This window comes from Myxocyprinus asiaticus, chromosome 48 (assembly GCF_019703515.2).
Source record: "Myxocyprinus asiaticus isolate MX2 ecotype Aquarium Trade chromosome 48, UBuf_Myxa_2, whole genome shotgun sequence".
NCBI classification, from domain to species: Eukaryota; Metazoa; Chordata; class Actinopteri; order Cypriniformes; family Catostomidae; genus Myxocyprinus; species Myxocyprinus asiaticus.
In genome coordinates, this window is record NC_059391.1 from 17,265,150 (window position 1) to 17,491,556 (window position 226,407).

At 38.3% G+C, this 226,407-nt stretch overlaps 5 protein-coding genes and 1 pseudogene across 11 annotated transcripts; 1 reads left to right on the forward strand and 5 right to left on the reverse strand.

Annotated features, from left to right (window-relative positions):
* Positions 1 to 3,813: 3,813 nt before the first annotated feature.
* LOC127437502 (BLOC-1-related complex subunit 5-like) lies at positions 3,814 to 5,584 on the reverse strand. The gene is made up of 5 exons (XM_051692471.1): positions 5,311 to 5,584; positions 5,111 to 5,200; positions 4,844 to 4,987; positions 4,547 to 4,704; positions 3,814 to 4,464 (listed from the first exon to the last, which is right to left on the reverse strand). Exons 2-5 carry the CDS (start codon positions 5,166 to 5,168, stop codon positions 4,237 to 4,239), a joined length of 588 nt encoding a protein of 195 aa, XP_051548431.1. The 5' UTR covers positions 5,169 to 5,200; positions 5,311 to 5,584; the 3' UTR covers positions 3,814 to 4,236.
* Positions 5,585 to 6,759: 1,175 nt separating this feature from the next.
* Positions 6,760 to 23,020, forward strand: LOC127437628 (aryl hydrocarbon receptor nuclear translocator-like protein 1). 3 transcript variants are annotated; one of them, XM_051692659.1, is made up of 19 exons: positions 6,760 to 6,877; positions 10,966 to 11,022; positions 11,151 to 11,298; positions 12,196 to 12,216; positions 12,372 to 12,410; positions 12,519 to 12,551; positions 12,669 to 12,826; positions 13,200 to 13,279; positions 13,396 to 13,488; positions 13,565 to 13,682; positions 13,976 to 14,125; positions 15,452 to 15,698; positions 16,049 to 16,155; positions 16,317 to 16,467; positions 18,030 to 18,118; positions 18,415 to 18,523; positions 18,614 to 18,707; positions 21,027 to 21,120; positions 22,355 to 23,020. In XM_051692659.1, the coding sequence occupies exons 3-19, from the start codon at positions 11,159 to 11,161 to the stop codon at positions 22,510 to 22,512; spliced, it is 1,881 nt and encodes a 626-aa protein (XP_051548619.1). In that variant the 5' UTR covers positions 6,760 to 6,877; positions 10,966 to 11,022; positions 11,151 to 11,158; the 3' UTR covers positions 22,513 to 23,020. The 3 variants fall into 3 exon arrangements, with proteins under 3 accessions (XP_051548619.1, XP_051548621.1, XP_051548620.1); XM_051692661.1 differs by having other exon boundaries at positions 18,030 to 18,112; XM_051692660.1 differs by having other exon boundaries at positions 6,785 to 6,881.
* Positions 23,021 to 25,384: 2,364 nt separating this feature from the next.
* Positions 25,385 to 60,108, reverse strand: LOC127437577 (BTB/POZ domain-containing protein 10-like). Of its 2 annotated transcripts, XM_051692587.1 has the most exons (9): positions 59,943 to 60,108; positions 58,923 to 59,075; positions 43,776 to 43,978; positions 42,679 to 42,928; positions 42,319 to 42,421; positions 33,050 to 33,170; positions 32,461 to 32,658; positions 31,360 to 31,470; positions 25,385 to 27,860 (listed from the first exon to the last, which is right to left on the reverse strand). In XM_051692587.1, the coding sequence occupies exons 2-9, from the start codon at positions 59,024 to 59,026 to the stop codon at positions 27,544 to 27,546; spliced, it is 1,407 nt and encodes a 468-aa protein (XP_051548547.1). In that variant the 5' UTR covers positions 59,027 to 59,075; positions 59,943 to 60,108; the 3' UTR covers positions 25,385 to 27,543. The 2 variants fall into 2 exon arrangements, with proteins under 2 accessions (XP_051548547.1, XP_051548546.1); XM_051692586.1 differs by lacking the exons at positions 58,923 to 59,075; positions 59,943 to 60,108 and adding an exon at positions 51,739 to 52,086.
* Positions 60,109 to 73,116: 13,008 nt separating this feature from the next.
* Positions 73,117 to 73,568, reverse strand: LOC127437507 (phosphatidylinositol N-acetylglucosaminyltransferase subunit Y-like; annotated as a pseudogene).
* Positions 73,117 to 74,772, reverse strand: LOC127437506 (protein preY, mitochondrial-like). The gene is made up of 2 exons (XM_051692479.1): positions 74,294 to 74,772; positions 73,117 to 73,755 (listed from the first exon to the last, which is right to left on the reverse strand). The coding sequence occupies exons 1-2, from the start codon at positions 74,491 to 74,493 to the stop codon at positions 73,614 to 73,616; spliced, it is 342 nt and encodes a 113-aa protein (XP_051548439.1). The 5' UTR covers positions 74,494 to 74,772; the 3' UTR covers positions 73,117 to 73,613.
* A 16,738-nt stretch (positions 74,773 to 91,510) lies between these two features.
* On the reverse strand, positions 91,511 to 189,273 carry LOC127437501 (polypeptide N-acetylgalactosaminyltransferase 18-like). 4 transcript variants are annotated; one of them, XM_051692468.1, is made up of 11 exons: positions 188,767 to 189,269; positions 150,990 to 151,182; positions 149,068 to 149,234; positions 141,830 to 142,013; positions 130,055 to 130,252; positions 129,698 to 129,812; positions 121,917 to 122,102; positions 115,705 to 115,842; positions 114,776 to 114,871; positions 102,046 to 102,210; positions 91,511 to 93,521 (listed from the first exon to the last, which is right to left on the reverse strand). In XM_051692468.1, exons 1-11 carry the CDS (start codon positions 189,005 to 189,007, stop codon positions 93,375 to 93,377), a joined length of 1,830 nt encoding a protein of 609 aa, XP_051548428.1. In that variant the 5' UTR covers positions 189,008 to 189,269; the 3' UTR covers positions 91,511 to 93,374. The 4 variants fall into 4 exon arrangements, 3 of the variants coding, with proteins under 3 accessions (XP_051548428.1, XP_051548429.1, XP_051548430.1); XR_007896573.1 differs by lacking the exon at positions 91,511 to 93,521 and adding an exon at positions 112,785 to 113,157 and having other exon boundaries at positions 102,075 to 102,210; positions 188,767 to 189,273; XM_051692470.1 differs by lacking the exons at positions 91,511 to 93,521; positions 102,046 to 102,210 and adding an exon at positions 107,082 to 107,590 and having other exon boundaries at positions 188,767 to 189,272.
* Positions 189,274 to 226,407: the final 37,134 nt, after the last annotated feature.

Consider the following 226,407-nt stretch of genomic DNA (forward strand, 5'->3'; position numbering starts at 1 on the left):
TACCCACTTTTAAACCTACTCTTAAAGTAAAATTTTTTTCCAAAAAGTTACTTAAATAAATGTAATGGAGTAAATGTAGCGCGTTACTACCCATCTCTGCTGTGTGGGCACTACATGCATACGCTGAGCGTACTTGCCAGTTCAGACTGTCTGATCAGCTCTTTATGGAGGATGCACAAAAGGAATGTCAATCTCCAAGCAAAGGCTCTCTCATTGGATTGTCGATGCAATTACCCTGGCTTATGAGTCGCAGAGTAAGACTTGCCCAATTGGTGTTAAAGCACACTCAACTAGAGGCATTGCCTCCTCATGGGCATGGACGAATGGTGTGTCCTTACAAGACATATGTTTTGCAGCAGGATGGTCCTCTCAAAACACATTTTTAATGTTTTTTTACAACTTAGACGTAACGTCTCTTTCTTCACAAGTCCTCTCTGTTTAGAGCACTTGCTGTTCATTGGCCAAATATATATACTTATGCTCTTCCCTTTAAGTATGGGCTCCCCATCATTTGCACAACCGTCTGCAATAATTCACCATAAAGTCACAAGCACTTTCATTATAAATAATCTCCCTTCCCGACTGGGTTCATAAGGAGTTAATTCATACTATATGACTATAGTTCATATATTCGTTATGAGTGCTCTCCTCCTGGCCAACACGAGGATCACTCACTGTGGCATACTCATGTCGGTCGCTGTCCGACAAGACTGCAGTGCCATGTTTCCTCTCTGGGAAGTTATGTCATGTAGTGCGGCATGATGGGATTCTGTTCCCCATATGTGTTGCTACGCAATGTCAAGTGTGCTGAGTCGTAAGGGAACGTCTCGGTTACGTACATAACCTCGGTTCCCTGAGACGAAAGGAACAAGACAATGCGAACGCTAGCCGCACTACAAGACTCAGAGTTCTTAAGGCACGAGCAATGCGCTCCTTGTTCTCAGTCAGAAATTCTGAGGAAATGGTGTCTGTGCATCTGTTTTTATAGCAGACAGTTTCGCGACAAAACAGGCGGGGCTCAAACACCATAGCCAATATTAGAATATTGGCGCTATTGTAGAGAGGTTTCAACTAGGTGTTGTAAGAAGGCACTCCCCATATGCGGTTCCACTGTCTCCCCATATGTCAAGTGTACTGAGTCTTAAGGGAACTACACTGTTCAAATTTGCTGCATGTCTAATGTTTGCAGAGGGAGCGCCACGCCCCCTGCTGCCCTGCGCGGTGCCTGTATCGCATGTGCCAGGATCCGCCCTTGGTCGAAGCAAAAAGTTAAATTTTCTATTTTATTTTATTTATTTATTCATTTTAATTATTTTACTGATTTATTCATTGTGCACAGTAATATATGCACATAATGTGTCTATTAAGCAGAATAAACAAATGTGAAAGATATACAGTTTTGTCAAATTTAACAGTTTTGATTCAGAAAATCAGTTCGAGTGAACGTAGACGTGATTAATATTGATGAGCCCAACAGCCTTCTGGCAATCGACCTGTGACAAGACATGAGCAAACAGAGAAATCATCTTTGACTGTTGTAAGTTAATGTTGTTACACAGATAAATCATTTTACATTTTAGTAACTTTCAGCGAGTTTTAAATCTCTGACCTCTTTATTGTTAGTCTTTTTCACTGAAAACACTGAATGAGCAATAATGTCTCATGTACATACCTGCCAACACTCCCGATTGTACCGGGTTTCTCCAGATTTTCCATCCCTCCTCCCGCTGTACAATTTCTCCCAATAAACTCCCGATTTTCTGCATCCACACTTCGCTCATTTGGGATTGTCCCTTATTTAAATGTGAAATGATGCGTCCTATATCTAATCAATACGGGACGCGATTTGTCCCATAAGCTGGTCAGATGGCCTCACAGCGAAATCGTTCTAGATCGTTAATTTAACTGAAATAAGTTGGAAAGTTTTATATGGTGGGTAAGGGGTCGTCTGGAAAGTCCACCCGTTGTGCTGAAACGGTGGATATTTTTTACTGAAAGACAGAAGGTTCAATATAACTGTTCAATAAGATGAACAAAATTACACAGATCCAACAATGTATGAATACAATCACTGAGTCATAAAGACAAGAAGTACAGGTGAAGGAAAATAAATAAATAAAAAATTATATATATATATATATATATATATATATATATATATATATATATACACTATATTGCCAAAAGTATTCGCTCATCTGCCTTTAGACGCATATGAACTTAAGTGACATCCCATTCTTAATCCATAGGGTTTAATATGACGTCGGCCCACCCTTTGCAGCTATAACAGCTTCAACTCTTCTGGGAAGGCTTTCCACAAGGTTTAGGAGTGTGTTTATGAGAATTTTTGACCATTCTTCCAGAAGAGCATTTGTGAGGTCAGACACCGATGTTGGACGAGAAGGCCTGGCTTGCAGTCTTCGCTCTAATTCATCCCAAAGGTGCTCTATCGGGTTGAGGTCAGGACTCTGTGCAGGCCAGTCAAGTTCTTCCACACCAAACTCGCTCATCCATGTCTTTATGGACCTTGCTTTGTGCACTGGTGCACAGTCATGTTGGAACAGGAAGGGGCCATCCCCAAACTGTTCCCACAAAGTTGGGAGCATGGAATTGTCCAAAATCTCTTGGTATGCTGAAGCATTCAGAGTTCCTTTCACTGGAACTAAGGGGCCAAGCCCAGCTCCTGAAAAACAACCCCACACCATAATCCCCCCTCCACCAAACTTCACAGTTGGCACAATGCAGTCAGACAAGAACCTTTCTCCTGGCAACCGCCAAACCCAGACTCGTCCATCAGATTGCCAGATGGAGAAGCGTGATTCGTCACTCCAGAGAACGCGTCTCCACTGCTCTAGAGTCCAGTGGCGGCGTGCTTTACACCACTGCATCCGACGCTTTGCATTGCACTTGGTGATGTATGGCTTGGATGCAGCTGCTCGGCCATGGAAACCCATTCCATGAAGCTCTCTACGCACTGTTCTTGAGCTAATCTGAAGGCCACATGAACTTTGGAGGTCTGTAGCGATTGACTCTGCAGAAAGTTGGCGACCTCTGCGCACTATGCGCCTCAGCATCCGCTGACCCCGCTCTGTCATTTTACGTGGCCTACCACTTCGTGGCTGAGTTGCTGTCATTCCCAATCGCTTCCACTTTGTTATAATACCACTGACAGTTGACTGTGGAATATTTAGTAGCAAGGAAATTTCACGACTGGACTTGTTGCACAGGTGGCATCCTATCACAGTACCACGCTGGAATTCACTGAGCTCCTGAGAGCGGCCCATTCTTTCACAAATGTTTGTAGAAGCAGTCTGCATGCCTAGGTGCTTCATTTTATACACCTGTGGCCATGGAAGTGATTGGAACACCTGAATTCAATTATTTGGATGGGTGAGCGAATACTTTTGGCAATATAGTGTATATATATATATATAAAGCCAACACAGATGTATACATAAAGATAAATAATCGAAGAAACTATCCCCCCAGTTTTCAGATCGTTCCTACGCCCGTTAATAACGATTGCATTTATATGTTGCCAATAGTTTTCAATGTGCAAATAAATTAAACAATAAAGTAGTGCCACTTAGAATTTTAAAATGATTGTAGTGAGACCAGTGTTAAATTTATGTGATGATATTTCAATGCTAACAATTCATGATTAACATTTTAAGCAAATGTCCTCTGAGAGGTTTATGATCTCATAACAAAAATAAATAAATTCTGTAAAAAATCCTCTTCAAAAGTAATATTTAAATAATACATAATGTAATATTATATATAATAATTTGAAAATAATAAATCTCTCCTGAAAACTTTTATAAACAATTTAATGCCAATAACTTCAGTGACATCAACCTACAAATAGACTTTTAAGTGCAAGAGAAACATATACATTAATGAAATTATTTCTCATTAAATAACATTTACATTACATAGGCAGAAGTATATTTCATCATGCCCTTTAAAAGCACTCAATTAGTCTTAGGTAAATATATACACAAGCATTTACCATGTTGGTATTATAGTTTTTCCATTTTGTGCCATTTTACTTGTTTTGTGGCCAAATTACAACTGATCCAGACAGGCAATAAGCCTTTCAGAGTGCAGAATGAAAAGCTCCAAAGGTAACAACAAATGACTTGAGGTGGGTCTCTACAAAGCATCAGTCCTATGAACTCACTATGTAGTGGCATGACCCCACAACTATCTCTGCTCTTCATCTGATGCTGAACTCTATTTGATGTCTCCATCAGGCTTCATGCTGAAGGGTTCCAGGCGCTCACTCTCAGGCAGTAGGTTATTGAGACGCTCCATCAGCGGTATCGTCTGGTCAATGCCCATCTGAATGCGTCTCAGAGTCATAGACATCTCATTGACCTTTTGGATCTGCTCGGCATACTTGGCGTAACGCTTTTGCCTCTCCTGCATGATGCTGAATAGTGCCTCCACTGACAGATCCATCTAGCCATTGAATAACCAAAAAATACATTTTACAGTTGGCCTAGAGAAACAGACACATTCAGTAGAAAGGAATGGGGAATACCTCTTTTATCCTCTTAACCAGAGCGGTCTGGTCAAAAGCTACAGCCTCCGCACACTGATGCAGATGATCCTGGTATCGAACACACAGCTGCAATACCTGTGCAGAATCTAACTTCTCCAGACAGACAGTGCTGGGGGAGGTCTGACCACTGAGCACACCTGAGAGGATGACAGCAATTTTAGGATCTCATTTTAATTTACCTCATTAACAACCTAATGACATCAAATCAATTAGGAGAATCCGATACTATCTGTCCATGACAGAAAGTAGTTAGTTGGCATGTGAACTGCTCTGTACCTTTAAGAAGAGGTTGGAAGGTGGGAATTTCTTGTAGCTTTATGACATCTGGATCATTATGGATGTTCCGTAATGACAGAGTTCCTTGGGCAACGACTACTATGTCATCCATTTTCGCTTTTTGCTTGGCTGGAGAGGGTACAACTGCAACAACAACAAGGTGGAATTCACAGACACAAAGAATATGACAGAATATAATGATCACCATTCCATGTTTAACATATTGCACAACACTGTATCCTAAAGTACGGATATAATGTTCTGTACCTGAAGCACTAAAGTCTGAATGTTTATGTTCAGCATCTCCACTCTGTTCAGCACCCATTGTGCAATTTATCTCTGCTGTCAACACAAGCGCTGAACAAAAAGCAAACAAAACACACACACTTGTAAAATAAAAATATGTATCATCTAAACTCATTTATGCGTGTATTACATAACTGTGCAAATATGTATGATTTACTTACTTTGATTTTGTTGTTTTTAGCTGTTTGACTGCTGTTCCGATTTTTTTCGGTTGACCATTTAATTAGTTAGAAAATGAAATGTTGAATGGAAAGCTGAATAACGTCTTACATTGTAACTTATACGCAGAGTGACATGTTACATCATAATCGTGAGTGCTTATAAACTAGTATTTCTCGCAAATACGGTATAATCACTGAAGGTAAAGATAAAACATCCGGTCTGGTGACAAGAGACGCGCGATGATGACGTCAATGATGACGTAGGTTTGTTTACATGTGACCATGAACATTTTTGTTTATTTATTTTTAATTGAACAATAGAAATATACATTTAAACATGGCAATTCAAATGTGAACGAATAAACATTAAAGCAAGGTACATATTATAAAACATAAAATGACAAATCAAAGGTATTAATAAAACTATAATGAGAGAAAAATGAGGGGTCTTTTTACTCATTTTCTAACAAATTAAAGTCTTGTTTAATTTTGAGAAATTTTCAGGATTGTTTACTTCATACATCTTAGGGATGGAAAATAGGTACAAATGAAATCTCTTTTAAAGAATGAAAAGTAAGGTTTTGTCTACACTTGCGTTTATGAATAAAAAATTTACTGAGGACAAACATTAAATTAATAAAAAATTCTACCTTCTTGTCCTCCAAGAGCACTTCAAATACAATGTGATTTCTTGAGGGTGTAAGTAGCGATTGGTCCTTTGTTTCCAGCCAATTGAACATTTTTTTCCAGAAAATATTTGAGTGCACACAGAAAAAGAAAAGATGATCGGCTGTCTCCACATCACCTTGGCAAAAATTAAAAATGATGTGGTCAAAATTAAATCGAATTCTTAAAAATGCATTTGATGGATATTAATATCATAATCATATTATCAAATATATAGCACTGAAATATAAAACTAATATTACAATTGTATTCAATATATAAAACTTCGTTTTAAACTATTCTTATACACACAGCGTTATATATGTCATAACAATGAATACACAATATTTCCCTCTGTTTTTGTTGTTTTATTTATATATTTAGTCCGTTATTGTTTCCGCTTTACCACAGACCATTCTTTGTAGTTTTTTTAAGCCAGTGAGCAAGACAAGAGAACAGGATACAAACTCAGTCTTTAGCATAATACATTCATCATCACCCCCAGAAAATAATAAAAGCCCTAGATTCCCATTAATATCATCAATTTCTCCAAGGAACAAAACTCCATAAGACAATGCAGCAACATGCAACTGGCGGCATTGAGAACCACCCCTTACTAGGATCATCAGTTATGTCTGTGACTCGCGAGGACTCGGAGTTTGATTGGCTACTGTGCGCGTCAATCATTCCGTCGTTATTTGTAACCGCTACTCTGATAGGCCGCAACAAGCGCAAATATTTATCCAAAGTGCTCATTGGCGGAAAAATATAGGTTAGTGGTCCGAGGTTGTCACGAAGGGAAGAAAAAGTAGGTCAGAGACTGATTCCATTTATGTCACAGTTCCTCACGGACCGCCCGTCAAATAACCGAAATAAACTGTGATGTTGAGCGATTCCTACGGTAGGTATGACGAACTTACCTTTGAATGTTATCTCTAACTGTCGCGTATCGTTTATCGATGAATTATGTTTGGGTTTTTTGTCCGCTCGCAAATTGATTTCAATAGGAGGGGCATCAGTGACATTTGTCAGGTTGAATACCTTACAGCCGATCTAGCTGCCTCCACAACCAAAACAATCGTGTTCTGACTGATTCTGATGGAAGTAACTGTTCATAGCAGAATATGGGTTTTGGTTTGGCTAGCCACAAACTAACACCCATCATCGATCTGAGGTTAATGGGTTGCGTCCCCTTTAAGATGGATGAAAAGAGCGACTGTAAGTGTGATTCAGTCTCTTGTGTGGGTTGGTCACTTTAAAAGGTGGTTGCTTTAATGTTTTAGACATGGATTACATGTATGTTGTTTGGCTTCTGCATTGTGAATGTGTCTTAAAACCTAGTGGACTGCCTACCTAGACAGCATTTTGGGCATCATTGATACTTCGATACTGTCTAGGAATGCAGCTCATTATGTTTTGAGACAGGGCTGTTGTTGACTATATATTACATATATTAATCAATGGAATCGGTATGCCTGCCATTGCGGTTGATGCATGTCCATTTTATTACCATAAGGAGAGAAGAGGCCAGTTTCAGGGAGCAGATCAAGGGCGTGAGACTGGTTACCATCCAAATGCGCCTTCTTTTAGCGTTTGTGCTAAGCACTAGCCAGTTACAACTGGGTTTATGTACAGTGGGGTCCAAAAGACAACTAGTTATTATAACTTTGGGTAAAACCTTTTGATCCATGTTATTCCTGTATGACCTAAGAATGTTCCAAAGAGCATCTTGTGTGCTTCAGTCTAAACAAGGAAATCTGACCTTTTGTAAAAAGGGGTTAATATGGACAATGTAAAAAATGTGCTCATTTTATTAGTGATTTAGAAGTTCAGAATTTGGCGTGATTCTTATTCATTTACATCAAAACATGTCTTTGTTTTAAAGTTTCCAAATCCTAAAACTGTTTATTTCCAGGTTTAAATTCGATTTTGTTTCCTGGATTTTCAACGTGGCCTTAAATAGTTGAACCCCACTGTGTATTAATATATATATATATATATACATATTAAAGGAACAGTTCATCCAAAAATGGAAATTCTCTCATAATTTTCTCACCCTCATGCCATCCCAGATATGTGTATGACTTTCTTCTGCTGAGCACAAATTAAGATTTTTAGAAGAATATCTCAGCTCTGTAGGTTTATACAATGCAAGTAAATCATGACCAAAACTTTGAAGCTCCAGAAAGCACATAAAGGCAGCATAATAGTAATCCATTTGACTCTAGTGTTTAAACCCATATCTTCTGAAGTGATCCAGTCGATTTTGGGTGGGAACCAAAATATAACTCCTTTTTTACTACAAATATTGGCATCAGCAGTCTCCTTGGCAATCATGATTTCAAGCTTGATTAGACTTCTTAGCACCATCAACCGCTCATCGCATGCGTTAAGCACTATGAAGTGTAATCGAGCTTGAAATCATAATCAGGTCTAGAGACTGCAATTGCAAGATGTACAGTGAAAAATGTTACATTTGGTCTGTTTTCACCCAAGATATGGATTTAACCTCTGGAGTCATATGGATTACTTTTATGCTGCCTTTATGTGCTTTTTGGAGCTTCAACATTTTGGTCACCATTCACTTGCATTGTATGGACCTACAGATCTGAAATATTCTTCTTAAAATCTTTGTTTGTGTTCAGCAAAAGAAAGAAAGCCACACACATCTGGGATGGCATGAAAGTGAGTAAACGATGAGAGAATTTTCATTTGTTGGTGAACTATCCCTTTAATGCACGCTGCACACAATTTAATTTTCTTTTTAACAATACCTCAGGAGACAGTTAGATTTTTCATAAATGACAAGTCCAACAAGTTGTGTGAAAATGGTGCTTCCATATTGTTAGGCAGGTGTGTAGTTGAAGTAACTGCATTCCTAAAGTCCATCAAACACACATCATTAGGGCATAACATACTTCCAAAATGAGGGCTTCACTATTTATTTCCTTTCACTTGAGGACATTATTTCATTCATTTGCACAAAAAATGACCTAAACTCAGACAATATAGTGCATTCATTGATCTTGATGCTGTGTTGTCTGGCTTTCAATTTCAATAGTAATTTCAGGTGTAATTTATAAATTCGACTCTATATTGCAGTTTTTCTGATGTTTCTGCTGAATACAAAGGAGGTTTAAAGTAACGTGTCAGGTTCAATGCAAGTTTAGCTCAGTCAACAGCATTTGTAGCATGATGTTGATTACGAAAAAAAAAAAAAAGCAGCAAATATTGAGGTTACAGTGAGGCACTTACAATGGAAGTGAATGGGTCCAATTTTGGAGGCTTTAAAGGCAGAAATGTGTAGCTTATAATTTTTTTTTCTCCCTTTTTTCACCCAATTTGGAATGCCCAAAATCCGGGTGGCGGAGGACGAATCCCAGTTGCCTCCGCGTCTGAGACCATCAACCCGCGCATCTTATCACGTGGCTTGTTGAGCGCGTTGCCACAGAGACATAGCGCGTGTGGAGGCTTCACGCCATCCACCGTGGCATCCGCGCTCAACTCACCACGCACCCCACCGAGAACGAACCACATTAATAGCGACCACGAGGAGGTTACCCCATGTGAATCTACCCTCCCTAGCAACCGGGCCAATTTGGTTGCTTAGGAGACCTGGCTGGAATCACTCAGCATGCCCTGGGATTCGAAATAGTGAACTCCAGGGGTGGTAGCCAGCGTCTTTTACCACTGAGCTATAATTTTATAAAAAGCACTCTCTGTAAAGTTTGTTAAAATAGTCGGTGTTAGGGTTTCCAACATTACGTTGTCATGGTAACAAAGTTGTAAAATTGGATAAATCTTTACACAAAAAAGGATAGTACATATTGTTTACGTGTTGTGGCTTTACTTTTGAAGCAGTGAGTATTTTAACATTTACGTATTGGCCCCATTCAGTCGCAATTTAAGTGCCTAACTGCAACCCAGATTTTTGCTTATTTTTGTAAAGAATAAAAGGGACAAGATTTGTTTGGGTACTCAACAGTATGCCACAAATGCTGTTGATTGATCTTAACATGTATTGAATTTGGGCTATTCCTTTAATGTGCATTTTTTTTTTTTTTTTTTATTTGCTTTAATGGAATAAACTGACCTACTTTTGTCCTTTTTGCTTGCTGCTTTCTTCCTCTGTTTTTTTGTGTCTTTGGCAGTTCAAGTTATGAATGCAAGCCCACGCATTCAAGAATAGCCTAGATTATTTAGAGATGGGTGGAGTGATGGTGGTGCATTGGCTCTGCATCAGTATGCTTGACCTATAGACAGAATAAAACCATAGGTGGTTGTTACACCTTTGTTTACCCTGGGAAAGGTTTAGCTCGAGATGCACCTTCAAAATGGATGGTGCACCATCACTCGTCATCCAGCGTGGGCTTTTAAATGCGCCTGATTGGAAGGTCTGCGAGCACTTTGTTCAGTTCAGCAGAAAATTCTCTTTGAAAAGCAGGGACTCCTGTTTCATTTACACTGGGAGAAAATGGGTCTTTCTGCCAGTTGCATTTCTGTAGCCTAAATGTGGCCTAGATTGCATACTTTCCAAGGGTTTCCTGGCAACCAGAACAGGTCATTATTGAAGCGCACCCATTCTCCTTGTTGTGTATATGTGAGGGTTTTTTTTGTTTGTTTTTTTTGAGAAGGAAAGAGTTGCTGTTGCAATCAATTAAAGGAATAGTACACCCAAAAATGACAATTCTGTCATAATTTACTCTCCCTCATGTCGTTCCAAACCTATTTGACTTTCTTTCGTATGTGAAACACAAAAGGAAATGTTTTAATGAATTTCTCGGTCCATCAGTCCTGTTCAGTTCAATGGCAGTGGAAAGTGCCTCACTTTAAAGCTTAAAAAAAGGACCCAAAAGTATCATAAAAGTAGTCCATGCTGGTGAAAAATAACCAGTAAATTTTCAGTGAAATAAGGAGTTTTTTCTCAGTGGATACCCATTTGAATATTGTAAACACATCTGGATTCTGCATTCTTCTCTCTGGTGACAGGATCCTGCCGCAGGTGAAAGGACATGCTTTGAACAGCTGCTTGATTGAATCTGTGCGGTGAGTGTTTGTGCCCTATATACACATACTACGCACATAATGCAGTGGATTATAGCTTTTGAAGAGTTGTTGTTGGTGTGACTTTAATGTTCTTTGAATGAATAATTTTTTGTTCTGTTGGTTTAAAGATGATCTAATGGCAGACCAAAGAATGGACATTTCCTCCACGATGAATGAGTTCATGTCCCAGAGCTCTGCGGACCTCATCAGCAGTTCCATCGGCACCACGGGCATGGACTACAGCCGCAAGAGGAAAGGCAGCACCACTGAATATCAGTGAGTAAACGTTGGCCAACACATAATACTGTCACATTAATGGGTCACCCTACCATAAGCAATGCCACATTTCATAAATGTAATGAAAATATTCAAGTCAATGGCTTTTTACAATATACATCATTTCAAAAAAGCTTTAGAGTAAATCATGTTGGAATGTATTAATTGAGTAATCTGCTTAGTTAATATAAAGATATTATCAAAAAAATATAATTACTTTGATAACATAATATGAATTAAAATTATTTGATAATTACAAATATTTAAATAGAAAAATATTAACATATAATTAAAAGATTGTATTATAAGGCTTTTATTGTCTACATATAACATAACTGCCTACAGCCATACTTTTGGAGTAATTTATTTGTTACATTTTCAGTTTTATTGGACTTTCTTTTTTTTTTTTTTTTTTTTTTAGTTTTTTGGCTAAAACAACAACAAAAAACAACCTGAAAATATTGTATAATTATTAGCTTGATTATTTATAAATTATCTTGTACGATTAATTTTACATTTTAGCAGAAGATTTAAAGTCTTTTTTTTTTTTTATTATTATTTTTATTATTATTATTATTTTTATAGCTTTTAAGCTATTTTGTACTTTTTAATTTCAAAGCAATAGTATGGAAAATTATTTTTTAACTATTTTCTGTTTAAACATTGTTTTTTTACAAATTGTCTGGAAGAATAATGCTGACAAATGTAGTACTATTTAAATTATACTATTATATTATTTAAACTATTTTTTTTTAAATGTTTCCTCAGTTAGCATAGAATCAACTTAATAATAATTTGTCTTAAGGATACTAATAATAATGTTTTTATTACTGTCATACGTGGTTATATTGCTTGGTGTTCAAAAAGTTGAACATTGTTTTTTTTTTTTTTTTTCAGAATTGATGGCTTTTCATTTGAGTGAGTACATTTTGATTTCTTAATGTCCATCTTGTAATAATTTTCCTACTGATGAGATTTTAATTAACATTTATATTGATCACATTTGTTATAGAGGTATGTAAATGTTTGTCACAGTTTATTTATTTATTTATTTTATTTTATTTTTTTTACAGCGATGGCATGGACACTGACAAAGATAAGACACTTGGAAGGTAAATTAATATGTATTATATGTAACATATAGTTTATAGAGATGAAGAAATGTTGGATAATTGATGTTTATTGGTAGATACTATGTAAATCTTTTCTCCTGAATCCAGGGATGACCAGCAGGGCCGGATAAAAAATGCCAGGTAGAGCACAGATGACCACCAAGTGAATGCTGTCTTTTTTTCTTCTCCTGACATGCCATCTGTAAATGATTGAATATGTCGTTTATTGCTAAATTGCAAATCATTTTTGTTTTTTAGGGAGGCTCACAGTCAGATAGAGAAGAGACGCAGAGATAAGATGAACAGTTTTATAGATGAGTTGGCATCATTAGTCCCCACTTGCAATGCCATGTCTCGAAAGCTGGACAAACTGACTGTACTCCGCATGGCTGTTCAACACATGAAAACATTACGAGGTGAGAGATTTCTGCCATTGCACAGGCAAAATACACAACAATTAAAATTCTGTTATCATTTACTCACCTTTAACTTGTTCCAAACCCGTTTGACTTTCTTTCATCTGTGAAACACAAAAGGAGATTTTAGGCAGAATGTTAGTCTCCATTCACATTCTTTGTGTGGAAATAAGATGCAATGAAAGTGAATGGTGACTAAGACTCTCATTATGACTAACATCTCCTTTTGTGTTCCAAGAAGAAAGTAAGTCAAATGGGTTTGGATCAACATGAGGATGAGTAAATTATGTCAGAATTTTCCTTTTTGGGTGAACTATCCCTTAATACAATGTCCGTATGAGTTTTGTAAGTGTGCTTTTTCTTTTTCTTATAGGAGCCACTAACCCATACACAGAAGCAAACTATAAACCAGCATTCTTGTCAGATGATGAGTTAAAGCACTTGATTTTGAGGGTGCGTTTAAAATATCCACTCCAAGGCTTTTAGTCAGTGATGAAGATTTTATCATGTAGAAAACTGGTGAATGGATCTGTTTTAAAACTCTACCTTTCTTTCCTCTCTGTCCTCAGGCTGCCGATGGCTTTCTCTTTGTAGTTGGTTGTGATCGTGGAAAGATTCTTTTTGTCTCAGAGTCTGTCTACAAAATTCTTAATTACACTCAGGTATGCTTTCTAGAGATTATATCTTACTGTGTCACTGTGAAGTTTTTGGAGTTAAAGCAAACTGTTTTGTTTTCAGAATGATCTGATTGGCCAGAGTTTATTCGACTATCTGCATCCAAAAGACATTGCCAAAGTGAAAGAGCAGCTGTCATCATCAGATACAGCACCACGGGAACGACTCATTGATGCCAAAAGTATTTTTTTTATTTTTAATTAACATTTTAAAGTAAAGTAGGGGGTGCAACTAACAGTCGGTTATTTCTTCTGTAAATAAGATAACAAGACCAATTTTATTTTCTGCATTTTATTGAAAAGCCTTTGTTTTTGTTTTTTGTCATAAAATAGGTTTTGTCGTAGTCAGCTACTTCTTTTAGCGATTTGTTTTGACATTATAAATTAGTTGTTGTCACCCCAAAGTAATTTTATACATGTTTAAGCATAATCTTTTAAAAGACTAATTGACTGATGTTTGATTCTCTCTCTTAAGCTGGTCTACCAGTGAAGACTGACATCACTCCCGGGCCTTCAAGGCTGTGTTCAGGGGCCCGTCGATCCTTCTTCTGCAGAATGAAATGTAACCGGCCCTCCGTCAAAATGGAGGATAAGGACTTCCCTTCAACATGCTCCAAAAAGAAAGGTATCTTCTTTACTGATGCATAGTAAAGCTGAGTTGAATATTTGCTTATATGGTACTTTCAATTGCTTTAAGTAAATGGCATTTGAAATGGAATTACTTTCATTTAAACCAGTTTTATTTCGGTTTATCGACAGGTCCGTGCAGAACATAAACTAGCCTCATTCTAAATCAAAAACAAATTCTAGCTTTCAGCAATGGCCTGATTGTTGCCGTTATTTACTTATTCAAATAAGTGATGTACCAGATTGACTTAAAGGGCTAGTTCACCCAAAAATGAAAAGTCTCATGATTTACTCACCTTCATTCCATCCCAGATGTGTATGACTTTCTTTCTTCAGCAGAACACAAATGAAGAGTTTTAGAAGAATATTTCAGTTCTGTAGTTCCTCACAATGCAAGTGAAATTGCATTGACCAAAACTTTGAAGCTCCAAAAAGCATATAAAGGCAGTGTAAAAGTAATCCATGTGACTCCACTGGTTAAATCTATAACTTCAGAAGTGATACAATAGGTGTGGGTGAGAAACAGATTAATATTTGAGTCCTTTTTTACTATAAATTCTCCACCCTGCCCAGTAGGTGGAGATATGTACGAAGAATGTGAATCGCAAAAAACAAAAGAAGAATGTGAAAGTGAATGTGGAGATTGATAGTAAAAAAATGACTTCTGTATTGATCTGTTTCTCACCCACAACTATTATATCGCTTCTGAAGACATAGATTTAAGCACTGGAGTCATATGGATTATTTTTATGTTGCCTTTATGTGCTTTTTGGAGCTTCAGAGTTTTGGTCACCATTCACTTGCATTGTATGGACCTACAGAGCTGAGATATTCTTCTAAACATCTTTGTGTTCTGCAGAAGAAAAAAAGTCACACATCTGGGATGGCATGAGGGTGAGTAAATGAGGAGAGAATTTTCATTTTTTAGTGAACTATCCCTTTAAATCAGGGTTCAGTGACTTCAGTGTCAGAAATAAACTTCTTTATTAAGAGGCAATTGTTGCCTCCTTTAATTTTATTTAATTTAATGGGCATTTTTACCTTTTTTTTTTCTTCTAGCTATTTAAAAACACTAGTGGTGTCTATTTATATTTATGTCAAGTACTTAATAATAATAATACATAAATTAAATTACAAAATATATCAATAGTTACTACTGGAGGATTTTTAAATATCAGGGTAATTTCTTGTCTTTTATGACTCATGAGTGGCATTGAGATGGTAGTTGAATAAATGTTGTTTTATGTTTTTCCTTTATTTTTTTGTCTCTGAGATTAGGTTTTTTATTGCTGATGGGTAAATCAAATGTTCTTTCTTTCTGCAGCAGACCGCAAGAGTTTCTGCACTATCCATAGCACTGGCTACCTGAAAAGCTGGCCGCCCACCAAGATGGGCTTGGACGAGGACAACGAACCCGATAACGAGGGCTGCAACCTCAGCTGTCTGGTGGCCATTGGCCGCCTGCATCCACATATCGTCCTCCAACCCATGAACGGCGACATCCGTGTTAAACCCACAGAATACGTGTCCCGCCACGCCATAGACGGCAAGTTTGTTTTTGTGGATCAGAGGTGAGAAGACCTGTTCAACTTTATTTTTTGACAAAATCATTGACGCCTAATAGATTGCTAAGTACATTATAGTTAATACATAATACAGTTGTATTAGTACATAATTAATTAATTATAGCCCCAGGGGAACAACAAAACTGTAATATGCACTTTAAAGCCAAAAATATTTTCTCAAAACGCCTCTGAGAACTGGTAATGCCTGAGGTGAAGGCCACATTCAGCCATGCACAGATTTGATTACTCACTAAAATGGGATTTTAATTAATAGAAAGCTCATGGGTTTTAGTAGTATTGATTTTAGGTTACATCAGTCAAATAATGTCTGATTTCAATTCATTGTTTCCAATTAGGGCGACAGCCATCCTGGCGTACTTGCCCCAGGAGCTTCTAGGAACGTCATTTTATGAGTATTTTCATCAGGATGACATCGGTCACCTCGCTGAGTGCCACAGACAAGGTTACTGTTTTATTGACTTTATTGGTCTCATTCTATTGTTTTTAACTGAAAGTAAAAAGTAGTTTCTTCTGAAATACTTTCTCCACGATGTTACCATTACTGTAATAGTGCCAGTATAAAAAATATTTGTAATAAATGCTCTCTTGATTTTTGTCTTTTAGTTCTACAAATGAGAGAAAAGATCAACACAAACTGTTACAAGTTCAAGATAAAGGACGGCTCTTTCATCACTCTGAGAAGCCGCTGGTTCAGCTTCATGAACCCCTGGACCAAAGAGGTGGAATATATAGTCTCTACAAACACTGTGGTTTCGTAAGTGTCACATCACAACTTTCATAGTTTGCTGTCAGGAATGTTTGTTTTAATCAGAAGTTTAATGAGGTCAAAATATGAATAATATCATTTTTCTTGATATTTTGAGATGAAAACATACTGTAACTTTCAAAATTAAAAATTTTCTCGCTACTGAAATAAGACCATTTAGAAACTAAGCTGCTAAAAAAAACTCATTCCATATTTCTGAAATTTTCTGACATCAGACATATGAATACATTTGAATCTGTAAGCACATGACCGCCCACATGTTGGCCCATTTAATCCTAAGGGTCAGAAAAAGGGTGGAAAATGGTCTTAAAAACTAAATGACAACTGTTTTTGATTAACAAAACTTACATTACTAACATTATAAGTGAAAAAAATGTACATTATAATGAATAACATACTTTATAAATTCAAAATTGATGACCCTGTTTTCTTTCTCGATAAATGTCCTTTGATATATTATGCACAATTTATCAATACATGTTCATCTGAAGTAACCAGTGTGTGGACAGGGACTAAAAAATATTAACCAAGAATACCGTAGTCTAACAATCACAATCCAATCAAAATCTAGTGGATACAATCAAGTCCCGCCCTACATTATATTTTGACCCTGTTTACACCTGGTATTAAAATGCGTCTCGGTGATCCAATCACATGTGGTCAGATGAGACGCATCGCTGTTTACACCTGGTTGCCTAAATGTGTCTCCTGTAAGCACTTGTGTTCAAATTTCAAGGGTAGGGTCTCTGATTTCATGACGACATGCTTCAATCACTTTGTCTGTGTGTTACTGCATGATAATACACTGCAAAAAAGTAATAAAATACAAAGAAAGTGCAAATAAAACCGTCACACTGTCAGATGCGGTTGAGATTTAATTTAAGCACAAACTCAGCATTTCAAGTAGAGTTATCTGTTATTTTATTGGAGTGTCTGTATTAAAGGAGCTTCAGATGTTCGTGCTTCTCATCTGTGTTGATATCAGACACACTGAATGAGATCTGTGAAGTTCTTGTTCTTGTGCATGTATCCGCTTTTTTGAATTTTCCGATCAGACCGTTATTTCCTTTTTAAAGCTGCTCGTAACCAGTAAAGTTTAAACTCTTGTTTTAGCGCAGCAGTTGATTGACAGGTGAGGGGTGGCACTTTGCTGCTGCTGGGACTCATACAAGACATATTAGTGTTAAAACCTCAAATGCGATGTGGTCACATGCTTTTTTTGACTACCTGGCTTCGTATGTGGTTTTTATGATTAGATCACAAAATGTTTTGCACCCTGTTTACACCTGTATTTAACGCTGACCACATGTGATCGGATCACCAGAGATGCATCTTAATACCAGGTGTAAACGGGTTTACACTTGTCCAATGTTCAGTGTGTTACAATTACAGTATTTGTTGTTTTTAACCTTTGATGCGGAATAAAATGTTCAGTTAAATACATTATGACCTTGTTTATATCAAAACATGTTCCTATTCTGAAATGTATTGTTAGTTTTCTGTTTTGATCATTATTGAAGTGTAATGAAAGGCACTTTGTGTTGTTTTAGGGGCAGTATGCTTGAAGGAGCAGACCCTAGTTATTCACAATCAGCCTCCTCCCCCCAGAGCATGGACAGCGTTCTAACATCAGGTGACGGTGAGATCACTTTCCACTTTCCACTTTCCCTTGAACGATTAGTTTTCCAGCCAGAGAGCTGTAATTCTTGGCTGAAACTGGCTTTGTTGCTGCATTTGTACTGTTAGCCTATCCAAGAGTTGTTCATAGGCACAAATGGTTTTTATGATTTCACACTCATGGAGAAATTTTTTATCTCTTGGTTTAAATTTTCTCTTAATGTTTAGACAACTTTGCAGAACTCTGTTAAGCAATAGAGTTTTTAATCATTCTTAATCACAATAATAATTTCATAAGTGTGTTTGTGTTTTTAACAGGTGGAGGGAAGCGTGCTTTTCAGACTGTTCCTGGTCTACCAGGAGGCACAAGAGCGGGAGCTGGGAAGATTGGACGCATGATCGCAGAGGAAGTCATGGAGATTCAGAGGTACAAGAAGCAGCCAGCATATTTAGGTTGTGCTGAAATCAATCTCAGAGGAGTGTTTTTAAAGCTCTAATTATTGATCCCACTCCTCAGGATTCGAGGCTCCTCTCCCTCCAGCTGTGGCTCTAGTCCTTTGAATATCACCGCCACTCCTCCACCTGACACCTGCTCTCCAGGGGGCAAGAAGGTGAGACATCCACATAAATCATTCAATCAGTCAGCCACATGTGCGTTACAGTGATTTTACCATCATGGAAGCATGACCTTTTAACCATGGTAAAATAATTGTAACACACAGCCTCGAGTGTCTCATTGCTTTTATAAAACGTCAGCAACAACAACATGATGACAGTGTTCAACAAAAAGTTTACATTTAATAATATTTATAATGGAAACGAAGACTTCTTTCGCACTGTATGGTGATTATGTTTGCCAAGCAATGTAGCAACTTGACGCATTCAAAAGATTAAATCATTCATTTTAATTAGTTAAAAATGACGGCTTTGAACTCTGCTAATCCAATCACAATTTAGAGTCAGAACTCTGCATTTCATAATACACATAAAATGTATAGTTCCAGTTCTGGATGCTGATTGGTCAGTACAGTGTTCCCACTGTGCTAAAATACAGGATATAGTAAAGGCTATGATGTGAAACACATTGCTTTAGTGCCAGATTCACTAATGAAATTATGCAAATCATGCAATGGCATAAAAGTGCCCTCAGAATCCGTTCTGAACGCAGTTTGCACTACGCAGTTCCCGAACTTGCAGCCGCAATCTACAATGAGTCTAACTTATATATAAAGGAGCCATGTTTGCAGTAAAAGATTGACATTGATTGTATTTACATGCTCACCAATACACTGCTAACTACCAAAAGAAAATTGCATTTACATGAGATTTGAAATCATTGGATTATTCTCTGGTTTTGAAACCAAACGTAAACAGGCATGCGCACAACAGTTCCGCACATTTGATAAGCCAACAAAAGTGCTGGTAAAAGTGGTTACGTCCAATGAGAAATGGCCAAAAATCTCGGTATACTGATAAAAGAATGCCATTTAATGTTTTTACATGACCACACACATTCTTGGCTTTTCAGCATTATTTAAAGGAATAGTTTACCCAGAATGGTAATTTTCTCATAATTTATTCACCCTTATGTAAACTCATATGACTTACTTTCTTCCATGGAACTCAAACAAAGATATTTTAATAGAGATATGATGTCTGTTTGTCCATACAATGCAAGTGAATGATGATCAAATTTTCAAGCTCCAAAAAGGACATAAAGGAAGCATAAAAATAATCCAAGAGATTCCAGTGGTTTAAACCATGCCTTCTGAAGCTATCCTATCGATTTTGATTGAGAACAGACCAAAACTCCTTTTATAAGTCCTTTTTCAATATAAATCTTGACATCAGCAGTCATCTTGGCGATCATGATTTCAAACTCGATTACACTTTGAGCACAAGGAAGTGTAATCAAGCTTGAAATCATGATTGTGCCTAGAGACTGCAATGGCAAGATGAACAGTGAAAAAATGGTTAATTTTTGGTCTGTTCTCATGCAAAATCAATCGGATCGCTTTAGAAGACATTGATTAAACCGCTAGGGCTCTATTTTCATGAGTGTGCTAAGCGCAGCACTACGTCTTATCCAAATCCTTACGAGAGCCACATTTTCCATGCATACGAAATATGCCTGACATTCAACAAGGTTGGTGCACAAAAGAACAGAAGTCTATATTTCTATTCTTCTAATTGATTGCATAAAGAATGAATTAGAATCCACAGTTTTCCTACTACCAACTTCTTATGAATGTGCTGTCTTTGTTTATATCACTGGTGCTTGACAGGGAATGGACTATATAATAGGACACAGATGGTGCTATAACAGGAGAAGAACCTCAGAATGAAATTGCACTTGACCCAGCCCATTAGCGCTTTGCTTATGCAATTACATCAAACCCACTTGTGCCTATCTTAGCGCATACCACAACTTTATGGTTATGACCATTGACTTTGCTCTTATGATTTATGGCATAGTGCGCTTAGCACTAGCGCTCTTAAAATAGATACACTGGAGTCTTATTGATTACCTTTATGCTGCCTTTATGTCCTTTTTGGAGCTTGAAAATGTAGTCACCATTCACTTGGATTATATGGACAAACAGACATACCTCTATCAAAATGTCTTCATTTGTGTTCCGTGGAAGAAAGAAAATCATACCAGTTTGAGATGATGTAAGGGTGAGTAAATGATGAGAATGATCAGTTTTGGGTAAACTATTCCTTCATGCATTATTTAAATACCCAAGGAGCAGTTAAACTAGTTTGCAGGTAGTTAGTAAAAAAGACGCAGGGTTTTGTGTTAAAATACTGTGCACAAAAGTGGCTAAATTATTTAGTGAATTCGAAAGTCTTCTAGTGGAATGAAGGCACTTAATGAATTTGGTTAATAATGTCAAAATGAAAATCACTTGTTTCTTTTATATATATAGATTCAGAATGGTGGGACTCCAGATCTGCCTTCAGTGGGATTTGTGCCTGGGCCTGATTCAATAGGATACCCATATTCAAATAATTCAATAATGAGTAAGTATGCTATATATACACTGGCGGCCAAAGGTTTGGAATAATGTACAAATTTTGCTCTTATGGAAAGAAATTGGTACTTTTATCACCAAAGTTTCATTCAACTGATCACAATGTATAGTCAGGACATTAATAATGTGAAAAATTATTATTACAATTTGAAAAAAATGTTCAGAACTTCTTCAAAGAGTTCTCATCAAAAAATCCTCCACGTGCAACAATGACAGCTTTGCAGATCCTTGTTATTCTAGCTGTCAGTTTGTCCAGATACTCAGGTGACATTTCACCACACACTTCCTGTAGCACTTGCCATAGATGTGGCTGTCTTGTCGAGCACTTCTCACACACCTTACAGTCCAGCTGATCCCACAAAAGCTCAATGGGGTTAAGATCCATAACACTCTTTTCCAATTATCTGTTGTCCAATGTCTGTGTTTCTTTGCCCACTCTAACCTTTTCGTTTTGTTTTTCTGTTTCAAAAGTGGCTTTTTCTTTGCAATTCTTCCCATAAGGCCTGCACCCCTGAGTCTTCTCTTTACTGTTGTACATGAAACTGGTGTTGAGCGGGTAGAATTCAATGAAGCTGTCAGCTGAGGACATGTGAGGCCTCTATTTCTCAAACTAGAGTCTCTGATGTACTTATCCTCTTGTTTAGTTGTACATCTGGCCTTCCACATCTCTTTCTGTCCTTGTTAGAGTCTGTTGTCCTTTGTCTTTGAAGACTGTAGTGTACATCTTTGTATGAAATCTTCAGGTTTTTGCAATTTCAAGCATTGTACAGCCTTCATTCCTCAAAACAATGATTGATTGACAAGTTTCTAGAGAAATCTGCTTCTTTTTTTGCCATTTTTGACCTAATATTGACCTTAAGACATGCCAGTCTATTGCATACTGTGACAACTTGAAAACACAAAGACAATGTTAAGCATCATTTAACGAACCAAATAGCTTTCACCTGTGTTTGATATAATGGTGAGTGATTTTCTAGTACCAAATTATCAATTTAGCATGATTACTCAAGGATAAGGTGTTGGAGTGATGGCTGCTGGAAATGGGGTCTGTCTAGATTTGATCAAAAATGACTTTTTTCAAATAGTGATGGTGCTGTTTTTTACATCAGTACTGTCCTGACTATACTTTGTGATCAGCTGAATGCTATATATACATAAAACGCAAGATCGGACATGTAATGTTCTCATATATGTACTCTAAATATGCAAATCTTCCACTGCAGGTGATAACTCCCATCTTAGTATTGACATCATGGAAGAACCCGGATCCAGCAGCCCCAGCAATGACGAGGCAGCCATGGCCGTTATCATGAGCCTTCTTGAAGCTGACGCTGGCCTGGGCGGACCTGTGGATTTCAGCGACCTACCCTGGCCTTTGTGAAACCACAGCGGAGTACCTCAAGGATGTGTATTTGGTCCGAGGCTAAACACGTCTAACTTAAGGTCATCACCACAGCTCATGTGCGGTTGTTTGTGGAGGACTAACGAGACTGCTGTCGTTAGAAATCGGACCTCCTACTTAAAAGCACACATATACTGTAATGGTTCAGCTCCACACTTCCACCACCCCCTCTGAATAGAGATTTTGCATTTCTCGTCTCACACGGTGTCCTGACCTGCCTGTTTCTCTGTAGATATCGGCCTGTATAATCCCTATGGTACCCATCAGCAAACATAATCTTTATACATATATAAATATATACATTTTTGTTTGTTTTAATGTTTTTACACTACAAAAGTTGTTTAAATGTTAAATATTCTGTATGCTGATTGTAACTAATATTGTAATTCTATTATGGAAGAATTCTTTATGCAAATTATATATGGTAAAAGTGTAACGTATCAACAGTGGATATTTTTAAAATAAAATAAAAAAATCTTGTCTTCAACATTACTGATTTTTTTTCTAACACTTTTTACATTTGAATTTGTACAACCTAGCATTAATACAGTAGAATATATTTTGATATTGGTAAATCGACATGCTGGCTGTCAGATTAAAGATGCCCCTTGTCATATTGATGTAGAGTTTTTTCCTTGGTTTTATTATTCATAGTGTAATGTAAGCATGTCTTCTCATGCCTGTTTCGGCTGATGTGTCTTACGCTGGCTTTTGATTGGTCCACGGCTGTGATATTTTTGTTCTATGTTGCCATCCAGTGGCAAATTCTTTGAAGAAATGAAATGCATTGGCAGGGAAAAGGAGAGGATGGCTTTGCAAATGCTGAAATTATCAAGTTTACTATTATAAGCTTAACTAGATCTCTTGTGAATTATTTTAAAATGTCAAATGCATGGAATGTTCATGATAGAGCATTCAAAACTTTCTTTTTTTCAAATATATACATATATTTTTATTAACTTGGGGGAAAGAAAATTGCACAAAGGAAATGAAGCCTATTTTTAGGACCATTATGTTTTTGCATTGACATTTCACCAAACTCTCACCACTATAATGCAAAAAAAAAATCATACTCCCATTACTGTAATACAATGAATAAGATATAAAAGTTATGATATATACATAATGGTAGTATATGTTGTATATAATTTATGTGAGAGAAACAAGTTTTTTTTGCATTACAGTAAGAATGTACGTTTTGTTTTTTTTTTTGTTTTTTTTTTTGGTCAGTGCAATAAATCTTAATTTTTTATAAAGCCGATTTGTAGGACCATTAAATCAAATAAAATAAAATCAAATCACTTTATTGTCACACAGCCATATACACAAGTGCAATGGTGTGTGAAATTCTTGGGTGCAGTTCCAATCAACATAGCAGTCGTGACAGTGATGAGACATATACCAAATTACAATAACATTAAATTAACACACAATTTAAACATCTGTTATACACATAATTACACTCAACAATATACAAATAATAACATACACTGTACAGTATACAATACGCTGTTTTTTTTTTTTTTTTTACTATATAGATACACATTATTCAATAAAAATTAAAAATAAAAATATATATATAAAAAAAAGTATATATATATATATATATATATATATATATATATATATATATATAGAATGTACAGTATTGTACTGTATTGACATTCAGGCTGTCGGTTAATAGTCACTTGTTAAGAGAGACATAATATAATAATAATAATATAATTTATAATAGTCCGGTGTGAGATATAAGAGTAAGGGTAATAAAGTGCAGTGCTTATGTATTTTGATCGTGGGAGATCATTATGGAATATATACACTGGTGGCCAAAAGTTTGGAATAATGTACAGATTTTGCTCTTATGGAAAGAAATTGGTATTTTTATTCACCAAAGTGGCATTTAACTGATCACAATGTATAGTCAGGACATTAATAACATGAAAAATTACTATTACAATTTGAAAAAAAAAAAAAAAAAATCAGAACTTCTTAAACTACTTCAGAGTTCTCATTAAAAAATCCTCCACGTGCAACAATGACAGCTTTGCAGATCCTTGGCATTCTAGCTGTCAGTTTGTCCAGATACTCAGGTGACATTTCACCCCACACTTCCTGTAGCACTTGCCATAGATATGGCTGTCTTGTCGGGCACTTGTGAGGTGTCTATTTCTCAAACTAGAGACTCAAATGTACTTATCCTCTTGTTTAGTTGTATATCTGGCCTTCCACATCTCTTTCTGTCCTTGTTAGAGTCAGTTGTCCTTTTGTCTTTGAAGACTGTAGTGTACATCTTTGTATGAAATCTTAAGTTTTTTTGGTGATTTCAAGCATTGTACGGCCTTCATTCCTCAAAACAATGATTGATAATTTCTAGAGAAAGCTGCTTCTTTTTTGCCATTTTTGACCTAATATTGACCTTAAGACCTGCCAGTCTATTGCATACTGTGGCAACTCAAAAACAAACACCAAGACAATATTAAGCTTCATTTAACAAACTAAATAGCTTTCAGCACTGTTTGATATAATGGCAAGTGATTTTCTAGTACCAAATTAGCAATTTAGCATGATTACTCAAGGATAAGGTGTTGGAGTGATGGCTGCAGGAAATGGGGTCTGTCTAGATTTGATCAAAAATGACTTTTTTCAAATAGTGATGGTGCTGTTTTTTACATCAGTAATGTCCTGACTATACTTCGTGATCAGCTGAATGCCACTTTGGTGAATTAAAGTACCAATTTCCTTCCAAAACAGCAAAATCTGTACATTATTCCAAACTTTTGGCTGCCAGTGTGTGTGTGTGTGTGTATATATATATATATATCAAACGCCACATCTAATCAATGAACCAAACTGGTTTAATCATGTTTATTAAAATAACATTTCTCAAGCAGTACACAAGAGGTACATATCAATAGTGTCTTTTGCAGCACCCCAGCTACAAATAACAATAAATCAAATCAAATCAAATCACTTTTATTGTCATATAAAATGAAAAGTACAATATAAATGTGACATCACTTCAGTTTAACTTATTCAAAGGCCATGCATCACAGTGAGGCTCCATGGGTGCTCCATTACACCCCGTCTATGCAGTTCACAATGTGACAAAACTAGAGTATTCCCATTATAAAAAGAACTTTGTGCTCTTGCAGTGTAGACAGCTTGTTGATAATAACGGAAGTGTGACTTTGTACACCTGCAATGTAGGCAGCTGGATTGATTATAACGGCCATTCTAACTTTGTCAAGTCACTTCACTTGCTTGCATGTAGGGCTGGGCAATATAGGTAATATATATACACTGTATGTATATATATACACACACTATAATATATGTCTATTTATGTAACAACAATATTTACCTTCATGTTATTACTAAAACATTTAATGTACTAAAAATGGCACACAGAGACTTCCATGAATGTTACTGCATGATTGATGCAAATTAATTGTTGAATCAGTTTTAAATCAATTCACTGAAACAAATTGAATTTAAATTATTCACCAAAACATTTTGTTAAATCAGAAATTTGAATCAATTCATTAAAATGGACAGTTTGGGGGGGCCTGGGTAGCTCAGCGAGTAAAGACGCTGACTACCACCCCTGGAGTTCGCGAGTTCGAATTCCGTGTTGAGTGACTCCAGCCAGGTCTCCTAAGCAACCAAATTTGCCCGGTTGCTAGGGAGGGTAGAGTCACACGGAGTAACCTCCTCGTGATCGCTATAATGTGGTTCGCTCTCGGTGGGGCGCGTGGTGAGTTGTGCTTAGCTGCCGCAGTGGGTGGCGTGGGCCTCCACACGCGCTATGTCCCTGTGGTAGCGCGCTCAACGAACCACGTGATAAGATGCACGTGCTGACGGTCTCAGACGCGGAGGCAGCTGAGATTCATCCTCCGCCACCTGGATTGAGGCGAGCCACTACGCCACCACGAGGACTTGGTGAAAAGGGGGAGAAAAAAAATAAAAATGGACAGTTTGAAATGCTTTATGCCATCAATCGTTGAATCAGAGATTTGAATAAATTCATTGAAATGGACAGTTTGGACTGATTCAAAGAAATGAACCAAACTTACAACTATATTGTCAAGTTTACTAGAATTTGTGGAATTCTAAACGCAATTAAAACATCTTCATCTTAAATTTGAACTGTGTAATATCTGCACCACCAAACGGAATTGCAAAAATAAGCATTGTTATAAAAACAGCTTTCTAAATACGCCCCCCGTCTGCGGCTGCTCAAACAAACACATAGTCCAGCCCCAACTCACACCATTGGTTGAGTCAATGTTGTTGTGTCTCAAAAGACAGGTCAGAGGTATTTTCATAGCACCAGTGTTCACAGTTTTCAAGAAAATTAACCTATGAATGGCTTATTTATAGTCGTCTATGCATATTAAGTTGGGATGGGAGAAAGCATTTTATCATCGAAAAAGTTACTTCAGCTTTAATGCTTTCATATTTGCATGTTGCGAGATGAATGATTGTGAAACTAGCCTAATGATGAGGACTTTGGAAAACTTAATGATCAAATAAAATTATCAAAATATTCACAATGTTGCTTAATTTTATATCTCTAGCACAAGCATCGCCAAAACTCGATATATCGCCAAACCCTACATGCTTACAATGTAGACATGGGTTTAGTGTGCTCCCATTTATTGCTAAGTCAAACTGCAGTGGCCACACAGCACCACATAGTACAATCAAACACTTTTAGTACTAACCAAAGGAGTGATTACTGATAGAGTTTCTTTTATTCACTCTGTGTGCCTAATTAAATAAAAACACCTCCTTTGGTTGAGTTCTATTGGGGGAAAGAAAGGCATAGTATACAAAGGGCATTTCACATTTCTGCTGCCGCAGCAATCAGGTCTTTATGACTTGTAAGGCTGGAGAGGACTTGAAGAAAGGCAATGCGGTCTTGGCAGCGGGACTTGGCTGACCTCCCTCTGCAGTGCTCAGTGGCAGTTATTGGACTGAGGTGGTGGTTAGCGGGTTTGTGTGTTTGGGTCAGATGGCCGGGGACGAGGCATCGGGATCAGGGTCGTAATGATGGCTGGGCTGAGGGTGGTGGTTAGGGAGGATATCCAGTTCATCCACCTGAGGCCCAGAGTGCATGACCACGAGCTGGTCCTGAGGAATGTCTGCAGCGGCTGCGGCGAGGTTGGTGATGGACTTGCTTTTCACACACTGGAAATCAACGTGTCGGCTTTTGCCTTCCTCTTTCTCCCAGGACATTCGGATGAAGGGTCTCTGGACATAGTTATAAATGACTTCTGGACGCCCACCGGGTCGCTTCTTTATCTTTTCTTTGTAAGTGGGATATCCTGAGTGCAAACATGAGCACACCATTAACAAAAATGCACTAGTAATTAATTACACATACAACGATGAGCCACAACATTAAAACCACCTGCCTAATATTGTGTAGGTCCCCCTCGTGCTGCCAAAACAGCGCTAACCCGCATCTCAGAATAGCATTCTGAGATGTTATTCTTCTCACCACAATTGAACAGAGCGGTTATCTGAGTTACCATAGACTTTGTCAGTTTGAACCAATCTGGCCATTCTCTGTTGAACTCTCTCATCAACTGCCACTCACTGGATGTTTTTTTGTTTTTAGCACCATTCTGAGAAAATTCTAGAGACTGTTGTGTGTGAAAATCCCAAGAGATCGGCAGTTACAGAAATACTCAAACCAGCCCATCTGGCACCAACAATCATCCATGCGATGATCTTATCAGCCAATTGTGTGGCAGCAGTGCAGTGCATAAAATCAGGCAGATACAGGTCAGGAGCTTCAGTTAATGTTCACATCAACCATCAGAATGGGGAAAAATGTGATCTCAGTGATTTGGAGCATGGCATGATTGTTGGTGCAGGATGGGCTGGTTTGAGTATTTCTATAACTGCCGATCTCTTGGGATTTTCACACACAACAGTCTCTAGAATTTACTCCGAATGATTCCAAAAACAAAAAACATCCAGTGAGAGGCAGTTCTGCGGACAGAAATGCCTTGCTGATGAGAGAGGTCAACAGAGAATGGCCAGACTGGTTCGAACTGACAAAGTCTATGGTAACTCAGATAACCACTCTGTACAACTGTGATGAGAAGAATAACATCTCAGAATGCTATTCTGAGATGCGGGTTGGCGCTGTTTTGGCGGCACGAGGGGGACCTACACAATATTAGGCAGACAGGTGGTTTTAATGTTGTGGCTGTTCGGTGTATATGCAGTGACCCCAAAAAGTAATTGGACATTTCCCACTACACTTAAAGAATGTATGAAGGTCACTGCATTAGATAAAAAATGTCAAACCATGTGGAATATATAACAAATGACGCTAGACCTTTTCTCAGAACTAAACTTTTCGGAGTCATTTTTGCAGTTACTTTTAACAAACTGGTCTTACAATGTTGCCTCGCGCTTATGGCTCAACCCTAAACTACGTATTAATAAGTCCCCTTTCTGCTGGTCAAGAGTGGATTGTGAGGGGGGTTACTACACTCGGTGACTTGTATGAGAGTAGTGTGTTGAGATCCTTTGAAAATTTGGTTCAAAATTTTGGGATCCCCAGATCTCAGTTTTTTAGGTATCTACAACTGCGCCACCTGCTCTGTACTATTTTTGGGAATAGCATTCACCTCCCTAAAGCGGCAGATACTATGAAAGTGGTGATTACTGCTTTTGGAAAAGGTCATGAGGCATCAGTGTATTACTACCTGTTAATTCAGAGTCTGGGAGACGGAGCCTCAACCACTCTCCAGAGATTATGGGAGAAAGATTTGGAGGAGGGAGAGTGGACTTGGAATTGGAGGAGGGAGAGTGGACTGGAATTCTAAAAAACATCAAGACTGCATCTAGAGACGCAAGGGTGCGCCTTATGCAATTCAAGATTTTACATCAGTTCTATTGGACCCCCTCTAGATTGTATAGACTTGGTCTTAAAGACACACCCACCTGCTGGCGATGCCAATCAGAGGATGGAGACACAACCAATGTTTTTTGGTGGATTTTGAATTTTGGTTGAGGGGGCCTGGGTAGCTCAGTGGTAAAATACGCTGGCTACCACCCCTGGAGTTCGCTAGTTCGAATCCCAGGGCGTGCTGAGTGACTCCAGCCAGGTCTCCTAAGCAACCAAATTGGCCCGGTTGCTAGGAAGGGTAGAGTCACATGGGTTAAACTCCTCGTGGTCACTATAATGTAGTTCGTTCTCGGTGGGGCGCGTGGTGAGTTGAGCGTGGTTGCTGCGGTGCATGGCCGCCCGGACTGAGGCGAATCACTACGTGACCATGAGGACTTAAAAGCACATTGGAAATTGGGCATTCCAAATTGGGAGACAAAAAAAAAAAAAAAAGAATTCTGGTTGAAAGTTCAGAGTTTTATGTGTGATGTATTGGGCACTCAGATTTCATTTTGCCCCAGACTCTGTATTTTAGGCCATGGGGCGGTCATTGACATTGAAAACAGACACATAAAGAGTTGGGTCTTAACCAGTGTCATGATCGCCAAACAGATCATTTTAAGGGGCTGGAGGTCGGCTGGAGCACCCTCCTTTCAGGAGTGGTGCTCGGAGATGGGAAGGGTGGCGACCTTTGAGGAGGGGTCGTATAGAAGAATGGGGAAGTACAACGGGTTTGTGGAGAAATGGGCCAGGTATATTTCATTTATGGATGGGTGATTGTTTTTATTATATTTTTTTATTTGTTTATTTTAATTTTTTTGTGTCTGTGTGTCTATATAATTTGTGACCACTGGGATGTTGTTGGGGCCAGGGTGGGGTTCGGGATTGGGAGGGGTAATAGTGGGGGTTAAAATGTATTCTGTGTATACACTACCGTTTAAAAGTTTGAGGTCACTTGCCCGAAAAGTTTCCCATGATCTTAAAAACCTTTTGATCTGAAGGTGTATGCTTAAATGTTTAAAATTAGTTTTGTAGACAAAAATATAATTGTGCCAACATATTAATTTATTTAATTACAAAACTAAAATTTTATAAAAAAAATTAAAAAAAAGTTATTGAAATGGATGATTTGGACCAAATAATTAAGAAAAGCAGCCAATAAGTGCCCAACATATAGATGGGAACTCCTTCAATACTGTTTAAAAAGCGTCCCAGGGTGATACCTCAAGAAGTTGGTTTAGAAAATGTCAAGAGTACATGTCTGCAAAATCTAGGCAAAGGGTGGCTACTATGAAGATGCTAAATATAACATAGTTTTGATTTATTTTTTATTTTTTTAGTCACAACATAATTCCCATATTTCCATTTCTATTATTCCATAGTTGTGATGACTTATTATTCTAAAATGTGAAAAAATAAAAATAAAAAATAAAGAATGAGTAAGTGACCCTAAACTTTTGAACGGTAGTGTATATGTTTTGTTTTTCTGTGTTCATTTATGAGAATCAATAGAAATTGTTAATCTGAACAAACTGGTTTTACGGTCATTTTGGTAGATTTCTAAATGTTCCCCTCATGTTCGCACAGGCGTCCTAGTAGAGTAATCACAGGTCCATAGTTAATGTGATGAATTATACATGTTTCCTGAAGTTACAAACAGAAAGTGTCCAAATACTTGTCTTAATTTTGAACATTGTATCTTTAGCTTTATAACACAGAACTGAACAAACTACTTCTTGTAAAATGTTTTGCATAAAATGTATGGCATCAAATTTGCTTTGGAACAAATTCCACAAATAAAAAACATGAAAAAAGTACATCAGCGTAACTGTATCAATGAGCTAATTCAGTTTAAGTTTATCCAAAAGCAGCTGAGTGAAAACCCATCTTTATCCACATCCGGTAATTCAATCTCTTACCTTCAATGCCTAATCGAATTTTCTTCAGTCCTCTTTCCTTCAGAACTGACTTGGCAACATCTCGGTTTTCAATGTATTTAAAGAACCGGTACAGTTTTGTGCTGTATATAACTGCATCACACAAAGACAGAAAACAATTAGAGAGCCACCTTGTGTGCAAAATACATGTCCTATTACCAGTAAAAACACATTACCTACTAATACATTTCCTATAAACTTACATGACTTGTATTAATGTTCTGACAGATTTTATCTTTAATGGCTAAAACACCAAGCTTCATTTCCATGGCAGACAGTTAGTATAATAGTTGCTAAGAAGTTCTGGGTGGTTTTTATTGCATTGCTATATGTTGCTGTTCAGAGGAAAAATCTGGGTTCAATCCACGTTAAGCTCAGTCAACAGCATTTGTGGCATAATGCTGATTACCACAAAAATGAATTTAATCTTGTCCCCCCAAAAAACAAAAAAGGGTTCTAGCGAGGCACTTAAAATGAAAGTCAATGGGGCCAATCCATAAACGTTAAAATACTCACTTTCAAGAGTATAGCCACAAGACGTAATCAATATGCATGCTAACATGATTTTAGTGTAATAAAATCGCTTACTAACCTTTTCTGTGTAAAGTTATTGGCAATTTTACAACTTTGTTGCCATGATGATGTAATGCCGTAAACCTTAAAACCCTAAAACGACCATAAAATCAATTATTTAACCATGTAAAAGCTAAAATAATACACATTTTAACTGAGGAATGAATGAAGCTTTTATAAAATTACAAGCTTGACATTTCTGCCTTTAAACCCTCCAAAAATTGGCCCCATTCACATCCACTGTAAGTGCCTCACTATAACCTCGATTTTTGCTTTTTTTAAAGAAAAGGAAGGACGAGTCGTAATTGTTTTCTGTGGTAATCATTATGCCACAAATGCTGTCGATTGAGCTTAATTTGTATTTGAACCCAGAATATCAGTGCCTTAGCAAGCACCACTTATTACCACAAATGATGTTCTCATAAGTCCCCTGAGAAATAACCCATAATGCTACTGACATGTAGGTAATAGATAATTGAGATGCAGGCGCTACAGTGGAAGTGAACTGACTTTGTGAGTATTCCTCTCCCATCTGCGGTGGATACTCTTCATCCCAATCCACCACATCATCGTCGGTCAGCACGACCACGTGACACTCCCTCTCTCCACTCTGAGCGCTGGCCACCATCAGAGGCAACACCATCTCCTCCAGATAAAACTCAAACTGCCGCCGGGCGCCATCGTTAGACAGCTCGTGCATGAGTGCACCTGTAGTCGACATGTTCCAGTGTTATTCAGACAGGCTCATCAGGATTCATTCCCCACTGACTCATAGATGAACAATTCATAGATGAACAATTCAAGTAAATAATTCAAATTCACTTCAAACAGCCATCTCTGAAATAAAAAGCACGATCGTGATGTAAATAGGCCGCACTGATAGCGTCCAGTGACCCATATCTGGCCATCGCATCAGATTCGCCACTGACCTACTTCTGCGCTTTTCACTTTCACTCGCTCTCTCTCGCATCTTCTGTCCTCAGTCATCCAAAACACTCAGAATATCATTCACTTTACCAGTTGCCATGGCGATCAGTGGGTTTTCCAGCACAAAAAGCCAAATCCTTGCAGTGCATTTGTCATGTTAATAAATACTCACTGAGGTCTCTGCACTTGATGGTGCTGTAGTCGAAGGCGATGCAAAGGTAGTCACATGCCTCTCTCAGCTCCGGGATGGAGATCCCATCAGGGCAGCGGATTAACCCTGATTTGTAGTAATCCTGTCGTTAAAAAGGGAGAAACACAGAGGAAAAACAAACAGGCGGCCATTACTGAAGCAGAACTTATTCCAAACAGAAGCAAATGTCTCTGATGCCAAATAAACATATACACACTCACTCCCCCCTGCTTTTCCTTCTCCTCACATGCAGATCCATTTAATGCCAGCCAGACGTGGAAAGAGCTCCGCTATACACACAGCATCAAGAGACCAAATTGCTCCCCAAACCCCCCCCCCCCCCCCAAAAAGGAAATAAAAGGTTCAAAATGGTTGTTATTTCTGTAGTGCTCTCTAATGTGTGCTGTCCTGATTTTTCCACTGAGTGGAGCCTCATGTGGTAGAAGCTTAACCCTTTCAATACCACAGAGTATGACTAATATTAAAAGTCAGAGGCTTTCAGTCCTTGTTGCAGTACAAATTAACTACCAAAGAGTCTTCTAGTGCTGGCCTTCTTCATGCCTGAATGAACTGCAACTCCAAAAGAACAAATCCTTCATGAAAAAAAAAAACACTTTGAAAATATAATCAGGAAATCTTTGCTTTGTTACAGACAGTTGACTATAAGAGAAAATAATTGTTTTTAAATTTTTAAATGCATGATTACCTTGTCCTCCTGTTCTGTTTGCTGTAGTTTACTTTGGACTGTAAGAGAGCACGAGTGTAGAAATCACAGCGCTTGCATGTGCTGCATTAGTATTCGCAATTTGTAAAGACGTACTGCGCAACACAACACAGATTATATGTAGCACGGTTGTTCACTTCCAGAAAACACCATTACACACTGCAAGGGGCTAAATCTAATATACTTATAATAGTGCTGTAAGTCAATTAAAATATTTAATTGCGAATAATCGTAAGATTTTGAAAGTGTTTTCATATTGGTAAATGCATCAGCATCAGGCCTCCCAGGATTTCACTGCATTTTTTTTCGTGACTATTGCAGGTCAAAATAACTGAATTTGCTGCGGTTTTGCTCCAAATTAAATTCTTTGTTATTATGCAGTGAAAACACACAAATAATCATAGTGTACTTTGTGTCAACGACAGTATAAGTACAATTGCCTAGAATTATTTTACTGCATAACAACTGAAGATGCACCTAAAAATTCTGAATAGCCTACACGCAAAAATACAACACATTTAAAGGAATATTCCGGGTTCAATACAAGTTGAGCTCAATTGACAGCATTTGTGGCATAATGTTGATTACCACAAAAATTTATTTTTACTCTTTCCTCCTTTTCTTAAAAAAAAAAAAAACAAATAAAAAATATCAAGGTTACAGTGAAGAACTTACAATGAAAGTGAATGTGGCCAATATTTGGAGGATTTAAACAGAAATGTGAGCTTATAATTTTATAAAATCACTTGCATTAATTCTTCTGTTAAAACTCATGTATTAGCTGTAAAGTTGTTTAAATTGTAATTTTTACAGTTGTTTTAGGGTTTGTTGACATTACATCATCATGGTAACAAAGTTGTAAAATTAGCTATAACTTTATACAGAAAAGGTTTGTGATTTTATCACACTAAAATCATGTTAACATGCATATCCTTTATGTCTTGTGGCTAAACTTTTGAAACAGTATTTTAACGTTCAAAAATTGGCCCCCATTCACTTCCATTATGTGCCTCACTGTAACCTTGATTTTTGCTTTTTTTTTTAATGAAAGGAGAGACGAGTCGAAATAAATTTTTGTAGTAATCAACATAATGCCACAAATGCTGTCGATTGAGCTTAACTTGTATTGAACCCGGAACATTCCTTTAAAGGTGCTGCAAGTGATTTTTTTCATGGAAAAGTATGCAAAAAATGTTCCTACTCCCTTAAAGATATTAATGAAATAAGTGTCCAGAGATATCTCACCGGTCTCTGTGACAGCTGTAGATTTTGTAAACAGCAAACAAAAATGTGTCCGCGAACCGCGGACATTGACACTTTTAACCATTCAATAATTTTGCTCGTTCTCATCATGTTGTCTTTGAAGCGGATCTTTGAGGCTATGATTCATAATTTTTGTCAGTTGAGGGCGCTACTGTGCCACTGCTGAATTTGACAGCCACAGGTAAAAACAATGCTGCTCTTCTGCTCGGTTTTGGTCTCAAAATTATCTTTGGAGGGTGGGGTTTTGGAATGAGGGGGAGTAGCTAATTCATTAGCTCAGTCACGTGAAAGCTTCAGAACTCTAAAATCCCTTACAGCACCTTTAAGATCCAAAACCATGATCTGGCTAATATGAGTTCAATGGAAGACCCTTAATTATTTTTATATTTACATTTTCTGCCTTAGACAAGTTAACTTTAAGGTTAAAATTGTAGACCTACAATAAAAACTAAAAACACAAATGAGGCCTGTTGCGATTATTACATCACTTCATGTGAGCACTTCAAATGAACTGAGGCCATTACCAATCTGCACCTCGGACCATTTAGACCAGCTCCTGAAGAGTGCGTGAAGTTTAAACACTAGTTGTGATGTGTGCGTGCTGTCAGTGAACACAAAACGTTTTGGTTTCAGTTTAAATTTCGTGTAATGCCAATTGTTTCTGAGATGAGGAGGAGATGCTTACTCTGTTACTGTGAAGATACAATAGCGGCTGTACAGCTGGATATGTCATTTTGTGCACTTGATTTGCCGCTGTCAATATGAAGAGAAGCAATCAGATTGCAAACTGAAACATTTCAGAAATTATACAAAATTGCTAGCTACAACAAATAATGTAGAGATTGGTTAAATGTGTTTAAATTCTTGCAACTGCAAATTCCTGGAGGGACTGGTAAAATCATGTTAAAGAAAAATTAACAGATTAAAACATTTAAACGACAGCTCTAATTTATAATAACAGTATAATGTTAATTATTGAAATGAACAAAAGCCAAATGTTTTGTGTGGACAACTGCAGCATGTAAAACAGAGATGGGTAGGATGGTCATCCAACAACTGACTACTCAATAAGTGATTACTGATGTAGAGTAGTCTTTTTTTTTTATATATATAGATTATTTTATTTTAGTATTAATATTTAAGAGAACTTGTTAATGTTGAGGTTAAGGCAGGGCTCTACGCTTAAAAAAATTTTAAGAGCACTTCTGCTCCTAATTAAAAAAATACAGGAGCACAGTCAAAATGTAGGAGCACAGTTGTAGTCCAATTTTTTAGAGATGGTAATGTTAATGTGCCTCAATATAACATGCACAAAAAGGCATGGGAAAACTGAGCTCATCGATTATGACAAAATTCAGGAACATAGTGTGAGAGATGACAAAGGAGTTTAAATTCTTATAAACCAAATTAAATATTTTCAGTTAATTTGACAGCCTGTCTGCAAAAAAAAAAAAAAAAAAAAACAACAGCAGCTCATTTTAACCTATTTCACTTTGTGAACATAAATATACAAAAACACAATGTACAGTCTTTGCAGTGTGGTCCTCTTAAATGTATTTAAGAACTCTAAATTTATATCTGCACTGCTGAACACAATTAATGTTCCTGTCACACAATGTACCACAATCCGATGCAGCATATTTCAGTTGGCCAGGCTTTGTAAACTTTTAACCTTTGAAGAAAATGTGATACTTTTAATTTCATTCAAGCTGACTAAAACATCTCACACAAATTTTTCGCGCTTACTCGGTTGACTGAAGGGATGAACAGCAGCCAATCGCAGTGTGAAACTTAACTATTGTGCAGTATAGATGTATTTGGGAATTGTAATTTGCATTCCAATTGTACTATACAACACTTCATAAGCTTCAGTCTAGGGTTGGGAATCTTTAGGGACCTCACAATTCGATCCGATTCTGATTCTGGAAGTCACAATCCGATTTCAAAACGATTCCTGATACATCTACATTTTTTTATTGATTATTCTGCTGTGCAAAGGCAAAACACAGTAACTTCACATTTTCACCAAAATTGGGGTTCTTAGACTGTAAGTTGCCCTGTGACAGACAGGTCTCACTCAAATATAAGCAGGTTTTGAGCAAATTGCAGTAACTACAAAATCCACACTCAAATCAAGTAACTGTTTTGTTGGTGTACAGTGCGTTTACAGCTTTTGTATGGCAGTATAGTCATCATAAAAAGTGATAAACACAGACCTCTTTACACAAGAAAATAAATGAAAGAAAATAAATATTGGTTTTCAAAACACAAAACTATTAAATTAAATAATTCAACTGATTATGTTAAGCAAATGTTATATGTTTAAGTATTGTTAATCATTTTTATTTAATAGTATTACATTTTTAATTAGAATAAATCTATCAAAGGCTTTTTGATTTTTTGTTTTTAACTATAACTACAAGTTGATGCTCCAGGTTGATTACATGACATATCTGCTTCAGTGAGAGTGCAGATGTCAGCTTCTCCTTTCCTCACTACAGGTGATAAAGCGGCACAAATAGCAGGATTAATATTTTAAAAAATCTATCAAGCATCTCGTATGTTTGCTCAGCAAGTAGAAGTCTCACCTGCTTAAAATTTGTCTAATGAGCCGTCAGGTGTGCGCACTCTTGCAGAAGAGCAAGAGACCGGCAATGTGCAACAGCAAATGAAAGAGCGCAAGAGGAGTAGGGCTGGGCGATAGGACGATTTTATCGGATATCGACGATGATGTCTTACAAATCTCCCGATGTCAATTTCTACACTCATTGACAGACAATAATCGACAATATTGGTAAATGGCAAAACCATGGATATGGGAAGTCACCAGATATATTAAACAGTAGCCCAGGTTATGAAATTTGCACCCGCCACCCACCAAATGCAACGAGGCTGAATCCAGCTCCTTATTCGCAAGCACCTCGTCCAAATGCAGGTGTTTCATGAGCGGGTACGTTTGCTCATCTACCCACAACAGTGGTGGGCTACCTGTAAAGGTCCAAACATATTTCACGCAAGTACATGAACGCAGACGCACCTTGCTATGCAAGCTCGATTCCACGTGTCGCTGCGTAGTGAAATGTGTCAGCGCTCAATTCATAACCCAATGCAAGTACGCGCTGCATTCTCTGCATTGCCGCAAGGGGCACTAGAGCGGATTTTCTGTTTTCAGTCAACAACTGTCATGGTGGAGCAGCAATTCGAGGAGAGTCTTGCCAAACAATATATTTACAACATATTTACTAACCCTCGTCCCCTCTCCATTCAAATAAAACAGCGATTGAAAATGCTTGGCAAGAAATTGCAGCTTCCCTAAATTCTGATAACGACACTGTAAAGAGAAAATGGAAACAACTATGGGACCGATTTATCCGAGCGAGGAATAAATGGGAAGGCGTCCGCTGGAGACGCCGCAACTAACTATGGATATCCAGTCATTTTGGACATGCTGGGATGGCTTTTTGACTTCATAAAACACCGGACCACAGAGTCAAATTTTCGTGATTCAGTAGTGTTGTTTAAATGTGAATGATCATAAGAACATTTTATTATTGTTATTAAAAGCACACATCCCCCCTCCCTCTGTGCCTCAACCACAGACTGCTCTACAGCCAGAGACCCAACAACAGTCTGATCCCCAAAAGCAACCACCACCACAGACACAACCTGCCCCCTCTCCCTCCCCTCATCCTTCAACAAACACTTCATGGTGCCTAAAAAAAACTATATTGCTCCCTTGTGGTGTGAGGTTTGTAACCGCCAGAGCAACGCAAAAGCGTACATAAAGTATGTACAACGGGACCACGCATAGGCCATGCATTGGTCAAGCACTCACGTCTGCGTTCGCGTACTTGCGTGAAGTATGTTTCAGCCTTAAGATGTCTTGGGAGTAACACATGACAAGAAATGCAGTGAAACACAAAGACATGCACCTGAAGAAACACACTATTATATTTTTAAGAACAGACAAAAGAAAAGCCATCAATGCCCGTACTGATGCGCTGTTTATTTAAAAGCATGCAGCAGGAGCATCTCGTGGACGCGCATGTAAAGAGTTATCACTTTTTCTTCTCCGTTTCAGTCAACTGAAAACTGTTTGCAAGAATAGTGTCGTGTAGGAGAATGCTGCAAATGACCTAAGACCATCAGGAGGTTCTCGAAGTTTAGTTCGCTTTATTTCCATGGATCATTCCGCACTTAACATGCATTGTGAACGCAACTGTGCAGGTTCGCTCAAATATATCTTTGTATCAAAGAAAGAAAGATTAAATCATAAAAAGACCACGTTTACCATGAACCTAAAACTGAGTTCTATTTTCTTTTCTTTAGGCAGCATTAACTGAATTAACGAAACGCAATACAAACACAAATTCGATAACACACATTTGGTAGCATTATTTTGGAAAATTTATTATATAAAATATATAAAAGGAAATTTATTAGGCTAACACGTAATATAAAAACTGGTGTTATCTATTTGTTTTAGCACAGACTAAGTGAAGTAACAAACGGTTTTAACTATTCTGAAATAGAAATTATGTGGGTTGTGTTGAACTTTCTGTAGGTAATGGTTTATTGATTTATAAATTGATTATTATTATAATTATGATTATTATTATTTTTAAATTTATAATTTTCTTTAGTTCTTAATTTTTAGGCTATTAGTAATTTCCCACCTGCTGTCGTAGACGAAATGGGGCTGTTGGAGACGGTAAATATTTGGATTTGAGAAGGTGGTTATATAAGATTTTTTAATCACTTCGTTATTTTAATTGCATTTTTTTGTTTCGTTTAAAGTGCAATTTGAATTTATAAATATCTTTTACGTTTTTGTGTTTCAATAAATTAATGTAACTTTTAAAGCAAAATCAATAAAGCAAAAATATTCAACGACCCTCGGCAGGGGGGTTGACGATATAATCGGATATCGTGGTATTTTTTTTTTTAACAATTATCGATTCAATATTTTTTTACATATCGCCCAGCCCTAAAGAGGAGTAAAAGACATTGGGAAGCAGCAGACAAAAAATAATTCAAAAATAAAAACATCACCCATATCTCCCAAACCGCTGTCTCATTATTATTTTAAGGTGTTTTTTTCCGTGTTGTACAATTTAGTGCAATAAATGGCACAAGCTCTTATTTCATGCTCTTTGTTGACATGTAATCATGAAATCAACTCTCCCGTTGCTATGTGTGCGAGTTTGTGAATTAATTTTGGGCTCGTAGTTTCATTAGGAGACGAATGGTGTGTGGTTGATGCATCCAGTCTGCGATCAGTTTTGTTGGATGCACTTGGCTTTAGGATATGCGGGTGTTTCTAACATTTGTCTCTGGCGCGCGCATAAGTGCCGCTGTGCTGCTGCATTCCCAGAATCGATTCTGAATTTGAGAATCGATCCAGAATTCTGGGTTTACATATCAAATTTTAAGCACAATAAGCGGTCTATGCTGACTATCAGTGCACTAAAAAAAGAGACCCACAGAGGACACGATACATAAGTGCTATGTGGTTGAATTTTAGCAAAATGAAAAAGGATTTGTACAATGCAAAATCTTCAAGATTACAGGACTGTCTCATTCTAAATCCAGCCCCTTAAATATATACATGATGTCTGGTGAACATGACAAACTAGTCTGACTAAGATCATCTGGTCGTTCAGACATCCCACTGAAAATGTGCAGTTTTAAACATCCCCAATATAAAAGTCCTTGAATGAAACTGGAAAAAGTCCAATCACATTTTCACCAACTGTTTTCTTGATGTGAAATCTCTAATAGGGCTGCACTACCCTTAGACAATTTTTTATTTAGATTTAATAAATGTTATTTTTTTATTTTATTTATTTATTTCTTTTTACTTGTGATGAAGATTCATAGAGCAGGAGATCAAAACCTTAGGTAACCTAATTAAAACCAGTTTAACCCTTCAGCTACCCTTCAACCAGTTTAACCTTTCCTTTTCGATGTCCAGGTTAAATCAGCATCTCCTATCAAACTCTTTATTCATTCAGTCAGAAGGAATCTATAATTCACCAGCATTCATCTGTAACATTAAAATACTGGACAATATTTTGTAATAAGGGGCAAGAGGCTATTCTACGTTGTGAATACATTCACAGCTAAAGGGCACTGTTTGGCGCAATGCACAGCATTCACAGCTATTAATGGAATATTCCGGGTTCAATACAAGTTAAGCTTAATCGACAGCATTTGTGGCATAATACTGATTATCACAAAAATAAATTTTGACTCGTCCGTCCTTTAAAAAAAAAAAAAAAAAAAAAATACAATCTGGGTTACAGTGAGGTACTTACAATGGAAGTGAATGGGCCAATTTTTGAACATTAAAATACTCACTTTTTTCAAAAGTATACATTTACATTTATTCATTTGGCAGATGCTTTTATGCAAAGTGACTTACAAAACAGGAAAACTCTTATAGCCTATAGTATGGCCACAAGACATAATATGAGTGTAGACATGATTTCATTGTGATAAATCGCTTATTAACCTTTTCTGTATAAAGTTATAGCCAATTTTACAACTTTGTTGCCATGAAGATGTATTGTCAACAAACTCTAAAACGACTGTAAAAATTACAATTTAAACAACTTTACAGCTAAAACATGAGTTTTAACAGAAGAATTAATGCAAGTGCTTTTATAAAATTATAAGCTCACATTTCCACCTTTAAACCCTCACAAATTGGCCACATTCACTTCCATTGTAAGTTCTTCACTGTAACCTCGATATTCTTTTTTTCTTTTTCTTTTTAAGAAAAGCAGGGATGAGTCAAAATGAATTTTTGTGGTAATCAACATTATGCCACAAATGCTGTCAATTGAGCTTAACTTGTATTTAACCTGGAATATTCCTTTAAATATATTGTGAAAATATATTAGCATGACAGGAATATTGATTTGATCAATCAGCATCCAGAACCAGAACTATCCATTTTATAAAATCTATAAAAAGACCATCTCAAGGTCAGTGCAGTGATCAGTCCAGACATGGGTGAAAAAAAAGTGTTGGCACAGAAGGAAACAAAAGAATCGAGACAGTGGAGAAAATATTGAGCGGAGTTGCCATTTTTATATATGAGACATATCTGCATTAAGGTGGAACAAAACAGTAGCGTTTTGTGCTGAAGTCATGCAGTGTTGATACTGCAGACTAATCCAGCACTTAATCAATGCATGATAAACTAAGCCTAAGAGATATTTAAAACAACAATAAAGCATTTAAAGCATAGTGTACTCACCAAAATAGCTCTGAACACAGTGGAGCTGATTCCCTCTGCAACCTCATACTCGCCTTTTTCATTAGGACGCGTGAAGTTATGTTCCCTTCCAGAGCCGAACATCCTTAAAAAACAAAACACACCAGTCATGTATTATAAAGTCAACAGTCAATACAATAAGTCAAACTTATAGGTGATGTGTATAAAAAAAAAAAAAAAAAATTGTGTTAGATACTCTGTCCTATCCAGCTTAATATGCAGACACAACCAGGACAGTCATTTGTAGGTTGATTTCCCCCAAAATTGTAAACAATTTGTCCCTGTGGTGCTTTCAAAATATTGCTCTGTTCATTTGAGATGCAAAATTAAGCTTTATCCTACCTGCCGAGCATGGTGTTGGGTTGGGCAGTGAAGATGGATGGGTCGACAACAAAACGTGTGTTATCCACAATCAGAGTAACTCTCTCGGCTGTCCTGAAACTGCGAGGGCCCTCCTTTTCGCACACGTAGATCATGTCAGGTGAGCTTTGGGTTTTGCCAAAGGAGTTGCCATAGAACAAGCTGGAGGTGCATGCTTTCTGAGGCCTGGGACTCGTGGAGCGTGATGAGCAACCAGACTCCCGATCGCGGTCTGTGAAATAGAAAAGGAAGTAAAATATCAGTAAAATCATTAAGTAAACATGCTCAGTGCAGACTTGTGCATCTTTAAGTGCTAGAAGCCAATATGGTAGGGGTGGAGGAAAATGTTTATTCAACAATGCACTGCAATTTTTTCTTAAAAGATTTAGGAACAATCCATAAAAATAAGAGAAATCATAACTTTAAATGATTTATTAATAATTCTGTTTATTGAAAAAGCATAAAACCCAGCTAGTGTTTTGCATCATTTAAAGGGAATTATGACTCCCTGAATAGAAACAGAATCAAATCATAAGGTGTCTAAAGATTCCCACTCCAACAATCTGTGCAACCAATTCATGAAAATCATCAACAGCTAGTGTGAAGTGGAAAGGGCTCTATATTCCTGACTGAGGAAGGTGCAGAGATACGCGCAACCAGCGTCTTATTCGATTTTCGTGAGAGCGTTAATTCTAAACGCAATTTTTGTGTCAGCACAAAGTGCGAGAAAATTTAGTGTTTTAGCATAATCTGAGGTAAAGAACCACAATTTATGATACCAGTATTGTCAGATTTTATTGCTGATTTGAAATATGTTCTTTGATCGTAATCTTGACCAACCATTTTTGAGATTTCAGTGTTCCCCCATTCAAGTAGATAGGAGATGAATTTGCATGACTGGAAATAGCCTCCCGAGAGTGTTCCAAAGATGGCCTACAGTGGACTTGCAAGAGAGACTTTGGCTTAAGGCACAGCACTCTTAAAATAGGGCCCAATGACTTTTAAAAAAAAAACATTTAAATTAAAATATGTCTTTTACATCAACAGATAAACTGTGTTAATCAGAACCCAAAACCCACCACTGAGATGCTGGCCTATGGGTGAAGTGACGTTCCTAATGCATGGAGTCAGTTGTCCTTCACCCCTCTCATGTGAAGAGTCCCTGGAGCAATCTCCAGACCGTCGTCTCTCTCTGGTGTGATCCAGGGGTCCTCCTCTGTTGGCTCCATACAGGCTCATTTTCACCAACTCACCCTCTAACTGGTCTCCACGTGGCTGACCACTGGCAGGAAGAGAGAAGACACAGTAAGATACACACGTGAGCAGTCAGCTGGTCTGAGTGCATCTCCACCACGTGAGGAACTCAGTGAACACCTGCAATAAACTTGGAATAACTCTGGGCTCTATAAGAGATGGGCCCTCAGGAAACTGAGAGCAAGAAGTGCAGTGACAGCAAAGCGCAATTTCTCGCTGTTCACTGAATACCTGCTGCATGAAAAAAAAAAGCACAGCAGGGCAGGTTTGCTTTTTAGTGAAGCCTAATCTGTCTGCGGTATTGACCTATGTAATTACCAATGATTCTTTCCCATTTGTCTCCATTTCATTCATCACACGTGGTTTGCTTGTAAAAAGTGTGACTGAGATTCAATTTTAAGTTAATCCTTTTATGAAACGGCCTATATTAAAGGTGCACTCAGTAATTATTTCCACATTAAAAGAGTGTGGTTGTGGGGGCATGGTTAAGCGCCAGTTTGTGAATGGAGAGCAAGATTAAGAGATGAGAACGGTAAGGATCATCACCTGGCAATGATTGTCTCTTAACAGCTGTTTGTCATTGCAGTGAGAGTGGAGACGGGATTTAAGAGCGAGCCAGATGCCAGTCCCAAGAGAGAGAGAGAGAGAGAGAGAGAGAGCTGAGCTTACAGCGTTTGTGAACCAGAAACCAGTTTTGCTGAAAAGCAAACATTGAGTGTGTTAAATACTGAAAAGTATAAAAATAAAAGTACCTTTTGTGTTGGATTCTCTTTGCCTAAGAACTTTGTTACAAAGAGTTTTACTCCTAAAGAAACTAAATGTAATTTTGAAACATATGCATAAAATCATGACCACTGACATGAGATGAGGACTCTAGTCATATCCATAACCTTATAAAAGCTGTTTTATTCTACATATGACAGGGGTGCCCTCATGGGGGCTGCCATTTTAGAATCACATGACCAGCTGAATACTACTCGCTTAATCTCAGTAACCATCTTGTTATTGGACACTTTCACTCTTGGATTAAATTAATCATGGCTGATTGTGAATAGTGAATTTCTACAATGGCATCTGTAACTGAAAATTATTGATTTTGAATGATGCTGCATCCACACCACTAGGTGTCACTGTAAGTCCAAGATGATACGAGCAAAAAGTTATTGAGTGCACCTTTAAAAATTAAATACTTTTTTCAATTTATTTCTGAAACAAAGTTATTCATTTGTAGGCCAATGTTTTGTAAAACTTGATGATCCATGTTATCCCAGCATGATTTAAGAATCTTGTGTGTTTCAAAGGAAGCAAAGAAATCTGACATTTCCTACAAAGTGGTTAACATGGTCAGTCGCTACCAGTACATACAATTAAAGAAAGCCATAAAAGGAAAAGGAAACAGCAGCACTTTTAAGAGCCACACCTCTCCACACTATGAAAAAATAAACCTTCTACATCCCACTAAACTAACAATAACAAATATACAACATCCTTGCTTCCCAAAACCCAACGATTTCATTACCTACAGATAAATGGAATAAGGACCTCAATTCTCAATATACAGATCAAGACCTCCTGAAATTTAGCAAAGATACTTTTTTAATGTCATGCAATCTCAAGATTCAGTTATTACAATACAAAATATTACACCGGGTACACATAACCAAAAGCAAGCTTTACCATATGGGCTTCATTAACACTAATACATGTTCATACTGTTATAACACAATAGACGAATACATACACTCCCTCTGGATCTGTTCACATATCCAGACATTCTGGTCAGAGGTCGTGAGCAGGCTGATGGAGATTCTAGACCTCAGCATCCCCCGTCCCCCTCCATACTCCTGCTGGGAGACCTCTCCCACATAAATGCCATAAAGGCAATTAAATCATTTATTTTTATCTCCTCCGTACTAGCAAAGAAGATAATACTGCTAAACTGGAAAGACAGAACTAAAATATCTATAACCCACTGGCTCAATCTACTAACAGAATCATCAACTCTAGAGCAATTAAATGCCACACTTAATAAAACAGCCACCCATGAGAAATTCTGGGGCCCGTTTCTGAAGTTCCTTGACAGCTGAATCCCACGCTTTATAACTTAGTTTAATTATACATTCTGGCCTTACAACATACAATGCCAAGTGCACAACCTATTATAGGGCTTAATTAGGTGTTTAGTGATCTATATGTTTTTGTACGTATTGATGTGGGTATTAAAGTGTTTTATGTATGTAATTATATGTATTTTTATTTGCACATGTATGATATATGTTGCCCTATGTATACAGATTTGTTTGTTTATTTTCTTGTGTTTGTATTTGTCAGTCATTTTGCAATAATAAAAATACAAAATAAAAAACAAAATAAAAAAGTGGTTAACATGGTCAATGTCAGAAATTTGCATATATTATAGTGACCAAGAAATAGTGCAGAATCTTGAATATTTCTTAGTCATTTACTTCATATCCTTTCTTTGTTTAAAACTTTTCCAAATCCAAATCTTTGTTTATTTCTGGGTTTAAAGGGATGGTTCACCCAAAAATGAAAATTCTCTCATAATTTACAGTGCTGTGAAAAAGTATTTGCTCTCTTCCTGATTTCTTCTATTTTTGTGTATTTTTCATACTAAATTGTTTTAGATCTTCAAACGAGATATAACAAAACAAAGTCAACCTGAGTAAACACAAAATACAGTTTTCATGTTTCCCTCAATTATTGCAAGTCGCCCTGGCCCTGAAGCTTACAAAGCATCCCCACACCATCACACTACCACCACCATGTTTGACCGTAGGTATGATGTTCTTTTTGTGGAATTCTGTGTTTGATTTACGCCAGATGTAACAGGACCCCGTCTTTCAAACAGTTCCACTTTCAACTCAACAGTCCACAGAACATTCTCCCAAAAGGTTTGAGGATCATCAAGATGTGTTTTGGCAAAATACAGACGAGCCTTAATGTTCTTCTGGGTTAGCAGTGGTTTTTGCCTCACCACTCTTCTATGGATGGCATTTCTGGCCAGTGTCTTTCTGATAGTGGAGTCATGAACAGTGACCTTTATTGATGTGAGAGAGGCCTGTGGTTCCTTGGATGTTGTCCTTGGCTTTTTTGTGACTTCCTGTATTAGTCATCACTGTGCTCTTTGAGGAATTTTGGAAGGTCGGCCACTTCTGGGAAGGTTCACTTCTGTGCCAAATTTTCTCCATTTGGAGATAATGGCTCTCACTGTGGTTCTTTTGAGTCCCAGCGCCTTTGAAATAGCTTTGTAACCCTTCCCAGACAGATGTATTTCAATCACCTTTTCCCTTATTTCTGGAATTTATTTTGACCTTGGCATAGTGTATTACTAGGTGAGACCTTTTAGCCAACTTCATGCTGCTGAAAAAGTTCTATTTAGGTGTTGATTTGACTGAACAGGCCTGGCAGTAATATGTCCTGGGTGTGTCTAGTCCAGCTGAACCCCATGATGAATGCAGTTTCATTGATTTGGGGATTTAGTAACTAGGTGGAAAATACTTTTTCACACAGGCCCAGTTGGTATTGGATAACTTTTTTGCTTCATTAAATAACATTAGCATTTAAAAACTGTATTTTGTGTTTACTCAGATTACCTTAGTTTTATGTTTTGTTTGAATTTTTAAAACAATTTAGAATGAGATATACAAAACAGAAGAAATCAGGATGGTGGCAAATACTTTTTCACAGCACTGTACTCACCCTCATGCCATCCCAGATGTGTATGATTTTCTTTCTTCAGCAGAACACAAAGATTTTTTTTCCAGCTCTGTAGGTCCATAAAATGCAAGTGAATGGTGATCAGACCTTTGTAGCTCCAAATATCACATATAGGTGTGTGAGAAGCAGATTAAAATATAAGTCCTTTTTTTACACTAAATCTCCACTTTTACATCTGAAAGTCACATGTGGTGTCTGTTTAGTTTCACTTTCACATCTGAAAGTGAAAGTTAAAGTGGAGATTTAGAATAAAAAAGGACTTAAATATTGTTCTGTTTCTCACCCACACCTATTACATTGCTGAGAGATAGACCGATATATCAGATTTACCAATTAATCGGGCCAATAGTTGCGTTTTTTAGCTATCGGAAAAAAATCAACTCTGATAGTTTCCGATAGTTATTTTTGGTTTAATTTCTTCATGGCTGGCGCTGGAGGGTTCTACAGTCTGAACTCCTTGGTTCAACTATATAACAGCGCCATCCAGAGGTTACATAAAACAATCACACTCTCCGCAAGGAGTTTGTTGTGCAACATGACTAGGCTATTTATAGAGACTGAGGCTTCTAACCCAGGTTTAAAACATGGACAGAGAAAAGCCAAGGTATGTATAAAATGCACGTTATTTTTATTGTCATTGTACAATAAATCAGTCATTTAAGACCAGGTATAGAGGTGCGTCCAATTTGTTCCAGTCAGACTATAAACATGAGCGCTCCAAAGAGGTTTTGATTGTGAATTTATACATTACTTATCAGTTATAAATCGATCATTAATAGCAACCTTTTATGAATATGCTGCCTGAGTTTTTGCTCAGTTGCTAGTTTGCTTCAGAGGACAAAGCGCGAGCACGGTTTATTGTGTGAATGCAAGCGCACAGGAACAGTTTTATAGTTTTCCGTTTGATCGTTTTTTGACTATAAAGTTTGTTTCAAGTTTTTTTTTTTTCTCCATTCTGACAAAATTAACTTGTCTAAACTTCCTAATTTTATGATGTAGATATGTACAAAAAAAAAAACTTAAGAGCATGGTAAAATATATCTGTCTGAAATAAATGTGATATTCATGAGAGAGCACATTGTTATATAACACAATGTGTTCATGTGAGGGCACATGGATATATAACACAGACAATGCCATTCTAAAATTACCTTTAAAAAGACAAGACTTGAGTTAAAAAAAATTTCTGTCCCTTTTTGTCTCTCCCTTTCTTGTACATAATTTATAGATTTAAAATGACAATAAAACAAAATAATAAATATTGTCAGTATTGATAAAGCATACAGTCGCTATTTGGCTTTGTAAGGCAGTGTTTTATGTTACTACTGAACAACAAACACATTTGACCTGTAATATTTTAATTAATATTTTCATTAATTTCAGATGGCAAAGGCTTTGAAGAAGGTACCAGTGTGGGAGAAATGTATTAAAGTATCGCCATGGAAAGTAATACTAAAGTTCAGCACTATTGTACATTGAGTGCAAAATTTTTATTCAAATTATAAATTTGAAAAACTATCGGCCAATTAATCGGCTATCGGTCTGTATTCCCACCTTAGTTATCGGTGTCGGCAAAACCCACTATTGGTCGACTTCTAATATTATTGCTTCTGAAGATATGGATTTAACCACTGAAGTCTTATGGATTACTTTTATGCTGCCATTATGTGCTTTTTGGAGCTTCAAAGTTCTGATCACCATTCACTTGCATTGTATGGACATACTGAGCTGAGACAGTTTCCTAAAAATCTTCGTTTGTGTTCTGCTGTAGAAAGAAAGTCATACACATCTGGGATGGCATGAGGGTGAGTAAATGATGAGAATTTTCATTTTTGGGTGAACTATACCTTTAAATGAGTAAAATTTTGTATACCAGATGTTCAATGTGGAGTCAGACTTTTGAACCCCACTGTATTTCATTTAGTTTGTGAATTGTGTGAACTCAAATGGATGTTTCATATAGAACATTTCATATAAATCCTTTACGTACACAGAACTGATTTCTGAACTCGCGTCTTAAACTGCTAATTTAAAATGAACCTCCAGGCAGCCTAGGCAAAGCCCAGGTGCTGTTAATATTTTCTGGCAATAATACTCATTCCCCAGGGGGCGGAAACAGGATCATTACAAAGCAAATGCCCTTGAACAGAGGAGAATGGAGAGCAGTGCAGACCAAAACAGTACCAAAATGCCTTTGTTTTTCTTATGGAGCTGATGTGCTTTTTTTCTTCTCCTGCACAAAAAAATAAAGGGGAAAAGTGTCCATTCAAGCGTGGAGAATATTCTGTTTGAATAAATTATGAATTGGCTGGAAATAGGGCTTGTTTTATCCAAGTGAAAGTGCTGCCCAATCTGGACCCCTCGATTTATTTTGGCTCTCTAGATTGCAACAGCCACAAGTTATGTGACCCCATTAACCGACCCGAGCATGACCAAAGCCCACGGCACCACCATACTCAACAACAGTGACAAATTCAGTAAGTTCAATAAGTGCTGCATCTGTTTTGCTGTAAGTTAAATTATCCCACATGCTGCAGAGCAAGCGCGCAACATTTCAATAAGATAAAATCAGGGTTAATTTAAGTTTAGAACACTAAAATCATGTTAACATGTATAATATTTACACCTGTGTGGCTATACTTTTGAAACTACATGTATTTTAGCATTTGGACTAGCTGGCCCCATTCACTTCCATTGTAAGTGCCTCACTGTAACAGCCATATTTGCTCTTTATTTTTTTTATAAAGGAGGGAAAGTAAAAAAATAAATAAATAAATAAAATTGTGGAAATCATCATTATGCCACAAATTCTGTTAAGTGAGCTGAACTTGTATTGAACCCGGAATATTCCTTTGACAGGAAACAATGGTATTCACAGGTAAAGTAACTTATGTATTGTTTGCATAATTACTTTTTTACATAACAGCCATTCACTCTTGTAAGAAACAAGTTGCATTTTGAGCTTACAAAACAATTTGCAGAAATCTGATGGCGATTTTTTATTATTAATAAACTATTGTATTGTTGTAGTCCAATGATTATTACATTTTTATTGTAGAAACAAAATCTAAATTGGTTCTGCACATCAGTTACTGAGCATTACAAAATAAAAAATAATCTGTACCAGCCGTAAAATAAATAAATAAATACATATTTGTGGAGATTTCTATTCTCTATGCAAACCTTCATACTAAGCTTCTTCAGTCTCGCTTTTTGATTGATAATTAAGCAGCCAAGGTCAAAGCCATTACTGTGATGGTGAAACCTGAACTTCAGCAGCACCTTTTAGTACCATCTCAACAGTCTTATGACTCTTTGGCAGCCTACAGAAATTCATTCAGCACATAAGATAAGACTCACTCAATGGTGTCTGGTGTTGAATGTTGTACTGTATATAGACAGTTTCATAGATCCACCTGAAAAAATCTGCAAATTCATGAAGCTATACTACAATTAGACGTCAAGATACTTTTTTGCTTCTCTATTAAATCAGCCCAGCAATGTGACAGGCAGAAGTGGCTCACTAAGAATTAGAATGATGGCATGTCTGTGGTGTCTCCGAAACCCCGAGGGACAAGATCACCCTCTTGACAGGACAAGCCAATTGGGGATCTGTCCTTCTGCATGTCAATCAGCATGGATAAAAAAAAAAAGAAGAAAGAACAAAAAATAGAAAAGAAAGACCTGTGCATAACTTAACATTTTTTTCCCAAGTAACTAAGGGCGCACAAAGCGTTCTGTTACTTACAGAGAAAGTAGCATAAAAAATGCAGTGCACTGCTGACGAAGCTCTTCTAATGTTAAACAGCAGGACAATGCGTTTCCGAAGCACACAGCATCCTGACATGCGTTAAACAAACTGATACATTCCAATTTTTTAAGCGATAGAATATTTGATGAGAGAACAACTTACTAAATAGTATATAAATATACGTCTCTTAAAAAAACAGAAAGGTCTAAATGTAACTTATTTCAATCTCATTACTTTGTTTCTTGAGGAAATCATTCAGCTTTTTAAGTCTCATTCACAAATGAAGCGCGGGTACGTACCCGCTTGTCTCGCGCGGCTTTAAATTGAAGACAAAGCAGCACGGCAGCAACTGAGGAATGAAAGCACAAAGGACGCGCGCTCCTTCGGACAACGAGGGCTTGCCAGCCGACTTAGCATCCTCGGGCATTACTTTCAAACTTCAGCATAATTCGAGGACTCCTGTGAAAGTTGTTCGCTGTGAACACAGCCTTGAAACGGTGCTCTCCCGAAATAAAGGACGCCCTCAGGTAGCATCGGCGCGAGACACGGCAGGACGGTAGCATAGTAACCTGACGGAGACGCTCGCGCTCGCATGAATGACTGGTCGCTTTTTCCGCTGCTGTAGCACTCGGAGGCTGCCTTGATGACGTAGCCCGACCCTTTATAACATCTCCTGATGTTCCAAAGGGCTGGTGGAAGAGACGAGGGATGGAGCATGGAAGTGATGCCAATAGAAAATGTCCTTGATTCACATTGACATTTTAAAGTGCATGTACATCAAAGGCAAGAAAGTTTACAGTGCTGTACAAGACGAAGATCGACTTTTATGATTATTATGACCTCTTATTCCGATCGTGATGCAAATTTAAGGTGTTCGCGGTAATGCAAAACATGTCATAATTTCAAGTCATACCCGTCATGATTTTCAAGATGTACAACCTACTTTATATTTTATATATACTATTTTTATTGTGTATTCTATATTGTGTGTATTGTATACTGTACATATGTATATTGTGTTGTGTGTAATTATGTGTATATTAGATATGTAAAATATGTACATTGTGTTGTGTTAATCTGATGTTTATTGTAAACTGGTATATGTTTCATCACTGTCATGACTGCTATGTTGCTTGGAACTGCACCCAAGACTTTTATATGGTTGAGTGACAATAAATAGATATGGCAGTGGTGGCTCAGCGGTTAAGGCTCTGGGTTACTGATCAGAAGGTTGGGGGTTCATGCCCCAGCACTGCCAAGATGCCACTGTTGGGCCCTGGAGCAAGGCCCTTGACCCTATTTGCTCCAGGGGCGCCGTATCATGGCTAACCCTGCACTCTGATCCCAGCACAGCTGGGATATGTGAAAAAAAAAAAGAATTTCACTGTATGTGCGCAAATGTATAATTGGGTGATAAATAAAATTATTATAATTATATATTCGTTCGAAATCAATTATCAATGTATCCCTTTATAATATAGCCCACCCTCTACGCATCCCTGTGATTATGAAGGGCGTCCTCGAATCAAACAAGATTAAGAACAATGATATCCCGCTTTTCTTTCATTTTTTACTCCAGTAATCAGGGAAACATTTACTTTTTTTCCTAAACGATCGCTCCTTTACCATGATCCCAACAGTGCCTCACATCTGCTCTCTTTAACCTTTCCTTTCATTCATAAACATGAGGCTTGAATGCCATTGTTTCCGACTACATCCTTAAAACTGTTTACTATTTAAAGGCCAGCAGGTGGCGCAGTTGTCCACAAAGACATACGATAAGATACCTTATGTACATACTGTTCTGTAAGTTACAGAGTTCCCACACCTTTTGACCAATGACTGTTCCAGTCGTTCGTTAACTGGATAAGCATTTTTAAAACTCACTTTACGTATTATACATACTTTACATGTTTTCACGCACACATTTTCTAGATAACAAAATATTAAACTAGAAAAATGCATCTCCACTACAAAAGATCCCATTAATGTTCCAGGCCTTGAAATCACAATTTTAAAATTCTCTGATATTTCCAGGCTTTCCATGACCATGGGAACTCTGAAGTGAAAAAATTAAACATCCTTGACACACAACACCAGTTGAAGGATGAACAGTTAAAAACTCTTCCCCCCCAGCAGCTTCAATAATAAACACAGTCATAGCATACATAGATCAATTGACGAAATAGTAAAGACAGCAATTGTCTTTACAACACATTTACAAAAATCCCTGGAAACAAATAAAGCCATTAGAACAGAGCAAAAACCACCTAAGGAACCCATAAAATATGAAGGCAAATAAATATATCTAAGAAATGGGTTGACTATTGATTGAACTGCAGTGAAAATTGCAGTAAAAGATCAATATATGCAATTCTTAAAAATCAAGCAGATCATCTGTTCAATGCCAAATGTACGGTGGCCGAGGGGAGCACAACACAACCAAATTAGCAAAGCAAATAAAAGCTGAAAACACTATGGAAAAGCCACAGCACTATGAAGATAAGCTACAACACAAAATTAAGCTACAACAAAACAAAATTGATAAGACACAACAGAAAAAATTATCAGAAAAAAATAGCTGTATTTATTTGTACTTAAAGGATAGTTCACCCAAAATTGAAAATTCTCTCATTTTCTCACCCTCATGCCATCCTGGATGTTTATGACTTACTTTCTTCTGCAGAACACAAATGAAGATTTTTAGAAGAATATTTCAGCTCTGTGGGTCCATACAATGCAAGTAAATGGGTGCCAAAAAATTGAAGCTCCAAAAATCACATAAGGCAGCATAAAAGCTGTCTATAATACTCCTGTGGTTAAATCAATATCTTCAGAAGCAATATGATAGGTGTAGGTGAGAAACAGACCACTTTCACATTCTTCTTCTTGTGTCCTACTGGGCAGGAAGAAGAATTTCTAGCAAAAAAGGACTTAAGTATTGATCTGTTTCTCACCCACACCTATAATATCACTTCTGAAAATATAGATTAAAACACTGAAGTCATATGGATTACTTTTATGATTCCTTTATGTGCATTTTGGGGCATCAACATTTTGGCACCCATTTTCTTGCATTGTATGGACCTACAGAGCTGAAATATTCTTCTAAAATTCTTCGTGTTCTGCAGAAGACAAAGTCATACACATCTAGGATGGCATGAGGGTGAATAAATGAGATCATTTTCATTTTTCGGTTAACTATCCCTTTTAGTGCTCTGGCCAATACCTGATTAGGCTTCTACCAGAACTCTTTAAGGAATAGTTCACCCAAAAAGGAAAATTCTCTCATTATTCACTTACCCTGATGCCATCCCAGAAGTGTGTGACTGTCTTTTTTCAGCAGAACACAAAGTTTTTTAGAAGAAGATAGAGCTCTGTCAGGTCTTTATAATGCAAGTAAACGGTGCCAGCACTTTGAAGGTCCAAAAGTCACTTATAGGCAGCATAAAAGTAATCCACACGACTCCAGTCAATCAATTAATGTCTTCTGAAGCAAATCTATACATTTGTGTAAAAAAATAAATAGATAATTAAAACATTATTAACTTTTAAAAAGCGCTTCCAACTGCCAGCAGTTGATGCATCACGTAGCTGTTCTGTGATGTAAGCACATCGGCGAGTTCACGCAAGAATCCGGACGCGGCGCTTATTTACAGGGTCAAACGAGAGTTCAGCCATTTCAAACAGCATCAGAGCCCTGGAAGGAAGCGCAGATTTAAAGTTAAATATGTTTTAATTATCAACTTGTTTCTAACATAAACCTATCGATTCGCTTCAGAAGACATTCATTGATTGACTGGAGTCGCATGCATTAATTTCATGCTGCCTAATTGTGACTTTTGGACCGTCAAAGTGCTGGCAACCGTTTATTTGCATTATAAAGGACTTGACAGAGCTCTGTCTTCTTCTAAAAAACTTTATTTGTGTTCTGCTGAAGAAAGACAGTCATACACTTCCAGGATGGTATCAGGGTCAGTGAATAATGAGAGGATTTTTATTTCTGGATGAACTATTCCTTTAATGCACATAACTTCATCAACATTTGCTCGAATCCGTACCGGGCAATGACGTCACAGTAACTGCAGCTATTCTTGCTTACTGGCAGGTTTTGTAAGGTGTCCTGCTCCCATGAAAATGGGCTGTATTCAGGCTGTAGCCCCCGCTCAGACACCTAAGCGTTCAGGTGAACTGCTCAGATCCCCGGTCAACACTCTTTTGTTACGTGTTGACCAGGGAACTCTTGTAGTGACTCGCAGTGTGACGAGAAGCCTCATGATCTATCATGCATTGAGTCAGACTGCCACATGACTTAAAATACAGAGCTTAAAAATATGTATTTTTTGTTAATTACGCTGTGTTGTGGCTTATGTCTGTTGTGCTGTGGCATTTCTGTTTTGTTGGGGATTTAATTTGTTGTATTGTGGCTTTCTTTCATTGTGTTGTGGCTTATTTTGGTTATCAGCTTTTATTTGCTTTGCTAATATGGTTGTTGTGCACTTCTCAGGCATCTGAATATTTGATGATTCAAGGTTTCGGAGACATCAGGGCCCTGTACCATGAAGCCGGATTCGGTGGCTAGTCAGGTAAGTTTCAGTTTAGTTTGCGTCAACCTTGGGTTTTAGTTACCATGAAGGTGGGTCGGCTTTTACCAGTGTTCATCGCCATAGTAACTTACGCTACACGGCTAACCTGCTCTGTAGCAGGTTTTGTTCTTCAGATCACTAACAGATACTGAACCAATCAGCTGGGAGTAAAGTGGCATCTCTGACACAATGAAATCACTCCCCCGTGTCTCTTAAAGCGCATTAAAAAAATAATAATTCATAGAAATCCACAAAATCGACTCTTTATGATAAATTATTTATATATTTTTTTTTTTGCCAGATTAAGTCTTGTATTTTATTTAAATACACTATCATTTTTAATTTATCTACTCAGCTATAAAATACCATTTAAAATATAAACATAATATAATATTAAGCTATTTATAAAAGAGCTAGTAAGATGGATTAATGTAACACCTGCCAATAGTGATCGATTTTGAAATATTAAAATGTAATCTCTCCACAAGATGGCGAAAGGGATGAATGCCTCTCAAACCCCTTCACTCATTGATTAGAGATTAACATGCGGTATTTCACATGAAGTTCAATATAAGCGGTACACAAAATAGGTCTTTGAAAAAAAAGAACAAATACGTCTTACTGCATGGCAACTATTGCTCACAATATTCAGAGTGCTCACTTTTTTATTATTCAACTGTAGCTTGTTAATTTGTAATAGTATAAAATTATATTAAGCTTTCAATTTAAAATGTTTTTAAATAACATTTTTATGCTTTTAAAATTAATGAGCATGTATGTTCTTGTTTTGATATATGAATTCACTTAATATGTTTGTCACATTCAGAATTTGTTTCCAGGAGTCCTCTTCAGCTCTCGAAGCAGCCGCAGTGTTTCATCTTGCGGTGTAAATGTCTTTAATTTCTTCATAATTGTACACTGTACCCTTGTGCTGTGTAAATCCTGTTTTAATTTTTCGTGATTTCATGGTGATCTTTTGTGCAGTATAAAGTCCGTTTTAATTTTTCGTATTTTTATAACAATAATATTGTGCTGTTTAAATGTATTTTAATTCTTCATATTTTCACAATGATTTGCCTTAAGGTATTTATTAACAGAAGGTACAGTAAATTATATAATTTATAATTATACAATTGATACAAACAATACAACAAATACAATAAAAAATTTTGGATTTTAAAGAATGCACTTGAAAGAGATATAGAGGGCACTCTTAATTAAATTATATGTAGATGGGAGGATGAATTAAAAATAAAAATTAGTCAGCAAGACTGGGAAGAAATATCATATAATACATTCCATACTACTCAATCCAGTGTTTGGAGGGAATCTGCTTGGAAGATACAAATGAGATTTTTTATACTTTGTTAATCAACGTAAATACAATAGCATGGTAAAAGGGGATTGTTGAAGAAATTGTGGAGAAAAAAGGCTCATTACAGTCCAATTCTATAGGAGTGCTCTAAATTGACAACTTATTGGAATGAAATGATTAGACAGGTTTATTTAATATTTAATTGCACAATAGTAATAAATCCAGAAAACCTCATTTTGGGTAAAATGCCATTGTCCTTAAGAAATAAAACTGAACCAAATATATTTAGGGTAATCAGAATAGCAGCTTTGAAACAGATTACAAAAAATTGGCTTAACCCAGAACTCCCACAATTTCAAAGAGGGAGAGAAATCATTTAGGAAATATACCAAATGGAGAAAGTAACATTTAAAATTAATTAAAAAAAAGTCTGGAATGTGAACAAATAGGATTTGCTTAAAAATATTATAAATTAATTTAGACAGATTGTTTCCTTCAGATTCTTGATTTTTGAACAAAATTAGTTAAAATACGAGGTATGATGTCCTATCTCATTTAATATTTACAAAAAAAAGGATGTGATTCCTGAACTTTCCACATTATTTGAAATAAAATATAACATGTAAATGAATGAATTACACATGTTATTTATAGAATATGTTGTGAATGGTTATTTGATATGTTATTCAAAATAACAGTGTTTTTTTTTTATTTCTCTTTCTTGATGTACAATTTGTACATTGTCTTTAGTAAAAAAAAAAAAAAAAAAAGCATAAAAAAAGGCTGCTACTGGTTAATTAAAAAGTAAGCACTTGGAATACTGTATGCAAAAAATTGTTACGCAATAATAAGACGTATTGTTCTTTTTATAAAAGACGTATTTTGTGTACCTTTTATTTTGCTTATTGCTTATATTATTATAACTTCTAGTAAAATACTGTATGTTCATCTCAAGTCCATGAAAGAAAGAAGGGTTTTGGGTGGCGTTCACGCCTTTCCATATTAATCTTGAGCTTTTAATATTTTAAAAACGATTATTTTCTGCAGGTATCATATTAATCCATCTTACTGGCTGTTTTATAGATAGCCTAATATATTACGCTTGTATTTTCAAAGATTGCTATGGCTAAAGAGGGTAAATGAAAAGCAATTAAATTTGAAATAAAATATAAGACTCTATCTGCTGAAAATCTACATTTAGATTCTCAAATAAATAATTTATCACGAAGAGTCGATTTTGTGGATTTCTAAGATTTTATTAAAGTGTAAAGTGTGCTTTAAGAGACACAGGGGAGTGACGACTGCATCAGAGATGCCATTTTACTCACAGCTGATTGGTTCAGCATCTGTTAGCGATCTGTAATCCAAAACGAAACCTGCTACGGAGCAGGTTAGCCATGTAGCGTAAGTTGCTATGGCGATGAAACTGCTAAAAGCCGACCAACTTTCATGGTACCTAAAACTTGGGGTTGAGGCAAACTAAACTAAAACTTACCTGGCTAGCCACCGAAACCGGCTTCATGGTACAGGCCTCTGGTGCACACTCCCATGACTACAAACATTTGTTATCAACCTGTCTTACCTTGAGTGTCCGCAAACTCTCCTTGACCGACAAGTTGTCTTTTGATCCCAATTTTCTGAGTCACTCGAGTGCAGGCTGTCATAAGAGATGGGGTGTGTGGCCATCTCAACCAAGCTGATATTACAGGATTTAAAGGTCTTCAGATTTCATATCCTAACAAAGCAAAAGAAAGTGTCAAATGTGTCTTTATGTTTGTTACTGTGACAAGTTACTTTGTATTTGTTAACTCTTTTTTTTTTTTTTTTTTTTTTTGTCCGTTTGCTTCTTTTATATAGACACAAATTATTCATTTAAAACAATGTTTGCTTTATATTTTGGATTATGGACATAAGGTTGTCCGGGGTGATAAAATGATAAATCTTTTAAAATCTAGTTTAGAAACACGTGTCAAGTTCGTAGAAATTTAACTTTTGTGTCCAATTTGGTTTTATATATTTTTGAAAAACATTTACAGCATTTTCTAAAAAAAAGAAAAAAACATCAAACATCAATTTAAAAACATCAAAAATGTAATGTGCTGCAACCATGAAGTGAAAGGTATTAAAGTACTCGTCTTGCATCTTCAGTACATGTGTGTACACAACTTAATCATTAATTTCAATGATTTCTCAGGATTATACCAAATCACCTGAACAAAATGTGCCTTATCATAAAAATGTCAAAATAATCATATTTATATATTTTTTTCATCAAACACAGTCATGAGGGTCTAAATGGGTCTTCTCTCTTTTATGATTTTTGTCAATATAAACAACACAAGGGATATCTACATGTTGATTATACCACATGACTTTCATTTGGTTGACAAAATGTTTTCAAATATTAATCATATTTCAAAACACCATTGTTTCACTGGTATGTTTTTATTTATTTATTTTTTCCAAGAATTCCAGCTTTTATTGAGACTGACAGAGAACTGTCTCTGGACAGTTACGTCACATTTTTTACCACATTTTAACTAGTTCACTCTAGCTAATCAGTTAGCTTGCTAGCTAGCTTGGTACAGTGACGATCTCTCACCTGTCTCTGGTTAACGCTGAATGTTTGCCACAAGGTATATACGTGAACTCTCTGACAAAAGTTAATATCTGGCAGGTTATTTACTTCCATGAATCTACTTCAGCATGTTGCTCATCATCACTCCAGTCTAGGATATAGGACTGGAACAGATAAGCTCAAGTTACATGGCTTACCAAGAAGCGAATATCGCGAGAACACGCGGATATCTCCATAGCAACCACCTCGCGCTCCATTCAACTGTTGATAGCGCAGCATTTGAAATGTATTTCTTCCATAGAAGGCGCGATACATTGCGTTGTAACAAACAGAATGCGGAGAATAATTTTAAATAATTATTTTATTTTTTCTATGGCTTTTATATATAATATTTACAGTTTATAGACTTAGCTGAAAAATGTCTAACTACTGAAACCAATTAACGCCCTAATCGATACTTTATCATGTTTAGCTATTTATTATTAATGTCAATAAAATGAAAAAGACAGTAATGAATTAATATAACAGCATGGCAAAATAATCGCAATCCTACATAATTATGAAGAAACAGCCTACATTAGAAAACAGATTATGATAACATTCAGATACACATTGCTTTTGATAACATTAAAACAGCCATTAATAGGCTATAAACACATAAAATGTTCAGACAGTGGGGGAAAAACAGTTTTTATTGCTTAATTTAAACTGTCACTATGACAAAAAGGCATAAAAACCCCGGCATCTATTTTTCTAAAATTTTGGTCCTACTCGTTAATATTTTGTTTTTGGTTCAGCAAATAAGTTTCATGATCAAATAACTCATAAATAGCTTAAATAAAAGCGTTGAGCTTTAATGTTATGCGGCTACGCCGCTAAAATATGAAAACTACGCTAGATAAAAATATAAATAAATGGTATACTCTGTAGAAAAATACATATGGTTAATAGAATAATAAATAGCCTATAAATGTTGAACAGGATGGCTTTACATCAGTACATTTACATACATTTCTGTTTTCACTGTGGGTTCATAAGTTTTTCCAGAACAGTAATGATGTCTTCAGCTTCCCTTGGATTTAGGTCTTTCATGTTGGAAATAATCTCTGAAAGGAGTCTTGTCCTCTCCGGAACGTTCTTGATTGAGGCTGTGTGAATGTCCCGCAGTTTCATCTGAAGCCAGTCTTGTCTCAGCTCCACGTGTTTGTGCACCCCAAGGTTGTGCATAAGCTGCACTTCATTGATAGCCCTTTTGCTTTTTTATTAAAACGAAAAATCACATTATAAACAACATAAATATAATTTATAGATAGAAATGTAAAGAAATACATGATCCCAAATTACTTCAACTAACGTGCTATCGAAAAACACATTTTTGTATTATTTTTAATCAGTGAAGATAAAACATATTTATACATATATATATATATGAATGAAATACTAACCTCAGTGGCTTGCTCTCTGCCTTTGTTGAATATAATAATATACAGATGGAGACAAATACAGCTGTTTTCTCCAAAAGTCCAAGAGTGATGAAAACCATTTTGAACCTGTATATATATATATATATATATATATATATATATATATATATATATATATATATATATATATATATATATATTCAATTAAAATAATAAAATAAAATAAATGTATATATTACTTTTTTAATATACATAAAATTATAACATAATTAAATTAAATTATAACATATAAATTAAACTAAATTGACATGTAACATGTTGATTTTACAATTCTAATAGTATTTCGTTTTGGCAAAATAATATTTAGTTAATGACGAAATAAGAATAAAAATAAGAATGATTTTACAATAGTTTTTAATTATAATTATTTCAACACGAAATAATAACAAAATTAATAAAATATACTCACCACTGCTGGTCGGGTGGTGTATTACAAAGTTTGGCGCATCAGTTCACATTAGAGTTGGTCACTCTGAGCTCCTTTTATAGCTCTCTGTCCATTGATGAGCCGCCTTCATTATTGGTTATGATGTCACCCCCTTCCCTTGATGAAGCATGCGCGTGACACTTCTACAACACTATAATGCAGCTCTCGTCACCTTAACTTATTCGTCCCTAAATTTGAACTTCTGAACAGTAAATTAAAGCCTTTGATTTTCTTAATCACCTCCACCAATAATTACACAAGCAATTAAATTCAGCATTACTCCAAAGTTGTGAAAAATATTAATACCAAAGATTTTTTTTTAAAGTCTTTTAGTAGAAAACCACTACAAACCCTTCAGAAGTGTGCTGTCATATAAATCAAGCAACATAGCCTATTTCTTAAAAATTACCTAGTTCTAATATGTCAGTAAATTGCCATATATTATGCTCAAAAATAGGTCATTGAGAGTCAGAGATAATAACATATTATTTTTACCCTAAATAGTTGTCAACAAAATTAGATTTTTGCTTATAGCTCTTAGTCCAGCTTTAGTTCTCAGTACTGTTTATGTCTTAAATTTGTGTTTTGGAAAATTATCAAACATACAGTATCAGAAAATGTAATGTGTTTGTTGCTGTTAGGCTGCCTTCAAAAAATGATCTACAGGCCTACTTTTTGCTTTTTAGATTTTCAAATAACCACTCACAATAATTAACTCAAATGAGAGCAACAATGCAATGACATTGTAAAAAAACAAAAAAAATATAATATTTACAATAACACACACACACACACACACACACACACACACAAAATATAATAATAGAATAACACTATCCTTCTCTGAAATAAGAATTATTGTGTGCACTAAAACCAATAAAATGCTTTCCAAATTTCCTCGCAAATATTGCAGAAATGTACAGATTATAATAGCATGTGTTACATGTTTTCTCCATCAGTCTGTGAGCCAAAGAACCTGCTCCAGCAGTCACAGGTGTCCAAAGGGGCACCCGGGGAGGTGGAGGACCCTGTCCCACTTTTATGGGCACTGGATGACAGATTAGGTAACTATGAGCAAAGTTTTCTAAATGTAGCCCAGGAATGGCCCATGTCATGACACAGAGAGTGTGTTTGAGTACCTAAACAGGTTATGGATCCATAGATCTTTCCTTGTGGTGTGGTTAGGGTTTCTCTCCAAGCTTATGCCTGCTGCTTCTGACAAGAGAAAAAGAGAGTATGACGACAGGGAGCAGGCAGTCTGATGACATATGAGGGAATAAGCAACCCATCAGTGTGTAAATTATAGTGGACAAGATAGATCGTCACTCAATATCTGAGTTTTAATGCAATAACCAGCAACGTGCAGAGGTGTAAGCTGTAACCAATACTGCTTAGGTCCCTTGCGTGTATTGCACCTGTTGATGAGCATACTGTTTCATTTACTGGCATTCTGTAAAACAAACTTCACAGGTGGCAAGTAATTAAAGTTGTTTACTTACCAGATTCACAAGATTTATGGCTGACGAAGTCCACGTGTTACAGATGGTTGACCCCATCATGGTCTCTTGCAGTACTGTTATGGGCTGGTGTGGGCTTGGCCTGTTTAGATGACACCCACCAAACAAATAGACCTTTGACCCTTGTATGGGATCCCTAACACAGTCTTAACAGTCCCAGGCAGTATTTAGACCCTTTGGGGGCAGGAGGGGGGAACTTTCAAACCCAAAACTGTGGTTCTCATTACCTCATGCTTTGTCAATGCAAGTGATGTCATCAGCAGTATGTGTTACAACTAGTGCTACACATGATTATTCAGGAGAATTGAGAGGGATCAAGTCACCCAAGGCCACCAAATGCAATCATGTCACAGGTTTAAAAGTATTGCAAATCCTTATATACACAGTGACACAGTGAATTGAATCTATATTAAGTAGCACAGTGTCACTACTTTTGGATTGCCTCAAGGTTTATTGAGTAGTAAAATGCTTATTACATGAGCTGACTTACATTCAACACATACAACAGTACATACATTAGAATAGCATGTAACAACTAAAATCGATTTTAAATCATCAGCATTCAACAATAGAGTGGTTTTGGAACATTTAAAGTATTATTTACATGAACTGAAAAGAGATCATGAAGAATTTGATTATGAAAGGAAAAAATATTTCAAGATCTTAAAGAAATAGTTCACCCAAAACTGAAAATTCTGTCATCATTTACTCACCCTCATGCCATTCCGGAAGTGTAAGACTTTCTTTCTTCAGCAGAACACCAACGAAGATTTTCAGAAGAACATCTCAGCTCTATGGGTCCACATAATGCAAGCGAATGGTGGCTAAAACTTTGAAGCTCCAAAAAGCACATAAAGACAGCATAAAGTGATCCATACAACTCCAGTGGTTCAATCCATGTTTTCTGAAGCAATCTAATCAATTTTGGGTGAGAACAGACCAAAATGTAAATCCTTTTTCACTTTGCATCTTGCTATTGCAGTCTCTAGGCACCATCATGATTTAAAGCTTGATTACACTTCCTAGTGCTTGATGCATGCGCAGAGCGCTAGATGGCACTAATCAAGCTTGAAATCATGATCGCCAAGGAGACTGCTGATATCAAGATTTATCGTGGAAAAATTAGTTATGTTTTTGTCTGTTCTCACCCAAAATAGATTAGATTGCTTCAGAGAACATGGATTAAACCACTGGAGTTGTATTGATTACTTTTATGCTGCATTTATGTGCTTTTTTTAAGCTTCAAAGCTTTGGTCACCATTCACTTGTATTGAATGGACCAACAGAGCCGAGATATTCTTCTTAAAATCTTATTTGCGTTCTGCAGAAGAAAGAAAGTCATACACATCTCTGGGATGGCATGAGGGTGAGTAAATGTTGAGAGAGTTTTCATTTTTGGCTGAACTATCCCTTTAAATTCTTCTATGCAGAGGACAATAGTTAAAATGACTAAAATACCCCATAATGTGGGGTCAAAAATGCCCTGTAATATATTCCTCCGTTTTTATCTGTAAGCAAACTTTTGATATGTTTCGTACTATTCTGTTCTAGGCCTATTTATGGATGCCAGACACCATAGTGACCAGTAGCTTAAATTGCCATTTAAACCTGTGTGTGTCACCTTGTGTGTCTGTAACAAGGCCAAACATTCAAGGGTATGTAAACTTTTGATCAGGGCCATTTGGGTGATTTCTGTTATCATTATGATTTAAAAAGGAGCCAAACAACTATGTGATAATAAATGGCTTCATATGATCATTATCCTTAAATAAAAGACAGTTTTTTTGCATTAACAGTCATATTTTCAAAATCAATGCCAAAATTTCACAATTTCTGCCAAGGTATGCAAACTTTTGAACACAACTGTATATGTCTCAGATGCAAGTGCTGTTGAATGAGATGGTGTGGCTCATTCAACAGTGGTGGCTTAGTGGTTAAGGCTCTGGGTTACTGATCAGAAGGTTGGGGGTTCAAGCCCCAGCACTGCCAAGATGCCACTGTTGGGCCCTTGAGCAAGGCCCTTGACCCTGTCTGCTCCAGGGGTGCTGTATCATGGCTGACCCTGCACTCTGACATGTGAAAAAAAAAAAAAGAATTTCACTGTATATGTGCAAATGTGATAAATAAATACAAAAAAAAAAAAAAAAAAAAAAGAATGTATAGCCAAAATGAAATGCTTTTGATATCTAGATATACTGTATGTTAAAGAAAGAAAAAAAACTCAAAGGAAAAAAGACCCTTAAAATCAACTCCAGGGGGCAATTATTACCTCTTAACAAAAACATTAATTTCTGATAGCTGAGGTATGTCAGAATGTGCAGATTTACACTGTGATATGTGCGTTATTGAATATTAAAACTTGCACGAGTCTCTTAGTATTTTATGTATCATGAGCTGTATCCTAAATCTTGGATTTCAAAGTCTACTTATCAACTTTAGGGGTACAATATTATACATTTGAAAGACCTATTACAGAATAGAATATTTCCACATGACTGGCCCAGTGGATATTATTGTGGTAGGTACAGCTGAAACATGTGGAATAAATAGGACTATAAGGCATATGTGCGTTATGTATTTATACTAACATAACCAACAAAATCATGTAATGTGCAAATATGCAATGTACATAAACTGTAGGACAGTAGGCCTACAGAACAAATTATACATAAAGGCTGAAACGGAAACGAGTCACATTATTCAGAGCACAAACATAAGAAGATCGTCAAATTTATATCTAAATTCATGTACCTTTTGAGAATAAACTTGTAAAACTCTAGTAACGCTGGTTGCCTCAACTTTACGCAGTAGTGAAGACATTAACACATGTCTACACAGCAGTAAAATGTTAGCTGCTGACGTGATAGACCACTGCATCAAACACAAAAAGATTCTTTTGAAAATAAAGGGATTTCTCCAGCCCCAGCAGGAAGAATGATTGCCAGACATGCCAAGTGACGAATCGAGGACTGAAGTGGCCCAAAGAACCGATTCAGGTAAACGACTTATGGTAAAAAGGTCAAATGGTAATGCTCGTGATCGTCACAGCAACGGTGATACTTGTAAAATGGCGTGTAATTCAGTCCTCAGCATTGAAAACCGTTAAGCAGTGATATTATTGATATGTCGTTTTTCACAATTAAATATCTCTCAGCATTTGGCTTATTTATTATGTTTTTGAATACATGCTGTTCAAAGACACTTTTCGCGCGTCATTTTATGAGCACCGTTCGAAACTTAAGGCGCATGTGCAAAGGCGCACTTTACTCAATTGGCGGAAAATATCAGACTATATTTAGTTATTGAAATAACAGGCAAGTAAATGACACTGTTTTCCTGTTGGCATAGGGCCAGAACACTTTAGTACATTAAATATTTTAACTTAACAGATAATAGCGCGTATTTAGTCATTCCCATAACTGAGGACGAGCAGTTGTACAAGTTGCTACATGTGTAACAAATGTTGCGCAGAATCGGTTGAAAATTACGTCGCAATGAACGATGTGATACATTGCAACATTCAAATTTTGACGAGCTTTGCCGTAATATTTCTCGTGTGTTACAAATGTAAAGACAAAGTCTGCATGATTTGGTCTATTTACATATCATAACTGGACTTGTGTTCCTCTAGGTCCATCTGTCTGACAGAAAAGGTGACCTGCAATCACAGAAGCCTGTTTGGTAAGTTTAAAGTCATAAGTGTTTTGGAACATAAGGTCTCTTCTCTCTACACAGTCGAGTATAGCCTGCTCTGAGCAAGTTATGTGCTTGTTCCTAATGAAGTGAAAAGAGACGCAATGCCACATAAAAACCATGCCAGCTTAGACCCACTTCAAGCAAATGTAGCTCTGATGCTACTTTCGTTCTGTGTAAATGTTATATTGCATCAGTGCAGCCTTACACTTCGTTGTTGCCATTGTGAATTTTATTTATAATAAAAAATAAAATCATGGATTTTATTTATAATTAAAAATTCAGGACATTAATCCATAACATTGTCAGCAATTGTAATTTCAGAGTAAAAGCATTCTGTGAATTGTAGTCTGTGTACTGTTGATGCTCCTTTTCGTGATATAGTATATGTCTCATCAACTGCAGCTTTTGTGCTGCCTTTGCAGTGTACAGTCAATAAATGAATTCCATACATAATTCCAAGAATGTTAACATACAGTATGTGTCAAATCAAGAGGTGTTATTGGCAGAAACCATTGCCAAATAGGACACTTTGGAGGACACACTGATGAGAAACAGGAACAGAAATACATCAGTGAGTATAAACGGACATTCTAGCAAGGTAATTTTTGAGATGCAGTTTTCCAGTCATGGAAAATTAGAAAAATACCTACAGGTCACCCAGCGTAGTAACACCCTACTCAATTCATTCTGTCCAGCAGAAAGGGGACTTGTTAATGCACAATTTAGGGTTTAACCAAATACTTACAGCAACGTTCAGGTAAATGTCCAAATGAAACACACAGGAAACCTTTGTCCGCACTAAGTGCATGTGCAAGATAATGGGATGTGACTTTACTTCTCCGGATAGCTTGGTAGAAAGACTTTGCAATGGCAAGATAGGGGCAAGGACCTCCTGTTCAATAAAGAGCCAGGGAGGGGCTCTCTCAGGTGGAAGCGACCAATGCGCCAAATTTCTGAGACCAAAAGCATAATAGTAAAACAAAATCTTGGGGAGACCTAACCCACCTTTGTCAAATGGCCTGTGTAACTTATTAAAATGCATCCGAGGACATTTACCATTCCAGTTAAAGGATTTAGCTATACTATCAAATTGTTTAAAATAAAAGAGGGGAACTTCAATGGGGAGTGACTGTAGTAGGTAGTTGAATTTCAGAATACAATTTATTTTTATAATATTAACCTTCCCAGTCATAGATAAATGTAGTGAAGTCCACCTATCCACATCGCTCAAAAACCTTTTTATTAAAGGGTCAAAATTAACTGACTAAATCACACAAATTTGCTGGGAATAAAATACCCAAATACTTAATGCCCTGTTTGGGACACTGAAAAGTGCCCGGCTGAGTGCTCTGTCAGAGCCAAAGTTTTGGATTTAGACCAATTAGCTCTGTATCCCGAGAACCTAGAAAAGGAACTAATAATTCTGTGGAGGCAAGGCATAGATCTAGTAGGGTCAGAGACGAATAATAAAATATCATCTGCGTAAAGCAAAAGCTTATGCACCACACCTCCCGCCATCACCCCTGAAAAATCATCTTTCCTTCTTATCGCGGCTGCTAATGGTTCCAGGTCAAGACAGAACAATAATGGGGAAAGAGGGCAACCCTGCCGGGTGCCCCTATCCAGAGTAAAATAATCTGAAATTAATCCATTTGTTTGTATGGCCGCTACTGGGTGTCTATAAAGTAACCTAATCCATCCAATAAACATACTCCCAAAGTACATATCCAAAATCTTAAAAAGATAATCCCATTCAACCATCTCAAACGCCTTTTCGGCATCAAGTGAGATGGCAGCGACCAGAGTCTGATCATTCGCCACTGACCACATGATATTGATGAAACGCCTAATGTTATCAGAAGAGCTGCGGCCCCGAATAAACCCCACCTGATCTGTATGTATAAGAGATGTCATAACGTAATTGGTTAGCCAAATTGTTTTTTGTAATTAACATTTTTTATTGATTCAAAGAGAAAACACAACAGAGAAAAACACAACATATACACACCGAATCAACATTTAACTTTTAACACTCATTAACATCCCTCCCCAAACAACAACCCCACCCTACCCCAAAGAACACCCCTGTGGTCACATAAAATAATACACACACACAAACAATAATAAATAAATTAAAAATAAAATATATAATAAACATACATAGTTAAACTAAACATCTCCCTCCTCATCCCTTCCCCTAGAGATACCTACCTCACTTCCTGAAAAATAAGTCCCCCAGCCTTCCATCTATCATCTTCTCATAAGCCGCCACCCTCCCCATCTCCGCACACCACTCCGGAAATGGTGGCGCTCCGTCTGACTTCCATCCCCTTAAAATAATTTGTCTACCGATCATCACGCCAGTCAGAACCCAATTTTTTATATATTTGTCACCCGAATTTATAACTTCCCCATTGCCCAAAATGCAAAGTCTGGGGCAAAGTAAAATTTGAGTGCCCAGAATGTCATGCAAATAATTCTGAATCTTTAACCAAAAATGTTGGATCTTAATGCATCCCCAAAAAACATGGGCTGTGTCTCCAACTTCTGATTGGCATTGCCAGCAGGTGGGTGTGTCTTTAAGACCAAGCCTATATAATCTAGAGGGGGTCCAATAAAATCTTTGTAAAATCTTAAATTGCATAAGGCGAACCCTTGCATCTCTAGATGCAGACTTGACATTTTTCAGAATCTTAGTCCACACTCCATCCTCCAATACCAAATTCAAAGCTTTCTCCCATAATTTCTTAATAGAAGTTAAAGCTCCATCCCCCATACTCTGAATTAACAGGGAGTAGTACACTGATGCCTCATGACCTTTTCCAAAAGCCGCAATCACCTCTCCCAAAGCATGTGCCTCCTTAGGGGGGGGGTGTGTGCTACTCCCAAAAATAGTACAAAGCAGGTGGCGCAATTGTAAATACCTATAAAACTGAGGTCTGTAAGTTAGACAGTATGTAAAATGCTAATAAAAACACAAAGGAGTGATTTAAAAATTCGATTCACCCTGTTCTATACTGAAAGCACAACAAAAACACATTATTTAATGTTTTACCTTGTGAATTTAATAGTTTTTGAAAATATACTCTCATTTCAAATCAGATGATTGCAACATGCTCCAAAAAAGTTGAGATAGGGGCAATTTAGGACTAATGACAATCTGATGAGTTGAAATAATAAGGTGATGTGAAACAGGAGATGTTAAAGTATTTTTTTTCCTCATAAAAAAGTTTTCCTCCTAAAGAAATGAATCGTAATTTTGGAATATACTGTATGTATAAAGCCATGAACATTCACATGAGGTGAGAACTCAAGTCATATCAGGAATCTAATAAAAGCTGTTTTATTCTACGTGGAGCGGGTCCCCTAATGGGGCTGCCATGTTAGAGTCACATGACCAGCCGACTACCACTTTTGATCTCAGTAACCACCCTGTTATTGGACACTTTCACTCTTGGATTAAATTACTCATGGTTGACTGAACAGTGAATTCTATGAATGGCATCTGTTAATGAAAACTTTTGATTTTAAATTATGCTGCATCCACACCACTAGGTGTCACTGCAAGTCCAAGATGACACAAACAAAAAAAGTTACTGAGTGCACCTTTAAACAGGTTAGGCAATCAAGCCTCCAAAATAGCCTAGTCCTTCAAGAGCAAGGATGGGTCGAGGTTTGCCAATTTGCCAACAGATGCATCAGCAAATCATCCAACGCTTTGAGAACAATGTTCCCCAAAGACAAATTGGAAGGATTTGGGGCATTTCACCCTCTACAGTGCATAATATAGTTAAAAGATTCAAGGAATCTGGTTGAATCTTGGTGCATAAATGGCAAGATGAAAACAACTTCTGAATGCGCGTGACCTCCGATCTCACAGACATCACTGTCTTAAAAACCGTAATGCGTCTGTAATGGATATCATGACACCATTCGCCGCTGCATCCGCAGATGCAAGTTAATACTTTACTATGCAAAGCAGAAGCCCTACATCAACACTGTCCAAGGCACCGCTGACTTCTCTGGGCTCAGTCTCATCTGAAATGGAAAGTAGAACAGTGTAATCGTGTTTTGTAGTTCGAAGAGTCCACATTTTAAACAGGTTTTGGAAAAAACAGCTGTCGTGTTCTCTGGACCAAAGAGGAAAAGGACCATCCAAGCTGTCATCAGCGTCAGGTCCAAAAGCCAGTGTCTTTCAGTAAATTTCACATCTGTGAGGGCACCATTAATGCAGTAAGATATGTACAAATTTTGGAGCAAAATATACTGCTATCCAGACGCAGTCTTTTCCTGGGATGTCCCTGCATTCCCCAGCCGGACAAAGCCAAACCACATACTACCTGGATTACAAGTGCATGGCTGCGTAAGCAGAGAGTGCATATGCTAAACTGGCCTTCCTGCAGTCCTGACCTGTCTCCAATTGAGAATGTGTGGTGTATTATGAAGCACAAAATACGACAACGAAGTCCCTGTACAATTGTGCATCTGAAGACATGCGTAATGAATTCTGCTTGCTAAACTTAACAAAAGTGTGTTTTCAGTGCCCAAACACTTAATAAGTGTTACTAGAAGGGTGAAGTTAAACAGTGGTAAACACCTAACTGTAAAACATCAAATAATGTGTTGTTGTAGTGCTTTCAATATAGAACAAGGTGAATCAAATTTATAAATCACTCCTTTTTGTTAGAATTTTCCATACTGTCCCAGCATTTCCAGAATTTGGGTTATAAGTATTCTGTCATGGATCAACTCATGCTGTGTGCCTTGCTGTTTTTGGTCATAAGACTCATCTGTTTTATTTATTTTTTATAGAAGAAATGGCTTCATTTCCAGTGAAGAGAATCATTCCCAATGATGTTGAGAATGCTTTTGAAGCATCCCAGAAGCTCAACAGTAGGAAGAAATCCAAGAAAGTGAAAAAGGAAAAAAAGGACAAAAGCAAAACCAAGTGTGTGCCTAACATCTTTTTGCAGGATGGCTGCCATGAGACTGCTATCTTCACACAAATGCACAAGAGTAAGAAAAAGAAGAAGAAAACAAAATTGCAGGATGATGCCCAGCAAGTTAGGAAATCGAAATCCAAAAAACAATTCAACCAACCTGTTTGCACCAGTCACACTGAGGATTCACAATCTGTCATCTATATCTCTCCTGATCAGGAGGCAATACATTCAACTGAGAGTGGGTGTCGTAGGAGTGCAAAAGAGGTGGATAAGGGAAGAAGTAAAAAGAAAGTAAACTTTAACTTGCCACATGAGCAGAGCCAAACTACAAAGGCAAGGGATGAAGACTTTGCCACTGGAAACTCTTATAGTTCTGCTATATCCTTCCCAAGAGCTGTTTTCTCTGGAAACATGAGCATTGGCAAGCAGCTTGTAGGGGAAAGCATCGTGGAATCCCAACCTGAAGAAATGAACAGCCAAGACCTGTTTATCACGCAGAAATCATTCTTGGATCCATATGCAGAATTTTCTAGCAGTGCAAGCGGAAATGAAGCTACTATTGTGACTGCACAAGAGAACCGTTCGTGTAGGTCAACAACTGAAGCAGCTACTCAAACTGAAAACTTCTTCACCTTCCCAGAGCTCTCCAATTCTCTCAGGTTTCAGCAGCAGCATAACACGTCCATGTGCATGGAGGAACCGGTGGACCTGAGCATGCCCAACAGAGCAAGACAAACACCAGGCTCAGTTGTTTCAGCCAAGCATCCTACTGTAGATTCTGTGAATCCACCTAAGCTAAAGATATCTGACACATCAAGTGAGGATGGTGATGTGGTGTCTAAAGCCAAGGGTGACTTGTCCCAGCTGAAGGTCATTCAGACTCGCCTGAATGAGTCCTTTTTTTTTAAGGTCAAGGGTGATGATTCACCGAAGCCTATATGTCCCCTGATGAAACTCAAAGCGCTGAAAAAAGACTAAAGAAATAAGAGCAGTTGTTGCTACTGCTATATTATATGTGATTGGACCAAATTTGTGAAGCTAAAAGTTTACAGATTTATGTAGTCTGCAATTAGTTTCATGATGAAACACAATCACTAAAGTTTTTGGCACATTTAAGACAGACACAAAGCATTGTTATTTGCAGTTTGTTTAATATATCTGCATTTTACATTGTTTACATAGTTTCACTGTTTACTTCCAGTTCAACTTTGAATTACACTTTTATGGTGTATACTGAATATGCCTCAACACAAAAATGTGTACTTTGGTTATAAGCAAGCATTGTTCACAAAAAAAGATGAGAAATTAAAATAGTCTGTTATGTGGGAAAGTGTGTCTGCAGTCCATTTTCTGATTAAAACCATTTTCTAATTGTGTCTAAACAGCTTAATTCCTATCCATTTCCACAAGTGAAAGAAAACATACACAGGAATAGTTACTGGCAACAACAGACTGTAAAAACAGACACTGTTTGTACTCGTGCAGCCTTGAGAGAAATTTTCATCCATGCTTGCAGAGTAAAAAAGTCCAGACAATGAAACCAGTCAGATAAAAACAGTCGCTGAAGACAGGGAGAAAAACATTGCAACAGAAAACCAATGGTGATAAACTTGGTTTATGAAATCACTTTAGGATTCAATGGGTTTTTCAGTTGCTTCGGCCTTCTGGATCATTCGCGCATCTTGTGGAATCATGTTAGGAATACCATCAATTATAGGATATGCGATGCCAAGCTCTTCGTTTATCAATTGATTGTTCTTTTCATCATACCTGGAATAAATCGGAAGCATATCATATTTATTAGTATAAGTATGATGATTATGAGAAGCTGAACACTACACTTGAAAACCTAGTGAGCTGCCTACCTAGGAAGCTTTTTTTTGGGCATCATACTGTATGTGCTATCTAGTTTGGCAGCTCACTAGGTTTCAGACACAGCTTACAATACCAAGTAAAGTTAATATTTATGTATCAAATGATCAACAATACAGCATGCAGCACTAATTACTGGCAATGACATTTTGTTTCTACAAGCTAGAGAGAAAGAAAAGAGAAATGCATCCAAGTAAGTTAAAAATTTAAACTTTAAAACTGAGAAAATAGTGCAACATGTCAAAACTGTACAAAACAGATATGCAATACAATATGTTGTATGTGTAATACAAAATGATGTGTGCATATTATGAATAGCCAATTCTGGAATATATATATCAACTCGAAGTACATAACATCAGCTTACTAAATAACTAGCGCCATAGTAATTTTATTTTTGTAAGCTTAAATATTATGCAATGATGAACACTCATACCTCAAGGTTTTTTTGGACAGTGGACACACCAGAAACTCAAGAATAGAGACATCGAACGCCTGACTGTCCTTCAGTCCATCAGTCCAGCTACTCTGTTGTATCTTAACAGAGCTTCTGGCACTGAGGAGTGGCTGATAATTCACAGATCTGTGCACGCTTAAAACTCCAGTGACAAGTCTTCTCAAAACATAATGAGACATATCCGAAAAGACTTGTATGATTGAAAAACAAAAAACAAACTTGTTTCACCTGTTTGCTAAATGCTAACAGTGTACCGGAAGCGCTGAATCCTGTCTGTAAATATGTCCCCTGCACCTTTGCATTAGTAAGAAGTTTCCGGCGTCAGAATGTTCCACATAGTAAATGTGGCTTATTTTATGTCAGCTACTCAGAAATAGAGCACATTATTTAATAGCCTAATAATAAGACGCAAATGACACGATATGATTTAATTTAAGCTTTTCAAAAAGATTTGAAAGGACAGGATAACGCAATTTCCATGCGTTAATAAGCGAAATAGCATCTTGCAACCACTGTTTGGCGCTCTTGCCTATCGCAATAGAGCGCAACAAAAAATCCTCAGTTAAAGAGTTGTAAAGCATGAACCAAACCAACCAACCAAGGTAAATCGCAACATTACATGACTTCATTTTTAGGCAAAATAGTATTTGAAAATTCGACAGAAAGTCAAAGGTACAAGGCCTATCACGAAGGCTACAACTACAATCCAATGAAGCATTGCGAATGACACGCTCAAATAGAAATTATGGAAATATATAAAACTATTCATTTTAGGTTGTTGATTATAAGTATGTAAATAGAATTTGTGTTTATTGCGAAATATTCCGATATACACAAATATATAAGTGCAGGGAGTCTGACTCGTTTGCGTCATTCAGTGTGCGTCATTGAAGTGGTATGCCGCGTTTTTTGTCCGCGGTTCTCTGATTGGTGAATTTTTCACTGCTGTACCACGGGTACTGTAGTTGTTGACCAGGAATTTCGCTATTAAAGATGATTTTTAAACAATGAAGTTGAAATAACGCAGACGGATGGCTTCAACAGAAGCATATACCACGGAATAACAACATCGGAGCTCATGGTAGGTCTGTCTTTAAAGGTTTATAAGTTATTGTTAAAAATTAATTCGTCTATGAAAAAAATGAATGGGATTTTTACTTCCGGAACCCGACTGTTGTGCTTTACGCAACATAGAAAACCAAGAGTCACAGCAGAAATTTTAAATGACCAGCAGATGTCGCCAGTAAATATTTGTTACATAAAAAATGCTTCGAGCCCTGACACTTGCTATTTGGAAGAAAAATACAGTAGTCACAAATTTGACTTTTCAGTGCTGTTGTGTAAATAGTGACATAATTGCATAATTAACATCTTGCTCACTTTTTTGGTGTGATTAATAATGGAGCATCACACTGAGTTTGAGTTTTATGAAATGGGTAGCCTACACTACCAACTTCAAAACTGTTATTTATCAGTTTTACCTCATATTTGTACTGTTATATATCGAACTGATGTTGTTCTTGAGGGACAGTGAAAGCTGTTAGAAAGCTCTGGAGTGCTGAAGAGCTCTTGACACTGACCTGCTGAGCATGTCAAATGAAACCTGCTCCACAAACCTGCTTCAGGCCAAATGGAGGACAGACACTACTCAGAAAACATTGTGGATCGTTCGGAGACTGGCCCATGGCTTTGGATGAATCGACTGCCTCTGCCATATGAATTTGCAATTGCCACTTGCCGTTCTGAAGCTGTTTTTTTATGCCTGGAACCTTAAAGTGGATCCCTTGGAAAACAGAATAAAACAAACTCAACTTCTTTTGCTACACATGAGGATGGTGAGAGTGATAAAGCACTGAGTGTGTTTTTTTTAACTCCTGAAGCTTTCAAGGCAAGGGCATAGCAGCCATGGGGGACATGTCCCCCACACTCTTTAAAAAAGTGATTTTTGTCCCTCGCACTTTTCCAAGCTAAACCCATACTGAGTCCAAATGGTGGATTTGTATCCAGTATTCTTTGCATTTTGTTACTTTGAGCTGATTGAGCAACCATCCAGCCAATCACAGGTGAGTTTCATGAGCCGAAACAACCCTTACAATACAGTCTATCAACACGGCTCCATTCATTTCTACAGCTGCTTTTAACAATGCTCATTTATCCATGTTTTTTAATCGGCATTGATGTTGATCTAAATTAATAATCTAGAGATGAGGAACACACAAATGAGAGTTATTTATTGGCATATCGTTCTTGATTGCCAGCATTACGTGAAATGCACTGCAGAAAAAAAACAAAGGACAATCCTTCTTTTAAGCGCACATTGTAAGTGGAGTTTATATAAGCACATGAGTCTTCATTTAGTTATGCTTTTTACAATATGTATGTTAGGTAATAGTTGGATCGGTTGTTTCTGCCAATTTAAGCAGATTACTAGATTGGTGTTAAATATGTAAGCTATTTTTAATATCAGCTCCTGTTTTTATCTCTATGTTGGTGTGCAGTCGACAAACTGTATAGGAAAAAATATATATATGCTGTGTTCTTAGAACACAGGCATTTTACTGAAGAAATCCTGTTGATTTTGAATGGTTGGTTTACAGTTAAATCAACAGATTCCTTATAATTATAACTTCTCCTTTTGTGTTCCACCAAAAGCATAAAAGTAAAATAAAAAAATAATTCAGTTTGAGCAAAATAGGAGTGAGTAAATGAGATTCCTTTGAGGTTCTATTTTATGCTAATTGAATGTTATAAAACAAATCCTGTTCATGTAATGTTGGAATACACCACATTTCTCCAAGTCCTGAATTCTAATGGTTTGCCCCATTTGCACAACACTTCATGTAGAGGCATTATAGCAGATAACTTATGCAAAGGGTCCTTGTGGGAGTACTGCGTGCACTTATTTAATAAACTCATAGGGTTTGGCTTTGCAGCCTCTGGGATTATAAAGGTACAGAAGTGCTAACCCAGCACTTTTCAAAGCTGATAACAAGCACTTATTGTTTGACAGCTTATGCTGTGAACCATTCATGAAACATTCAGACAAAAAAAAAAAAAAAAAAGTGTATAAAAACATTAACTTGAAAATTGTGCTAAAATGGTCTACTTTAGTGTTCCATAACACAGATTTCTTCCTCAACTACTTCAAATCTTTTTTTATTATTTGTTTTAGACGTACTTTAAGAGCTATAAAATTGAATTGAAAACTAAATTTAATTTTATAGCTATCCATCTATAGTGAATTTAAAATTGCAAGCCCCATGTACTCTCACAATGTTAGGAAGGCAACACACGCAGATGGATGGTGAACCCAGATGTAGGAACTTTATTGAAAACACAGGTAAGAGAACAGGTGAGTAGATTGATAAATGGACTTAGCTGGTTGCAGAGTAATGCAGTTCATTGTAGACAGTCACTGATGATAGAATAACACTGATGGTGAGAGCATGAAGATAGATGAGATCTGTGTGATCGTAAGGGACACTAGACAGTGACTGTGAGGTAGTGACTGGTATTTAAGCTGTCCTTGATTATTATTATTATTATAACTAAGTGCAGGTGATTAGAAGCTTGGGGAAAGTGAATGGGGCAAGGGAGAGCCCGGTGGAGGTGTGAAACACAAATTTGTAGAAAACAATTTAGAAAAATCAAACTTAGAGACTGAGACATTTTTTTTCAACATGATGGTATTCTCTATCCAGGCCAACAGCTCATTCCTATAAAAGAAAAAGATTTTATGACATGTTACATTTTTTTCCCCTCAGAAGGTCAGTGAGAATAGAAGTTTTGTCTCAGAAGTAAAGCTCTATTTTTAACAGGTCCAATGGCAGAAGGAAAGAAATAAGGATGATAAAAATTTTCACAGAATGTTCTTTTGAGTCCCATAGAGTATGATCAGTCAGTGTGGTTGAGTGTATTGTTTTTTTCAGGGATTAAATTATTTAAGATTTTCAAACAATTGCACAATTTCAAACCTAATTTAGATTCTTTCCTTATCTCAGGGGAGGTGTAAGACTATTTCAAGTCGCTTTACAAAGCGATTTTCATGAGAATGTTGAGATGTTTGGAATTGGGGACGTTGGGAATGTTTATATACATTTTTAATTCATGGTGTTATAATAAGCACGCATTTGTTATCAGATCATGCCATTTTATCACGGGGTAGACCAAGCTCGGCATCTTCGCAACATCGGTTATCAAAAGATAAAAAAGTAAGAATTTCCACACTTCCTTCGAAGTTCCAATTTTTCCCTTTGATATTTATCCAATCTTTTTAGGGCCCAAGCACTGAAACTGTGGAGACCCTATTGTTCTTCTAAGGTTTGTTATTAGGGCCCAAGCACTGAAAGTCGAAGGCCCTATTGCTCTTCTTTTTTCTGATTAACAATTTTTTATTGATTCATATATTAAACACAGAAAAACAAAACATATATACACAGAATCAACAATTAACCTCCACTATTACCCCTCCCAATTCCCAACCCCACCCTGGCCCCCAACAACATCCCAGTGATCATACATGATTATAGACACACACACACACACACACACACAAAAAACATAATCACACATATTGAACACTAGACCTCTCTCTCCACTGCCTCTCCCCGAGAGCTCTCCAGAAATGCCAGATATCCGCCCATTTCCCAACAAACAATTCCAATTTCCCCAGTCTTCTAAATTACCCTTCTTCAAAGACCGCCACCCTTCCCATCTTCAAGCACCACTCCTGAAATGAGGGGACTCCAGCCGAGCTCCATCCCCTTAAAACTATCTGTCTGACGATCATGACACTGGTTAGGACCCAACTCTTTATGTGTCTATTCTCTACATCTATGACTGCCCCATCGCCCAAAATACAGAGTCTGGGGTAAAATGAAACCAGAGTGCCCAGTACATCACACACAAAACTATGAACCTTCAGCCAAAACTCCTGGATCTTCACACACCACCAAAAGACATGGGTTATGTCTCCATCCTTTGATTGGCATCGCCAGCAGGTGGGTATGTCTTTGAGACCAAGCCTATACAATCTAGAGGGGGTCCAATAGACTCTGTGTAAATTTCTGAATTGCATAAGGCGAACCCTTTGCATCTCCAGATGCAGACTTGATGTTATTTAGAATCCTAGCCCACACTCCCTCCTCCAATACCAAGTTTACATCTTTCTCCCATAATCTCTTAAAAGAAGTTGAAGTTCCGTCTCCCAGACTCTGAATTAGCAGGGAGTAATACACTGATGCCTCATGACCTTTTCCAAAAGCAGTAATCACCACTCCCAGTGTATCTGCCGCTTTAGGGGGGTGTAAACTACTCCCAAAAACAGTTCAGAGCAGGTGGTGCAGTGGTAAATACTTATAGAACTGAGATCTGGGAATCCCAAAAAGTTTAACCAAATTTGGAAAGGATCACCCACTCTCATTCAAGTCACCGAGTGTAGTAACCCCTCTCACAATCCACTCTGACCAGCAAAAAGGGGACTTGTTGATACATAATTTGGGGTTCAGCTATATGCTCGAGGCAACATTTAAATAAATGTCCGAATTAAACACTCTGGACACCTTTGTCCACACCGAGTGCAAATGTGAGACAACGGGGTGTAACTTAACTTCTCCGGTTAGTTTAATAGAAAGGCTTTGCAATGGCAAAATAGGGGCCAGAACTTCCTGTTCAATACAAAACCAGGGAGGGGCTCTCTCAGGAGGAAGAGGCAAATGAGCCAAATGTCTGAGACCGAATGCATAATAATAAAATAAAATCTTGGGTATGCCTAGCCCACCTTTGTCAATCGGTCAATGTAACTTATTGAAATGTAATCTGGGACGTTTACCATTCCAAATGAAGGACTTCGCTATGCTATCAAATTGCTTGAAATAAGAGAGGGGGACATCTACAGGGAGAGATTGTAGCAGGTAGTTACATTTTGGAATACAATTCATTTTAATCGAAAACCTTTTTATTAAGGGGTGAAAATTAACTAACTAAATCAGACAAATTTGCTGGGAATAAAATGCCCAAATACTTAATGCCCTGTTTGGGCCACTAAAAAGTGCCCAGCTGAGTGCCCTGTCAGAGCCAAAGCTTTGGATTTAGACCAACTGACTCAGTATCCTGAGAATTTAGAAAAGGAATGAATAATTATGTGGAGGCAAGGCATAGATCTAGTGGGGTCGGAGATGAATAATAAAATATCATCAGCATAAAACAAAAGCTTATGCGCCACACCTCCCGCCACCACCCCTGGAAAATCTTCCATTCTTGTTGCGGCTGCTAATGGTTACAGGGCAAGACAGAACAATAATGGGGAAAGAGGGCAACCCTACCGGGTGCCCCTATCCAGATTAAAATAATCTGAAATTATTTCAACATTTAAATCAACGTTAGGTGCGTAAATATTAGCCAAAATACAACTTTGCCCCTGAATTTCTGCTAAAACGATAATGACTCTTCATAATTTATCTTTAATCTGTTTGAGACATTTGAATTGAAGATGCTTACTTATCAATGTAATTACTCCCCTGCTCTTACTTGAGCCAGCTCAAAAGAAAACATGTCCACCCCATATCTTCCCAAATTTTTCATCTTTTCATGTGTTTCTTGAAGAAACACTATATCATATTTCTTACATTTAAGAAGAGAAATAACTTTCCTTCTTTTTTAGGGTGCCCCAACCCATTCACATTCCATGTGGAGAGATAAGCCACTCATATTAACATTTGACATTTTGACATATTAGAAAAAATAGATTGTGTGTCAAAACAAGATTATAAAGACAGCTTTCCAACATTAGTGCAACAATCAAACCCCAAACTTCCCTCAGAACCAAACAAACAGAAAAAAGAAAAACATGTGCATTAACAGCACCAACCGGCGTCTATCCCTCTAAACTCAAAAAGTCCATGTACGCCTATGAGAGCCCCTGCAACAATTTTGCCATCAGATTGCTCAAGTACGGTGCTTCTATGCAAATTTTGTGAGACAGAATTACATAACAGATAAAAATCTATAAAACAAACTCCAGCCAATAGGCAGAATAAACACAAAGAACATGTAGATTCATCCACATATTGTCCCGAAGGTGTGTTCTTCCCCAAAACAAGCAACAGCCTCTAGCGGAATCAACACACACACACACACACACACACACACACACACACAAAAAAAAACAAACACAAAAAAATACAGTTGTGCTCAAAAGTTTGCATACCCTTGGAGAATTGGTAATATATGTACCATTTTTAAAGAAAACATGAGTGAACAGGCAAAACACATTTCTTTTATTTCTTATGGGATTCATATTCAACTGTAGGTTATAACAGAATGGCACAATCATAAAACAAAACATGGCAACAAAGAAAAAAATGAAATGACCCCTGTCTCCCCTTAGTTCCTAATAATGTGTATTGCCCCCTTTAGCATCAATGACAGTGTGCAGTCTTTTGTAATAGTTGTCTATGTGGCCCCAAATTCTTGCAGGTGGTATAGCTGCCCATTCGTCTTGGCAAAATGCCTCCAGGTCTTGCAAAGTCTTTGGTCATCTTGCATAAACTGCACATTTGAGATCTCCCCAGAGTGGCTCGATGATATTAAGGTCAGGAGACTGTGATGGCCACTCCAGAACCTTCACCTTTTTCTGCTGTAACCACTGGAGGGTCAACTTGGCCTTGTGCTTAGGGTCATTGTTGTGCTGGAAAATCCAAGAGCGTCCCAAGCGCAGCTTTCGTGCAGAAGAATGCAAATTGTCTGCCAGTATTTTCTGATAACATGCTGCATTCATCTTGCCATCAATTTTCACAAGATTCCCCGTGCCTTTAGAGCTCACACACCCCCAAAACATCATTGAGCCACCACCATGCTTCACAGTGGGGATGGTATTCTTTTCACTATAGGTCTTGTTGACCCCTCTCCAAACATAGCGCTTATGGTTGTGACCATAAAGCTCTATTTTGGTCTCGTCACTCCAAATTACAGTGTGCCAGAAGCTGTGAGGCATGTCAAGGTGTTGTCGTGCATATTGTAACCGGGCTTTATTGTGGCATTGGCACAGTATGCAGCTCATTTTTGTTCAAGTATCCTCGTATTGTGCTCCTTGAAACAACAACACCGTCTTTTTCCAGAGCAGCCTGTATTTCTCCTGAGGTTACTTGTGGGGTTTTCTTTGTATCCCAAACAATTCTTCTGGCAGTTTTGGCTGAAATCTTTCTTGGTCTACCTGACCTTGGCTTGGTATCAAGAGATCCCCAAATTTTCCACTTCTTAATAAGTGATTGAACAGTACTGACTGGCATTTTCAAGGCTTTAGATATCTTTTTATATCCTTTTCCATCATTATATATTTCCATTACCTTGTTATGCAGGTCTTTTGACCGTTCTTTTCTGCTCCCCATGGCTCAGTATCTAGCCTGCTCAGTGCATCCACATGAGAGATAACAAACTCATTGACTATTTATACACAGACACTAATTGCAATTTAAAAAGCCACAGGTGTGGGAAATTAACCTTTAATTACCATTTAAATCTGTGTGTGTCACCTTGTGTGTCTGTAACAAGGCCAAACTTTTGATCAGGGCCATTTGTGTGATTTCTGTTATCATTATGATTTAAAAAGGAGCCAAACAACTATGTGATAATAAATGGCTTCATATGATCACTATCTTTAAATAAAAGAAAAAATAAAATAAATTTTTTTGGGTGATCAATCATATTTTCAAAATCAATGCCAAAATTTCACAATTTCTGCCAAGGTATGCAAACTTTTGAGCACAACTGTGTAAAATATATATATATATATATATATATATATATATATATAAATATAAAAAACTCGGGCAGTCAAACGAATGTTCAGTGAGACAGCTGTTTCATAAGTGCAGCAGATGACCTAATCCTTCCAATGTCCTACAAAAAAATATTCCACAAAACAAACTCCATCCAATAGGAAGCACAAGTACAAAGAATGAGCAGATTCATCCACAACTGTCCCGAAGGAGTGTTTTTCCACAAAACAGACTCCAGCCGCTAGGCGGAACCATCACAAGAAGAAACAAAAAAAGGCACCCAGTTTCCTCTGAAAAGTCAAGTGAATGTTCAGCGAGTCAAGCTCACTTGGGAGCAACATGAAAATCACCAAAATAACCTACTCATTCCAATGACTTTATGAAAGACATCGCTTGTTTTGGGCATGTAAATACTTTGCGGCCATCCTTAGTATCTATTCTTAATTTGGCCGGAAACATCAGTGCAAAAGCGATCTTCTGTTGATTGATTCTGTTGAGTTTCTTGCATTCCTTGAATCGATCATGTTTCTCTCTTGTCGAATTCGCAAAATCTGGGAACAAGAAAATGCTGATTCTTCCAAGAAAGCCTTCCTTTACTCCTCGCCTTGCATAACATGAGATCTTTATCAGATGATCTCAGACATTTGGCCAGAATTGATCGGTGCTTTTCTCCCTCAGCCGATCTCCGAGCCAGAACCCTGTGAGCTCACTCAATTTCCAGCTTATGGCCTGTTATGTCAAGCAGACTCGGGAAGAGCTCATCTAGGAATTTCACCATATCTCGGCCTTCCTCGTTCTCAGGAATTCCAACAATACGGACGTTGTTTTCGCCGATTACAATTCTCAAGGTCTTCCAGTTTTTCCCAGATGCACTGCAAATCTGCCTTGGTTGCTAGCAGATTAGCAACTAATTTCCTCTCCGATGACTCCAGATAATCGATCCATTTCTCAACGTCCGACAATCTTGTTACCACCTCAGAGAATTTCGCCTCATCACCATAATCGATCGACATATTACAGCAAGATCCTCCAAGTCTGCTACGACCTTCGTCAGCATCACAGACATGTTGGACAGTTGACATTGAATTTCTCCTGCCACACCGTCCAAACCGAGTCCCTGGTCTGCAGCCTTGTCAGGGGTATCAGCTTGAGCACGTAAGTGTCTTTAATGTCTCCAGAGCCCAAGGATTTTGAATTCTTTGACATTTTGTCTTCATAGAACAGTTATGAAACAGAGTGTATCGAATCTCACCGGTTCAGGACAAAAAAATAATTAAAAACTAACAAAGTGCTCAGAGCTCTTTGCAGGGGGGGCATGCGGAGGGGGCTCTGTAGCACCCCGATTTTCACCTACAGTCATCAAAATTGGTACATATATAGTTCTAACCAAGCCGGACAACATTTATAATTATAGTCATTAGCTCTGCCCAATAGGAAATCGGCCATTTTGGATTTTCTGAACATCGCAGGCTCTGAACTTTTAAAAACTCTTCCTAGCACCATGTGACTGGCACCAAATTTGTGCAACATCATGCCAAGACATTGTAAATGCTAAACTGTGAACTGATTTTTTATATTTTGAACCATGGTGAAGCAATACATTTATGGCTAAAAATGGGAAAGAGGAAGTGCCTTATATATTCTGTGTGCATTGTAAGATTTTGATGAAAATTCAGCTGTATGTTTGGTAATGGGGGCTGATCACATGGATGCAGTTATTATGGGTCACGGTCATAGCGCCACCAACTGGCAGCAGGAAGTATGGCACTTTTAACAGATGTTAAAATTGCCCTCTGTGGCAGCGGGGGAGTGGTCAAGCGTCTCTCCGGAGAGAGAGAAAGTGGTAAGGGTGCTTGCACCTGAGCTAGATTATGTCTAAAACCTGTCTCTAATTTCAGTGAGCATGGGGAGAGCGGCATAAAAGAGCCACACCACCAGCAGACGAGGAGAGAGAGACTGGGTCCCCAGAGTTATGATTGTGATGCTAAGAGTTTATTATAGTTAAGTTGCAAAGATTGTAAATTCTATCACGGAAGAAGTTATTATTGTAAAGTTGAGAGCAGTGTGGTCATTAAAGAAACCAACCTGTGAGTAGAGCAACCTGCCTCCCGCCTCCTCATTTCCACGGAACATTCACACTGGTGCTGAAACCTGGGAAAAATTTTGCTTGAAGATGGATGGAAGTCACCTGTAGAGTCCTCCCAGTTGGCTGAGATCCTCCAAGCCCTCGCTAGCCTACATCGGAACCACCAGCAAATCCTGCTTGAGCCCCAGCAAGATCAAGATTGCCAGTTTGTGGAGCTCCTACGCGCTCAAGCAGAGGACCGGCAGGCGATCCGGAGCCTCCTCAGCCAGGAGGCATCCCCAGCCGCGACCCCGGACACCCACACGCCATTGCCCCTGCCTGCATTATAGAAGATGGGGACAGCGGACGACCCCGAGGTGTTTCTGGACTTGAGTGCACCGCCGAGGTCTGGGGCTGGCCGCTCGGCCAGTGGGCGGCCCGACTTATTTCTGCTGTTGTCCGGGGAAGCCCAGCTCACGGCTCAACAACTGCCGGCGACGAGCCTCCTGGCTTATGGTGACCTGAAGAAAGCCATCTTGCAACGGGTTGGTCGGAGTCCGGAAGAGAATCATCAACTCTTCCGGAGCCTGAAGCTGGAGAACTCAGACCGCCCGTTTGCCTTCGCCCAACAGCTCCGTGACGCCTGCCGAAGATGGCTGCTAGCGGGGGACCGTGGCATCGACGGGATCATCGACCAGGTGGTACTGGAGCAATTAATACATCGACTGCCAAAAGGGATGACGGAGTGGGTCCAGTGCCACCGCCCGGCGTCGCTGGAGGAAGCCGTCCGGCTTGCGGAGGACCACATGGCGGCGATCCCAAGGGCGGAAGAGCGCTCCTATTCTCTCTCCCTTCCCCCTGTGTTTTCCCCTGTCTCATCCCCCTCCCCTCTCTCCTCTCGTTCTGCTCTCTCCCCAGGGCCCGTTCCTGCCCCACGCAGACGAGGAGTACTTCAGCCACCGAGACCAGCTACCCGGGCATGGGAGGCGACACCTCCCCCTACCCAATGCCCTGCTGCTCTCCCTCTCAGGTGGGGGCGCCCGCCGACGCAAGTGCGGGCGTAGCGCCTGGGCCAGCCTGCTGGAGATGTGGGGTCTCCGAAAATGCAGAGGCCCTATTGTTCTTCTAAGGATTATTATTATTATTATTATTATTATTATTATTTTCAAGGTTTTCGGTACTTTTGGGATACATAACATGCGTGAAAACTCTTAAAAGTTTGCACACACATCAGAGTCTTTGGCCATTAGGTCTTGGCAAAGTTGCGGGGGGGGGGCGTGCAGAGGAGGCTCTGTAGCACCCCGATTTTCACCTACAGTCACCAAAATTGGTACATATATAGATCTCATAAAGCCGAACAACTTTCATAGTCACAGTCATTAGCTCCACCAAACAGGTAGTCGACCATTTTGGATTTTATGAAAATCGTAGGCTCTGAACTTTTAAATACTCCAACTAGGGGATTCATGTGACTGGCACCAAATTTGTGCAACATCATGCCAAGACATTGTAGATGCTAAATTAAGAACAGATTTTTGATATTTTGAACGGTGTCACCATGGCGAAGCAATAAATTTATGGCGAAAAATGGAAAACAGGAAGTGCCTTATATCTTCTGTGTGTTTGGTAATGAGGGCTGATCACATTGATGTGGCTATTATGGGTCACGGTCATAGCGCCACCAAATGGGAGCAGGAAGTATGGCACTTAATAGAATAGAAATAATAAAAAAGCAAAATATGTCCCCCATTGTGATGGCCTTCTTGGCCGTATTGTTTTTGTGTATGTAAAGCGTGTGTTTTGTCTTTATCTCCTTTATCTCTAAGGATGACCGTAAAACATTCTCATGCCCACAGCAAGCAATGTCTTTTTTTTCATAAAGTCAGTGGAGTAAGTTATTTTGTGGTATTCACGTTGCAGCCGAGTGGACCGACTCACTGAACATTCACTTGTCTGTACGAGGAAACTAAGCGCCTTTTTTGTTTCTTTTTGGACACACCTTCAGGACAGCTTTGTGGATGAATCTACATGCTCTTTGTGTTTATTCTGCCTATTGGCTGGAGTTTGTTTTATAGATTATCTTTTGTTGTGTAATTCTGTCTCACAAAATTTGTATAGAAACACCGGACCTGAGCAATCTGACAGCAAAGTTGTCGCAGGGGCTCTCATAGGCGTACATGGACTGTATGAGTTTAGAGGGATGGACGCCAGTTGGCCCTGTCGTGCGTGGGGTTAATGCGCACATTTTTCTTTTTTTTTTTTGTTTGGTTCTGGGGGAAGTTTAGGGTTTGATTGTTGCACTAATGTTGAAATGTGGTCTTTATAATTTTGTTTTTGACACACAATCTATTTTTTCTCATACGTCAAAATGTAAAATGTTAATATGAGTGGATTGTCTCTCTCCACGTGGAATGTGAATGGGTTGGAGCACCCCATAAAAAGAAGGAAGGTTATTTCTCTTCTTAAGTGTAAGAAATATGATATAGTGTTTTTTCAAGAAATGCATCTTTCATAAATTTGGGAAGATATGGGGTGGATATGTTTTCTTTAGTGCTGGCTCGAGTAAGAGCAGGGGAGTCATTACACTGATAAGTGAGCTGATATGTCTCAAACATTTTAAAGATAAATTAGGGAGAGTCATTATTGTTTTAGCAGAAATGCAGGGGCAAAGTCTTATTTTGGCTAATATTTACACACCTAACATTGATGATCAGGGCTTTTTTATAGATCTTGAAGGGATGTTGCAAGCCACTGGCACCCCTCATGATATAATATTGGGAGGAGACTTTAATCTTTTGATGGACTCAGTCCTTGATCATAGTAAAGCAAAAGTGTGCAAGCCCCTTAGAGCAACATTGATGCTTCACAGGATGTGTAAAAATCTTGGTCTTACAGATATTTGGAGACTTTTGAACCCATCTGGTAGGGACTATACATTTTTTTCATCAGTCCATAAGATTTACTCTAGAATAGATTTTTTTTTTATCTAAGTCCCTCATTTTATCTGTTGTTGATTGCTCAGTTGGAAACATTTTAGTCTCAGATCACGCCCTGGTGAGTTTAGAGGTGTTGCCACATATGGAGAAAAGGAAATCATATAGTTGGCGCTTTAATGTATCCCTTTTGCAAAATCCTGAATTCCAACAAATGTTAATGGGTGAAATCAATGTTTATATGGAGACCAACTGGTCCTCAGTATCCTCTGTGGGCGTGGCTTGGGAGGCACTTAAGGTGGTTCTTAGGTGCCGGATCATACAGTATGCCTCATTCACCAAAAAGTCCAAAGCACAAGAACTCGTGGAGTTGGAAGGGAATATTCAAAATGCAGAGGCAGAGCTGAAGTGCCGAATGTGCCTGATGGCCTCAGAGAATTGACCCCATTGAAATACAGATATAATACTATTTTGTTATGGAAGGTGGAGTTTTGGCTATTCAGGGCAAGACAGTCATACTTTGAGTCGGGGGACAAGGCAGGAAAACGTCTGGCTAGATATATAAAACAGAGAGAGTCTTTTTCTACCTCAAATCTGCTGGTGGTAAAATATTTACCTCAGTCTTTGATATTAATAATGCTTTAAAAAATTCTATCTTGATCTCTATAGTTCCACGTCTTCGTCTATTGATGTGGATATTAGAAACTTTGTGGAACCATTAGAACTTCCTAAACTGATGGCTGAGCAAAAAAATTCTTTTGATTCTGAGATAAACTTGGAGGATTTTGGTGAGGTAATTAAGGCCTTGCCTACAGGCAAGGCTCTGGGGCCAGATGGCTTTGCCGCTGAGTTTGTTTTTAGATCTTATGCTACAGAATTGGCTCCACTTTTGCTAGAAGTTTATACGGAATCATTAAAGAATGGAAAGCTTCTGCCAACCATGATGCAAGCCCGGATCAGTCTGATTCTTAAAAAGGACAAAGTTCCAAGCGAGTGTAAGAGTTACCATCCAATTTCCCTGATCCAGCTAGATGTTAAAATATTGTCAAAAATGTAGCTAACCAATTAAGTAAAGTTATGACATCTCTTATACATATAGATCAGGTGGGGTTTATTCGGGGCCGTAGCTCTTCTTATAACATTAGGCGTTTCATCAATATCATGTGGTCAGTGCTCCGGTCGCTGCCATCTCACTTGACGCCGAAAGGCATTTTATATGGTAGAATGGGATTATCTTTTAAAGATTTTGGAAATGTATGGGTTTGTGAATACTTTTATTGGTTGGATTAAGTTACTTTAAAGACACCCAGTATCGGCAGTACAAACAAATGTATTAATTTCAGATTATTTTACTCTGGATAGGGGCACCCAACAGGGTTGCCCTCTTTCCCCATTATTGTTCTGTCTTGCCTTGGAACCATTAGCAGCCGCGATAAGAAAGGAGGAGAATTTCTAGGGGTGGTGGCGGGAGGTGTGGCATATAAGCTTTTGCTTTACGCAGATGATATTTTATTATTCGTCTCCAACCCCACTAGATTTATGCCTTGCCTCCACAGAATTATTATTTCCTTTTCTAAGTTCTCGGGATACAGAGTTAATTGGTCTAAATCCGAAGCTTTGCATTCGGTCTCAGATATTTGGCAAATTGGTCTCTTCCACCTGAGAGAGCCCCTCCCTGGTTTTGTATTGAACAGGAAGTTCTTGCCCCTATTTTGCAATTGCAAAGCCTTTCTATCAAACTAATCGGAGAAGTTACACCCCGTTATCTCGCAATTGCACTCGGTATGGACGAAAGTGTCCAGAGTGTGTAATTTGGACATTTATTTAAATGTTGCCACAAGCATATGGCTGAACCCAAAATTATGTATTAATAAATCCCCTTTCTGCTGGTCAAAGAGTACACTCGGTGACCTACATGAGAGTGGAGTGTTGAGATCTTTTGAAAATTTGGTTCAACATTTTGGGATTCCCAGATCTCAGTTCTTTACAGCTGTGCCACCTGCTCTGTACTATGTTTGGGAGTGGCATACACCCCTCTAAAGCAGCAGATACTCTGGGAATGGTGATTACTGCTTTTGGAAAAGGTCATGAGGCATCAGTGTTTTACTCCCTGCTAATTCTGAGTCTGGGGGAAGGAGCTTTAACTTCTATCAAGAGATTATGGGAGAAAGATTTAAACTTGGTATTGGAGTGGGGAGTGTGTGCTAGGATTCAAAAAACGTCAAGTATGCATCTAGAGATGCAAGGGTGCGCCTTATGCAATTCAAGATTTTACATCGATTCTATTGGACCCCCTCTAGATTGTATAGGCTTGGTCTTAAAGACACACCCACCTGCTGGCGATGACAATCAGAAGATGTAGACACAACCCATGTTTTTTGGTGGTGTGTTAAGATCCAAGAATTTTTGTTGAAGGTTCAGAGTTTTGTATTAGGCACTCAAATTTCATTTAGCCCCAGACTCTGTATTTTAGGCGAAGGGGCGGTCATCAATATAGGGGATGAACACATAAAAAAATCAGGTCCTAACCAGTGTTATGATCGACAGACAAATTGTTTTAAGGGGATGGAAGTCGGCTGGAGCGCCCTCATTTCAAGAGTGGTGCACGGAGATGGGGAGGGTGGTGGCTTTCGAGGAAGTGTCATGTAGAATGCTGGGGAACTGGGATTCGTTTGATGGGAAATGGGGCAGCTATCTAGCATTCTTGGAGGGCTCTCAGGGAGGGGCAGTGGAGAGAGAAGTATAAATTTAAATGTGTGTGATTATTATATACTGATATATATATATATATATATATATATATATGTCAGCATAAATAAATAATATCAATAGTATATGGCAATCGTGTCAAGTGATGTCTGCAAACAGTGCCTGTTTTGTAAATGTTTTTGACCATTGCTGTTCTGATTGACCGCAAAAAGAAAAATTTCCCAGACAGAAGACTTGAATGACGCAGGGGCTTCAATCTTGTGGCTTGTTTTCTCAGCTTGCCATTTTCAACTTCACACTAATGCGTGCAGAACTGTGATGTCATCAACTGATTTAACATACTTCCAATTAATATGACAACTCTCTGTCGAAAGTTGACCCATGTGAAACACAGGTGGAGTGTGTCCATCTAAAGAGCCATACAGATGCATTAGCGGAGGTTACAACTGAGCATGTCTATTTGGCACTTTATTTTCTTTGGCAAAGTGTATGATCCAGATGCGTTGTTAAACTAGAGATGAACCGCGGAGCAAATGCTTACCGAACCGTGGGGTGAACCGTGCGGTTTGGTTTTTTACCGAGAACATTTACACCCCTTATAGATAGATAGATAGATAGATAGATAGATAGATTCACATTTATATTATATTATGTATACATTTATTTTAACAAATAGCATCAAATATTTTTACATATATAAAAGCTTATCCTGTATAATACACTTCCGTTAAAAACAATTGGCATAATGTTAGCAGACATTTCAGGTGAATAAAGCTGCCAAATAATCACAGATGCAAAAATATTAACAGAACCTCTACTAGAAGGTAATAATATTACTTAACCAATCTGATGTGTTCTTCAATCACTGGACTGGATCATAAGCAGAGAACATGAAACATAAGTACTGTCGCTCACATGCTGCATGTTTTAAAAATGCACTCTTTTAACATTTTTAAATGTTTTCACTGTAATGTTCTAATTGCAAAATAGACTGCAGAAGATGAAAGTTGAATTTTTAAGCTTTAATTTGATACCAAGTTTGTGAACATTGATGAAGTTTTTGATTTCAAACGGCCCACCCATTGGCCAGTGACTGTTAACAGGTTAAAAATGGGCATGTACGACGGCCTCAGTAGCACCCCCATTTTCACCTACAGTCACCAAAATTGGTACATATATAGTTCTCATCAAGCTGGACAACTTTCAGAACTATAATTATTAGCTCCGCCCAACAGCAAGTTGTCTGGTTTGGATTTTTTGAATATTGCATTCTCTGAACTTTCAAATACTCCTCCTAGGGGATTCATGAGACTGTCACCACATTTAGACAACATTATGCCAAGATATTGAAGATGTTAAATTGTGAAAAGATTTTGAAATATCAAACGGTATTGCCATGGCATTAAATTAATGGCAAAAAAATGGGAAACAAGTAGTGTCTCATATCTTCTGTGTGCAATGTATGATTTAGATCAAAATTGAGATGTAGTGTATGTTGGGGGCTAATCACATGGATTTGACTATTTTTGGTCATGGACATAGCGCCACCACCATGCAGCAGGAAGTGTGGCTCTTACAACAGACTTTAAAATCGTTCTCTTATATTTACTCAAATTGCTTTAAAATTGTTTAGAATAATGTCAAATGCCTGTGTCTACCTTGCATTGTTTTCTGAAAGCCACTGGGTGGAAATGGACCAGTTGTGCTTGGGCCTGTCATTGATGCTTGCAGCTATATTTTTTCCTAGTTGTTTCTTTCCGAGGTAAACATACTCAAACAGAACAACTCATGAAACTGTTCTTCCAGAATGTTGAATTCTGTGATTGAGAGATATGAAGAATTTGAATAGCTAAGTACGCTGTAAGGATGTCAACTGTTACCAAGGTTTGATGGTTTTATCCCGTGGGCAGGGATGGGGCCAGAAGGGCAACATAGACCCCGTTTGCGTCCTAGAGATGGTGCGCAATGGCTTAACCCGTCCGTGTCGTGCATGGTCCATAACAATGTTCTGCAAGTGTCTGACAGGACACAGCGTTCCACCTCAGTAGACAGATCCAAAATTCAAGGATGACAAGTTAAAAGTCTTTTTTAATGTTTTATAGAGGCTATTTATATTTATAAAATATATATTCCCCACATTGGATAATTACAACCTTCATTCACGAACCTGAGAAATGTGGGAAAGAAAAAACTAAAAAGTAAATATCAACTTTGTGCTACACAGTAGCAATACTACAAAAATTCCAAACATACAAGAGCCAATGCAAGCTTAAATCATACAGAAGAGCTCTGTTGATATACATTTAAGCATCACTGTCTCACCAACATCTTTTGGTCATTAAATATAAATTAAATATAAATAATAAAAATTCAATATAAGTATAAATAATCAGTAGCTGTTTGACCTTTGTCCCTTGATGTCTTTTAAGTCCAGGCCTGAGACATCAAGGTATCATCATACAGTGTTGTCCTCTGTCTGACTAAACATCAATGCATGTAAAGGGAAACAGCATCTCAGAACATTGTAAATCCAGTGATAACTGCATTATGCAAGTCCCACAAAAAACACCAGGGCATTATAGAACTGTGCCAGGCAATATGTTTGTAATTGTCCATTTCTGATTGCTGCACTTCTGAAGAGCCAGCTGGTAACCATGCTCCACTTCTGCACTTTCTACCAGCTCCAGGCAATGCTTCGACTTCCTGTTCAGAACAGAGCCTCCCTGGAAGACAAAGAACACATCAAAACATTAATTATCAAATAATTTTGAAGAATGTACCATGAGGTCAGATACAACGTAAATCTCAGCCTCAGATGGAACGGCACAATCCATTCGCTGACCGCCTGATGCATATTGCGCACAAAACTGGAAAGCACTTTCTCAATCTGGCAAGCTCCAATCTGATTGGCTGGCTTTAGCACTTTTGCGCATGAAATAATTAGTGGATTTACCAGGTAAGTGCAATCAAACCTTTGAATGATATTCAGAGTTATCAAGAAATCATGATGTCTTTATACCTTCAATATTTTGTTTCAAGTCCTTAGTTGAAAGTTATCAAGAAATCTTGATATCTTTATATCTTCAATATTTTCATGATGTAGTATGAAAATGTATGTAGTAGTATTGCGTTAAGAATGTAGCCGATTATCCCCAGTCCAAAGCCTAACCCGAACTCCAACTCTGAAATCTGGTTGGTTTAAAGGAATGCCATTCCAAGGAATATCTTACTTGGAAAAGTTTATGTTTTAGGTAAGCATTAGGCAAGACTGGTAAAGACTGGAAAATGGTGATGCGTGATGAATAATTAAAAATTCCTCAGGGCTAACAGCATCTTGGTATAGACTACGTCCTAATGGGGAATCCAAGCAACTCTAACAGAGCAATCAAAGATATAGTTAAAACTTAAGAAACATATTGCTTAAGAGTTAATAAATGCAGTATGAATCCTGATGAAAAACAAAACAAAACAGAAATATACTTGCTTTTCATCCTGGAGCCCAAAGCTCCATTGAGAAGAACAATGTCAAAAGGAACGTCATATTCCTGAAGAAGAGCCTCAAGGATTCTGAGTCTGAGGCTCATAAGGCAGTTGAAACATGAAAGAGGAGGCCGCAGGCAAAGCACCGCCCTCGTCCAATCATCTGGCACGGTATGAAATTCAACTCAGATGTTTATGAAAAAATCTTAATGTCTCACTGCCTATATTATATTATGCAAGAAGCACAACTGGGATGTTTGTATTACTTTGTGGCATTTTTTCAAATTTATGGCAGCAAAATTAAGATGACTACCACCCCTGGAGTTCGAATCCCAGGGCGTGCTGAGTGACTCCAGCCAGGTCTCCTAAGCAACCAAACTGGCCCAGTTGCTAGGGAGGGTAGAGTCACATGGGGTAACCTCCTCGTGGTCGCTATAATGTGGTTCGCTCTCAGTGGGGCGCGTGGTGAGTTGTGCATGGATTTCTCCGTGGTAACGCGCTCAACAAGCCACGTGATAAGATGCGGGGGTTGACGGTCTCAGACACGAAGGCAGCTGAGATTCGTCCTCCGCCACCCGGATTGAGGCGAGTCACTATGCCACCACGAGGACTTAGAGCAGATTGGGAATTGGGCATTCCAAATTGGGGAGAAAAAGGGGAGCGAAAAAAAAAAGATAGTGAAAACCAAAAGGTACTGTGCAAAATGTGAAACTGTATTATTAAATAGAATACCTTATAATTATCTTATATGCTCTTAAAATGCTCTTTGAAACAATTTAAAAAAGAAACTTTACTTTTAAGTTACTTTCAAAAACACTTTTCACAGAAAATTTTGTTTTTTCGCTCAACGAACAGACGTACATATGAACATAATTCATGTTGTAAATGTATTCTACATAAATAATATTATTTTAGAAATATGTGTTGCCAAAGTAATGTACTTAAAAGTACTCAGTTGGAAGTCAGTAACCGTCATCTGATGACAAGAATTAAAATGCAAATTTTTGACTAAAACAATTACAGTAACTAATTATTTTGTAATTAGATTACGCCTAACACTGATACATGCATATTTGAAGGGTGTACTGAAACACTGTGATTGTAAACAACTCACACAACTTGATAGATTAAGCAGAGCAATTGACAAAAAGACTACTAAAGCAAGCAAGTCATAAGCTTTTCTGACATGCTGGGCCAGTGAACCATCCCACATTTCTCCTCTTATTTCAAGTCATGCACATTTGTCTCATGAGAGCATCCAATAATTACATTAAACAAAGTTGCATTTAAAATAAAGCTGGAGCAATTCATCATGTAATAGCCTGTCACTTACATAACAGGGTTTTAATAAATGTAATTATCTTTACCATTGACCTTCAAATGTTTGTGCATTAGTTCATTGGTTGGGTGATTGCTTCACCTGTTCCACTCAATGCACAAGTAAGCAATTTATAAATGATACCTACCCTTTCTATATCTCTTTTCCTCAGGTTCAAGCTGTTGAATAAATGTAACTGCATTGATTAAAGTCAGAATGTTTTTTCAGTCACCATTCACTTTCATCGTATTAAAATCAATGGTGACTGAGGCAAATATTCTGCCTATTATCTCTTTTTGTGTCCCACTGAAGAATGTGCAGTCATATGGGTTTGGAATGTCATGAGGGTGAGTAAATTATGACAGAATCATCATTTTTGGGTGAACTATTCCTTTAAATGACAAACTGCTGTGACATATGTTAATTCTTCCCTATTTGAATAGAGATGCATATATTATATGGCTCGTGCCAGAAATCATGTGGCTGAAATTAAGATGCATGCTATACTCCTAACCAACACTTGAATTGAATTAGGAGAGCTTTAAAAGACACACCGCTCACACCTTTGAATTATTCATGTTTGATATCCTGAAAGTGTCCAGTCATACAGCCGGAGGGCTGACAGATGCTGCAAATTTGACGGTGAATTTTTAAGGGAACATTTTTGAAGTCCTTAAATGACTTCAGAAGAGAGAAATGTTGACATTGGCTTTATTTGAGCTAGGCAGAACGAGATGTCAGTGTGTATGTATTGGCCCATAATTGGAAGCCGAGGCTCTTTCTGACACAAACCAGACTGCACAGACTGGACATTGTAATGCCACTGTAATAAACTCTAATTTAAAGGAATGTTCCAGGTTCAATACAAGTCAAGCTGAATCGACAGCATTCGTCCAACAGTTTTTTAGAACAAGCAAACATCGAGTACACAGTCACTTTATAAAAATTAGGTGTTACATTTTTTTTTGTATTATTCATTCCCCTGGACCGTAATAAGGAATATTCCTACCAACTGAGCAATTTCAGCCTGTAGTACCACCTTCATGAGTCTCGGGTCAGCAGGGAGCAATAAGTACAACTCCAGCTGTATACAGTATTTAATGTGCAGCTGTACAGGCAACAAACCACACTTACCAACAGCAAACAGCACAAGGATGCGTTCTTGCGTTCAAACACAGCTGGACGGAGCATTTCTCCAAATGCAGGGGTCTCGAGAAGTGTTTTTCTTAGTTTTGAACTACGTTTTACTTGACACAGTGTCCTAAAAACATATTTTTGATGCAATGCAACCAAAGTGATACCCTCTAAAAATGTCCGTTGGACAGAATGACGAATTAAATTGCAAAATGGATTGCTGTGGACAGTAGGCCATTGATAGGCTTATGTTCAATGATATGGAAATGGACAATATATAGTCTTCTAAAGCCAATGTTTGTATTATCTACTCTAAATAATCCTTTACTCATCTGTCACAACAATGTAATGTAATTCAGTTATCTTAATTATTAGGTATATCCATAATTATTTAAATATAATTATTTATACTTATTAAATAATTATATATAGAATTATTTTTATTTGTAGGCTTTTCTAAGCAAATATTTATTATAAAAGATTTATTCAATTAATTAATCGGCACATTGTGTAATTAATTCAATTAAAATTTTAATTGATTTACAGCCCTAATTTTAACCTTTATGGACTGGCCCCATTCACTTTCACTGTATGTGCCTCGCTGTGACCGCGATAATTAATTTTAAGTAATGATGAACAAGTCAAAATTATGTTTTGTGGTAATCAGCATTATGCCATATAACTGTACAAAATACTAAACAGACCAGCATTTCTTTAACTGTTTCCCTTGATTGTTAGGGTTGGGAAACATAAGGAATTTTATGATTCCAGTTCTGGTTACGATTCCTCTTAAGGATTCCGGTTCCTTAATGGTTGCAGTAAAGATTCCAGTATTTCTTTTGGTAAATTTTTTTTTTTTTAAATAATTATTTGGAAATGAGAAATGCAATTCTTATTGCATTTACTACCCTCTCCTGTCTGTTACCAAATAATGAGATAAATTCAGATTTCTACAGAGCAGATATAACAAATTAGAAATAAATTTAATTCAATTCTTGTAAAAGGTGTGTTTGCAGAATTTTTAGAGACATAAATACAATCAAATAATAGATCCTTACTATATTTTAAATAAATCTAAACCAACAAGAAATGTAATGGCATATTTAATTAATTCATTTATTATTTTATAAAATTCCACTTATTACAACAAAACTCGTGTATCTTTAATTATACATTGTCGTGAACAACCAGTCAGTAACTGCCCTGGTTGATTTAATAGAGACACAGGTCATCATTAAATCAACAGTAACAGTTCTAGGGACAGTTTAGACTGTGTTTTTTAACTTAATGTTGTACTTCAGGCTTGTGACACTTCAACAGTTCTTATTTTTTCCAATTAACACATTTTTATTGATTCACAGAAATGAAAGCGAAAAGCAAACACATATCAACTTTTAACCCCCATTACTCCCTTTCCCCTCCCAATCCCCAACCCCACCCTGACCCTCAACAAATATCCCTGTGGTCCAACTTGAGAATACACACAAAAAAATATATTATAATATATTTATATGTGTGTATACACACACTGTATATTATATATATATATATATATATATATATATATATATATATATATACACACACACACACACACACACACACACACACACACACACAGTACTGTGCAAAAGTCTTAGGCACATAAGATGTTTCACAAAAGCATTTGTCTTAAAATGGTTATTTATATCTTCAGCTTTAGTGTGTCAATAGGAAATATAAATGTAAGACTCCCAAACAATACTTTTGCAAATAGAAAAGATTAGAATAGAAGAACAGGGAGCCCTGCAACAGATGTCATGGCCCCCACAAAGCCCCCCACTGAACATTGTGTCAGTCTGAGATTACATTCTCCAAGAAGCTTGGAACATCCTATCTGCCAACAACCAAGAAAAACTGTGTCCAGGTGTACCTAGGAGAATTGGTGCTGATTTAAAGGCAAAGGTGGTCACACTGAATATTGATTTAGCTTTTTTTATGTTTACTGGACTTTGTATGACATTAAGTAATAAATGAAAACTATTTATGTCATTATTTTTGAAGACATCCTCACTATGCAACATTTTCCACAAGTGCCTAAAACTTTTCCACAGTACTGTGTGTGTATATATATATATATATATATATATATATATATATAAAAAAATAAAAATAAAAACACACATCTCTCTCCACTTCCCCTCCCCTGGAGCAGCAAGTAGCTGCCCCATTTTTTATTAAATAAATCTAAGTTTCCCTACCTTCTATATGACATTTCTTCGAATGCTGCCACCCTGCCCATCTCTACCACTCCTGAAATGAGGGTGCTCCAGCCAACTTCCATCCCCTAAGGATGACCTGCCTGCCAATCATAACACTGGCTAGGACCCAATTTTTTATGTATTTATCCCCTATATTAATGACCGCCCCATTGCCTTAAATACAGAGTCTGGGGCAAAATGAAATTTGAGTGTCCAATACGTCAAACATAAAACTCTGAACCCTCAACCAAAAATCTTGGATCTTAACACACCACCAAAAAACATGGGTTGTTTCCCAATCTTCTAATTGGCATCACCAGCAGGTGGGTGTGTCTTTAAGACCAAGCCTATACAATCTAGAGGGGGTCCTATAGAATCGATGTAAAATCTTAAATTGCATAAGGTGCACTCTTGCATCTCTAGATGTAGACTTGACATTTTTTTAAATCCTAGCCCACACTCCCTCCTCCAATACCAAGTTTAATCTTTCTCCCATAATCTATTGAGAGAAGTTGAAGCTCTGTCCCCCAGACTCTGCATTAGCAGGAAGTAATACACTGATGCCTCATGACCTTTTCCAAAAGCAGTAATCACCACTCCCAGAGTATCTGCTGCTTTAGGGGGGTGTATGCTACTCCCAAAAATAGTACAAAGGAGGTGGCACAGCTGTAAATACCTAAAGAATTGAGACATGGGGATCCCAACATTTTGAACCATATTTTCAAAGGATCTCAACACTCTACTCTCATATACAGTTGCGCTCTAAAGTTTGCATACCCTGTCAGAAATTGTGAAATTTTGGCAATGATTTTGAAAATATGACTGATCATGCAAAAAACTGTCTTTTATTTAAGGATAGTGATCATATGAACCCATTTATTATCACATAGTTGTTTGGCTCCTTTTTAAATCATAATGATAACAGAAATGGCCCTGATCAAAAGTTTACATACCCTTGAATGTTTGACCTTGTTACAGACACACAAGGTGACACACACAGGTTTAAATGGCAATTAAAGTTTAATTTCCCACACTTGTGGCTTTTTAAATTGCAATTATTAATCGATATACCCATTGTTAAACTGGAGACCGTAGAAATCCGGTGGGGCTAAAGATATTAGATAAAACCACATGTGTATCAGGGAAGTGGTAGCAGCAATATACGAGGAACAAAATCTCTTGCTCTGCAAATTAAATGATCTCTTTGTTCGCCCAAGCGACAAGAGATCAAACTTAAACTGAAGATAACATCATCCAAAATTTTATTCTGGTATTCAAGGGAGGATTGCAATTGGAACTTTAATTCTAAAATCAATGAACACCGTCGCTATTGTTTATTTACTTTGCTGCAACGAACTTGCAACATTTCAAAAGAATGAGCGGGTAGCAACTGCTAAACACTGTTGTTATCATAGAACACACGTGATGATAGTTGTTTGTGATACTGCATGTACACATAGGCTAATGCAGTTTATTTCTGAAAACACTTGACTGTTTCTGCTGTAAGTGTTACAAGAAACACTTAGGTTAGAGGTTGTACATGCTTCGGGCATTCTAGACTTTTCGTCTTGTGTAAATTCGAAATAACTGTAATCATGTTTCTCTTGAAATTGTTCATCAGTTTCAAGCTGAATGTGTTACTATGTCAGATATGTTTGTCTCTGATATGGCACAATGTGCTATTTACCATATAGCTGCAATTAAACCATACTGAGTACAAAATTCCATGTGACTACCAGTAATTTTACACAATTACCAAACTCTCAGCATTAACCTTCAGTAACTTTAAAAAGACTGAAAAACTTAATTAGGCCTTTAAAATTCAAGAACACTCTTTGCACCTTGCATCACCTCTGACTCTGCCCAGCCCCCTTTTCATATTCAAATAGATTCACATGAGAATACACCTAGTGACATCTTAACTCAAGAAAATGAGAAAATTGCATTCAATTTCATATTGTAATCGCAAAAGCTCTGCAGCTTGAGCAGAAATTTGTCCCATGTAAGTATGCGCCTACAGTTCACTGGGTGTGAACAACATGTCCATCAAAGGCTTTTAGCCCGACCTGTTGCTGTGCACACAATGCACATGCTAATGCATCTGATACAGGGCCAAATCAAAGGCATGTATTCACAAAAGAGCAGCGAGATGACAAATATCTCATTCCAGAAAACCAGAGGCCAGTAATAAAATTATTTCAATTTATACTATTTTTAATATAATATAATTATATTATAATCACATTATAATATGCATTATATTATAATGGCCAAACATGGCCACAGATGGAGAAAGGTTATGCATGACATGCTGATGTATATACATGTAAATTTGTAATGACAACACACAAATTTGCTGGGAATAAAATACCCAAATACTTAATGCCCTGTTTGGGCCACTGGAAGGTGCCCTGCTAAAAAGCCGTTACCGGGCAGTACGCTGTCAGAGACAAAGTTTCAGATTTAGACCAAATAACTCTGTATCCTGAGAACTTAGAAAATGAATGAATAATTCTGTGGAGGCAAGGCATAGATCTAGTAGGGTCAGAGACGAATAATAAAATATCATCTGTGTAAAGCAAAAGCTTATGCACCACACCTTCTGCCACCACCCCTGGAAAATCATCCTCCTTTCTTATCACGGCTGCTAATGGTTCCAGGGCAAGACAGAACAATAATGGGGAAAGAAGACAACCCTGCCAGGTGCCCCTATCCAGAGTAAAATAATCTGAAATTAATCCATTTGTTTGTACCGCCGCTACCGGGTGTCTATAAAGTAACTTAATCCATCAAATAAAAGTATTCCCAAACCTGTATATTTCCAAAATCTTAAAATGATAATCCCATTCTATCCCATTCGGATTCGGATTGTGCATCTATGGAAAATTGCACGCTGGAGAACCGTTAATGGAACCGAAAGTCGCAAAGATCATACGACTGTATTTTTTAAAGAATGGAACCGGTTCTGAACAAGAACCAGTTCTCGTTTCCCAAACCTTTTAATTGTGTTTTCAATGCCCAGTTGAGTATGACTAGAACAAGTTGTGCTGTTACATCCTTAAACTGCATGTATACCTGAATAAAGAGCCAGGAGAGCTTCATGTGCTTGCTGTTGGCATAGCTGCATTCAAGCAGTCGTGGCCGGCCATTCACATCCACCAGGCACTTGTTGTCATCGTCATCAATGGTTGGACTCAATCCTCCAATATGCAACTGTTGAGAGCTGGTGTAGAACACATTCTGAAATAACAATAAGGAAAGACACTGTTAAAAGTTTAGTTCACCCATAATTGGTGACTGAGGCTAACATCCTTCCTAACATCTCCATGTGTGCTCCATAGAAGAATAAAAGTCATACTTTCTTGTTGTTCCATTGTTTGGATGAATTAAATCTTTAATTTATTCAATCTGGTGTTCCAATAAAAATATTTTTTTTTTCATCACTATCATATTTATTTTATCATTCTGATCCATTAGCTTATCTAATATCGTGATTGATTGCTTTTAGGCTGTCTGAGAGTCTTTTGGACAGCGTGTGTATTATTCAGCTTTGCATTAAACAGCCAATAAAATGAATTATTCATTTAAGAGAATTGTGCCTTTCCTCTGAAATCACTAAGACATGTGGCTCAGTTCCAAATCCCCGTGTTAATGACTCCTAGTGTTGCATCTTAATCGGCTCAACGGGGAGGAATAAATGCTAATCAAATGACTCTCATTTGTTAATTTCAAACCCACTGCTCAAACCTGTGCTGCATGCCAATTCACATACTTCTATTATGCATTCAGTATGTATATTGCAGGTGGTGGGAAAGCACTTACTTTTGAGTATTTAGTAAGACAGTATGCCAGCATTTGGGCATAGCCTACTACAGCAAAAAAAAAGGAAAAAAAAGTGCCTTGATTCCACAGATCCCTTTGTTACTTACATGCAAGCGTTAGCATCTAACAAAATTCTTGATGTTAAAATTGGGGCTGTCAATCGAATAATAAAATGCAATCAAATAAATACATGAAGATTAATCAAATAATAATCACACATGCTGAGAAAAGCCCATGTTTTTAAGACATTGAAGTATTATGAAGTACAGACAGGATTCTAATTGGGATGCAGTCCTGGTTTTCATTCAGACTGATCACTAGAGATGCCCTGATTATATGGTTTCACTATTAACCGTGAATAAAAATATCACGGTTAATTTAACTGCAAGATTTTAGAATCTACGGTTAAAAACTGTGAAATGTTTTATTTACACGTGGCAAAAATATAATATATTTAATATATACAGTAAATATACAGTATACTATAAAAGAGTTTTTCGGTGTAAGCCTCTCTCTTTTGCTTGTGTCTGGCTGGTTACTGGCTGTTACTGACGGCCAGGTTACAGACGGTGTTCATGTGGTGCTTGGCCAGGTGTCGCAGACTGAACGCAAGTTTCAATTCACGTGACACTGGTGCTACTACAAACAAACTCCAAAATATAACAGAGGAATTCAACCTACCAGACTAATATCCACTGAAAAAGCAACTAAAATCGTCTGTGTGGGAGCATTTGAATGACTGACTGAAGACGACGTATAAAAAAAAAAAACATGCAGACAGTAGTCATAAATAGCCTTAAGTTACACATCCTACACATTGGGCATGATATTCCACTAGTCGTCCAACAACCAACTTGTAAGTCTTCAAGCACTAACGCTAGAGGGAAATATGTTCACGCCTAAACTGATGAAACAATTTAACTTGCCGCTCGTCAGTAATTCGGCTGAATGGGGTTGATTTCAGTATTCATAAACTTTTGAAACATGTCAATTTCCCATGTGATCATGTTGTTTCATTTATTGGAATTCTGATGTATTGTTAAATGAAAAGTTCTCATCATAGAAGCAAGTTAATTTGGGTTTGAATTGTGTGATTTAACATTAATTTACTCTGAAGAACACATCAGACAAACACTATTTGATAGCGTGTGGCAAATGGAATAATTTCAGACAAATTTCCTGATATTCAACATGTTCTTTGAATCATTAATGTACATTTTGTTGGTTTTACTTACAGTAAATCCCTCTGCTTACTAAAAAACAAGCATTTTGAGAGAATTTGTTCAATGCATTATGCCCATTTTTTTTCTCAGGACCTGGACTGGCTGATATTTTACTTTTAAAGCTTGTGCTTGGAGAAGCTCTCGAAATAATATTGATTATATTAAATATGGCTGTTTTTCCCACTAACTGAGTGATGGCTCTTCACTCATCTCTAAGCACATTGCACAATTTGATACTTCTCTCATATACATAGATTATATTTTCTGTATACCATATAGTGCAACTTTGGCAATCAAAAGTTTAAGTACAAATTGTTCTGGGGAAAAAACAGTTTGGCAGAGCTTTCCTCTCTTTTTCTGCTCCGATCCAAATAAATTCTGATCTCTTAGTGTCTCTGGAGGGTACTATGCTCTTTACCACCCTGTTGAAAAAAAAATATTTCAAAACCAGCCTAAACTGCTGTCTTTGATGGTTTAAGATGGTCTCCCAACCTGGCTAGGTAGGTGTTAGGCTGGTCGGCCAACTGGTCTCAAGCCTGACCAGCTGAAAAGTGACAAAAACCTTTCTTAAAATCACCACATGAGACCAGCTGGGAGATCAGCAAAGACTAACAAGACAACTTAGGCTGGTTTAAGCAGTATTTTCCCCACTAAATTACCCAAATGTGAAATGTTCACAAAACTCATGCCTTTTTCTTTAAAAACGGCCTACACCAGGTCCACTATAAAAGGAACTACTCAAATTGTTTGACTTTGGAACTGCACAAATGCAAAATGGCACTTTTGCGAGGCACATGACGCCCAAAGGGCGTTTGATATGGTAGAATGGATTATCTTTTTAAAATTTTGGAAATATGCGGGTTCGGAAATACTTTTATTGGATGGATTAAGTTACTTTAAAGACACCCGGTAGCAGCGGTACAAACAAATGGATTAATTTCAGATTATTTTAATCTGGATAGGAGCACCTGGCAGGGTTGCCTTCATTCCCCATTATTGTTCTGTCTTGCCCTGGAACCATTAGCAGCCGCGATAAGAAGGGAAGATGATTTTCCAGGGGTGGTGGCGGGAGGTGTGGCGCATAAGCTTTTGCTTTACGCTGATGATATTTTATTATTCATCTCCGACCTCACTAGATCTATGACTTGCCTCCAAAGAATTATTCATTCCTTTTCTAAATTCTTAGGAGTCAATTGGTGTAAATCCGAAGCTTTGGCTCTGACAGCGTACTGCCCAGTAACGGCTTTTCAGCCGGGTGCCTTTCAGTGGCCCAAACAGGGCATTATGTATTTGGGCATTTTATTCCCAACAAATGTGTTTGATTTAGTTAGTTAATTTTGACCCCTATTAAAAAGGTTTTCGATTAAAATGAATTGTATTCAAAAAATGTAACTACCTGCTACAATCAATCCCTGTAGATGTCCCCCTCTCTTATTTCAAGCAATTTGATAGCATAGCGAAGTCCTTCATTTGGAATAGTAAGCATCCCAGATTACATTTCAATAAGTTGCATAGGCCGATAGACATTCTGGTGCCAGCCTTACAGGTTGATTGAAAAAGGTGGGCTAGGCCTACCCAAGATTTTGTTTTATTATTATGCATTCGGTCTCAGACATTTGGCTCATTGGTCTCTTCCACCTGAGAGAGCCCCTCCCTGGTTTTGTATTGAACAGGAAGTTCTGGCCCCTATTTTGCCATTGCAAATCCTTTCTATCAAACTAACCGGAGAAGTTACACCCCGTTATCTGGCATTTGCACTCGGTGTGGACAAAAGTGTGTTTAATTCTGACATTTATTTAAATGTTGCCTCGAGCATATGGCTAAACACCAAATTATGTATTAACAAGTCCCTTTTCTGCTGGTCAGAGTGGATTGTGAGGGGGGGTTACTACACTCGGTGACTTATGAGAGTGGAGTGTTGAGATCCTTTCAAAATTTGGTTCAACATTTTGGGATTCCCAGATCTCAGTTCTATAAGTATTTACAGCTGCGTCACCTGCTCTGTACTGTTTTTGGGAGTAGTTTACACCCCCCTGAAGCGGCAGATACTCTGGGAGTGGTGATTACTGCTTTTGGAAAAGGTCATGAGGCATCAGTGTATTACTCCCTGCTAATTCAGAGTCTGGGGGATGGAACTTCAACTTCTCTTAAGAGATTATGGGAGAAAGATCTAATCTTGGTACTGGAGCAGCGAATGTAGGCTAGGATTCTAAATAACATCAAGTCTGCATCTAGAGATGCAAGGGTTCGCCTTATGCAATTCAAGATTTTACATAGAGTCTTTTGAACCCCCTCTATATTGTATAGGCTTGGTCTTAAAGACACACCCACCTGCTGGCAATGTCAATCAGAAGATGGAGACACAACCCATATCTTTTGGGGAAGTGTTAAGATCCACAAATTTTGGTTGAAGATTCAGAGTTTTATGTTTGAGGTATTGGGCTCTCAAATTTTATTTTGCTCCAGACTCTGTATTTTAGGTGATTGGGCGGTCATTAATATGGAGAATAAGCACATAAAAAATTGGGTCCTAACTAGCATTATGATGCCAGACAGATAATTTTAAGTGGTTGGAAGTTGGCTGGAGCGCCCCCACTTCAGCAGTGGTGTTCGGAGATGGGCAGGGTGGCAGCTTTTGAAGAGGGGGCATCCAGAAAACTGGGGAATTTAGACTTTTTTGTGGAGAAATTGACTTTTATGGAGGGCTCTCAGGGAGGGAGAGTGGAATGTGGAGTAGTGGATGTGTGTGATTATTATATTTTTTTGTTGTTGTTGTTTTGTTTTTGTTTTTTGTTTGTTTGTGTGTCTATAATTATGTGACCACTGGGGTGTTGTTGGGGGTCGGGCTGGGGTTGAGGGGGAGGTCAATAGTGAGGGTGAAATATTGATTCTGTTTGTATATGTTTTGTTTTTCATTGTTTAATAGATGAATGAATAAAAAAATGTAATCACAAAAAAAATTAAAAAATAAAAAGGATGTGAAATGTCAGAATAATAGTAGAGAGAATTATTTATTTCAGCTTTTATTTCTATCATCTCATTCCCAGTGGGTAAGAAGTTTACATACACTTTGTTTGTATTTGGAAGCATTGCCTTTAAATTGTTTAAGTTTGGTCAAAAATTTTGGGTAGCCTTCCACAAGATTCTCACAATAAGTTGCTGGTATTTTGGCCCATTCCTCCAGACAGAACTGGTGTAACTGAGTCAGGTTTGTAGGCCCCCTTGCTCGCACACGCCTTTTCAGTTCTGCCCACAAATTTTCTATCAGACTGAAGTCGGGGCTTTGTGATGGCCACTCCAATACCTTGACTTTGTTGTCCTTAAGCCATTTTGCCACAAATTTGGAGTCATTGTCCATTTGGAAGACCCATTTGTGACTGAGCTTTAACTTCCTGGCTGATGTCTTGATATGTTGCTTCAATATATCCACATAATTTTCCTTCCTCATGATGCCATCTATTTTGTGAAGAGCACCAGTCCCTCCTGCAGCAATGCACCCCCACAACATGATGCTGCCACCCCCATGCTTCACGGTTGGGATGGTGTTCTTCAGCTTACAAGCCTCACCTTTTTTCCTGCAAACATAACGATGGCCATTATGGCCAAAAAGTTAAATTTTTGTTTCATCAGACCAGAGGACATTTCTACAAAAAGTAAGATCTTTGTCCCCATGTGCACTTGCAAACTGCAGTCTGGCTTTTTTATGGCGGTTTTGGAGCAGTGGCTTCTTCCTTGCTGAGCAGCCTTTCAGATTATGTCAATATAGGACTCATTTTACTGTGGATATAGATACTTGTCTACCTGTTTCCTCCAGCATCTTCACAAGGTCGTTTGCTGTTGTTCTGGGATTGATATGCACTTTTCGCACCAAACTATGTTCATCTCTAGGAGACAGAATGCGTTTCCTTCCTGAGCGGTATGAGGGCTGCGTGGTCCTATGGTGTTTATACTTGCATACTATTGTTTGTACAGATGAACGTGGTACCTTCAGGTGTTTGGAAATTGCTCCCAAGGATGAACCAGACTTGTGGTGGTCCACATGGTCTTGGGTGATTTTCTTTTATTTTCCCATGATGTCAAGCAAAGAGGCACTGAGTTTGAAGGTAGGCCTTAAAATACATCCACAGATACACCTCCAATTCAGTACACCTCCTATCAGAAGCTAATTGGCTAACTGTCTAAATCTTGACATCATTTTCTGGAATTTTCCAAGCTGCTTAAAGGCACAGTTAACTTAGTGAATGTAAACTTCTGACCCACTGGAACTGTGATATAGTCAATTAAAGTAAAACAATCTGTCTGTAAACAATTGTTGGAACAATTACTTGTGTCATGCACAAATTAGATGTCCTAAACGACTTGCCAAAACTATAGTTTGCTAATATTAAATCTGTGGAGTGGTTAAAAAATGAGTTTTAATGACTTCAACCTAAGTGTATGTAAACTTCTGACTTCAACTGGATATATATATATATATATATATATATATATATATATATATATATACACACACATACATACATACATACACACACACACACACACACACACATACATACACTGGCAGCCAAAAGTTTGGAATAATGTACAGATTTTGCTGATGTAAAAAACAGCACCATCACTATTTGAAAAAAGTTATTTTTATCAAATCTAGACAGGCTCCATTTCCAGCAGCCATCACTCCAACATCATGCTAAATTGCTAATTTGGTACTAGAAAGTCACTTGACAGTATATCAAACACAGCTGAAAGCTATTTGGTTCGTTAAATGAAGCTTAGCATTGTCTTTGTGTTTGTTTTTGAGTTGTCACAGTATGCAACAGACTGTCATGTCTTAAGGTCAATATTAGGTCAAAAATGGCAAAAAAGAAACTGCTTAATCTAAAAACTAAACAGTCAATCATTGTTTTGAGGAATGAAGGCCGTACAATGCTTGAAATTGCCAAAAACTGAAGATTTCATGCAAAGGTATACACTACAGTCTTCAAAGACAAAGGACAACTGTCTCTAACAAGGACAGAAAGAGATGTGGAAGGCCCGAATGTACAACTAAACAAGAGGATAAGTACATCAGAGTCTCTAGTTTGAGACATAGATGCCTCAAATGTCCTCAGCTGACAGCTTCATTGAATTCTACCTGCTCAACACCAGTTTCATGTACAAAAATAAAGAGAAGGCTCAGGGGTGCAGGCCTTATGGGAAGAAACACAGACATTGGACAACAGATAATTGGAAAAGAGTGTTATGGATCTTAACCCCATTGAGCTTTTGTGGGATCAGCTAGACTGCAAGGTGTGTGAGAAGTGCCAACAAGACGGCCACATCTATGGCAAGTGCTACAGGAAGTGTGGGGTGAAATGTCACCTGAGTATCTGGACAAACTGACAGCAAGAATGCCAAGGATCTGCAAAGTTGTCATTGCTGCACTTGAAGGATTTTTTGATGAGAACTATTTGAAGTAGTTTAAGTTCTGAAATTTTTTTCAAATTGTAATTTTTCACATTATTAATGTCCTGACTATACATTGTGATCAGTTGAATGCCACTTTGGTGAATAAAAGTACCAATTTCTTTCCATAAGAGCATAATCTATACATTATTCCAAACTTTTGGCTGCCAGTGTACATACATACATAATCTACAAAAATGGCCATTTTTATATACAGTAAATAAAATATTTTTCCAAATCATAGAGGAATTTGAATATGTACATATATGCCCAAAAATATGAACTTATTTATATGTATGTTCATATACTGCATTGCCATATATCACATTTTTGTATAAGAAAGAACTGCATCTAAAATGTCCTATAATTAGCTACAGATGATGAAATTCTGATTTCCTCAACAGATTCTGGAAAGTTTGGAATTAGCAAGAACAGAGTTAACTGGAAACATCACACTGCGTTGCTTGGCACCACTGTGTCCTTTCAAAAAGACAGGTGGAGGCAGGGTTGGGAGGGTTACTTTTGAAATGTATTCCACTACAGATTGCAGAATACATGCTGTAAAATGTAATTTGTAACGTATTCCGTTAGATTACTCAAGGTAGTAACGTATTCTAAATACTTTGGATTACTTCTTCAGCACTTGTAGATTTTTTCACTTGTTTTGACTATAAAAACTCTGCCAGTACAGTAAGACAAAATACACATGTTAAAAATACATTCTCTGAAAAACCTAAATATCTTATGCTGTGTTGTTTCTAAAACAAGATAAATCTAACTGATCTTGTTTTAAGGATTTTTTGATATTTTTACAGGAAAACAATACAAAAATTATTATCATGATGATTATATGATTTTTGCCCTATTATCAAAGGTCTTACTAGAAAAAAAGAAATTATGATCCAACGTGAATTTTCTTGATAAAAAAGTATGACCGTGCCCGGTAACGTGCATGTAAAATGGCTAGAAACAGCATTTTACCTTAGCATAAAGCTGACAATTTACACAAGGTTTATTTCTATTTCTTCTGCTCCAAACTTACTTCAAACTTACTTCTCTGTCTACTCGTATGAATGTAACACATCATAAGAAAGTGTTTCACTGCTGTTCAAATGCACTTTGGATCGCATCATTTATATGTATACATTTTTCCATCTGAAAGGACAAAATATTAAATTAAACAAATGACAATAAAATGCAAAGTAATCTCTTCAGTAATCAAAATACATTTGGAATGTAACTGTATTCTAAATACCAATGATTTCAATTGTAACTGTAGTGGAATACAGTTACTAATATCTTGTATTTTAAATACGTAATCCCGTTACATGTATTCCGTTACTCCCCAACCCTGGGTGGAGGCACACACGGATATGAATTCAGCAAGTGTGAGAGACCCAACTAAGTAGTTAAAATCATGCTGACATGGCTGTTCTCTCTCTCTCTTTCTCATTTATATATCATTGACATATATTCACATTCTACAATACTTCCTCATCTAAATGATGCCCCTATGGTGGCAAAACAACCCTCCCAGTCTGTGTTCGAAGTCATTGCACTTTATTAAGATTCATTACAGAGACTGTAGCCCTGGAATCAGTCTAACTCATAAATCCCCTGAAGAGAATGAAGCTATATGAAAAAAAAAACTCCCTATTTTTGCAGCATTTTTGCAGTGTATCATTTGTTATGGAACGCAGTGGTGTTAACTGATTCAGCTTAAGAAAGTCAAAATTTAAATTTCAGGCCTCAGCAGAAAATAATGAAGAGGTTTTATGCAATGCAATGACAGTTTTATGGGTTGCAAAATTGTACAGTATACCATTGTGAAAGACTGAGATCAAATGTGACAGGAAAATGGAAGAAACGCAAGCCAAGCATATACAGGGAGATGCTATAGCTAAATCTTCGTAAAAGAGTAAGAGACGACTTTCAACTTGTTTTTTCATGTTCTATTTTCAGCATAAAATAAACAACTGAAGTGTGCTGATCTTTGTACTCTAGATGAGAGGAATATACTGTATTTTTACATTTGGGGTAAAGATTAATGTTGACGTTAGAGCTGTGGTCTTGCGATTAGCAAACATGCTCTGACACATTGGCCTCATTTACAACTGGTCCAAAATGGGAATCAGGTCCAAAATGTTTTCTGATCCGATAACTCAAACCATATTCGGAGGAAGTCAGAAATATATGTGACCACATTGCGTATGTAATGAATAATTCTCTAAAAATGACATTTTGATTCCACTGATGGTTAGGTTTAGGGTTGGGTTTTGGGTTAATAAATGTTATTGAGTTAATATAATATGCATTCTTGTTAACTGTATTACATCATTTACAACTAAAATACAATTAGCTTTTGGCACCACTCTGCACACTATTACAGCTTCTGCCATGGGGGCAGTGATTTGAATTTCGGTAAGCTAAGACCTATTTTAGCAGCAAGCAGTGAGTGAAGGCAGAAAAGTGATTAAGAAACTAATACAGAGACCCTGCAATCCACACCAAAAATTCCTCAATGTCATAATTTAAAGACTCTCCTTCGCTGGTGCCAAGGAGTCTAAGATGACCCACATCTGGCCAATAAAATGAACAAAGGAGACTTGTCCAGACAGCACATACCAGAAAACACTCATGTTAATAATTAGACTTGAAGACTACTCCTCTGAAGAAACCCCCCATGCCATGAAATCTAAGACACTCTCCTTTTGTCCTTCAATATAAACAATTTGCTACACTTAAATTAGGCTAATAAGGGAGCATGAGACATTTCCTGTGTCACATGCTAAAACTCAAGACAAGTGAGAGCTTGAAAACGGTCTTACTGACTTTGGAAGAATCCCTTTGACTGCTTGTTAGCAGGACATCTCATCTTAATTCAGGAACTTTGACACAATCACAAAACTAACTTTTAACAATGCATATACATGTATTATGAGCTATAAGACTATCAAAAGACTTCATTGTAATTGTTCTACACTGCACAGCGCACAGTCTATTTTTGATAGTAAACTTTTATCTTACACAAATGATTGTAGCCTGATGTAACCTTTAAAATATGTGTAGTGATAACTGACAAATTGATGATTATAATCTTTAATCTTGTCATATTCATGTCATATTACTAGAATGGTAACCATTCATGATAAAGCACATCATGTTTACTATTGTTCAGATCCTTTCTGCATTTCAGGAATGTTTATGTTAATTAATTTTTGATATATTCAGCTGCATCCGAGATATAAAAGGTCATAATTAAACATTGCCCTATTTTGAGCAGGAAACAGGAATCTTCACAGACAAAGACTCATTAATCACCTTCAGATGGAGGGACAGGGAGATGATCACATGGTATCTGAAAAGACACTTCTGATTGGCTCAAGACACCTTTGGGGTGTGGCCAACCTCAACAGTACAAAGCCTCCCTGCCTAGGACGAATGCCCTCTTCTTCTTCGGCTCTCTTCTGCGCTCTTGCCCTCTTCCCTCTGGGCTCTTAGTTCTTCTACGCCCAGGATCCGCACAATGTAGTCCAGGAAAGTTCGGAATGTAAAGCTCAGAGGAAGCTCTTCTCTGCGCCACGACTCACACACATGACGGGGAGTCGTGAGTCTCCATGGCTGGCCCCACCTCATTATTCCAATCCACGATCTTAACAGAGATCCAAGACATCGACGGTGCAACCAGAACTTTCTACAAAGAGCCAAAGAACCAAAGCAATACAAGGAAACGCAAGTACATCTACAACTTTTGCTGAAAGTGCTGGTGTCTCTTTACTATCATTTGAGCAACCAGATTGCAAATCGAGGTATTTATTCTAAATGAAGTATCGCTGGTTCTCAAAGCATTGTCTATTGACTCCATAAAGTTCAATTTCTCTGCACAGATCATTTCATTCACCTTCTGTTACAATTATCTCACCAACCTGTTTTTCATGTTGTCTATGTGTTTAGATTAGCAATAAAGTATTTTTGTATTCAAAGATAATTTGACTGTGGTATATTTTGATAAGTAATCTCATCACTTGATTTTTTTAAAAAGATCTGCACTCCAAAGCTCGAACCATATCTAAATATATTTGTGATATTATTTTCAATAAGCCATGAGAATAGTATTACTCTAAAGAGTTAACAGATGCATCATATCCACTCAGTGTGGCCAAGTGATCAGACGTACACTTTTAATTCTTTCAATAAATGAATTAATCATGATTCCCTTATTAGGCGAATTCCTTACATCTAAATTGTGATCGGATACAACAAGCCGTTGTATTACATATTAATGGTGGAGAATTTATTCAGATTTACAGTCTGATCATTTGACATTTATCCTTCTTATAATGGTGGTCGAACGCGGCTAATTCCATTATATAATTTCCTACGTATTATTGGTGAAGGTACGTGGGCACTTTAATCCATACCGTGTACATTTATACTACTAAAATTCCCTTACATATTAATGGTGGATAAATGCGGGTATATTTAAATCTGTCCATTACATTTAGCATTCTATTATACAATTCTTACAAGCAGAACTTTCGACTTACTGTTGAAACATTAACAGTGTGATCAGTCTGGCAAAAACAAGGGTTTTAAACTTTGCAGGGAGGGGGGAACTTTTAATATTATAATGTAGACACATCCATTTTTCTGATGTAATAGCATATTATTTGTCTACACTAAATTCATTAAAAAAATAAACAAAATAAAATAAAAATAAAAAAATGTTGCCAGATATGCATGGCTTTCAAAGAAAACACTGTGGCAGTGCAGGGTGTACAGCCGCACTGGGGAGAGAAGGGGGCCCAAAAGGGTACAATTTGAAAAGGCTTGCACTGGGGCCCTTAAGATCCAAGTGAAGCCACTGCTTCACAGAATATCTTCAGTATGTCTGACATCAATGCAGCAACAGATAATGCGTAACCTGCACAACCGTACTTCATTTGATAAAGGTTGATTTAATAAAAGTCATTTTTACACATAGTTTTGACACCGAGATGGATGTCAATACATGGTTTAAACAGGCAGCTGTATTGCTTATTAGGGTGACGCAAGTTCGAACCTGGCTAGCAACATTTCCCGATTCTGTTCCCTGTCCTTCTACTCATTATTTTTTGTCCACTCTACTGTAACTATAAATAAAAGTGGCGTGAGGCCATATCACATTTCAACAGTGCACAGAAACACTGAAAGAGAGAGTAGGAGACATGATGAAGCCAGATGCGAGCACTTATAAGTTATAAACCAGTTACACAACCTCTGATGTCTGATAAAGGCTGAAAGCCGGAAGGTGTAGCAGACTGGGCACAAACCTGAGGCGTCAACCCATGGCAGATGTATAGGATGGGAATGTTGTCGGACTCGGGTCCTTGATCCACACACAGATCTGGCCTCAGGCTGTTTCTCAGCTATACAGCACAAAGACACAATATAAGAAGGCCTATTCCACACTGCAAAAACCGTAGAGGAGGAAATGGATTAAGAATGCATAAACCATCTTTTTCTCTCTGTCTGATAATGGCCAATATGTTGGAAAATACCCTGGAGCTCAGCTTTACTTTGTCTTCACAATGGAGCGGTTAATTACATTATTCCACAAAAGAATGGCAATTAGCAAAACTGCTCTATTGGCCTTAAATTGTGATTAATTAAGGAATGGCTGGTTTTAATACATCAGGCTCAGAATAAGAAAAATATAATTTATTATAAATAATTTTTAATGCTCAATGTTATCAAAAACAATTTTATCTTGCGCTGCAAAAGAGCTCCCATGCTGCCTAAATATAAATGTTGCACTCAACAATGAAAATATGATATTCAGATATCCATTCATACTGTACAAATTATCAAACCAAGTTTTTGTGATTACTTTTAACTAACTGGTCCCAAGGTGATTTTAGTGGATGTATGAAGACAGTTCCCCTACAGTTCAAAAACGTGTCTTAGCAGAGTAATCACAGGTGTAGTTCATCACATTAACTATGGACATGTTCCACTAAGTTTGAAATCAAAAAGTGTCCAAATACTTTTTGTCTTGATTTTGAACAGTATACTGTATCTACTGTTTTATAATTTGAAACCTAAATATTGTGCTTGAAAAGTGTGCTTGTGCCATCTTTCCTTGCACAAAATATCCAACCAAGTGGCATTTATTGTAAACACATTTATATATTTTTAAGTGTGGCTTCAGTGTCCAAATGCCAGTCCATTTGTAATTAGACATAAAAAAGTGTGTACTCACTACACCATAGGCGATTGTGTCTGTGTAGGTTCTCATCTCAGAATAAATATTCTTCAGGAACCAGCTAAAGGGCTTACACTGGAGCTTCTGTCTGAGCGCTTTTCTCTCTGTGATATCGCCGATATCGATCCCAGAGTCCTGCACACACAAACATCCACACAAACATGCATACATTGAGCATAAGGGAATTAATTTTTAGAGTTCAGAATGAAATGGTTGGTTAGAACATGATGTTCAAGACTGTAAGCGATAAAGCTCTTCTGTATCAATGTAAATCTATCTCAGTGTTTCAAAGGTTCAAGGTCAGGCTCTTACTGTAAATTAAAGTGATACTATATACAGTGCATCTGGAAAGTATTCACAGCGCTTCACTTTTTCCACATTTTGTTATGTTACAGCCTTATTCCAAAATGGATTAAATTCATTATTTTCCTCAAAATTCTACAAACAATACCCCATAATGACAACTTGAAAGAAGTTTGTTTGAAATCTTTGCAAATGTGTTAAAAATAAAAAATGAAAAAAAAAATCACATGTACATAAGTATTCACAGCCTTTGCCATGACACTCAAAATTGAGCTCAGGTGCATCCTGTTTCCACTGATCATCCTTGAGATGTTTCTACAACTTGATTGGAGTCCACCTGTGGTAAATTCAGTTGATTGGACATGATTTGGAAAGGCACACAGCTGTCTATATAAGGTCCCACAGTTAACAGTGCATGTCAGAGCACAAACCAAGCCATGAAGTCCAAGGAATTGTCTGTAGACCTCTGAGACAGGATTGTATTGAGGCACAGATCTGGGGAAGGGTACAGAAAAATGTCTGCAGCATTGAAGGTCCCAATGAGCACAGTGGCCTCCATCATCCATAAATGGAAGAAGTTTGGAACCACCAGGATTCTTCCTAGAGCTGGCCGCCTGGCCAAACTGAGCAATCGGGGGAGAAGGGCCTTAGTCAGGGAGGTGACTAAGAACCCGATGGTCACTCTGACAGAGCTCCAGCATTTCTCTGTGGAGAGAGGAGAACCTTCCAGAAGAACAACCATCTCTGCAGCACTCCACCAATCAGGCCTGTATGGTAGAGTGGCCAGACGGAAGCCACTCCTCAGTAAAAAGGCAAATGACAGCCCGCCTGGAGTTTGCCAAAAGGCACCTGAAGGACTCTCAGACCATGAGAAACAAAGATTGAACTCTTTGGCCTGAATGGCAAGCATCATGTACCAGGCACCGCTCATCGCCTGGCCAATACCATCCCTACAGTGAAGCATGGTGGTGGCAGCATCATGCTGTGGGGATGTTTTTCAGCGGCAGGAACTGGGAGAGTAGTCAGGATCGAGGGAAAGATGAATGCAGCAATGTACAGAGACATCCTTGATGAAAACCTGCTCCAGAGCGCTCTGGACCTCAGACTGGGGCAAAGGTTCATCTTCCAACAGGACAACGACCCTAAGCACACAACCAAGATAACAAAGGAGTTGCTCCGGGACAACTCTGTGAATGTCCTTGAGTGGCCCAGCCAGAGCCCAGACTTGAACCCGATTGAACATCTCTAGGAGAGATCTGAAAATGGCTGTGCACCGACGCTCCCCATCCAACCTGATGGAGCTTGAGAGGTCCTGCAAAGAAGAATGGGAGAAACTGCCCAAAAATAGGTGTGCCAAGCTTGTAGCATCATACTAAAAAGACTTGAGGCTGTAATTGGTGCCAAAGGTGCTTCAACATAATATTGATCAAAGGCTGTGAATACTTATGTACATGTGATGTTTTTATTTTATTTTTTTAAATAAATTTGCAAAGATTTCAAACAAACTTCTTTCACGTTGTCATTATGGAGTATTGTTTGTAGAAATCTGAGGAAAATAATGAATTTAATCCATTTTGGAATAAAGCTGTAACATAACAAAATGTGGAAAAAGTGAAGCGCTGTGAATGCTTTCCAGATGCACTGTATGCAGCAGTGAACATGGCATTTCAAGTCATCTCGGTAACTAGGTGTACAGCTCAATAGTGAAAGCTCATAAAATTATGACTAGCTTAAGCAAGTCTGAGACATTTTTGTCACATTTCAACCCCTAACATAAAATAGCAAACTATTATGTATCTTTTAATGTACATGGCAAACATATACCTATCTGCTGCCTTATAAAAAAAAAAAGCAACAAGCCACACAAGGCCATGTGCTACATTAAATTTACAATTCTTAAAGTGTTGTTAGGCACAACATGAAGCAAAGTGTCTAAAACCCTCTTAATCATGGTAAAATCACTGAAACTCACAGCCTTGAGAGGCTTATTATTGTAACCATTATGGAAGCAACAGCAATATAACAGAAGATACCAATGCCCAATAAGTAATTACATATATTAATGATAAAAAAGATAATAAATAATATCTCACTGAGTAATTTAGTTAATTAGCTTAATATTAGGCGGTTTATGACTGCCAAACAATTCAGCACATTGATATTGAATTTATGCAAGGTGCAGTCAGAGTTGGAGTCAAGACCAGATCATCCAATACTCCGAACAATACCAGGCCCTCTAAGACCAAGACTCTCTAAGACCTAGACCAATAATAAACCCTTTGTGGCCCAGACCAAGAATAAACCCTTTGAAGCCCAGATCCATACTAATACAATACCCTCTAAGAGCCAGACCAGGTATAAACTCTTTGAAGACTCAGATCCAAACCAATACTAGCACCTCAGACCCAGACTAAGAATAAACCCTTTGAAGACGCAGACCAAGAATAAAACATTCAAAGCCCAGACCAAAAATAAACCTTTCAAATAACAGACCATGCATGACCAAGAATAAACCCTTCGAAGCCCACAGATCCGGACCAATAACAGACCCTCTAAGAACCAGACCAAGAATAAACCATTCAAAACCCAGACCAATATCAGACCCTTTAAAACCCAGACCAAGAATAAACCCTTCGAAGCCCAGATTCAGACCAATACCAGGCCCTCTAAGACCCAGACCAAGAAAAACCATTTGAAACCCAGACCAATTATAGACAAAGAATAAACCCTTTGAAGCTCAGACCCAGACCAATACCAGACCCTCTAAGACCCAGATCCTGTTCCTGTTGCTGCTAGCGCTCGTGTTTGCAGCCTGCTTAGCATTGCTTATCTTTCTATTTTCAGCGTTTAATTTTTAATCTCTTCCTTTTTTTTGCACACACTGTTTTTTCCGCTTTTATACTTTTTAACGCAATACAACTACGTGCATTTTACCGTCCACACCCGCCTTTCCACATTTATCATGATTAAACTTCTTACACAGATCATTGCATCAATCCCAAACCACTGGTGATCAGGAACCACCTCAACAACAACAATTACATGAGGGATTCACATCGATCTCAAACCCCCGCTGATCAAAAACCATCACCACAACAACATCAAACAATTGGGCGTGCTGAGTGACTCCAGCCAGGTCTCCTAAGCAACCAAATTGGCCCGGATGCTAGGGAGGATAGAGTCACATGGGGTAACCCCCTTGTGGTCGCTATAATGTGGTTCTCGCTCTCAGTGGGGTGCGTGATGAGTTGTGCATGGATGCTGCGGAGAATAGCTTGAAGACTTCACACGCGCTAGGTCTCCGCGGTAACGCGCTCAACAAGCCACGTGAAAAGATGTGCGGATTGATGGTCTCAGGCACAGAGGCAACTGAGGTTCGTACTCTGCCACCCAGATTGAGGCGAGTCACTACGCCACCACAAGGACTTAGAGCGCATTGGAAATTGGGCATTCCAAATTGGGGAGAAAAGGAGAGAAAAGAAAAAATAGAAATAATAAAAAAGAAAAAAAGTTACGTATGGAGTGCCACAGGGATCAGTTTTAGGGCCTCTGCTTTTCTCCCTATATATGTTCCCCCTGGGAGACATTATCAGGGACCATGGAATTAGTTTTCGCTGATATGCAGACGATACACAACTTTATATTTCTTCGAAACCCGCCAAATTTTCAAGTGTATAAATGATATCAAAGAGTGGATGGCTAGAAATTTCCTTCTACTTAATTCCGATAAAACAGAAGTAATAATTATTGGAACAAAAACCTCAAAAAATAAGATGCTAAAATATAATCGGACTCTTGATGGATGTACTGTAACGTCAACTTCTACAACAAAAAAAATTAGGTGTTATATTTGATAACAATCTAAACTTTGAAAAACAAATTTCCAATATCTGTAGAACTGCATTCTTCCACCTCAGTAATATTGTGAAGTTACGACACATGCTATCTGTTTCTGATGCTGAAAAACTAATTTGTGCATTCATGACCTCAAGACTAGATTATTGTAATGCATTACTAGATGAATGTCCAGCAGATTTAATAAATAAACTTCAGTTGGTTCAAAATGCAGCAGCGAGACTGCAAACTAGAACCAAGAAATACGATCATATCAGCCCTATTTTATCGCCGTTACATTGGCTACCTTAAGAGACCTTCTGTCACGCTACAATCAATCAAGCTATTTATGATCGCAAAACTCCGGCCTGTTAACATTACAGAGAATATCAAAATCCACAAAAGGAGATAGATCATTTCGCTCCTAAACTATGGAATAGTCTTCCTAGCAGTGTTTGGAACTCAGACACTCTCTCTCAATTTAAGTCTAGACTAAAGACTTATCTATTCAGCCAGGCATACAATTCAAAGCTATGCTGCTTTAGTTAGGTCTTCCAGAACTGAAAACACTTGTCTTATTCTTTAACCCTGCTTTTAATTTTATTTTATTTCTTTCCCTGTCTAAACCTTGGGATTATATCCACAGCCTGCCAGATCCATCTCCAGTCCTGCCTGATGTCCGATTCCGCTGAGTGATGATGACCAACTGCAGCCTGCCATAAGCTTCCAGCTGGACTGCGTTGCTCCTCACTGAATGATACCTATATCAACTTGGTCAAAGGAGAGACAACACTCTTAACCTACATAGAAAATGAATTAACCAGTAACAAAAGCCTTCATCAGCCAAAATCTAAGGACAATGCATCTACGTGTATTTCCTCAGTTAATTCGGGATGACTTCAAGGACTTTAACACTAAAACTTATAGTTAATATAAATATAATTTGTATAATCATTGACCCACAACACTTATTAGTTTACTAATTTTAACCACTAATATTTCAAAGACAAATACCAGTCCCTCTAAGATCCACACTAAGAATACACTCCTTTGGTCCAGATCCAGGACCAAGGCCTAATCCCAAGACCCAAAATAAGACCTGTTGGTCCAAAAACAATGTTCAAAAGATCAAGACTCCAACTCACATTCACACGTGTGCATGTCATATATATGTGCATTTACACTTTTAATTTTACAACAATTTTATGAGGTTCAATCATTAATCATTCTAGAACCTATTCAGGATTTCTAGATTCTAGAAGTGTTCTAGGGTGTTACAATAGCCGCTTTTCCACCACTGGGCCAAACAGTTCTCATTCTGTGCCAATCGGGCCAGTTTACGTGGTTACAGTTTCTTTTTCCACCATGGTGTGGTGAAATAAGAAGAACAGACCAGTCTGTTGGCGATGGAATTAGAGGTAAACATTGGAGCAAGTGCGCTATGGAGGATGATCGCATATTCCAGTTTTTAGGACTGCTTTTTTCCTAGGTTTTACTCTACTAACAAACAGCAAAGACACGGACCATGTCGCAAAAAGGAAACTAAGAGAAAAAAAGCGTGATGTTTACCATCATTTGCTGAGGACTTCTACTATTTGCCACCGGACATGAACATGCAGAAAGGTAAAAAGTTCCCAGGCTACATAAGGATATTTATTGACAAAATGTTATACAATTATTATATAAAAATAGTATATGAGAATATATTGATGTATTTTGAGTTTAAATTAGCTAGTAATCTACTTCCCTGATGAAAAAGGTGTGTAGAAAAATAAATGTAGGCTACAATACTTGTTAAACCATCATAGAAAAATCATGAAGATACACTAAATGAGTTGCCACATACTAAAGTAATTTCACCAGCACGGTTGAGAACAGTTGAGTACTGTTAGCTAACCGTGCCGAGAATTCCGGGCCGAAAACGGTTTATAATCGTGCCATGCCGAACTGTACTTAAGTGGACCTGCTACTGTAACCGTTCAGTGCTGTCCTCAGAACCATTCGGCCCAATGGTGGAAAAGCAGCTAAAGTCTCCCTTTATTTTATCTGTGAGTAAACAGTGGGCTTTGTACCTGTTGTGGAACATTCCAGGCCATGTAAACGTGGCTCTTGAACTCGTCCATCCACACCTCCGCCACTCTCAACGCGTTCCTACGTACATGAGTTGCTAGATCCTCCGTGTAGGGCTTGTGGGCACGCTCAATATGAGCTATTCTGGAGCAGGGCATGACCTCCACACTTCCACCGCACATCCATACCTGATTACACACAAACATACAAGTTTATTTAAAAAAATGCATTAATTTATCTTACAACAAGGTGAATCCCATCTAGTTTTAAACTTCATTTAAAATCCATTAAGTAGTCTACAAAAAAACTAATATCCCAAAGTGCTTGTGGTTCATTATGGAGTATGTAAGTTTATTTGGCAGAATAAACCAAATTACTGCAAAAACACACACAAAACAAACTCCATGGGAAAAAACAAGCAAGGACATGCTCTAAGATTTAAAAAAACTCTTTTTTACTTTTGTACTTCTATATATATATAAAAAAAAAAAGTGCTTTGTGGATAAAAATGTTTTACAAAAGCAAAACGCTTCAAATCAAGGACACTTACAGTGTTGCTAATTTTCCCTCAGCAAAGCTCTAGGTTAAAAACACCCTTTGTGCTTTTAGACAAACTTTCCTCATTTCCAACAGGCATTTTACTGTGCGCCAAGGAGGATGTTGAAAGAACATATTTGCAAGCTTGAACGGACCATTTAATTTGCTATAATTCAACATATTTCTCTGACATGCTGCTGACATTGAGCAATTTAACAGTGCAGTCACCGCCTGGTGTGTCAGTAAAGTTGCGAAAGTATTACACGTTTATTCAATGATTTACCCTAAATTTCTGCATTTTTATGCAACTCAAAATAGAGTGTGGAAGCTTTTTTTTGTGTGTGAGAGAGATTCCCTAACATTCTTCCTCATACTGCACTCCTGCAGAGCTTTTAAAACAGAGTGTTTCAAATAAATACACACACTATCTCTCTCATACGGGGATAAGCTTTGTACATCTCTCTAGAAATCTTCACTTTGGGATTACAAAGACCAAATGCCGCATGCTGCACTTTGTTCAAACATTCACACCTTGCTCTAAAACATTTTCATTCAGGCCTGGTTTGGTGAAACATGAAATGAATCATCTGGTATGGACACATGTCCAGGTCATTTCAGTGCAACACTGCGTGCAATGAATAACTGAAGAAATGCATGTATATTTAAATACATCCAATCAGCATCAATACAAAACTGGTATATGGTCCTATGGATTTTAGTCATTCTATCACACAAATAATGTATTACTAGATTGCATTGCGCCATTTCAAGCTAAATTAATACAATTTAATATACAGGTGCATCTCAATAAATTAGAATGTCGTGGAAAAGTTCATTTATTTCAGTAATTCAACTCAAATTGTGAAACTCGTGTATTAAATAAATTCAATGCACACAGACTGAAGTAGTTTAAGTCTTTGGTTCTTTTAATTGTGATGATTTTGGCTCACATTTAACAAAAACCCACCAATTCACTATCTCAAAAAATTAGAATATGGTGACATGCCAATCAGCTAATCAACTCAAAACACCTGCAAAGGTTTCCTGAGCCTTCAAAATGGTCTCTCAGTTTGGTTCACTAGGCTACACAATCATGGGGAAGACTGCTGATCTGACAGTTGTCCAGAAGACAATCATTGACACCCTTCACAAGGAGGGTAAGCCACAAACATTCATTGCCAAAGAAGCTGGCTGTTCACAGAATGCTGTATCCAAGCATGTTAACAGAAAGTTGAGTGGAAGGAAAAAGTGTGGAAGAAAAAGATGCACAACCAACCGAGAGAACCGCAGCCTAATCAATTCAAGAATTTGGGTGAACTTCACAAGGAATGGACTGAGGCTGGGGTCAAGGCATCAAGAGCCACCACACACAGACATGTCAAGGAATTTGGCTACAGTTGTCGTATTCCTCTTGTTAAGCCACTCCTGAACCACAGACAACGTCAGAGGCGTCTTACCTGGGCTAAGGAGAAGAAGAACTGGACTGTTGCCCAGTGTTCCAAAGTCCTCTTTTCAGATGAGAGCAAGTTTTGTATTTCATTTGGAAACCAAGGTCCTAGAGTCTGGAGGAAGGGTGGAGAAGCTCATAGCCCAAGTTGCTTGAAGTCCAGTGTTAAGTTTCCACAGTCTGTGATGATTTGGGGTGCAATGTCATCTGCTGGTGTTGGTCAATTGTGTTTTTTGAAAACCAAAGTCACTGCACCTGTTTACCAAGAAATTTTGAAGCACTTCATGCTTCCTTCTGCTGACCAGCTTTTTAAAGATGCTGATTTCATTTTCCAGCAGGATTTGGCACCTGCCCACACTGCCAAAAGCACCAAGAGTTGGTTAAATGACCATGGTGTTGGTGTGCTTGACTGGCCAACAAACTCACCAGACCTGAACCCCATAGAGAATCTATGGGGTATTGTCAAGAGGAAAATGAGAAACAAGAGACCAAAAAATGCAGATGAGCTGAAGGCCACTGTCAAAGAAACCTGGGCTTCCATACCACCTCAGCAGTGCCACAAACTGATCACCTCCATGCCACGCCGAATTGAGGCAGTAATTAAAGCAAAAGGAGCCCCTACCAAGTATTGAGTACATATACAGTAAATGAACATACTTTCTAGAAGGCCAACAATTCACAAAAATGTTTTTTTTATTGGTCTTATGATGTATTCTAATTTTTTGAGATAGTGAATTGGTGGGTTTTTGTTAAATGTGAGCCAAAATCATCACAATTAAAAGAACCAAAGACTTAAACTACTTCAGTCTGTGTGCATTTAATTTATTTAATACACGAGTTTCACAATTTGAGTTTAATTACTGAAATAAATGAACTTTTCCACGACATTCTAATTTATTGAGATGCACCTGTATGTTGGAATATAATTATGTCTTTAGAAAGGTAAAAAGGCTGACAATAACAGGGTTCACAGTTTAATTTAATATTAAGGAGTCACAAATCTACAAGGTGCTTCTTAGAAAGAGAATTTAAAACTGATATTTCTATAAACATCCACTTTAAAATTATCTGTGGTTTACTATACAAAATCATGGTAACAATGATGATATCAAAATTAAAAAAATTTAAGTAGTTAAAGGGAAAAATATGACTGTAATATAATTGACATATTACTTAAAATGTACTTAAAATGTAGGCCTAATAGTACATTGTCAACTAAAATCTAAAAATATACATACATAAAGACAAAATACTAGATTTATTTCCATATATTATGTTTTCGTCAGGTGGGGACAGGCCAAGAAAAGACATTCTCACGACGAAAAAATAAAAACTGTAATAAATTCACTGGAATTTTTGTTAAAGTCATTTTTTACACATATTTAAGGGGCTCGAATGGCATTCATTTAGTTGAATAATGATGTTATAGTGCAATATTTAAATTCAGAACAACTGAACAATTCAGCACCAATATACCTTTCCGAACTACTTTGTCCTCACAACACTCTCGATCTCTTAAAATGGGTGCTCAAGATTGCTTATTGTCCCTTGGTCTAGACTGAAGAAAAGCTCTGGAACAGTCTACCTGTCCAAATAAGAATTGCTCCCACACTATCCATTGTTAAATCTTTGCTAAAAAAAATTATTTTTCACCTTGGCTTTTAATCGTGCTTAGTGTTGTGTTTTATTGTCCATCCATCTTATTATTGTTTTTAAAAATGCTGTCTCTTATAGGTGTTGAACAGCACATTGGTCAACTGTTGTTGTATTAATTGTGCTTTACAAACTTGACATTGACATCTATCTGCATCAACAGGCAACACGTAGGTACCCATACGAAAAGGAAGGGGGTGGGGTGTATCACATTTGCACTGATGTTGTATATCTGGCAGTCTTTAATCACTACGACTCATTGGGCAGGATTCAACAGGAGGTGGACGATGTGTGCCACTCCTATTTGCCCCTAGAATGATTCATTTGCATTATCATTGACAACAATCCCAATGATCCATGACTGAGCTGTCTGTTCTCCTGAAGCATTTAAAATCATTTCTCACATTTGCATACAATACCTGCTGCAGACAGAGATATTCATATGGTTTTGATTCACAAATCGAAAGAGTAATCTGTCGTACTGAGGAAAATTTTGCAAGCATGAAATGAGAATCAAACTCACATTACACTGTCTTTGAGCCATTCCAAAATGGATACCACCAAGAGTGATTTGAAATATAAGTAGTACAATGCAGCTGTGTGAATACTATTTATATTGCTCATAGATATGTAAACAGTCAGTTTATGGTGGGAAAAAAAACTCTGGAAAAAGTGAATCCAAATATTAAAACATCTATTCCTATTGGCTTTTTTATTGATAGACTTTTTGCCCTAAATAAAAAAACTTGAGGAATGTATTCAACCTACTCGCTGCACATTACCCCTTCTGTGAAATTCATTACAATTTTTACATAGTGCATCTTTTTGAGTGTTCAGTACAATTCAACTTTTCATAACTTCATTACTGACAGGTTTATTATTCTTTACCTGGAATTTGTTTTACATTCATTGACAAAAGATTTTTAATAAAGCCATGTTGACATCTGACATGATCAACAAAGATTTTCATTCTCCATCACTATAAATAGAGGCCTTTAGCGAGAGCTAAGAATAGAAGAGCACAGAAGCAGTGACCTTTCAGTGGGCATGTACCCTGTTCCAAATTGAAAAACAGCTCCAGTCAACAAAATGTGACTGGGGGTCAATGAAACTGGACAGTTTCTGTGGCTCCTGTGCCTTAAAAATGAGTCTGACTGACATGATTATATCACAGTTATATAACTCTCTATTAAAACATCTGACTGCATAATGACAGAGTATTAGATACAATCTCGAAATACGCCATGGCCAAAAATGTGTGTTCACCCAAACAACACACTTATATGGGCTTAATGATCATTTCTTTTCAATACCACTGGCATTAATAGGGAGTTGGTCCTCCCAATGCAGCTATGACTTCCACCCTTCTGGGAAGGCTTCCTAGATGTTGGAGCATCAGTTCGGCCATGCACTGATGTTGGGTGATGGGGTCTAGCTTGTTAGGTAGCATAGCGCCATACAAATCACGCTATGCACAGGACACTCATGCAATAGGTTCCAACAGAGTTTGAGGTTAGCATGTTACTAAGCTAACAATCAGCCTGTCAGACACACACACATTGGTGAAAATATAAAATTTCTAATTAGACTGAACTATTTTTATTGATAGTTTTCATTACTGAATAAATTATAAGCATATATTAATTAGACTTTGAGGTTAGCATGTTGATAAGCTAATGATCAGCGCATCATGCAGAAAGTGGGTTATCTTTTTGCCTGCCCTAATAAGCATAACATTACAGGACATAGCACACATACATTTTGTGTAGTCAACTCGATTTATCTATTTTTATTAATAGTTTTTAATATTGAATGAATTATGAGCATATAATTATAGTTTGCATGATAGCATGTTGCTAAGCTAATGAGCAGCCTGTCAGCCACAAAGTGGCCCAAATAAGCATAAAAATACATAGCACACACACACATATTGGTTAAAAGCCCACTTGTAATTAGATTTAAAAATTTTAGATGTAAGCAATTTTTATTGATAGGTTTCTTTACTGAATCAATTATATGCATATTTTAGGTAGAGTTTAAGGTTAGTATGTTGCTAAGCTAATGATCAGCCTGTCAGGCATAAAGCATGACATCATACTGAAATCAGCATGATGCCCTAATCAGCATAAACAAACCTAGTAAATATTGGAAAAAAGTCAATTTGTAATTAGATTAGATGAAAATTATTTTATCACATGTTTTCGGTATTGAAAGAACAATTAGCATATTTATTGTTTCATTCGCCATGGTCAATTTATTTTTTCACTATTGAGTAATGCATTTTTGAAAGAGCCTTCATGTCAGAAGCACACCTATGATGCCTTAAAATGCTTCCTCCATAGACAGCTTACTAGGTTTTGGAACAGAGCTGTAGTGTATCTCTATAAACAGATTGTAACTTACATTATTATGAGCCAAAGACCTCCAAAAACATGCTCTACAAAGCTAAAAAAAACAAAATCCACTTTTTTTTTTAATTTTTTAATTTTTTTTTGGTATGCCTTACATCAAACACTGCGAATTTGCAACATGTGTGAATTAGAATTTTGAAGATTTTGGGACACAAAGAAGCTCATACAATGAGTGCATGGAATAAGGTTGTGGAGAGTCAGCTGTATGAACAGATGTTGAGGGCTATTATCCCCACAGAGTGCTAAATCTCCCTGCACCCGTTTCCTGACACTTCCTGAGACATATCTATTTCCTCTCTCCTCATAGAAGCCTTCAGTGATGCAACATGAAAAATCCCATGTGTGTGGTGGGGGGTTTGATCTACTTTGTCTTGTCAAGGTGCACCCAGCATGGAATGACTGCAACTTTGCAAGGCCAAATCACAGTGAGTGTGTATGTGGGTGTGCGCGAGTCAGTGTGTGAGATTGTGTTCACTGTGGCGAGCTCAATTCACAGCCTTGGGTTGGATTCTGCAGAGGCTAATTACAGAGCAGGCAGGTCTGACAGAGGTCTTGACAGGGCCCCGTACATGTGTAATAGTCAGAAGTTAGGACCCCACCAGTTTGGAGCAAGATGCTTGTTTGGCAGGTTATCATTAGCGAGCCTTAAGTGAGCTTCACGATAATTGTGTGCGAGATATAACGGGTTGTGTCGCTATTCAGAACTAAATTGAGAATGCCTCGCAGCTTCGGATTCAATTCCTTGATTTGAATGAGGTAGTAAACTGAATGCACTTGAATTTAAGAAAGTAGAATTACAATGGAATGACATTATAAAAAAATATTATTTCATTTCCACTGCAAGTGCAGCTTTTAATGAATTACCCTTAGACATATTATCATACACATAGCATATGGGGGCATTTCCAGAAACATTAGGTGATATTAATTATCTGTGTTCGAAATGCCATCAATAAAATTTGTTATTTAAATATGTTATTAGTATATCAGTATATTGCTTCTCCATACATGATGTTTATTCGTTTGACAATAATATATGTGATGATGTACTGTATAAATTATGAAAAATTCACTATAGAATGTTCTGATACACAAGTTTACTCTTTATTGTTAGTAGCATACACTTGTGTGATTACAGATTAATACATCATATAATGATATAATATATTTTTGACAACAATATTTACTTTTAGAAAGTTTGTGAAACAGGGAAATGTGTCTAATCAGTTTATGACAAAATGTATTCTACACACCAAGGAATAAATAAGCATAATTAGGAAAAAGTTATGAATTATTTGTTTAGTCGCAAATCTTGCGTTTGGCTAGTGAAATTTGTCTGTTGTGTGAAGGTGTTAAATTTATTTCTATTGCAATTCAGTGAATCTCTCTTCTTGTCATTCAAAATCAAAAATTCAAATTCCGAAATCAAATTCAAAATCATCCTGCGGGTCAATTCAATTAGAATTCAAATTCACGAATTGAAAGGGAGCCAATTCTTTGAAACTTGATAATAACCCAAACAAACAAACATACACTACCTGTCTCAATGTGCTGCAACCTCCATCCTCCCTCAAATAATGGCTTGTATACCAAAACAACTTTTCGTCAAATGAAACAGAATTATTAATTGACAATGCTGTATATCTACCCACAGATGCCATTTTCCAAATGCCAGACATCCTGTCTTCTGCAGCCCTTTTAAAACTCTGTAAGGGAGTATGAGTATATCTCTTACCCGGATCCCCAGCTCCACGTTTTCCCCTCCATAAACTTCCATCCCTTCATCCAGCAGTCCAATCTCCTCAAAATACTCCCTATCCACCACGAAGCAGCCAATCAGAGCAGGACTCCTGGTAAACAAGAGAGGAGATACAGTCTCTCATATACGACTTATGAGAATATATTTGACTGAATTAAGTGTAGCATATTTTCATAAACAATTAGTTGTTTAGAAAAAACTAATATTAAAAGGGGCTGTAAACAGCAAGTCAGCATGCTATGTTTGGAAAGAGGGCTACTGATTCATATCTCAAAACAAAAGTTAGTTACAGATACATGGAAAACAGATACAAGCAAATCTTTGTATATCTACCTTATTGGTGCAGTTTGGTTCTTCTGTGTCCACCAGGATTTAGGAGGGTTCAGGTAGCGACACCACAGTTCCCAGTCAAAGCCTTGAGCAGAGAGAGGATACTCTTCAATCTCAAACGTGTCGTATTTGATGTTGTCAAAAGAGGGGGTGATTACCCGGGTTCGGTCTTCTTTAATTCTGTGAAGGATTGGTTCAACCCTTAGATCAACAGAGATAAGACATGATTTAAATTCAAGGAGAGTAATTTAGTCATAATAGATGGATGGATGTAGTTTGTCTCTTTGTAATCACTATTTTAGCAATTCCATTGGATATACTAGTGGTGCAGAAATTACACACTCCACCTTTAAACACTATAGCTCCTCAATCACAGACCACCATATTTAATGCAAATCTTTTTAATGCCACTTTAATGCATATAAAAAGTCACACTTGCTCATGAAACCTGAAAGCAGCTTTCACTCTGGCAGGCGTTGATTACATAATCATGGCAAACTAGAAGCCATCAATCCTTAAAACCTTAAAATGTCATTGTCAAAGAGATAAGGGTACTTTAGAAAACTAATCTTAAGGGAGTCGCGTGGCGCCATGCAAGGTTTGGACGTGTGAACGGCAAGCTCTGTGCACTTTGCTAGTTTTAATACTTTTTGTGTCATAAACTGGTGAGATTCTATATACCCTGATTCTTAACTGTTCTAGGAAGACAATATGTCAAAGAATTCAAAACCTCAGGCTCTAGAGGCATTAAAAGACACTTACGTGCTCAAGTTGAAGCCCCCGAGCAGCAGGCCGCAAGCCCAAGAGTCGATTTGGCTGGTGAGGTGAAGGAAATTCGGCGACAATTGATGAACAATGCAATGCTGACGAAGGACGTTGCTGACTTGGAGAATCTTGCTGTAATACGTCGATTGATCACTGCCATGGAGACGAAATTCACTGAGATGGTTACAAGAGCGGCGGATGTCGAGAAACAGATCAATTATCTGGAGTCATTGGAGAGGGAATTAGCTGCTAATCCGCTAGCGACCAAGGCGGATTTGGAGCACATCTGGGAGAAGCTGGAAGATCTGGAGAATTGTAACCGGTGGAATAATGTCCGAATTGTTGGAATTCCTGAGGGAGCAGAAGGTCAGAATATGGTGGATTTCCTGGACGGGCTCGTTCCAAGTCTGCTCGACATAACAGGCCATAAACTGGAAATCGAGCGAGCTCACAGATTTCCGGCTCGGCGATCCGCTAAGGGAGACAGGCCCCGATCAATTCTGGCCAATCCAATAAAGATCTTGTGTTACGCAAGGCGAGGAGTAAAAGAAGGCTTTCTTGGATGAACCACAACATTTTCTTGCTCCCAGACTTTGCAAATTCGACAAGAGAGAAACATGATCGATTCAAGGAATGCAAGAAACTCTTACATCAACGGAAGGTCGCTTTTGCACTGATGTTCCTGGCCAAATTGAGAACAGATGCTAAGGATGGCCGCAAAATATTTACATGTTAATGGAGTAAGTTATTTTGTGGTACTCACATTGCAGCCGAGTGGGCCTGACTCACTGAACATTCACTTGATCGTCCGAGGAAACTGGGCGCCTTTTTGGTTTCTTTTTGTGCTGAGTCGGGGGACCAAGCAGGGAAGCTTTTGGCCAGATATATAAAGCAGAGACAGTCTTTTTCTACCATTCCCTCAGTGAAATCTGCTGGTGGTAAAATATGTACCTTGGCCATTGATATTAATAATGCTTTTAAAGAATTCTATCTTGATCTCTATAGTTCCACGTCTTAATCTACTGATGAAGATATTAGAAACTTTGTGGAACCATTAAAACTCCCTAAACTGATGACTGAGTAAAAAATATTTCTTGATTCTGAGATAACCATGGAAGAGCTTGGCGAGGTAATTAAGGCCTTGCCTGTAGTCTCTGTGCTGAATTTTTTTAGATCTTATGCTACAGAATTGGCTCTACTTTGTTAGAAGTTTATATGGAATCATTAAAGAATGAAAAGCTGGAGGAGTCGTGTGGCGCCATGCAAGGGTCGGACATGTGAATGGTGAGCTATGCACACTTTTTAATACTTTTTGTGTCATAAACTGGTGAGATTCGATACACCCTTCCATAACTGTTCTATGAAGTCAATTTGTCAAAGAATTCAAAATCCTCGGGCTCTGGAGACATTAAAAGACACTTACGTGCTCAAGCTGACACCCCTGACAAGGCCACAGACCAGTGACTTGGTTTGGATGGTGCGGCGGGAGAGATTCAGTGTCAACTGTCGAGCATGTCGGCAATGCTGGTGAAGGTCGTTGCGGACTTGGAGGATCTTGCTGTAATACATTGGTCGATCACTGCCATGGAGACTAAATTCTCTGAGTTGGTTACAAGAATGGAGGATATCGAGAAACAGATCGATTATCTGGAGTCATCGGAGAGGGAATTACCTGCTAACCCGCTAGCGACCAAGGCAGATTTGCAGCGTGTCTGGGAAAAATGGGAAGACCTTGAATCGTAATTGGTGAAACAATGTTCAAATTGTTGGAATTCCTGAGAAAAAAGAAGGCAGAGATATGGTGAAATTCCTAGACAAGCTCTTCCCGAGTCTGCTCGACATAACAGGCCATAAGCTGGAAATCGAACAAGCTCACAAGGTTCCGGCTCGGAGATCTGCGGAGGGTGACAGGCCCCGATCAATTCTGCCAAAATTTCTGAGATCATCCTATAAAGATCTTGTGTTACACGAGGCGAGGAGCAAAGGAAGGCTTTCTTGGAAGAACCACAGCATTTTCTTGTTCCCAGACTTCGCAAATTCGACAAGAGAGAAATGTGATCGATTCAAGGAATGCAATAAACTCTTACATCAACAGAAGGTCGCATTTGCACTGATGTTCCCGGCCAAATTGAGAATAGATACTAAGGATGGCCGCAAAATATTTACATGCCCACAGCAAGCATTATCCTTCATAAAGTCAATGGAATGAGTAAGTCATGGTGTGATTCTCACATTGCAGCAAGTGAGCCTGACTCACTGAACATTCACTTGACCATTCGAGGAAGCTGGGCGCCTTTTTTGTTTCTTTTTGTGCTGGTTCCACCTAGTGGCTGGAGTTTGTTTTGTGGAATAACACACCTTCAAGAAACTTTTGCATCGATGGAGGGTCGCTTTTACACTGAAGTTCCCGGCCAGACTGAGAATAGATGCTAAGGATGGCCACAAAGTATTTACTTGTCCCCAACAAGCATTGTCCTTAATAAAGTCAATGAAATGAGTAGGTCATTATGTGGCGCTCGCTTTGCAGCCAAGTGGACCTGACTCACTGAACATTCACTTGACCGTCCGAGGAAACTGGGCACCTTTTTTGTTTCTTTTTGTGCTGGTTCTGCCTAGCGGCTAGAGTTTGTTTTGTGGAATAACACTCCTTCGGGACAGTTGTGGATGAATCTGCACGTATGCCTCCTATTGGATGGAGTTTGTTTTGTGGTATATTTTTTGCAGGACATTGGAATGATTAGGTCATCTGCTGCACTCATGAAACAGCTGGCTCATTGAACATTCATTTGACTGTCCGAGGAAACTGAAAGTTTTTTTTTTTTTGTATGTGTGTGCTGGTTCTGCTAGAGGCTGGAGTGTTTTTTGGGGAAGAACACACCTTTGGGACAGTATGTAGATGAACCTACACATTCTTTGTGTTTATTCTGCCTATTGGCTGGAGTTTGTTTTATAGATTTTCTTCTGTTATGTAATTCTGTCTCACAAAATTTGTATAGAATCACCAGATTTGAGCAATCCGATGGCAAAGTTGTTGCGGGGGCTCTCGTAGACGTACATGGACTGTTTGAGTTTAGAGGGATGGACGCCAGTTGGCGCTGTCGTGCACGGGGTTAATAAGCACATTTTTCTTTTTTCTGTTTGTTTGGTTCGGGGTTTGACTGTTGCACTAATGTTGGAATGTGGTCTTTATAATTTTGTTTTTGACACACAATCTATTTTTTCTAATATGTCAAAATGTCAAATGTTAATATGAGTGGATTGTCTCTCTCCACGTGGAATGTGAATGGGTTGGGGCACCCCATAAAAAGAAGTAAGGTTATTTCTTAAATGAAAGAAATTTGATATAGTGTTTCTTCAAGAAACGCATCTTTCCCCACAGGAAGCTGAAAAATTTGGGAAGATATGGGGGGTGGGGGGGCATGTTTTCTTTAGTGCTGGCTCAAGTAAGAGCAGGGGAGTCATTACGCTGATAAGTAAACATCTACAATTCAAATGTCTCAAACAGATTAATGATAAATTAGGAAGAGTCATTATTGGTTTAGCAGAAATTCAGGGGCAAAGTCTTATTTTGGCTAATATTTATGCACCTAACGCTGATGATCAGGGCTTTTTTATAGATCCTGAAGGGATGTTTCAAGCTGCTGGCACCCCTCATGATATAATATTGTGAGGAGACTTTAATCTTTTGATGGACTCAGTCCTTGATCATAGTGAAGCAAAAGTGTGTAAGCCCCCTAGAGCAACATTGATACTTCACAGGATGTGTAAAATTCTTGGTCTTACAGATATTTGGAGACTTTTGAACCCATCTGGTAGGGACTATACATTCTTTTCATCAGTCCATAAGATTTATTATAGAATAGATTTTGTTTTATATCTAAGTCCCTCATTTCATCTGTTGTTGATTGCTCAATTGGAAACATCTTAGTCTCAGATCACGCCCTGGTGTGTTTAGAGGTGTTGCCACATATGGAGAAAAAGAAATATAGTTGGCACTTTAATGTATCCCTTTTGCAAAATCCTGATTTCCAACAAATGTTAAAGGCTGAAATCAATGTTTATATGGAGACCAACTGGTCCTCAGTATCCTCTGTGGGCGTGGCTTGGGAAGCACTTAAGGCAGTTCTTAGGGGTCGGATCATAGAGTATGCCTCATTCATCAAAAAATTCAAAGCACGAGAACTCGTGGAGTTGGAAGGGAATGTCGTCTGATGGCCTCAGAGAATTGGCCCGATTGAAATACTGATATAATACTATTTTGACGCAGAAGGTGGAGTTTTGGAAAGGGGTGGGGTAATAGTGGAGGTTTAATGTTAAATAATAGTGGGGGTTTAATGTTAAATGTGATTCATTATATATATGTTGTGTTTTTTTCTTTGTGTTAAGCAGCCGAATGGAAAGCTTCTGCCTAAGTGTTACGGTCTAATTTCCCTGATCCAGCTAGACGTAAAAATATTGTCAAAAATTCTGGCTAACCAATTAAATAAAGTTATGACATCTCTTATACATATAGATAAGGTGGGGTTAATTCGGGGCCGTACCACTTCTGATAACATTAGGCGCTTCATCAATATCATGCGGTCAGTAGCGAATGATCAGTCTCCGGTCACTGCCATCTCACTTGACACCGAAAAGGCATTTGATATGGTAGAATGGGATTATCTTTTTAAGATTTTGGAAATACTTTTATTATATGGATTAAGTTACTTTATAGACACCCGGTAGCGGCGGTACAAACAAATTGATTAATTTCAGATTATTTTACTCTGGATAGGTGCACCAGGCAGGGTTGCCCTCTTTCCCCATTACTGTTCTGTCTTGCTCTGGAACCATTAGCAGCCAAAATAAGAAGGGAAGATTTTGCAGGGGTGGTGGCGGGAGGTATGACACATAAGCTTTTGCTTTACGCTGATGATATTTTATTATTAATCTCCGGACCTACTAGATCTGCCTTGCCTCCACAGAATTATTAATTCCTTTTCTAAGTTCTCAGGATACAGAGTCAATTGGTCTAAATCCGAAGCTTTGGCTCTTACAGTGTACTGCCCAGTAACGGCTTTTCAGCCAGGCACCTTCCAGTGGCTCAAACAGGGCATTAAGTATTTGGGCATTTTATTCCCAGCAAATTTGTCTGATTTAGTTAGAGTTAATTTTGACCCCTTAATAAAAAGTTTTTCGAGTGATGTGGGCAGGTGGGCTTCATTATATTTATCTATGATTGGGAAGGTTAATGTAATTAAAATGAATTGTATTCCAAAATTTAACTACCTGCTACAATCTCTCCATGTCGATGTCCCCCTCTCTTATTTAAAGCAATTTGATAGTATAGTGAAGTCCTTCATTTGGAATGGTTAGCGTCCTAGATTACATTTCAATAAGTTACACAGGCCGATTGACAAAGGTGGGCTAGACCTAACCACATTTTTTTTATTATTATGCATTCAGTCTCAGACATTTGACTCATTGGTCGCTTCAACCTGAGAGAGCCCCTCCCTGGTTTTGTATTGAACTGGAAGTTGTTGCCCCTATTTCACCATAGCAAAGCCTTTCTATCAAACTTATCGGAGAAGTTAAGTTACACCCTGTTATCTCGCGTTTGCACTCGGTATGGACAAAAGTGTCTAGAGTTTTCAATTCGGAAATTTATTTAAATGTTGCCTCGTTGAACCCCAGATTATGTATTAATAAATCCCCTTTCTGCTGTACAGAGTGGATTGTGAGGGGGTTACTACACTCTGTGATCTATATGAGAGTGGAGTGTTGAGATCCTTTTAAAATTTGGTTCAACATTTTGGGATTTCCAGATCTCAGTTCTATAGGTATTTACAGCTGCGCCACCTGCTCTGTACTATTTTTGGGAGTAGCACACACCCCCCTAAAGGGGTAGATACTCTGGGAGAGGTGATTACTGCTTTTGGAAAAGGTCATGAGGCATCAGTGTATTACTCCCTGCTAATTCAGAGTCTGGGGGACAGAGCTTTAACTTCTATCAAGAGATTATGGGAGAAAGATTTAAACTTGGTATTGGAGGAGGGCATGTGGGCTAGTCTGTATGTCAAGTCTGTATCTAAATTCAAGATTTTTGGCTGAGAGTCCAGGATTTCACCTGTGAGGTCCTGGACACTCAAATCTCACTCTGTCCAAGACTGTGTATTTTGGGTGATGGGGCGGTCCATGATGGCGCCGCGGATGGCTGCCTCGGTGTGGAGCTCCTCAGTTCTTTTGTTGTTTTTGTTTGTTTATCATGTGTTTAGTAATCTTTTTCCAGTCAGTTTTACCAGAGACGAACTGCTGAACATTCGACAGCATGTACCAGACAATCTTTTCCCGGTTTTTGAATATTCAGACGTTTTGCTAGACATTTTAGTTGGAGGCGTGGCTTTGTTGTTCAGTAGACGCAGGTGAGGAAGACGAGCCGGTGTGCTGGTCAAACTCCGTAGGCGCGGATTTCGAACAGCGCTGCCGAGTATTCACTTAGCGAATCTCCACTCTCTTTCTAACAAAACGGACAAACTACATCTCCTCACCCACACAAACAAGGACTTTTCAACCTCAGCTGCTTTGTGCTTCACAGAAACCTAGCTGAGTGAAGCCATTCCGGACAGCACGTTACATCTGCCGTGCTTTCAGCTGTTCAGAGCGGATCGCATCACAGAGTTAATGGGGAAAACGAGAGGCGGTGGAACATGCTTTTATATCAATGAAAGCTGTGTACAGATGTAACAACATTAAAGAGGATGTGCTGTCCTAATTTGGAAGTGCTTTTTATTAACTGTAAGCCTTTCTACTCGCCGTGGGAGTTTTCCTCGTTTATTCTGGTGAGCGTGTATATCGCGCCAAACGCATGTTTGAACACAGCGCCGCAACAGCTGACTGATCAAATCACAGACACGGAACAACAATACCCGGACTCAGTTATTATTATTCTTGGGGATTTTAACAAAGCAAATCTCACACATGAACTGCCCAAATACAAACAGCACATCACATGCCCCACCAGAGACAGGAACATACTGGATCATTGCTACACAACAATAAAGGATGCATATCACTCTGTCCCTAGAGCAGCTTTGGGACTCTCTGATCACTGTCTGGTTCATCTTCTTCCAACCTACAGGCAGAAATTAAAATCAACCAAGCCAGTAGTAAGGACTGTAAAGAGATGGACCAATGAAGCAGAGCGGGAACTACAAGCCTGCTTCGATTGCACGGATTGGAGTGTTTTTGTGGCTGCAGCCACAGACTTAGACGAGCTCACAGATACTGTAACATCATCTTGTATAATCAGGCCAGGAACACACTGAACAGGGAAATCAAGAGTGGCTAAAAGAAGATACTCTGAGAAGCTGAAAAACAAGTTTTCAGCTAACGACCCTGCATCAGTGTGGAGTGGCATGAAACAACTCACAAATTACAGGACTCCTACCCCAACCCTGTAGGGAACCAACAACTGGCTGACAAACTGAATGTGTTCTACTGCAGATTTGAAAGGCCCACTCTGACCTTCACTTCACACAAACACCAACACCTCCTGCACACCCCCTCCTCCCCCTTCCTGCTACTCAACCTGCACTTAAGATCTGTGAAGATGATGTGAGCCTCGTCTTTCGGAAACAAAAGACGAGGAAGGCTTCAGGCCCAGATTGCGTCTCACCTGCATGTCTTAGTTCCTGTGCTAACCAGCTGGCCCCCATCTTTGCACAGATCTTCAATAGATCACTGGAGCAGTGTGAAGTCCCATGCTACTTCAAATGCTCAATCATTATTCCTGTCCCAAAGAAACCAAAAATCAGAGGACTTAATGACTACAGACCTGTCGCCCTAAAGTCTGTGGTCATGAAATCATTTGAGAGACTGGTGTTGGCCCACCTGAAGAACATCAATGGACCCTTTCTAGATCCCCTTCAATTTGCTTATTGAGCAAACAGGTCTGTGGATGATGCAGTCAACATAGGATTGCATCATATCCTGCAACATCTGGACAGACCAGGGACAAATGCAAGGATCCTTTTTGTGGACTTCAGTTCAGCTTTCAACACCATCATTCCAGCTATACTCCAGAATAAATTACACCAACTTTCTGTTCCCATGTCTATCTGTCAGTGGATTACCAGCTTTCTGACGGACAGGTAGCAGCTTGTGAGACAGGGGAAACTCACTTCTAGCACCTGTACAATCAGCACTGGTGCCCCCCAGGGATGTGTTCTCTCCCCACTACTCTTCTCCCTCTACACCAACGACTGCATTGCCAAGGACCCCTCTGTCAAGCTCCTGAAGTTTGCAGATGACACCACTGTCATCAGCCTCATCCGAGATGACGATGAGTCTGCATACAGAAGGGAGGTTGAACAGCTGGCTGTCTGGTGCAGTCAAAACAACCTTGAGCTAAACACACTCAAAACGGTGGAGATCATTGTGGACTTTAGAAGAAACACCCCAACACTGACCCCCCTCACCATTCTAAACAGCACTGTGGCAGCAGTGGAGTCATTCAGGTTCCTGGGCACTACCATCTCAAAGGACCTTAAGTGGGAGACCCACATTGACTCCACTGTGAAAAAGGCCCAGCAGAGGTTGTACTTCCTCCGCCAGCTGAGGAAATTCAACCTGCCACAGGAGCTGCTGTTACAGTTTTACTCAGCAGTCACTGAGTCTGTCCTCTGCACTTCAATAACTGTCTGGTTTGGTTCAGCTATGAAATCAGACATCAGAAGACTACAAAGGACAGTTCGGACTGCTGAGAGGATTATTGGTTGCCCCCTGCCCCCCCTTCAAGAACTATACACTTCCAGAGTGAGAAAAAAGGCTGGAAAAATCACTCTGGACCCCACTCACCCTGCCCATTACCTTTTCAAACTGTTGCCTTCTGGCCGACGCTTCAGAGCTCTGAGCACCAGAACCGTCAGGCACAGGAACATTTTTTTTCCCCTCAGGCTATCCATCTAGTTAAATTGTTAAATTGCCCCATTGAGCAATAACTATGTGCAATACACTGTTTAGTCTTTTTTATGTTTATCCAACATATCCAACCTCTTCTGCCATTTAATTCCTCTGAAAACAAAAAAACTAAACACAAAAAAACATTTGCACTGTACATAACAGATTTGTATTTGCACTGTACATAACAGATTTGTATTTGCACTGCACATAACAGATTGTATTAGATTCGCACTACCCGTATGTATGTGTGTATGTATGTATGTGTGTGTCTGTACATATGTGTATAATTCATTTTATTTTTTATTTTTTATTATTATCTATGTCTTGCTGCTGTTTTTGTATTGTTTTTGTATTGTTGTACACTGGAAGCTCCTGTCACCAAGACAAATTCCTTGTATGTGTAAGCATACTTGGCAATAAAGCTGATTCTGATTCTGAAATATATAAAAAGCTGGGTCCTAACCAGTGTGATGATTGGCAGACAGGTAATCCTCGGGGGATGAAAGTCAACTGATGCGCCCTCATTTCGTGAGTGGTGCACCGAGTTGGGTTGAGTGGCGGCATTTGAGGAGATGATTTCTATACGGCTGGGTAATCTGGAAATATATGGCAGGAAGTGGGGCAGTTATTTGTCTCATTTGGAAGGCTCCTAGCGAGGGGCAGTGGAGGGAGACAATTTTTTTATAATTTTTTTATTTTTATTGGTTTATTTAAATGTATTTGTGGAATTTGCTCTTTTTTTCTGTTTGTTGAATTTTGTCTTTTTTAATGTACTTATGCATTTCTATTTGTGTGTCTGTTTATATGCGTGTATGGTGTTGTTTTGTGTTTGAACTTTGTGGGGGGTTATAAGTTGATTCCATATGTATAATTCTGTTTGTTATGTATATTCTTGTCTTTGTTGGAATGAATAAAAAAAATGTAAAAAAAAAAAAAAAAAAAAAAAGAACCTTAAAAGTTGTGAAGACTAGTATTAGCTCTGTATTTGAAATTCATAAACAGCCCCAGGCAAGCTAAAAGCTGTACTAACCATTCTGTACAAACTGCATTGAACCCCAGTGTGCTAAGGTGAAACTACTGCGTGTTCATGAACTGACGGAACATTGCATGAATTCGAAGCAGAAATAAGCTGACACACATAAGAGACACTTTGGATGCTATCCAAAGCCCTTTAGTGGTGTTTTTTTGCTCATGTTGCACAGAGAATAATTAACAGGTATGTGACTTGACAGCTGCACGGAGTACATTAATTGCAGTAGACGGGCACTTCTGCTCATATTTCTGCCCTCACACCCACAGAGAACTCACACTGCACAGAAGAACAGACTATTCCGAGTTTTTCATCCACACTGTTAAAGATATTATGGTATACTGGTGTTTATCTACAGTTAATGATTAATAATTTGGCTTCACATCTGATTTGTAAAGCAAGAAGGAATTTGTGTGTGTAAATACATTCTCATTGGGGTCAAAAAGACAAATAATTTAATGCAACATGCTATACCAACAAAGAGCTATGAAAAACCAACATTACATAGAAGACTACAAGCCTACTCGGAACAAGCCTGAATTTTCAGTGTGAATAAAGATGCATGACAAAATTTTAAGATGACACAATGCATGTCTATGAACTCAGAGTTTGAAATGTACTTTGATGATCCCATTGTTTTATTTATTTGGAGACTACAGGTAGGTTATTTTTTTAATTGTCTAAATGCTGAACAATACATTAAAAGATCCAATCATTTACTGAGAGAGTCAGATATAAATTGTACCTATATATACATTTCTGTCCAAAGCAAATTTGTTAATTAATGGACCCAGATAGTGAAAGAAAAACAGCCAACAAGTGTCCAGCATACATGGGAACTCCTGCAATACTGTTTAAAAAGCATCCCAAGTAAATTCCTCATTGGTTGAGGAAATGCCAAAAGAGTGCATAAGATGACTTCCCTTTGTGTTTTTTCACTGTTTTGATGACTTTACTATTATTCTAGAATATTAAAAAATAAGTCTGTGTGTACAAACTTTGGACAGGCAGTGTAAATGACCTGAAAATCTACTGTCACTGACCATCCCATGCCGAATTCCACATGGGCGTCAAACAGGGCCACGATGGGAGCGGTGGCAGCTCTCCAGCCACTGACACGAGAGCGAATCAAACCCTCCTGTTTGTCATGCCGAACCACTTTAATGAAGTCAGGATGCTGCTGGTTGGTCTCTTCCACAAACCTCTGCAGGTTTTCTCTCAGTTCAGCTATAAATGAAGAGAAGGAAAGAGGGATTAGTTGAAAAACAGGGATCAGGGTTCCTACACTACCAAATATTCCAGTACCCTGACATTGTTCCCATTCTGCAAAGTTACTGACAACGGCATCTCCCATTACATTTTGGCATCAGTTCAAATGCAAATGTTTTTTCTAAGGGGCAAATAATGCATTTCTGTGTGCGTTGCACGAGTGGCTTCAAAAACCTGGGTTCTCTTCCTACGTTGAAACCAGGAAGTAATTACGCTCACATAATCAATGATGAGCCTGATTCAGAGATTCCATTTTCCCTCTAAAATCACATTTTTACTCCTCTGATGGTTAGGTTTAAGATTTGGGTTTAGGTTAGGGGTAGAGTCAATAAAATATGCATTTGTCTTCAATTTATTACTTCATTTACATCTAATAACAACTCACTTGACAACTTGCTTTTGATGCCATTCTTTGGACATTTCACATGAAAACTGAAGCTCACATGTGCCCTTACATTTAACAACACTTCCAGCTTTGGCCACTGGGGACAGTGGTTCAAATTATATTAAGCGCACACCGATTTCAGCTGAAAAACTTTCAACCTCATGGTGCCAAATTTACAGTGAGATCAGTCTGATTTTTGACCAATGAATTTCCAAGAATATCTTTCCCTTGAACTTTCCATTTGTTTTTGATAACTAGATAAAGGATTTTTAGAGATAATTTTGATTCAGAATGACTTTCTAATTTGACCAATTCATTTGACATTAAGTTTTACTCATTACAAGAGAAATATCTATCCAATTAAATATTTCAGAACAACGCGTAACTATAAAAATGTATATTTACACAATAGAAATTTCCATGATTTTTCAGTGACTTTAAATATTTGACTTATTATTGCCATGACTTTTCCACATATCTAAAATTCCGTTATATTTCCAGGTTTTCATTAACTATAGGAACCCTGAGGGAAAGAGTAAAAGACGTCATACAATCTTAAATTCATACCTGTGTTTACAACATCACCTTGTGGCATCTGCGAAGTTTCAGTTCTTGACAGAAATGAAGAATAGAGACTCTAGTGATATGGGTACCTTACTTTTATTACTTTCTAGTCAAAATTTGTTTATATTGACTTACCCCTTGACCTCTCAGGGAATTACGGACATGAACTGAAATACTTGGAACATCATACACTAATATTTGCCAGCGCTCTGTGATATTTGGGGTCTCTTTCGCTGTCTGCCGGTGATTACTCCACTCCCATCTATCTCCTGTGCTGTTTGTTTTTATTAGAGTGACAGACATCATCCTGTATCACCATGGCAACCAGATGGTGTGACATGGGGCCACTGTCAATCTGTGGGAGAACGAAATGTCCGCACCTCTGCACCTCACGTTAACCCCCACTCCCTCAATATAACACACACACAAACATGGGAAAAGGTCACCATAGCATAACCACTGTGAGCTGCTATGAAGTCTTTATACAGTAAAACTAAATAAACGCGAGGTGACTGGGAGCAAATAAAAGCCTTTGCTTTCTGAATGGAGATGAACTGAGATTAACCCACCTAAGTAGCGAGCTTTATTGCATACTTGAGCCAACCCATGGTTATCGTTCAGAAAACAGATTAAAGATTAAGATTAGGTACTAAAGGCAGTACCTTTGAGCAGTGGTATTCTTTTCTTTAGGCAACCCATATTTAAAAAACAAAACAACAACACATGAAATAACAGAAGATAAAAATACAAGTTATTAGAGGAGGACATTTTTTCTTTTTTTTTTTATACACGGATCTGACTAGCTACTCACAGACTTGTTCACTTTGCTGGAAAATCTAATTTTTTTTCTCAAATCTGATTTTTTACACTGACTGTTCAAACTGCAGGTAATATGTGAACAGATGCTGTGTAGCTGCTTTTGCTAGCACTTCCACATTAGTTGCCATAGTAATGATGCAAACTTGCGTATGTTCACTATGCTTATTACACGGCTCTCTGGAATACTCGTGTAACAAAAACTCCAAGTTCGGGTATGGGAAGGAGGAGACAGAGAGCAGTGACACGCTTTAGGTAACGTTTATTTCTCTTCTGTGAAGCAGATGCACTCTTTTCAGGTTCTTTCACTCAGTTCAATATTTTACTCTCAAAAAATAAACAAACTTTTTTATAAACACTCAACAGCTTCAGAACACACAAAGTCAGCAGTTGACAACACTGCACACTTGTTCTCTCTCTCGCTCTCTCTTCTGGCAGGTTCAGTGGTTTTAAGGTGTCTCTCCACTATCATTATAATGAGAAACAGCTGTTAGAAATCATGTCAACCAGTTTGATGAGCCACACCACTCCCTCTCTCCCGCAGACAGACACACGACCACACCCCCATCACCACATATCCCCTCCGCCCGACTCAGGCCGGGGCAACATCTGGCCTGCCAACTCCTCCCCCCCCCCCCCCCCCCCCGTGAGCCCGCCCACCATAACAATCTCAGGACGGCTCTCAGATGTTGCATGTGCCACCGCCAATCATTACTGTAAATTATGATATCATCTAGATAAGCGGTGGCATATGCTGTATGTGGTCTGAGAATTTTGTCCATGAGATGCTGGAACGTGGTGGGGCCCCAAACAAACCGAACGGAAGGGTCATGAATTGGTGTAAACCGAACAGTGTGGAAAAAGCATTTTTTTCTCGGGAGATTGGAGTTAAGGGGATCTACCAATAACCTTTGCTAAATCCAGTGTCGAACAAAATTGAGCTGCGCCCAACCGATCGAGCAATTCGTCAATCCGGGGCATTGGGTATGTGTCAAATTTAGACACTGTGTTCACTTTTCGGTAGTCCACACAGAATCAGACTGTTCTGTCGCTCTTAGGTATCAGAACCACCGGGCTGGCCCAATCACTGTGTGACTCTTCTATAACACCCATCTCAAGTATTGCCCCTAATACTCCCTGAACTTCCTTTTTTTTGTGTTCAGGAAGGCGATAGGGGCGGCTACGAACCACCAACCCCGGGTTGGTCTCGATGTGGTGCTCTATGAGATTCATGCGACCGGGGAGAGGCAAGAACACGTCTGCGAATTCAGCTTGTAACTTGGCTACCTCTGTGAGCTGCAACAGTGAGAGGTGTTCTCCACACGGGACCGGGGTGAACTGATTAGGTTTGAGCGTCACCTCTGGTCCGAGCTCCACTCTCTTAGGAACTACCGTCGCCAAGGCCACAGGGACCACCTCCCTCCATGATTTTAGGAGGTTGAGATGGTAAACTTGACGTGCTCCGCCCCTATCCGTTCGCTTAACCTCATAATTGAGATCTCAAACTTGCTGTGTGACCTCAAAGGGCCCTTGCCACTTGGCGAGTAATTTAGAGCTCGATGTGGGCAGTAATACAAGCAATTTATCTCCTGGTGCGAATTCCCCGTCATACAGTTGCCTTCGATGTTCCTGAGCTTGGAGCAAATTCCCCTGTGTTAATTGACTCAAAGTGTGGAGTTTTGCTAGATCAAGAACGTACTGAATTTTGTTTTTACTGTTTGAAGGACCCTCCTCCCATGCTTCCCGCAGAAAACCCTGTGGAGGCTTGTGGGACCTCTCGCACTGCAAATAACGGGATCGAGCCACTTATCCCAATTTCTAGCATCCTCATGTATGAACTTACGGATCATGTTTTTCAGGGTTTTATTAAATCGTTCCACCAAGCCATCGGTTTGTGGGTGGTAAACACTGGTGCGAATCGATTTAATCCCCAATAATTCGTACAGTTCGCGTAGTGTTCATGACATAAATGTAGTGCCCTGGTCAGTGAGGATTTCTTTCAGAATCCCCACTCGGGAGATTATTTTGAAGAGTGTCTCTGCAACACTACATGCTGAGATGTTGCGCAGGGGCACTGCTTCCAGATATCGCGTACCACCATAGTCCACCAGAACTAATGCAAAGCGATGTCCGCGTGCGGACCGTTCTAATGGCCCGATGAGGTCCATACCAATTCTCTCAAAGGGTACCTCAATTAACAATAGAGTGCGTAATGGCGCTTTTGGGGTGGCCAGTGGATACACCAACTGACATTCATGGCATGCCGCACACCACCTGTGAATGTCCCCGTGAATGCCCGGCCAAAAAAAACGGGCCATTATTCGGTTATGTGTTCTTTCCTGTCCTAAATGGCCAGCCATTGGATTATAGTGAGCCACCTGGAAAAGCACTTCCTAATAACTGGGCTGTATTTTCTTTTGTTTGAGTGTCCTGCGTTACTCGATACAACCTATCTTTGATAACTGAAAAATACGGGTATGTGTGTGTGACGTCAGGCCGGAGCTGTTGACCATCGATTAATCTCACTTGGTCAAATGCATGTTTCAGGGATTGTCACGTGACTGCTCTCGAGGGAAATCCCCCTCAGGAAATTCCCTAAGGGCTGGGACCTCCCCCCTTGCATCATCTTGACGCAGACCAGACTTAGACGGCCCTTGCACCGCCTCTCCAGCCATAGCATCACACGTCACACACTTATTTCACAGGACCCATCCGCACAAATTTCCCTTAACACTTTTTTAAAATCAGGCCAATTTGTCCCAAAAATCAGCGGATGGGTGAGGCGGGAATTAACCATGGCCTCCACTCTATGTTTTCTCCCCCTGAATAGTATCTCAATGGTAACCACCGGACACGTGTGAATATCCCCGTGCACACACCACACCTTCACCCAATTATTTGTGCCCAATGCCCTGTCTTGTACCAACCGTTGGTGGATGGAGGTTTGAGAACAGCCAGAATCCACTAAAGCTTGATATGTATCCCCCTGGGTACTCACCGGTACCCGAAATGCCCCAGCTCAATCGGACGCAGCCTGTGGAGCATCAGGAATCCAGACCAGAGTGCCCACCTGCATTATGGGGCAACTGTCCTGGAAATGCCAGGATCCCCACAGCTCCAACAGACCGGCGCAGGCCCCCCTCCTACACCCGTGGGGATGGACTTGCCAACCTGGGAGGGATAGCGGAGAGAGGCAGAGTTAACAGGGGAGATGGGTGGGGAAGTCCTCCCTAAGTGGGGAGGAAACCTGGGGGCAGGAATGGGATGGAAAGAGGAGGGGTGGAAGCAGGGTTTGGGGGTAGGAGAGAGAGAGAAGAGAGAAAGAGAGACTCCGGATCACTGCTTCCCGAAAAAGCTGCCATGTAGTCCTCGGCCAGCTGGATCGCTTCCTCCAATGATACCGGACGGTGGCACTGGACCCACTATGCCATCCCACTGGGCAGCTGGGTGACGAACTGTTCCAGTACCACTTTGTCTATGATGTCCTGGGTGCCGCGGGGTTCCTCCACCAGCAACCATTTCCGGTAGGCGTCCCGATGCTGCTGTGCGAAGAAAAATGGGCGGCCGTATTTGCTCAGCTATCAGGGTGCAGAAGTGTTGTCGGCTCTGTTCGGGGGTCCGGACAACCTGCTGCAGAATGGCTCTCTTCAAGTCTGCATACACGAGGATGTTTGCTGCAGGGAACTGCTGGGCTGCAAGCTGCGCTTCCCCGGATAGTAGAGGTAACAGTCGGGCCGCCCACTGGTCAGTTGGCAATCAAAATTTCAATACCTTATATCGGGCTGTGGTGGCTCGCAATGGGTGTGTGTTACCACACCTTAGCGCATCTCTTTGGGTGGGTAAAGCCAATGTCTGTATTATTTTAAAAGAGGTTTGGGTGCCCTGTAACATATACAGTACATGACACATGGCTGCGTTACATTCAGAAGTGATCACCCCAGTGCCCTGTTCTCAGAGCATTTACCTTCCACTGTTGAAGTGCTGAAAATTTTAATAAAACTGTCATTCTAAACTCACTTTTAAGTCATTTTTATTGAAAATTCCCTATTAACAATCCTACTGCATGTTGGGTACGTTTCTTAAAAAAAGTAATTCACAACAAATATCTAATTACCACTCTAAAACTGTAATCAGATTACTGACTTTTCTGATTACTTCAATGACAAAAGTAATCACATTACCAATTACTTTTAAGTTGCTTTCTGAAACACTTTCTACAGAAAAAAGTTTGTTTTCCACTCAATCTAATGTCTATTTTTCCTCTTTGTTTACTGACACGTTAGGGGGCGAACATCCTTCAGCTGTTGAAAAACGAGAACAGATGTACATATTAACGTAATTCATGTTTTCAGAGTATTCTACATATTTAATATAAATTTATAAATGTGTAATCCAAGTGAAGTAATTGGCTTGCATGTAACTGAGAGTCAGTAAGTAATCTGATCACAAGAATTTGAAATACAATGCACTACATAACGTTTTGTATTAAAAAGTAATTAAATTACAGTAATTAATTACTTTATAATTAGATTACACCCAACACTGGTTCATACTACCATGTCATAAAATCACCTTGATAACACTTATCATTGTGTTAGCATCTAACTAAATTAATTCCCTTAATGCAGTATGAGTTAACATTTAGGTTCATACATTTCAAATCTGCTGTGGCAGCCTCGGCTTTCTTTTCCTCCACTAAGTTGTCCTTTGTCATGCTATTTTCAACATACTATAATTAATTCTGATTTTGCATACTACTTAGGGCTGATAGTGTGTGACTTGGGATGCAACTAAAGTCTTCGCAGAGTTCTCTTTAGCTCTTTACGATGCTTGATTTAACTGACTCATAATTTCCTTCCGGACCAGTCACACTTGTGCTAAAAGCAACACGGCTCCTGAAGTTAAACTCATTTAAGTGTGCATACTGCTTACTTAAATATCTGCTTTCCAAATATCCCCCAGTGTCATCGTGTTACCAGCCTCAGGATAACATTCATATGTATTATTCTTATTAATCTGTCATTCAAGTATCAGTTTCTACTGATGGAGTCCCTGTGTGGGGCAAGAACAAGGGCTGTGTCCAGTCCTGCTCCCTACTTCCAGATGTCATAAATCAGTATCTCGAGAACACAAATTTGGACACTAGCAAGGGCACTGATCCACTAAACACTGGGACATTCATGACTCAATTACCTGCAACATAATTACAAAGTTGCGGATTAAAAAAGCCCCCAAGCAAGCACTCACCGTTGTTGCTGTTGTCATCGACAAGTATGATCTCCTTGAGCAGGTGGGAGGGTGTCCGATGGATCAATGAATGAACAGAGCGCAGGATGACTGACAGAGCTTCATTCATAAAGATGAATATGATGCTGACTTGTGGTAGACTGGAGGGGTATGAGATGTTTCTGCACCTGAAGGACAGAAAACCATAAATAGAGGGTGAAAGATCTGCAGGGGGTAAGAGTAGAAGTCACACTTTTGTAATATTTATCTAAAAGATTTTTGAGCAGTTTTTCCAATGTTAAATATCCTCTCCCTTTTTGTGGATTCTGCCAAAAGGCCTTTGCACACCAGAGGTGATGCGATAATGCAAAAAATTTCACTGATGAATAGCCCTTTCACATTAAAAGGGAGTCAAATGATCGGCGTTAACACATGCACGCCTTTTCAATAGGTGACGCTAATCGACAAGCAATTTTACTCTGGTATGGTAGGTGCCACAAAGCATCTTTCAGCTGGTCTGCTCTCTGGTCTGCAAATGAATTGCATGTCCTAATTGCTGGTTCAGGATTTATTCCTCGAGTTTCTTCAGTGTTTAATGTCGGAGACTCTGTGGTCAAAACAGCTTTCTATGCCACCAGTTGTGCTGGTTTTGGTAACTGCAGCGGCAGTTGGTTATTGGTTAAGGCATTTCATCGTCAGGCAAAAAAAAAAAAAAAAAAACATTGACAATCACTGTAAAAAAAAACTTGCTTTGTCGGCGAGCGAATGTTTGCTCCAGGTATGAATGGCTTCAAAGGAATCCATTGTTTCGATTCAAAATGTTAATCGCTCAAAGAAATTGCAGCGAAAATTCATGTTTGGTGTGCAAATGTCTTTAAAGCAAAAGTTAATGTAAATATTATCCTCATCCTCATTACGTTTTTAAGTCGTGTGTTGTTATTTTTTTCTGCGGAACAAAAAAGAAGAATCAGACATTCAAAGAAATGTTTGAAGAATCGTCATGCAGCTCTTTTCCTCAGAATGACAGTTTAAAGTGACCTGTCAAGCTTCGAAAAGGACAAAAAACACCTTTAAAGTATCATAAAAGTCCATATGACTTATGCGCTATATTCCAAATGTTCTGAAGCCATACGATAGCTTTGCCTGTGGAACAGACAAAATTCAAGTCATTATCTGCTGATAATCTTCCCCTCTGTAGTAGCTCTCAAATCAAATATTGAAAAAAGAGAATATTTCCGGCAAATAAGATCTTAAATTTCAGTCCATATGATTTGTGCATTATGTATATCAAGTCCTCTAAAGACATATGATAGCTTTATGTAAGAAATAGACCTAAATTTAAGTCATTATTCACTGATAATGTTCCTCTCAACCCTAGCTCTCAAATAAAATATGGAAAAAGGGGAACATTCTCTGTAAATTATAACTTAAATTTAGGTCTGTTCCTCACACACAGCTATTGTATGATGTCAAAAGACTTCGAATATTGCACATCATTTGGACTACTTTTATGTTGCTTTTATGTCCTTCTGGAGCTTGACAAACATGGCCACTATAAACTGTTTTCTTCCGTGTGATGATGCTTCAAAAATTCTCATTTTGTGCTCTACAAAATAAAATAAAATACAGGTTTGGAACAACATGAGGGTGAGTAAATAATGACAGAATTAAAAAAAAAAAATTATTTTTTTATTTTTTTTATGAACTACTCTAATTAAAAATGGCATAGTAATTTGTGAGGAACTGCAGTACTTTAGACTGCAGTACCTTCTTAATGATTCCTTTTGTTCATCATAATGAGCATGATGATGAAGGAAAATTTATATTTGTAAAAGAACTGATACATGCTTATAGAGAAAAACTGAAGGAGAAAAGAAAGAGAAATGAGGGAGAGAGGGAGCAACAGAGATTCAGATGGTGTCCGTGAGCAGTGAGTGAATCACCCGTCAGGCCTGAGGTCTGGGATTGCTCTGTCCAAAGACAGTCTGTCGCTGAGGTAACCGTTGTAACCATAGTACTGGAACTTCTTCAGGGCCACCTTGCGGCTCTCTGGGCCGAGATCATGACCCCAGCGGGCAAACAGCGAGTCAGAGAGGGACAGGTCTGCTGTGTCTTCCCCATCCTTTAGAGGTTTCTCTAAGGTTCAGACAAAAAAGAGAAGCAATACTTAGTGTTAGTCCGAGGGCCTCTGAGTAAGATCCATTCATCCATCCATCCATCTAGGTAATAAAATATAAGGGTTTGATTTGTTTAGCAATTTTTGTCACAGCATAATACTCCCATTTGTGTTATTTCAGTGGTTCTTAACCTTTTTGACTTCAAGGTCCCCATTGGGCAAGACAAGGCACCCCCATGTAGATTAAGACATTTCCTCTGGTACTTCTGTTGTGATGACAAAGCTGCTTATTTTGTTTTTTTACTACAGTAACTAAAAGTAGCAGTGTCACTTGACTAAAATAAATGTGGCCAATTTTGTGATTCCAGAAGTTTCACTGTTGCATGGTACCAGAATAAGAATATTCAGGTCAGAAAGTCAATTGCTTTAAAAAAAAAATGCAGGTTTTCTTTTTCCATTCATCAAGTTTGCGACCCCTTCAAGGTCTTAAGGACAGCTAATCCACCCTTTTTCTAACAGAAACTCTCCATCACGTTGCCAAGGCAGCAAAACCAGAGCAAAACAATAATATCTATCTTCCACCACACCAAATTCAAATACTAAGAAATTATGACAGCAAGCAGATCTATGAATGCTAGCAGAACAGAGCATGAGTGTGCTAGCAGAACAGAGAGAAAGTGCCCAGGCATTGCTCAGAGAATGAGAGGCCGATGCAGGTAATTAAGGAATGCTAATTAACAGCAGAGAGGTTATTAAATTACAGACACTGCAAAGAGCTGGCCCAGGGAGGATCATTCATCTTTGCCACTGCAGACACTGTGAGGATGGAAACAACTTAAAAACAGAAGACATGGAATATAAAAATCCTTTTAAGAGGCCTGCATGTAGGTGTACTCAATAGGAGCCAGTTTCATGCTAACATTCCTTCAGATTAGGATTCCAGCAAAAATCAGTCCTTGATCTTAAAACAAAAGCTGCTATTTTATTTTGTATTAAAACAGATGTATATCAACATATTAATTAATATTTTTAAATCTATTATGCATAATATTATTTTAGAAATAGGTGTAACCCAAGTAGTGTATTAAAAATTACTTTAATTGAAAGGCAGTAACTGTAATATGTTTATCTGTTATCTGAATAATTTCAAATGTACTGTAAAATGTTGTACAACTTTTTGACAAAATAGTAATTAGATCACAGAAACTAATCACTCTGTAATCAGATTACACCCAACACTAGAACTTACAGCCTACTATAATGCTAAATAAATACATTGTCTTTTACAAAATAAAAAGATATTAAAAGCTTTGTGTGCAACATTCAGTTATTCTAGCAAAATGAAAAAGGGTTTCTCAGAATCTGGTACTGTATTTCCAAAAGATCTCTTTTTAATCACACAAGGTTGTCTTAAATCACTCAACAAATATGAAAGGATTCACATTGAGATAAATGTTGTAGGAAGGATCCTAACTAAAATAGTTTTGTCCCCCTCTTAAATGCAACAGCCTCTTGAGTGGAGCATCATAGCAGACGTCTGGCATTAGTGACTTCGCCTGTGGCATATGCTGTCTGGCTGTCAGTGCCATCTATGAGGAGCTTATGTAAAACAAGACACTCAGCATGAAACCCAAACTACCGACTTTACAAGAGCACACACAAAAATCTGCCTACTTTTGCTCTTTCATTTCTGACACTAAAAAAAGCATCACTCTGTCATAAATATAAGGGTCATATATGTGTGCATATGACATGTGGTTGTGTTGTGTGCCTGTATGTGTTTGGATCTCTCTATCTGACTCACATAGTTGGGATTCCATCGAAAGCCAAAATATGAGCGTACTCACATAACCCTAATGAGGTCCACAGCTGACCTAATGCTTTTGCTGTCACTTCCATCTCAACAGCTCTGTGAGACAACAGTTTGTAGCCACAGAAGCCTGCTTACTGACAAAATACTGGCCATTTTCTAAGATTATTACCAGGACAGTGAATTTGTAAACAGGGATGCAAAATTATTAGGTGAAAAGTGAGAAAGTCATAGTAGGTGTAGCTGGATATTATCAGTTGATTTGTTTATTGTTTTTAAAGTTTTTGTTGTATATTTTTTTTTTTTTTTTAACTGTTTAACCTCAAAAGTAATTTTAATAAGGAAAATGTAGCTTCGGAAAAGGTGACTTTAGCTGAAAGGTGAATAGTTTGCATCCCGGTGTAAATCACAACAATAAATGGGTGATAATTTCCCCAAATTCAAGCACTTTTATGTCTCTGGGGTTATTTTAATAAGGTCACATTAAAACTTTGAATCCTTTTCGTTGTCACAGTTTGTCACCTTTCTGTTTATAAGGACTTTTATGTTGACACTGTCTTCTGTTGTAGTTTTTCCCCATACTACAATTCCCATGATTCACTGCCCTCATCACATCCATCTGTTCCCCATCTTAGTTCCCAGGTGTCCTCTGTTTAGTCATCATCCCTGTATGTTCTTAAGCCCTCATGTCCTTTCCTCCTTTGACTAGTCTTAGTCTGAAGTAGCTAGTCACACATCTTTTCATGCCTTTAGAGTACCGTCGTTGGCGATGACATTGTTACTTGTTTATCATTTTGTGGCTTCATTAAAATCTGCACTTGGGTTCTAACACCGCAACTCACTCTCTCCTTTGTGACTGCGTGACATTCATTTGCATTCATTTATTTTTGCTACATTTCAAATATGTACATAGAGGTTAATATTGTACCCTTTTCGTAGACTTTAAAATCTTAAAATATGAAAATCCATAATTTTTTACACTTACAGTTCCATACGTTTAGATTAGTAAATTAACATTAATTTATTGTAAAATGTTACCAAATTAATTAAATATATTACACAAATTACCACTCTCCCTCAGTTGTGCTACCATTTCCACCACAACCAACAATTTTGCCTCTAAGAAGTGTTATCAAAGATTAATGTACTTGGTTACCAAGGAGACAAATTGTTAGTGAAATATTAGACATTATATGGGAAAATAATCTAATCAACTATGACCAGAATATTCTTATTGTGCGTCATTTCCAATCAAGGTGTAATTTTTTTCAAATTATGCAAAAAGCATCAATATTTTTTAATTGTGTGTATCTGGTACATATGAAATGCTACACTGCCTGGCCAAAAAAAAAAAAAAAAAAAGTTGCATATTGATTCGATATGGGATGCAATTTGTCCCGTATTTAAGCTGGTCAGACGGCGTCACGGTGAAATCGTACCAGATCGCTAATATAATATTGATATAAGTTGGAAAAGTTGGCTACGGTGGGTAAGGGACCATCTGAAAAGTCCACACACTGTGCTAAAAAGTGCTAATATGGTGGAGGGTGTGATAAGGGACCATTTGAAAAGTCCACAAATGGTGCTGAAACTATGGAGTTTTTAAATGTTCAATAAGATCAAACAATGTATGAATGCAATAACTGAGTCATAAAGACAAGTGCAGGTAAACGAAAAAAAATAAATAAAATAAAATAAAAATTATAAAAATAAAAATAAATACGTATAAACCAACCAAAATGTATACATAAGATAGACAAATAATCTAAAAAATAAAATATTTTTAACATATTGTATAAAAGATGTATTTTTTAATAAGTCATGGGTCAGGAAAGTTCTCATTTTAGCATATAAGGGTATACAATTTGTATTAATAACTCATATTAACTCTTAACATGTTTATTGCTAAAACTGTGGAGGATTTCAGTGTCTCTTATTTTAAAACTTCAAAAGTGGCAACCCTATCTCCAGCAAATCCCAAAGACTTTCAATGGGGTTAAGGTCAGGACTCTGTGGTGGCCAATTCATGTGTGAAAATAATTCCTCAGACTCCCTGAACCACTCTTTCACAATTTGAGCCCGATGAATCTTGGCAGCATTGTCGTCCTGGAATATGCCCGTGCCATCAGGGAAGAAAAAATCCATTGATGGGATAACCTGGTCATTCAGTACATTCAGGTAGTCAGCTGACTTCATTTTACTGCCGCATAACGTTGCTGAGCCTAGACCTGTCCAAATGAAACAACCCCAGATCATAACACAGCCTTTTTCTTTTTCAAACTGTGACTTTATTTTCTGGCCAGACAGTGTATGATAGCAATGAAAATAGTCTGTGTTACAATTTTGTCCCCAAAAAAGTGATTTCCATCAGTCATTTCCACCACAGAAGGCTATAAAACACAATACATAGTTTGAGATGTGTTGCATGAAATTACAATGACATGTGATGCATGTACAGTATATACACTGTTTAACATTGTTTGTGGACAAATTAAACCAACTGTGAAAAGTGTGTACTTTTAAGACACTTTATTGTCTGAAAGTCCTCAGGGCCAATAGTGCCTATAAATGAAGAATAACCCATATATTAAATAATGCATAATGTTTTCCACCTTCAGCTTGTAGCTGTGATGTAATAACTGTTTTAAAGGTATGATGTAATTAACTTGTTGGCCCCATAATGATACTGTAAGATAAGACATGTACATCTACGAGGTAACAGTATACTCTACTTGATTAAGTTAGCCCTGTAGTGCAGGTCTAAATGAGGTGAGAGCAAATACACATTGAAGATTTATTGCTTTAACACAGTGAGTCTTATTCTCCAGGAAAGCTTTTTATGTATTAATGATGGCATGTTGCACATTCATTTTTAAAGAAAAAAATGGTGCGATTCAGACTATAACATTTCAATATAATTTTATTTTATTTGTGGTCAAGGATGTAGACAGCTTTTTGCTCATGCAATTTCGAGATGCCTCTATTTATTGCCTGTAGCATCACAGACCAATTTCATTTTTCTTTTGCTTTATTTTGCCAGTGCAAATATTTGGCACGGACACAGCCATAAAACAGTTTATTGCTTTCTTCAATGCAGTGTAACCTTAATCCAAATAGCCCTTACATTTCAACACATTTGAAAGCCTCCCTCCACCGTCTCTCTCTCTCTCTCTCTCTCTCTCTCTCTCTCTCTCTCTGCAAACAAACAGCCATCATTATACATTCTGTCCTGTCAAGAGCTGCTAAAATAGCACTACACTGCAGAACAAAATGACCAGATGCCCAAGGCTATTTCCACAAGCAGTACTATGCAACAAGAGTAGTGATTTGTTTTGTAATCATGACAGATACTGTAGTGCTGTATGACTGTTGGATAACAATCTGTAATGCTTAATCAATTCTGATATTACTTATTAAATAGTGTCATACTGGGCCAGTATATTAGTCTAAACATTTTGCAAATGCACATCTGTTTTAATTACTAGATAGCCAATTGAGAGCACCAATGCTCAGTCATTATTCTCAGGGTTGCTTGTCAGAATTGAATTGAGAAGGCCTTTTAAATTCTGATTCAGTTATAAATGAATGTGAATTGAGGTAGTAAACAGAAAAGCAATATTGCAATTTGAAGAAAGTAGAATTCAAATGGAAAGACATTCCAAGAAATTCATATAATTGCTGTAAGTGTAGTTTTTTATTGTAATAGATGTCGTTTTCAGTATGAATTAATCATGTTATTATACAAGGTATAAGGTATTTCCAGAGACATTAGATGATATTTATCATCAATGTTTCAAATGCCTTCTATAGAAATATGTATTTAATTTATATAAATGATATTACTTTTAGTAAATTAACTTTCATTTTATTTCTCTACACTCGAATTTACACCAAAGTCTTCAAAATAGAGAGCCAAGAATCACGTGACACCACGCGAGGTTCGGACGTGTGAACGGCGAGCTCTGCGCACTTTGCTAGTTTTAACACTATTAATGTCATAAACTTGTGAGATTTGATACACTTTGTTCCATAACTATTCTAGGAGGACAATATGTCTAAGAATTAAAAATCCAGACATTAAAGGACACTTACGTGCTCAAGCTGACACCACTGACCAGGCCCCAAGCCTGGGAGTCAATTTGGTCGGAGAAATGAGGGAAATTCGGCGAGAAATGTTGAACATGTTGGCAAAGCATTTTTTTTTTGTTTTTTTGTGCTGGTTTCGCCTAGACTGGGATTATCTTTTTTAGATTTTGGAAATGTAAGGGTTCGGGAACACTTTTATTGGTTGGATTAAGTTACTTTATAGACACCCGGTAGTGGTGGTACAAACTAATGGATTAATTTCAGATTATTTTACTCTGGATAGGGGCACCCGGCAGGGTTGCCCTCTTTCCCCATTATTAATTTGTCTTGCCCTGGAACCATTAGCAGCCGCGATAAGAAAGGATGATGATTTTCCAGGGGTGGTGGCGCGAGGTGTGGCACGTAAGCTTTTGCTTTATGCAGATGATATTTTATTATTCGTCTCCAACCCTACTAGATCTATGCCTTGCCTCCACAGAATTATTCATTCCTTTTCTAAATTCTTGGGATACAGGAGTTAATTGGTCTAAATCCAAAGATTTGGCTCTGACAGCGTACTGCCCGGTAACAGCTTTTCAGCCGGGCACCTTCCAGTGGCCTAAACAGGACATTAAGTATTTGGGTATTTTATTCCCAGCAAATTTGTGTGAGTTAGTTAGAGTTAATTTTGACCCTTTGAGCGATGTGGGCAGGTGGGCTTCATCACAATTATCTATAATTGGGAAGGTTAATGTTATAAAAATGGACTGTATTCCAAAATTCAACTACCTGCTACAGTCTCTCCCTATAGATGTCCCCCTCTCTTATTTCAAGCAATTTGATAGCATAGCGAATTCCTTCATTTGGAATGGTAAACATCCCAGATTACATTTCAGTAAGTTGCATAGGCCGACTGACAAAGGTGGGCTAGGCCTACCCAAGATTTTGTTTTATTATTATGCATTCGGTCTCAGACATTTGGATCATTGGACACTTCCACCTGAGAGAGCCCCTCCCTGGTTTTGTATTGAACAGGAAGTTCTTTCGTCATTGCAAAGCCTTTCTATCAAACTAATTGGAGAAGTTACACCCTGTTATCTCGCATTTGCACTCAGTATGGACAAAAGTGTCCAGAGTGTTTAGTTCAGACATTTATTTGGGTGTTGCCTCGAGCATACTGCTGAATCCAAAATGTTAATTTTATGTTAATAATTCCCCTTTCTGCTGGTTAGAGTGGATTGTGAGTGAGGTTGATGCGCTCGGTGGCCTGTGTGAGAGTGGAGTGTTGAGATCCTTTGAAAGTTTGGTTCAACATTTTGGGATTCCTGGGTCCCGGTTCTTTGGATGCTTGCAGCTGTGCCACCTGCTCTGTACTGTTTTTGGGAGTGGCATGCACCCCCCTGGGGCGGCGGATGCTCTGGGAGTGGTGATTGCTGCTTTTGGAGGGGGTCATGAGGCATTGGTGTATTGCTCCCTGCTGGTTCAGGGTCTGGGGGATGGAGTTTTGGCTTCTATTGGGAGATTGTGGGAGAGGGATTTGGACTTGGTTTTGGCGGAGGGAGTGTGGGCTGGGATTCTGGAGAGCATGGGGTCTGCATCTAGAGATGCAGGGGTGCGCCTTGTGCAATTGGGGATTTTGCATCAATGCTGTTGGGCCCCCTCTGGATTGTGTGGGCTTGGCCTTGGAGACATGTCCACCTGCTGGCGATGCCGGTCGGGGGATGGAGACACAACCCATATTTTTTGGTGGTGTCTTGAGATCCAGGGGTTTTGTTTGGGGGTTCAGAGTTTTGTGTGTGGTGTGTTGGGCATTCAGATTTTATTTTGCCCCAGACTTTGTGTTTTGGGCGATGGGGCGGTCATCAATATAGGGAATAAACACATGGAAAGTTGGGTCTTGTCCGGTGTTATGATCACCAGACAAATCGTTTCAAGGGGATATGGATTGGCTAGAGCGCCCCCATTTCGGGAGTGGTGCTCGGAGATGGGGAGGGTGGCGGCTTTCGAAGAAGGGTCATCCAGAAGGCTGGGGAATTTGGATTCATTTGTTGGGAAACTGGGCAAATATTTAGAATAATAGTATAGTCATCAAAACTATGGAATAACATAAATGGAACTATGGGAATTATGTTGTGACTAAACAAAATCCAAAATAAATCAAAACTGTGTTATATTTTAGCATCTTCAAAGTAGTCACCCTTTGCCTAGAATTTGCAGACATGTACTCTTGACATTTTCTCAACCAACTTCTTGAGGTATCACCCTGGGATGCTTTTTAAACAGTATTGAAGGAGTTCCCATCTATGTTGGGCACTTATTGGCTGCTTTTTTATTTATTATTTGGTCCAAGTCATCAATTTCAAAAACTTTTTTTTATTTTTTTATAAAACTTAGCTTTATAATGAAATAAATTAATATGTTGGCACAATTATATTTTTGTCTACAAAACTAATTTCAAACATTTAAGCATGCGCCTTCAGATCAAAAGATTTTTAAGATCATGAGAAACATTTCAGTCAAGTGTTTCAAAACTTTTGACCGGTAGTGTATAAACAGACACACAAACAGAAATACATAAGTACATAAAAAAAGACAAAGTTCAAAATATAGGGGGAAAAAATAAAATAAAAAATAAAAAATTGTCTCCCTCCACTGCCCCTAGGACCCCTCCAAATGAAACAAATAACTGCTCAATTTTCTGCCATAAATCAACAGGTTCTCCAGCCGTCTGGAAGTCATCTCCTCGAAAGCAGCCACTTTACCCAACTCGGTGCACCACTCACGAAATGAGGGTGCATCAGTTGACTTCCATCCCCTAAGGATTAGCTGTCTGCCAATCATCATGCTGGTTAGGACCCAGATTTTCATGTATTTATCTCCTATAGTCAGGACCCCTCCATCACCCAAAATACACAGTCTGGGGCAAAATGACAACTGAGTGTCCAGTACGTCACACACAAAACACTGGATCCTCAACCAAAATTCCTGAATCTTAATACAACCCCAAACAACAACGGAGTTGTGTCCCCGTCTTCTGACTGGCATAACCAGCAAGTGGGTGAGTCTTTAAGACCAAGCCTATACAATCTAGAGGGGGTCCAGTAGAACCGATGCAAAATCTTAAATTGCATCAGACGGATCCTTGCATCTCTAGATGCAGACCTGATGCTTTTTAGGATCCTTGCCCACTCTTCCTCCTCCAATACCAAGTTGAAATCATTCTCCCATAATCTCTTGAGAGAAGACAAAGCTCCGTTCCCCACACTCTGAATTAACAGGGAGTAATACACAGAAGCTTCATGACCTTTCCCATAAGCAGTAATCACCATTTCCAGAGTATCTGCCGCTTTAGTGGGGTGTACACCACTCCCAAAACAGTACAGAGCAGGTGGCGCAGCTGTAAAAACCTAAAGATCTGGGATCTAGGAATCTTAAAATGTTGAACCAAATTATCAAAAGATCTTAGTACTCCACTCTCAAATAGGTCACCGAGTGTAGTAACCCCCCTCCCAATCCACTCTGACCAACAGAAAGGGGACTTATTAATATGTAATTTAGGGTTCAGCCATATGCTCGAGGCAACATTTAAATAAATGTCAGAATTAAACACTCTGGACACTTTAGTCCAAACTATGTGCAAATGTGAAATAACGGGGTGTGACTTAACTTCTCCGGTTAGTTTGATCGAAAGGCTTTGCAATGGCGAAATAGGGGCAACAACTTCTCATTCAATAAGAAACCAGGGAGGGGCCCTCTCAGGTGGAAGCGACCAATGAGCTAAATGTCTAAGACCGAACGCATAATAATACAACAAAATCTTGGGTAGGCCTAGCCCACCTTTGTCAATCGGCCTATGCAACTTATTGAAATGTAACCTGGGACGCTTTCTATTCCAAACGAAGGACTTCGCTATGCTATCAAATTGTTTGAAATAAGAGAGGGGGGACATCTACAGGGAAAGATTGTAGCAAGTAGTTAAATTTTGGAATACAATTCATTTTAATAACATTAACCGTCCTGTCTCTGTCAGAGCCAAAGCTTCAGATTTAGACCAATTAACTCTGTATCCCGAAAATGTAGAAAAGGAATGGATAATTCTGTGGAGGCAAGGCATAGATCTAGTAGGGTCAGAGACGAATAATAAAATATCATCTGCGTAAAGCAGAAGCTTATGCGCCACACCTCCCGCCATCACCCCTGGAAAATCATCCTCCTTTCTTATTGCAGCTGCTAATGGTTCCAGGGCAAGACAGAACAATAATGGGGAAAGAGGACAACCCTGCCGGGTGCCCCTATTCAGAGTAAAATAATCTGAAATGAATACATTTGTTTGTACCGTTGCTACCGGGTGTCTATAAAGTAACTTAATCCATCCAATAAAAGTATCCCCGAACCAGTATGTTTCCAAAATCGACAGTTTAGGGAGTTCTAATGGTTCCACAAAGTTTCTAATATCTTCATCAGTAGACGAAGAAATGGAACTATAAAGATCAAAATAGAACTTGTTAAAAGCATTATTAATATCAATGGCCGAGGTAAAAATTTCACCACCAGCAGATTTCACTGAGGGAATGGTAGAAAGAAACTCTCTCTGTTTTATATATCTAGCCAGAAGTTCCCTGCTTTATCCCCCAACTCAAAATATGACCAAAACTCCACTTTCCACGACAAAATAGTGTTATATCTGTATTTCAATCAGGTCAATTCTCTGAGGCCATTAAACGACATCCGCCGCTTCAGCTCTGCCTCGGCACTTTTAATATTTCCTTCCAACTCCATGAGTTCTTGTGCTATGGATTTTTTTGATGAATGAGGCATACTGTATGATCCGACCCCTAAGAACCGCCTTAAGTGCCTCCCAAGCCACGCCTACAGAGGATACTGGGGACCAGTTGGTCTCCATGTAAACACTGATTTCAGCCTTTAACATTTGTTGAAATTCAGGATTTTGCAAAAGGGATACATTAAAGCACCAACTATATGATTTCTTTTTCTCCATATGTGGCATCACCTCTAAACTCACCAGGGCGTGATCAGAGACTAAAATGTTTCCAACTGAGCAATCAACAATAGATTAAATGAGGGATTTAGATATCAAAAAATAACCTATTCTTGAATAAATCTTATGGACTGATGAAAAGAATGTATAGTCTCTACCAGATGGGTTCAAATGTCTCCAAATATCTGTAAGACCAAGATTTTTACACATTCTGTGAAGCGTCAATGTTGCTTGCACACTTTTGCTTCACTATGATCAAGGACTGAGTCCATCAATAGATTATAGCCTCCTCCCAATATTATATCATGAGGGGAGCCAACAGTTTGCAACATCCCTCCATGATCTATAAAAAAGCCCTGATCATCAGCATTAGGCGCATAAATATTAGCCAAAATCAGACTTTGCCCCTGAATTTCAGCTAAAACAATAATGACTCTTCCTAATTTATCTTTACTCTGTTTGAGACATTTTAATTGTAGATGTATATTTATCAGTATAATGAATCCCCTACTCTTATTTGAGCCAGCACTAAAGAAAACATATCCACCCCACATCTTCCCAAATTTTTCAGCTTGATGCGTTTCTTGAAGGAACACTATATCATATTTCTTACGTTTAAGAAAAGAAATAACCTTCCTTCTTTTAATGGGGTGCCCCAACCCATTCACATTCCATGTTGAGAGACAATCCACTCATATTAACCTTTGACATTTTGATATAATATAAATAATAAATTGTGTGTCAAAACTAAATTATATAGACAGCATTTCAACATCAGTGCAACAATCAAACCCCGAACTTCCCCCCGAACAAAAACAGAAAAAAGAAAAACGTGTGCATTAACCCCACGCACGACAGTGCCAACCGGCGTCCATCCCTCTAAACTGAAAGAGTCCATGCATGCCTACGAGAGACCCTGCGACAACTTTGCCATCGGAATGCTCAAGTCCGGTGCCTCTGCACAAATTTGTGAGGCAAAATTACATAACAGAAGAAATTTTATGAAACAAACTCCAGCCAATAGAAGGCATAAGCACAAAGAACAAGCAGATTCATCCACAGCTGTCCCAAAGATATGTTCATCCACAAAACAAACTCCAGCTGCTAGGCAGTGTAAAAGCGATCTATTTCTTGAAAGAGTGACACTCCACAGTGTCTGCAGGCCCAGAGGTTTCAGCTTGAGCACATAAGTGTCTTTTAATAACTCCAGAGCCCGAAGAGTTTGAATTTGTTTTACATATTGACTACAAAGGCAAATATGTAGCAGTGTGTATCAAATCTCACTGGATTATAAGTGCACAGAGCTCGTCGTTCACACGTCTGCTTTTCGCATGGCATCATGTGACTCCTCCCAGGTTTAGATTTTTTATCTGTTGGTATTTGATAGAGTCTATGATGCCATGTATCCGAACAAGATGTCCAGGACCTCTGGCAGAACAACAGCCCCACAACATTAAAGATCCAGCACCTCATTTAACTGTGGGCATTGGGTACTTCATCTCTGTGTATGCCAAACCCATCTCTGGTGTTTGCTGCCAGAAAGCTCTTTTTTTTTTTGTTTTATCTGACCATAGAACCCAGTCCCATTTGAAGTTCCAGTAGTGTCTGGCAAACTGAAGACGCTTGAGTTTGTTGTTGGATGAGAGCAGAGGCTGATTCTAGAAACCCTGCCAAACAACTTGTGGTGATGTAGGTGATGTCTGATTGTAGTTTTGGAGACTTTCTGACCCCAAGACCCAACTAATTTCTGCAATTCTCCAGCTGTGATCCTTGGAGAATTTTTGGCCACTCGAACCATCCTCCTCAGCGTGCGTGGAGACAATATAGACACACGTCCTCTTCCAGGTCGATTCGTAACATCTCCTGTTGACTGAAACTTCTTAATTATTGCCCTGATGTTGGAAATGGCCATTTTCAATGCTTTAGCTATTTTCTTTTAGCCACTTCCCATTTTGTGAAGCGCAACATCCTCTTGCCGCACATCAGAACTATATTCTTTATTCTAACCCATTGTGATGGATAATTAAAGGAATTTGGCTTGTGTGTTACTTCATATTTATACCCCTCTGAAACAGGAAGTCATGGCTGAACAATTTCATGTTCCTAGTCACCCAGGTGCACTAAATTTAAAATATGATGGGAATATACTTCAGATATATTTTACTCATAAGAATTTCTAGGGGTACCAATAAGTGTGGCCAATGTGTTTTGGAGAAAAATATTTATTTAATAATGAGATATTACCACTGTTTCAATTGTTTTACTTCAATTAAAGTTTGGATTTTTGTGAATTTTTTGAATGAAAGATCAAAAGGATAAACAATGCAGATTTTTTTTCACAGCCTTCTTCGCTCATATTTACCAAAGGTTCCAATATTTTCGGCCACTACTGTATATGTTTTGTTTTTCTTTTTTAATGTATGAATCAATAAAAAATGTTAATCACAAAATAGGAGCCAAACATTAATATAATATAATATATATACTGTATATATATATATTTGAATCAACAGATTCAAATTAGCCTGTTATCTGAAAACAATGTTGTGGACAATTTGTAGAGGTGTATGAAAAAATAAAAATATTTTTTGAAGGATGAGTTTAAATAACTTTTGTTGCAAAACTTACGTTGGACCAAATTCCTCACAACTCAGCGGTTCAGGAGAGCCTTAGAAATTGTCATCGAAAGAACAGAAGCAGAATTCCTACTGTTGGATACTGAAACCTCATGTCATAAAATGAAAAAAATTATGCAGGATGGTCCTTTAATGCAGTCTCAACTGGTGGGCCATGACCTAAAAATGTGTTCTGAGGTCTGTTCTGACAGCAGGAAAAAAAAAGCAAAATGCTAATAATAAAATTTAAGTGATGTGCATAGTTAGGATAGGAAAATGAATAGGCTTATCAAGTCTTAAAAGGGAGGAGGAAATGCTTCCCATATCTGTGGCTGTGTGTCCTACAAAATCAGCCTGGTCTCATGAACATTAAGTGACCGTGGCAACATTTTTGCAAAAACAGAATTACGTGCTTCATTACACATTTGGCTGCAGTTTCCCAGTGAAATGTCAAGCAGGGGGCACCAAAAGTGAGTGAAATGGTGTTGTAATCAGATACGATTTTAAGGTAAATATTAAATGGAGGTTTTAATGAGTAAAACGTACCACCTTAAACTAAAACTTGAACCTAAATCTAACCAATAGTGTTCAAAAAGATAAATGAGATGTAAGCAGAACAAACATCCTTACCCTTAACCAACACCTAACCCTAAACGATAGTGTCCAAAAACAAAATGAGAAATGAAAAGCACATTTTCTGAAGCAACCAGGTAATTAATTTTGTGTCACTTTTATGACACTCTTCTCACATGTCAGCTTGCGTGCTTAACCGGCTTCGAACCGGGGTCTTCCATGTTCAAAGTCCAAAACTCTACCAGGTGAGCTACTGCAGAAACTAATCACTTAGAAATAAGTGTGTAAATGTGAGTCTGTAATACAAGTGTTAAAATGTAAAATTTTTCAAACGATGCGTTAGAGTAAATGTGTATCGTTTCGATATCATAACATAACAGTGTGTGAGTAATAGTGCGAAAAATAATGGTTTATAAAGTCATAATCAGTTGTTGTAGTGCCTCTAGTGTTCTTTTCACCAGGAAACTGCAGCGTAACGTAGAACGTGGCACGTAAAAGTCAGTTTGTAAAAATGCAGTTAACTTTCATTCTATGAGACTAGGTTGAATAAAACTCAAAAGAAAACCCCCCAAACACTCATGTGATATTTCTAACAGTAGTTGCGCAAATAGCAACACAGAACCTCCTTTACAATGCAACATGGTGCAAAATTTAGTGATTCAAGCTGGAAGGCTCTACATACAGATTTTTGAATGAATGACTAAGACTTGGCTACTCGGCTCATTATCAATGCCTGGTTTCAGAGAGACGTGCAACACACAGTCATCATAAAGAAGCTATTCTGCATATATAGTGCAATGCACAGCCACATTCAGTGCTACATTCATTATTTAAATGCATTTGCAATTATATTTTGAGTGTTTAAGCATGTTGCTGAGCATTTTCCACAGAATAACAGTAAATAGCATTAAATTACTTTGCTCTAATGGATGCGCAATGGTCACTGGAATATCTTATTGCTATCTTATTGTTATTATTAGTCAGGTTTCTATACAAGTAGCAAATTTAAGAATACCGCAAAAACAATTTGCGACTAAAGCAGTGTTTCTTTGCCATGTGTTCAGGAGAACAAAATCGCCACCTCCAAGGAAATTGGCACAAAATTTAAATGGAAGTTGTTGCCAATGGGGAAAACACTGTAGCTCTTTGTAATAAATTACTTGTGGTTTAGAGTGCACAGACAAAACGCTCTGATGAACTTCATAATTTCATTGCCATTTCTAGCCTTTTAGGGGCCCTAAGCAAACCAAATAAAAAATAAAAAACTTATCCACCTGAAGAAGGGTATATGTTTTTTTTTCTTCACATTTTGGCATTTCCTTCCAGCATTTTTTTATGCAATATCCAATAAATTTGCCTCAGAGATACAGGTATGGAAACCCAACTACTGATATCTAAGGCTGGGAAGAATTTTGTTACTATGCATTTGCAAAAACAGTGTGCTATGTCATCTAATAAAACACCTGTAAATACAGAACTGAACTTACATCAGTCACATGCAGATCAGGTGTGTTTGTTTTCTTTATTGCAGACGAAGTGGCTTTAGATAGACAGAGGTTTGAATTTTACATATAATAACCAGAAATATTATTAATTTTAAAGTGTTATGTGCTGCTTAAAACAGTACCTGCTATGTATACAATAAAATAAGTCCAATAAAAGCCTAGATTATTTTAACACCAATAAAGGTGTCTGTATTTTTTTTAACAGGAGGTGTAAGAATAAACACCTTGGTAATGGCATACTACCATACTACTCTTTATTTTTACCATAGACTGACATAGCAGTAGTAGTAATAGCATGTGAAGTATGCCATTGCAAACTATCCCATGAAACACACGTCACTGTTGTCATTGGGGAGTCTGGCCAATCGCGAGAGCCACAGTACTCACACTTTTCAGGGAAATCACCCTACAAATGGCTTAATTAAAGTTGATGCACTGCATGTTCAGCTTGGACAGGAGAGAGTATTATAACATTGAAAAAATGACACACTTCACCTTTAACTAAAATTGCCATTAATACTCAAATATTTAAGAACTACAGAGGAAAAAAGGGGGAAATTAAGAGGGAAAACACCAAGTTAAGAGAGTCTTGGCATTTAAACCCCAATAATTGTATCTGCCCTGAATATTAATGCTAGACCATATCAAACAGCATTTTATTTTTTTCCAGAGGTAGAAGACATAAATCGCTTGAAGGATGATGGCTATAGGGAAAATGCTCCACCACAGTCTTTAAACAACACTGTGACCTGAGACAGGGCAACCCAAGGCTACAGGATGGAAAGACAGAAGATACGTGTCTTGAGCATCTAAACGCTCTGTTTGCACACATTTTCCATTTTCCCAATCCTGTACTGAGCAGCTTATGGGACATCTTGCTGGCAAAGTTAGGAAATATATTTTATTCACTTTCTCAGAGAGGCAGAGTTTTTTTTTTTTTTTTTTTTAGCTCTCCAGAGATGGTGACAGAGAGAGAAAATGAGGCTGTATTTGCCGACCTGGCTCAGCCTGGAGCCAAAGCCTGTACCGGGAAGGAGTGGGGCGGAACGTGATTTGTCGTCCAGGCTGGCCATATGTCTTACCACAAGAGAGGCAGAAAATGGGACACCGTTGAATACCTGTCAGCTGGGTGGTACATGAAATTCTGAAGTTTAAGATGTACATCTAGTCCATGTATTATGAGTTTATGTAAGTGGATATGTAAAAGTTACAGGGAATGTCTTTCACCAATATAGGGGAGGCTGGGGCTAGTTGTTGCAATGGCTATTTCTCAATAACTTCAAGGTTTTGAAAACACAAATGTGTTTTTAACAAGCAGTGGTAGGGGTAGGAGATATACTGATAGACAAGAAATTTGACAAATGTTATACATTTTGGATTATCGTCTCCAAGTACACAAAATCACCACTGCGTGGCAAGAAATGTGCACAGCATTCTATTCACATTACACATACGGGGTACATATTCTGTCGGAGAAATGGAGGAGGAAGGAATGCTGGTTCCTGAAATACCTGTGAACATGAAGAGGAAGATTGTGAAGAAGAAAAGGTGCATCCTCCGTGGTGTGGGATTGGTTTGGCTTTATAAAAAGCTTTACGGAGCAGAAAACAGCAATTTGCAAGGCTATGTAGTGTATATCGCAATATGTAAATATCCATGTATGCGGCATGTGCATACAGTATCTATGAGTTGTCATGGCTTCACGTGAGACTGAGAGAATTGAAGAGGTTTTTCAGGCTCTGACCATTTTTGGCGGCCGCCTAAGCGAAATTTCGGGCCACCAAAGCAAATTCAATGACATTCACCTCGCATTCTAAATATGCTTTTCATCTGACACGTGCAGCTGTGTTTCACGTGATTGTCACGCACGCTATCTGTGGAGCATGCAAGTGTGCACAAGTCCAGGAGGCTTCCCATTATTTGTGCTCCAGAGACAGGAGAGAGCAAAGTGAAATCACTTACGCTACTCAATCCGGTTTCTCTCATGCAGGTTTTTAAACTGCACATCATCACCCTTACTAAAATTCTGTTTGAATGATGTTAGATATAAGGAAAAGAATAAGCCATGTATGCCATCATATATTCTCAATAGAGATGACTTAAATCATTAAGAGCCATATGAAGCATTCAATTTCTTTGGATATTTTAACTTATGTATTATTTTGTTTGTTGTGTTGCTTTGAGAAGATGTTGAGTTTCTTGAGGAAAGTTTAAAATAAGAATAATATTATTATACTACTACTAATAATAATAATACTATATTATTATACATACTACTATAATACTATATATTATTATATACTATAATAATAATAATAATAATAATAATAATAATATACAACATTAGACTGAAATATGTCATAATGTGAAATTTAGCATTATGGTAAGGTTGATTTAAGACCAAGTTGAGTGTTTTTATTTTTCACTTTGACTATGTTTGTCAAGTTCCAAATAAAGAGAAAAATTATATAAGGGGGAATAGTTTTTATTTATAAAGTATTTAATTCACTGACTGGATTATTTAAAAATAGGCATTACAGGGGGCCTGGGTAGCTCAGCAAGTAAAGACACTGACTACCACACCTGGGGTCGCAAATTCAAATCCAGGGCGTGCCGAGTGACTCCAGTCAGGCTTCCTAAGCAACTAATTGGCCCGGTTGCAAGGGTGGGTAGAGTCACATTGGGTTAACCTCCTTGTGGTCACTATAATGTGGTTTTTGCTCTCGGTGGGGCAATATACATTATTTTGAATTTGTTGAGCAGAAAAGTGTTTTAGAAAGTAACTTAAAGGTCACATAATTAGTCATATGATTACTTTTCCAATAAATTAATCAGTAAATTCTGATTACAATTTCTGAGAAGTTATTAGTAATTTGTCAAGGATTATTTAACCAGCACTGATCCTCAGATATAAAATTACAATACTATCATATTTTTATAATAGCTGTTAGCTAAACAACACACACACACACACACAAAAACCTTCAGGCAAGTGTAGACCTGACGCGATTATTAAATAACCGTCTGATCATGGTTATTTGATATAACCGCGGTTATTTGAGACAACCACGATTATTGGGCATTTCAATTCCAATCACATTTATCACATAAGGGAATTTTATGCGAATGTACAGTATAAATGCCATGAACGAGCATTTGGTCTGAGCATCACTGAGCTGCATGCCGTCAGCAGAGGCTCACGCCAAAACCACGCGAAAATATAAACGAACAAGTATAAGCTTTGATAGTGAACGCAAAGCGCTCTGGTTTCACTTTAAACGATTGTGTAATGGTAAATGTTCTTGGTTCATACACACTGTGTTAATGACACAGTGACAAAGAGGAGATGGCGCACGCTTATTCCATTTCTGTGGAATGATAAAATGATAAAAATAAATCTCTAAAGGCTCATGGGTTTAATCAGAGCATTTAAATAACATGTGAAAGTGAAGATATTAGGAAAGAAATATTTTACTATTGCATACTATAATATATATATATATATATATATATATATATATATATATATATATATATATATATATATATATATACACACACACATACACACACACACACACACACACACACACACACACACACACACACATAAATTATAAAAATATATGAGTTCAAAAAACAAGTGTAAATGTTAAATTGACCAAAACTAGGGGCATGGGTAGCTCAGCGATAAAGACGTTGACTACCACCGCTGGAGTCGCGAGTTTGAATCCAGGGTGTGCTGAGTGACTCCAGCCAGGTCCCCTAAGCAACCAAATTGGCCCAGTTACTAGGGAGGTTAGAGTCACATGGGGTAACCTCCTTGTGGTCACTATAATGTGGTTCTCGCTCTCAACATGCACTATGTCTCCGCGGTAACGCGATCAACAAGCTACTTGATAAGATGTGTGGATTGACGGTCTCAGACGCAGAGGCAACTGAGATTCATCCTCCGCCACCCGGATTGGGGCGAGTCACTACGCCACCATGAGGACTTAGAGCACATTGGGAATTGGGCATTCCAATTGAGGAGAGAAAGGAGGAAAATAAAAATTGACCAAAACTAAAGTTGACCAAAAAGAGAGACATATTTTAAGTATTTAGAGATATTTTTATATTTAAAACATTATTTTTCATGTCATTCGTAAGTTTTTAAGGCCTTAAAAAGAAATCATAGTTTATCCCTATTTTATTAATTTATTTATATATTTGAAGTTATATGTGTGTGTTGTATGTTTGAAATATGTAAAAATGACAACAACAAAAAAAGCATACCTTAAAAAAATATGACAATTTATATGACAATTAATCATGAAAGCCCTTAATGAGACAATTAATTGTCTCAGCCCTAAAACAGACAATTAATCGTCATAATCGCAATTATTTTTTAGACAATTAATTGTCAGCCAAATTTCATAATCGTGACAGCCCAAGGCAAGGGTTAACTAATGATGGAAGATTTTAACCAAAACGTGGAACTATGTTCTCGGGACAGGGTATTTTCCATAAATGTCAGGTTGCGGTTGTCATGTTTTTATTAGGGCAAGTTGTCACGTGTTTTAAAATGTTAGACATCTTTAAACTTTATTAATTACAATATTTGTAGGTCGCAACAATGTTTGATATTTTTTTTGGTATCAATTTTGGTAATTCTTTTACTGTTTAAGCCCATAAAAATAGGCTGTTTAATGGCTGGTTTCATTGTGACAACTTACCCCATATAGTGTCCCAAAAGCTCACTGTATGTTCAATGAACCGTACCTTTTTTCCAGGGCTGTAATGGTGATAATGATAAATGGCTTTTTTGTAGCCAAGACTTGAAGTGTGACGAATGTGCCAATACAAGTAATTGACTTTCAAAAATGAGCCTACCCTAAGAAATATACACTGGAGCAAAAAGGGTGACAACTAGCTCCCTTATAATGGACAGAAGATAGAAAACAATGTGCCATGTTGACCCTATTTGAGGGTTTGAATATAAGTGATGATAACATCGTACTGACATCCTGTTCCTTTAATAAATGTAATCAAAATGTCTATCACTCTAAATGTCAACCCTGGGTCACTCGAACTTGCTGAGAGTAAATAGGTGTTATATTCATAACAGTGGAAATGACCAAGCTGCTAAGTGAAGCACTCACTGGTGATGAATGTCATCTTCACTGCTCTTCTCATTAAGAGCTCTTATGTAAGCATCTGCTGGGTTTAAAATGTCCTGTCGGCTCCATGACGATAGCAGAACAGTCATCTCAGTTGACAGACCCTGTTGCCTTCTTTAAGGGACATTTAACATCCTACTGAAGCTACAAGATGCATAAATTAATGGATGAGTCAAAGGTCAGGAATGTCTTCACATTAAACTAAAAGTGTATGCAGCAACAAAGTAAGTTTCATTTGGCATGTTATAAATATCTTACCTACATCAATCTGAAGAGTTTCAGACGCTAGAGTTGCTTGATGCTTCTGAGATGCCAGTGATGTAACCAAAATACAATGGATTCAGACTTCAGAGAAGCACGTCTATGCATTTGAAGTATTTGCTAGTAAGTTTTATTCCACTCAGTGACGAAAAGCTAAAACAGTAAAAGGCATCACAACCCAAACAGCCCCATTCTATCAGTTACAAACACTATAATAATGTGCAGACAAAACAAGACCACATGCTGTCAGTAAAGCAAAAATTTTTATCTGTTCACTCTAATTGTTATGCTGATAATATAATTTAATTTGTAATTACATTTTTTGTGTTAAAAAAATGCATAATAGAAGACTTTTCACTACTGGTCTCATCACTTTAGATCAACACATACAGTACCACCACCCATGTACAGTATTACAAAGCTGAAATAAAACACCATCTGTCACTTGTCCTGAAAAGGAATGAAAGCAGTTCGTGGTATCATGTACAATAGTCTCTATAAATGGGGCATGCTAGTGGCATTTCAAAGACGAGCTGAAAGCTGCCAAACATGCAGCTGGGAGTTCATGCAACCCTGCAGAGTGTGAAATGGAGGCAGATTTCACAATTATCAGTTATTCTTAGTAATTGGAACTCATTTGAGCCACTGGCGATATTTCTATTTACTTCATGCTTATTTTGTCCAGTTAGCTGCAAGCAAACTGCCGCTAGGTTAAGGTTATGTAATCGAACGTTTACGAAATGGTTCTCCCTTTTTTTTCCATTAATGATGAATACTTTTGAATATGGAATATGGGCTACTTGCTTGCAGGACTTGCTGTATAATGTGAAGCAGAAATTATTTTTTGAACTTTTTGTCACTAATAATAAATTTGGTGGGCCTGCTGGTTAATGCTATGATGTGCACCACAAGGAACTAAATGATCATTTGTCAAAATGTGAGCATGAGCACATATAATCACAATTACCAGTGAAATAAAAGGGCTTTTACACAGTGTATATGGAAGGATCCAGTTCTGAATGGATTCCACACTCTGACAGGGACAATTGTTCTTTTGACGAAAAGAAAAAGTGTTTCTATCTGCAGATTTCAATATTTCTTGCCTGTAAAACATGGCACTGAGTTGTGAATGAAAATGAATTTTGTCTCTTCCACAATCACAATCTCATTTAACAGAACACTATATGGAATTAATGCAATGCAGAATTATACCAATTTCAAAAGCTCAGGGATGTTTTATTAGAAATGTTAAAGACAGAAAGACTATTTTGTGAGTTCCACAAAATAATTTCTTTGAGCCTGTTCCAAAATGCAAATAAGACTATGGCCATTTTTTAAAATGTTTTGGCAAAACTAAATTTCTCATCCCAAGAAGTCATCAGGTTTGTTCTTATTATGGCCGACTAGCTTTAGTAAATCACATTTTAGCATGAGATAATGAAAAATTAGCTATTACTTAATTTTCCTAAAAAAAGTAGACAAGGCAGAAAATATAAAAATGACATACTTGCACTGACAAGTCTTTAAGAATTCGTAAACATTCAGGGCCGAATTCAATAAACAGTTTAGCCACTTTTGTGTGTGGTATTTCTGGGCAAAAACACATGTCCTATTTACTAAACACCTGCAATGCAGATAAACCAGGCCCTAAATATTCTGAAATAGCATTGTGCCATATTTAAACATGAAACACACCTCCTTTCAATGAAAATTATAGCCTATTATAGATTATTCACAAAAATCAGCACTAATTTCCTGCTGCAATAAACACTGCACTATTACCGCCCATGGAAAGCAGGCAGTAAACAGTTTTATTAAAAAGATGTTTGTGTGCATTTTCTACTGACCATTGCAGCAGTAATTCATCACTCAGAACTGACTCGCAAGCTCGGAAATTGTGCTATCCAAATTGCGTTCAGCGCTACATTTTTGTGCTTATTTGCAACGTTGGGTGAACTGGGTGCTTAATGCAAATAAACACCACAATCAATGGGTGCAATTCATTCTTAGTGAATTCCTCCCTCAGCTCATAGTACTCACATCCCTGTCCTCGAACCACTAACCCGTGGGCAGCATCTATGTCTAACCAAAGATTTATATTGTTTAGCTCTCTTTCATTCTTGACAACAGTTTCACAAAGGCAACAAACGCTCACTGTCTTTTACCCGTATTTCATTAGACTTCCTGTCATGGTGATAACATTCAGTAGCCTGTATTAAAAAGTGAGCAAAATGAAAGGAGCAACCATAAAAAGATTCACAAAGAAAATCTGGGCTTTTGGGTACCTTGAACTCAAACTGGTTAATGCACAGCCTTTTGTATGTATGGATTGCCATGGGCTGTGCTGGTAATTACTTTAGCAGGTGACCTAGAAATCACCGAATTATTCCCTGCCACAGAGTGTTTGTTTGCTTGTGAATGCATGCACAGCCACGGATGTCCATAATAACTTACAGAAGAACATTCAAAATAGGCTATTATGGCAGTGAACGTCACTCAGATTATATAATGCATCAATGGGCGATTATTCAATTATGGTCACTTTTGACTACTTGAAATCATGCCAAATAAAACTTCTTCAAGCTATGTTTCATCTTTGTTAAAACATCATCACATGTCATTGAATAAAAAAAAACTCAATTTCAACACATACAAATTTGGAAAGAGACTAAAAAATTAGAGACACCAAAATAACTTCAAAAAGGTATTATAAAAAAGCTATAAAGAAATAATTTTGTTTCTTTAAAATTATCCTTGGGTACATAAAGTGATTTCCTAATCACACAAATCTGTGGAATCTGAATCTTTAATAACAGGCTTGGCCTGTTAAAGTTAAGAGTGTTTTTCTTTCTATAGAACAGTAGTGAAGATAAACTATTGTTGACTTCCATAAAAAATGGTTGACTTAGTCATTGCCTCTAATTTCTGCATGCAAAACACAATCCTGCTTTGCTGTTGTGTCAAGAATAAACACCATCAATATTACAGTCAAGATCCTAGTTTAGATGAAGCCACTTGAAAATAAGCAGACAACACCCAGTGCACTCAAAACCCAATCAAGGCTAAAACTCACTTGGAGAATCACACTTGGTGATAAAAGAATATATATATATATTTTCAACTAGTCTATTGTTGCCTATAAGGCCACAATAAATAATGTGAAATTATCTAAGTTTTCTACTCTATTGTGCCCTGTACTTATCTAGAACAAATCACCTTTTGAGAGAGTGACTGAAACAATAAATAAATTACACGCTCTCTCTCTCATCAAATCAAGTCAGTTCATTAACAGGTGTACTAATGCTGAGAGTGAGCTGTTAGCTATAGCTCTGTGTCATGACAGCCCAGCAGAGCTCCCTATAACACATACTGAAAAAGTCAAAACTCCATCTGTGATTCTGTTGAGCTCTTTATTTATTTAAATATAACTTGTGTTATGTAAATGCCAAATCAAAGAGCGAAATGTGACAGAAAAATAATTCCTAGGGGCCATGTGCAAGTCACCTTAGGAGAGTGAGTTTAAATGTTTACAAAGTGTAATGTTTACTCAGTTGAGTACTGGCTTGTAATAATTTAATTTGTTATAATATGAGACAAAAGATTAGCCAAATCTCTATGAAGGATATGGTGAAATCAACCTGGTCTCATAGAATCATGTAAATATACTGTATCAGTTACAGTTAGTGAAATGAACACTAGAGGCACTAACGACTTGTATTTACTTTCACACAACGGCAGATTATCAGTTCTTAAAAACATATTTTTTCGCACTGTTCCTCACATTTTATGACATCAAAACACTTTTACTATAGCGCATGACTTCATTTTAATGTTTGCATTATACAAACAACTACATTTACAGTTTTATTCGAGCGCGATCAAGTTGTGTGGTCAAGTGTTGCACTAGCGAAGCAAAGGACCGGGGTACCAGAGTCGACCCTTGATGATAAAGTGTCACAGAAGCCTCACAAAATGGCGTGGATGCTTCAGCAATTGCATTTTTCATGTCACATTTGCTTTTATGACACTATCGGTTAGGTTTACATTTAAGGTTCAGGGTAGAGAGGTCAGTTTTGTTGATTTAAAACTCTTAATAACCTGAAAAACCTCATCTGTTTGGAAGAATATTTAACTCTCTTTTAGCACCACACAGTGGACATTTCATCTTGGAACAGCAATGATAAGTTTAATGGACAAGGTAATGTCATTTTGCTAAAACGACACAACAGTCACATTATTTTCATGAGATCAGGCTGGGTTTGATAGTTGTATTCAAATGAAACTGATAGTTGTGGCTCTAGAATCCTACAGAATGAGCCATGTTTAAAGTCGTTGTAAACAGCCGATATACACACACTGCAAATCAACTGAATTCTCTATTAATGCATCACAAAAAGTTTTCCTGGTAATCAAAATACATTTAATTATTTATTGAACAGTGGTGTCTTTTATCACAGTGTTGTTGTGCAGTTTCATAAAAGCAATAAGCCACTTGAGGCTATACTTTCGTGCAAAGACAAAACACAGTAACTACATGTTTTGTCAAAAGTTAGGTAATCAGGTCTCTTAGACTTTGATCTGTTCTGTGACAGACAGGTTTGGCTCAACTATGTTCAAATTCAGAGAAAATTAACTATGAAAACTGCAGAAATGACAAAATCCACATTAAAACCAAGTAGAGTTTCAGCCCAAGTGTAGTTACTGCGTTCTGCCTTAGTAGATGAGCATACATACACATGTACTTTAGTGATTTGAAGTTGTTGGCAGACTGCTTGCCTAACTACAACCACTTAACTGTAGTAGAATCACTAACACGTGGTCTCTCGTGGCTTACTACTATAATTTTAATGTCTCTAAAGACAAAAAGATCACAATATATTACTTCTGTTAGCAAACTTGTATAGCACATGCCAACTGTTCCAAATGCATCCAGACATGCCTTGTTGCAAACACAACAGCTCTCCAGTTTTACTACCATAATAACAAGAGACGTGTTCACTGATGTGGATTGTGCTTCTGTTAAGAAGGCATTATTGTGCTGATGCACACAACTTGAACACTATCGTCAGGACACTGTGCAGTGAGTGCATATGTGATTAGAGTTTAAGATGCTGTGACTGCTGTGAGTGATATACTCCTGCATTCTCGAACCAGTGCAAAGGTTAATAAAGTCACAAAGAGACATTTGGATTCAAATCCTCAGGTGTGCCTGGTGGGCAAGCCATGGCCAAGCCTTGATAAAATCCTCATGGGTCAGTGTGTGAGATGTCCAGCCATGACAGACCGTCGCTGCAGTTTGGTTTCTGCTGCTTGACGAAACTAAAGGCCCATTTTATGCTATTTTGCTCTTTCATTATGAATTTGTAAGCTGGAGATTACCACAAATATGTAAGCATACTGAAACAAAGCTTTGAAATAATTATTTAATATATCTGGCTTTAAATCTATATGTTCAGATTCATAACTATTGGATTTATAACTCCATATTTAGGTTTTTTAATCATTATATATATATATATATATATATATATATATATATATATATATATATATATATATATATATATATATATATATATTCAGATTTATAACTATATATTCAGATTTTTAAATATATATTTAGGATTTATAACTATATATTCAGATTTACAATTATACATTCAGGATTTACAATTATAACATAACTATATTCGAAATTATTAGGATTTATAACTATAACATTTATAACTATATCTGAAATTACAACTATATATTCAGATTTAAAACAAATACTGTATATTCATTATATTATATATAATATATATATATATATATATATATATATATATATATATATATATATATATATATATATATATATATATATATATATATACACACACACACACACACACACACACACATTCTGTAAATACATAAATCTTCCTACTGATAGGCCGCTAACAGTAGAATAATAACCTTTGCAATTCATGGCATTTAACAGTGGTACTTCTATATTTTATGGCTTTTTACAAAGATAGTATGGTAGAGAGTGACAAGTCAATCTGTTTTTGAACAGTGGAAGAGGGTTGCATGTTGCATCATAACTTTTGCAATACCATTCGGAGCATTAATGAACTCTCCTTAGTAACTGAACAAATCAGTTTCTATGGACAAAGACACAGTGGAATACTGCTTAAAGAACTTAAAATTATCATTGTAAAGCATGCAATATTGACACAATTTGAGTGTATAATGATATTGGCAAAAACCCTTTAAAAATACTAAAAAATTAATTTTTCACATTCAAAACTATGTTAATGTCATAACATCCGATAGATTGTAAAGGTGTTTTAGCTAAATCCAATCAGTTCACTGATTACAAAAGCAAAAAGTTCATATGTATGAGCAAAATACACAAATAAATAGCTCTCTGCCACTCAATTAGCAAGACAGCATGATGCATGAGTGGCTTGATTATATTTATTTGATGCTGCCCAGGCAATGGCCTAAAAAATCTTCTGTAATCAGCCTCAGGAGACTTGATGTGTTCAAGGTTTGCTGCAGTATTCAGGGAACTGTCCCTCATTCAAGCAAAGATATCTTAACTGCACACATTATTTGGTCTATCGCTCTGTTAGTCAAGGTTAACTAAGCGTGTTTTAATCCTGAATCATTGGCTCAGGAGCGACCTCAAAAGTATCTTAAATATTACTTATTCTTATTCCTAATTCAATATTTTTTAAACAGTTTTTCAAAATTCTAAAACTTATTATTAGGATTTTATTATTAGGATTTTGAATGACAGATTTACAATGTGGACTCTTAAACTTTTGAACACATAATGTAACTGAGTCATATAACAGCAATGATGTAACTTGTACTGAGTATCACGCAACTATCAAGCACCTGTTGTTATTGATTTCAGTCGGTGAAAGCCTTTGAAGTAGCGATGCTGCATTTCTATTTATCCAACTGTAATCACATCAATCAGAGCGTCATCATGAAACTGATAAGTCAGATCATGTTTTCATTCTTCTCAACCTTCCCCGTCAGCTCAGATTTGACTTAACAATGGAATATAGGTGACACCTTTTGGCTTCATTAGAGCAGGAGCTCTTAGTATTACTGAGGCTCCAGCCTGATTACGGGCTGCTCTCCAACATTAGGCATCTGTCAGATGGGCTGACAAACCAGTGAAATCTGAATGCACTCTAAGTGGAACCCACTGACAAAGGCAGCACCTGACCTTATTGTGAGACAATTGAACAAGGGCTTAAAAACAGTTCGGAGTCAAATGATGACATTACACATGCCAAATGCCTTATGTTTAACCCTAATCGGAGTCTTGCATAGCAAGACCTTTGACTAAAGAGAGTAAGGTCTGGTCCACAATGCAGTTTATTCTGGCAAGAACCGCCCACTTGAGCGTCTGACTGAGAAAGACATGGATTAACATAAAATTGACCCTTCGCTAAGCTCCGCCCCCCTTGGCTACTGTTGCGTGCTCTGACAAGCTCTGTATAACTTCCCAATGGAATTAATGGGAGATAAACGGAAAGGATAATATTATTACGTGGAATGAAGAGTGACATTGAAAAGAATATTTATATGAAGTTTTTTTTTTTATAAAAGAAATTGTTAAATTACACAGTAATTTGATTGAAAACTGTGCAGACTGTGAATCAGAATAGAGGCAAACGATCATAAAAAGAGAAAAGCGTCACTTGATAGCGATTACAAACCTCATAACATTAGTGTAAGTGAAAAGAACTGCTTATAACACACTCATTTTGATGCTGTGAACTCTTTATTTACTATCACCTGTACTAAGAACAGAATCAATACGTAAATTAATTAATGTTAGTTGTTAGATTTAATTTACTTTGGAGGAAAAGTAGGTGTCCTCGCTGATGTTATACATGCTCATTTGGGAGTGAGGAATGACACATTTTAATCCATAGCATGCTCTTCTCAACATGTTTAAAAAATAAAATAAAAACAAGGAAAAACACTGCGTGTATCCTCTCTTGGTAACTCACACTATTACAAGTGACCCAGCAACAACGTTTTTTAATTTGTTTTTGATCATTTCGATAAAATCCCGCTTAAAACAACTCAAACACACATCACTCCCATAGGCTCTCATTGTAAAAAGGCAAATGCTTTTCAGAGAAATGGTGGCGGGGCAACAGTTGCTAAGACAGGATTGGTCAGAAAAGCTTTCAAGGCGGGGCTTAGCAAAGGGTCAATTGACAATACCACAATATAAGAATGTTGTGAAAAAATGTACACTATTTGGAGCAATTTATTCTTAGTGAATTCCACCCTGAATATCTTTCAAAGATTTGATGCCACTAACCTGGCAAACTTTGGCAAATCTTGTGATTATTAATTCTCATTGTATCTCTTTGTTACAAAAAAAAAAAATGTCTGTCCTTACTCCCGCAAGTGCCGTAAACCAGCAAATCAGATTGTACGAGTCGACTTCAGCCAGATTTTGCCATTTTTTTGTACAATATGCATTAGACAGTCAGACGGACTGTGAGTGGTCCATTACTTTCCAAATCATGACCCTGAACATAATTTACCTCCAAGATATACATAACAAAAATGTTGCTATTTCTTCATCGCAAGGCTTTGGTAAAGAAACTGCATGAATTATTTCTTTTTCCACTGTCTAGACTGAGCGTGCCTTATTCAACATAGAGACAACTCATTTAATTAGCAAAATCTGATGGGTGTCTGAGCAATTACCCGGCTTTAATTAACTACAACACATTTCAGAGCATCAATCAAGACATTCTGAGAAAAATCACCAGACTGAGGAAGCAGTTTCCCAGCACACACAATTTTGACCTCAAGAATCACTCAAGTAATCCACTTCTCGCGCAACTCCTTCCCTCTAGCATTTATCCTTCATTTCTCATCAGCAAGTGAAGTGTAATGTTAAAACAAGCCCTTCTGTGTCCTGTCTTATAATTAGTGAAAAAACCTTTGATTATGATAACACTCTCAGGTGGTATTTTAACAGAAGCGGCATGAGAGGACAACACATTCCCACGGGTTGTGCATGCAAAAACATCTAGCCTAATTGTCAGGCAGGCACACTGTAATGAGAAAGTCCAAACTAAATTAGTAGGGTCACACTCAGCTAGAAAGTGTGACTCATGAACTTATGAACTTGTGAACAAGGCAGAGAACGAAAAAGATGATAGGTAAGGCAGGATTGTTATACCACCCAGACACCCTGCTGATCTCCAGTGCAGAGCTGTGAGAAAATGGGTAGAGAATGAATAAGTTATATTTGCTCTGTACAGCACTGCTGCTCCCTTTAGAGATAGAGCAAAACTCAGCAGCTGGTTCCACAGCAATTACCAATGAGCTCATGACTACAAGGCTCTCATGTACTCGCTATACACTGCATCCAGTAAAAAGAGTGTAACAAGGTTCGTGTTTGGGCAGATAGAGGAGGAAGCGGGAGCCAGTTTCCACAGTCCACGGGAGTCACTTTTTATTAACGTAAAACACAACACGCTTGATTCAACACAAAACTGCTTTCCAGCATAAACGGTAACACAGATTAGCTTTTCAGCACAACACTAAAACACAGAAACGCAGCCTCTGGTGTGCAACTCTCTCTCTCTCTCTGTGTCTTTCTGTGGACTGGGCCGCTTTTATCTCCCCCGTCTCTCAATGCTCTGCTAGAATGAAAATGTCCTTTCCCCTGCAATGGACCAGCAAGTTGCACATACAAAGGGTTCATATTGTAAAGGTTCATGGCTGTGATTTAATTAAAGCCTTTTGGCTATTATTTCTAAAAGAGACAAGCCCTTCGACATGTCCTGCCCCAATGCCAATTTTGACATCATCTTGCCAATTAGATATTTGCACTTCTCTTGTCTTTCTCGCTAACTCCAGAGTATCTTACACACTCTGCATTTCAAATGGCACAACACCAGATCACGTAACCCTGATGGTCACTATAATTCATAATAATGGCATTTCCAAACTGACCTTCGACTAAATTCACACTTGCTAGTTGAAAGTATGTTATAAGGAATAATTGGCCTTGAAATCTTTTCCGCAGCAAGCACATCAACACTGTTGCTCCTCTCAAAGCAGACCAGCAATGCAGTGTCACTCTCTTCTAGTGACAAACTGACAATGCAATCAGATGGTTCAGATGGGTGTGAAAACAGGACTCTTCATTTTTTAATGGATTTTGAGGAAATAAGACAATTATATGTAGGTTTGTCACGATTATGAAAGTTGGCTGATGATTAATTGTCAAACAAATAATTGTGATTATTACGACTGTCAAACAATTTGTCATACTTCTGTCTGCTTCATACACATTAAGAAGTCCTTTATTTATATTTAACTCTGAATCATATGATAAAAATAGGGATGTATGTTTTCCTCTAAAGCTTCACATACTTGGAAAATATTGCACAGTGTTAAGTTACATTAAAAAAAATAACACTTGAATTATCAAATTATTTTCAAATACTTATATGTCTCTTTTTTTGGTCAACTTTAAATTGTCATTGAAATAGTTTTTGGAACCCAGTAGGGCTGCTCGATTATGGCAAAAATCATAATCACGATTATTTGTCAATATTGAGATCACGATTATTTAACACTATTAATCATTGACTTTGGAAACATCATGCATTTATTGAACTTACAACACTTCTATGGAATGAGATATATATCACAATACCAAAATTTCAGTAGTCGGTAGTGAAATTTGACGATTTTCAATACCAGCTTCAAAACCAAAACAAATAATAACACTAATGTTAATTATGGAAGAATGGTATCAAGTTCTTAATTATTCAAGACTAGTAAACAGTCAGTAATAAAATAACAATAAAAACAGCAATGAATAAAAATAGATTAAAATAATAGAACAAAAAATACGAATTAAGGAAATTCAGTGCTTTTTTAACAGCTTTAAATGTTTTTAACAGCAGTAGGCTATCAAGTACTCAAGGAAACATTCAGAATGAAATGCAACATAAAACTACTACTGGTCTTTACTGTATGATTATAATACATAAATACTTTTTAAAGCTACTAAAGTTACTCAGTCAAGAGCAGTTGAGTGTTTTCTCGTTTTCTTTTTATGGTTGTTTGATTATTATAATGACACTAGACGGCAGCAGGTCTATTAGCTTACATTTATACTTACAAGTCCGATATTTTAATACAAATCTGCTTTTTTCTACACTGTTTACGTTCACTTTAGACATCACTCTCTACGTTTACATGAATACCTCACCAAGACGACCATTTTGGAGGAACTTTGAAATGTATTTGATCGTTCGGGTGCGCATTACCACAAGCATTTTCAGCATGTTCAGCACACACACATATGCCGCCTGTCAATCAAACAGGGCGCAGCTGTTACTAGATCGCTAGCGAATTATAAAATGATGTGCTCTGGATCACTTTCAACAGCAGAATAAGAATTTGAACTTTCTAATAAGTGGCACAGGCCTAGGCTATCACAGATATAGCCGGTTATTTTTTGTTATTGACATTTTACTCAGTCTGCTTGTCCGGTTGTTTAAGTAAAATTCTCTTTCACTTGCCCTTCAAAAATCCACTTGCCCCACTTGTAACGTCGAGCCCTGATTAAATATTGTATTCAGCATTCTCTGCTAAAAAAAACATTTGTCTACAGTATAGCTCCTAAAGTAAATGTACATTGTTTTAAAGGAGTTTTAGATATTATTTTGGAAAACAAGCCAAAAAAGACTATTAAAAAACTTTTGTTCCAGTGTATAATGGGCTAAGACTACACTCTCTCACCTTTATATTCACTTTGATCCATCTTTAATTCACAAAAAAACAAACTTTCTCTGAGAGCTGCGTATCGCCGACTTTCTTCATGATAAGATAAACACAGTGAACGTGGCACATACTGTATATTATGATGTCGTGAGCCATCACGTTATAATCTAGCTGAAGCAAACGCGCACAAGTGACGAGCATCAATGCGCCAGAGTATGCATCAGCCTGGAGAATATTCAATCTCTTCCCCGATCACTTCACGTAACTCATAGACCTGACTCTCCCGCCAATATATATCCTCTCCACAGCAAGCCCCATGCACAGCCTCCTTGTGGTGACAGATGGAAACTGTGTACCATGTGGCCCCAGGCTAGATATGCAGGGACTTGGAGAAGGTCTGGCCCCCAGACGTGCGGTATGCAGGCCCCCAGCATGGGGACACGTCCTAGTGCCCATGAACCGGCCCCCAGCTATGGTTAAATAGCAGGGTAGATGAGCCCTACAGCCCTGTATGGCAGTTCATCAAAGAGAAGGCAACTCTGACAACTTGGCAGTCACCTTGGCCATCTCGGCTCACTGAGCTACTGAGGAAGGACAACTTGGAGTTGACAACAATAGAGTTGACAACAACAGAGTTGACTCTATGCACGCAAGCGCATAGAGTCCGCTTTAAACAACCAGCGCAAAGACCTGTATCGATGAGAAAGAGGTGAAAACAGCAGGTGCAAGATGGCACTGGGAGCTGCAGTTTTGATCCTGCATGCAGGCGGCTTAGGAACAAGGGTCGTTTGGTTGTTGACCCAAGGTAACAACACCATTCGGCAGCGCCCGAGTGCCCAAGCAGCCCTCTTTAGGGACAGATCTGCTTGCTTCACATGGAGGAAAGGTGGCCTTAACCACGTTGTCTCACCCAAACCCGGTTGGTTAGCCGTGACCAACGGGCATGTCTAGACGCTGTCCGACATGGAAGAAAAAGCAACACCTAAGACTCGTGTGCTGGAATGTACGCACAATGATGGATGCAGATGGAAGCATCAACCCTGAAAGACGCAAAGCGCTAGTCACAAGGGAACTCACCAGACTGCAGATCGACATAGCTGCTGTCAGTGAAGTACACTTTGCAGAGCAAGGCTCACTCTCAGAGCAAGGTGCTGGATACATGCTGTTCAGGTCAGGGGAAGCAAGAGAAGAGCGATGTCTGTCAGGTGTGGGCTTCATGATCAAGTCAGTGATTGTCAGTAGATTCTTCAGTCTCCCTGTTGGCCACTCGGACTGCCTCATGTGGCTGCAACTCCCGGTTGAGGACACCAAGTTTGCCACCGTCAACAGTATCTGTGCCCCCTCCCTCCAAGCCAACATCGGCGTTAAGGAGGCCTTCTACCATGACCTGCACAACCTCCTGTGGCAAGTGGACACCAAGGACAAACTCATCGTACTGGGGGACTTCAACACCAGGGTAGGACGCGACTCTGAGCTTTGGAGGGGAGTCCTAGGAAAACACGGCAACGATAATGGCTGGCTCTTACTGAAGTTCTGTGCAAAACATGGGCTGTGCATTACAAACACCCTGTTCCAGCAGAAGGACATATTCAAGGCCACCTGGAGACACCCCCGTTCCAAGCACTGGCACCTCCTGGACTACACCCTGGTACGTCAGTGGGATTTCAAAGGCGTATTAAACACAAGAGATGCCAAATGCCGACAAAGTTGCTTTCACCTTTAAACCCCTCCCCAAGAGAAAAGATCCCCAGACCAAATAGCTCCAGGTTCAGCAACTCCAAAGCCCTGAAGTGAAACAGGATCTCCAGGCCCAGATCAGGGAGAAGCTGGGTGAAGAAGCAGAGTCTGTCGCAGACCCTGTCCAACAGTGGGAGCAGCTCAAAAAGGAACTGCAGGAGGCCTAAGTTGAAGTCATAGGCTTCTCAACCAGGAAACATCAGGACTGGTTTGACAAGTTAGACACAAAAATACAGGAGCTCCAGGAAAGGAAACGCACATGCCACAGGCATGTCCTTGCTAGGCCCAACGACAATGCTGCAAAAGACATCTATCGAGAAGCCTGCAGTACCCTCCAGTCTAAGCTGCGCACCCTCAAGAATGACTGGTGGATTGCTCTTGCAGAACGCATTCAAGGTCTGGCTGATACAGGGGACATTGGCTCCTTCTATGAGGCACTCAGGACAGTGTATGGCCCCCATCACCAAGTACAAGTACCATTATGCTCTGTCGATGGGTCAACTCTCCTGATGGACAAGGACGCTATGCAGAGCTGGTCAAAGCATTTCGAGAACCACTTCAGCAACAAGCATTCCATGCAGGAGCCCTCGCTTGACATGATCCCCCAGGAGGAAGGAAAGCTGAACCTTGACCACTCACCAAACCCCTTCGAGATTGAGAAGGCCATTACCCAGCTGAGACCCGGGAAGTCACCTGGCAGCGATGGAATCCCAGCAGAAGTCTTCCAGCAATGCAGCGACTTGGTGCAAAAAAGACTACATAGCCTGTTCACTGCTTGCTGGGAGAGCGGGACTATCCCACGGGACCTCAGAGATGAAATCATCATCCCCCTGTACAAGAACAAGGGCGAGAAATCAGACTGCTCCAATTACAGGGGTATCACATTACTCTCCATAGCTGGAAAGATTCTAGCCTGTGTCCTCCTGAACAGGCTCACTCCCACGCTTGCCGAGGAAAACACACCAGAAAGTCAGTGTGGCTTCTGTGCAAAATGGGGGACCACAGACATGATCTTTGTGCTGAGGCAGATACAGGAGAAGAACAGAGCCACCTTCATAGACCTGACCAAAGCTTTCGACACAGTGAGCCGTGAGGGTCTATGGAAAATCCTAGTACACCTCGGCTGCACACCCAAGCTCCTCACCATCCTCTGCCAGCTCCACGAGGGTCAGTTGGAGTAGGTCAGACTAGCCAGCTCCCTGTCAGACAGCTTCCCCATCTCCAATGGTGTAAAGTAGGGATGTGTACTCGCCACAACACTGTTCTCCATCATCTTCAGTATGATGCTCCACGAAGCCGAGGACAAAATAGCCAAGGACAACATAGCAGACGGCGTCTACATCTGCTTCCGGACCAACAGCAGCATCTTCAATCTGCGCCGTCTGCTTGCCAAGATGAAGACCCTGGAGCAGCTGGTCCTGGAGCTCCTGTTTGCGGATAACTGCGCCTTGATTGCTCACACAGAGGAGACACAACGCATAGTCAACTGCTTTGCGAAGCCGTCCTCAACATCAAATGGCAAGAGTACATCTCCAACAAGGAGGTGCTAGAGAAAGCACATTTGCCGAGCATCAAAGCCATGATACTGAAACACCAACTGCGATGGGCGGGGCAAGTCGCAATGCCAAAGGCTGTCTTTTTTGATAAACTTCGTAAAGAAAAGCACAATCGAGGGGCCACTAAAAAGCACTTTAAAGACCTGCTCAAGATTCAGCTTTCACTAGCCAGCATCCATCATCACTCGTGGCTCCAGGAAGCAGGCGACAGAAAAGGCTGGCATAGCTGCATCAACGCAGCCAGCCTCAAGTTTGAAGCTGACAGACGAGCAGCTGCTGAGGACAAGAGGAAAAGACGGAAGGAGCAGGCTGCCCTTCAGACACCACCAGCCCAGGGCTTCTCTTGTCCCAAGTGCAGAAAGGTCTGTGCCACACGGATTGGGCTCCACAGCCACTTTCGAGCCTGCAGAAGACAGACAGACCACCCTCCTCCTCCCCGATCATCGAGAGCGAGGTAACAAGCCATTAACTACACAGAAATGGGTCTGAATGCAATTTCTCACATAACTCTTTCACATAAAGCCTGTTAGTGAATAATTGGGAGCATATTTTGAAGACAACGCACCTTTCTTCATTCCAAGCTCAAAGGATTTTAATGCATGATCACATCACAAAAGAAAAAAATTATGTTTGCTTTTACTTTATAACAAGAATATATTAATTTTTACTCTCAAAATTATTTATTTTGAGACTTAAACATATGTCCATTGCAAAAGAAAAGAATGGTAAATATCCCAGAGCTAATAGGTGCATCACCACTCTCGTCATCACCATATTGAATTTATATTGCCATTAATAAGAAAAACACAAATACAAATATAAAGTGGACACGGTTTTGAATAATTACGAGAAATAGTTCAAGTTAATCATCCATGGTGGTCTGGATGCAACAAAAGATCTGTCCACTGTAGTCCACCATGCATTAAAGGGTTTAATAAAAATGTAATTACGTCAAGAGTTTACAACAGTACATGCACTATCTAGATGACGATTAATTATGCAGGATGAGAGAGGCTGCTCCAGCCCTGGCAAGTTATCATCACTCCCAGCTGACCAAATGGGATCCTTTCTGTGTCCAGCAGTGAAACATGGCACCAGCTGTGGGGCTGATGTTTATGCAAGGAACAAGTGCCAAGTGCTAAATGTATGTCCCTCTCTCTCTCTGCAATAAACACTGCACCAGCTCACACTGACCCTCACTACAGAAATCAGCATTTGGAGCTGAATAGTGAGAATGTATAACTGCAGACAGGAGTTCTACAATCTAATTATCTGGCTCCATTGCATCTTTGTGAGTATGAGTGACTCAGGTGAATGACAGTACAATCAAATTGATCCTGAATGTAGAATGGAACCAAAAATGGGATAATAGAGATCATTCAGGTGTGCCCATATTCTTTGGTGGGCTGAATTACTTAGTTTCAGTGAGATTTAGATCAGTAGCTATTAGAAATGCCCCTTTAAACTTTTAATGGTCGTTATTTGATGCTGTAAGGACATGCAACTGTTACACATTACAAACAGACATTTTAAAACATCATACCTTGGATGTGCTGGTTAACAACACTCTCCAGTCTGTCGAGTCTCTCGATAATGCGCAGCGTTTCTCCTCTGTTGTCGTCATCAAACTTTTTAACGGGTGTCCTACCTGCAACTTTGACGTTCCCGTTATTAGACACATAATTGGTGATCCAGCCGACGTAGAGGAGACATAAAATATTGGTCATGCCGCTTAAAATCACGCATGTGGACACCAAAGTTTTGGTTCTCCTCGTGCATGCCATCGCAACATGTCCACGTGCGCAGCGCGCGCAGAAACGGGCACAAATCCTTTACGCCTTTGGCGACTCTTTTGCTCTTATATTGCCCTGCGGATTGATTTCCCATATAAGATAGCGTTGCATGCCCATCACATGTTATGGCAGGGAGCGGCAACTGTCTGTTCCAATGTCAAAACAGCTCAGTGCTTTTAAGGCAAGTACGCCTCATTTCCCTCTCGCCTGTCCACACTGTTTAACAGCAGCTCAGCAGTGGTCCGGCAGCACGCGTGCATGGCGTCATACAGTCAGCGGGACACGCGCAGCAGCATGTTGCGTGAGCTGCTGTTTACAGCCAATGAAGTTCCCTCGCACTAATGGGGTTGTTGTTTGTGGATCCGACATGAGAGTAGATGGTAAAATAATTTCCAGTCGACGACATTCATTTTGCAACTGAATTCATTCTTTTATATAAAGTCAGTATGGGTTGTTGTTATGGTTACTTTGGAAATCCTGGTCCTACACACTTGCTCTAACTTCAGCAGTGACAAAGTAAACAGGGTTTACAATAAAAACTCTCTTTGAAATTATGGAAGTGTAATTTTTTATTATTATTATTATTATTTTTTATTATAATATATTTTTTTTTACATAAGTTATATTTCATGTCCTTTGAAGCTATGATACTTTTGTGTGAGTTAGGAATAGGCTGAAGTTGTTAATTGAAAATCTTCATCTCTCAAATCTCATTCTCAGTTCGGCATATTTAAAGGTATAGTTCACCCAAAAATGAAAATTCTCTCATCACTTACTCACCCACATACCATCCCAGATGTGTATGACTCTTTCTTCTGCAGAACACAAATTAAGATTTTTTGAAGAATATCAGCTCTGGTGGTCCTCACAATGCAGGTGAATGGTGACCAAAACTTTGAAGGTCAAAAGATGACATTAAGGAGGCATAAAAGTAATCCATATGACTCCAGTGCTTAAATCCATATCTAGCCATATGAAAGGTGTGTGTTAGAAAGATCAAGATTTAAGTCCTTTTTTCTTTTAGTCTCCACCTTGAACCAGCTCCAATCAGTAGTAATGTGAAAGTGAAAGTCACTTACACCACAATGTGGAAGTGAAAGTGAAAGCGTAGATTTACAAGAAAAAAAGGACTTAAATATTGATCTGTTTATCACCCACACCTATCATATCACTTCAGAAGAGATGGATTTAACCACTGGAGTCTAATGGTTTACTTTTATACTGCATTGTAGTCCTTAAAAGTTCTGGCCACCATTCAGTTGCATTGTGAGGGCCAACAGAGCTGAAATATTCTTTTAAAAATCTTCATTTGTGTTTTGCAGAAGAAACAAAGTCATACCCTCATGACATTCCAGATGTGTGAGTAAATGATGACAACATTTTCATTTTTGGGTGAACTATCCCTTTAAGCTTGAGCACCATGCAAGAACCAAAGGTATTTGCCGGCAACGACATCAAACTTGGTGCGATGAGTAAACATACTGTATTTAAATCCAAATGCAAACACAAATAAGATTTCAGAGCTTCAGAGGAGGGAAGGATTATCAGTGAATAACAACGTAAATTTTGAAAGCTATCATAAGACTTAGAAAATAGCGCACAAGTCGTTTGGAATACTTTATGGTGCTTTTTGTCCTTTTAGGAGCTTGACACTCATGGTCACTATGAATTGTCCTTGTGTAGAAAAGAGCAGCATGAAGTCTTTTCAAAAACCCTCCTTTTGTTAGCATGGAGAAAATAACAGCATAAGGTTTGGACCAACATGGAGGTGAGTAAATAATGAATTTATTAATTTTGGGGTAAACTATTCCTTTAATCTGGTAACTCAACCAGCCAGAGAATGTAATGCAATTAATCAATTATGACCTAATAACTTGCCATTATAATGCATTAAATGTATCCTATAGTGCTATTTAACATATGATTAGTTTCATAGCGAGATTAAAGGCATTTTGTATTTGTTTAAATATTTAGAGGATTTCTGTTTGCAAGTGGGCCACCCATCACTTCTGTAGCCTCCTAAACGGTCAGGCTCTAACTCAAGTGGATGGATGCAGTCGAAACCATTTTCACAGATGATCCTCATCACCCCTCCATGCTCTATTCAAAGTTTTCAGGGTGATCAAGCGAGAAGGAAAAACATCAGAGAAACATTACGTTACCAGATGGAATCAAGAGACTTACTCCAAGGCACTGGCTTTGATCTTTGTTTTAGGCGATGGCATTTCTCCAACTTATTCTTTCACCTGGTTAGCCTGCCCAAATGTACACAGAAACACCTACGGGGCACAGCTGCATGAAATGATGCATGAAATATGAATGGACTCTGAAATATTAAAATATTTTTCTCTCCCTCTCTGTGGAGATCTAGGTCTATAATTACTTCTTAAAATTTAGGAGATCCAGACCAAAGATCTCCAGGTATGAATAATTGATCTTATAAGAGATATGCCATGGTTCATTTTAGATTTAATGAAGGTGCTGTAAAAAAGGCAAATATGGCTGCTTGGGATTGAAGGACTAAAAGATGTGCAGATATAGACAGACCACTGCACATTCGGCTCATTGTAGATTTAAAAAAACAACACAAGAGAGGTGCAGCTGTGAGTAGGGTGGCCAATGAGGTGGCCAGGCTTCTGGCACCCCCTCTAGCTCCGCCCCTGCTTCTCACATGCAGAATAATAATTGGCACTCTAAATGAATAGGGTGTCCCATTACTATGGAGCTAGAACAATGACCAGAAAGTATTTGAATCTAAAATTTGTACATTTGAATTGTAGTCATGTGACTTTAATATTCATTCTTATGGTAACTTTATTATTCTGATAAAGTTGCACATGTAAATAATTTCAAAATGAAAGTCATCATGGTTACTTGCGTAACCTCCGTTCCCTGATGGAGGGAACGAGACGTTGTGTCGATGTAGTGACACTAGGGGTCACTCTTGGGAACCCGAGACACCTCTGGTCTTTGATAAAAGGCCAATGAAAATTGGCGAGTGGTATTTGCATGCCACTCCCCCGGACATACGGGTATAAAAGGAGCTGGTATGCAACCACTCATTCAGGTTTTATGCTGAGGAGCTGAGACAAGTTCCGGCCATTTCAGCGGGTAGTTCAGCGTTGTGGCAGGAGGGACACAACGTCTCGTTCCCTCCATCAGGGAACGGAGGTTACGCAAGTAACCATGCCGTTCCCTATCTGTCACTCACTCGACGCTGTGTCGATGTAGTGACACTAGGGGTCCCTATACAAAACGCTACAACTGGCTGAACTGTGTTACGTGAACTGGCGGTGTGTGACGGGCAGACCACTGTGTGCCTCATAGCCAGCACACCACGTCGACACGTAACCACCCCCAACATAGTTATGAGTGTCGAACGGCCCTTTGGGGACAAGTCAACTACCCAAAAGATAGAGACAGGCTAACCCAGTCGTGACCTCTTTTCACTTTCTTTTTTTCCACTCCCTAAAAAAGAAGGGTATTATCCGATTGGGTCACCAGGTCTAGTCGGGGGGTGTCCCTCCTAAGGGGAGGACACCGCAGAGACTACACCTCGCCCAAGGGGGGGGGGGGTATTTAAGTGGAAAAATATGTCACATGGTCTTGCCGACCATGTGGAGAGTCTTCAAGGTAGATCCTACCCAACGGGGGAGGAGTTACTACAAACATGGAGACTGGGGCAGAGGGGCTCTGCCCAAGGAAGATGCAGTTTGCCAGCAGGGAAACGAATTAGCGGAAGATATACATCGCATGGGGTTAGCTTTACAGTGAACCACCACATGCGGAGCACCTACCCCAGACCAGGACTCTTAGTTAGCACGTGTACTGGGCCGGCAGCGAATCTCTCCGAAAACTCGACTGCCACAGGGCTTGGAGGAAGTCAACCAGGGAACAAACTTTGTGAACACTACTGGGAATTAATGGTGCACGTCTTCAGCTCAAAAGAGGTGGAAGGCGCTATGTGCAAGCGATACGCCTGGCCGGCTATCCCGGGCTTATCCGCTTGTATTGCGTGCCACTAGCTGGGACAAAACCAGTTCCACCCAGAGGTTGTTGAACCTTGCAAAGGTGTTGGGTGTTGCTCAGCCCGCTGCTCTGCAAATGTCTGTTAGAGAGGCACCTTTGGCCAGGGCCCAGGAGGCCGCTACACCCCTGGTAGAATGGGCTCATAGCCCTACCGGGGGCGGCATGTCCTGGGCGTGATATGCCATAGCTATGGTGTCAATGAGCCAGTGGGCGATCCTCTCCTTGGAGACAGCGCTTCCTTTCCGCTGTGCACCAAAGCAGACAAAGAGCTGCTCAGAGATTCTAAAGCTCTGCGTGCGATCCAAATAGATGCGTAAAACGCGCACCGGACACAGCAACGATAGGGCTGGGTCTGCCTCCTCCTGGGGTAGCGCTCGCAGGCTCACCACCTGATCCCTAAAAGGGGTCGTGGGAACCTTGGGCACATAGCCAGGCCGGGGTCTCAGGATCATGTGAGAGTAGCCCGGACCGAACTCCAGGCACGTTTCACTGACAGAGAACGCTTGCAGGTCTCCTACCCTCTTGATGGAAGTGAGTGCAGTCAGGAGGGCAGTCTTCAAGGAGAGTGCCTTAAGCTCAGCTGACTACAAAGGCTCAAAGGGGGCTCTCTGTAGACCCTGAAGAACTACAGAGAGGTCCCATGAGGGAACGAGATGCAGTCTGGAGGGATTCAGCCTCCTGGTGCCTCTCAGGAACCTGATGATCAGGTCGTGCTTACCGTCGACTGCGTCGTGATGTGCTGCTATGGCGGCAATGTACACCTTCAAGGTGGAAGGGGACAGCCTCCCTTCCAACCTCTCCTGCAGGAAGGAAAGCACTAATCCGACTGTGCATCTCTGGGGGTCTTCCTGTCGGGAAGAACACCACTTAGCAAACAGACACCACTTAAAGGCATACAGGCACCTCGTAGAGAGGGCCCTAGCCTGAGTGATCGTGTCTACCACCGTGGGTGGTAGACAGCTTAGGTCTTCCACGTCCCATCCAGGGGCCAGACATGGAGATTCCAGAGGTCTGGTCGCGGGTGCCAGATGGTGCCCCGTCCCTGAGAAAGTCCTTCCTCAGGGGAATTCACCGGGGGGGGCTGTTGCGAGGAGTGTGAGGTCTGAGAACCACGTCTGGGTGGGCCAGTAGGGTGCTACCAGGATGACCTGCTCCTCGTCGTCCCTGACCTTGCACAGGGTCTGTGCAAGTAGGCTCACTGGGGGAAATGCATATTTGCGCAGGCCAGGGGGCCAGCTGTGTGCCTTGCGCATCTATGCCGAGGGGGGCCTCGGTCAGGGCGTATCAGAGCGGGCAGTGGGAGAATTCTTGGGAGGCGAACAGGTGCACCTGTGCCTGTCCGAATCGACTCCAAATCGGCTGGACCACCTGAGGGTGGAGTCTCCACTCTCCCCTGGGGGTAACCTGCTGTGACAGCACGTCCACTCTAGTGTTGAAGTTGCCCGGGATGTGAGTGGCTCGCAGCGACTTGAAGTGCTGCTGACTCCAAAGGAGGAGATGGTGGGCAAGTTGTGACATACAACGAGAGCGCAGACCGCCTTGGCGGTTGACATATGCTACCGTTGCTGTGTTGTCTGTCCGAACTAACACGTGCTTGCCCTGGATCAACGGCCGAAACCTCCGCAGGGCGAGCAGAATTGCCAACAACTCGAGGCAGTTGATGTGCCAATGCAGTCGCGGGCCCATCCACAAGCCGGCGGCTGCGTGCCTGTTGCGAACAGTGCCCCAGCCTGTTTTGGAGGTGTCCATCGTGACCACAACGCACCTGGAGACCAGTTCTAGGGGAACACCTGCCCATAGAAACGAGAGGTCGGTCCAAGGGCTGAAAAGACAGTGACAGACCGGCGTGATGACCACGCGATGTGTCCCGCGGTGCCATGCCCATCTTGGGACTCGAGTCTGAAGCCAGTGCTGAAGCGGTCTCATATGCATCAACCCGAGTGGGGTGGCCACCGCTGAGGATGCCATATGCCCCAGGAGCCTCCGAAAGAATTTCAGTGGAACTGTCCAGCGGCCGTCAGAGACGATGTAAGCCCACAGGGCTTGGACGGGGGCTTTGGGCACCCACGCCAGGTGGCAGCGCTCTGCGGGCATAGGTGCACTGCCACCCACGCCAGGTGGCGGCGCTCTGCGGGCATAGGTGCACCGCGTGCGCCTTTATCCACCGGGGGATTGCCGAATAGCCCTTGGCCGCCCCACCAATGAGGGTAGTGAGGGCAGGGAAGCTGAAAAGATCGGGACCGGGCAGTAAAAAGTGCCTCCCACGACCTTGTCAGCTCTTCATGCACTTCCGGGAAGAAAGGAACGGGGGCGGGGCGTGGCTTTGAGCGGTGCCACGAGCCCAGGAACCAATCATCGAGCCGCAAGGGTTCAGGAAAGAGCGGAGGGTTCCACTCTAGCCGACGCTCGCGGCTGCCCGGGAAAGCATGTCATCATCTCTGCGTCAGCCTGTGACTGGGCAATCATCCCCGAAGGGAGGAGCCCAGCTGAGGCTTCCACGTCCTAGTGGATAAGCCCGTTCTCCGATGCTGCGCTCGAGAGCTCATCACTTTCGTGGGCTCCGAATAAGAGGTCGAACTCGCCGTGAGACGAGCCGGCGGACTCATCCGGAAGCCCGATCGGGGCAGACGAGCGTGCTGGGGAATGGGAGGTCCGCAGGGGGATACCCGGCGGAGGCGGTCCCATTGGGGTCCCCAAATCGCCCCCAGTGCTAGCCGCGCTGGCCTCATACCCATGGGTAAAAGGACTGAGGCGGGGAGCCTCTGGGGTGGATTGCTTTCTTACGAAGGCAAGCCGCGACTGCATCGTTGCCATGGACATGTCCTCGCAATGAGTACATGACCCATCCACGAACACTGTCTCCATGTGAGCAGTGCCCAGACACGAAAGACAGTGATCGTGACCATCAGAAGGCGAGCGATAATGAGCGCAACCAAGAATAACACACAAAGGAAAGGCATCTTTAAAAAGACGTGTCTTTAAAAAGACGTTCCATGTGTGCTGCTCTTTTAGAGAAATATACTCTTTTAGAGAATATACTCTTTTAGAGAATATATTCTTATTTCTGCGGAAGCGCCCAGGGGCATTCTCTGCAGTGCACCAGTGCAAAGGAGGGAGAAGCCGCTGAAATGCGCCATCAGACCCAGCAGAGGTGAATGAACAGTTGTGGGAATTCAGCTCAGTGAGCATGACCGTTCGGCTCCGAAGAGAAAATCTGAATGAGTGGTTGCATACCAGCTCCTTTTATACCCGTATGTCCGGGGGCGTGCAAATACCACTCGGCAATTTTCGTCAAGGTGTCTCGGGCTCCCAAGAGTGACCCCTAGTGTTACTGCATCGACACAACGTCGAGTGAGTGACAGATAGGGAACTATCTATTGTTTGCAGATGTGTGTGAAAATTAGAAAGACCATAAATTCTGTAAGAAGAAAATATGTCAGTACTTACTTTGACATCAATATCCTGTCCCTGCTGTCAGAAACAGAAATAAGGGTGATAAAATAATATTTGTAACTCAGATTCAAGTACTTAGAAGAGGACAAAGATTGTACTCCAGTTGGTCTTTTCTGTATAAGTTTAAAATAAGCTTTTATAACGTTTTAGGTTAAGTATGGGGAGGTCTCTGTCTTATCTTAAAGTTTCACAACCAGAAGAGGTTAAAGTGTGTGTGTGTGGAGGGGTTAGTGGGAGAGAAAAAAATTACATTGAAAATATTAAAAATATTCTACAAATTAAGCTTTAAAACCTGTATCTTGAAATAGTTTATTATGATTCAGGATAAAAGATTAAATGTAAAATATTTCATTAAACATAATGAGATGAATAAACTTTAAAAACACAGTTTTAGAAATGGCTTATCTGTAAGCTCCATAAACAGAAGTCCTCCACTTAGTATTAAGAAAAAAAGCACTTACTCATGTTCAGAGAGTTTCTAGGCCTTTTAATAGTTGTTGTTTTATTACCAGAGGACATTGTTGAAAGACTCATGGAATAGCATGAACCTCTGACTATTATTAGAAGTTTTTTTTTTTTTTTAAATGTTTAGCATCATGTTAAAAGTAATATTTGATTACCATTTTGTTTAATTATCATCAGCATTGTACAATTTACAAGTAATTTTAACATCAAATATACTCAATTACTTTGAAATAGTTTTCTGTATCTCAATTGTTAAATTGATAATCATTTTTAAATGGTGTACATGTTGGATTCTGAATAAAAGAATAACAGTGAAATATTAAATTGCTTAAACATTAATAATTACAAATCATTAATCATAAAGAGGAGTTTACACTTTAAAAACATATAAAACATATAAATTCACATGTTTTAAATATGATAGTTTATTATACGATTGATGTATGTTTGTTTTAACATTAATTTTATACTTAAATTACAGGTAATGAAACTTTTGTTTTCCTTCCGTAGTGTCCTTGATGCTGTATGATAGAGGTAAAATCAGAATGAAAGGTTTGTTTCTGTTTAGCAGCATAGTCCTACTGTTCATTTTACATTTTGGGTCAGACATGCAGGGTCTGTCTTCAGTTTCATGGACAGAAGGTCTTTGGTAAATGTGAAGAGGAAAAGTGCTGACTTACATTTGACAAGATAAAGACTAAACCTCTAAAAGTTGTTATTGAGAGAAAGAGAGAGTGTACATTTAAAAAATGTATTGATTTCAAATTTCATTGATCTGAATTAAGTTATCTTTAAATAGTCTACACATATTATGGTTAAAAAAGTAAATGTGAAATATTTAATTAAAAATAATGAGGAATACATTTTTTAAGTTAGTCAATTAAAAGTTTTAAACATGGTAGTTTTTTTAAATGACCGGTGTAAGTACATTTTGTTTTAGCATTCATTTATACTTATACAAAATAAACATATTGAAATGTAATGAATCATTGTTTAAATTTACTTTGTGCTTCATGAGACACATCGCTGTGTTTAGTAGCCTAGGCATAGTGTTTAAAAATCAGTACCATATTAATGTAATTATTTTTGGTTCAAATATTTTTATTTATAAATATATTTAAATATTCATCACATTATTTCTGTTATATGCAAAACTGACCATCAAACTGAAATTAGTAATCTGTAAATAGTGCACACATTTATAATAAATGTGAATTATAACATTTCTTAAGCATATAAGTTATAATGAAGTGTGTGTGCTTTAAAAACTTAGTAATTAAGCATGTTTACTTTTGTATTATTACTTACAAATTACAAATGAAATTGATACTTGATACTGTCAGAAGAATCCTGGAGAAACTCGGACCCCACACTCTCTTTGGAGAAAAAGCCGATCTTCAGCCATTTCGGTAGACATGGTCACCAACCTTCAAAATATTTTAATAACTACAACATCCTTTTAAACATTTCACTTGACACACCCGAATTATATCAGTTAAATACAAACCAACCGTTAAATCTTTATCTGTTAAAAAACACTCAAACTTTATCTTCAAACACATAACCGTCATTACGTCATCCACTATCACACACATGCAGCTGTCAGCCACAGTCACGTTCACCATCCTAATCTTATCTCATCCATCAATCTTATCTCATCCATCAATCTCCTTTTGACAGGTAGTACCCTACATTACTACTGATTTACAGGTAAAATTAACTTAGTTGTACACTCTCATTTCAAAATTCCTGCATATGCTTATCTGTGTTAAGTATTTGAGAAGACCTGCTATTCGTTTCTTATGTCTGTATTTATGCAGTGTTGAGTGTTATCTGATTACAAAGTAATTAGTTACTGTAATGCAATTACTTTTTTAGTCAAAACGTAGTGTAATTATAGAGTTTTTATACAGTTTCAATTTAGTTAATTACTTTCAAAGGAATATTCCGGGTTCAATTCAGCTTAAGATCAATCAACAGCATCTGTAGCATAATGTTGATTACCACAAAAATTCATTTCAACTCGTCCCTCCTTTAAAAAAAAAAAAGCAAAAATCAAGGTTACAGTGAGGCACTAACAATGGAAGTAAATGTAAACAATATGTGTGTTAACATGATTTTAGTTTGATAAAATCGCTTACTAACCCTTTCTGTGTAAAGTGTATCCTGTTTTACTTGTACAACTTTGTTGACATTATAACAAAATTCTGTAAACCCTAAAATGACTGTAAAAACAACAATACAAACAACTTTAAAGGTCAAATAATACACAATGTTGTATAAGAATTAATGTAAGTGCTTTTATTCAATTTCAAGCTTCACATTTCTGCATTTAAACCCTTCGAAATGTGCACCATTTACTTCTGTTGTAGGTGCCTCTATTTTTGCTACTTTTTTAAAAGAAAAGAAAAGGAGGGACAAGTTGAAATTGTTTTTTTATTATTATTATTATTATTATTATTATTATTTTGTGGTAATCAGCATTATGTCACAAATGCTGTCGATTGAGTTTAACTTGTATTGAACCCGGAATATTACTTTACGTACACTTGGGTTACCATATTTCTAAAATAATATAAATTATATATTTAGAATACATGAAGGAAAGAATACGTTTGCATTTCTGTGACTGCTGAAGAGCATCATAACACGTCCTTTTAAGGGAAAAACGTGGTGTATGAGTAAAATATTGACATTTGAATTTGTTGAGAGAAAATCCAAAACTTTTATGTAAGAAAAGTGTTTTAGAAAGTAGCCGTTTTAGAGAAATAATTAGCCATTTGTATTGATAACTTTCTGAGTGACTTACATTGGTCCTATGTCTACAACTGCAAAGTCAAATTCCCTGGATCATCTCATTTCTTTATAAATGTTTTTTTTTTTTTTTCTATTTAATTTACTTTATATAGGGGGACAGGGGCTAGTTGCCACACTTTATTACTCAAGTGAATATTTCAATATTCACTGCAGAAAAAAAAACAAAGGACAATCCTTCTTTTAAGCACACATTGTAATTGGAGTTTATATCAGCACATGAGTCTTCATTTAGTTATGCTTTTTACATTATGTTTGTGAGGTAATAGTTTGATCGGTTGTTTCTGCCAATTTAAGCAGATTACTAGATCTGTGTTAAATATGTAAGCTATTTTTAATATCAGCTCCTGTTTTTTACCTATATGTTGGTGTGCAGTCGACAAACTGTAGAAGAAAAGATAGATCTGCTGTGTTCTTAGAACACTTTTTACTGAAGTGAATAGATATGTAGACACGCTTTTTTATACATGAAAACACATGGACGTTATTGAAACATTATTCTTATTTTTTTTGAATCCCCTTTTCTCCCAATTTGGAATGCCCAATTTCCACTACTTAGTAGGTCCTTGTGGTGGCGTGGTTACCTCAATCTGGTTGGCGGAGGACAAGTCTCAGTTGCCTCTGCTTCTGAGACTGTCAATTCTCAGCATTTTGTGGCATATTTTTGCATTTAACAAAACTGTACATTTTTGTGGCATATTTCATAGATTTGTATATGTGGCACATGTAAATAACCAAGCTTTGCTTGAACTTTAGCCTAGTTTGTTTACAATCTGAATTTCTGAGATCTGAAAGTGAGAGATTTATATTTGGAGTTCTGAATTTCTTCTTAATCTGAAAATTTGAAACTGTAATTCTCTTATATGAATTTTTACAGGTAATTCCACTTCTAAGAAATTATAAAATATAAAATATAATAAAAATATGCCACAAAAGTATGTCACGTCTAGAATTCAAATGAACACAATTCAGATTCAAATACTTAAGTCACTGTTCTAGCTCCATACATTATATTATTTAAGGCATTAGAAACAAAAATCCCATGTTTTAACTATTAGATATGTTAGTTTAAATATTATCAACCATAAAACTAAGACAGCATGAAAAATAGTTTGTTGTAAACATGTCAAATGTTTTAAAAAATTGTGATTTTGGTAAAAGATGATTTCCAACCAAAGTCTTTCTAGCAAGTCAGTCCACAGGCGGCCATCTTTGGAATGCTCCCTGGAGGCTATTTCCAGTCATGACAGTGCAGCTCCTATCTACTTGAATGGGGGAACACCGAAATCTCAAAAACGATTGGTCAAGATTACGATCAAAGAACATATTTCAAATCAGCTGTAAAATCTGACAACAATGGTATTATAAATTGTGCTTATTTACCTCATATTACACTAAATAAATGCTATTTATTTACATTGCATTATATCAAACTGTTTTATATTAAAATATAAAAGTTGCCCTGGTTCCCCTCCTTTATTATTTTATAATATAAAAACACATTACTCTGCAATCTGCTTAACTAATGCAGTGAAGTGTTCTGTCAATGGCATATTTGTTTTAAATGTTTTTTTTTTCCTCTTGTCATGTACTGTTTGCAAGACGGGCCAAATCAAAGGTCATCACGGGCCAACTTTGGCCCACGGGCACTAGTTTGTGCATCACTGCTTTATACAGTATGGCTGGAAGAATAGTAAATAATCACATTCCAGTTTCTCAATAAGTACAAAGCTTTGTGTTATTGTTCCAAAAGAAAAAAATGCAAAAAAAAAATTAATTTTCTTTAATTTATTTATATACGTTTATTGATGACTGCAAACCAACATTTGGATTTTCTCTATTGAATTTTGATGTTTATTGCTAGAAAATTTACAAAAATGACACATATCAAGGATTTCAATTGTATTTAGACATGCCCCACATTTTTGGGAACAGGGTTGCTTTGCAAGCCTCATATAAAATTAATAGAAAATATAACATTTTATATCAAATTTAATGGGGTTGACAATCAGCATTTTCTGTAGGTTTAGCACCTCCTTTCACAGACCATTTTTATAAAAATGACTTTTTATATGAAGTTTAAATGAAGTTTCAGGCCCTATTTTGTACTCTATTCGTGGAAAGTGGCAATTATAAATACAGGGGTTTACCCAGTTTTGAGGAAGCACTAGCTACTGACACATCCAGCCCTGACTTCCTAATGCTGATGTATTTAAGCATGGATCCTATGACTCCGCTATGCATAAGATCAATGAGACAGAATACACTCTGTTCTCTCTGCCACAGACCCCACTGCAGTGATATATTATTGGGCAGTAATTTAAACTGATTGGTCTGATCGGCTCCATAACAGAAGGAGACAGTGCCTGGAATATCAATTGCAATGGGGTTCTTCTTGCCCACTGAGAAATGTGAAATGTACTCATTCAGAATTCCTACTCCTAATGCATAGCATGAGATGGTGCATTAATCTGATTGCTATCCATGAGAATCTTACATAGAGTGATCATGGATAGGAAAATGTAGTTGACCTACTTGGAGAACGTTGAAACGTATACGGAGGATTACGATAATGAAAATCCACTATTAGCCGTTGTATAGACCTACTTTGTTCATTTATAGGGGTAAAAACACTGCAGTTTTTACTCATTCTTATTTGAGAAAACACAAGTTATGTTGACCTTGGTTTCAGAAGTAAAACTAAAAGTCAAAACTAGGGTAATACAATGTGAGCAGACTTGCCTGTGCAAAACTTGACACCACAATGCTAAGGTGTTGAGAATGGTTGCTTGGGAGAGTGGCTGCTTGGGTGTTGCAGTAGACGAAGACGTGGAACTATAAAGATCAAGATAGAATTCTTTAAAAGCATTATTAATATCAATGGCTGAGGTAAATATTTCACCACCAGCAGATTTCACTGAGGGAATGGTAGAAAAAGACTCTCTCTGTTTTATATATCTTGCCAGAAGCTTCCCTGCTTTGTCCCCTGACTCAGAGTATGACTGTCTTGCCCTGAACAACCAAAACTCCACTTTCTGCGACAAAATAGTATTATATCTGTATTTTAATCGGGTCAATTCTCTGAGGCCATCAGATGACATTTGGCGCTTCAGCTCTGCCTCATCACTTTTAATATTCTCTTCCAACTCCACGAGTTCTCGTGCTTTGGATTTTTTGATGAATGAGGCATACTGTATGATCTGACCCCTAAGAACTGCCATAAGTGCCTCCCAAGCCACGCCCACAGAGGATACTGAGGACCAGTTGGTCTCCATGTAAACATTGATTTCAGTCTTTAACATTTGTTGGAATTCAGGATTTTGCAAAAGGGACACATTAAAGCGGCAACTATATCTTTTATTTTTCTATGTATGTGGCAACATCTCTAAACTCACCAGGGCGTGAACTGAGAATAAAATGTTTCCAACTGAGGGAACAGATGAAATGAGGGATTTATATATATATATATATATAAATCTATTGTAGAATAAATCTTATGAACTGATGAAAAAAATTTATAGTCCCTACCAGATGGGTTCAAAAGTCGCCAGATATCTGCAAGACCAAGATTTTTACACATCCTGTGAAGTGTCACTGTTGCTCTAGGGGGCTTACACACTTTTGCTTCACTATGATCAAGGACTGAGTCCATCAATAAATTAAAGTGTCCTCCCAATATTATATCATGAGGGGTGCCAGCGGTTTGCAACATCCCTTCAAGATCTATAAAAAAAGTCCTGATCATCAGCGTTAGGTGCGTAAATATTAAAATATACAAACTCAACCTTTGCCCCTGAATGTCTGCTAAAACAATAATGACTCTTCCTATTTTATCTTTAATCTGTTTGAGAAATTTGAATTATAGATGTTTATTTATCAGTCTAATAACTCCCCTACTCTTACTTGTGCCAGCACTAAGAAAACATGCCCACCCCATATCTTCCCAAATATTTCAGCTTCCTGTGGGGAAAGATGCGTTTCTTGAAGAAAGACTATATCATATTTCTTACGCTTAAGAAAAGAAATAACCTTCCTTCTTTTTATGGGGTGCCCCAACCCATTGACATTCCATGTGGATAGAGATAATCCACTCATATTAACAACTAACATATATATATATAAAAAATTGTGTGTCAAAAGCAAGATTATACAGACCACATTCCCCATTAAAGCAACAATCAAACTCCGAACTTCCCCCCGAAACAAAAAAACAGAAAAAAGAAAAACATGCGCATTAACCCCGCGCACGAAAGCGCCAACCGGCGTCAATCCCTCTAAACTCAAAGAGTCCATGTACGCATGCGAGAACCCCAGCGACAACTTTGCCATAGGATTGCTCAAGTACGGTGCTTCCGCAAAGGTTTTGTGAGGCAAAAATTACATAACAGACAATACTTCGTAAAACAGACCCCAGCCAACAGGCAGAGTAAACACAAAGAACATGTAGATTCATTCACAGAACTATCCTGAAGGTGTGTTCCTTCACAAAACAAACTCCAGCTGATATAAAGCTGTTCAGTTTCCTCAGACAGACAGACAATTGTTCAGTGAGCCGGCTGTTATGAGTGCAGCAGATGACGTAATCATTCTAATGTCCTTTAAAATTACTCCACAAAACAAACTCCAGCCAACAGGAGGCGTAAGCACAAAGAACGATCAGATTCATCCACAGGCCGCATGAAAAAAATACATCATGACTTACTCAGTCCGTCAACTTTATAAAAGACGTCCTTTATGTGAGCATGTAGATATTTTGTGGTCATCCATAGTGTCCATTCTCAATCTGGCCAGGAATTTCAGTGTAAAAGCGATTTTCCGTCAATGCAAAAGTTTCTTGGAGTGTCATGCCACAAAACAAATTCCAGCCGCTAGGCGGAGCCAACGCAGAAAGAAACAAAAAATGGCACCCAGCTTCCTTAGATATTCGAGTCACTGAACAGCGAGTCAGTCCACTCACATAAGAAACGCCCAATGGTTTACTCACCCATAGTTTGTATGAAGGCTAGTGCCTTTTTGGGGCATAAAAATACTTTGCTGCCGTCCTTGGTGTCTATTCTCAGTTTGGCCGGAAACATCAGTGCAAAAGCGATCTTCCGTTGATGTAAGAGTTTCTGACATTCCTTGAACCGATCGCATTTCTCTCTTGTCGAATTCGCAAAATCCGGAAGCAAGAAAATATTGTGATTCTTCCAAGAAAGCTTTCCTTTGCTCCTCGCCTGGCGCAACATGAGATCTTTATTGGATGATCTCAGAAATTTGGCCAGAATTGATCGGGGCCTGTCTCCCTTAGCAGATTTGTAAGCCAGGACTCTGTGAGCTCGCTCAATTTCCAGCTTATGGCCTGTTATGTCGAGCAGACTCGGGATACATATCTCTGCCCACTTCATGTTCAGGAATTCCAACAATTCGAATATTGTTCCTTCGATTCCTATTTTCGAGATCTTCCAGTTTTTCCAAAATAAATTCCAAGTCTGTTTTGGACGCGGTCGGATTAGCGGATAATTCCCTTTCTGATGATTCAAGACAATCGATTAGTTTCTCAACATCTGTCACTCTCATGACCAACTCAGAGAATTTTGTTTCCATCGCCATAATCGATCGACGAGATCCTCCAAGTCAGCGAGATCCTCCAAGTCAGCAACAACCTTCGTCAGCATCACCGAAATGTTGGACAGTTGACGCTGGATTTCATCTCCCGACGTGCCGTCCAAATCGAGTCCCCGGCTCGCAGTCCCATCAGAGGCCTCAGCTTGAACACGTAAGTGTCTTTTAATGTCTCCAGAGTCTGAAGATTTTGACTTCTTTGCCATGTTTACCTCAAAGAGCAAATATGTAACTGGGTGTATGGAATCTCACCGGTTATAACATAAAAATAATCAAAAAACCAGCAAAGTGCGCAGAGCTAGCCACTCACATGTCTGCTTCTCGCATGGCATCACGTGACCCCCATAATAGTGCACTTTTAACTGTATGTAAGCTATATTATTTTCCAGAATGAATGTTCCAAAGGAGCACAATACATTCTCATTTTAATGAGATGTGTAGAATATGAACTTCATCACCTCTTACACATGTAAACGTACTTCTATCATATTCAGTGAAATGTGAGGCAGTCTCTCAAGTCTACATTCTCTTAAATGAAAATCACAGTGCCTGGTTTTTGTGCATGTTTCTGACAATTTTAAGATAAGGCAAAGTCAGAAGTTCCTGCCTGAAAGAATCTTATTTCCTCTGAATCCATTTAAAGCATAGAGTCTAGTTTTCACCCCCCCATTTAGACTGTCTGATTATGTTGTCATCTGAGGAGACTGACTCTAACGCTACAGCCATATAACTGCTTTTTCTACAAGATAAATGGAGCAATGTACCATTCAGAGACAGTCTGCCTCGAGGTTGTGTCATTATTTGGCTGGAGCACTGGATGACCTAAAGGGAAGAATGCTTGAAGGTGAAACACCTGCGCTCTGAAGGGCATGGTTAGAACCTTAGGCACATAGCCTTTTCTGAGTTTGACAGTGGCTTTTTAAAGTCCGGGGCCAAACTCCAGACATGAATTGTCAATTGATAGTGCATGTAAGTCACCAACCCGTTTTACTGAGGCCAGAGCCAGCAGTATTGCAGTTTTATTAGAGAGCATGCGCAAATCAACAGAGTCCAAAGGCTCGAAGGGGGGCCCTGCGAGTGCTTTAAGGACCAAGTCCTAAGTTAGGACCAAGTTAGGTCCCAAGTCGGGACTGTAGCCAGCCTAGGTGGATTTAATCGTGGATTTAATGGTGTTCATGACTGAATGTGTCAGTTCTGGTGCATTTAGCATGCTCCATTCAAAGGCCACACATGTAGGTTTTGCAGCTCTGCCTGGGGATGCAAAACCTTGCCTTGTATTTGAGAGAGACGGTCTTTCTTCAGCAGTATTTCCTATGGAGGCCCGTCCTGTATCTCCAGAAACCAGGACTGATTGGGTAATTTCGGCGCAATTAACAGAACTGTTTCCATGTCCACTCGGACTTTGCTGATGACAGAATGAAGCGCACTGGGGGAAGCACATACTTGTGTTTCGCCGTCTATGCGTGGGCAAGCGCATTATGGCGACATATATACTCTACTACTGTTGTCTTAACCGAACGTCTCAGAATGTGGTAATTCATTACTTGAAGCACCGTCATCTCGTGGAGTGCTGAACCAGTTCGGCCTACCGCTAAGTATGCTCTTCCACCCAGTGTGGATGTTAGTCGACACGGCTTAGAAAGATGAACGGGGTGTGAGTTCCACACCCTGCTACTCGCCAGGCAGAGATGTGCCACTACCGCCTCTTTCAGGGGGGTAGTTGGGCATAACCGTTTTCTTCCCCGTGATCCACATTAGAGAGGATGTAATTGGTGCACGGGCGAGCTGATTAGGGCGTGCGCCAGGATTTTGACAGTTCGTTATGAACTTCAGGGAAGAACAGAGCAAATCTATGGTACACAGTCGCTTGACGGCGTCCGGACTGCAGGAACCATTCATCAAGGTGAGATTGTGTAGGTTCCTCTGGAGGAGACCACTCGATATCGAGCTATTCGACCACCCTTGAAAGGATGCAAAGCATCTCCTTGTCAGTGGCGCGTACATGCTCCTCGCCCTCGCTGGGGGAAGGGGCAGTAGCATCATCCACTGACCACTCACCTGATACAGCTGATATATATATATATCAGCTGCAGCCCATGCATTTTAAGTCTATGCCTTCAGTGCGATTCATGCCATTAAGAAAAAGCTCTCTAATAATATTTGCGATTAAAATTTTGCTTACAATAAATTTTGTTTTGTCAGGGTACACGGTTACTTTTCAAAACTTGCTCTGACACTGAATGCTCATGCAGCCTAATTTACATTTAGAAAACTGATGTTGCTATAACAATGCAAAGAGCACTTACCAATTTGCTTGAAGTGAAAATCAGTCCTCCTTTCCTATTTAATTAATCAATCGCACGATCATGCAGAACATCTTAGGTTTTTAAATACATAAGGATCTCTTTCTCAACAGCAATATCAGCAGTGATGACAGCCGACTCGTCAGCAAGATCTCGCACTCTTCGCTTTCAAATTACGTACATCACTTAAAGCATGAATGCGTCACTCAAGGCCAGCTAGAAGGCCTGGACTGGGACATATCCTAAAAGCTGATGAATCTGACAATTTGACTTTAGATGCCTATTTACTTACACTTTTGAGGGATTCTGTGGAAATTCTGAAGGCCTGACAGGGTGGAGCTTAGACTCACACGCTGCTTCGGCTAAGGATCTTGGCTTCGGGCATGCGATTTGTGAAACAGTTGTCACACTTTGCTTGTAAGCATCGAGGAATAAATTCTGATTGGATACATTTTTTTGTTTTTTGCTATTTGTTTGTAGATTAATTAGGAGTGGAAAATGATTGAAAATACATAGGCAAAAAGGTCAATGAGAATGAACAGATGAAAAAATATTTATTTATTAGGCATGTTAAGCCAGCAGAGAAGGCTTTGCTGGCCCTGAGAAATCGCCACTACCTGTCAAAAGTTTTGAAACACTTATTCTTTATTATAATTTTTTTTCTTCACATTTTAGAATAATAGTAAAGTCATCAAAACAATGGAATAACATAAATGGAACTATGGGAATTATGTTGTGACTAAACAAAATCCAAAATATATCAAAACTGTGTTATATTTTAGCATCTTCAAAGTAGTCACCCTTTGCCTAGAATTTGCAGACATGTACTCTTGACATTTTCTCAACCAACTTCTTGAGGTATCACCCTGGGATGCTTTTTAAACAGTATTGAAGGAGTTCCCATCTATGTTGGGCACTTATTGGCTGCTTTTCTTTATTATTTGGTCCAGTTATTCACTTTTGTTGGAAAGTGAAGTGCGTTTTAAGGGAGCACATTATAAGTGCACATCAATTTCTTCATGAATGAACCAAGAAGTGTTTCTGTGAGGATGTGTAGTTAAAGATGCACATTGAGATACTATATGTTGTACTTGTATTAAGTGGTGTTTTATCAAATTAAATAAATGGAACTGATATAATATTTTTATTAAATATGTATAAATAAAGAATTTGTTTTAATGACATCTCGACATAGTCCTTGAAAACAAATATAAATGTGCTTGATAGCATCTGAACGAACCCTGTTTTCAAGTTTAATACTATTTCCTTAATTGAGATCAACATAATCACACGGGAACTTGACATGTTGCAACCCAATGTTCCAGTACCCTGACATCGACTCTGTTATGCCAAGTGACTGACAAGTGCCATCTCCTGTCAGACATCTTTGCATGAATTCAAATGTGTTTACCTTTTCCTGCAGCACTACTGATATCGTGTTGCACGGGCAGACTCAGAGACACAGATTCTGGACCTATCGAAACCTTGGGGTAATCATGTTCACATAATCAATGATGAGTGAAATTCAGAGGATCCATTCATTGATGTCAGGTCATATTTGCATTTAAAGTTCTCTTTTTCACCTAACTAATTGTAGTTGATGCTGTTGTCTTTGCTGTCACTTAACATCAGGGGTTTACGACATAATGTAAGCTTGATTTTTATTTGCTAAACAGTTAAAGCCTGATTTTTTTATTTTTTTCCGAGAATCCCATTCTACTGTTAGCGATGTAAAGATCACAATGGGGTAACGACCTCTGGTTCTCCCATGGGTCCAAGCGTTCTGCAGGTGTTACCATTCTAAGGAATGCATTTATTGGAAATATACTGCATTCAGAATGTGACTCATATGGAAAAAATTTTATGTAACATTATCAATCTTAACTCATTGTCTATTATTCTGGCTAATAATTATGGATTTAATTCAAGAGCTGAGAACGCTAAATTCCTTAACGATATAGAAAGCAGACCATTTCATTGGCTGGTAAAGTTCCCTAATTCTCTACTCGTTATAGGCAGTGATTTCAATATTGCAATTGACAGTGCCCTTGCGACAATGCTTGTTGGGGACATGTAAATACTTTGCGGCCATCCTCAGCATCTATTCTCAATTTGGCCGGGAACATCAGTGCAAAAGCGACATTCCGTTGATGTAAGAGTTTCTTGAATTCCATGAATTGATCACGTTTCTCTCTTGTCAAATTCGCAAAGTCTTGGAACAAGAAAATGTTGTGGTTCTTCCAAGAAAGCCTTCCTTTACTCCTCGCATCGCGTAAACACAAGATCTTTATTCAATGGTCTCCCTCAGCGGATCGCCTAGCCGGAACTCTGTGAGCTCGCTCGATTTCCAGCTTATGGCCTGTTATGTCGAGCAGACTCGGAAAGAGCCCATCCAGAAATTCCACCATATTCTGACCCTCTGCTCGCTCAGGAATTCCAATAATTCGGGCGTTGTTCCGCCGACTACGATTTTCCATATCCTCCAACTTTTCCCAGACACACTCCAAGTCTGCTTTGGTTGCTAGCAGATTAGCAGCTAATTCCCTCTCCAGTGAAGCCAGATAATTGATCCGTTACTCAACATCCGCCACTCTTGTAACCATCTCAGTGAATTTTGTCTCCATGGCCGTGATCGATCGACGTATTGCAGCAAGATCCTCCAAGTCAGCAACGACCTTCGTCATCATTGCCGACACGTTCAGGAATTCACGCCGAATCTCTTTCACCTCTCTGGCCAAATTGATTCCCTGGTCCAAGGCCTCCGGTGGGGCATCAGCTTGAGCACGTAAGTGTCTTTTAATGTCTCTAGAGCCCGAAGATATTGAATTCTTTGACATGTTGTCTTCCTAGAACAGTTATGGATCAGGGTGTATCAAATCTCACTGGTTTACATCATTAAAAATATCAAATCTAGCAAAGTCCGCAGAGCTTGCCGTTCACACGTCCAAACCTCGCATGGCGTCACATGACTCCCAAAGCCAGCTTGATGATATTTATAAAAATAAAGCTGAAGGAGCTTTTGTGCAGTCTAGGACAAGATGGATGCAGGAGGGTGAGCAAAACACTGCATACTTACACATTGTAGAAATCTAATTCCAGACTTAATAGTTTCTGTAAACTTAATATTGATGGCGTCATCACAGAGAACCCCAAATTAAATTCCAACTACTGCTATAACTTTTATAAAACTTTATACACGTCTAGTTATTATAAGGAAGACACTTGCTCTTTATTGGATTCATTAGATGACCTGAAAACTATTGAGCCTGAAGACAAACATCGATGCGATGACCCCATCTCCACGGATGAAGTCATTAATAATATTAATCGTCTTAAAAACAATAAATCTCCAGGGAATGACAGAATTACTGCAGAATTTTAAAAGGCATTTTCGGAATTTTTAGTTCCCTTTCTTGCGGAAGTCTATGCAGAAAGTATTGCAAAAATATCTCTTCCCCCAAGCTTAACGCAAGGCGTGGTTACGCTGATCCCAAAACATAACAAGGATTTTATGTTAATCGAAAGTTGCTGTCCAATTTGCCTTTTAAACAATGACTATAAGATTTTGGCACAGATTTTTGCCCAAAGCCTGCAGAAAATTATGTGTTATTTTATTGATGAATCCCAATCTGGCTTTATAAAAAAAACAGGCACATTTCTAATAATATTCATTTAATTCTTTATATTCTTGTTTACTCTATCTTATTTCTGAGGAAAGCTTTATCTTTTTTAGACTTCTACAAAGCATTTCATACGGTGGAACATCCTTTTATATTTCATTGTTTACGGAAATTTGGTTTTGGTGATTTTCTTTATAACGCTATTAAGACACTTTATGCAAATAGTAACAACTCTTTAAAATTAAGTTTTGGTATGTCCCCTAGATTTAACCTCCAAAGAGGTATTAGACAGGGATGCCCAATCTCACCCTATCTTTTCATTTTTGCCACTCAAATTCTAATTCTAATCTCTTTTTATCAGTAAAAGTTCTATGAAAGGTATACTTATTGCTGATAGGGAACTAAAAATCAGTCAGCTAGCAGATGACACTGCTCTTTTTTTAAGAGAGGCCACTTGCAACTGGGATTCGTCCTCCGCCACCCAGATTGAGGCGAATCACCACATGACCACGAGGACTTAAAAGCGCATTGGGAATTGGGCATTCCAAATTGGGGTGAAAAAGGGGAAAAAGAGATGCCACTTGCATTCCTATTGCTATCCGCACAAATGAAAAATTCTCTAAAGCCTCTGGTCTTTTTTTATGTCTCTAAATGTGAACTCCTTGCGGTTAAAAAAATGCACCCTGCCTGTTATTAATAATATACCAGTTAAGGATAAAGTAACATATTGAGGTATTTCTGTTTGTAAGAATAAAAACGATAGATGTTTACATAATTTTTCTCCCATTATAGAAAAGACTAAAAAAATAATAATAATAATTTATGGTTGCAAAGAGATTTATCTTTGAGAGGGAGAGTTTTACTTTCCAAAGGGGAGGGTATCTCCAGATTATCATACACTGCTCAATCTCTCCATGTTGACAGCAAAAGTCTCAAAAACATAGACAAAATTTTATTTTATTTTATTTGGAATAATAGCATACATTATATCAAGAAGTCTGTTGTTATAAATACCTATGAGAATGGTGGTCTTAATATGCTAGACATTTGCACTTTTAATAATACTCTTTTTTTTTTGCTCCTGTAATGAGTTCCTATTATTATTATTATTATTATTATTATTTGCGAATAACATTTTTTATTGATTCAACCATTAAATATAAATAGCAGAACACACATATACAGAATCAATATCCATAAACATAAACATCCATTTTCATAAACAGGTTCTTCTCACCTGGTCATTGATATATAAACACAACTTCTCTCCACATAAATATTTTATTTGGAACAATAGAAATATTTTATATAAGAACAAATCTCTCTTCCTCCAACACTGGTTTGATGCAGACATTTTGCTTGTAAGCCAGTTATTTAACACAGAAGGCCAGTTATTAACTTATGAAGAATTTATTAATTGTTTTAATATTCCTATTACTCCCAAAGTATTTGCTATCGTACTTGATGCCATGCCAAATTGTGTTATTAGATTGCTAAGAAATACCCCATATCCCTTTGTTTTACCTCCTCTTGACCCTGCTGTGCCTATGGTGGGGAAAACCTGCTTCTCTTCGACCTCTAAAAGATCTACACGTTATTTATTTCAAAGTGATACTGTGGCAGTCCCAAATGTTAGTTTATTTGAATGCTTTTGTCTCAGATGTTGACTGGAGGAAGGTCTGGTTGCTTCCAAATAAATATTTACTTACCAACAAGATAAGAGAATTATCTTTTCGCATAATTCATTGAGTCTACCCTGTTAATGATTATTTAAAGAAATTTAGAAAAGATATTGAAGTTGAATGCTCTTTTTGTAAGCAGCACCCAGAGACTATTGTCCATTTGTTTTGGCATTGCCAGTACACCAAGTTACTGTGGAAAGGCCTTTCCTAGTTTATAAATGAAAACATTGTAAAATACTTTTATATATTCTGGGAAAATTTACTGTTTGTTTTTTTCACCTGTGACCCAAATGGAAAAGAAAAAAATGAAAGACTAAATGTATTTAATTAATCTTTTTATTTTGTTAACAATGTTTTATGTACATAAATCTAAATTTTCTAATCAGAAACCCATTTGGGATGTTCTGCATACTGAACTACAACAGTACTTTAAAACTATTTTTAGGTCACATAATAAGAAGACTATCAAAACCAAATAATATTTGTAAATCTTTTGATCTTTTTTCCTTTGATTTCTTTTTGAATATGTTGTAATACCCCTGTCTTTTTTTCTCTTTTTTCTTTCCTGATTCTTAGTGCAATTAATATTTGTTATGTTTGTATGATCTTATAATAATAATAATAATAATAATAATAATAATAATAATAATAAAAAAAATTTTTAAAAATCAGAGGATCCATTTTCCCTATAAGACTTCTTTTTTTCTCCACTGATGGTTAGGTTTAGGGTTGGGGTTTGTGTTAGGGTGTATGGTTGATAAAATATGCATTCCTGTTGACTGTATTACATCATTTGCAACTAAAAACAACTTGCTTTACAACTCGCTTTTGGTGCCACTGGGTTGACATTTCACCTGGAAACGAGCTCACATGTACGTTCAACAACACTCCTAGCTTCAGCCACTGAAGGCAGTGGTTCAAATTTTGATAAGCACAAAATTATTTAAACTGAAGAACTTTCAAAGTTCTGTTGCTGAATTCACAGTGAGATCAGCCTGTGTTCAGTCAAAAAAAAAAAACAAATTTTCGTGCCAGAAAAATACAGCTCTGATTAAATGATAAATACATTTATAGTATACAGTTATCTATTAAAAAGATATTGCCCTCTTAAGTAGATTCAGTGTACTTAGCTAACTTTTGTTAGTAGCTTTAAAGGGGTAGTTCATCAAAAAAATAAAAACTCCCTCATGGTTTACTCACCCTCCTGGCATCCCAGATGTGTATGACTTACTTTCTTCTGCAGAACACAAATTAAGATTTTTAGAGGAATATCTCAGCTCTGTAGGTCCTAACAATTCAAGTGAATGGGTGTCAAAAGTTTGTAGCTCCAAAATCCATATAAAGGGAGCAAAAAAGTAATCCAGATTACTCCAGTGTTTGAATCCATATCTTCAGAAGTGATATGATAGGTGTGAGTGAGAAACAGATAAATATTTATGTCATTTTATATTATAAATTCTCTCTTTGCCCAGTAGGAGGTGATATGCATGAAGAATGAGAAAGTGAAGTGGAGACTGACTGAGCAGGGAGGAGAATTTATAGTAAAAACATCATTCTCTTACATAACGTATTTGCTGCAAGTGCTGTGTGGCATTATCACATTCTAATAAATTCCAGTGGTAAATATCCTCTGGGCAGTTTCATCCATAATGGAGAAATAACATTCCGGCCAACTGAGTAACATGTATGAAGCCAGAATGTTTGAAGTCAGAAAGCATGACAAATCTTGGTTTCCTACACCTTTACTCTAAACATCAAGTCCTTCTGAAATAGTTGTGATTATGAGCTGTCCCTTCTGAAAAAAAAAAAAAAAAAAAAAAAACACCACTTAAACAAGCATACACCTATCTATCTATCTATCTATCTATCTATCTATCTATCTATCTATCTTTCTATCTATCTATCTATCGTCTGTCTGTCTATATCTTTGTTTATTGTGTGTGTGTGTGTGTGTGTGTGTGTATTTGTGTATTTGTGTATTTACTGTATAATACTAAATTGCAGGTATATTCAGAATATATATTCAGTTTGCATACCCTGGCAGAAATTGTGAAATTTTGGCAATGATTTTGAAAATAGGACTGATCATGCAAAAAAACTGTCTTTTATTTAAGGGTAGTGATCATATGAAGCCATTTATCATCACATAGTTGTTTCGCTCCTTTTTAAATCATAATGGTAACAGAAATCACCCAAATGGCCCTGATCAAAAGTTTACATACCCTTGAATGTTTGGCCTTGTTACAGACACACAAGGTGATACACGCAGGTTTAAATGGCAATTAAAGGTTAATTTTCCACACCTGTGGCTTTTTAAACTGCAATTAGTGTCTGTGTATAAATAGTCAATGAGTTTGTTAGCTCTCATGTGGATGCAATGAGCAGGATAGATACTGAGCCATGGGGAGCAGAAAAAAACTGTCAAAAGACCTGCGTAACAAGGTAATGGAACTTTATAAAGATGGAAAAGGATATACAAATATATCCAAAGCCTTGAAAATGTCAGTCAGTACTGTTCAATCACTTATTAAGAAGTGGAAAATTCGGTGCTTGATACCAAGCCAAGGTTAGGTAGACCACGAAATATTTCAGCCACAACTGCCAGAAGAATTGTTTGGGATACAAAGAAAAACCCACAGGTAACCTCAGGAGAAATACAGGCTGCTCTGGAAAAAGATGGTGTGGTTGTTTCAAGGATCACAATACAACGATACTTGAACAAAAATTAGCTGCATGGTCGAGTTGCCAGAAAGAAACCTTTACTGTGCCAATGCCACAAAAAAGCCCGGTTACAATATGCCCGACAACACCTTGACATGCCTCACAGCTTCTGGCACACTGTAATTTGGAGTGACATGACCAAAATAGAGCTTTATGGTCACAACCATAAGCGCTATGTTTGGAGAGGGGTCAACAAGTATTGTGCTCCTTGAAACAACCACACTGTCTTTTTCCAGAGCAGCCTGTATTTCTGTATATATACATACAGTATATACTGTATACAGCATATATATATATATATATATATATATATATATATATATGGGCTCGCAATGGGCTTCCTCTGAGTGGTACACACAACACATTATGCTGAGAAAAAAAGAAAAATTGAAAAATATACTGTCCAATCACATGTTGCCCCAGACTCTCCAAATGTTACTTCACAGGAAGTTGATTAGTTTTCTTCAAAGCCTCTTTTGCTGAATTGCAGATTGGTTGGTTGCATGTGGAGAACCTCATCTAAATCCTCTAGAGACTTACTTTTCATGGCAAAGCCATTAACCAACTCGGTGCAATCACTGTAGCAACATAGGACTGGCTACACGCAGACACTGAAAAGTGCTTTAGCATGGTGTAAAATAATAACTGCCAATCTCTGGGCACAGAACTAACTGCATTTAAGGGATTTTTTTGCATGGATGTCATTTTGTGGCAATTGTCTTTTCTCAATATGTAAGACTTCATGTGTAAGAAATGTGTAAAAATGCAAATGTGAATTTTCTGTTTACATGTAACACATTGCTACAAAAATAAATGTACTGTATACATACAAATGGGCATATCCTTTTTCTGTGTACTACAGTATTGTACAGTATTGACTTTTCCCAGTAAACTTTTACCTACTGTTGAAATAGGTATCTAAAAAGCTCAGTGTGATACACAATAGCATTACGCTAGACAAAACTGACATTCATGTATAGTACAGTAAGCAGTCAGTGTCAACACAAGTAGAACAAAAATGAAATTTGTATATAACAAACATTTTCAAGGTTGACTGCCATGGTGAAAAAACATCTAAACATTTTGACTAGTACAGCTCACACGATGACAAAAAAAAAAAAAATTCATTTTGATGGCTTTGGCCAATTTACTGACACAATAACTAGGTTTTGAAGCATGAATTACAGTTTTTCTCAATCGCTTTGGCACAATCGTCGAATGACTATTAAACTTCGACTAACTATATGAACATTAGGTCATTTGTTCACATGACTATTGTCATTTATAACTGCTTTGGCACAAAATGCATTGAGTAAGCCTTGCAGATCAAAACAGTTGGATTCATTTGCTATTGAATGATATTACTCTCAAATGCACTTATACACATGTTCATTGTGTAAATCCCTACATGCTAAACAGAACAACCAACAGTCACAATAACATGTCACACATATATTAGATACATAATAGTTATGTGGTATTGTTGTAATATTGGTCAGATGGATTGACTTAGGCTAGATGGGGAACAATTCAATTTAAAAAGTATGTACAGGTAAGAATTCATCATTGTACACTACACAGTGCTGTAATCTCCTTGCCTTTCAGTATTGTCAAGTACAACCTGTATATAAAGAATATGTTACACAATGTGGGATATGTGGAACTGTATGATTTACAATATCTACTGTAAATTATTTCCTAAATTGTTTTACTCACTTTTATAGAGAGTAATGGAGCTGGAGGCTGATGAATCCCCAAACATTTTTGTGTGTGTTGATGAGGCAGGATTCAACTTGAACAAAGTCAGGAGACGTGGCCGTAATATTATTGGTCACCGAGCCACTGTTGATGCGCCAGGCCAGCGTGGAGGGAACATTACAATGTGTGCTGCCATATATGGGAATGGTGTACTCATTCCCATCATTGGGCACTATAACACACAATGTCTTAATTTCCTGGAAACTCTTTACAGGGATCTCATTCCTGAGAATGAGAGGGGGTTGGTAAGAAATGACTTGCCAACGTATGTTATAGTTTGGGACAATGTAAGTTTCCATTGTTCAAATAAAGTCAGGGAATGGTTTGTTGCCCACCCACGTTTTTTGATGGAGTTTCTCCCACCATACTCCCCATTCCTAAATCCCATTGAGGAGTTATTTTCTGCATGGAGATGGAAGGTCTATGATCACCGTCCTCACGACCAGTTGTCCTTACTGGGTGCAGTGGATGCTGGTTGTGAGGATATCACAGCAGATTGTTGTAGAGGGTGGCTGCGTCATGCCAAAAGATTTTTCCCTCGTTGCATTGCAAGGGAGGATATCAGGTGTGATGTAAATGAAATGTTGTGGCCAGACAGAGAGGAGAGACTGGAAGACCCATGAGGTTGATGAACTTGCAGCATATTTTCTTTTTTCTTGCACATATTGTAGTTCCTGAATTTTGCTGTTGTATATAATTTTTTCTGTACAAGCTTTCTTTATATATTTTCAGTCGGCTGTAAAGTGTGTACATACAATGATGAGAAATGTTTGAATAAATGTTTTGTTGAAAGTATAGTGTGTGCCATGACTTTTTGACATCAATACTATTCAGCTGCCTACATATACAATGTTAGCAACTGGACAATATTACATAGTAATAACTACAGTTTTTCTCAGTCGATTTTATACATTTCTCCAAACTATAATCAGTACTCTCAAAACAATTCACACAGCCGTAGAAACAGACACTCAAATTAGCAGAACAATTAAATTTCACTGCATAATGAAGCAATGTATTCTTTTCTGATAATGCATTTATTAAAATGAAATACTAATATCAAAGCAATAGATGTGTTCTCTATTAAATTCATAACATGTTCAGCTATAGACACACAACTCTACTATTGAATTAACACATTTATCATAAAAATCCACCGTAAAGAACCTTTTTCTATGTGTTTTCATAAAATGTCTCTAAATATCTAGTTGTCCCTGCTCTTCCACTTCCAATGCCATTCCTCCCTCTTCTTCTTTTTTGTTGAGGTTGAAGTCACTGTAGATCTGCTCACATTAGGCTGAACACTGTGTGTCTTAGAGAGACCATACAGTTTTTCTCAATCGATTTTACACATTTCTCCAAACTATAATTAATGCTCTCATAACAATTCACACAGCCGACAAAACAGACGCTTAATTTTGCAGAACACTTACATTTCACTGCATAATGAAGAACTGTATTCTTTTCTGATAATGCATTTATTAAAACTAAATACTGACATCAAAACCATAGATGTGTTCTTTATTGAATTCATAGTATTTACAGCTATAGATGCACAAATCTACTATTAAAATAACACATTTGTCATACAGATCCACAATAAAGACCTTTTTCCATGTTTTTTTTTTTTTTTTTTTAAAAGAGGATGAGGAAGTTTATTATTAAAAAAAATGCAGTATTGTAAGCACAGATACAGTAATTGTGGACATTGATCGTGGCATGCAGACCAATGCCATTCCTCCCTATTCTTTTTTGTTTAGTCTGTAGGTCTGCTCACATTAGACCGAACACTTTGTGTGTCTCAGAGAGACTGTGATTCATAACATGATCAATAAGAGCGACTCTCAGATCATTTGAGCCTCATCTGTGTCTTCTTTACTCTACTCTTCCACCCTGCTGTCCTCTTTCTCTCTGCTCACCATCATTACAGCATCTCCATTTGGTCTTTCCTCAAATCTTTCAATGCTCACCCCTGTAAGAGTTGAAATAATCTTCCCCTCTTCTCATCACTTCTTCCTAATTCTTCTTCCTCCACTCAACCTATTCTCAGTTTGCCCTCTTCTTCTTCTTCCTCCTCATTGGTGGTTTGCTCTGAATTTTCATATTTGACCCCTTTAATAGATAGCAAAGTCATGATAGTTGTGTGAAAAATTTAGTAAAATGCATTTCCTTTGCTGTGTGCATTACTAACACAGCAGACATCCATATAAAGGGATTTGACAACCTGGCATGAGCATTTGAGAATTTTATCTTTTTTTAGTTGTTTGTGTTAACTGTTTTGAAAACATGAATCTTGGATCAGAGAAATTTGTGTGTAGTCCTTCGAGAAAATGATGAAAATCAAGAAAAATGTACAATTTGTTTAGGACAATTACAAAGTGTTCAGATGGCTGTGTTAATTGTTTTTAAAGCAGTGTTCTGAGTTTGGAGAAATGAGTAAAATCAATCGAGAAAAACTGTAATTCATAACATGATCAATTAGAGGGACTCGCAGATCATGAGCCTTCTTTATTCTAATCTTCCACCCTGATGTCCTCTTTCTGTTCACCATCATTACACCATCTCCATTTGGTCTTTCCTGAAGTCTTTCCATGCACACACCTGAAAGGGTTAAGAAAACATTCGCCGTTTCTCATCACTTCTTCCTCAGATTTTCTCTTTCTTTACCCATTCTACCTCTTCTTCTTCTTCCTCATTGTTTGTTTGCTCTGAATTTTCATATTTTACCCCTTTTATAGATAGCAGAGTCACGATAGTTGTGTGAAAAGTTTAGTAAATTGCATTTTCTTTGCTGTGTGCATTACTAACACAGCCGATATTAATATGAAGGGATTTGGCAACCTGACGTGCATTTGAGTATATGACTTTAATATAGTTGTCTGTGTTAACTGTTTTGAAAGCATGAGTTTTGGATCGGAGAAATTTGTATGTAGTGTTTCGAGAAAATGAGCAAAATCAAGAAACATGCACAATCTGTTTCTGGAATCTGTATCTGTGATTGAGAAAAACTGTATCACACTTTCAGAGTACACTGTTATTTGACAAGGTGTCTTTGCATTTTGACTGTCTTGGTCTAAGCAATGATAAAGGAACCTTTTGTTTTAGGTAAGTTACTACATTTTGCAGACATGCAGTTTAGAGAATGTTAAGACTGTTTCAAAAATGAGCTAAAGAAAATCTGTAAAAGGAGTTATATTTTGGTCAGAGATCTTATAGTACTGTGTAAACTGACACCTTCTGGTTGTAAAATCGTCTGTGACTTCTCTTATAAAACAGCAATTTTATCAAAGTAAACTCCACACATAGTTCACTCAAAAAGTATTGTTTAGTGTAAAACATGTTAAAGATTAGCGGGCAGGCAGTTAATTCATTAAATGATGAGCTGTTTCCTCACAAAAGCAGTTTATTCAGCATTGTGAAGCATCTCCATAGACATCCATTCAAAAAGTACGGCCTCTTGTCTCCTCGCCAGTGTACCACCATAGAATGTCTATGGAATGGCCGCGTTACGCTACTCTATGGTAACCTTGTAGGCTTCCCTATCAGAAGGGCTTTGTTTTGGTCTGTTCTCACCCAAAACTGATTGGATCGCTTCAGAAGACCTGTATAGACATGTATGTAAATGCTGAGAGAATTTTCATTTTTGGTTGAACTATTTCTTTGGGTTATAGCTCACAAATTAATGTTCTGTCATCATTTACTCACCCTCATGTCATTCCAAACCCATATGACTAACTTTCTACAGTGGAATACAGAAGGAGATGTTGAGCAGAATTAACTGACAGCCTAAGTCACTATCTACAGTACTTTCATTGTATGGAAAAAAGAGCAGCATCAACATTCTTCAAAATGTTGTGTTCTTAAGTAAGTATTAAAGAATATGAATGAATGTTACATTTAAATAGCACTTTTCTGACACTACACTCAAAGTGCTTTACACAGTGAACAGGGGACTCTCCTCAACAACCACCAGTGTGCAGCATCCACCTGGATGATGCGACATCAGTCATAGTGCGCCAGTACACTCACCACACACCAGCTATTGGTGGAGAGGAGAGAGTAGAGTTATAGAGCCAATTAGTGGATGGGGATTATTAAGAGGCCTTGATTGAGAAGGGCTAATGGGGGGAATTTAGCCAGGACACCAGGGATACACCCCTACTCTTTACAAGAAGTGCTCTAGGATTTTTAATGACCACAGAGAGTCAGGACCTCAGTTTAACATCTCAGCCAAAGGATGGTGCCTTTTTTTACAGTATAGTGTCCCCATCAATATACTGGGGCATTAGGACACAGAGCACAGGGTGAGCACCCCCTGCTGGGCTCCCTAATACCTCTTCCAGCAGCAACCTTAGTTTTCCCCAGGAGGTTTCCCATCCAAGTACTGTCCACTCTCAACCCTGCTTAGCTTCAGTGGGCAACTGGTCTTGAGCTACAGGTTGATATGGCTGCTGGCAAAGTATTACAGAATATGGGTTTGAAACAACATGAAGGTGAATAAAAGATGGCAGAATTTTCATATTGTGGTGAATTATCCCTTTCAATACTAGCGTTCTAAAAGGAATTTGAATTAAAACAATGATTTTACAGTTACATTAAATATAACCATTCTAGCCATGTACTACTGTATATCCATTTGATGTAGAAGCTCTGGAAGCCCTAACGCTGAGTGGAGGACATCTGTATGCTATTGCAAACCAGATGTCAGAGTAAAGCATGTTTTTATGACATTATTGTCCAAATGGAAGAATGTCATTGCAAAAAAGAAAAAGGAAGCTTTGAAGTCTTGTTATTTTGTTACTAAATGAAGCATAAGAAAGCCAAATTGGACAAAAGGTAGCCAAGATAAAAATATACTCAGCCCTTCCTCAACAGAAAACAATATTTCAGTACTGCTTCTGAAGCGAATGTTATATAAATGGAGACCAATGAAGATTAAGCAAATGTATTCAGTCTTAACATTTGCATTGACACTAATAAATTCTCTAAACTGTTTCAGATGGCAAGCCTGTGTCAGGTATTGCCATAACTCTTGTTAATGTCCTGAACTTAAAAAACATGAACATAATGCTGACCCCTGCCTAAATATGCATTTTAAAATGCAGAACTCCAAAAATAATATGCCTCTTTGACCCTCATTCATTACTTATGTTACATTTGGTCATTACAAGCAAATTAAAGGGTCTTAGAAATAATTTTGCTTTACCTTTACCATGCATAGAGACTGTACCCACAATACACCCACTGTGTTTGTGTAATGCACCATGCTGACAACTTTTGAAACTCATCCGCTGACATGATGGATAATGATTGCTGTGTGTTGATAGAGAGGTGATCCACATCCTTCAGATAGACAGACAATGAGAGAGAAAAAAGACAAAGAATAACACAATATAAATTTGGCTTATGAGAATGCATAAAAATTTTCCATATAGCACTTACAATTTATTTATGATAGCTGATAAATACAGGTAACACTGCTACATCAAAACTTAGGCAAAAGTCACCTTGGCTTTGGAACTTTGAAGTCTTTTTCAAAGGAATAAACGGTTATTTACCCCCAAAACAGAGCATTTTCTCAGGTCAAAGATCATTTCATACTATTTTAGGTCAAATATTAACTGACCTCTGTACACATTTGAATTGAAACCTATGGTCACAATTCAAATCACAAGACCAAAGTGTTTGAATCTATATCTTCAGAAGTGATATACCGTAATAGTGGGTGAGAGACAGATAAAAAGTCCTTTTTTTTTTTTTACGCTAAATGGCCACTTTAACTTTCACTTTCAGATGTGAAAGTGAAACTAAACAGGCACCATATGTGACTTGCAGATCTAAAAGTGAAAGTATAAGTGGAGATTTAGAAAAGAAAAAAAGAACTTAAATTTTGATTTGTTTCTCACCCACACCTATTGCATCGCTTCTGAAGATATATATTTAACCACTGGAGTCTTACGGAATACTTCTGTTTTCTTTGTGTGATTTTTGGAGCTGAGATATTCTTCTAAAAATCTTTGTTTGTGTTCTGCTGAAGAAAGTCATACACATCTGGGCATGAGGGTGAATAAATGATGAGAGAATTTTCTCCATTTAAGCTTATTCATAAAATAGCCAATGAACTCATTGTACTCATTTTATACCATAGTGTGTACTCGTTAGTGTTGCATGAAAAAGTAAGCATCACTATTACTATTGCTCATACTTAAGGGATTTGAGTAAGACAATAAAGATAATTATAAGTATTAGGGTACAACGGGGCTAAAGGCTCTGTGGGGTAAAAGGCTCCTTTGTTTTTATTTTCTCCCAAAACACTATATAGCCTCAAAAACTACTACAGTAGTTTCCTAAACACCTGTTTGTCACTATACAATGGAAAATGTCCCTGTTCCATGAGATCTTTGCGTGTGGTGTCTTAAAGTTGATTTTTAGATTTGATCTAATTTTTATTATTTTTTTAAAATGTTGCAAATTTATGTAGCTAATGAAAATCCCTGGAATTAGCACATTTCTTTTGAGACAAAATACTAATTTATCATTTCCAGATTTGTTTAAGGTCATTAAATCAAACATTTTTCAATAACTGTCCAATAAGTGAAAAGATAGTATTAGGGGTAAAATATTTTAGGTAAAAAAAACATTTTACCTTGATACATTTGTGACCAGAAAAAAAGCAAAATTTCATTAAGGGGTGCCTTTAGCCCTGTTGTACCCTAAACTTCACTATGTCACTCTGCGTTGTATCAGATTTATTTTGCCTGGCAGATGTTAAAACAGCCAAACAATCCCATAGACTTACATTGAAGGATTAGAATATCATAGACCTGGGGGTGGGCTCTTTTGACTTGGGCTAGTAAGCAACCACCTAGCAGCTACCAGACCACCCTACCAACTGCATAACAACATCCTAAAAACCATTTTTGTGTTTTACATTTTTTTTTAAAAATCTAGCTTTATGTTCAAGCCTTTAATAAGGACAAAAGTGCTAGACAAACACATTATTTATCATATTCAAGGAGGGAAACGTATACAGTAGACATACTGTATGATCTATTTCGTCAGTTTCTGGCCAGTATTTGAGCTGCAAAGGGCAGTTCCCTTTCTTGCTGTAATGCAAATCTTCATGTAGATCTAAAGAATTGTGACAAATCGTCTAAAGAATTATTCTGCATAAAGAAACGTTATGGATCTAGGGGCCTCATGTGCTGCCCCCGTCATCCGGAGGGCAATGCTTCCCTCAACTGTTGCAGATTAATGGCTGCCTATACATCATCATTCCATATTTATTTTGTGCCACACATCAACAAGCCGGCATGGATCATTGCAGTACTCTTAGCCCTCAAGGAGAGGATGGATGGGTTTATACAAGCAAGCAAAAACTCACATACACATCAACAGACCAAAAACAACATGATACAAGTCCAAAAAAGAAACAATCTTTTATTTCAGTCATTCAATTCTGGTCACTAAAACACATTTTCAATAAACTGTCTATTTGAGATGACCGAGAATTATATTTTAGGATAACGTTCTCATTTTAAAGGAACAGTTCACCCAAAAATGAAAATTCTCTCATCATATACTCACCCTCATGCCATGTGTATGTGTATGTGTATGACTTTCTTTCTTCAGCAGAACACAAATTAAGATTTTTAGAAGAATATCTCAGCTCTGTAGGTTCATACAATGCAAGTAAATGGTTACCAAAACTTTGAAGCTCCAAAAAGTACATAAAGGCAGCATAAAAGTAATCCATACTACTCCAGTGGTTTAATCAATGTCATCCTAAATGATCCAATCAATTTTGGGTGAGAACAGACCAAAAATAGAACTCCTTTTTAACTATAAATCTTGACATCAGCAGTCTCCTTGGTTATCAGGATTTCAAGCTTGATTACACCGCATCTGGATCGCTTCAGAAGACATGGACTAAAACACTGGAGTCCTATGGATTACTTTTATGCTGCATTTATGTGCATTTTGGAGCTTTAAAGTTTTGGTCACCATTTGCTTGCACTGTATGGACCTACATTGCTGAGATGTTCTACAAAGATATTCTATATTATAGATATTCTATAAAAGAAAGTTATATATATCTGGGCTGACATGAGGGTGAGTAAATGATGAGAACATTTTCATTTTTTGGTGGACTGTTACTATAATTTATGTAGTTTAAGGATAAGTAGTAGCTTTCTAAACTACTTTCTAAAATACTGTATGAGAATATGATAACGTTTGTGCAAAAAAAATCCCAGAGTTACAGACGTTGAAACAAAGTGTGTTAACACTGCCCGGTCTCCCTATCTTGCAGCTTCTCTGTTTTACCATTGTGGCTGTGCTAAAATGAAATGCAGTGCACTAAATCAGTTTTGACAGAGTTATTTCCCTTCATTGACCTCTTTAATGAAGATAAACAACTTTGTGTTGTTTGGAATTTGTAGCTATATTAAACAGAGCTAAAACAGTCAGATCTGCATAACAAACTGAAAAAAAAAAAAAAAATTTTTTTTGGAGCTTATCAGTGCCACTAATGCGAAGGACAGTATGAATGGAAGGGAAAGAGACAGAGAAAGACATATGAGTGCTACACTAAAAAAATATATATCTGAGGTTAGAGAGTTCCTCAAAAATCCAATCGCTCATTTAGATTCTACTCAGTCTTTTTACAGATCAGGGCTTTTTTATATAAACGAATAAAAGTTCAGAACCTGTCTCTCTGATTTGTACTGTGATTGCAGAGTCTGAAAATATGCACTCAGCTGACCTTGAATTTGAGACTTGAACCAGACAACCTGGAGGTCTTTATGGAAAGTTATATTTGAAAAGGGAATGTCCTAATAAACAGAAGTATCAAACAGGCTGTGACAATCATAATTCATAACACTACATTTAGGCCCCATTTGAGTTCTAGAGGTTTTCTAAGGTGTCTATCTGCAGTCAGT

What these genes read in the sequence shown, in the direction of transcription:
- LOC127437628 (XM_051692659.1), top strand. Translation starts at nt 11,159, where the DNA reads ATGGCAGACCAAAGAATGGACATTTCCTCCACGATGAATGAGTTCATG. An exon ending in CGCTGAGTGCCACAGACAAG is followed by an intron (nt 16,156 to 16,316) that starts GTTACTGTTTTA and finishes TTTGTCTTTTAG; the next exon opens with TTCTACAAATGAGAGAAAAG. An exon ending in GCTCTCCAGGGGGCAAGAAG is followed by an intron (nt 18,708 to 21,026) that starts GTGAGACATCCA and finishes TTATATATATAG; the next exon opens with ATTCAGAATGGTGGGACTCC.
- LOC127437577 (XM_051692586.1), bottom strand. Translation starts at nt 51,866, where the DNA reads ATGCCCGAGGATGCTAAGTCGGCTGGCAAGCCCTCGTTGTCCGAAGGA. An exon ending in GGGAGAGGAATACTCACAAA is followed by an intron (nt 31,471 to 32,460) that starts GTCAGTTCACTT and finishes TGTGTGATGCAG; the next exon opens with TTATATACAGCACAAAACTG. An exon ending in AATTCGATTAGGCATTGAAG is followed by an intron (nt 27,861 to 31,359) that starts GTAAGAGATTGA and finishes GTTTGCACTCAG; the next exon opens with GATATCCCACTTACAAAGAA.
- LOC127437502 (XM_051692471.1), bottom strand. Translation starts at nt 5,168, where the DNA reads ATGGGTGCTGAACAGAGTGGAGATGCTGAACATAAACATTCAGACTTT. An exon ending in TTCAGACTTTAGTGCTTCAG is followed by an intron (nt 4,988 to 5,110) that starts GTACAGAACATT and finishes TTGTTGTTGCAG; the next exon opens with TTGTACCCTCTCCAGCCAAG. An exon ending in CTTCCAACCTCTTCTTAAAG is followed by an intron (nt 4,705 to 4,843) that starts GTACAGAGCAGT and finishes TCATCCTCTCAG; the next exon opens with GTGTGCTCAGTGGTCAGACC.
- LOC127437501 (XM_051692468.1), bottom strand. Translation starts at nt 189,007, where the DNA reads ATGGCATGCACGAGGAGAACCAAAACTTTGGTGTCCACATGCGTGATT. An exon ending in AACCAAACTGCACCAATAAG is followed by an intron (nt 129,813 to 130,054) that starts GTAGATATACAA and finishes CTTGTTTACCAG; the next exon opens with GAGTCCTGCTCTGATTGGCT. An exon ending in ACGTGGAGCTGGGGATCCGG is followed by an intron (nt 122,103 to 129,697) that starts GTAAGAGATATA and finishes GTGTGTAATCAG; the next exon opens with GTATGGATGTGCGGTGGAAG.
- LOC127437506 (XM_051692479.1), bottom strand. Translation starts at nt 74,493, where the DNA reads ATGTCTCATTATGTTTTGAGAAGACTTGTCACTGGAGTTTTAAGCGTG. An exon ending in CTGTCCAAAAAAACCTTGAG is followed by an intron (nt 73,756 to 74,293) that starts GTATGAGTGTTC and finishes GATTTATTCCAG; the next exon opens with GTATGATGAAAAGAACAATC.